We start from the raw sequence: 243793 nt of genomic DNA on the forward strand, positions 1-243793 counted from the left end.
TTCTTCTGTGTCTGCTGAAGAAAGAATGTTGTCCAGGTTGGACACGAGTGTGTGTAAATGATGAAACGCTTTTTTATTTTTTGTGTGTGTGAACTATCCCTTTAAAATGAAATAGCAAAGAACAATAATATAAGTTTAAACAACTATGTTTGTTAAATCATACAATAGTAACCCATTAGTTAATGCACAATGAACTTACATGGACAAACAAGAAGATAACAAAAGATATACAAATTAAGAAATATTTATGAATATTACATATAAAAGATGAATAAATGCAGATGATGCTTTTTGTTAAGTCACGTAAGCTCACCCATCTTGATGAGACCTTAAAGTGTTAACAATGAAAACTTGCAATATTATACGTCCACGCAACACAGTCCACCACAAAGTTGTGAAGTGTAGGCGACAGTTTCGGACGGATGGGATTCTCAGAAAAAGCTTACGTGTGTGTGGGATCACTGGTGTTGGTAGGGCAGGTTGTACCTAAACTGTAAAAATTTCCACCTAACTTAAAAACTTTAGCTCAAACTTTGGTTAAAGCAAATTGCCTTTGCAAGTCACTTGAAAATAAATTACATTATGCTGACTCTATGTATTTTTTAAAATACAGTCAAAAAGCGTAAATTTACAGGAAACAGGGGACATTTTAAATTTACATTATTTTACAGTTCATTTCTGGCGTCGCAGCTGCAAGATTTCTTGTTTTTACAGTTTCTTTTTAAAATACGGTCAAAAAATATACAATTAAAATATTTTCTGGTGTATTTCTGTTGTTACAGTTCATAGATTTTTTTTGCAGTAGTGTAGTTGTATTTCCTATAACTTATAAAGTTGAGTAATGGAAAAACACACATTAACATGTTTACAGTGAGGACGGTCCCCGCAAGCAAAATGCCCTAACAAAACATATTTAAAGATAATTTATGCTTAATTTAATGCAAAACAGAAAGTTTTCCGTACAATATTTGGTTTATAGGTATAGAAAAGCTATACTTTTTAAATAATGATTTGTTAAATGACTGTAACATAAGGCCTATATATATTGTGCAACCTTTGATGCACGTGAACTTGAGCACTGAGTAAAATGTAAAAACCTAGAAGGCAAATATATAGGCTAGTGAGTCACCTCAAGCAAATCAACATTTCTTAGGTTAGGTGTCAAACATTACAGCAAAGGAAACTGTTGGTGGTTTCTTGGGGACTTTTTGATGTTCTTTTGAATTTTTCTGATTCATGTTTTGTGCCAGCAAATCTTTATACTAACATGGTTATGAATTGCACTTCTGTGACATTTTCAGATTGCGTTCACGTGCTCATATGGGTCTTAACAGTATTTGTTTGTCTGTTGCAATGCAATTTTTAATAAAACTGTCTTAGAAGTTACAATCATTTCTCATGCTGCTCTATGACCAAATCCTTTACCGATTTACTGTACCACAAGATTGGCGGGGGACATAGGCTCTTTGACTAGTTAAAATGGCCTAAAATTTTTATAAACTGGTGAATTTGTAAACTTGTGTTCCACGTGACCTGATTTTAAAAATCATGAAACACAACTCATCATTATTATATATTTCTTATTTGGTGTAATGTGTATAATTTGTTCACTTATTAGGGGAGTTTAAAATTATACTTAAAACAAACACGACTACAAATGTTGGAGACCATGCACTCATAGTCCAGGTAAAAAACACAGGTGTGCTACCTCTATGCGAATACATTTATATATGTAAATTAAGTCATGAGATATAAACGCTTAACCATTGCTATGCATCTAAATGTGTCGGGGACTCTGGGTCATAATGTAAAACCAAACAAGGCTATTTAAAAGCCTTTAGTTTACAGAGCATGCAACTTAGAGAAGACTGCAGATATGTTTTCCTGATATGCACCACCTTTTATTTGCAGGGCGATAGTGGTTTGATAATTTTAGTTTTGCATTAAGATGAGCAGAACTTTGTTCACCATGCATCTGCTGTTCTCAACTCATTCATTGTATTGAGCCATTTGGGTTATTTTACTGGGTTTATTTATTTCAATGTTGGGTAGTTTTGTGTAACCCTCATCCTTTCAAAGCAACACATCATTCTAACACAAACACTTATTAAAAATAGCGTTGTTGGCTTTTGTTTGCTGCATGAATGATTTAGCCTTTAAAACAATGTCAATGACACTTTATGTCGACCTTATTGTTAATGTTTAAACACTGTTTTTAAGATTTGTACACACAAATACAATAAAATATTAAGCAGTTTTAATGTTCATTGACAATATTATGCTTTGTAAATATGCTGTCTAAAAATGTGAAAATAAATTGAAACCATGACGTTTACTCTCCAAAGGTCCAAAAACTCATTCAAAGATCATTTAAACCCTTCATCTTCAGATCAAAACACATTACACGGCTGGGTTGAACAACCTAAAAACCCAACTGGGAGGTTTTACAAACTATGGTTGGGTTTGTCCATGTTTGCCTCTACACCAGGTTGCAAAACAACCCAAATTGGTTTATTGTTAACAAGTGCAGAATGTGAACTCAAAATTGCACATAGCATGACAATAATAGCATATATGAAAATATTCCTATACAAGCAAAATACTGCTAGTAAAATTTTAACATACAGCATGCAGAAAACCGCACGTAAATATTTTGATGCTGCTAATAATCACATCATATCATCTGACCAACGAAAGAGAGAAAGTAGATCTCACACAATGATAAGTAAAAAACAAGACATTACACCTGCAACAATAAATATATTGCAAAGCAAATGTTAATGTAGAAATATTAGTATTTAAATGACTTGATGCAATAGACAGAATTATTTTTAGATGTTTACATCAATATACAATGTGTAATAGTTAACACATTCATTAATAAAAACTTGACATATGAAATACATTTTCATATCTAAATATTGGCCTATGACTAATTTATGTTGCATTTACTGTGTGCATTCAATACTTTAGGTCTGCATCAGCAAAAATTTGCAATGTCACAAGATGCTCGTATGTCCTGCATGTTTCTCACACCTGCATTTTATCATCTCGCAATCTCTGTTTGCAACGACCAAGGAAACTTGTAATGATATGCATAGGTTTCTAAGAGATGGTGGGGGAGGGCTGAAAAATAGAGGTCCTTATCAAACCACAGATCTTACTTTCTATCACAATAGAAAGCATTTAAAAGGAAAAGCAAACTGTAATTGACTCAGACGTCTGCAACTCAAACAACTTCAGAAACAATGAGGACTACTGTGTGTCTGATTCTTGGGCTGGTGCTGTTGGGCATCCTGGATTGTGAAGCTCAGCGTAAGTATTTTAGGGATCTTAATTTGTGTGTTTGTTGATAATTCAGAACCCAAGATTTTAATATTAATAAAACACTGTCAACAATTAAAACTCCTGTTAGAACCAAATAAATGCAATACCAGAAATTTAATTTGTTTATATTTATATTATTAATTCAATAACATTTATTTTATTATTTTTATTATTATTGTATCTTAAAGACATATATTGTACAGAATCAGATATTGTAAAATCACAGAAATATATATTGTACAGATATTGTATCTTCTCAGATTTTTCAATATCTGTACAGTATTTATTTTTTATATTTTATATTAAAAAATTCCTGATATTACGTCACAGATTACTAATTAATAATCTGTAATAATCTGTAATGTAGTGCAATTAACTTTTATTATTACGCAAAGACCCATAAAGATTCTTTATGGAACCTGAATAATTGTGATAGTTAATTTAGGTTTACATGATATATGCCACTTTTGTAAACTACAGTATTTGGATATTAATTCATAACTAAATAAGGATATTTAAAGCATTTTTTGTGTGAATTGAAGAACTGTGGTGAAAACTGTAACATACTGTTTTATTTTCTTAACAGCTCATGGGCCTCCAATCCCTGCTACCTGCTGCTTTTCCTTCATTGGGTTTCAAATTCCAGCCAATAAAATTAAAAGTGCTGTCGAAACAAGCCCATCTTGTGTAAACAGAGCTGTAGTGTGAGTATTTAAATGTGGAATATAATTACAACTATTATATAGACCTAACAAATACATATTTTTAATAGTTGCTACCTTTGTAATTTAGGAGCACAATAATTTTGATAGAAAATGTGTCTTTCTCTGCAACATAAATGAAATATGAATTATTTCTCCCCTCAGGGTCACCACTGAGAAGGGCAACACGTTTTGTGTGAAATCAAACGAGCCTTGGTTGCCAAGCATTAAAAAAGATTCATAAATGTTAAATTCACATTTGGAACTTCTTGAATTTCATTTTTTTAATAGTCGCTTTTTACTGTACTTGCCCTTTATTAAAAAATATACTTTACAAAATGATGAAATAAATGATGGAATAACTAATTTTGTACTCAGATTTTCTACATGCTTGCTGAAATTGTTAATGAATCATATAAATGAATAATAAAAACAGAAGCTTAAAATGGTGTGTCGTATTTGTGTACAACTAATTTAACTTGTAGTGTGCCTGGTAATTAACTTTATAAAGACATGAGCATGACATCTTATTTAATAATGTACAGGAATAAAGAATAACAGACGATAAAGTCTAAGAAAAACAGCTGTGTAGATGTGCAAAGAATAATATGAGAAAATGAATCTCTGGTTCACATAAGTCAAATGAAGAGATGTCTTCTCCTACACGCCAGACATCCAAACTCAACCTAAAGCTCAATCTTTGACATGGGTTCAGGTGTTCTCCTGACTGTTCAGTCTAGGTATGATAATGATAAACAAACCAGCCAAACTCAATCTAGAGATCTGATGCCAGCGTGTCGTCAACTTTGTGCATCAAATCTCAAAGTCAACGGTGCTATTTTGCATGTGATGACCCGATCAAACTGTCTTAACGAAACTAATAGAACTTTATTTACATCTATGTAGGAAGTAGATTATAAAAGGTCAGACTACAGACTCTATAGGTCGGAAATGCTGAGTAACTTTGGCTAGAATTAGTTTAGCCCTCAAACCTGCTGTGAGACACTCTCCAGAACACTGAGGTATGTGAAAAGACATGTATGTGTCGAAACAGGTGTGAAAACACCAGACCTAACCAAAGAAACAGAACGACTTGTTCTGACAAAAAGAGTGCAAACAGTGAAGTGCATTAAATAATAAGAGACTGTGATGTATATGGGGACCATCTAATGACAGCCTTGTCAAAACCACAAAAGCTTGAAATAAACTCTTAAAAATGTACCACCTGAGTGCATACATTCAACATTACAAAAACGAGATGAGGTGTAATACAACAAGCAACCACAGGGGCGGTAGAGTTCGCCATTTGACCCCTTGTGAACATCATTGGAGCCCTTTCAAAGGACAGGTCAGGTGGTTAGCTCATGTGGCAATTAGAAAACAGGACTACACATCCCAAAATGTTTAAACAATGTGAAATAAATAAATAAATAAAGATGTTTGTTAAGTATTGTAATAATTATGATCAAACACTTGTTGTCATCACATGGGATTCTGGTAAAAAGACTAGAGAGACACTGTTTTCTGACAGATGGTTAAAGGATGAAACTGGTTTTGTTTAAATAAATGACACTATACTAGCAGTCAGATTTTGGGACACTAAATGAGTTCCTTACCTATGAGGAAAACTCATTCTTATTGCCCACCTCATGTGCTAGAACCTACCTGGGACTTAAGGAGGCAAAATAATAGGGCCCTTCATGCACAGATTTAAACATTACACAGGTCGTATGCACAACGTTCAATGTTAAATTCGATTTGGGTTGTTTTTCGATCTATGGTTTCATCAAATATTGACAAATCCAACTGTGACTCTGATGGGTTTGTCCATATTTGCCCAAACCAAAGGTCACAAAACAACCCAAACTGGGTTTTGCCAACCCAACATTTACCAGGTAATTTATAACCCAAAAATGCACACATTTATACTTTTTATTAATACTATTAAAATATGAATGAAATCAATGTAGGAATATATTCTCATAAAAGTCAAGTAGGCAGAAATTAGTGCACAAATTTTTTAAACCTGCTCATTATAATCTCATTTTACCACAGCAGACTTTACATATTTATAAAATAGAGCAAATTATTACACATCCAACCTTAAAAATATTACAAAGCAAATGTTAATCATAAAATAAAAATGATTTAAATATAGTATGAATTATATTATTACTCACAAGATGTAATAGATTTAATTATCATAAAATTCAGATGAAGTATAATGATTAAGATTTGATTTTATTACATAATTACGTAGTTAGAAATACTACAAAAACATATTTTATACTCTGTGTACCTGTCACTAGATGTACCCTGGAACTTGGTGTAGAAATTGTAATGATATGCATTGGCCTGCAAGGGGCGGTGTGTGTGTGTTTTTAGTTTGGGGCGGAGGAGTTGTATAAAGACAGATGGTAAATATAAAAGCCCCAATTTAAACTTTCAAACAATCAACTCTGAAACCATGAAGACAACTTGTGTGTATCTGCTCCTCGGGCTGGTGCTGATGGGGATCTGGGATTCTGAAGCTGAGTGTAAGTTTATTTGGGGTGTAGCCTTGCTTGTGTCTTCGGTCAGAATCCACTGTTCTACTGCAGTAATATTTTAATATTAATATTAACATTACTATCTTAACAGCTCATGCGCCTCCAATCCCTGCTATGTGCTGCTTTTCCTTCATTGGGTTTGCAATTCCAGCCAATAAAATTAAAAGTGCTGTCGAAACAAGCAAATCTTGTGTAAACAAAGCTATTGTGTAAGTATTTAACTGTGAAATATAATTATAACCATTATATTGACCTAAGAAATACATATGTTTAATAGTTGCTACCTTTTTAATTTAGGAGCACATTTATTTTGATAGAAAATGTATCTTTCTCTGCAACATAAATGAAATATGAATTATTTCTCCCCTCAGGGTCACCACTGAGAAGGGCAACATGTTTTGTGTGAAACCAGATGAGTCTTGGTTGCAAAGCATTAAAAAAGATTCATAAATGTTAAATTTGCATTTGGAACTTCTTGAATTTCATTTTTTTAATAGTCGCTTTTTACTGTACTTGCCCTTTTATTAAAAAATATACTTTACAAAGTGATGAAATAAATGATGCATTGATGCAAATGATGCAAATTCTACATGCTTGCTGAAATTGATAATGAATCATATAAATGAATAATAAAAACAGAAGCTTAAAATGGTGTGTCGTATTTGTGTACAACTAATTTAACTTGTAGTTTACCTGTTTATTAACTTTATAAAGACATAAGCACGACATCTTATTTAATAATGTACAGGAATAAAGAACAACAGACGATAAAGTCTAAGAAAAACAGCTGTAGATGTGCAAAGAATAATATGAGAAAATGAATCTCTGGTTCACATAAAAGTCAAATGAAGAGATGTCTCCTCCTACACGCCAGACAGCCAAACTTAACCTAGAAGCTCAATCTTTGACATGGGTTCAGGTGTTCCCCTGACTGTTCAGTCTAGGTATGACAAACAAACCAGCCAAACTCGATCTAGAGATCTGATGCCAGCGTGTTGTCAACTTTGTGCATCAAATCTCAAAGTCAACGGTGCTATTTTGCATGTGATGAGCCGATCAAACTGTCTTAACGAAACTAATAGAACTTTATTTACATCTATGTAGGAAGTAGATTATAAAAGGTCAGACTACAGACTCTATAGGTCGGAAATGCTGAGTAACTTTGGCTAGAATTAGTTTAGCCCTCAAACCTGCTGTGAGACACTCTCCAGAACACTGAGGTATGTGAAAAGACATGTATGTGTCGAAGCAGGTGTGAAAACACCAGACCTAACCAAAGAAACAAACGACTTGTTCTGACAAAAAGAGGGCAAACAGTGATGTGCATTAAATAATAAGAGACTGTGACAAAATGCATATGGGGACCAGTCTTTAAAGTTATGATTCAAGCAAAAATTTAAATTGTGTCGTCATTCTCTGACGCCGATTAGCTGCCGGGCATATTAACCACCTTCTGCCAGCACTCGAGGTCCCAGGACACACAGCACCCTATGCTGTGTCTCACATACCCCCGAGTGAGAGCGAGGATGTCCCCAGCGAGAGGGACACGGAGGACCCGATTGCCCAAGAACGGAGTGGCGGAGAGCACCCTGAATTATACCCTTTTGTTTATGTTTATTTATGAGTTGTGCATTAAAATCCCCGTTGGGGTTGCTTACACCACCGCCATGTCTGTGCCGTGTCTCTTACCCCCGTCACAACAACAGACTAGTTTTTGCAAAAGAAACGCTGACACTCATCAAGTCCGCAGCAGATAGAAAACTTAGGCTAATAAATAAGAATCAAGCCTATACATTTAATTAGTTTTACTGCAGTAAAATGTCGATGTGAAGACTTTGGACAAGCATAGGGCCGTGGCATGCTCTGAGTCTAAGACAAAAGATGAATAATCCTGACAACAGCAGTTGGCAATGACTTGTCACCAAGTGTCGTTACCTTCAACACATGCCTCTGGAGAAAGAGCAGGGTATTCCTGTTGTGCAAAATTTCGAACAAAAAGCAGAAAGAACTCCATCCTCGACCCCAACTGCTTGGCAAATTTCAGATCCCTCTATTTTCACAATGCTGTCAAGTCGCATATGGTCTAGCCTAAAAAATAATGTGATACTTTATGTCGACCTTATTGTTAATGTTTAAACACTGTTTTTAAGATTTGTACATACAAATACAATAAAATATTAAGCAGTTTTAAAGTTCATTGACAATATTATGCTTTGAACATATGCTGTCTAAAAATGTAACAATAAGTTAAAACTACGACGTTTACTCTCCAAAGGTCAGAAAACTCATTCAAAGATCATTTAAACCTTTCATCTTCAGATCAAAACACATTACACGGCTGGGTTGAACAACCTAAAAACCCAACTGGGAGGTTTTGCAAACTATGGTTGGGTTTGTCCATGTTTGCCTCTAAACCAAGTTGCAAAACAACCCAAATTGGCTTCTTGTTAACAAGTGCAGAATGTGAACTCAAAATTGCACATACCATGACATTATAGCATATATGAAAATATTCCTATACAAGTACAAAATACTGCTTTTAAAAGTTTAACATACAGTATGCAGAAAACCGCAAGTAAATATTTTGATGCTGCTAATAATCAGATCATATCATCTGACCAACGACAGAGAGAAAGTAGATCTCACACAATGATAAGTAAAGAGCAATACATTACACCTGCAACTATAAATATATTGGAAAGCAAATATTAATGTAGAAATATTAATATATTATCTAGATGCAATAGACATAATTCTTTTTAGATGTAATATTTTTACATCAATGTACAATGTTAAATGGTTAACACATTCATTAATAAAAACTTGACATATGAAATACATTTTCATATCTAAATATTGGCCTATGACCAATTTATGTTGCATTTACTGTGTGCATTCAATACTTTAAGTCTGCATCAGCAAAAATTTGCAATGTCACAAGATGCTCGTATGTCCTGCATGTTTCTCACACCTGCATTTTATCATCTCGCAATCTCTGTTTGCAACGACCAAGGAAACTTGTAATGATATGCATAGGTTTCTAAGAGGTGGTGGGGGAGGGCTGAAAAATGATCTGACTTTCAAGCAAACTGTAATTGACTCAGACGTCTGCAACTCAAACAACTTCAGAAACAATGAGGACTACTGTGTGTCTGATTCTTGGGCTGGTGCTGTTGGGCATCCTGGATTGTGAAGCTCAGCGTAAGTATTTTAGGGGTCTGGATTTATTTGTTTGTTTGTTGATAATTCAGAATCCAGAATTTTAATATTATTAAATAATGTCAACAATTAAATTGAATGCAATACCAGAAATGTAATTTGTTTATATTTATATTATTAATTCAATAACATTTATTTTATCATTTTTATTATTATTGTATCTTAAAAATATATATTGTACAGAATCAGATATTGTAAAATCTCAGAAATATATATTGTACAGATCTTGTATCACCTCAGATTATTTAATATGTGTACAATATTTATTTTTTATATTTTATATTAAAAACAACTCCTGACATTACGTCACAGATTACTGATTAATAATCTGTAATGTAGTGCAATTAATTTGTATTATTATGCAAAGACCCATTAAGGTTCTTTACGTAACCTGAATAATTGTAATTGTGTATTTAACTTATTAATGACATTTTAATTTAGGTTTACATGATATATGCCACTTTTGTAAACTACTGTATTTGGGTATTAATTCATAACTAAATAAGGATATTTTAAGCATTTTCAAGCATTTTTGTGTGAATCGAAGAACTGTGGTGAAAACTGTAACATACTGTTTTATTTTCTTAACAGCTCATGGGCCTCCAATCCCTGCTACCTGCTGCTTTTCCTTCATTGGGTTTCAAATTCCAGCCAATAAAATTAAAAGTGCTGTCGAAACAAGCCCATCTTGTGAATGCAAAGCTGTTGTGTAAGTATTTAACTGTGAAATATAATTATAACTATTATATTGACCTAAGAAATACATATGTTTAATAGTTGCTACCTTTGGAATTTAGGAGCACATTTATTTTGATAGAAAATGTGTCATTCTCTGCAACATAAATGAAATATGAATTATTTATCCCGTCAGGGTCACCACTGAAAAGGGCAACAAGTTTTGTGTGAAACCAAACGAGCCTTGGTTGCAAAGCATTAAAAAGATTCATAAATGTTAAAATTGCATTTGGAACTTCTTGAATTTCATTTTTTTAATAGTCGCTTTTTACTGTACTTGCCCTTTTATTAGAAAATATACTTTACAAAGTGATGAAATAAATGATGCAATAACTAATTTTGTACTCAGATTTTCAACATGCTTGCTGAAATTGTTAATGAATCATATAAATGAATAATAAAAACAGAAGCTTAAAATGGTGTGTCGTATTTGTGTACAACTAATTTAACTTGTAGTTTACCTGTTTATTAACTTTATAAAGACATAAGCACGACATCTTATTTAATAATGTACAGGAATAAAGAATAACAGACGATAAAATCTAAGAAAAACAGCTGTAGATGTGCAAAGAATAATATGAGAAAATGAATCTCTGGTTCACATAAAAGTCGAATGAAGGGATGTCTTCTCCTACACGCCAGACAGCCAAACTCAACCTAGAAGCTCAATCTTTGACATGGGTTCAGGTGGTCCCCTGACTGTTCAGTCTAGGTATGATAAATAAGCCAGCCAAACTCAATCTAGAGATCTGATGCCAGCGTGTCGTCAACTTTGTGCATCAAATCTCAAAGTCAACGGTGCTATTTTGCATGTGATGACCCGATCAAACTGTCTTAACGAAACTAATAGAACTTTATTTACATCTATGTAGGAAGTAGATTATAAAAGGTCAGACTACAGACTCTATAGGTCGGAAATGCTGAGTTACTTTGGCTAGAATTAGTTTAGCCCTCAAACCTGCTGTGAGACACTCTCCAGAACACTGAGGTATGTGAAAAGACATGTATGTGTCGAAGCAGGTGTGAAAACACCAGACCTAACCAAAGAAACAGAACGACTTGTTCTGACAAAAAAGAGTGCAAACAGTGAACTGCATTAAATAATAAGAGACTGTGATGTATATGGGGACCATCTAATGACAGCCTTGTCAAAACCACAAAAGCTTGAAATAAACTCTTAAAAATGTACCACCTGAGTGCATACATTCAACATTACAAAAACGAGATGAGGTGTAATACAACAAGCAACCACAAGGGGCGGTAGAGTTCGCCATTTGACCCCTTGTGAACATCATTGGAGCCCTTTCAAAGGACAGGTCAGGTGGTTAGCTCATGTGGCAATTAGAAAACAGGACTACACATGCCAAAATGTTTAAACAATGTGAAATAAAATAAATAAATAAATAAAGATGTTTGTTAAGTATTGTAATAATTATGATCAAACACTTGTTGTCATCACATGGGATTCTGGTAAAAAGACTAGAGAGACACTGTTTTCTGACAGATGGTTAACGGATGAAACTGGTTTTGTTTAAATAAATGACACTATACTAGCAGTCAGATTTTGGGACACTAAATGAGTTCCTTACCTATGAGGAAAACTCATTTTTATTGCCCACCTCATGTGCTACAACCTACCTGGGACTTAAGGAGGCAAAATAATAGGGCCCTTCATGCACAGATTTAAACATTACACAGGTCGGATGCACAACTTTCAATGTTAAATCCGATTTGGGTTGTTTTTCGATCTATGGTTTCATCAAATATTGACAAATCCAACTGTGACTCTGATGGGTTTTTCCATATTTGCCCAAACCAAAGGTCACAAAACAACCCAAACTGGGTTTTGCCAACCCAACATTTATCAGGTAATTTATAACCCAAAAATGCACACATTTATACTTTTTATTAATACTATTAAAATATGAATGAAATCAATGTAGGAATATATTCTCATAAAAGTCAAGTAGGCAGAAATTAGTGCACAAATTTTTTAAACCTGCTCATTATATTCTCATTTTACCACAGCAGACTTTACATATTTATAAAATAGAGCAAATTATTACACATCCAACCTTAAAAATATTACAAAGCAAATATGAATCATAAAATAAAGATGATTAAAATATAGTATGAATTATATTATTGTTCACAAGATGTAATAGATTTAATTATCATAAAATTCAGATGAAGTATAATGATTAAGATTTGATTTTTATTACATAATTACGTAGTTAGAAATACTACAAAAACATATTTTATACTCTGTGTACCTGTCACCAGATGTACCCTGGAACTTGTAATGAAATTGTAATGATATGCATTGGCCTGCAAGGGGAGGTGTGTGTGTGTTTTTAGTTTGGGGCGGAGGAGTTGTTTAAAAAAGACAGATGGTAAATATAAAAGCCCCAATTTAAACTTTCAAACAATCAACTCTGAAACCATGAAGACAACTTGTGTGTATTTGCTCCTCGGGCTGGTGCTGATGGGGATCTGGGATTCTGAAGCTGAGTGTAAGTTTATTTGGGGTGTAGCCTTGCTTGTGTCTTCATTCAGAATCCACTGTTCTACTGCAGTAATATTTTAATATTAATATTTCTATCTTAACAGCTCCTGGGCCTCCAATCCCTGCTATCTGCTGCTTTTCCTTCATTGGGTTTTCAATTCCAGCCAATAAAATTAAAAGTGCTGTGAAAACAAACCCATATTGTGTAAAAGAAGCTGTAGTGTCAGTATTAAAATGTGAAATATAATTATAACTATTATATAGACCTAACAAATACATATGTTTAATAGTTGCTATCTTTGTAATTTAGGTGCACAATCATTTTGATAGAAAATGTGTCTTTCTCTGCTACATAAATGAAATATTAATTATTTCTCCCATCAAGGTCACAACTGAAAGGGGCAACAGCTTTTGTGTGAAACCAGACGAGCCTTGGTTGCAAGCAATAATAAGCAATAATAAAGATTCATAAATATAAAATAAACTTTGATCAGTTTGAATGATCACTTTATTCTGTACACCTGCCCTTTCTTACAAAATACACTTCACTAAATGATGCAATAAATGATATTGTACTCAAACTGTGCTCAAATCAACAAATTTGCTGTTAATGAATATTAAAACAGAAGCTTAAAACGGTGTGTCGTATTTGTGTCTAACTTATTTAACTTATTGTGTGCCTATTAATTAATTTCATAAAGACAAGAGATTTTTGCATTAGTATACATCTTGCTTAATAATGTACAGTTGGGCAAAAAGAACAGACAATAAAAATTAAGGAACTAGGCTGTGTACATGTACAAAGAACAATATGAGAAAAGCAAAACAACTGAGAATGTTCAAGCTTTTTTCCTCTGGTTTAACTAAAAATCTAATGAAGATCCGTCTCCTCCCACATGCAAGCCAGCAAAACTCAATCTGGAGAATACCAGCATGATGTGACAACTTTGTACATCAAATCTCTAACAAAACTATACTATTTGGCATGTGATGGCCCCGATCAAACGGTCTTAAAGGGATAGTTCACCCAAAAATGAATATTCTGTCATCATTTTCTCACCCTCAGATTGTTCCAAACCTGCACATTTCTTTGTTCTGCTGAATATATTATTTGTCAAATCTGGCAGGTCCTACATTTGTGTAATGGAAAGTTTATTGACATGGGTTCACAAGTTCGCCTGCCTGTTCGTTCTTTGTAGATAATGGTAAACAAACTTGGCTTACTCTCCTCGAAAGGGGGCTCGAACCCGAGGGTCCGCTCGAGCTCAATGCTAAACCAACCTTGTCATAAAACTGCACAGAGGAAGAACACGTGGAGATGGGGAGGAGGAGGGATGCCGGGTGAACAACCACTAGGGTGGCACAGAGACTGTCGCTTATATACGTCCTTAATGATGATTAATAGGACGAATGATTAGACTCATACTGAACACACGTTTAGAACTTCATTTAAAGCTTCATTTACTGGAAATGTGAAAAGCACTTGAAGGGTAACAAGAAAAATCTCAAAAGTAACAGCAGGCCACAATTATTATTTTTTTAACTTTGGTTATGGTTTTCTAAAATCATGATTCACTTTCTTTGTTTGACATCCTATATAAATTTGAAATGAACATACTTTGGAAGAGGACTTCGGAATACTTTGGAAGCAATTATTAAAAAAGAAAATGTCTTATTACTCAACAGCAGCAACATGATGACACACCTTTTTTCTCCACTCCTCAGGGTTACAGCTGAAAAGAGCAACAAGTTTTGTGTAAAACCAGATGAGCTTCGGCTTCAAATTGTTTATTTTAATAATCACTTCATATTTTATGCCCGCATCCCAAACTATGTTTTTGCTGTTCCTCTTTAATACTCTAGGTTATACAAACGAGCAATAAACTTACTGCTTTATGTTCATTTTGATGAAAAGGCTAATAAACAATATAGCTAAATAAATGTATAAATTAATATAATCTCACAATAGCCAAATCTATGTAATCGCACCCCATGACCAAACACACAGCTCAAGTGTGATGTACATCAACTGCTTGTGTGCAATAAATACAGTAGGAGCCACTAGCATACCTGATTTCATGGATTTCTCAATTTAATTGCCTTGCCAACACCATTTGAGAATAAATTGTTTGCAATTTATCACCTTGATATTGTTGATCGAGGTTCATAGCGTTGTGCCAACCTTTGCCCATGCCTTATGGCCAACGACTCTCCCAACTTTATGCGTTAATTGTCCTAAAGTGCCCAAAACATTGAAAATAAATACAAAAAATAATTCTGAGGCAAACAAAATGTGTGCAAATTCAATTAAAAAAAGACAAGAGACTTTGCATTAGCATAACATCTTGTTTAATAATGTACGGTTAGACAGAAAAAAGACGATAAAATAAGGAAAATCGATTGAAGATTGAAAACCGTACGCATAAAAACAATAAAAACAACATATAAAGAAATAATTTTGAGAATGTTCGTGTCTACTTTAAAAAAAGGTACAAGTGGTTAAATTTAAGGAATGTTTTTCTTTACTGTTTATCTAAAATCCACAACAGCAAGAACTTGCATTATAGCAAAATTGCTATATATATATATATATATATATATATGAATGTGCATACAGCACATGAATGAGCCATACAGCATTGGTGAGAGTTTGTTCAGATGTCTCTTCCTACATGACAGATGCTCAAACTGTGGCCAGAGCTGAAGCTAGTTTGTTGCTTTTAGTGTGAAGGCGACGACTTCTTTATGCATCAGATCGCATCTGCGCATCCATGTAAGTCATCTGCGCTATTTATCATGTAATGACCTCGATTAAACCGTCCTAAAGAATCAAATAGCACTTCATTTGTCATTTGCATACAAGAACTATGTAGGATTATCATGAAGGGTATTCTGAGTAGGTAAATGTGGCTAAAAGAAATTCTGGCAAAATATTCAGAACTCACTTAGGTCACCCTGATCTAGGACCAGCCCAACAGGCATAAGTCCAAGTCCCAACCATTACACAAAACTGCTCTCAGATCAGGTTGGGAAAGGAAACCGAGGAACATTTGACCTTTTCAAAATAGAAAACCAAGGAATGTAAAAAAAAAAACGAGCAGACAGAATTACTGAAACAGTCTGTGCGCAGAAAGTTCCAGCAACTGCTTGAACATCCCACAATATAGTATTTCTCATAACAATATCAAAAAACAACTGTTATTATTAATGCGGACACCCATGCCATTTTGTATAATACCATCTATGGTAGGGAAACATTTATCTACCTACACAGCCAAACAGGCTAAAAACATGAAAAAATGTTACTGTCATAATTTAGCTGTGCAATGGGTTAAAATAGATTTATGACCCCCAAAGAAACACACACAAACCAGAGCCACCAAAAACCTCAAACACACTTATACCATTAAGAATTCCTCACGTATACAAATACAGTATGTATAAAATCCATCTGTCACCTATGGCTACTGGACGAAACAGTACGTGTACATCTTTAAACTCGCCTCCACCTCTCTCGACATCCTCCATCACATCCATTAAACCTGCCGTGAGACAATCTTCAAAACACTGAGGTGTGTGAATGCAATGAGCCCAAACAAAAACGTGTGTATTCGGACAAAAACAGCTGCCTAAATACATGGGGACAGTTGTCCGCCCTCTGGTAAAAGCTCAAAAATGCAAAGCTTTGCTTTAAATGTCCTTGAATAAACTTAAAATTTTTTGTAGTGGTATTAACCACTAGAGTGCATGCATTCTATAACACAACAAATTAAAGACGTGATATGTCACGACCAGAAGGGGGCGATAGAGTTTTCTGTTCATAAATTCATAAATAAAAACACACTCTGACTCAATGTGTGTGTGTGATTCTTGAGGGTCATGGCACATGAATGCATCAATAGATGCAAACAGAAAAACAAGTTTCTGGTTTGAGAAGAAATGGAGCTTCTTGGCTCTTTAAAAGATTTTTCCTTTTTTCTTGTTCTTTTCCATTGTCCTGTAAAACAAAAGACATATATGAACGAAAACATTACCCAAATGGATTCAGACAGTCAGTTTTAGTATGCCTTTGTGCATTCATACTACAAAACGAATCATCTCTAAGTGACTAATGCAAAGAACGAGTAAGAATGAAAGAGAGAGAAGAACACTCAAAGAATAAAGATCTGAGCGTATCTCACTTTGATGAGTCCAGCTTCTGTTGCTCGAGGATGCGTTGCTGAGTCTCCCAGTTGACTTTTTCCTCCCCAAACTGGCGTCTCTTCTCTTCAAGTTCTTTATACTGAGCTTCTAGATTCTTCTTCATCTGTTCATGACGCCGCTCCAGCTGAAACAAGAATTGCATCAGTCAAGCATCCAACACGAAATGCGAAGGAATAAGCAACAAAATTACATGTATTATGCACATTACTATTATTGAGATTAATCAATTTAAAAAGGTGATAGAATGGATCGATCATACAAACCTCGGCTTCAGAGTCCTTCAGTTTTTGCTTCTTCTCTTTGACCTTCATTTCAAACACCTGCTCCATTTCTGTCTCCATTTTCTTCATCTTCGTCACATGTTCTCTCCTCTCTTCCTCCATCTGGGCCAGGGGACTCCTGAAAGAGTCACAGAGCGAGAACCGTCAGGAGACAACCACACATTTCAGATTTTAAAACCTAACATGGATTTTAATTTTCTATCCACGACTTCAAAATGTCGTACTTCGTCAGCTGGCCTTTGTTCTTGGTAGAGTCGACCCCATTGCAAGTGACGGCTGCAAGTTTCTTGCTTCGGTAGTTTTCATAGTGAACGTTATTCGTCACGTCCTTCAGGTCCTGCATGTGAGTCCTGGAAAGTTTGGTGGTACGGGTTAAAAATGTTATATTTCTAAATGTGATGCAAAATCACTTACAATGGACATGTTTAGGTATTTATAATGTTTTCTAAAATCATGTCAAACATAGATGTACAATAAATATCAAATTTTGGTCTAACTGGCTGTCATTTTGTACTTTCAAAAGCATCATATTGTTTTCAATGTAGAGAGAAAGGTCACCTGTCGGGTCTTTATTCACATTTAACACAAGATGTTTCTCACCTGATAAGCATATTCCTCAGGACTGTGAAGTCACAGTGCTCACCGTTCTCCACTAAAACAGGAAAACACAGAGAACTTTAAAACAACAACACTTACATTACACTTCATAACAATAAACTAATAAAATAGCCAGAATTGTACATACAATTTATAGTATTTCAGTTCTTTAAGCTTTCATAAAGTACTTGAACTACATTTGATTTTTAACATAAAAGCTAACACATGACTATCATTTAATGATGTGGGTAAAGTTCTTTAAAAAAATGCAGTAAAATACAGTTTATAATATGCATTAAAAATAATGTCACAACAAACTAGACATTTATAAGCAAACATCAGACAGTGAGGTTGTAGACGTAACATACAATTAAACCCTTCATGCATGACCTTCAAGATTAGTTTCCTGATTTTTTGCTCTTAGGACAAAAAAATATATATTTTAACTTTTTGAAACTATTTTTTAACTTTTCCATTAAGTGGACATCTAAAGAGGTGACAGTCTATAGAAGGATGCATATGTCCACTACACTGGTTCATGTGCAATCATGCAAAAGCAAGAAATGGCTTTTTGATAACTGTACTGATGTCTATGCATGAAAGGGTTACGCAACAATACAAGTACAAACGTCAGACAAATGAAAACCAAAGGACAGGTGGTTGGCTCATTAGAAAAAAGGACTGCAAATGCCAAAATGTTAAACGGTCTGAAACAAAAATACATAAAGCGTCATGTTAGCAGTTCAGATTGCGGTTATGATCATAATTATGATCAAACACTTGTCATCACATGGGATTCTGGAAAAGGACTAAAGAGAGACACGGTTTTCTGACAAAATGGTTAAAGGATGAAACTGGTTTTATTCTCCAGTAAGTCCAAACTGCTTTACCAAATGAGTTCCTTACCTATGAGGAGAACTCATGCCGATTGTCCACCTCATGTGTCAACCATCTGCTACCACCTACCTGTGAGAGAGCGCTTGGAGGGGCGGGACTTAAGGAGCCAAAAGTCTCTCCTGTAGGAACCCTCACTCAACCTGTGATTCATGAGCTACTATGACTAAGAATGGTGTTCGAGGAAGGGTTACATGACAGTGATGATAAGCAGAGCAAAACCAGCCAAATGGAGCTGGGGAGGGAATGGAGTCAAAGGGCAAAAGGAATTATGGGATTTGTAGTTTTTCCTTCTGGGGCCACAATTCCCAAAAGATGAATCCTTAGAGGATTGGAGGGTGACTTGCTTTCAATTGGCGTCCCATTTATGGGGTCACTTTTAGATTGATGTTAGGTTAAAATGGGAAAATAAGCACTCAGTTAACCTCACAACTCACGGACAATGTCAAACTTTGAAACTAAAAATGTATGTTAAAGCTATGTTCTGACCCCTGACCCAAGGCACATTTTCTCATGTTTTTATATCGGAAATAAGGGTTGAACATAAGTAATGGATGGCATGCATTTCTGGATGCAAGGTTTTGTTTAAATGTAACGGCAGGGCTGGGCGATACATCGCGTATTAACTTTCTTCGCGATGGATTTGTTTATAATAAAAAAAAAAAATTAACGCTGTGAATATTTTGGAGATTTTAATGCAATGCGTATTGGTGTGATTTCTTATGGGGGTCATGATGCAAGTAGGCAAGTGACCCTCGGCTTGAAATTTCTTTAAAAATATAAAAAAAAACATCAGAGATTCAGTATTCGCAATAGGGCTGCACAATCTATACTATATACGATTTTAAAAACTGCAAAATATAATTACTGTAATGTTGCAAAAGTCTATTTCAAAATAACAATGATCATTAAAAAATTATGTAAAATCATGCAGGTTTTAGTTTTTAAACGTATTTTAATTTGCTATATAATTAAAATCGATATTACGAACTCAAAGCATTACAAAATAAAACAGAAATAATTACATGCGTATTTTAATTTTATTCATATGTTTATATTTTTATCGAATCTTTCTTTGACAGTGTACAGCCGTAATTCACGAAATCTATCACGTTAAAGTATGAAATATTGGGATATAATCACCCAGCCCTACATGAGGGGTCAATAAGAACCAATAAACATGTTAAATATCAGTTGCTCTATGTTCTATGGGGGCTGCAGCTTATGTTTCTCCATGACTATTTGTTTAGGACGAATTTGACAATCAGCAAAGATTCGGGGCAGCAAAAAAGTGGAAAAGTAAGAGGGAGTCTTAAACAAAGAAGAGCGTATAAATGAAAAAAATGGTTTTGTTTACCAATAATGCCCTCTGTCAGTCATGGAAAAGAGCGGACAGAAAGAATAAAAAGAGAAAAGAAAACGACACGTAAACAACCGAGGAAAAAAGGTGCTCGCTCGCTCGCTCACTCACTCTCTCATTCACTCACTCGCCAGAGAACAACATTTCAAAATGAATAAAGTCATAGGGAGGAGCTTTGTAAGGATAAAAGAAATGTGGGGAGAACGTCACCACAAAAACTCAAAAAAGTAATTTGTGGCCTGTGATGAAAAAGGGGGGTGACAATTTTCCGCGTTCCAAAGCTGTTTAAACTACCGTTTCCAGGATACACCTCGTCCCCCTCCCTTTTCCAGAATCCCTCAGGTGGGATGTTCGATTTTGGAGGGAGATCGTCCAGCAGCAGGCCCATGCATCACACTTTTGCATCGGAACGTCCCTATTGCCTTTATAAAATGGTACACTCCACACAATAAACTCAACCGGGTCAGGCTGATGCACCACGCACCTTCTGCCACGCCCCAGGGGTACTGACGACCTCTGACCTTCCTGCCATTCACTTCGATCACCACGTTGCTACCGACCACGGCCAGAGGCATCTTTTCCTGTTGGTATGAAACACAGTTAATTACAGACGGCTTATATCGACCACACACAGAGAGAATGACAACGGACGCGGGGATCTGACGAAAGCTCACATTGAATTTTGAAGAGCTGGATCAAACAAATAAATGACTTTAGTAGCAGGCTGCATATAATCAATATTGGATTCCCAAGTTGACGTAGAGTGACTGCTGACCTTACAGACCTTAAAATTCCTATTTCTTGTATTGCATTTATTGGCAAACAACTTTAGAAGTCTGTCAATAATTCATGTCCACTGGCCCAAGAAAGAAATTCTGTGTCTATTGTGTATTTGATTTATTTAGACAAACATTTAAGGTAATATTTCGAGTACAAGACACGCAGAGGGTATTAATACTCCACTTTGCCATTTATGGTGCGTCTAATAATGACAAACATTATCGAGCGGACGGTATCTGTACCTTTATCTTGCGGATGAGTTTACTGTCTTCATCGTCTTCTGTGTCGGGAAACTCGTAGATCTTGATTTTGTGTTCCTGGATCTCCTTCATGATCTAAAAACGACACAATGACATCTTTAGAAGAACAAAGAACAATCACTTCTAAAATAAAATAACACAGACACACACGCACCTGTTTCTTGAACAGCTGGCATTCCTCTGGTGTGAGAGTGTCGGCTTTGGCGATGAGAGGGATGACGTTGACTTTGTCATGTAGACGCTTCATGAACTCAATATCCAGAGGCTTCAATCTGCAAAGAGCTTCTCAGTTAAAGCGACTTTATTCACGGCAGTGTATTCAATTTCAAGGGAGATTTCCCGTACCACTTTATATTACAGCGTTAATGGTGCTGTGAAAAGGTGCTATTATTAAACTACGACTACATGCATTTTATCTGTCAATATTTTGTGACACTTATAAGGTTTGATCCTCAATCCCACATGACAGAAAATGTGGTATAATATGATACAAATACACTATTTAAACCCCACTACTAAGACAGTATGGTCTTTTAAATGTTCCCTAGATATAGCTCGGCTCCATGGGTGCTCATGCTCCTAATGTGTGATATATTGTTTTGATTTATTTTATTAATGTGTGATGTATTGTTTGATTTATTTTATTAATGTGTGATGTATTGTTTTGATTTATTTTATTAATGTGTGATATATTGTTTTGATTTATTTTATTAATGTATGATGTATTGTTTCGATTTATTTCATCAATGTGTGATGTATTGTTTCGATTTATTTTATTAATGTGTGATATATTGTTTTGATTTATTTTATTAATGTGTGATGTATTGTTTTGATTTATTTTATTAATGTGTGATATATTGTTTTGATTTATTTTATTAATGTGTGATGTATTGTTTCGATTTATTTCATCAATGTATGATGTATTGTTTTCTATTTATTTCATCAATGTGTGATGTATTGTTTCGATTTATTTTATTAATATGTGATGTATTGTTTTGATTTATTTTATTAATATGTGGTGTATTGTTCAGATTTATTTAATCAATGTGTGATGTATTGTTTCGATTTATTTCATCAATGTGTGATGTATTGTTTGATTCATTTTATTAATGTGTGATGTATTGTTTTGATTTATTTTATTAATGTGTGATGTATTGTTTCGATTTATTTCATCAATGTGTGATGTATTGTTTGATTTATTTCATCAATGTGTGATGTATTGTTTTGATTTATTTTATTAATGTGTGATGTATTGTTTCGATTTATTTCATCAATGTGTGATGTATTGTTTGATTTATTTCATCAATGTGTGATGTATTGTTTTGATTTATTTCATCAATGTGTGATGTATTGTTTCCATTTATTTTATTAATATGTGATGTATTGTTTTGATTTATTTTATTAATGTGTGATGTATTGTTTCGATTTATTTCATCAATGTGTGATGTATTGTTTCGATTTTTGTGCAGCGCTTTAAGAAAATTTTAATGGGCTGTATAAAATAAATGTATTATTATTATTTCCAAATTACTCACTTGACCATACCAAATAAAATGTATAAAACAAATGCAAAAACAAGAACCTTTGAAGTGACGCAACTGAAGCCAAACAACTGGGATTGCAGAAGCAGTGATGAATAAACAGAGGCGAGCAGAGAAGACCGCCAGCACAGAGCCGCTACACAACACACCACAGTTTCTCATCGCTTCCTCCCAAAGCAGTAAAATTATGTCACTTTCATTTGAAAATCCAGACAAAGAGACTGTTCTTTACACTGAGAAGGGCTTGTGTGTGTATGTGTGTGTGGCCGGGGCCAGCTGAGGGGTTGTTTATACATTTCAGGAATGTCAAGACTTAAGATGCAACGCAAAGGTCACGGAGATATGGATAATGTTTCATGGCGGCGTATCAAATAGTAAATGCAAGAAAAAGCGACAGATTGTGTGAACACACGGGGTGAAATGGTCAAACTTTTCTAAATGTAACGTCAACGCTTTGCTTATCCTCAAAGAATTACATCATAAATACAACCATAATAAATGCAGACAACTAAACTTAAATATGCATTGAACAGAAGATAAAAATGGTATATGTTAATCCTGTGATAGAAATTTCCTGAAGCAAAGAAACCACAAGCTGTTAAAATGCTTCATATTCAATGAGCAATCTACGTGGTGACAAAACTCCCCATAATTTCACTGCATCTCTGCTAAAAATATGCCTGTGGTTTATATGAGCAGTTTTGGGAATTTAGATGAAGGGCTTTGGGTGGTTCTCATCGGCTTCTGATTGGATTTCGAGCGAGTCAACGCCTATCATACGTCAAATTAGTGGGCATTATGTAAGACTTCTGGATCTGGGTTGTATGCATCTCCATCTGTGCTGCTACACACTCTCTCTCCCCCTTTCACCAATTTGCATTTAAATCAATGCATAGTCACGCATCCTGACCGTAATTCTTCCTCATTTAAAGAGTGTTCACATATGAAATCTTAACATCTTCCCCACGCTGACACACTGCAGTGCAAAATTTGTAAATCAGGACATGTGTATGCAGCATCTATTTTAAGATGGTTAATTCATGCCAGGTTTCAACATTGAGCACGCAGTACCCACCCGTGGCCAGAGGGGGCGATGAAGTACAAGCAGCAGTGCACCCGGTTGTCAGGCATTTGCCTCCTGTTAACTCGTGATTCTGCATTGAGGAAATCTTCAAATTTACTGTCGATGTAGTTGATGACAGGCTGCCAACTGAGGAAAGAAGAAGAGATGCCAAAATGATACATAAATCTTTTGTAGAGCACATCAAAAATGAACAGGTGGTCTTCAAAATGTCTTAAAGGAACAGTTCAACCAAAAAGAAAAACTCTGTCATCCCCCACTTTAATTTTTTTTCAAAATCTGTATAAGTTTGTTTTCAGAGAAAGATATTTGGAAGAAAATTTGTAACCAAACCGTTCTTGGCCACTTTTGACCAGTATATAGAAAAAAAAATACAATGCTAGTCGAACTAGCACCAGAACTGTTTGCTCTCAAAGTGTGGATTATATATAAACTGTACGAGTTAATTTGACCTTTTTACACTGTCGATTTTGCTGTGTTCATTCTTCAAAATATCTTTTTTTATGTTCAACAGAACAAAGACATTTTAAATCTATTTTTCCTAAGAACAAAAATAACTATATGTGACCCTGGACAAGAAAACCAGTTTTATGGGTCAATTTTTCGAAATTGAGATCTTTACATAATCTGAAATCTGAATAAATAAGCTTTCTATTGATGTACGAGTTGTTAGAATAGGATAATATCTGGCTGGGATACAATTGCAAAAAATTCTAAATATTGAGAAAATTGCCTTTAAAGATGTTAATCAGGGGCACTGTGGCAGGCTATCCTCGCACAAAAATAAAGTTTTTATATATATAAGGTAGGAAATTTACAAAATATCTTCCTGGAACATGATCAATCCTTAATATCCAAATGATTTTGGGCATAAAAGAAAAATCTATAATTTTGACCCATTCAATGTTTTTTTGGCTTTTACTAAAAACGTTCCCTTGCTAGTTAAGACCGATTTTGTGGTCCGGGTCACATATAACACTGGTCCCCATCGACTTCCATTGTACGGACACAAATCCATTTCTCCCCCCCAAAAAATTGTGTTACACATGGATGACAGAAATGTTACTTTTGGGTAAACTATACTCGATTTTCTTACCAGTTACTGTTATCCACGGCATCCCCAAAGCCTGGGGTGTCAACAATAGTGAGTGTGAGCTGTACACCCCCCTCCTTTATCAGTACTTTGGACTGTTCCACCTGAAAACAGGACCCACAATTTGTCACTCGTAATACTGAAAAAACAACCTGGTTTGTTCACATCATCAAAGCAGAGTAAAGTACAACATTACCTCCAACTACCCTTAATGGGATAGTCCACCAAAAATGAAAACACTGTCATGAATTACTCATCCTCAAGATGTTCCAAACCTGTATACATGTCTTTGTTCTGTTGAACAAAAAGAAAGATATTTGGAAAAATGGTAGCAACTGAGATTTCTGGGGCACTATTGACTACCATAGTAGAATTGGTTTTTTTTCTGTTAAACACAAAGAAGAAATCGGGAAGAATTTATACAGATTTGGAACTACTTGAGGGTGAGAATATGCTGACAGAATTTTCATTTTTTGGTGGGGTATTCCTTTAAACCACAAACAGTCACATCATTAAGGACTCAGGACAAAAGACAAAAATGTGTAATAGACAGATAGATTAGCTCAAGATGACCAACTCGTCATCAGTCGGCTATTTTGAGATCATCAAAATTGACAGATAACGTACACTTGGCATATTTTTCACCTTGTCCAAGTAAATTTTTATAATAACATGATTTACCTTAAACTGGTAAGAGTTAACGTATTCTCTACAAGGTAGATGTTACCCAGTATTAGTTGCTTTTTATGGCAGATCAGTTTACGACATACCCGAAAAAACCTCTTTGTCATCTTTGCTTTCATATGATGCAGCTTCATCATCTCCAGTTATTTCAGCTGCTTTCAGTAAAAAGGCTTATTCTCACAGGTCTGGTTATTTTTGGCTGACCCTATTTCTCATTCCCATTGACATATGCTAATGCTAGTTGCTAACACGCTCAGACATTCAAGCTAACAAAAACAACCACAACTTCTGTCAACTTCTTTTCTGCACATTTTAAATATAAAATATGTAGGAGGAGCAACAAAAACAGAAAACATTGTGATCCTTCATAAAACGCTACGTTTATGAGGCATATCAAGAACACTTCAGTTTGCACTAACATAAACAAGGAAAGACATTAAAACCTAAAAACATAACGCCACAAAAATGTCAAGACTGTCATTCGACCCAACCCGAACGGCCCTCGTGTGTCTGTTATTACAAACACAGAAGATTGTTTTGGAATATAAATACTCTGGCCGTCGTCTCCTTGTCCTGCCTGAATTGACCACGGAAGACCAGACAGCCACGCATCTCAACATATTTATACAACTGGCATTCTTGTCAGAACAGAATAAAAGATGCAACTGTAACCTTCCACAAGGCAAAAGTGCCACAGAAGGTTAAATGGGGCCTCAGGAGGAAAACACCGGAATTTGGGAAAGTTTGAAATGTTGGGGAGGGCTCTTATGTGAATAGTAGTTTCAAAGTGAGAAAGTACTAGATTTCTAATGGATTGAAGTATGAAAACTAAAACAAAATGTAGTGAAGTTAAAAGTATGATAAATGATTTAGTACAATTTTTCAAAAATAAGTTCAGACATTTAAAACATGTACTGCAAAAATATGATTCACTATAGTCCACCTTTGGTCCATATGAATCTGTGTCAATATCAGATGTAATATCTTAAAGAAACTTCCACGGAATTCCAGTCAGCTTGGTTTTACTGCATCTCACTAAACCAGGAGGGATTTGTTTAGATGTTGGGTGTTAGATTCCACAGTCACTGGATTCAAGCTGAAAGATGATGTGTGGGTTGAGATTGGTAGGTTTCTGCACAGTGTTGAGAAAAGCGAAATCCTAAACAAAACCAAACAACCAACTTAAACTGAACCCGAAACATGATCTATGTGATCACAAACAGAACAATGAAAAATAAATGGCGGAAAAAAACCTTCTACACATTGTGTCTCAATCTGTATTGAATACAAGTAGCGCTTTTGATAACATACGTTACATTTGATTGGTGATGACATTAAAACCTCTGAAACAGCTTTAGAGATCTGTCATTTCCCATTAAGCAGAGTGAAGCTATAATTGTATGAGTGGATATAGCTGCCCAGGGCGTTACCAAGATGGCTGCCAATCTGACTGACTTGCTTTAAAAAGGACTTGTCATTATCCAGGTTTGAGCAATGGCCAAAACCACTTGGATCCGAAATTGAGTGCAGAAAAAACACGTTCTTTATTTGTTTGTCCATTTTGTCCATCATGATGCTCAAGGACTTAAAAGGGTCTACTCTTACAAGCCAGAAAAGGCTGGGCCATCACCAGAAAACGTCACTCCTCTAGGGTGGTGGGAAAGTCATTGCCGGGTGTTGGGTTTCGTGGGAAAATTCTTGACCTACCACTGAAACCCTTCCAGCCTCTTGCGGAATCCAGACCCCATCATATAGACCCCTCCCGTCGTCCTCAAAAAACACTCCAATTGAGTCACTCCATCCAACCAGAATGTCAGTGTCCCTCCCATTTATGATCTTTCAGCATCTGTTCTACTCGTGTTTATCAAATCCATATATGGGCAAAACTTGACTGTCTCTTTCTTTTGGCGAGTCTGAGAGTGTTTGCTCTGGCCTGGGAGTCTAGAACATGAGCTATCTGTTTGCGATTGCTTTAGCCTGATTGATTTTCTACATTCCAGCTGCAGCCGTGAATGCAATTAGGTGGGCTCTCACAAAACCCTTGATGTTTCGAGTCTTACGATAGCCTTACACTTACCATGTAGACTACCTATGCTCCTTGAAGGCACCAAAAAACACCCCCGCTTGATGTCGTCTGACTCTAAACACTAAGGATTTGGACTTGGTCTTTACAACTGAACTCAACTTTAGATGTGTTTGTAAAGTACTATTTGGGATCACGATGGTGCTTTGGGTTCCGTTTGCTGCCCAAGGGACACACATACTGATGTACCCTGGATGCATTGTAAGTAGGATTGGATAAAACATGTACCAAATGCATAATGCAATGAAGGCTTTCGTCTTGCACTTTGACCCTTCATGTCAAAGGGTTGCTGATCCCTAGTTTAAGATGGGGACACAAAATCAGCTCAAGACATGAGGGAGGTAACAACAAACCACAAACCACATGTGGTCACGTTTCATTGAGAGACTTTTGACATTGCAATGATGGGTGTAGAGTCAAAGGTCATTGGGAAAGAAGGGAAAACAAGACAGCCATAAAAGTTAAACCGCTGGATCGGTATCAAGGGTTAAAGGTCAGGTAATGACAACATACCTGAACAGTCTTCTTGATCCTTTGAGATGGGCCGGGGTAGTCTTTGGAGTACAGGTCCGTCAGAAAGAGGGAGTTGATCAGCGTGGATTTTCCCAATCCGGATTCACCTATAACAAGAAAGCGACAAAAATATTAAGTGGCCACATTCAATCGCTGTCAATACAAGAAACGGACCGAGAAACCCGTGAACAAAAACAGGAGGTTGTAAATGTGAGATACTGCACAGATTTTCAAGCTTTCTCGCATCCACACACCCACACAAAAACAAACACACAATTACTTTGTTGTTAAGAAGCCAACCGATGGCACAAATGGGATGCTGGCCAGATCTTTGTTTGTATTGAAAACTGACGATTCATGGGCACATTGGGAAAGCGCTGGGACTGATTTTCAAAACAGAGCAAGAGGGAGCAATGAAGAACACAAGAAAGCTCTTTTCTCTCTTTTTTTTCTGAAGGAATAAAATATTTCTTGCTGCATTCCCTCCAGCTAGCTCAACTCCATGCTTAACTGATAGGCAGTGTCTTGTCATCTCAGATAAAGGTAGGGGGAAGGGAACACTTGGGATCATCTGGCAAAGAAGACCACCAATGGTTTACTGAAGTATACAGCACCATCACCCACTCAAACACACATTCAGACCACATTTGCGCTCTACGTTGATCTTGGGGGGTGTTGAAAGCTTCTTCCCTCAATAAACAATCTCCCTGTAGACAGTATCTTTCCAAATATGCCTTCCTCATTCAATACAGCAGGCTCTGCATGAGAGAGTAGGTTGCAGTGAAGGCAAACAGGCCCGAATCTGCAAGACACATGGCTGAATAACACTTCTATACAAGACGGAAGACACAATCAAAGATGAACCGTTCGTGTAACACAATAATGTGACAAACTTTCCAAGAATAGGGAAGAATCCGATTTTACTCATCTCAATTGATTCGATCGGCTGTGACATTCATGGTTATTATTTATTGTTTAGCCCTCTACTTCTGACCCAGACCACCATCTTCTGACCCTCTTGGTCTACGTTTCTTTTTTGAGAGTAGCATTTTCCAGTGTGTCATATAGAGCCAGTTCTCAACCGAAACTCATTAAAATACACATTTTAAAGTTCTCGGTTCTATGCCAGAGATAACACACACACATCAAACACGCCCTCAGTCTGCAGAGTAAATTTACTTCTCTTTAGTAGCGACTTACCTAAACAAGACAGAGCGACTGGACTGTGAAAGCTCCTGTGTGAAGTTGGGAGCATATGTGAGACAGAGGCGACCAGTGGAAGAGAGGGAAAGGCAGAAGATTTAACGACAGTTAGAGAGTTTGGTCTGTCTACACTTACAATGGCATTTTAATTGAAGCCACAACAGCGACGAACAAACACTTTAAAGAAGCATCCTCTCTTTTTGCCTCGTCTCCCGGTGCTTGTATATCAGCAAGACGCAACATTCTCCTCAATTGATATTTTGTAAACTTTAAGTCCTAGAAACATACAATGGCCTTTATGTTGTCGCTGTCCTGCAGTCCAACTTTGCCGTTTTTCAGGAAATGGAAAAAACACTTTACTTTTTAAATGAATAAATAAGTTGACAAACACTTTAGAATACTTTTCATTGGTTAGATATTAGAAAAGCCGGAGAGAAACATAAAGGGTGACTGATAATAATGATCAGAGATGGCCCGAATAATCAATTTTGGTCGATAAAAGCAATTTTTCACACTATCAGCCTTTGGACAATAGTTTAGAAACAGCCGATGATTAATGCCGATGTATCCCATCAATCAAAAGAGGACAGGAAAATTCAATAAATTTGTGCACCGTATATAGAAAAGAAACATCACCAGTTTAATGTTCAATATTAATAGTTATTATTGGAACTAATAACATTTAGAAAGTTAAGAAATATTAATTAAATTTAAAGTCCCCGTGAACCGGAAGTTGCGATCGTTTTTAGTTCCTTGTTCTGACACATTTCCAAATGAAAAAGATAAAAATTAGTGGGGGTGTCTTGCGGTTTACACTGCGAATTGATTGGATGTGTAAAAACAGCTGTTGCTTTGGTTTGAAATGAAACTGGCAGCAGACTGACAGTTGAAGGGGAGGAGTTAACGGATGCTCCGACCAAGCAATCTTATTTACGTCATTTGAGTTGGATAGTCTTTTTATTATGACAGTACATGTATTTTAAGACGAAAATGAACCACATTGATAAGCTATTATATATTTCATAAAAAATAAGAATTGTCATTTTTATTTTCACAGGGACTTTAAGAACTGGTTTCGGCAGAATGTAGGCTAAATGTAACTCAATACTGGCTTAGTTAGACAGTGATTTACAAAACCAGCAAGTCCCCAAATCTTACTTGCAATTAATGCTCTTGATAACATATAGATGCATTCGTGGGTGTGGTAGTGCTCATGGTTTGTCAATCTGGGACGGGTGAGTAGGCTGGGGGGGTCAGAGTATACGCACAACAAAAAGTAGACTACACCACTGCTGGCAGCATACATTTTAAAATCAACTCATCAAAATAAGCAATATCAACATGTTTTTATGAGTTACGTCAACTAACCACTTCCTACAATTTAAAATAGTAAACTGATGTGACTTAAAAGCCAATTTGATTATACTTTAATTCTTTTTACTGAATAAATATTTGAAAAACCCCCCCAAAACATGAAGGGTGATCAGCTGTCATGATGTATGAAAAAATTAAAATAATAAAAAATTGAGATACGAGTTTTCATTCCAACAGCGATGATAACATACAAACAAATAACAAAATAAAAAACTAAATCACAAAAAAATTGAGAAGAATTATGCATAACAACAAGAACATTGGTATTACAATGTACAACCAAACAGCAGCAAAACTTCACTTTCATGTAAATGCATCCAAAAATACACTACAAATCCAACCATTTGTATAGGTTGTGTGTGTTTACAATGCACAAGAATGCTTATGTACACACACACACACAGCAGGATGTGTTGTGAAATCCTGATGTCACTGCTTTACCGGGCAAGAATGAGTAGATTAGCAGAAGCTTGTAGCTAGCCCAACTTTCTCCATCGCTCCATTTCTCACCCCCCGAGGAAAAAGCCAGACCCAATTAGCCTCATCCCCTCTTTTAATTAAATATCGGTCCACATGATCTCTGAGAACGAGATGCTTCAGTCACACAGCATGGATCCAGTTCTAGTTCACAGATGGGTGACCTTCGTCAACCTTACGGATGACCTGGCATAAGTTAGCTTTGGTCTCCATTGTGTTATTTATTCGTCTTTCCTTTAAAGCTCCTATCCAAAGACCATTCATATGTGCCTGTCCAGCTAGTACAAAGTCACTGGAGTGAGAAACCATTAATATTTGTGCTAATAAACTGGTACAACTACATAGCGTGGAAAAATAGGGCGTAATTTCCACCGCACACTAAACTAGACCCAGACAGGTCACCCGGGGAACAGACGTTGCCGAATAAAAGGTGTAAGCTAGCATCACTTCCTGACAAAGTTGATACGGTTTTAGCTTACAAAGTTGAGGAAGTGGCATTCAAAACCTAACTGTGTGTTCACTGAAGAGGTCAATACTGATGGTGGATGAAAGCTGTTGAAAACATCAAGTCACAAAAAGAAAAGCTATCTTGCTTTTATAACATCCGGGTCTCAATGATCAGATTAGTTCACCTAACAATAAAAACACACTCATTTATTCACTTTCAGGTCATTAATTTTGTGAAACACAAAAAATGATGTTTTGAGAAATGTCCGAGTGGTTTAGTGTCCATGCATTGGAAGTCAATGTTGTTCGGTTACCAAATTTCTTAAAAATATCTTCTTTTGTATTCTGGACATGAAAAAAAAGTCAAACAGGTTGTTAAGGAGGGTGGATAAACAATGAAATCATTTTCATTTTTTGGGTAAGTTATCTCTTTATTGAGAAGTATTGGGACCAATGTAGACATTTCCACAGTAGACAGATAAACAGACAGATGGGCAAACTATCCGGGAGATTCCAAAGATTATTATCTTTCATCTTTCTACCTCTTCCTGAAATCATTCAATGGTCCAAAAAGTTCCCCTGGGGCGAAACGAGCTCAGATATCCTAACAATCGTCCACCTACACGCCCTTTCCACAGCCCTGCCCCCATCCTGTCCAATAACATCTATCCTCTTCTCCTCCTTTCTCTCCTTCCTGCTCTCTCGCTTTTCCACTCATAAAAGGATGTTGAGTACCTCAGCCATACAAGTAGTTGAACCCTTTCACACACAGGGAGGAGAAAAAGAGAGGCCCAACCACTCAACAGATAAACAGACTAAGCTACAGGTCCGGAAGACAAGCAGGAGCACAGAACCGATTAACCTGTAACTTTCCAAAATTTAATCTTATTTTGGAGGGTTTGAACAAAAAAAGCATGGATCGCACAGGGAGGCTTCTGTAGTGATCAGATTCATTGTGATATGCGACTACAGGAGAGGTCATGAGTTCCTCTGTGAGCAGGCTGAGATAACAATCAGCAACTGTGTGATACACACACACAAACACAGAAAAAAATAACTTTGACTAAGCAAATCAGTCTGTCCTACATTCAAAACGAAAGACCAAATGGACAACAAGGATGGGGGCAGGAAATTGAAATCCATAGAGATGATGAATCCCACAATCTGACAGTATCAGCATGTGTACAACACACACACAAAATATTAAGCAGACATGAGTTATAGGTTCCCCTAGACTTGAACAATGCAAGGGCCTCTCTCTCACACACACACACACACACACACACAAACACACACAGTGTCTTCAGCTCATAGTTTAGTACCATTCTTACATGATGAGCATCAGTTTACCTCGTTTTGTTTTTATAAGATGCATTATTGTGTGTGATCCGACCGTCATGAAATGAAAGATTAAAAATAAAAGATTATCGATTGATTATAACGATTATAGCACTTCATGAGAAGGGTCTGACTCTGCTATCCAAGACAATCTACACGACTCATCTCACGAAGGTAACGGTTTATTTTTAATTCTCTGTATGTGTCAGGAAACAGAATGACTTTAATTAACCTCCAGCAGTATTTGCTCCTTTTCCTTTCAGAAGAACCTGTGGTTAAAATGAGCATACTGAAACCATCAGACAAAACCTCTTTAATAAATTGTTCTTCTTACCATCTAACCGTTTTAAAATATATTAATATACGACACAATCTCACAGCACAAATTTAACTTTTTTCACGATGTGGCAAATCCGTATGAATTTGTACGATCATATTCATACATTTTTGAACGATTTGATTTCGAGTCATTGACGTTAGGTTTAGAGGGTATTGCTTTTTTCTAGTATCTAATGTCACAAATTCCCGTGAGATCAGGTTGTCATATCATACCTTTCATTTTAAAGTCATACCTGACGAATGACATCAACATATCACACCCAATCCTTATAAAACTACATTAAAAGTTGGGTCCATCTACACCAAAACTGCTTGGATTTCAAGGGCGCAGTCCTATAATCTAAAATAAAACAAATAAGATGATGTTAGAGCAGCTATAATAGTTTTACCTGTGATGAGAACGTATACAGACGTTTTCCCTTCTCTTAGCATCTACCACTCCAGTCTGCAAATTCAATATTTTAAATTAAATTTCTCAACAATCATGTATGACAGTTGAGGAACTAGTCATATATAGTGTTTCTTTGTTTGGGATGCATTAGCATCCATGTTTGCTAAGAGCATCTGACAGGATTATCTTCATGACCGACTAGTTTGATGACCTGCTGGCAGGTGAAAGAGGGGAAGCTTTGGCTTCATAATCCAAGAGATTAGATCCTCTCCGTAAGGGACTTGTAAACCCACCTACACTATGCTAACACAATAGAAAAGTAACAAAACTCGCTAGCGTCATCAATGCTAGCATAGCCACGCCAAATGTACATTGCTGTCATGTCAATTTCGTCTTTCTCCAAGTTTAGATTAGTAGTTGGAGAGTTTAGAAATGAAAGACGTGGAATGACATCGTGTTGGACTTCGACTTCCAAGTGGAAAAATCATCGGGAAGTTTACTCCAAACACAGCTGTCAAAGTTATTGTGAAGGAATGTAAACACAGTAATCTACCACAATCTGCCACTTTCTACGTTCCTTTGCTATCTGTTGCTGTAAAACCTCAAAACTAATGCCCAAAAAGCGGCATGTGTATCAAAGAAGGCAAGATTTGTTACTAGGTTAGGTTAATTTTTGCCATTTCACTCTATAGAAGGTAAAGACATGACGGCTTTAACTCAACTCAACTTTATTTATATAGTGCTTTTTACAGTTTTCATTGTTACAAAGCAGCTGTACATGAGACACATTGACTATAAGTAAAACAACTACTTTTAAATAATATCAGTGGTGTTTGAAGATTAAAACGATTCAATAAATTGACCTTTCAGGGAAAACATGTGTATGTCTTTTCCACAGTAAATAAATAAAATTATCTGAACCATTAAATGTCTCAGCTAATCTAACAAATCGGTGCTGTCATTCTGAAATCTCGCATTTCCACATTTATTTTTTGACGTTAATAATTATTATTAGTCTCATTTTATGTCTGCATTGGGTTTTGCAAATATCGAACAAATAAAAAGTATTAAAAAGTAATTAATCATTAAATTTGGACGTCTGAGGTTTCGAACAGTGACGAAATAATCTCTTTTTTCAAACGTCGCCACTCGTTCTTTCCCCAACCGTATTGGTTGTTCAGTTCAAAGTGAATTATTGTAACCACTGCAATTTAGTCATTATAGCAAAATAATTTACAGTATCATTTGAGTATCAAAGGATTTGGAGTATTTGAGCCTTGGGGGGCTGCAGGTGTCCCCAAGACGAAATTCTTGACCAACACAACTTAAAGAAAGCTTAAGACCTACCGAGAGACGCCACAAACAAAATATCACAGCATAAGTATGCTGCGAAGCACACGGCTTATTTCAAAAACTCAATCTGAATCATGAAGCACTAAACTCATAAGTTCCACCCGAAGAAACATTTTCTCAGCTGCTTTGAGAAAGAAAGCTCAAGAAAGGAAATGCTTGTGGAATAAAAGAGTACGACAGCTTTGAAAAAAAAAAGAGGAAAGACAGGAAACAGATTTTCCCCTCCCTGAAATTTTGGAGGGAAAAACAGAGTACACGGCCAAAGCCCTGTGGTGTCTGTCGGGCTGAGTGACACGAGAACAAGACGACCCTTCTCAGTGTGGCCACTGGATTTGCCCGAAGACCGATTAGACACAAAACAAAATGTACAACATACATTCTACACGAAAATAGTGTGGCGACGCTTTTGGTGCACTCAGTAAACACTGAAAAACACACGAAAAGAAAAAAGAGTGCGGAATGTTGTTCCTGAAGTAAAATTCAGTGAGTTTGCATTTTAGTATTAGAGAATGACAAAACTGTCATAAGAGAGGACAACAATTGTAAGTCATGCACTAGAAATCATACAACAAACAGTATATAAAGGGTTGCTCCTGGCACCAGCACAGCTATCTAAATAGTCCAGTGTGCCAAAGAAGACACTTCAAAATAGACAAACAGCCTTTTTTAACTCATTGTAAGAGGAAGAAAGACAAAGACTCATAATGAGACGAATGAGTAACAGTTTGGATAAGGAAAAAAAGGGGGGGGAGACATAAATAGATCAGATTGATCATTTTCACACTATAGCGGGACGGCGACGCCACAGACACACACCCGGTTACTATGGTGAAGTTCTCAGCAGCCGTTATGTAACTCAGATACATATTTCCATTAGTCACATCATCCTAACTGCAGTGTGTGTGTGATGATGACAACAATGGCACGGATTAACAATATAAAAAAAAAGATGAATTCTGTTTCTGAGTAAAAGTAAAGGAAAACAACAGAAACACGTATTTACAGGGTCGTCATAAAAACACTTATCTGAAATATACAAAGACAAAAGGTTTTTAAACATCTTTTTGTTCTTTTCATATTTATGTTTTGCGTTATGCAAGCAGAAGGAATAATTAGTTGTAAGAAGCGTCTGAAGAAACCTAAAAAGTCAACCCTGTTAAAGCATGAATTTGAAGAGTAAACTAATTAAAATATGAATGATTTTGGCAATACTAACAGTACATTTTCTAACACTGTCTACACTCCAGATGGACGTCACAACATTTGAAAAAATCTAATACAGACTTCATTGTAACTTGTCGAGTATCGCCACCACAGCTGGTTAGGAAAAAAATGTAAATAACATGGCTTTTTGAGGTGTTGTGACATCACGTCACACCTGGTGTGGAAACTGTGCAGGAAATACTTTATAGTTTCAGAACACTGATGTTGAAATGTTAACCCTGTCGCAAGGGTAATTAGGTTAAAATTGTTAACGTAGTTCTAGGAAATACATGTGAGATGTCATGTCTGGTGTGGACAATAAGAAACACTTCAGAGTTTCACAACATCGATGTAAAAATGTCAACCCTGTTATGTATATTTTTTTGAGGAAAATTAAGTAAAAACAATAACATGTGTTTAGAAAACTACTGAAGTTTAGTAATGCAATATAAATATTTTTTATCTTAACAAAAAAAATCACTGTATCAAACGGCAAACCACATTCTCATCCGAGGCAGGTAAACAAAAAAACTGTTTTTCGACTTACCGACAACCATAAGCGTGAACTCAAAGCCCCTCTTCACAGACTTCCTGTACACCTGGTTGGGAAGGTTGGCGAAGCCGACATAACCCTCCAGATTCCTCTGCTGAAGGAGAACACAGATTAACTCAACATTCCACTGATTAAAGAGCATAACAGCTTCTCCATTACCGTCATCCCCGTCTAAACAAGGCTAAAGAACACTTCACAGAGGAAAGATAATAAAGGCTTCGCTAATATCAACATTAGTTACAGTGGATAATGACTTAGCACGGTCTAACTCCTAATCCTACATGCCAGCATCCCACAACAGAGGATGACATGGAATTTTTGTGTTGATAATTTGAGGATAAGCCAACAAAACTGCATCAGTTACAAATGACAGAACGAGAAAACAGCCAAAGGCAGATTTTCTAGCCTTAACGCAAACTTTGAAAGAACCTGGGGAAGGTGGAACAAAGGGGTCTGATACATTAACGTGGGAGATGAGGGGGGGTGGACAGATTGAAGGAAGGTAAAGCCTGATCCACATGCTTCTTTACGTTTCGTATCAAATCCATCATGAACTCGATGTCGTCATGGAGACAGTGGATTTCGTTCCATATGACAGCAAGCGCCTTGTCCAGCAGTAAATTCCCCCTCTGTCTCTCAAACTCCTCCATCCCTTTCTCTCCTTCCGTTTCTTCCCCGGTTTCTCTCTCCCGTAATCTCATGCTCTCGGAAGCGCGAGGATGTAGCACACGCTAGGCGAGGCAAACACAATTGATTGCTTTGCTTTGGCTGCGTCGAGTTTCTCATGCGTGCCAGGCCAATGGAAAACTAACTAGAAGGGGCCATGATGATCATTTAGAGAGAGAGATCATTCGAGCTGCAGTCCTGTTAACCATTTCTGGTCTAAACGATTGACAGCTCATGGATTCAATGCACAGTTACAGGCTAATCGACTTGTTGGAACACAATTAAGTTAAAGGGACAGTTGACCCAAAAACGAAAATTCTGTCATCATTTACTCACCCTCAAGTTGTTCCAAACCTGTGTACATTTTGTTGTTCTGCTAAACCCAAACAAAGTGTGTAACTACTATGGTAGTCAATGGTGCCCCAGAGCTGTAAATAATGACAGAATTTTAGGTCAACTACGCCTTTAAATGAAAAAATTACTTTTTTCAAATTTCGTAGAATTTGCCCCCTTCTGCTTTAATGACAGTGTGCATTTGAGCAGGCATGAACTCCACAAGTTTGTTCAAAACTCGATGATCAATCTCAACCCAGCGTGATCCAAGTACATTCCAAAGAGCATCTTGCGTATGCCTCGCCTCATTGAAAGCATGCAAATTGGAAACCTGACATTACGCGATCTAGAAATAATGCAGAATCCTAATTATTATGATATATACAGATAAAGTACACATGCAGACCATTCTGCAGCTTATCGAAATCTATACAACATAATTTATACAACAATCTATAACTAGCTCTGCTCTGTGAACCGCTCAGGGCATTTTCCACGCGTTGACTCTTCAACTGCTCTTACGTAACAGTTAAACTGATGTCATAGCCCAACTTTGGGAAAACAAAACCACATCTGGCCAAAGGGGTAAATCAAATAATTATCGAACCACTCTCTGTATTAATAATATAACATAGGAGACCAAGGTGGAGGGAAGGACATGTTGAAGAGTATGTGTAGGTGGAAAATATGAAATTAAGTGGGTGTTCACGAGCATACTACGAACACAATTTGTGCCCCAGAAGGTTTTTGAGCATTTATTTGAGCGTTTCAGATAGTACGTCGAAAACAAAACGACCGTTCTTTTTGCGTTTATCCATCTTTGGAGATGAAGATTCACACAGGTGTAGATATGGCTAACCAGTCAAATACCTTTTGGACTTGTTTGATCTCAAATTCTTTCTAGTGACTTCATACGCGTCAATACACAAGTGTCCTTCCCAAAGACACTAAGTGTGTAAGTTTTGTCTTGAAAATAATGTTTCTATAATGTGGACATATATACTGTGAATACACAGTCAACTCTGTTCAGATGGGAACCGTGATATAGTGACAGATTTTGGCTGCGGTTCCCATTCTCGCCCCATTGAAATGCATCACCATTCACTGCTCTCCACAAGAGAGCTTTGCGTCCTGCTAAGATCCTGTCATTCACATTTGCCTAAATAAGCTAAATAAACTAAACTTACTAGGTTCACAAACACATTTCTAATCATCTGATTCGCTGCAATCTCAATGCCCAACCTTCCCAGTTAATAAACATACAAACGTGCTATATTTGTATATGAATCAAGAGGTGTACTTAGGTTTGTCAATAGTAACTACATTATGAACCAATGGGCTTCGGATGTTCTGTGCGTTAGATGACCGGTGGGCAGTCAGACTTGGGATCAAATCGCCCACCACCGCTCGAATCCGAGATTGAATAACACTTAAAGGGTCAAAATCTACAGGATGTGTTTCATAATCTATGTATTTTCAGGAAAATGTATGAAATATACTCACTGCAACGCTGGAAACAGCCGCGTCGGGTCTCTCGATCATTGTCCTGTGGCAACACCCACTTCGAATCCAAATGGATCAGGCATAAAAAGATGAGTCGACTCAATAAAGGTCCAGTGCAAAGCCACTGGTCAACCCTGACTTAAAATTCGATACAACAGATTACAATACTTTCTTTAAATCGAAGTATTCGCGCGTAGGACAAAAACCAGCATGTGAGCATCGGCCGGGGAAATAGGTACAATGCATCGAGCGCATGAACGGCGACTGTCCTTCTCTCACAGAACTCAACACTCATTGGCCAAAGACCGACCGTTTATTGTGATGTCATGCAACAAGACCCGCCCACGCGTTTGATTGGTTTGATGGAAGACGCAATGCTTTGTGGTATATGTAGTGAGAAGCAAGAGGACTCGAATCAAAAAGACGCAGGACAGCTGTGCGAATGCTTCGAAAGGTACGGATATGATATCGCAAATATAGCTATGATGTATTTCAAGTATTTATGTCAGCATCAAATTGTCACACAGAAAACGCGAAAAACTCCTCCGACTCAAAGAAGTTAAATAGAAAGTTTCACGGACTACGAAAAAGGCCGATTCACAAACAATCTTGTGTTCTGGTAATGTTCGTGCGCCATCTTCTGGAATGTACCATTAAATATATTTATGTCAAAGGGATAGTTCACCCAAAATTGGTTTGTTTCAAACCTGTATAGATGTCTTTGTTCTTGTGAACACAAAGTGAGATAATTTGAAGAATTAAGGAAAACAAATTATTTTGGGGCACCTTTGATTAGCATTTAGTTTTTCCTGCTATGGAAGTAAATGATGTCCCAGAACTGAAAATGTCCAACATTCTTCCAAATATCTTTCTTTGTGTTCAACATAACAGTAGTAATTTATAGAGGTTTGAAATGTAATAAGGGTGCGTAAATGATGACCGAATTTTCATTTTTGGATGAACTATCTCTTTAAAAATAATTTTGTGCAGTCGTATAAACATGAAACACTGTCAAATCTAATTGTTGTCCTTACTTACAAATTATTCGTTAACTTTACTCAGTTGTCAAAATGTATACATTTTACTAGTTTTATTAAGTTATGATTACTTGCAGGGGAAATAAAACAACTTACTTCTCGCCTTTAGTATATTTTACTTAAATCAAGCAAGTAGCGGCAATCGAAGCAATTACTTTACTACACCAGCGAGAGGCGGTGGAGAGCAGATCCTGCCTGTACGCAGAAATGATTCCCAGCATGCTTTGCGCCAGACTGCATCAGGAGAGTACATTTTTAAAAATATGATTATTTTATATGTTTTTAGTAAAGTTAAAGACTTGATAGTGTTTAATGTTCACTTCTCTTAGATATTTAGAAAAGTTTGACATATTTTTCAGTTTTGTAATCACCACTGTTTAGAAGATAGGTGCATGTGATTGGGGTCTGCAAAGCTTGTGCTTTTTTTTATTAATGAGCATAGTCTGTGCATACAGTTCTGAGATCAGTCTCCTCTTGCTCATTTTGTTTTGCACAAGTCAAAGTGTTTGATTTGTGCATTTTTACAATAATATTTATGTGAAATAAAGAATTTAATTTAGTGAACTTTAAACTCCAATGATGGATAAATTAAATATTTAAACTGTAGTTAAATTTTATTCAGCTATACAGTAATCAAAATTTAGTATTGCAAACTTGTCCGGGTTTACAGTGCAATAAATCCAATAGAAATTCTTAAATTGGTAATAATAGTTAATTCTGAGTACTCCCCACTGAGTCAAGTGTACATCTGAACTGAGCTTTTTAGTTACTTGAACTCAGCAATACCATTTCACTTTACTTAGTTTTTTTTAAGGCAATCGGTTTGCATGCTTTTTTAAGTAAGATCAACTTATTAGATTTTACAGAAAAGGTTTACAGGACGCCATTTTATTTATTATTTATTTGTCTTTTTAAAATCTCCAATAAAAAGCATTGAAAACATCACACATGTTTTAGTGAACTGTAATTCTTCATGTGTATTATTGTTCTTATGTATTTTCTGATATTTGCAATTCCTACAACCTGCCATAAAAACGAAATAATGGAGGAAACCAAGTTTGAAATGGTTTATAGAAATCGAAAGTTCAGAATCCTGCATAACAAGTTAATTTAATTATAAAAGCATTTATTTACAAATAAATGACAAAATGGATACAATGGATACAAAATGGGGTGGTTAAAAACAGATATAGTGTGTGAGATAATTTAAATATAAAAAATACAAAAATTAATAAGAATATATATTGTTTTAAATGAATACTGTATAGCCTATATACAGTACTTAATGTGCACCATCATAATATAAACAAGAGGTCAAAATATTAATATTCAATAATGTATATTTCACCACATTTTATTTAGTCTTTCAGACCCGTCCATAGAGTATTTGCTGTTGTGTAGTTCTTTTCTTGTTTACTCTAATAATATGGCTGCTCACCCAGGCCTTTACTGGATCTGCACAAATCTCTTTGCCTTTAATTGTCCGAAACCTAAAGCAAAAAGGATGACAACGAGACATAAGTGGAAGATTTTCTCAAGCTGGCACTTTCAGTTCAGCTTGAAATACTGAAAACAACTAATTCACTGTAAACACTTACACAACACGTTTTGTGGGACAACTGCTACTGGTCCACTAAACAGACACGATCTTCTTCACAGGAATCGGCTTATTAGGAATGTTTTTAGGACAGCATGTTGATTTAGCAAAATCAAGTGCCACAGGACCTTAAAGAATGAAAGATTTGCCATTTAACCTGCAGTTGATAATATGACATTGTTGCAATGTATATCTTCTGTCATATTTAAAGCCCAAATAGCAGCACAAATGTAAAGTATTTACAGTATATACAATTCATAGCACTTGAGGTCAGATGAAATAAGCAGGACAGACCCAGAAGCAGTGGAGAGATCAGATTTGCCATTCTTCAGGAATATTTCGTCAAAAAGAGATTATGGTTTGAGAATGTTAAGAGCCTGTGCTTGTACTCTGATTTATAGGACATGACAGCTATTCTTAGACATGATGTGGACCGCAATTTCCATGTATTGAAATGAGGTAATGAAATAGCGTCCTTATCAAACCTTCTTTATGACTTCCTCTGGTTCATGGGTGTTATGGTTGTGAAAATCTACTTTGTCTATTTTGGTGTACAGTATGTCGTAAAAGAAGTCTTTTATACCAAAGACATTTTTCCTCTTGGCAGATGCGCATGAAATGCAACTGTGTGGAATATAATGTGTGTAAGCATATGATACGGCATGCCGACACAGTGTTTCTAAGATAATTTCACAAAAGAAAATAACAGCATAAGGAAATTTCAAAATGGCAAACAGATACTGTTACTGTCACAGTTCTTAAAGGATCTTAAACGGGAACCAGTGTCTATATATTACGTTAAATTACAGTAAATGCAATGCTTTATTTTTACTTCTGCATTTATCCAGGGTCAAAGTTAAGAGATTGTTCCTTAAATGGAAAACATGCTCTAAGAACCCTCGTGTCTCATATCGGTCTCAGCAGTTCAAAAGTGTAGATGTTTCATGAAAATATCTGAGAAATGCATGAAAGACAAATAGATCCAAAATTACTTTAGCATGTTGTTTCATGTCCTAATGTACAATAAACTATTATTATAAATTAATAAAAATAAATCGGGGGGTACGGTGGCTTAGTGGTTAGCACATTCGCCTCACACCTCCAGGGTTGGGGGTTTGATTCCCGCTTCCGACTTGTGTGTGTGGAGTTTGCATGTTCTCCCCGTGCCTCGGGGGTTTCCTCCGGGTACTCCGGTTTCCTCCCCTGGTCCAAAGACATGCATGGTAGGTTGTTTGGCATCTCTGGAAAAATTGTCCGTAGGGTGTGAGTGCGTGAGTGAATGAGTGAGTGTGTGTGCCCTGCGATGGGTTGGCACTCCATCCAGGGTGTATCCTGCCTTGATGGACGATGATTCCTGAGATAGTCACAGGCTCCCAGTGACCCGAGGTAGTTCGGATAAGCGGTAGAAAATGGAATGGAATGGAATGGAATATAAATAAAACTAATTGTTATATGATAACCAAACCAAGACTGTAAGTTAACTTCGGGCCAGGCACGTGGTATGATGAAACCGTCTATTGAAAATACAGTTCCAAGTGTCAAATTGGTCCAGGTGTTTTTAAATTGTTACTTTTAAAATGGTCCTTTTCCTGCTTTGTTTCACTTCCTCTCAGGGTTGTTTTCTGTCTGTGTATCTCTGCCTGCCTGGTTGAGAAGATGGATAGATAATACTTTACTTAATTGTCATTGTCTTTATGTTTATTTTCACCTAAAAGTCATCTTGTAATATATCTGTTTTCAGTGTGGTACAATGTTCTAAGTCCATTTTCATTATTTTACACAAAAATCTAAAGGAAAATGTAATTAAATCTGCCTAGACAATGTCCGCTGGAAAGTTTGTGACAGGAACATAGTATAAACTTATGTGGAGAGAGAATAAAACGTGTCAGAAGTTTTCAAAACCATGTGCAATGTTTCTTTGTTTATGTTGGTGTTGCATCAATCCCATATTTAGGATTTTAATAACAGCCTCAGCATATTCAAACGTTCCCGTTTTTTGAAGAAGTGAACGTGTTGTATAAGCAATCTTTGGAAAAGAGACACAAACCTTGCTGCATTTACACATGAAATTTAAGAGGAAAACTTGCTGTATTTATATTATGTTTTAATGAAAAAGCTTATACAAATTATAAATATTTTGTAAAAAATACATGGTCATCATATACCACATAAACATGAGAACATAATATGAGTGAAGCATATGTACAATGTTAAATTTATAAATCAAACATAGATGAAGAGATTCTTTTAGACTTTCGTGGTTTGAGTCTTTCGTGTATCTCTAGTTGTTCTGTTGTCCACTTTGGCCATATGGCTGGTCACCCAGGTGGTTTCTGGGTCTACACAGATCTTCCTTTTAGCAGTCTGAAACCTGAAGAGATAAACATAAATAAAGACTTATTGAAAAACTCTTTCACATTAACTTTAAAGTTGAAATGAAAAAATGACAAAACACTTACACAATGGCACGTGTGTGGCAGTTATCGCTGGTCCAATAGTACGACTTCACACGTCTCAAAGGAATCATAGCATTATTGAACTTGAAACAGCATTCTGAATTTGCCATCTCCGAAGCAATTGGAGCTGAAATAACAGAATTTACAAAATATCACAAATCTGGAATCTGCTAAATGTTTTCAAGACGACGTTTTTGTAAAATGTTTTAGTAATTGCATAATGTTTTAAACTTTACAACAGCAACCTTTCAGTCCTTCAGAATTGCTGAAAAAAATGCAATACGTGAACAAGTCTCACCACTTGTAGTCAGCTGCAGACAGCAGAAGATCACCAGAAACAACAGAGCCATCAGATTTCTCATTCTTCCAGATGATGTGTTAAAGAAATGATGATCTCAAACTGGATAAGAGATGTGTACAGAATATCGTCTGAACATCTTCTTATATACACAGCAGGAGAGATGTTCCTTTAACAGATATTCATGTAAATCCATTTCTCAGTATCAACACTGAGAAGTGAATGACGTTTTTTAGCTCTTCCTTTTATACTTTCTGTTTTATTCTTAGTGTTGCAAGAACGGGACCAGTCCATTGAAAGCGTTTTTCAAGAAAGATGTGCAACATCATGTGGTTTTTAAGTCCTAGTCAGCAAAAAATGAATATTTTACATATAAATGTTCATAAAGTGAATTCATTTTCCGGTTATCAGCATATAAGGGAGAGGGGTCTGGGCTTTTAGAGCACATCTTTTTAATATTGTATAGAAATGTAAAAATGTTCTTTGATTCACTGAAAGACGGAAGTTTTTCAAAAGTCTTGCTTATGCAAATGAACACTTTTAGACTTTTTGGATGTGCGGACATTACTTTAAATGAATATCATCATGTGACAATGAGAAATCATTGTCACCCTGTCGATAATGTGTGATTTTTTTTAACTGTCTTTGGTTATTCTGAGAAACTTGACACTTCTTATTTTATGATTATACAGTACACACCAATGTATTCATTTAAAACACTAAATGTACTTAGAGATGGATGATTTTTAATTTAAGTGGGCCGTGTAAGTCTTAAAAGTATTCAGGTATTTCCCTTAGTTTTGCAAAGAATATATTTTTTTTTTGAGAGGTTTGATGTTTCTGAGAGCAGTATAAGGTGCTTCACAATGCCATATAAGTTAAATAAATAACTTCTTAGTTTTACTGAAGGTTTTTGTTTCAAAATAATGTTCTTCAGATTATAAAAGCTGAGAAAGAGATGGTTCTTTAAGGAATCTTTGACTGAAAGGTTCTTTGTGGAACCAAAAATTATTCTTCCATGGAATCGCTGTGAAAAACCGTTTAAGCACCTTTATTTTTTAGGGCCCTATTTTAACGATCTGAAACGCAAGTGTCAAAGCGCGAAGCGCAAGTAACTTTGTGGGCGGGTCTCGGCGCTGTTGCTATTTTCCCGGCGGGATAAATGGCTCTTGTGCCCGGCGCAAATCTAAAATGGGTTGGTCTGAAGTAGCTTCATTATTCATAGGTGTGGTTTGGGCCTAACGGGAAATAAACCAATCAGAGCGTCATCCAACATTCCCTTTAAAAGCGGGTGCGCAAGTTCCATTATGGATTGCTATTATTATGGCGTATTTACCATGCGCAAAAATATGAGCACGCTCAACTCAAGTTGAAGACTAAGGTTTTTAATGTACTTACATTATGGTAAAGGTGATTTCACAGTCTTTTTTTTCAGTCTTTCAGTTTTTTCAGTTTTTCAGTCGATTTTTTTTTCCTGGTTCTTGACGGACAAACCAATTTGTCAGATGTCCTTATATACATATATGTCTTGCCACTATTGGGCAAAAAGGTCTGATCCTTAATTACTACAATTAGCCTGAATAATTTGTAAGCTAGATTTATGCCTATTTTTTCACATCTTCGTGGCACACCACAATGATTTCCGTCATCTCATGTGTTAATATTTTTTTAGTGTAACAATTTATGATTTGCAAAAATAACTGTTGCATCTGTGTAGATTACATGAGCAAAGTGTATGCGCGTTGTGCACGCTATACATTATGGTCAAGCATGCGCCCTTAAAATAGCATAATGAACAACGCGCAACGCGCCACTGACTTTAGACTAGGTTTTTTCTGGTCAGTGGCGCAATTGTTTAATGTAAAAGCAAAATAGCACCAGGGATTGTTTGCGCCGGAACACGCCTGCTGTTTTGCGCTGAACCGCCCCGGGAGCGCAAGTTCATTCACTAGTTTAGCGACGTGCTTCTGTGGAGGGAAAAGCGCGCTCTGCGCGGGTGCAAAATAGGAATGACACATGCGTCGGTGTACAAAGTCAATTGCGCTGGGTGCAAGATAGGGCCCTTAGAGTGAAGTGTAGGCAAGGCAAAACAGTTTTTAATGTTGTGTCCTAACTTTGATGTTGTTGACCAACCCGTGAGTGTCTGGAATGATGACACAAGGTTTAAGAGAAATATACAGGACAAAAGATTGTGTTTCTCAATATGTTGATGTTGCATCATGTGTTTGGGTTTTTACATTTTCTCCTTTTCAAACTTCCTTTTTTGCTAGAATCTGTTTATTGCAATATTACTTAAGTTTAATTTAACACAAGTCTGACTTTGTTTGACACTTTTTGCGTAAAGAAAGAGAGGAAAAACTTTGCGACACATGGATGTAGAAATTATTAAAATTTTATTAGAAAGAGTTTGAACAAATCATATATATTTTGTAACAAAAATATGATGTTATCATATATCATATAAATACGAGGACATGAGTGAAGTAAATGTACAGTTTAAACAGGCAGAGATGAGCAGATTCTTTTAGACTGTGGTGGTTTGAGTCTTTGGTGTTACACTAGATGTTCTGTTGTCCACTTTGGCCATATGGCTGGTCACCCAGGTGGTGTTTGGATCTACACAGATCTTCCTTTTATCAGTCTGAAACCTGAAGAGAAAGACATAAAGTCTTAGAAAAACTTGTTCCCGTTAACTTTACAAGTTGATAATGAATTAATGTTAGAACACTCACACAATGGCACGTGTGTGGCAGTTATCGCTGGTCCAATAGTACGACTTCACACGTCTCAAAGGAATCTGTGCGTTTCTAAACTCGAAACAACAATTTGACTTTGCCAAATCTGAGGCAACTGGAGCTGAAATATCACAATTTAAAAAATATCATAAATCTGTATTATGATATGTCAACAGCTTTCTAAGTACATTTAATGTTTTTAAAATGGTTAAATGCAACAACATAAACAAATACAATAGTATAGGTTCAGTAGCCTTTGGAAAATGTTTTGTCGCAATGCATGAAAAGAGGTCTCACCACTTGTAGTCAGCTGCAGACAGCAGAAGATCACCAGAAACAACAGAGTCATCAGATGTCTCATTCTTCCAGATGATGTGTTCACAGTGAAGAAATGAAGATCTCAAAGATATGTGCAGAATATCATCTGAACATCTTCTTATATACACAGCAGGAGAGATGTTCCTTTACCAGATATTCATGTAAATCCATTTCTGAGTATCAACACACAGAAGTAGTGAATGAGGTTTTTTAGCTCTTCCTTTTTTTACTTTCTGTTTTATTCTGCTCAGTGTTGCAAGAAAAGGACCAGTCCATCGAAAACGTTTTTCAGGAAAAATGTGCAGCATGTTTTTGAGCCTTAGTCCGCAAAAAAAGAATATATTTACAGATAAATGTTCATAAAGTTAATTTTCTGTTTATCAGCATATTACAGAAGGGAGGGGGTCTGGACTTTTAGAGCACATCTCTTTAATATTGTATGGAAATGTAAAAATGTTCTTTCATTCACTGAAAGACAAACCTTTTCAAAAGTCTTGCTTGTGCAAAAGAACACATTCAGACAACCTGAAAAGATCATCTGAGAATGCTGTTGTATAAGGAACTCTGGTGTTGACTTAACTAACTTTTTAGGGGAGCAGAAATAGCAACGTGGAGTCTTCTTGTATTTAAGCTTGGACTTCTTTTGTTTGGTCGACCACCTGCTGATTTTTTTTGGGATTTACGGACATTACTTTATGTAAACATCATCATGTGACATTGAGAAGTAAATGTGACTTTGTCACCCTGTCTGTAATCTGAGATTTTATGTAACAGTCTGCGGATATTCTGACAAATTTGACTCTTCTTCTTTTATGAGTATATAGTACACACCAATGCATTCATTTAAAAACACTTAATTTACTTAGAGATAGTTGATTTGGCCATTTAAGTCTTAAAAGTATTCAGGTATTTCCCTTAGTTTTGCAGAGAATCTAAAATCAGTTTTTTGAGAGGTCTGATGTTTCTGAGAGCAGTATAAGGTGCTTCACAATGCCATATAAGAACCTATTTTATGTAAATGATTCCATAATGAACCTTTAACATCCATATAACTTTCTAGTATCACAGACGTTTTTTGTTGCGAACTTCCATAGCATCGCTGTGAAAAACCTTTTACGCACCATTATTTATAAGAGTGAAATGGAAGCAAAACCAAACAATTTTTAATGTTGTGTCCTAACTTTAATGTTGTTGACCAACCCGTGAGTGTCTGGGATGATGACAGAAAGTTTAAGAGAAATATACAGGACAAAAGATTGTGTTTCTCAATATGTTGATGTTGCATCATGTGTTTGGGTTTTTACATTTTCTCCTTTTCAAACTTCCTTTTTTGCTAGAATCTGTTTATTGCAATATTACTTAAGTTTAATTTAACACAAGTCTGACTTTGTTGGACACTTTTTGCGTAAAAAAAGAGGAAAAACTTTGCAACACACAGATGTAGTCATTATTGAAATTTTATTAGAAAGAGCTTGAACAAATCATATATATTTTTAAAAAAAATATGATGTTATCATCTACAATATAAATACGAGAACATGAGTGAAGTAAATGTACAGTTTAAACAGGCAGAGATGAGCAGATTCTTTTAGACTGTGGTGGTTTGAGTCTTTGGTGTTACACTAGATGTTCTGTTGTCCACTTTGGCCATATGGCTGGTCACCCAGGTGGTGTTTGGATCTACACAGATCTTCCTTTTATCAGTCTGAAACCTGAAGAGAAAGACATAAAGTCTTAGAAAAACTTGTTCCCGTTAACTTTACAAGTTGATAATGAATTAATGTTAGAACACTCACACAATGGCACGTGTGTGGCAGTTATCGCTGGTCCAATAGTACGACTTCACACGTCTCAAAGGAATCTGTGCGTTTCTAAACTCGAAACAACAATTTGACTTTGCCAAATCTGAGGCAACTGGAGCTGAAATATCACATTTTAAAAAATATCATAAATCTGTATTATGATATGTCAACAGCTTTCTAAGTACATTTAATGTTTTTAAAATGGCTAAATGCAACAAAATAAACAAATACAATAGTATAGGTTCAGTAGCCTTTGGAAAATGTTTTGTCGCAATTCATGAAAAGAGGTCTCACCACTTGTAGTCAGCTGCAGACAGCAGAAGATCACCAGAAACAACAGAGTCATCAGATGTCTCATTCTTCCAGATGATGTGTTCACAGTGAAGAAATGAAGATCTCAAAGATATGTGCAGAATATCATCTGAACATCTTCTTATATACACAGCAGGAGAGATGTTCCTTTACCAGATATTCATGTAAATCCATTTCTGAGTATCAACACACAGAAGTAGTGAATGAGGTTTTTTAGCTCTCGCTTTTTATACTTTCTGTTTCACTTCTGCTTATTGTTGTAAGAATGGGACCAGTCCATTGAAAACGTTTTTCAGGAAAACTGAACAAATCTTCAGGTTTTTCAGGTTAGTCTTAAGGGCTAATCACATTATAACGACAACTATACAAAAATAACGTTTTAAAAATCTTTCTTATTTCAGGAGACTAGTTGAAGTGACCTATTTGTCTGATACGGTGACCCGTACCCGAAAGGTGACCTCTGCATTTAACCCATCCAGTAAGTAGTTGTGAACAAACGCACTTGCAAGTCGTGGACACACATATACCCGGAGAAGTGGGCAGCGCCTGGGGAGCAAGTGGGGGATAAGTTGCTTAAAGGCACCTCGGTCGTTACCCGCAGGCACTGAGAAACAACTTTGAAATGAGCACATAAATTGACAATCCATATTCCTCATAAAAAGGCAATACGAATATGATAATAAGAGATGCACCGATATATCGCCAATAAATGGTCAATAAAAGCAATTTTTCACACATCGGCTATGGGCAAGTAGTTTTTAAAACAGCCAATGATTCGGCCCAGCATATCCTGTCGATCAAAAGAGGACATGAAAATGCAATGAATTTGTGTTCTGTATATAGAAAATGTTTAGAAACATCACCAGTTTGATGTACAGTATTTCTAGGTGTATGAATTGACAACATGCAGAAAGCTGAGAAATATTAATTTATTCCTTTAATCTTCAATAAACGTCAGATCGCCAGATATCACTCTGAATAGTCGTCTATCTGTTGCGGTGGAGAAATTAAGTATCTGTGGATCTCTTATAAGAATTATTTTATGTTTTTGTTGGGTATTATTGCAAATGGTTTGTGTATTTTAACTCACAGAAATCCCACAAATGTTGTTGTATCTCAAAAATCTGAGGCCTTTTTGTCATATCCATAATGCATGTTGATTTCATTCATCCTCAATAGAAAACATTGCATTTCCAAATACTGGGAAAAGCAATTTTATTTTTAAATACAGGTTTTTTATATCTGGCTTTGCATATTCTAATAAAAAAAGTCCTAAAAAATAAATAAAACAGCTGACAGATGTCCTTACAGATATCTTTAACACCTCACTGAGCCAGGCAGTCGTCACCAAAGAAATCACTTGTGTCCTGTATGAATGATTACCGTCCCGTAGCACTGACCCCAATCATGATGAAGTGCTTTGAGAGGCTAGTCATGCACAACATCAAAGCCAGCCTCCCCAACACACTCGACCCGCTCCAGTTTGCACACCGCCCAAGCCATTCTACGGAAGATGCGATTTCCTCCACACTCCATCTGGCTCTTATCCACCTAGAAAATAAAGACACGTATGACACATTTTGGCGTGGCACAATCAACCTGTCCCTCAATGTGGAGAAGACAAATGAGGTTATTATGATCTTCAGGAGAGACTCGACTGACCACCCCCGACTGACTATCAACAGCACAACTGTGGAATGTCAGCAGCACTTAATTCCTGGGAGTGCACATTACAAAGGATCTCACCTGGACCACCAACACCACGTCACTCTCCAAGAAGGCACAACAACGTCGACTGATATTTTATCATATTAGTGCAGTTCTATCAACAAGGGTTTAGTAAAATAAAAATAAATGGTTCAGTATATTGGTAACAAATTCATTCTCTGAGTGTTTTTGTCACATCCATAATGTTGGAAAAAGCATTTTACTTGTGCAACTTTGTTAATTGTATTTTGTAAACAGTTATGAGTTTCGAAGTGGAAAGTTGTCAAACTAAACTTATGTAATTTATTGATGTTTATTTTTCTTAATATGTATAAACATAAATTGCATCGAAGTGTTTTATATGCCGTTTTATTGTTCATTGAGCATTAAAATATTGCAAGTTTTTATGCATTCCTTTTGTCTTGCATTTCGATCCTTAATAAAACTTCAACTTTTGATTCTTACTAGTGCCTCAAGTTATTCTGTGATTTTGTTATTATTATTTTCAAACATTTTGAGTTTGTTTTAAACCAGCAATGTAATAGTTGATGTAAATAAAACAACCCAGCATGTTGGGTCAAAGATTTAACCCAAATGGCTGGGTTAAAATAACCCAACCCTGGGTTTGTCCATATTTGACCCAACGTTGGGTTACCAAAATAACCAAAATTGGGTTGTTTTAACCCAGCCTTTTTTTTGAGTGTTTTTTAGAGTGAAGGACCCCACCCACCCTCTGCCAGAATGCTTACCAGCTTTTCCCCGAGGCTGTGAGAGCCCTGAACTCAATTCAACCTGCCCCCCGTGAAACCCCATACAAACCCCTTTTGGTGCGATTCTGAGTGTGCTACTCACGGTGAGTGGGCCTTCAAAACCATCTCTCTTCTACGCTCTATTCTATGTGCACTAGACACTTTTTCACACACACACTGCTGTGTGCGCATAATCTCTCAAAATAATCCACAACATGTACTATGTTTACATGCTTGCACTACAAATCATCTTGCACCGTTCCTAGCTAGCTGCATGACTTATAAAGTTTACAATGTTCTCCTTGCACATGCAGTATTTATTTGTAGCACTTTCATAGACTTTGGTATATTTATAGTCACTCTCTCAGTAAATAATTAGGTTTGTTTGTGGTTTATTCTTGTTTTACTCCACTGTTGTATGTCCGTATTTATAGCACGGTGGTCGAATAAAGTGACAATAAAGCTTGACTTGACTTGACTCTCAACTTGACTTATCAGGTCAGGTGTATAGAATTTCTTCCAAAGGGTTTTCAAACTAGTCCATTTCTGAGTATTAAAGTAATGCAAGAATGTAGAATTATTTTTTAGCGCTTCCTTTTCCTCTTCCGTTTATTCACGGTCTGTTACCACTTCCCCTCATGTGAGAATTTAGATTTACTGAAATCGCGCTCCAGGAAAACATGCTGCTTCCTTATTTATCAGGTCTGGTTCAGCAGTAAATGAAGCTCGATTAAACATTTCACAATGTAAAATATTCGAAGAAAAGCTGCTTCAAATGCTTCATACTCTTATAGGAAAAATCGGCACAAGAATTTTACCACGGATTAGGCAATGAGCCTTATTATTATTTAAAAAATATATAACACAGCGTAACATTAACCTGTTAAGCAATATTTTAAAATGAGGAAGCTACAGGCACAGTGATGTAGCTTAGAGGACTTTAAAAAAAAGTATTTTTTTATTATGAAAAATGTCTGCAAATGTGTTTCTTGTTTATATCATCTTACAAAAACACACCTAAAATGCCAGTTCACACAAAACTGTATTGAACAGAAAAAAAGTTTGGTTTTATTCGATTTGAGTAGGCCTACATAAGACTTATTGAATGAGTTATCATATAAAGTTAAAAATGATTAAATTACATATTGTAAAATTAAATGACAAAATAACCGTTTTCCGTTGTACTTGTTTCTGTGGAAAAATACAAAATATATAGTTTTTCTCATCTGTGGTGGTTCTATCATAGTAGCGGACAGTCTCCTCTTCAGCTTAACCAAGCCGCTCAACAAGCTGGATTTAAGGTCTTATGCACAGATCTGTGTTCCTCAAGTTGTCTTGAACCTGGTGTAACCGTTGGCATCATAAGTTTAGGAAAGACTAAAGATTCTTATTTAGTCTCATTTAATTCTTGTTAGGTCATGATACTCACACAATGGCTTTCATTGGACAGCTGCTATCAGTCAAGTAGGCCTAATATGACTCGATTTTAGTTATTGGAATCGTGAAACCACCAAACATAAAACAGCAAGTTCTCTTTGCACGGTTTGAGTAATTCCGACCTTCCTAACAACTTTCCTCCGGATTCAATAATACTCCGTAAACATCAGATTTGTAGTAAAATTTGTGTATTTTAATGATTTCCAATCACTCGTAAAAGCGCATTCACAATTTGCATAATCCTCGCCTATGAGCTACTATTACGTATCTAGGCTGGAATCCTCTGGACTTCATTCTCTGGTTTGGCTACATTATATTGCATAAATGCATAAGATACTTGTCTATATGCTTACCAAAAAAATGACCAATTAAATGTCCACCAAAGCGTTCTTAGGCAGCTTAAATAATAATACCTGGTGCTCTTTTAAAAAACGACCAGCTAGTGGTGCCTGAGAATGCTTTGGGGGCACTGTGCGTTATTCTGGAGATGCGTTGGTTGCTGTTATTTAGAATATCCTTAACGGTAAGCCTACTTGTTGCTAGTATCTTATTTCGAAGAATATTACTTAATATGAAAATGCAGCTACCATTAATATTAACTTCTCGACTGTTGTGTATGATGGTTGGTCAATATAGTGTTGGTCCCGCCTCTTCTCCACTGTGATTTGAAGGCTGTGTAAAAAAGGACACTTAAGAGCAGCTCTGCGTTTTACCCAAAGTTTAAAATGTAAAAATGATTAAAGACAGGGCACAAGAATATTATTATGATACATAGTGCATCAAAATGCAGTGTCATCAGTTTGTCTAAAAGAATACAGAACGTTTTGTGCGGTTTTCACGCACTATTTACATGTGGTATGGAGCAGGTGATCATTTCTTTCGTACCAACTAACATTTTGAAAATACGTTTTCATGAACACGTAAATTTACGTCAAACAACTTTACGAACGAATTACAAAAAAATCGTTATGTTTCTGTTTCATGAATGAGGCCCAGTATGTCTAAAATGTATATAGTGTCATATTTGAATAAAAGTTAAAAATTATTTACACTACAGAAATGTACAAATCCTTTTAGTAACTTACAATCGGGCAGCATCACAGAACAGAACAGTACCAGGATGAGAACTGCCAGGGTCTTCATACTTAACGCGAATACACAGACATAATCTGAACATATAGATTATATATAGATTTATAGTCTGTATAAAGTGAGAGGCAAACCATATTATTAAAACAAAATGTATAATTTAGAAACAAAATTGTTTTACTCAATACTTTCTTTTCATTTTTCAAACGGGGAAAAGCACGTTTATTTGTTGTATATTGTACGTGGCTCACATATTTGCATGAGAATAGTTTATTAAGGTTATCCTGGTGTTCCTTGAGATCGATTGATAAAGCATTATGCTAGCAACAATAAGATCATGGGTCAACTCATAGAAAACACAAACTGATAAAGCTGAATATGATCAGATTTCTATTCTTTCAAACATGTGATGCAAATTGAACCCTAACTGAACTTTCAGGTCACTCCCAAGGTCAGAAGAGGTTCTGTATAATGAGATTCCATATTACAAGTAGCTGAGTTTAAAGTTTAAAAATTTGATGGAAAAATGAAAGTAGTTCATTTTTAAATAACAAAGACATAATATCTGCATGAGAGATTTTTTGAGGCCTAATAACCAGGACGTATTGGGCAATGCCACCCAGCCAATCCTTGACCCCTTGTCTCGACGGGTTGGATTAGCATAAGAATGGGAGAAAGGTTGACCTCACACAGAAGACCTGAGTATCCCTCTTCTTAAAAAGCCCCTTGTCACTTCTGGTTAATAACTGTAGCTAGAAGTGCAGTGAGTGATACCGAATTACATCCTGTATTCAAGCAGAGAAACCAAAATAATCCAGCTGCATTTGCAGAAAACAAGCATGCAAATGAAACAAAGAGGCTAGCTGTTTTTTTTAAGTGACAGTGTTAAAAAAAGTGTGATCTGCTTGGAAACATTGATGTCAGTTGTGTCCAGAGCATTGTATCAGTCACAAAATAGGTTTATGTGGTTTGAATGAGTCAATAACCGTGTGATAACTACGTGTGAAGGCAACCTTTTAAAACTCTCAAATACATGACTTACAACCATATTTTGCAATGTATGCATGACCTCTGAATGTTATAGAATGAGAATGTTACGGAGGAGATGACGTATTTATGTATGCAAAAACTGGAAGCGAATTAGCATTTTAGCACTTCTAGTTCCATCGCCCCAAAGTCAATGGGTTTTCTGAAGGGGTTTTGGTTAAATGCGTAAAGGTTAAAAAAATGTCTATATTTTTTCTATAAGTTTTTTTATGACAAAACACACCAGTTATAACCCGATCATGATTTTTTAAAGCTTTATCGTGTCGTGGATTTTAATAAAGTTTGAAATGTTGTCCCGGGCTTGGTGGTGGCGACGTTGATATCGAGCGACTGAATGTTCACAGCCTCATGTAGCTTTTCAAAAATAACAAACATGGTGTTCATTTGTGAAGAATACTTGATACACGAAGCGTGCAAGTATTATAAACCTTTGTTTATCACAGAGCTTATTTTTTTGCGAGCCTCCAAAAGCATATGGAAAAATGCATAGGCTTTTGGTTGAGGGGGGCCAATTGGCTAACAAAAATGTGTAATTTCTGCATTACTATATTTAGACTGAAATACCTTGTTGTTCTCTGGAAATGGACACAACAAGGATATCATTTTAGTTGACTTATTAAAATTAAAAGATAACAGTTATATTAAAAACATATTTTTAATTGGAGTAGCGAAGGAGCAGCCTCTGAAGTTTTTCTTCCAACTGAGGTAGATGTTCTGGGGTCTATGCCATTACTCGCAATAGTAGATGTTGGGAGATCTTTCTTTGCAGTAGTAGGTGTTCCAATGTCTTTCTTTGCATTAGATGTTCAGACATTTTTCTTTGCAGTACTAGATGTTCTGAGGTCTATCCCAGCAATATGATGGCTTACCCAGGTGAATTTGGGGTCTACACAGATCTCCCTTTTTACAGTCTGAAACCTGACAAACATAACAATGAGTCTCGGAAAGGTTTCAACAGATTTAGACTTATTCAGTTAAACTCAGTTAAATTCAGTTAAATTACAACACTCACACAATGGCACGTTTGAAGCAGTCTCCGCTGGTCCAGTAGTATGACTTCACTCGTTTCAAGGGAATCGGTGCGTTGTTGAAGTTAAAACAGCACTTGAAATTGGCCACTTTAGAGGCAGCTATTGAAATATTAAGATTTGTCAAATCTGTCCAATGATCTGCTTACAGTTTTTGTAGTACGTCTAGTGTTTTTAAAAAGAGCAAACTGCAATCCTACCAAAATACAAATCCAAAAAATATGCATTGTGATTTGTCACAATACAGGAAAAGACATCTCACCCCTTGTAGTCAGCGGTAGAGAGCCGAAGATCACCAGAAACAACAAAGTCATCAGATGTGTCATTCTTTCAGATAATGTGTTAATGCCGAAGACGATATGTTGCCCTTGAATATATCAGAGCTAAAAAAAGAGATTGATATGAGCAGAATATCCTCCAATCACCTATGTATGTACAAAAAAGTCACAAACAAAATAGGTAAGATCTGTTGGTGATGGCAGAGGTGTGCAGAGCATTGGGGCCAGAAATGGGTAAGCGTGGTCCGAATGGCAGATTTTAACACCACTGTAGTACTGAATATTAAAATACATACAAATATATTAATTATAAGAGTGCATTTTTTATTTGCAATCTCAAAAACCAGCACATCAAAATAGAACCGGAGCACCTTGTATCCAGAGCAGAAAAGATGAAACAGCAGGAAACCAACAGCTTTCCTGAGGAAAACATTTTTGCGGATTTGATATACTGAATAATTTGTTAGCTTGAATAAATTAGTTATTTTATATAATACATAGGGATGTAACAATATCAAAATCTCACTGTGCGATAATACTTCGGTATAAAGTCCGCCGTACGATTTTTTTTTGGCAATATTTAAAATGACAAATGATGACTTGGAAACGTGCCATAAGCATCCTCTTTTCTTTATCCTCTTATCATAACTGTTGCGTAGAGGTATGAGTTACAGTATGAGGTGGGTGAAATGACCTAAAAATCCCTTTTGGAACCTATCATTTCATTTAGTCATGTGACCACAACAATATTGAGACAACTTTGCTATTGCCATTCACCTTTATTTGTGATTGTGTTAAAGAGAGCTTGTGCCAGTATGGCAAACACACAAGGCATTCACATTTGTGGCAAAGTTTACTTTGAACTTTTTAGAACAAACTTATTTACTTGATTGATGTTTTTTTTTGTCTGCAAACTGAGAGTAAATTATTTTTCTTTCTTTCGTTTGTTTGTTCGTTTCTTTTTAACTTTCTGTAAAGAGTTTGATTAGTAGACCAATTCTGTGTCATCCTACCTTTTCACCCACTCGTGATTTTATTATCCAAAAATCAATGTCTAATTGACTGTAGCATATTAAAAGGACATAATGCCTGTCTTGTCTAGTGTTCCCTAGAGGTTCTATCATATATCCTAATAATTTAGAAAAACTTTTAACCACTAGAGTGCAGTAAAGGATTGCACAGGAGTTCAAGCAGAAAGGGACTGTAGTGCTGTTACTGCTGTATTTTTGTATTCTTTCTACAAGAGATAAAACTGTCTTTACAAATAATTATGTTTCCTTCTAATATGAAAGCACAAAGAACTTGTAAAATGTTCTCCGCTTATAAGCTTTTCTACCTATTTAATATATATATTTAAAAAAAATGTGTAATTCCCTTTGTGTAATTTCTATGCTTTTTTGTCTTCTTTGTTTCGAGCCATGGTAAAGTTTTATTTACTCTTCTCTCTCTTTTCATTAATCTAAGTTTTTGGGAACGTTATGATGTAAATTGTTTTGTTAATACAAAATGTTAAAAAAAGCATTATAAAAAATAAAATTAAGAAAGAAACGCTTACCGTTGTGCACTTGCGTATAGGTAAGACATTTTGAACTTATGTTTTTATTTACTTGCTCAATATTTTGTTTTTCCCCTTATTAACCAAAAAAGTTAAGAAAAGCAATTTTAAAAATAGTGCTTCGTTTTAATATTAGGCAACAGCATAAAAGAGTTTAAGAAGCAGAGTGTGTTCCACTTCAGCAGAAATTGCTTCTCATTTCAGGGGGATATGAAAGCTTGGCTGCCTGTATAGAGCTTGTTAATCGACGTCACGCCACATTGAATATTGCGCCATCTTGGGAGGATGGCAGCTAGTGGGTTCAATGCAGTGTTTTGTTTTTCTTGTTTGATTAGAAAATATAACTATGGTTGGTCGGTCTAGATGTGTTAAAAAACTGCAATAGCATTTCGCAGAGTCGTTCAGGAAAAGCCCGTTGTAATTTCACTTTCAATTTCTCCATATATCAAACAAAACTAGTAACGGTACATATCAAAACAATAATAGCGGTGGAGTATTATCCTCCCAAGATGGCGGCGCCGTCGCAACATATGGAGTGACGTCAGCTTCACAATTTCCATTGAAAGGAACAGTTTGTTTGTTCTAAATCTGAACACTCATTCCTGTCAGTCCCAAGAAAATTTATATCACACTGGCTTATTTATCTCATGATGTTACGATTCATTGTGATAGTGTTTTATTTGCTTACAGGTTCTGTTAAGTTGTAATGTACAGTGTGGTTTAAATACTGTAGAGTGAGTCTGGGAAACCTTTTTATGTCTAGATCCTCAAATGTCTCTCCTTATGTAGGCCATACGCTTTATATATAAAGGGGTCCTTTATACGCTATAAAGGCTATATACATTTTAGTCACTCCTCATTTTTAAGATGGCACCCCCCAAAAATAAATGCCTAAAGGTATTAACGTCTGTGATCATGTTGATATTTGTTGCAAGTAGAAAAGAGAACTGAACTTGGTTTATATTTCAGCCTGCCTTCTCAATTTCAGCAAAGGAATATTCATTAACACAAAACCACAAACCATAAATGTGGTTAAAAAAGTCACTAACTGTGCGTCACCATACATAAGATCAAAAACATTTTGTAAACATTCCAGCTAAGCACAAATATAAAGACCCAGAGTGTGAGTAAATCACCAAAACAACTGTTTTCTGAATTAAACTAGTTTTTATTGTGAACAGGTTTGTAGCCCAAAAAGAAAACATTCGTTACATAATACGCAAAATATGGCAAACTTTATATTACCCTGAACACTGAAAAAGATCTTTGAATACATTTAAAGATAATCATTTCTATAATCGATTTTTTTCATCTTTCAGCAGTGCACTCTTCAGAAATACATTAGTAAGACACACGACAGTTAAGTCGAAAAGGTAAATAATTCAAAACAACAGGAAAAAACTTTTCCTTAGGTACCATTTTTAGTGGTTTGTTGAACCCATAGCTTTAACATGCTGAATAATTAGTGACAATACATTTGTCGGTGGGTGCAATTATTTCATTCTTCAATCTCACTCCACACTCGTTCTTGTGTTTCCAAACAGTGAAAGATGCTGGTCACCTTGCTTACAAGGTCCCTTGGCCCCCTAAGCCCCTTGAGTCAAGGACCTTCATGCGATCCTGTACCCATTGGTCTGCGGGTTTGGCACACACCAGACGTCCCCTTATAGTCTTAAACCTGTAAAAAGCAAATCAATTCCATCAAACAAATGTAAACTCATCTAAGGATCAAGTGTATGAATGAGTGTGAAAGAACTTGATGAAAATGGTAAACCCTCATCTTATGCTTACATTACAGAGACAATGATAAATTGTGTTTAAAGATATAGAGCACACTTACATCACAGCTTCGGTTGGGCACTGCTGGCTTGTCATGCTGTAGTCCCTCAGTTGTTTGATTGGCAGCGAACGGTCCGAAAAAGTGAAACAGCATTTCGTTGGTCCCATACGCATCCCTAATGCCGAGACAATACAATACGTCAAGACTTTGTCAGTTATGGTCGTGAATAGGAGATAAATCTTAGTGTGTTGGTAATTCGTTTACATATTTCCTTCTAGCAAGTTTACTTTATCATAAAACATTAATCTTTGTGGGTCCTCCATCTTACCTTCACTGAGTGTAATAGCACCCAGAAGCACCACCATTGCGGAGAAAACGACGAGACGAGAAGCAGTCATTCTGTTATACTGGATGAAGTCTGTTGGATAAGGTGAAACACTCAAGTTTAACTTGCTGCTGTGTCGTTTATGACAATGCTCCCTGTCTTTATAGAAAGTTTGCTGTGTGGGGGGAACCCTCAAGTGATGGGGAATTCTGGTTTGAATTCTCCCACTCATAATAAAAAAATCCACAGTATCTGTTGTTGTCCCACATGTGCTTTTGACCTTCACAAGATTGGTTTAGTAACAGAAAGCTGTTGTGTTCGGAGCTGTCTGAATAGCAAAGCTTTCGCTTCCTCTTTCGCTACCGCACCATGGAAAGTCATTTTATGTCGTATGTCACTGTACTTGACCGCGTAAAGGAATAGCTCATGTATGATTTATTCACCCTCCGAATGTCATTCCAAACGCATTTCTTTTTGTGTGACACAAAATAACTTTTTCTGCATTTCATTTCTTTGTATAAAACCACAGTTCATTGTGACAATCATAACATAAGTGTGGAGCTTGAGAGATAGATGATAAATACTGTAATAATAGCTGTGCATTATTTTTGTTTTGTGCTCCACAAACAGGAAATAAATACAATTTTGGAATTATTTTTCAGGGATAATTTTACTTTTTTACATTATTAAAGATAGTAATAGAGGGTAGGATGTTTTAAAAATGTGGATATTTCATAGAATATTTATATTTGATCATTTTAGATGTTTACAATATAAGTATGTTTCATTTAAATTCAAGTCATATTATTACGCAATATTTAATAATCATACTAAGAAAAAATATTTTACATTCAAAAGAGCCATAAGTTGTTTCATCATTTATTTAATTGTACTTCAATTTATTAATCATAAATTATTCAAATGATTTACATTTCATGAACGATATGAATGTATTAAATTATCTTTGTCTTAGAAAATGTCAATTAAAATCTCATTAAATATCATTGCTATTCTTTATCTTTGGTTCACAAATAAAATACCTAAAATACCACAAATTGTTAAATGTTGAATTTTAGAGAAATATTTATAAATAAGAAATGGCATCACGTTTACGTGCAACAAACGCCCCCAGATGCTTCACATCCTCATTCAGAAAACCACTCTTAATGCATGACAAATGACATCAGCCAAGTTTGTCGCGTGAACTATTGACGTCTTGTTCATACACACAGAGTTTCATCAGAGACTAAACGTTTCTTTTTCGGCTATAAAAACAAAGATATTTCACAAACACCATTGGTTAAAGAAACTGATTCTGAAATTTGATATGAATTAAACCCAACAACCCTAAAGAGTTGATTTAAAATTCATACACCTCATAAAGACTGAAATAAAAAGTATAGATGAGTTTGAGTGCCATTTTTTATGCACGTTCAAGTGTGTAATAAAAAGGATAGAGGTCATGCTTTAGTAACGCTGTGTATCAAGATATATGTTTATAAGCAAAATACTTAATATACTATTTAGTATATAGAAGTATTTTAAATATTTCACAGAAGAATACTTCCTAATTTGTGTTTGTTAGAAACTCAAAAGTCAGGTGCATTCCTAATGATTCACAAATGAAAAATCTTACTCAAAAATCTGTGCTCTTGTTGAAATAGTACCGACTTCCTCATGACAATATGCATTAACTGTGTATTTAAACCAAAGATGACCTGCATGTGTGTGGAATAAAGTTATCCCTTCATTTTCTTAACTTTCCAAGGAAGCCCAGATAATTCATCAGTAATTTTTGTGAAGTAAAATGCAACAGAATCATTTTACAGGGGCTTTTGCTAAAGGAAATATGTTTTGGGTTGGAATGTGCAGTCCCAAGCTTGTTGAAGTGATTTTCCCTGGTCCATGCAAGGGGTCAATGGATGTCTAACATGACCCCATTAGCTTTGGCTGCTAATGGACATTAATGAACATAATTTCCAGCATCCACCAGCAGGGACAAACTTGTGAAGCTAACCAGCCTGACCTTTTGCCCAAATCTTCTTTAGTAGTATTCGTACATTTCAAAGAGGTAAAATACTTAGATATAGGCATAGATATGGGTCCATCAGAGCACCATTGCTTTTTTAAATAAACATAACACCAATCACAATTATGCAAATACGTTTTTGTTGCATGTAAAGATGTACATTATAGAAGTGTCTTGAAGCAAGGTCCACTTTTTGCCGTGCGATGGGTACAAGAAATTGGTCAAATGGGTAACCACAAAACCACGAAATCTCATTTAGCAGTAGTATCTGTAACTATTAAAGTCTTGAGTGTTTGCAGTTTCAAGAAGCTTTTCAACCTTTCAACTTTTATATTTTTAGAATGGTATAATTTAATTGCAGTTTTTCTTTTGACATTCAGAAACAGGAAAAGAGTGACAGCAGCCCACTCAAGAGAGAGGAATTGAACCAGTCATATACTGAACACTTTGGCCATGTGCACATGGGTTGATTGTGTTAAGATTGGCAGAGCTGTACAGCGAAGGTGTAAAAAACTATTTCACGCTTTACTCAAGTTGAAAATTTAGAAAGCAGATTCTGGGTATTAGTCCTATCTGGGGATGGAGGTTCACTGAAGTGGATCAACGCTTATATATATATTTTACATCAGGTACAACAGAGATCTCGTTTTGCCGTAAACATACAAATCTGCTTAAAGGGATAGTCGTCTAAAAAGAAAAATCTGTCATTGTTCACTCTCGCTCAAGTTGTTCCAATCATCTGTGTAAATGACTTTGTTCTGATGAACACAGAGAAAGATATTTGGAAGAATGCTTGTAACCAAAGAGTTCTTGACCACCATCGACTACCACAGTAGGAAAAATGACAACGGTAACCAAAACATTTTGCTTTCCCACATTCTTCCAAATATCTTTCTCTGTGTTCAGTAGTCCGAACAAAGAAATGTATACAGATTTGGAACAACTTAAAGGTGATTAAATAAAGACTTTTCATTTTTGGGTGTACTGTTCCTTACTAATAAGGTTGGATCATTTTGATTATGGATGGCAAGTTTAAAGAAACCAAAATACCAAAGCATCACTTCCTCTTTCGGTATCTGTTCAGTCTTGGCAGATGACCACTGATTTTGAGAGATATACAGTGTTCCGAAATAGAACATTTTCCAACATCAAACAATGTTTAAAAATATTCCTAAAAATCTATATTCTATACATCTTCTATACGATGAATACTTTGTTATTTATAGTTTATTCTTTTGAAAACTCTTTTATGTACATTTTATGAAATAATACTCTATTTATACTTTCCCTTGGATACTTCCTGTTTAGAGGAACCAGAGAAAAAAGTTTTTCATATACAGTTTATAATAATGTGTCTTATTTATACCCAACCTTTCTCACATTTTTACAAGTATATTTATATACAACAATGTCCTTCAGCGGGTACTTTCTGTTTGTGATGTACAGAACCATAAGCACATGTTCAACCTTGCTACTTCTAACAGCTTCCTGTGGAATTTTCTTTTTGATAAACAGTTAATATAAATGTTTTGTCTTTCACGAAAGGCGATTGTTATTAGAATTTTATGGCTTTCTCGAAAGTCAGTATTTATGACATCTAGTGTTGCCGCTTAGATCTGACTGTAAAGATTCTATAGTGATGTGTTAAAAACACTGTTTCTTCTCACAGGTCAAAATGTATATGCATTTAAAGTCCTTTAAAAACAAACGTGTCTGTCAAGTGTATAAATATAATCAAGCACACACATTGAATCAAAGTGGGATGTTTTTTTAATAAAAACCAAACGTGTTATAAAGAGCTGACATAGAGAAAGCTGTTCCCTTCCCACTCTTCCCTTAAATACATGACCAGCCGTGAGCTTGCAGCAAGCAGCATTCCTCAAGATTTAAAGAAAACTAAAAAACAAGTTAATAGTCTTCAAAACAATATATAGATAACAGTAAGATGTTAATGGACAGCAATAAGAGTGAGAATTGGTGAAGCTTCTGGTTTTAACTGCATGCATCTTAACTACAGCTCTCCCTGTTTGACCTTTGACCCCCTGGTTTTAAGAAGAGGATGACAGTTTACGTTCTAAAACTACTTTTTACAATCTTACTCTTGAACTTTAATCCCTTACAATAGCGAAGATGGAAAAATACTACAGGCACTAACCTAGATGACCTAAAATGGTCCCCACACCCTTTATAAAGGTTTGTACAGGTTTCATTTTTATGGCACAGTGATCGCATCAAAGGTCATGTTATAAAATAAAAAAATAGTGCCAGAAGGGTGTTCGGGGACAGGATGTATGTATACGGTGCATTTTATCCAAAGTCATGTGAATGATTGGTTTACGATCCCCTCGTGTGACATCACACAGGTGATTGGTTTAACTTAGGCTAGCATGCTGATTGGCCAATCATTCTGCCGGTTGAAACAGGGCGAGCTCTATGCTAGGTTGCTTTAAACCTCTAACACAGCCAAAGCGGATATTAAATGCATAATGGGAAATGTAGTCATTTGTAAAAAGCACATAATCTACAAAAAAATGTTAATACGATTAATGATAAGAATAATAACAACAATAATATCAACTTAGAACAAGATCATTTTAGACCATATAAAAGCAATAAAGAGAGATCCTCTGTGGGTTTAACTGGGATTGGTTAGATCGGCCGCTTTTGGTACTGTTGCCTGAAATCGATAAGTGTGTAAACATTTTCAGGGGACGGCCATCTTGGCTCAAATATGTAAACACTGAACACTGCGACTCTTTTTACGGGTTTTTACGAGTCAAAGCAATACTGCAAAAGGGAAATGTGTTTTGTGTGTGTGTGTGTGTGAGAGAGAGAGATAGAGAGAGAGGTGGACGTTGTGTTAATAACTTCTGGGGATTTCATGTCAAACATGCAGGCCATGACAAACATAGCAGTGCATTGAAACACATGCGTCTGCCGGCAATCCATACATCCAGTGGTAAGCAGTTGGTAAGCAGTCCGGGACATTTCATACATTTTTTGAATCCCAGCTTTGCGCTCAATCGTTTATGACGGACTTAGTAGTGTTGGCTGAGGTACAATAAAGCCTCAGCGTGAGTATATAAACTCCCTAAAAAGATGACGCGAGGCCATAGAAACCTTAGAAAGATGTTAGAAAAGAAAGACACTTTGCTGAGGTCTTGAAGAACGCTGAGGGATAGACATCGAGAGGTTGTGTCCTCTCGTGGTGGACTAACTGTAAACGACGCCGAAGTCAGAGTCCATTCCATACTGTGTGACAGGACCGCTTCGTGCAACAACCGGGTCATGGCACCAGAAAAACGCCTCCGTCTCCTCGCCGGCCCCGGAGAAAAGCATCGGATGTGCGAGGTGAGTCAGTCTTTCGATTTCTTCTTCAATTGAGATGTAAACACGGACAGTCCAGGAGTAGATGGTGTGTAAGTGTCCGTATCCATGGCAACAACAGAACGTGCGTGTCTGTGTCATTTGAGAACGGCGGTCCGGATGTCACGCCCGTGTGCTGCTCTCAGCCGATTCATCTCACCGATGGTTTAATTCGACCTCTCAACCATCTCCATCACTCGGGCCTCATCTGACATCTGGAGGCTTGACAAATTCCTCCTGCTGATTTTTACTTTCTACTCACTGCTCTCTGTCTCTCCGTGGCATTGATTTTTTTGTAAATTTATGGCTGGATTCTAACTCTCCTCTTCTCCAGTCGAGACTACCAGTCTCGCGGCCACCGAGAGGTGGTCGGTCAATCCGGCCAGTTGAGTGATGAAGCTAAACTCTTCAATGTCCTGTTGAAGTTTATAGATCAAAGCGTGAGTGAGTACTAAAGTAACGGAAAAATGTTTCAGTAAATCATACACATCATCTGGTGACGGCAGTTTAATTCTCAATGAATGATGAAGGTAACAGGCGTAATAAACATGCTAACATGTTATTAGATCACTTATCCATGTGACGGCACAGCATTGCCAACAAAAAATACTGCATCAAAATAAAGACTATCTACCGAAGAGCATATTACATTATTGATCACGGAATACACACGGAGAAACTTCTGAGCGAGGAATAATCTGAAAGTAAATCATTTAGTTTATGTTTATATCTTGTCTTTCCACATTATCATTCAGTACAATCTCATGATTCATTTACCATGTTTTGTTGAAACACAACTCAGTGTTTAGTCGTATCAGCAATTTGATATGGGAAGTTGATCTGTAATCACAACTCACCACTTTCCATTCCTGCTGCAGGCCTTCCTCTCTATAGAGGATGTAGTCGATTCGTCTCCCGTTGCCCTTCAGGGGGATTTTACGCCCCTTCTGGCTGGGGCAGTGATTCTTGCTGGCGGGAAAAACCAAGTACTCCTTTCTTCCTTCTTCATTCTCCATGACCCTGTCGGAGAAATAACATATAAACAAGCGTGTCTCACCTTCATTTTATTACGTTTTGTGTGTTCAACCTACTTTTGAAGGCTCTCTGGTGAGCCGACTTCCTCGTCGTACAGCCCGCTCGTGTCCAGCAGTGTACCTGTACAACCACAATGTACAAAACAGGTTAAACAATGGCTCTTAAAGGGATAGTTCTCCCCAAAAATTTAAAACAATCGGTGGAACACAGAAAAGATATTTTGAGAAATGACTGTGGTTTTGTGTCAATACAATGGAAGTCAATGGGGGCCAATGTTGTTTGGTTACCAACATTTTTTTGGTTACTTCTTTTGTGTTGACATGAGGGTAAGTAAACGACAAAAAACTTTTAATCGAGATATATGCATTGATATATAGTGAACAGCTGACATATACTGATGGTAATAAAATCATTGGCCTCTGAATCGTTCATCTCTTCTAAATTACGCAATCCATCTTTGACCTTTTAACATCAACATCACTGCATTTTAATTTAAAAGTCTGACAGTTTTTATTTAATAGCGTTAAGTCACTATTGTTCGAGATATATGACATCCTTCTGCAATTAAGATTTCTTTAAGAGACGCCTCTAGAGACCCAGCAGAGACCCCCGGGGTATCACACACTATTAAAATAAGCTCTCGGGAAAAGCTTGTGAGTCAAACAGTAGTTCTGATATATATATAACCATTAAAGTTTTCTAAGGTTCCCCCTCAACTCTGTTCTGTGTTCTTACTGCTTCACTGGTTCTAAGAATGCAGATGAGGTCTTCCAGTACTTTCCAGAGGGTTTTATTTAGATGAAGGTGATCTTTCTGAGTGATGCTCTTTTATTAAATGCTTTTCAAAAGAAAATGTCTTGGGAATTTTATCAAATGAACGCAACCAATTTAAAATCTTGTCATGCATTTTGAACACCACTGCAATGGATATTTAGTTCTTGCTGTATAAAATATCTCACCAGTTATAATATAATTGATCATTTCAGATTTATCAGAATTTAACACGTCTGCCTTTTTCCTGTTTTTCAGCTAAATGAAGCACACTCTAAGAAATCTAATCCTATCGGGATAGTAATGTCTGTGTTTGCAGTAATGCACAGTAACGCTTCTCCTTTGTTGAATACCGTATATAAATCTAAAAATTTGTTGTTGTGCTGACTGGTGTACATTTATTATAGACTTTACCTAGTTTAAAAAAAACACTGCAATACAAAGTCATGCAGGATCCTTAATTCTATTAGTTTAATGGGATAGTTCACCCACACATGAAAATTCTGTTATGATTTTGTCACAAACTTGTCATTTTAAAACTGTGTGGCTCTTTCTGCTTGAGAACACAAAAGAAGATATTTTGAAAAATGTTGGTAACCAAACAGTGACAGTACCCATTGACTTTGTATCCCACACAACTACAGATTTGCACCCATTGGTTTTATCTCCAAACAATAGAAGTGAATGGTTACAACCATGGTTCGATTACCAACATTCTTCAAAATATCATCTATTGTGTTCTGCACAGAAAGAAGAAAGAATATCATACATAATTTGTGGGTGAACTATCACTTATGTACACTGCAAAAAATGACTTCTTACTTTTTTTCTTGATTTCCTGTAAAAATGTCTAAACATTCTTGAATCAAGAAGCATTTTCTTGATGAGCAAATTGACCTAAGAAAATAAGTCTTGATTTTAGTAAAAAAATATAAATTTCAGTGAATTTAAACAAGGAAAAACAAATCTGCCAATGGGGTAAGAAAAATAACAAGAATTTGTAGAACAAGGAAAAAAAGACTAAGTAAGAAAGTCATTTTTTGCCGTGTAATTCTTTGTTTAAATCTAAACGGATGTTTCAATCCTGTCTAGAACAAATCCCATTCAACCAGTCTTAATGAAAAGCTTTAAAACTAAACCAACATTTTGGCCAAAGTGTCTAATTTTCTCGAGGTCATTTATAGTTCTGTTTCTCATTTCATCTTCACCTCGGAGGTTGGGAAGCCCAGAGGACAGTGAAAAAACAGGGTGTGCTATAAAAGAGAAGTGGAACACGCCCACAAGCAACACCCCGCTAGAATCTAAAGTGTCCTTAAAAACCTTTAGATCTATTTTGGAAGCGGGGCCGGGCAACAACTTCTCTCCGGTGGTCCCCCGCCAGCTCAACTAGTGCACCATATGTGTGCGACCGTGGTGGGGACGGACGTGAGCCATCTAATTTATCCCTGATGTGGAGACCTCTCCAAACTCTCAGAGAAATTGAGACAACCTGATTTCATGCTATAAGAGATGATCTTGATGTTTGTGGAGCTTTTGAGATGTCTAAGAAAATGATAGCATATGGGTGCTTGGTTTGCACCTACATGATGAATGTCCTGGACAAGTGGCACGCACATATGTTTATGAGAAAAACCAAGATTGTTAAGTTTATAAATTGAATCAAAGGTTGTTTTTGTGTCACAAGTAGGGTTTCATGGTGAACCGATGCCACTCTATTTTTTACACGGTTGAATGTTGCATAAGCAATATATATTATTACTGTATATTGCATTATGTGATATAATATAGTTTACTATAGTTAAAATAAAATGTTTCATATATAAAGTATTATTTGTGTTTTGGGGTATTTTTAGATTTGAACTATGAACATGGCACAGCATCGCAATACTACTTGGTTTCATCAAACTTCATTATAGTGTTGTTAGATATGTTTATGATTTTGAAACAACCCAACAGAGCAATATATAAGCCTATAAATTGTCAGATATTACGGTTATGTTAGTGGTGTCACACATATTTAATCTGAAATTGTTCATAAAAATAGTTTTTGCTCATTTGTATATATTCATTGTATTTATAATAAAGGAAAATTTGTACTTTCAAACATTCATTTGTCATACAACAGGATCAAATGCACCAGAAAAACAGGATAAAACAAAATCATAAAGCTTGTGATATATAATTTCATCTGCTTTCATTTTTAAATTCATATAATTTATAATCCATGTGTCAACCAGTCATCTAATGTCCTGTATGTATACCTCAATTCCAGCTTTCTTCCCACTTAAGCCACACCATCTAGACTCTTATTGTCTGATGTTAAACTCACCCAGGGCCCATGGTTTGTCCTCTCCAGGGCCGAGACGACACGGGTCTTTATACTGAGTGAAGAGTGAATGCTGCTGTTCCAGCTTATCTTCTGGAAAAATAACAAACCGAACAGAGAAACGGCATGAGAAAGATAATATATAGGTCTATATTGCCTCCTTCTGGTCAAACAAGCCAATTCAATGTTTCCACTTCCAAAAACCCATGCAAGTTTACATTTACAAATCTATTTTATAAGATGTAAAATAATGCAAATGTAAAATAAGGATTGCATGACTAGATCTGGTTCTAAAGTCTGACTGGATGAGCCACAACCTCTATAAAAAGTTTAATCTTTTAAAATAAAGCCCTGGTCAAACCTGACATGCATTATATATTGAATTGATTTAATCCAAAAATGTGATACGATCAAAATAATAAACAAGTATAAATAAAAGTAGTTATTTTTTAAAGTAAGACTCTCTTTCTCGTTGTACTGATTTAATGCCCATTTATTTCCGTTGGTTTGTAAGTTGTATTTGATGACGCTTTTACCCGACGAGCAGTTGTCAAAGTTGAGGTCTCCGAGTATGACGTCGAAGGCCACCTGATCTTCCAAAACCTTCTCCTCATCTGCCGACCCCAAGTTGGCCCTCCTGAACTCAGAGCCCCACTCCAGTAAGAGATCTAGCTGCTCGCACCGCACAGACGAATCACCTGAGAGAGGGAGACATTTACACAGACAATAAAGCGAAATCGAAAAAAATGCACAAATTCCATTTTACGGCATATTTGATTTAATAAAGAACACACTCGCTGTGTAGCACGCATCAGCTAGTTTAATTTCCGTGTAATTTAATGAAGTAACGTCGCCCTGAGGTGTCACATTCTCGCGACTCATGCTGAACTTCTGGCAGATGAAGAGAATTAATAAAACCGGAGAAGAAATAAAATAGAGAGCGCATGAGCACATAGGAGCAGACGAGATCTAACATTCTTACCTCCACCTCACAAAGGCAGAGAAATAAAGAAAAAGGTTAAATCACATTTAAATTCGGATTCGTTTTTTCTGGACTGAAATGTGATGAAATGGTGAGCGTTTGTCAACACTTTATCCGCATATTGGTTTTTATTTCGCAATATCAACCAGTTGAGGGTTTATATTTTTAGCCCTGTTCTCTTATTTCACATCAATTGTCTTGGATTTCAAGTGATTCATCTGAAACAAAATTATACCTGAACCATAACTGAGATCTCCTGGGCTATAAAAGAGCAAAAATGTATTCAAATCAAGAAACCTCACATACATGTGTGAATGTCAGTGGGATAACTTAAATCCACCTCCGCGCTCAAACTCTATAACACGCACACACTTTGACAGAAGACAAGGGCTTGAGAATATCCAGAGACGGCCCTGCCTCCTTCTATTAACCGAACGGCATTCGTCCATGAAAGTGTCTGTCCAACATCATCTCCAACATAATCAGGTCTCCCTATCCTTCTCTTGCCTCTTTCCCCTATGTTTCATTTACGCTCCTGAAATAGCCCTTGCTCTAAAATTAGAACGGGTGGCAGACACACAGAACCGTAGGAGGATCCCGGAATAGCAAATGTGTCTTCGTAAAAAATGAGCGCTGGAGACCGCACGCTTTAAATAGGGCTGACGCTTGGATCGGTGAGGAGCCTGTCGCCATGGGAACGGAGACCCTGTGGGCGAGCGGGACACGTTGATTAATCTGAGCGGGGACGAGGAGGGGAGAAGAGGGGTCAACATGCAGTGATGTCACAGGACGCTGTATGTGAAGTGTCGATTTGGTCAGATGTGCGATAAAATATAGAGCCTCTTATTTAACATGCATAAGCACTGCTTGACTTTTATGTGCATTGAGACATCACCTTCTTCCTCTTTTTTCATCGCTTTACGTGGAAATCGAATCAGATGTGTGCTACCACTCAGTAGATCCCGAGGAACCTGTCAGTTTCACTCAGCGTCACAGGTCAGAGATCTGCATCACGGCCGGGGCGGGGGGTTGTGTCTGTGCGTCTGGTTTTTACTATGTATGTGGGGATGTATTGTTCCATTAAACCAGTGGCGATCCGTGACCCCAAAACATGTATTTAGCCCATCATGTGTGTGGCGCGTCATGTCAAAATACGTGCATGCTGCAGGCACATATTTTGACATGATGCATGATGCACATAGGTTCACGTGAAGCGCTGCATTAAACACAGGTAAACCTCAAGATCCAAACAATGTGATAATGTCTAATTCAGCCTAATTTGTATGATTATGATATATAAAAAGCTGATTAAACTAAAACAAAGTAAAACGTACAAATGGGATGTATAAATTCATGATTTTATAAATGAACCACTTCATTAAGTATTTTGCAATGAGAATGTGTTACATTTGTTTACATTCTACTATAGAACGTATAATTAGTTTAATTTGAAAACTTAAAATAAAAAATAAGCAATTTAAACTTTTTTTAGCATTTTAAAATTGTACAAATGTTCAAATTTATGTAAAAAAATATAATGCAAACTTGCATAACAATGCTGGGGTTGCTAGGGCATCGCTATGCAGTCGCTAAAGTAGTCTAAGTGGTCATTTTATTTGCGGTTGCTAAGGTGTCCTGTGTGGTTAAAAAAGCACAATTTCAAGTATGAGATTCAGGTTCATAGACATGGCTCTAGTCTCTCTTAATATAAATCTATGGGATTTTTCATTTTATTATCTTCCTGGTAATAAAGAAGTAAATTGCTTAGAAAAGCAATAACCACTAGATATCTAACCCAAACAAACACCTTGTATCTCCCTATTTCCTGATTTAAATGTTTTGACATAAATCATTATTATTAGTCACCATGTTTGTCACTGGGTTTTGCAAATATCTAATCAATAAAAGTGCTTGTCAACTTTGATGACACAGTATTAATAATTTAATCATATAAAATTAGAGTGTGTTTTCCATTTCCTAAAAAAAGGCAATTGTGGACATCCAAGGTTTCAGGACGATATGTTGAATGTGTGCTGTGTATTGTCTATATTTGTTACAGACACCCACCTTCAATAGCATGCAGATGAGTACACGTGATATATCCGACAACCCGTTGTTCCTGAGCCGAGCGTCCGACCTGCACCTAAAAGAGAGAGAACAAAATAAAATGTGATGACTTTACCATATCAAAACTTTGAAATGCAAAATCATTTATGAAGAGCTTTCGACACCCGGAGTGCAGTTTCTATCTCTCTCACAGTCGGCACGTCGCTCTTCTGTCATAACATTCTGGATTCCTTTTATCTGCCGTGGGTCGTCTGGGGACCGTGTTAAAAGGTTACAGTCACAACATGAACACCTCTGAGCTGTTCAAAACACCTGCTCGCTTAGTCATATTATTCAGGCACTGCAAATGTCGAATTATATTGTTTCCTATTAGAAGGTTATTCTTTTTCTACACAAATGTCTAAAAAATAAAATTTAGCCTGACACAAGGGAACACATTTAAAGGGTACAGTGTATAAAATTTAGCGGCATCTAGCGGTGAGATTGCAAACTGCAACCAATGGCTCACTCCACCCCTCCATTCCAAAGCACTACGGAGGCTGACACAGGAAAATTTTATCACTTTTTCGCTTCTTTGAATTTTTCTGTAGAGCAGTTTGTCAGTTTAAGGCTACTGTAGAAACAATATAGACAATTCCATGCAACGGGACCCGCTGTGTATGTAGATAGAAATAGCTCATTCTAAGGTAATAAAAAAATAAAGCTTCATTATGTAAAGTCTTTGTACACATCTGAAGACATAGTTATGTATATTATATAGCATTTTTCAGTAGATCCTCCCAAAAATACACACTAGACCTAAACTATTAAACTATTTTATACATTTTTGGTTTTGTGACAATTAGATTTACATTTCAGATTCAAGGTGCACTTGCCGATATTTTGTTCTCGTCAGAAATGTTTTACGATTAGAAAGTGTATTATATTTCAAGTGCTGGAGCCTCTTTGCACTGTGTTCACCCAGACGGTCCATTCAATATAAATCCTTCAACTGGCTCAATCCCAACTCAGACTTCTATTCAAAATGCTTAGAGCTGCATCACGGAAACCAACCTCAAAACACGACAGCCCCTAAAATCAGTCTCCACAAAACTCAAGATCAGCATTTGAGCAGCGAAAGATAATGTTTATTCTCAGAAGTGATTTGTAGATTTTATCACGTTAATGAGAGACTTCCTGTGGTTGTTAGAGAACTCTTTCTTTGCTGTCTTCCACCTCGTTTCCTTTCTTGTCTCCATTTTTCTGCCCTCTCTCTTGAATTCTTGCGTATGAATATTTCAAGCATTTATCCATGCTTCGCTAAGTGTGTGTGTTTGCATTGAGCTCAGAGGGGCTGTTCTGCGTGTTTTCCGCATGTGTACACTTGTGTTTCTGTGACCTTGCATAACATTTTATGTGGGTCAAAGTGTACATGAGAACACAAGTTGGTTTGGGTGTGTGCGCATACATGCAAATAAGTGATAATGAAGCGTGTGCTAATTAAAATTTGCCTGCAAGTCGAGGGATCTCTTAGAAGGTTAAAGATTTTTTGACTTCTTAGATCTGCTCGCTTAGTCCAGCAAACATTCAAATGGAGAGAGAAAGGTTGACGGTCTAATTAACTTCCTCTCGTTCGTCTAATCCACTGGCAGCTTGAATGCTGAGCTGATATCCCAGAAAGCCAAGAGATGGCTAAAGCTAAAGCTGAATAGATCTGAGCACAGCAGGTTTTTACTCCAAAATAAATATTCTCTCATCATTTACTCATCTTCATGTCATTCCAAACCTTTCTTTCTGCAGAACACAATAGACGATGTTTTGATGAATGTTGGTAACCAAACAACACTGATCCCCATTGACTTTCATTGTATGGACACAAAAACATCTCAAAATATCTTCTTTTTTGGTTCTGCAGAACAAAGAGTCATTTACAGGTTCTGAATGACATGAGGGTGAAGAAATGATGCCAAAAATTTAATTTTGCACAAAATATCCTTTTAATCTATAATCTATTGTGAAAGGGAGAATTTTCATAAAGATTGATATTGAGCCATTGAAGTGTACAGTACTGTGCATACTATATAGCAGGGGTCTCAAACCTGTTTGCAATCGAGGGCTACATGAAGATATAAAATCATCTAGGGGGCTACTTCCTTCTAAAATATTTTCAAACTTGAAACATGCATCATTTTTAGGCTCACAGGACCAAATTCTTTTTTCTTTCACATATTTTTGCACTCGAACATATATAAAAGCTTACAACACGTGCTAATAACATTTCATGATGATAAAGGACTTGGCTGATCCCTATAGGCACAGATTTATCAACTGTCCTGAGCATTATTGTTGATCCCTGTGTTTGGCGGGCACCGTAAAGAGTTCATGTGGGCTACCAGGTGCCCGCGGGCACCACGTTGGAGACCAATGCTATATAGAAACAAAAATGTTAGCAGATGTAGACCATGCAGATCTATACAGCAACATGGAGGGAGTCGCTTTTATTGCAATGATGGATTGATACTTTATTGATCCTTTACAAGAAAGTACTGTATATTGTCACAAGCCAATTCCAAAAGAAATAATTTTCGACTCTACATATTCTGATCTACAATATAAAAATGGTCAAAAATAAATAATATGAATAAATATTCGAACAATGATATGAATACAAAACTATACTGTACTAGGGCTTAACTATATATACTATCTATATATACTGTACCATTTATTCATATACTGCATCACACCGAAGACACCGATAACAAAAACAAGAGTGTACTATGCAAAATGACACAAGCGAGTACACACAACCCTAGCAATCATGGAACAATTAGAAGTACACATGCATCTTGCGTTCTACCCTTGACATTGAGAGCACGGAAGCCTCTTGAATAATAACAAGCTGACTGAACGCACAAACTAAAAGGCTTTAATCAGGACCACTCGTTCCTATGGGAAATATGTTTAATTAATATTTCCACTCCACAGACATTCCACCCTCTCTTCCAGCATCCATTCGTTCATTTTACAAATCTTTTTACACAGGTTCATGTGTCTTTGTTTATCGGAGGCTGATTTATTACCCATAATGCCTTGCTGGTGACAACAGTGGTGGAGGTGAAGCAATATTAGTAACTAACTAAAAGCTTTTAACTACACTTTTAGTACTGTGAAATAATCTTTTCTATACCTTTTTAAAAATAAATTTGTCATTGTTTTAACATCTGGTCACAATCTACGTTTGACATGCCTAACAGTGCATCCCTTTTCTTTGCCAGATTTCTCAGTGAATTGGGTCTTTTTGGCAGTTTGAGTGAATTATTTCCTTCAAACAAATAAATAAAATACTACGTCTTCTTTATTAGTAGTAAAATATTGAGTTGTATGTCTTCTTTTGGAAAATATATGTAATACAGTAATACTGTACATAGCCACGGTTTGAAAAAGTGGCTTCATTGAGCGAGACACAGCGAGAGAGAAAATAGCACTGACCCCCACATTCCTGTCTGACGGTGTTAATTAAAACCAAAGACACCTGTTCTCATAAAGAACTGAAGTGTGAGCTTTCTAGCTAATTATTGTCGGTTTTGCTCCGATTGCCGGACCCTCGTGGGATTTTCACAGCAGTACTTTCCTCTGCTATTTGTGTCAAACAAACAGTAACTATAACGTTAACTCTATCTTAACTCTTCTTATTTTCAAACTTTCAGGACTGGATCACAGGCCTATTCCACAGTTCAGGCTACTTCTGAACAAATAAGAGGCCAGGACTGTTGAGATGTATCCAAAGGGAGTCAATAAGTCTCTTACCCTTTTGAAGGGAAAGGAGATCTGGTTTGGAGCGTGGCCAGCCTCAGCTTCCATACGGATAGAGAGGGATGCTATCTGAATCCTAAAACCTGTTTGACTTTCTTTTTCAGAACACGAAAGATGATATTTTGAAGAATGTGTCTACCTGAAAAACATTGGCCTCCATTGGCATGCGTTGTATGTACACAAAACCACTGAGACATTTTTCAAAATGTCTTCTTTTGTGTTTCACAGGAAAGAGTCATACAGATTTTAAACAACATGTTGGTGAACAAATTAATAAAACAATTTGGGTGAACTATCCCTTTAATCTTTAATCTGTCATGTTATGCATACATACACGGCTTTGTGTCAATGCATCATAATCTTCGCCTCATACTGAGAAAGCTAGCCTCAGCAAAGGCACACTGTGAGAAACATAAAATATTGTTTCAGAGTAAATGTATACTACACTTTCAGCATAAGTGGGCAGCCCCATTAGGACCATATATAATCCAGCGCACTTCTGCACTGTATATCGACCAAGCTTTAACCGCGAGAGGCGAGAGCGTGCGTTTCTGAAGGCATGATATATGAGTGTTTCAAACAGGCCCTTTGGGCTACAAAGGACTGGTGGTAAATTATTCAGAATGTTTGTGTTCACTCCAACCGTCAGTCCAACTTAGACTACAGGGAACATATGCCATAAAGCACAGCCTTTAAGCACAGGCTCTAACTTCTGATTTCAGTATTAGTGAAATCGATTATTTCATCATATTAAATACAAAATTGAATAAAGAAGGCAAATTGATAATCAAATTGAACTGTTTTGTGTATTTTAAACACTTCTTTCTCCATTGCAGGATGGAACCGATTAACTACAATATACTGTATTTCTAATAGTATTTCTAATATATACTGTATTCAAATCCGCTCCCGGAGGGCCACCAACAACCTTTTCAACTTTATCTGGATTAAAAATCGATGTACCTTTAAAAAGCCCTGATATTTTAATCGGGAGTAATGCGTTACATTGTGATATGAAACAAAGCTACAGTTTAGCGTAAACAAAATATATCAAACTCACCTTGGCAAAAAGAACTCCCTTAGCCGCCAATGCATCCTCACTACGCCCATTTGGGAAACACTCATAACGGGCATCTAAAATAGGGTAGCGACTGGCCAGCAGCAGCCCGCTGTTCAAGAACTTGAAGCGAGAGCAACAGCCTTTCCAGCCATAGCGTCCCACATCGCTCAGCACATAAGGGAAGTAGCGGTGCAGCTGCCTCCTGAGTCTGTCCGTAGCCCGCCTGTCGAACACTTCCTGTAGACACAGGAAATCCAGGTTGGCTGGGAAGAAGGCGGAGATCTCGTGGTCGAAGCCGTCATCGCCATGACGGCGCTTGCGCCCAATAGGTCGTTTGAACACTGAGGTGCGGTGTTGTGAGAGAGTGTTGTTTGGCGATATGCCTCCATCGGCCGCATGAAATCGAACCAGGGATTCCCTGGAAGCTGTGCGGCTTTCGAGGCTCCCCGTATCCCCGTCTTGATGGTTTCCTTTTGCAGCATCGATTGGTTCAGAATCAGGGGAGGTTATGCTGATTTGCACTCCAGATGGATGGAGGGGACACTCTTCGGAGTTCTGGGTGATGTTGCTATGCAGTGGACACTCGTTGGAGGAGTTTGATTCTGCAAACTGCTGAACCGGGCAATCTGGAGCATGTTCTTCTCCATTGGGGTGAATAGGACACTCAGCAGAATTCTGGGCATCGGTGATGTGAATGGGGCAGTCTGACCTCGTACCTCCTGAGGAATGAACGGGACAATCTGTTAACGCCTCGGTTTCGCTTTCAGTGTTGACTGTAGGCTCGGGTCGATGGTCCAGGGAAGAGGTGCGACGGAAGCCCTGCGTGGCCAGGCTGCAAAAGGAGACAGCGCTAATTGATGTATTGGTAGGTGAGTCTATGTATATCTTGATCTGCGGTCTGCTGGCACCGTTGCGGATGCGTTTGCCCACTTCCCGTGCCCGTCGTTGAGTGTCCGCCAGGTTATTGAAGCGTGCCAGCGAGTCCGGCAACAGGCAAACATTGGCACTTCCAAAGCAAAAGCTGCGACCTTGCGGACGCCATTCGGTAAGCGTGGCCGCGGTGCCGGCCGCTGCACCCTGTTCGGCGCCATGCTTGTCAGGTTTCTGATGGGAGTATATGTAAGGTTTCCTGATGCTTTGCAGTGGGGCCCACAAAAGGAAGCCAAGAAAAGCAAACGGTAAAGATGCCAGTAGCAGCACCAGGTAGAGGGGAGTAGAGATCAGAACGCCCAAAACCAAAAAGGAACAGGGATCCTGGGAACGCCTGCGTTTCTCCAGCGATGTTGGTACGCAGGAGGCCAACAACCTGTCCAACAGCCAGTAACAGGGGAAAACAAAGGCCCAAGACAGACGGCTCAGGCAACTGAGTAAGGCACTGGGGTAGGGAGAGGTATGCAAGACCATTTCTGGCTCACCTTATGGACCAACTCCCTAAAATAAAAAAGAATACAAAAAAAGAACTACAAAGTGAACCCGCCCCCCTGTGGTGAAAAAACAAACACTACATGTTGCTTCAATGTGTCCAACGTTGAATTCTGGGTATGGTGGGCTCCAAGCCGTTGCCTGCCTTGGTGGGTGGTCTGCTGTGCTACAATCTCCTGGTATTTTTTAACATGGTGAGGTAAAAAAAACCTTCTGAGATCCAGAATACTCCAGGTAAAGGAACGTGGAAGGCTGCAGGTTCTCCTCAGCGCAGAGCCTGCAGGGAGGGGGAACAAAATACACAGGCAATCAGCTGAAAGTGAAGGATAATATGCAATCAACAAATTGGATCCCGGTAACATTCTAAACGTTTCTGAAATCATAATGAGTGATAAACAATGATAGCTTTTAATAGCAGGCACAATGTCAGGTCACCAAATGTAGCTTGTTGTTGTGTGACAAAGCTGCATTGCATCCATGTTTTTTATATTTGAGTTAAGTAATATATATATCATTTGTTTATAAATAAAATATGACCTGATAATTGACCTTATAAATGTTCAGTATTCAAATGTACGCGATTAGAATATTCAGAACAGAGGTCTACCAGATGTGGCTTATTATCCCGACTGACCTTCTGATCGCAACAAAGAGAGATTTTAGGATAATTACCATATAAAAAGCCGGCGTTGTGCAGGTGTTACTGTAAAATATGATAACTAAGTCTCTTAGTAAAGTGGTGGGGGATTTCTGGTTGTGACACATGATTCAAACAGAGAAAAAACATGCACGCGCAAACAAAGGAAAAGACGAGGAAGATTAGACTGCAATCTCACACGGAGACAATCAAGGCCATTATTTCTAAGAAAAGAAGAATATTATCTGTCTTCGTGATGTGGAAATACAAATTAAATTCGGCTTGTCCTTGAACAAAGAATGTTAAGGTAGGCCTTCTCACTGATCCGAAGCCAGTGTTTTAATTCTTTGATATGTGACCCAGTCAGTGAAATGCAAGCTTGAATCATTTTTTGTTGTTTACTGTTTCATAAAATCATCTTATATAATGTAAAGAACATTCTGTGAAATTTATAATTGTGATAATCTTAATATTGACCGAGTAAGAGTATGTCAAAAATTTTAATCATAGTAAAATTATGGTTAAACCTAAAGGTCCAGTGTGGTCCAAAAAGGTCCAAATTGCAACCAATGGCTCACTCCACCCCTCCCTTTCGAAGCACTATGGTGGCTGACACAGAACTAAGATGTTGTTGCGTTTCACTTCTTTGCCAAAGTAGAGATGTAATTTACGAAATGCATTCTGTAGAGCATTTTTTCAGTGTAGGGCTCTTGTAGAAACAACATGGTGAATTCCATGCAAGGGGACCCGCAGTGCATTTATAAAGAAATAGCTCATTCTAAGGTAATACAAACATAAAGTTTCAATATGTAAGGTCTTTATAAACCGTTGAAGACATAGTTATGTATATTAAGTTGCATTTCTGTCAATAGATCCTCCACAAAATGACACACGAAACCTTTAATGCCTTTCATACCTTTCTTTATCTCAGAATTACGTTTTTTAAACTTAAGCATGGATTTCACAGAATGGTTCCAAAAATAAATATTATTACAATTCACTATTTAATTTAAAAGAATGACAAATGAGAATCGTAAATGTTTCTCCTAAACAGTGACGTGTTTAAATGGTAAACAAAATAATATTTTTGTTACTACATGAATACAGGAACCTATGCTTTTACCGTTGATGTGTACTGTGTTCTTTTCTTTAGAAGGTCAAAGAAAGGAACCTTTGTTTTAAAGTCACGACCTAATTCTTTTATGTTGACATGCTAGTTGCCTCTCTCGGATCAGATGCTCTGAACCCATGACCTATATCATCAAAAGATTTACAAGAGATCAAATAGGGTTGGTCAATCCTTCAAATCTATTTTCTACCGTGTTTATAACTTGGTTGATGCTTTGCCCTGATGTCAAGAAACAAAATGATAGAAACCGAGAAAATACATACATATTGGTTAAAACATGTCGGATGAAACATTTAAATCTTGATGATGGCACAACATATGACCTATCGACCAAGGGGGAGGGTTAGTTGTCACTATCCAGATGGTGAAATCAGACAATTAATGACAAAGATGAAAGAGAAACAACTGTTTGTAACCCCCTCAGTAGAAAATAACAATGCTTTGAGGATTTTGAGGAGTGTGTGTGTGTAAACACACTCATACACACAAACAAAGCAATGCACAAATTCAACATGAAATTAAAATTGATCTTAAAATGCATTCCTGGTGTAAGTTGAACATTTCACAACAGTACTTTAAAGAGAACAGCTTGTTTTTGTAATCTTTGATTACATGAGACAATAGGCTCCGCGTCCTAAACGACTTTCACCTGATGATACTCCTCCAAACCCCTGTCATATTTATAAGAGATTTTTATTATAATAAATATATCTCCTGCTCTACATTTTTTCTCAGCCAATGTCCCATTTCCACTCCAAAACGCTAAACAATCCTGGGCTCTTTCTGGACAAACCCAACTTTTGGGTTAAACAAACCTCTAGGTTGGGTTTTGTCCACAACCGTGGTTTGAAACAGACTGCTAACGCCATTTGATGTTGACTTTAAGTCAACATTAAGGATCGAGGACACCCCTTGTACTGTACATCAACAACAAAAAACAACAATTCTCCAAAGCTGTATTCCAGTTCACAACACTACATTAGTTACCCCAGATAAGCATTACCAGCAAACATGTAGCTCCACGTACACATAATCCCTATCATCCACGCTCACCTCATCTGCACACACACCCAATCTGTGGAATAATAATGTCCAGGGTTTTATCCATCACGGCTGCCTAATCTGTGTCGGACCGGCGCACCAGTGACCGTCTGAGAGGGCTGATTTTGACGGTGAGCTTGTGCGGCAACACTGACAGAAACGACTGTCAGCTTTCAAGAACAGGAAAAGGAAGAGCAGCAACTTGACTTGTGCTAGTTTGCAGCTGTGCACGCTATATAAACTCGCATAAGAGCGCACAAACATGTGCGGGGGGGTTACTCTGAGTAGCTTTCAGGTCACCCACAAACACACACATTTAATGCTATTGACTCTCGACTGTATGAGAAAGCCTCCTGGCACTTGAAACACCCTGTTGAAAAAAACAGCATATGCTGGGTTAGGTCCCTGATACCAGAATCCATCTGGCTTTCGTCTATTTGACGTCTGCTTTTACATTTGCAAGACATCTGCGATACATAGTTTGCTCATCTGCAGTACCTCTCGGAGACGTCTAAACGTCTGTAATACGTCTGCTAAAGATCTGGAGATATGCTGCGAAAAATCTGCAAAACATCTTAGAAAGAGCATCTTTACATCCATTCTAAATCATAAACATCTTATAGACGTCTTCTAGACGTTTTGCAGATGAGCAAACTATTTCTTATACATGTCTTGCAGATGTAATTGCAGACGTCAAATATACGCAAGCCAGATGTATGTCTGATATCAGGGGTATGTTTTGATGCTGGTTTGACCAGCTTAAATCAGCACAAACCAGCATCAAAACATACCAAACCTGCATACGCTGTTTTATTCAACAGGGCATTACTATAGCAACCCATGTAGATACAAACTGAATCAGACTTCATTAGTTGATGCTACAGGAGATGTTTTTTTCTGTTATTTTACCCTTGAAACACATTCACGTAGTGTTTCAGACTGATTTATCTGTTTCTCTGCTGTGTTTACTTTGTGCTGACATGTTAATGTTGTGTGCCCACAATAACTTGCCTCTGATATTGCTTTAGGAATAACCAGGAGACTGTTATCAAGGCAATAAAGTAAACAAACGTCTGCTGGCTAACGGTTTGTTTAGAAAGCCTCAAGTATAGATCTATTTAAACTCAAATCCTTCACCTGCTAATCAATACTGATCACAACCTCCCTCATGAGGACAGATGGGGAGAGAGAGAGAGCGAGAGAGTGCGAGAGAGTGAGACATACAGAGTAATTAGACATTAGTGTCTGTGCCTGTTTCCTAGCTACTATACACTTGTATTGAAGAAAGGATTAGAGTTCTGAACAACTTGTTCACGCTTAATTTATGTGGGGAATCTAGCAAGGAAATGTCAATATTCCACATGCTGCAGATTCAAGAGTTGGCACGTGGATTTCTTATTGTGTGTGCGAACAGGTCTCTGTTTGTTGGTTTGTTTAGTGTGTGTGCTCTAAAGCAGATAAGTGTACATGAGGGGCTGGTTGTGTATCCGGTAACTTCAAAGATCGATTCAGACCCATCAGCCAGACTGTGCCTCTTTTTCATTGGTTCATTATTAATGGCCCTCAGTAAGAGAGACAGATAGCATGAAAGGAAGATAGAGTAAACATAATAGGGCCTGAAAATCGTTTTCTTTATTTTTGAACAAACGCTCGGTAAAAGAGCATGTGCACCTTTAGAAAATGTAGATCATTTATCTTAAAGGGGTGATATGACATGGCTGAAACGAATATTATTGTTTTTTTTTTTTAATGTAATGCAACGTGACTACACGATTTAAGGTTAAAAAATCTGTATTTTCCACATACCGTGCATGTTTGTACTCCTCTTTTCCCCGCTCTGAAAAGCGAGGTGTGCTATGATTGGCCAGTTAACCAGTGCGTAGTGATTGGTCGAATACAGCAAGCGTGTGACAGAAATGTAACGCCTCTTACCATATTTGGAACATCAGGTTCCAAAGCAATTGTACCGACATGTACACCCACCTTACTTGCGTATCCATTTTGGCGGTCTTAGTCAAATCATACCATGAACCGACATGGATTTGTGGGGGTGTGGTTACACAAGGCTTTTAAAGCACGTCTGGGTGAGCATTCGCTATTAGATGAAATGCATCTATTGTTCCGGTCTAATTTTACGTGTCTTATACATGCATGGGCAACTTATATTACACAAAAGAAACAAAAAAACAATATTTGCGCCATATGACCCCTTTAAGTTACACTATTTGAGGGCTATTCTAATAATGTTTATAGATGGTTTCAGTGGTAAGAACATTAACAAAAGTTAGGTGGCCCAAACTTACTTCCTGTAGACCTACGCAAAGAATCAATAAGTGGTTTTAATTTAATTGAACACAATTAGATAAATAAAATAGGAAAATAAATTACTATAAAATATAAATTGTTTACCCTACGTTAGGGCCATTTCATGCGTTCGATGAAACTGTCTAATAGTTCACAAAAATTGGGTTGTTTTGAGTTTAAGTTTAAATCCCGTTCACACAAAGGATGATAAATAAGATAAATATGAAGTTTACAAAATCTTTGTAGATGTAAGAGAATAGCAGAGTACACACCACAACATAACAATCCTTTCAGAGCATTTTTTCCCAATTGTTTAAGATTGACAGGCAATCAAAATGCATTACATTTAAAGGGCTCGCACATGTAAAACTGCAGCACACAAGCTTAGAATAAACATAATGTTATTATGTGGCGGACACTAATATAACTATCGTTACACATTATTTATCAGTCTTGGTGTGAACAGCCATCTAATCTGTCAAAAGTCCAAAAAGTGCTAAAGAAGGCCAGAAACAGGTCTGCTAAATGAAACATACTGTGACATAAGCACAGACCTCAAGTACATTGTTATCTGTCTGAATCTCTTGCCCGTCTCTTCACCCCTCCAATCTCTTCTTTTAATTTCCTGTGCAAGTTGGGTACTGCTTATTCATTTGTAAGTGTGTGTGTGTGTGTGTGTTTGTGTGCGCACATGTGTGTGTATGCTAGAGCGAGAGAGTGACACTGCACTAAGCACACTCAAGGGAGTTGTTGCCATGGTGATTCCACTGTGCTCACTCATGGGCAGTGATGCTGTTGTCTGTCAGTTGGGTCAATGCCCCTTTACAATACAAATACACACACTCACACACACACAAAGATAAGAAATGGAATTTTTGCTCACCAGATCCACGTACTGTATAAATTAACATAACAGATATAAAACTAATCTGTTTAGCTGTCAGATTAAAGTTATGTACTCTTCCATACCAAATTAAACATTGAAAAATCAACAACTTTTCTGCATTTTAAAAAGTTTCTTATATGTTTATCTCATAAACAAACATTTGTTGCTTTATAATATAACATCTTTTAAACACATCTTAAATTAACATTGTGGCAACGTGCATGTGAAATAAGAGTAAATGCTAAAACAAAAACAAGCAATCACAACGCTTTAAACTTAAAAAAGGATTGGATTGAAAAGGGACAATTACCAGGCGAGTATCTTTAAGGCCCATAATGACAACACTTCTTTCACACGGGGTGATAATGAAACTCGGTACAGCTACAAGAATGCTAATTTAGCCCTATTCATGAATTTAAATAACATAACTGCTCCCATCTCTTGAGTATTTCCACACTTAGATCCAGTATTTGCAAATAATACAATTGAATCCAATGCCATTTTCTCTGCATTGTAGAAATCATGTTTCAGATGCCAGTCAATGTAACACCTCTTTGGAGAGATTACAACCGCCTTCGTAATCCTTTATTAATCAATACGCTTAAATCGAATCAATCTGGCAACTGATCAATAACTTTACTACGTCTGTTTTAAATATATGTTTATGCATTTGGCAAAACTTGCGCAGTTACGCAAATTTTGCAATTTCACATTGAAATGCAGTTGCTAAGGCATGCGTTTTTAGCGGTTTGTCAATGTTGTTGCATTCTAGCCTAAATGAAAAAGCACTGATATATTCTGCACCTTTTGGATTGTGTATCTCTTCAAATATTCATCTATCGAAGTCAGCCAGGTGAGATTTATAAATGAGACAATGTTAAAAAGTAATACTGCAACAGCAAACACAACTAATGAATTTGGGACAACTGTAGAGTAGCTTGCACCCACTCAGTAGAGTTTTACCCTCCACTGTGTCTTATCTGATTTTAAATGCAGTTAAAATGATTTCATGTCATTACCGGAAATAATCATCACAATTATCTCCCTGCCTAACGCAGTGTGGTTCTGCCAGCACTTTCATTCAGTGCGGAGCGACCATTACTCAGCCAGACTCGCTGACACCTGCTTACACAAGGTGACGGCTGCTTTTACTGTGCGGGCGGTTGTGCGATTGAGTGGCATCCGGGGGCAAGACAGACAGAAGATTGTTTGAGGGCAGAAGTGTGTGTGGGATGGCCGACGTGTCATTTTAGATGTTTTTCACTGTGCGTTAAGAAACAAAAGGTATTAAAATATTGTACATGTACTGTAGTCTGCAGTTTTCAACTACTCTGGTCACCTTTGTTCACATATAATGTTTTTAAAGAGCCACTGATACATGACTCGCATGACTATAATGTTTAACCAACGATTTAATGACCCTGTTTCCTGTTGACATTTCAAACAGTCAGTGTCAGCTGCCTATGCGATTTGCCTTGGAAATGTTTCTCAATGCACTTTTTCATAGCTTATATGTCACCGCATGCACTAAATGTTGAGGGGGCGGCACTTAAAGAGATAATTCACCCCCAAAAATAATTTATTATCGATATCAACGTTTTGTGTCCATGCAATGGAAGTCAATAGAGTCCACTGTTGTTTGGTTGTCAACGTTCTTCAAAATATCTTTTCTGTGTTTTGCAGAAGCAAGTCATTCAGGTTCTCTGAACATTTATTTCTACACCAATGTCATCTCAAATCGTAGCTGCATGTTTGCTTATGAATGAATTAAGACTGCTATCCACAGATCATTTGGCATGTACAATGACGGCAGAGGATTAGGATGACGGTTCAGTATTACCCATCATGCTCTGGGCCATTGGCCCATATGGGCCCCCTTGTCTACAGGGTGTTAGCTCTAAATATACAGTGAAATCTAGATCATGTCAGATCAATACGGCTCTACACACACACACGTCGCCAAAACACAACTAGATGTACCACACTGTGTCTAGCAGTGTAACCATTCCCCTTGAGCCAGTGACATTTTCTCTTGATCCGTTTGTCTTCCTCCACCTTTTCATCACTCTCCAGCTCTCTTTTTTCCATCTGTACGTGTGACTCTAAGTGACCCGAGCAAATCGCTTCTGGACTTCGGCTCTGAATGAAAAGACTCACAAATCAATAAATCCTGACCTGCCCTAGGCACACATAAATGTTGAAAAAAGAGGCAAAAAAATATGTTTTATAAATTAATATCCGTACTGTCTCTAAGGGCAAGCGTATATTTAGCATCGATTTGCTCAGGTTGACAACTAAATGATACTTTTTTTATAATGATGATTTGCTATTTATACTGTAAATAACGTCCCTGCTTTTGTAGTAGATCTGTTGGATCAAAAGCATTATGTAAGTATTCAGTCAACACAGTATCATCTAAACATTCACAGGAAGGAAAGAGAAACCACAACAAGCCACAATCAAACATTTCATCCAAATGTTCATGCAAATGATTCACTCGCTTAGGCCTTATTGAATCAACATGTGTCACTGTAATATGGCCAAAATTTAAAACAACGGCTGATATCATAAACATAGCTTTTATATAAAGTCATTTTTTTTATCTCTAAAGCATTGTTCAAACACTTTTTGAGGACTTTGCATGCTTAACCTCAATGCCCAATGTGTTATTTTGAAAGATCTATTGACAGAAACGCAATATAATAAACATAACTATGTCTTCAGAGGTCCAAAAGACCTTACATAATGAAGCGTTATGTTTTTATTACCTTAGAATGATTCACCATGTTTCTACAGTAGCCCTAAAAGGACAAACTGCTCTACAGAGCTTTCAGATCTCTTTCGGCAAAGAAGCGAAAATTTATATTCATACACTGGACCTTTAAAGGTCATACTCATATAATATCAAGATTTTCTCAACCTTATCGCTTAAATTCATATACTGTACAGTAAACTGTACTGTACTGTAAAGTTACTAGAGTCAAAGACATTGAGAGAGTCAGTGCTGATGTGCTTTCAGAGCACCTGTTCTTTTAATACTTATCACATCACAGATGAGCAGAAAGAGACATCATAGCCTAGAGCTCAGTACAGAATAGGGGGAGGCAGGGGGGCATGCTGGAAGAGAGTTGCCATGGAAACCACCCAACACTCGAACTGCACCAGTCAGAATAAGGAAAAAGAGGTGACCAATAGTTCATGTGACAGAGAGAGAGAGAGAGAGAGAGAGAGAGAGAGAGAGAGAAAGAATCCCAGCAGGAAGGAGAGAGTCCACCTGTTCTTTTCTTTGTCCTGCTGATCAGAACAAGTTTTGTGACAGCACCTTATCACCTACAACACCATCTCCTGTTGCCACGGCAACCCACATTAACATCCATATGACACAACATCCATAAAGAAGCAGTTCCTTAACATGCAAACAAACACAAACTTACATTTGTGACATACACATGCAGGGGCTCAAAAAAGTATTTTAAATGCCATATAAAACCATATAAATGTCATTAAAAATACGAAAAAAAATGTTCAAGTTCAACGTGAGACACGAAGCACTTCAGGCATCCACTAATAATCAACTTAGGGGTCAAGCTTGTTATCTTGTAAAACATACGGGTAAAGTTGTGATAGAAATTTGCTTTTAGATCCACCACTTGGTTTATGATTTTATTATCTGATGCAAGAAAAACACATTTTCCAGTATGGCCTCGGTCTCTAAATACTTCTTTGGGTCACCACATGTCTCCACAAACCCACATGCACAAACGTCTTGGTTACGTATGTAACCTCAGTTCCCTGATGGAGGGAACGAGACGTTGTGTCGAGAACGACAGATGGGGTTCGCCCTTGAGAACCAATCAACTCTGACTACTATAGAAAAGGCCAATGAAATTTGGCGAATGCAATTTGCATGCCGGGCTCCGCCCCCGGAAATCCGGTATAAAAGGAGGCCGGCGTGCAGCATTCACTTACCTTTGTTCTGAAGAGCCTGAGACCTCTCAAACTGCAGCAGAATACGATACGTGTTCGTGGCATAAGGGACACAACGTCTCGTTCCCTCCATCAGGGAACTGAGGTTACATACGTAACCAAGACGTTCCCTTTCTGTCGGTCTCTCGACGTTGTGTCGAGAACGACAGATGGGGTTGCCTATGGAAAACGCCACAACGCTGTATCGCGTCACAATCTCTAGCGAAGCGACGGTAACAAGCCTGGGCGTGTCATCTCGAAGCTTTCGTGAGACTGTAACCTTCCAGTGTGGTGGTCGGGGGGTTCCAGAGCTTTCTTGGAGAAAGATGGGTACAGCCCTGACCGGTAACTTTCACGGACGGGGCCTTAGCTCTCTATAGGCGAGAGGCCGTCCAGATCAGTTTACACCGGGTAAGCGCGACTCTTAATCAGAGAAGCGCTACAGAGGCCACCTCCTACCCGTGGGGAGGAATATGGTGGATATAGGTATGGTCTCGTCCTTGGAGGAGAACGCATGGAACGTGCGGACTGAGTAGTTAACCGCGAGGTGGAGGCCCACCTGGGGAAGCTCATGGGTTACCAGGAGTGGGAACCATTCTCATGAGGATACATCAGACGGAACAGCCCACGGAGGGGGTGTTACAGACGTCCGGTAGCACTAGGTCCGGTTAGAGCTATCTGTGATAGCTCACATGGTATCCCGGCCTAAGGGGGAAGGCTGCTCTGCCCAGCCAGCCCCCAGGGGGTGCTTGTTTGGTGATGGATGGAATGCCTATTCTTAACCAGTGTCTGGGTAAGAAGGGAGGCTGGTGAGGTACCAGTTTCTTAGCGATGTGTTCGGGTAAGAAGAAAAGGTAAATAGCACACTGACCCAACCTGTTAGAGGGTGGAAAGGTGCTTTCGCAGGCATACGCCCCCCCGGATGCCAGTCCTACATGTCGCCACGCAGGACGTGGGCTGACACCGGGTTTACGCGAAGGTTGTTAACCCTTGCGAAGGTGTTTGGGCATAGCCCAACCCGCAGCTCTACAGATGTCTGCTAGAGAGGCGCTTCTGCCAGTGTCCAGGAGGTGGCTAAACTCCGTGTGGAGTGAGCCCTCACTGCCAATGGGCATGGGAGATTCTGAGATCGGAATGCCGTCGTAACGGCGTCCACGACCCAGTGCGCCAGCCTCTGTTTGGAGACAGCCTTCCCCTTCTGCTGTCCTCCAACAGACACGGAGCTGGTCAGAGCTTCAGAGCTCTGCGTGCGGTCCAGTACGTACTGGACACAACACTAATCGGGTTGGGTCTTCCTCCCCTATGGGGAGCGCCTGCAAGTTCACCACTTGGCCCCGGAGGGAGTAGTGGGAACTTCTTGGGCACGCATCCGGGCCTGGGTCTCAAGATAACGTGAGAGTTTCCAGGGCCGAGTTTAAGGCAATCCAGGGACACGGAGGATGCTCGGTGGTCCCCTACCCTCTTGAAGGAAGTGAGCGCCGTCAGGAGGGCCGTCTTACTCTATGAGGAAGATCGGAACCTCCGAGGGGCTCTTTGGGGGGCCCTGAGGCTCCCCAGGACCACTTAGGGTCCCAAGAGGGTATGGAGCGGAGATGAGGCGGATTCCGCCCTCTCGCTGCTTAGGAACCTGGTGACCAGGTCGTGTTGCCCTAGAAACTTTCCACCGACTGAGTCGTGATGAGTGGCAATAGCGACTACATACACTTTCAGTGTGGAAGGGAGATGTTAGTCTCCAGTCTCGTGAGGAGGGGAACACAATCCTGATCAAGCACCTCAGTGGGTCTTTCTCGTTGAGAAAGACACCAGGACGAGAAGAGGCACCGTCTAGAGGCGTGTAACCGCCTAGTAGATGGGGCCCTAGCCTGGGTGATGGTCTCAGCCGTATAGGGGGAGTAGCCATCTTAGGATCTTCTCGTCCCGTCTAGAGACCAGACATGGGTGTTCCAGAGGTCTGATCTGGGATGCCAGAACGTGTCCTTCCCCTGAGAGAGCAGGTCCTCTGTCAGGGGAATGGTTCAGGGGGAGTCGCTGTCCAGAGCATCGGCTCTGAGGCCAAGTGCGGTTAGACCGGTGTGGTGTAACCAATAACACTTGGTGCTCCTGCTCCCTGACCTTGCACAGAGTCTGTACAAGAAGGCTCCTGGGGGGGGAAGGTGTGCTTCCGCCCATCCCGCGGCCAGCTGTGCGCAAGGATATCCGTGCCGAGGGCAGGGACTATCAAGCGGGCAAATGGTGGTGTTACGGGAGGTGAACAGGTTTTACCTGGGCCTACCCGAACAGCCTCCAAATGAGCTGGACTGCACGGGGGTGGAGTCGCCACTCTCCACGAGGCATAAACTGGCGAGAAAGCACGTCGGCTGTCTAGTTCAGTTTGCCCGGGGTGTGTGGCCTGCAGGGAACGAGTCACCTGTTGACTCCACCGGAGGAGGCGTCGAGCAAGTTGTGTTTAGCTGCTGTGTGCGAACGCCACCCTGACGATCTGTATTCGCTACAGCTATAGTGCTGTCCTCGGAACAGCACGTGTATGTCTCGCACGAGAGGCCGTAGCCTGCTCAGTGCAAGTAGCATAGCCCACAACTCTTGGCAATTGATATGCCAGCGCAGGCGGGGGTTCGTCCAACACCCCACCTGCGTGCCCGTTGCACACTACACCGCACCCCTGCAGGGAGACTTCAGTCGTCACCACGACCTGCCTCATAACCTGCTCAGAGGGACCTGAGTCCGTCGAAAAAGTCATAAAGACTAGGGGTTATGGTGCGTCGGCAGCAGGGCGGCATCACCATGCGCCTGCTGCCGGTGTGCCACGCTCTCCTCGGAACTCGACTCTGAAACCAGTGTTGGAGCGGTGTCATGTGCATCAACTCGAGGGGTATTAGCCCGCGAGGACGCCATGTGTCCCAGGAGCCTCTGAATTGTTTCAGGGGGACCGCTGTCTGCCTAAAATGTTCATTTCAGACAGTTCAACACTGGTTGGGCACAACTGCGGACAGGTGTGCCGACATGGTGACAGAGTTGAGTTCCATACCGAGAAAGAGGATGCTCTGCACTGGGGAGAGCTTGCCCCTCTCTTGGTTGACCTGGAGTCCCAATCGACCTAGGTGCCGGAGCACCAGGTCCCTTTGTGTACATAACAGATCTCGCGAGTGTGCCAAGATAGGCCAGTCGCTGAGATAGTTTAGTACCCGCTCGCCTTCCTCCTCTCAGGGAGAAAGGGCGGTCAGGGACAGACCGAAAGGGAGGACTCTGTACTGATATGCCCGCCTCTCGCACGCGAACCGTGGGAACGGCCGGTGTCGAGGAGGATCGAGACATGAAAGTAAGCGTCCTTCAGGTCGATTGCCACGAACCAATCCTGACACCTCATAGATGTCAGGACGCGCCTCTGTGTGAGCACCCTGAATGGCAGCTTGTGAAGGTGCTCTGTTCAGGGTACGCAGCCTTTGGGGGCAACCCGCCGTCTTTCTTGGGAACGATGAAGTGCGGGTGGTGACCCACTGAACATCTTGGTTTTGAGGGACGAACTCGATGCCTGTTTTGCCAGAAGGGTGGTGACCTCTACCCGAAGTACGGAGGCGTCCCTGCCTCTGACAGAGGGAGAGATGATGCCCCGAAACTTGGGTGAGTCTCTGGCGAACTGGATCGAGTAACCAAGACGGACCGCCCTCATTAGCCAGCGAGACAGTGTGGGCAGCTCTCGAGCTCCCAGGGACTGTGACAGGGTGACCAAGGGGACGGTCTGCTTCATCATTCCCACGGGGGGTGGTTCGTCGGCTGGCGGAGCTAACCATGTCGCGGGGAGTCCCCGGAGGGAAGGTTTTTGCTCCGCCTGCTTACCTGCCTGGCGGGACAACGGCACGCACTGTCAGTTTGAGAGTGGTGACGGCTGTCGTATGTGTACGACCTCACGCCTCGCCAGGGTGTGAGGTCGGTTCGCCGAGCACAGTCCAGTGGAGTGTGCGATCGGCTGCAAGTAAACCCGGGGAGAACAGAAAACTCAGTGAGTAAGTGGGCGCCAAGCCCTAACAAGGGCCCGGCTTTGGTGACGAGGCAGGAGTCGTCCCGTACCGACCGATCAGAGCCGTGGCTGTGAAGGTTCGGGCCCGATGTTGTTCTCCCTGGGGTCTTCCCGTCAGTGTCCCTTCTCGCGAGGAGGTTGCTGACGGGGTGGAGGTTTCCCCCTCGACCTCTGCTTCCGGGGTGCCGCCTGTGGGGGCACAGGAACCGGAGCCGATGTCGAAAGGGTCCTGGGTTGCAGGGAAGCAGACGTCACGTGAGATCTCGGAGGCCTGTAGGCGGCCGAGTCGCGGCGTGAAAAAAATGTGGTTAATTGCCACTGTCTGCTTCGCCGTCAAAAAACTGCTGAGCGCAGTCCTCGACGGTGTTACCAACAACCCACCCTGCGAGATGAGTGCATCAAGAAAGCGGACTTCCTTGCTGTCACTCTTCTGCACAAGGTATAGCCGGGGGTGTCTCTCCTGGACCACTACCGTGGACATCGTCCGACCCAGGGCCCGTGCCGCCGCCTTAGTCGCCCGTAGAGCGCTGTCAGCGGTGGCACGGAGATCCTGCATTATACCCGGGTCGGCCTTACCCTCGTGGAGCCCTCTCAACGCCCTGGCCTGGCGGACCTGCAGGATGGCCAAGGCATAGAGAGAGGAGGCAGCCTGGCCCGCAACATCGCAAGCTTTCGACACCAGTGATGCCGAAGTCTTACGTGCTTTGGACGGTAGGAGTGGTCGATCCCCCCCCAGGTGGTAGCCGTCCGCGGCACAGGTGCACCGCAGGCGGACGTTCCACCCGGGGGATCTCGACGCAGTCCTTGGCTGCCTCACCATCGAGGGAAGTAAGGGAGCCGGAGCTGGTTTCACTGGAACGGTCCGTGAGTGGAGCGTTCCAAGTTTTACACAGCTCCTCATGCACCTCCGGGAAAAACATGGCACCCGGGGTGGGCGCGGTTTGCACCGCGCACCGACCTCGGGAACCACGTATCCCCGGGTTAGCACGGATGACATCACTTCTGCTTCCTCCTGAACTCGACCGCTGGGGGTGGAGTTTGGATTCGGCAGAGTCGGATGCCAGTCTCCCTCCGATGCTGCGAGCGACATCTCATCTACGTCACACATCGTTTCCGAGTGTGTGCGTGAGGACCCGGACGGTATGCCACCGCCGGTTGGGGAACGTTCAGAAGAGCGAATCGGGGTGCGATCGGCCCGTGAGCACTTGGCTGGCGGGTTTACGTTCGCAGAGTTCCCCGTATCACTAACGCTGCTAACGTGGGTGGTCATCGGGGCCGTAGCCACAGATGTCACAGCCCGGGTAGCAGACGAAATGGTGGCTGGTTCCCGTAGGAAGACAGCCACCCGTGACCGCAACTTCTGAATGACAATCTGCCCGCAGTGCAGGCAGATGTGTCAACGAACGCTGCTTCAGTGTGCTGGACGCCCAGACACCTAATGCAGCGATCGTGTCCATCCCCCTCCTCGATGAGGGTGCCGCACCCAAGAGAACAGCGGGACATGCCGCGCTGGAGAATGCTCAGTCAGTCCTGAAAAGGACTTTTAGAAAAAATCTCTAACACCTCCGGAACCGCCGAGACGCCCAGGGGAAGGTCGCTGCAGGAAGGGACGATCCGCTGTAACACGTCGTAGCACCAGCGTGTAGTTGTAGAGGATTGAATCCTGAGTTGTACTCATGAGCGATGGCTCTGAAGAACAAAAGGTAAGTGAATGCTGCACGCCGGCCTCCTTTTATACCGGATTTCCGGGGGCGGAGCCCGGCATGCAAATTGCATTCGCCAAATTTCATTGGCCTTTTCTATAGTAGTCAGAGTTGATTGGTTCTCAAGGGCGAACCCCATCTGTCGTTCTCGACACAACGTCGAGAGACCGACAGAAAGGGAACACACATTTTCAAACCCAACCTGCACACACGCACATTACAGAAAAGCTCCTCTGTTATCTGTTTGAGGTCAACTCCTGCAGGTAATGACAGACCCCGTCCGTGGGCTTGCTGGTCCCTGACGGAAAGCGCACGGTGCATTAGGGTGGTTCAGAACCAAAGCGTCCTCTGTAATCTAACAACAGTCACGGCCTTGAGCGCACGCCCACGACCGGCGTCTCTCAGCTGGAGACTTTTTGTACTGGAGGTTCTCCCAGAACCACAGGCCTTAAATAGCGACAGAGGTACAGTTAGAGAACGCAAACCATGGGTCCTAATCACACGTGTATTTGTAGGACATGTTGGTGGATGCATGATGGCTAAATGGATAGGGAAGAAATAATTGAACACAGGCCGGTACGACAGCTAAGCAACCACAAAGTAACAACACTCTACATCAGGGCGTCACTCAACATTAAAACGTAAAAATGAATTGTATAATAGCAGCACGCTCTATTCGTCAAACACTGTAAGCTGTTCACATAATTATTGTTAGGATCAACTTCATCATCATTACCGCACAGATTAAGTGATCTTATATCAAAATAACATATCCCTTCATAAAATGCCTGTCAATCCATTAATGGATGGTTGGCTAGGTAGTGTTAAACCAAAGACCCAATGTTCTGTAAATGACCTACAATGACACACACTCACTCACACATACAAACACAAACCTATCGCACTGCTCTGGCAGATTAAAGGAACAAAAAGCAAATCCTTCTCTCTCGTTGTATTCATATTTCCCTGTGTACTAGCAGAGGACATCTAATCTCTCCATGTTCACACAGTCTGTTCGAAGAGCACTGCCAGCATCAGCTCGGACAGACACGAATGTGTGCCACGGTGGTGACTTTCCGCAACAATTGTGATCTAACGCAACAATTGTTTATATACAAAGCTAATAATATTTTCTGACCCATATGCTTAAAGCCAAACCTCAGAAACCTTATGTATTTTTACATTTTCAGCAACATATAATTTTTAGCCAATACAACATGATTTAATCCACTGTAGGGATGGTACACCCAAAAATGAAAATTATGTCATTACCCTCTTGTCGTTTCAAACCTGTATGACTTTCTTTCTTCCGCAGAACACAAAAGATGATATTTTGAAGAAAGTTGGTAACCAAACAACACCGGCACACATTCACTATAGTGTAGACACGAAACCATTACAAGTGAATGAGTGCCGGTTATCAACATTGTTCAACATTCTTTTGAGTTTTGCAGAAGAAAATCAAACAGGTTTGAAATGACAAGAGGAGTGTTGACAGAAGTTTTATTTTTGGGTGAACTATACCACAAAAGGCAGTGATACAACCTACACAAAAGATCATTCAAGAGAGTTACGGCAGCAACCGAGGTTTGAGTCACAGTTCATTTCCCTGTCCTTTTTCCTGTCACACTATTCTCTACTGTGTATTTTAGTAAAAATCCAGACAAATAATACTAAAAAAAAAAATATTTGCTCTGAGGTCCCTCTCCGCTGGTAACTGTAATGTAGGTAATGCAAGTTTTAATATCATCATAAAGATGTGTTGTTTCCAAAGTGTACACAGAACCAGCACCCTCATAAAAAACAGCACAGCAAATGTTGTTCAGACAAACTGAAATAGTTCGTCTCTCAGCGTTCATGTTTTTGTAAATATACTGGTCCACTACATTTCCATGGGCAAACATTGCTTTAGCCCCTTGCAGCGGGAGAAAACAAGCAGTGCAGAAAACAGTCACTGTGCCCATTCAATACTCAAAAGCATCCTTGAGATTCAACACAGTTCTGAATGAACCTGAACAAACCGTCCAAAACACAAACACACACGATCTGATGCCTTGTGCTGACCTGCCCTAAATCTGGCCTGAAACACCCATAGTGCAACATCTGTTGACCTGTTACAAAACTAAAGACCTAAAAATAGACTGTCACTATCGCACTACCCTGCTGCTACATGGGATTATTGTTGACAGATTTTTAGGCATTTCCATTTAAGGCTGAGACTGGACGGTGGAGCTAAACTGAATTTTCTTTATGTACGGATTTCTTTCCTGTGGTGATGTATAGGAAACACGCATATACTGTACCTCTAAGTGCTAGTAATCAATAATATCCGTCCATTTTTCTAGAGGAGAAAGACTTTTCATAAATGTCTAGATCTCATTTTGCAAACTTTTAGCAGTAGGATAGATGGCCCCGATTCTTTTAGACACGGACTAAGAGTCCATTTCTGATTTAATGGACTCTTTAAGATTCATCCAGTTTATAGAAAGAATAGAGATTTATGTTGTGGCTTCCATCTCAGACGGATTAAATGTATCATACTTTTCAGCTCTTAAGAAGCATATTACAAGCAGCTCTCAGCTGTTCCTCTAATGGCTTCAGCATAATTACTAAAGGGCTATCCGAACATTTCTTGATGGCCATTTTGGCACGACGACTAGAGACACGTGTCGTGATTGTCTAACATTCAAATGTGCCTTTTCCTTAATAAAGAAACCTCAGCATATTCGGTGAGGAAACAACCCGCCGTGTTAGATTATCACTGCGTCACTTCTAATTTCAAAACCAGTGACCACATTACCCTGCCCGCCGTCGTGACTTGGATTACTGCCTATCTTGTGAGGCTCTCCAAGGAAAAGTGGCCCTCTTTAAATCTGAAAGTAACATGGAGGTTTATTGGCTAAGCCACAGTTATCTATCAATAATGTAGTTTAGGAAAACTGGACCAGACACAGAGTTTCATGCTTGGGTAAAAGCATTGCGGAAGTGGCAGAAATTAACATCCAATTCAATTTGTGAACACACAGGTTGGAAAATGGGACGCTGCGTTTTCTGGTCAAACGTATCAGTCAGTCACGTGATCTATTTATTATTGAAACGCTAAGATCGTGACTTTAATGCCAACATAAGCATGTGCTATAAATTAATTACGTACATGGCGGCAGAAATATATTTTTGTCATTAGTGACTGGTTGTGTCAAAAAAGTACTGTGGAAGAATTGCTAACTCAGCCACAAACCTTCACCCATGACTTAAACTAACTAATACACTATACTAATCCAAACCAGACCAGACCAGACCAGACCAGTATACTACAATCAATTTCTCAACATTAAGCTATTTTGCAAGAGAAATCCTGAAAGAAATATATGCAAAAAGACACAAGGAGTAGGCTAAAGCTGCAAATTATTTCATTTTACGCCAGCGCATCTCTTGTTGACTCGTGAAATTGTGAATCTCCTTTCATTTCTGTTAGGACTCATGCATATCACTGAAGATGAGATGTTTCTTTTCCACGCGAGCGCACGCGCACACACACGCTCGCGCTCAAATAAACAGCGGCGCGCAGAAACACCTGGCTTGAAAATCTCATCTAACGCAGCCTCGCGCATGCAAATGTATTCAAATCGTTCCCTTTCTATAGAGAAAGCAGTGCTCTCAAGCCAGATGGGGTGCGCTTCTGTGAAACGATCAATAAACAGTGAACCAGTTTAACAGTTATACTGAGCAAACCCTTTGCGTAATGTCGTGCACTCTCACAAAGACGCGTGCTCGGTGATGTCCATACACTCAGGCGGACCCTTCCTCCCCGAGCTCCCCATTCAGCTCCATCTCTAACTTTTCAATTTCAACCGGGCGGGCTGCATATTTTCAATACTCACAATGCAGGAGGTCACAGTTTCTAACAGGTGAACGTCTCGTTTTTCGCTATTTCCTTGAGAGATATCCGCGCTCGTGGTCCGCCTCGCCTCTCTGCTGACGACGACGCCGAGTTTCTTTCCAGCACCAGTGCGCTTTGAACAGCTCCACTTACGTCACTCCCGCGAACCCAACCAGAGCCACGCCTTTCAGATAACGACAGTCTTCAATCTGCCGAGCTGAAACAGACCCCACCCAACGAGCTACGATACAACATTAAAAGCCGATGAATGCCAATGGTGTCAAGTCTGTGTGGCAGGTGCCATACCCTAACTGCCAATGTTAGTCAATGCTGAATAATTGTTTAGAATAAAACTAGAACACAAAAGAAACGATGGTTCGTTATTTCGCCCTAGACATACAGTGAACACGTATGCAAGCTTTTCAACATTTGTGTTAGCAGCCAATGAAATCACACGTTTTGGTAACACTTTATAACAATCTTTGTTAAGAACACGTATCTTCACAATAAACATAGTTTTCCATTCATATTTTTTGAATAGTGCTTTTCGCAAAAATATAATTCTGTCGTGAAATTCCCTGTTGAGCTGCATTCAATAGAAATGCCGTTTTGGTGGACTTCAAATCCCAGAAGACACTGCGACCGATTTCCGTTTCTACTGTTACTATAGCTACACTCGCCGTTCAAAAGCCGTACACAAACACTGGCAAGTTTGTGAAGGAAGGTGCCTGTCAACGGTTTTCAAGCAGGCATTTAGGTATTTAGCTGACTATTACGGTTAAAGTGAATATAAAGTTTGAACTATAAGGTGCAAACTGAACACAAATTGAGGCCTGCCTTAGTGTTTGGTTTAATCTGTATACCCACTGGTTGTGGTCCGACCTAAAGGTTTTTATTACGATGAGACGAAGTATCTCAAAAACAGTAATGTTTCTTATGCAATTATTCATATTAATCATGTTGTGTATGTTTACTGTCTTTGTACTGTGTATTCAGCTGACGAACGATATGGCGGGAAGTGTAGTTCGACTTCATGATGTGTCCTTTGGGAGTGATTTAAGCGTTCAGCCCATCATAATCAACTTCCGCCAGCTCTTCCAAGCCAGAGATGCTCCTGCGATCCTGCCCATGGTTCATTTACCATTCTTTCCTTTTATATAATAATATAAGTTAAATATTTATTTAATATCACGTAAAAGAACATGACTAAAACATAATGCATCGTGCTCCAATATATCACGTGACGGTTTCAGCAGCAACAACATAAACAAACGTCATATGGCCCAAACTTAACTTCCGGTAGACCTCTGCAAAGAATTAATAACGTTTTATTGTAATTCATCACATAGCGCAATCTAAATCTAAATATGACTTTAAATGACGTATAGATTAAATAGTTTTATTGTAACCAAACACAGTCCGGAAGTTAGCTTCAGTCGTCCAATGAAACCGTTTACGATTCTGTTGCTTCTAAATACCTTCAAATAACATAAGTTGCAGATTGTTTTAAGCTCAAAATAATATATGAAAAATGTCTCTGATTTACTCACCCTTATGCCAGGTGTAGATGATTTCCTTTCTTCATTTGAACGCAACCAAAGTTAGCCTAAATTCAATAATATAAGTTAAATGATTGCCATTGGTTTATAAATAATATACATTTTATATTTCTGTAAACTATTCCTTACGAATTCTAGATAGATATTACTGGGCATTTTAAGTTTAATGTGCTCTAATGCAATCTTAATTAGGGAATGTGTATACTTCAGCTTCTTTAGATAACATTTTTACACTTGGTATGCATTGCAAGCACCCAACTGTAGTTATTTATTCTTTAAGACCTGAACGCATAATGTGGCACGAGATGGGGAAGATTCTAAACAAAGCACACATTGTTGCAGATAATGTAAACATCACAAGTCATTTGCTGTCTGTTCCCTTGCTCTCGTATCTTTGGGTGCTGCTATTTTGCCTTTGGAAATGACAAATAACTCTTTGCTGTAGTTAATCTAAAATACATTGAAGGATGCTATGACTGAAGGACTTACGTAATGATATAAAAAACAAAAGTTTATAATACTCACTAAATGTGCAAAATTGCCTCGCACACCCATGCACTTCCTCTCACTAATTCATTTTAATATCTTTCCATCTCACTCAATTTTATTATCTTGCTTGCTTTATTGATTATTGAACGGCGTATTGGACTTCCTTTTAACATATTAACACTGTGCTTTTAAAATTCGTCTTGCCTTTTATTGCTCTCCCCCTCTTATTCCACGAAATATGAAATTGTAGGGCATGCGTGATCGTAAATGTTCGTCAGGTTTCAGCTTCCCGTTCTATTTATCCAGGAACTCCCTGTCTAAAATCTTTAATGGATTTTTTCCAATGCTGCCTAGTCAGGGCTGTATATATAAACGATAGAATTAGGGGGATGGGAGCCTTACTATAACTTGTGTATTATGGTTCATACATGATACATGTATACATGAAAGCTCCGCATTTGTTTGTTCAGAGATGTTTCTCTTGGTCTTGAAGATAAAAAACGAAGATGTTTTGCGGACAGTGGTGACTTTGCTGGGCACTTCTCTGCATGATATTAGTCCCAGTGATATCCACGTAACAGTACATTGGCCTGGAATAAACACCCTTATTTTGACACGGGACCATGCAGGTACATCATGCATCTTATTCAGCAATATACCATCATTTTGTATTAATGCTAACCCAAGGCTTTATTATGCTGTATCGTGATGTATCTGTAAGGTGTTTTGGCGGAGTATAGTGAAAAAAGACCCAAGAGCAAAAAAAGATCTTTGTTGCCGGCATCCTGTAAAACCACAGAGATAGCAAATTGCATACATAACCTGGGCACTGACCTGTACAGTGATTCTGAAGACGAAAAAGAAGAGGAGAGCTTAGAGAAATCCTCATCAGAAGACAGAGCATACAGGTGTCATAAAAAATACTTTCATTTTGTTCCGGATACACTTAACATACTAACATGTAAAGATACAAAATATTTAAGGTCAGATTTTGCTGGCAATGATGTTTGAATTCAGTTTAAAGGGATACTCCACCCAAAAATAATACTTCTGTCATGAATTACCTACACAGTTGTTTTAAACCTTTATAAATGTATTTGACTTTTTGAACACAAAGAAAGATATTTGGAAAATTGTTAGCCACTCACATTTCTGGGACACCATTTACTACCATAGTAGGAAAAATAAAAATGGTAGTCAGAGGAGCCCCAGGACTGTTTGCTTTCCTAAATATGTTGTTTGTGTTCAACAGAACAAAGACAATTATACAGGTATGGAACAATTTGAGGGTTAGTAAAAGATGACCGCATTTTCATTTTGGGGTGGAGTATACCTTTAATATAAAATAAAAAATAAATAACTCTGCAAGTTAATTGCCATTTTATATTCCAAACAGAGATGGAGATATAGAGGATGTGGAGAGTGAGTGGAGAGTCGGAAACGAAGATATAGAGGGGTGAGTTTAAGAATCGGTAACCGAGTTCATACATAAAAAGACAAGCCAACACCTTTTCACTTGAGTAAGGTTATCCCTTTTCTTCTGTAATCTGAAACTGAAATATTGGTTTTGTATAACCCTGACGGGAGTTCTGATATAAGCGGAAATCCATATCATGGATATGACCTGTATGATTAAGTCTGTCAGAGATAATCTTCTTGGATCACAACAAACCAGAAAGTCAATTAAGTACATTTGTGATGTGGCTAGAATGAATATATTATTAAAAGAAACGAAAAGGCTGAATCATAAAGCCATCAACACCGGAGATATGGGTAGGTAATGGGATAATTTTATAATGGCTCGAGACCATTTAAACATCTTTTTCATTGTGTTTTGCACAAGGTTTTGATTATTAATGAGGGGAAATTAGACAGGAGTCTGCTAAAATCTATTTAATAGAGATTAATTGCTTTTCTACCCTGACACCAGATAATGTTTTGTCAGGTTTCCTGTTAAGCTCTACCCCTCCCGCCCAAAATCACCCATAACGCAAATGTACAGACATCAACCTGACCTTATTACGGTCAATTACAATGACAATTGCTGTCGTATCTGTTATGTACAGTTTTCACTTAATTTTATCATGGTCGGTTGCTATGACAGTGCTAATGCATGGTTGCTGTTGCAACTAAGCTATATTTAAAAACATATTTAAAAATCATAATTTTAAATGCCTAGTGGTTCCTGTATTCTGGCTTCTCTCTCTCAGTGTGTTAAAAAGTATATATGCACAAGGCTGTACTCTGTTCTTTGTAGGTGGTCTTGGGCTCAGTTTCAAGGTGGGCTACAGGAGTTTGTGGAAGAAGTGAGGAATAGGAGAGAGAGAAGGAAATTGGAAGGGGAGGAAAAAGAGATGGCAGCATCTGCTATAGGACCTGAATCTCTGATCGTGGCTGCCGCTTGCTATGACTTCAAGACACTGTGAGCATGCACTAAGTATGCAACTCGGCTGATTCAATCACACAGCTGGGAAGAGACATTTAATATTATTTTGTGAAACAGAACACTAATAGTTTAAAAGAAAGATCATTTTCCTCTCCATGTATCAAATAGCATCATCTGGTCATGTTAAAGGGATAGTTCCCCAAAAAGTTCTGACATCATTTACTTACCCTCTTATTATTATCTCAAACCTGTATTCATTTATTTTATTAATTAGCAAGAACAACCTGAGGGTGAGAAGATGATGACAGGATTTTCATTTTGTGGTAAACTGTCCCATTGATATGGCAGACACTCTACAGTTCACATGGCTAAGACTATTTTATTTTTCTATCCACTTTGTTTATTATTTTTGTCTTTATCTTTTTATCTTGTCTTTATTATGCTAAATCACATTGCATATGAGAGCCAAAAGCCAAACTAGACTCGGCTGTAAGAACAAACTCCTCACTGTGTTCCTGTAGCCTCAGTCAGCACTTTGGCACTTGAGTGGATTCCATCCAGGATTTCTAAAAAGATTTTATTTATATCATCAAACTGAAACAAGCCTTGTCATTATATCATCCCACTGAAGGCTGTTGCTCCACCCTTACTCTATTTCCAGTACAGGGGAGCTGGAGACTGGAGAACCCTGCCCTGCCCTTCTTGCCATGGTGTGTTATTACCAGTCAATGAGAGACTATGGTTTCCTCTCTCTCTTTCACTCCATAGTTGTGCCGATGACTTCCACATGGCCTGTGGTTTAGTTTTAACGTTACATGGCATACAAACACACGCCCATAGTATAACATGGAAACTCACATTGTGACAGTAGATGGGTTATTTTTTAAATATTAAATAGTGGAGCTCTAGTAGGTAAATAGATTAAGGAATATGAATTGGGACTCTGTCTGTGAAATCCATGCTAAAGTCTAATAATTTATAAGATTTATGAATCAGATTTCAACCATTAAGTTCACTATGATTTAAATGTTTGACATGACCATACACATTCAGTATTAAAGATTTTAAGGATATGTTTTCACACAATGTTCATCACATTATGTAGAATGATTTTAGGAAGAAAAACAAAGCTGCATAAACTTGCATTGTATTTTATTAAAGCTGCAATGTGTAGCTTTTTTAGGTTAAAAATGACCAAACTTATTTAGCAAGTACCTAAAAATGGTCAGGTACAGTTTGGCAGTAAATTTTATGTTTCAAACCGAAATGATGATATTGGAGCAAAAGGGGCAAAAGCTTATACTCTTATAAAATAATACAAACATTTTAAGGTGGTTATATTTTTCATTTTTTAACGCATTTGGCATACGGTTTGTAACCTTTTCCCACTTTAAAATGAATCCAAATCTACTTTTCTGGGGTGCCATACTGTTCCTGTCATTAATTTTTCCATCTTCCAAATTTATACAGTTTTCTTTAAAAGGTATAAAAACATACATGGATTACACAATCCACAGCAAAAGGACATGTGTTTCCTGGGAAAGAATTGTGGATTCTGCTAGCGCCAAAGCTGAGCTACAGAAACACACTATACATGTACAAGCACAATAGAGAGCTATAATGTACAACATAATGGACTACATACAGTAAAACATTAAGAGCCCACATACAGAATAAAACAATGAACACGGCTAATGTGCTGTCAGTGTTTATTTAATAAGAAAAACCGTAGTAGGAGTTGGTATAATGAAGACAAAGATAAGAGGAACAGTTGACCCAAAAATGAAAATCTGTCACCATTTACTCACCCTCAAGTTGTTCCAAATCTGTATACATTTATTTTTTCTGATGAACACAGAGAAAGGTATTTGGAAGAATGCTTGCAACCAAACAGTTCTTGGCAACCATTGAGGAAACACACAAACAGCTTAGTAAACTTCTTCGTTCTGTTGAAAATAATAGAAGATATTTTGAAGAACGAAGGAAAGCAAACAGTTCTGGGCGCTTTTGATACCATTGTAATTTTTCCTACTATGGTAGTCAATGGTGGCCAAGAACTGTTTGGTAACAAACATTCTAACAAAAATCTTTCTCCGTGTTCATCAGAACAAAGAAACGTATACAGATTTGGAGCAACTCGAGAGTGAGTAAATATAAGAATTTTCATTTTTGGGTGAACTGTCCCTTTAAGAGGACTGTTGTTTCTCTCTTTCTGATTGTAGGTCTACAGACACAGTGCTTCAACTTTCTCTTCTGGCTGTGAGGAAACGCTTCAGGAATCTAGGCCTTGGCAGCTTCATCATGATGGTAAAGACACACATAAAGCTTACCTATGACTGCACATTTTTTTGTCAAATGTCCCTATGATTGAGTCACTGATACATATTTAAAATTATGAAACAGTGTTGTATAGCTTTGGTTTAATTTTACAGGCTGCTCGACTAAAATCACCATTCACTTTAAATGTATAAAACATTTTTTTTTTAAACTTCTTGTCTTCCACTTTTAAAATAAAATTTACAGGCGCAATGTTACACCCGTTAAGTGGCAAAGTTTTTTTTTGTAGAATCTATTCATTCAATAATATGGCCTACTTGTGTATAGACACTGCCCTCTATTGTTTGCATGCAGTACTGCGGTTTTATTTCTAAACAAATACATTTTTCTCAGAATATATTTGATCTTATGCTTATGTATACAGTATGTGGGTGTGTGTTTGTTTAATGGACTTTGTTTCAGCTTTTAAAGCATCAGTCTGTGGTGGGAAAATATGACGCGCTTGTTGTCCACACTAGCAGCAATACAGTAGGTTTCTTCAAGCGGCACGACTTGACCGACGACATCGTCCTCAACGAAAAGTTCAAGTAACAATCCAATGCCGTGGCACAGATGTTTTCATTTAAATCTACATTTTTTGCCCATCTCGATGCCGTATGATTCATGAAGGGAATTTGATACAAGATAATCTAGTGTTTTATTGAACAGGGAGCTGAAAGAAGATTGGAACAACAGTATTCTGATGAGCTACCTGCCACCATTTACAACAGGTGAGACGGGCACACGCACGTAATACATACATTTATATACTAACCGAGTAATAGATTCATTATGCACTTTCCACGGCAGATCTAGAGATGAGAAATCCTACTTACTCCCCAGATTTTGAAAAGCTGGAGATGGATCTTGATATAGTGTGAGTTAAGCTCAACATGTTTATCGAGATTTTGTCAAATTCACATGATGCCATACTAAGGATGGTGGTTGCCAGGGTGTTGCTATGCTGCCTTGAGTTACCCTAACAACGTCTTTGCAAGCATCACCAATAAGTAGAATGGAGCTGTAAGATGTGCAAGCGCTCTTTTTCATTTTTCGTTTGGCTTAGACGGGAGCAAGCTCTCTCTGTCTATCAGCAACAGATGATTTGTGTGACCAGACTGATCAAAGAGGTCAAGACCTTGCACTCACAGGTGATATTAGATAATACATAACATGTGACAGTCTTTTAAATTCAGTGATGATTTGAATGCATTATAAACACAGATCCTCAGTATTAATTTAATGTGCTTATTTTGTGTATGTGTCGGTGGCTTCTTGCTTTTCAGCTTTACCAACAACGTGAAGAAGTGAGACGCCTTAATTCCAAGTTAGAGAATGAAAGACGAGCTCGACGTAAAATTGGTAGGTTCACTTTTCATTCATTTTAATAGACGATGAGTTCAATGTTTTCATTCTCGTGTTCATTTCTCTAGAGCACAAGTTCTTGTTGTACAAGCTGAAGAACGCAGAACAACTGTTAGACAACATTGTGTCGGATTCAGGTGAGTGTGTGTTTGTTGATCAAATACTGTAAGGGGGTGTTTCAAAGTACCATATGTGATGGGCCGAGTGCAGAAATGCTCATAAGATTCTTCACTTGTCAGACAGACTCAGCGACCATGACGTCCCTTTAGAGCACTTGACTAAAAACAGGCTGAAACTGACCTTTGCTTACTATCCCAATTATAAAAGCTTTTTGTCTTCTTGCTTGGACTCACGGAGCCAGCCAGCTGAGTTATTATAATGAGTCATATGAGTCACTCTAGTTCTGCCTCAACGGAGGCGCAGAAGCCCATAAGATCTATACCGTCTATAAAAACAGGAGCCAAGAGAGGTGTTATAATGAGTGCACTAAATTTACTGTTCAAAGAGGTTGACCCAACCACTTGCTCCTGTCAAACTAAGTTGACATTTATTCAAGTATGAGAATTATTTCACCATGGTTAAGAATATATATTTTTTCATTTTTATTGTTAAATGGCTTGCATGGTAAAATCAAATTTAAATGAATCAGAATTTGTGCATTTACAGTAGACTATTTTATTACATGGCTTAATCTATTAGATTTTATTATGCATATTTAATCATTATTAGGGCTATCAAATGATTAATCTTATGTTGAATAAAGTTTGTGTTTCCATTATATATGTCTGTGTATTATGCATATTATTATGCATGTTTTTTAAGTAAAATATAAAATGTAAAAATGAATAAACATTTATATATAATGAATTTTTTTGCTAAATATAAAAAAATACATTGTAAATATTTCCCAACATATTTACATGTATGTGAATGTGTAAGTATTTATCATTATAAATACAAAAATAAAAATATTCACAATCTCAGACATATGTTGTGTCATCAAAAACTTGAAGTCTAGATGCATGTGCAGATGGTGTGTTGCAGTTGTTGTGTGCTTTCCAGATGTTCCGGCAATTGTTAACCAGGAGGATTCCAGCCCAGGAGAACCAGAACAAGGAGAGCAGTCAGATGAGTTATCTATCCAAACAACAGGGGGCGATGGAGGGGTGATGCAGTAAAAAATATGCTTAATTTCACTCTTCAAATGCTCTTGTGATGATAAACATAGCATTTCATCTACACTTATTTATTTATTAACTTTTAGAAAATGAATTTAGGAATGTTTCAAACGGATTAGCTGTTTTAGAAATCTAATATTGAATTATATTAAGAATTATATATTTTAAACTTGGAGTTTGCATAAAGTGAATTTTTTGTATTTTCTTCATTATTTTCACATTTTATGGGCATACTTGTTGATTCTCAAAGTTAATTTTTTTTCCCTTTTTTTATGTCTCTGTATTACACAGTTTTGAAAGCCACTCTTTTATTTGTCTGACAATAATAAATCTTTCCAAAAATAAACTGGGTTAAATTGGAAACAACACACTTTATCACACACAAGCATTTTTTATTGAGCATCTGTGTATAAACGCTCTCAGAAAAATGTGTCATATGCTAACAGATAGGCATCATTATACATGTAAAGTTTACGGTCAACAGGGTTGTAGTTCAGGTTGGCTATTCCAGCTGCGACTTTCTCAAAAGGCACAGAAAGAGTGTTGATCTCCTGACCAGTGACTGTGTCAAAGGCATAAAATACCTCCTCTTGGTAAGTATTAACATAGCGTGTGGCATACAAGACCCCGCACACCATAAAAGTGCTCGTGACAGACCTCTTAAACAGATGTGTCTTCCAGGTATGTGTGATGTTGAGCTCCACCGGGTCCAGGCGACTCAACACGATGTTGCCGTGGTTCTCCTCTGTGGCGTATATCACCCACACAGCGTCTTGATCCGCTTCCAGATCGATGTCTGTCCAATCACGACAGCTGTAGTAGCAGAACGGAAACTTGTTGTCGATGCCGGCACCATCGAGATTAATACGCTTGGTCGTCTTTGTTGTAATATTGAAGCTACAAATCTCAGCTTTGCTGTAGCATTGGTAAAACACAGTGTTGTCGTACAGTATAGTGCCAGAGCCCTGGACCGTGTTTTTGTCACTGTAAGATGGTGCAATAGGTTCGTCTTTGTAGTTTTTGTTGCCCATGAAATCCTCATACAATTTGTAAATTCGAATTGTGCTGCCATGCTTGTTTCCACTGACTAGACAATGCTCCCAGTAGAGCTGGTTGCTGGTAAAACTGGCATCTTGCCCCCAAGCACCAGAAATATACGATTTACTGAAGGAATTGAGCTTGGTGACAATTGGAGAACTTATGTTGGTCATGATACGGTGATGACAAGAGCCTGCAAGGTGACACAATGTTAAGTGATGGATGGGTGGATTACACTCGGTATGTTCTCATAAAAATATTAAAAGAATTCAAAGAAAGTCAGAAATGTACTTACTTCTAAAATCATTTGGTACGGTTCGACTGATCTGCACACGATTGTTAAGATTGCGTAACCTCTTCTTCATTGTCTCTAGATTGAAGGTGTCGTCTTTGTACATCTTTTCGACGTCGCTCTTTGCTTGACTCACCTGAGAAGAAAATGGACCTTTTGTTTCTTAAATCTTTAACACATGCACCATTTATTTACATTCCATGGATAGTTCCACATCTGTAATCTACCTCATCTAAAAAATGTTGTGCTTCTTTGGAGTTGTTTATGTGTGTTTCACTGATGGCATGCTGGATCATTTGTAGTTCTTTGTTCAGCTGTCGCAGGTGAAGTGCGTTGTACAGTCCACTTGTTTGAAGGTACTCAAATCGCTTGAGACGGGCTGTGAGATTTTTAAGATTGGCTTTTACCTTCGGCAGTTCTACATTTTGTGTCGAGACCTAGAAATCACCACAAAAGTGTGTTTATTAACAGTTTCTACAGATAGACAGACAGACAGACAGACAGACAGACAGACAGACAGATAGATAGATAACCTTATAGTGAAACTCATCCAGGTTGTTTTCAGATAGATAGATAGATAGATAGATAGATAGATAGATAGATAGATAGATAGATAGATAGATAGATAGATAGATAGATAGATAGATAGATAGATAGATAGATAGATAGATAGATAGATAGATAGATAGATAGATAGATAGATAACCTTATAGTGAAACTCATCCAGGTTGTTTTCACAGGTCTGAACCTGTGCTGTGACTTCTATGAAGCGTGCAGCTGGGAATGTCCAGATAGAGCTGTTTATTTTACACATGCAGGAATCATTTTTCAGTTGACCTGGAACTTTCTGAGACTGACCAGTTCCCTTAGTGAACAAAATCACACACGTTTAGACTGAATCATACAAAATTGAGTGAATCGGTTGTAAAAATCTGTGTGCCAGGACACAAAAATAAACACTTACGGTGACTGTGAGGAGCAGCAGGTACAGGAACATGATAACCAAATGAACCGAGAAACTAAAAGACGTTCTTTAAACGTGCATGAAAACCACAAAGATGTTGCAATGTTAGATAGAGTATGCAAATTCCTGCTTTTTTACTTTTTAAGGAGGATGTGAAAATTGCACGAATGTGGAATTTTAAAACATTGAGGAAGATATTAAGTTGAGAAATGAAGGAAAATACACAGTGAACCTGCAATTACCCACAAGTTAAAAGTCAGCAAATGTTTACAACCCCAGTTCCTTAAAATGTTTGTTATAGCAACAATACTCATTAAACCCAACACAAAACATGATTACATGATTTTTTGTTATTCAAGCTCAATGTGAATTCATCGGAATTGGTAACAATGACATAAAAACATTTTAAAAATCCTAATTTTGGACAAAACCACAACCAAATAATTAAGAATAAATGTAAGCAATATATACATAATATTTTAAGATTTTTCATTGATTTAAGCATCAACATGAAGTTGAAATGATAATTATTTATTATTATTTATAATAATTTATTTTTTGCCACCCAAAATAGTTCAAATTGTTCTGCTCTGAAGATTGTATTAACTGTCTGCTACATTAAAAAAAAAGATTGGACAAATAACACTTTAAAAATCCACTTAAAAACTTGAGGTAGCCTGTTAACTGTCACCCGTCCCGTATAAGGGACACCTAAGTTTTTGTCAATATTGTGCATGTAATTTCTAATCGAATCATGACAAACTATATATCATTGGAAAGGTCTAAGACTCTAGAATAGAGTTTTTTTAATAATTTATGTAGCCAGAGTAATTGTTTATTTTTTATAAAGAGTGTGCTTAGATTTTTTGTTACCCCTATTTTTTTAATGTATTTTTAATCAAATAAAAACAAACTTTTTTATTTATTTTTTACAATAAACCTAAAAAAATACCTTTGTGTAAAAAAAATCTGTGCGTGTGTGTGTGATTTTTGCTGTTATTGCAATAGTCAGCTACTTTTTTTTTAAACTAGACCAACCGTAAGTCTCTATTCTAAAGAATTCATCAGTTACAGCAATTTTAGTTCCAACATGCGTTTTCATGTGTAGGCTCAGAAAAGGGCTCCGACAGTTAACTTAAAAGCTTCCTTGACTTTTTATGTTCAATCAAATTTGCTCTTAAAATATATAGAACCATCTTAAAAAAATCTAGTTTAACAACTCGTTTTTAAAGTCAATATAATTTAAGTTCAATTGACTTTTTAAGGAAGCTGAAATTGGTGGGGGAGTTCAGTGAAGGGGAAGTTAGAGATACATTGATCTCAGTATTTCAGGATAAGGCTACAAATATAGCCAGTTTATTCAAAAGGGAGTTACAATATGAGGAAACAAAAAATTATAGCTTCTTAATTTTACATTCATTTCTCCTTTTTGTTCTCATGTCAGCAGAATCCAGTTTGTTTCACAAACATTTAAGACACATACCATATTAAGACAAACATTTAAGACAAAAATGAATATGAATAAATGCGTAAGTCAATTTATTACAGTTACAGTCAAGCTTAAAAGGTGTTACTTTAAACTGCCCTGACAGCATACTTAAAAATAAAGATGCTGCAAAATATTATTCAAAGCAAAGTCAAAGAAAATTCTTGTCCCTAAAAAAACAGTTTCGGTCAAGGTTCTCAAAAGAACCATTTTTTCTTATATCTTTATATAGTAAAAATATTTCTTTAAGGAACCATACAGCCCAAGAAATTATTATATGAAAATATATATATATTAAAAAGTGTGTGCCAAATCTATGATAATTGCAAAACCTTTAACTTAAAAAAACATTAATATGATTTGATGGGAGAAGTGTAAAGTTTTGCATGCTTTCTAAGTGCAATGGAAAGGGACGTTTATCTATGGAAAAAATCACAACTGTTGTATGCACGTACTAAAAATTCCAATGAACTGAAGAGGTCTTCGAAATTATAGAAGCAATTTCAATGACCAATTTGATTATTAAATATTGATCAATATATAGAAAAATTTCTAAATGATCTCAAACATTTCTCATCAAATTTACCCAAATCCAGAATAGTTTATCACTACAATCACTATTCATTTAACGTCTTCACACGCACTTAATGCATTTTAACAATTGTCTCACTTGGTTCCTTTTTAATATCTCTCAAGAATAATCGGTCACACTTCAGTATAGGGTGCAATTCTTGCTATTAACAAACAATTATCTATGACTTTTCCCCAATTAACTCTTAATTTGTGTCTTATTAATAGTTAGTAAGGTAGTTATTAGGTTTAGGGATTGGGTATGATCAGGAATGTAGAATATGTGCCTAATAAGTACTAATAAAACGCCAATATGCCTATAATATGCATGCTAATAAATTAATAGTGAGAATTGCCCCTTATACTGTTACCGAATAATCTGCTGATACTTAAATGAAACACAAGAATTCTACCAAGTCAACATGAAAAAAAAACATAAACTTTCCTCTGAGAAGTCAAAGTTCGCAGATGGGCCAACTCCAGTTGTTAACCACCTCCTGGAGGTTCAGATGAACTTCTTCAATCTGATCTCAATTCCACATGTCAGCAGAAACGAGTGACTGGTTAAAATCTCTGACACACAAAGTTCTTTATTCTTGAGGCGAGAGGACTCAAACCCTTCCGATCGCAGACATGATTCAGTCCAATTTATTCATTGTGATGTCTATCATTGCTGTAATTTCATCACAGGTAAAAAATAACCGTACCTTATGTAAAAAAGTTTGTTTTTATGCATATTGTGTAATGTTTGTTTTATTAATCAGTTAATTGAACACTTTGTAATTTTTGGTTATTCCAGTCTGTAAGAGGGAAAGACTGCGTGTGCGAGTTACAAAATTCTGAGTCTGCCTTTCCCGAGAGCAAACTCGTGAGAGTGGAAATCACTGCGGTGGAATGTTTAAGAAACATCAGTTCAGAAAAGGTATCAAGTTACTGATTTTCATGAAAAGTAGTCTTCTATCATAGGTATTCTGGCCAAACATTATAACAAATATGTTGAGTTTGCTATATACATCTATGCACTTTGTGATGTTGTGTGCAGAGGACAGAGGTGGACAGGCTCGTGCTGGGTCTCCAACACCGTCTCAAACAACTGAATGAGAATGTGGCCATGCTGGAAAAAGAAGACAATGGAAATCTTTACGGGGCGGTGTCTCTGCGCATCATTCAGTTAGAGTTAGCCGAGCTTCAGGATCTTCTGGACAAACTCAGCAGAACCAACACCAATAACCAGCAGCTCAGCACAGAGATAGCAGATCAGGTGACTGTTGACAATATATTTCATAAACGTTTTGCAGTTAGTTTGTCACATATCTCAGCTTAAAGGGGTCATATGGCACGTTCAGTTATAGTTATAATTACAATCTTTTTTAAACGTTAAATGCACAATAGAGAGTAAAAGAAGACGTCTTTTCTTTCTCTTTCAATAAATAAAAGTTCAACAGAAATGTTTGTTTAAGGTAACTTGTAATTTCAGTTTATTCTGTAATTTTTTTCAATGTTAATTGTGGCATTTGCTGAATCGTATTTTATTCCACATTTAAAGCTCCAAGATATGAAAAACACAATGGAAGAGCTGGAGAGCTTCGATAGCACAATGGTGATATTGAAACAGCGTGAAAATGAACGTATCAAGAGGGACTTGAAACTGTGCGAGAAGGAGCTCAATGCCACAACACCGCCCCCTACACCTTTCATGGGTATTCTGCATTTTCTTTATTTATGCAGCTAAAGCTAACAAGTTCAAGTCTTGTATTAAACTTTAATTCTCTCTTTTAAGGCAACTGTGGTCTTGGTCAGATGGTCAATGTGTCAGGACCTAAAATCTATTCCCTCACGGTATACGGGACCTCTTACAGTTTTGGCGCTTGGGGCAGGGATGCAAATCCAGCACCAGGAGACGAGAACAAGTACTGGCTGGTGGTGCTGTCCAGTAGTAATGCGTATGGCCACTATGTTCGCCAATACAATAGTATGAGTACGATTTTATTAGGCATAGGACCTACAGATATACACATATCAAGCTCCAACCCCACAACTAACACAATTCAGGGGCCAAACATGGTCATGTATGAAAATTCCCTTTACTATAACTGTTACAACACGCTGAATGTCTGTAAGTTTAATATGACGACTCGCTCTGTTACTAATGTGGCGCTGCCTAGTGATGCAGGTTTTAACAGCAAGTTTCCCTTTGCACATCTTGGCACAACATACGCCTATACTGATATGGATTTTGCCGCAGATGAATCTGGCGTGTATGTTATCTATGCTACAACAAGCAACTTTGGAAATGTAGTTATCGGTAAAGTTGAGACTAGCACTCCACCTGTGTTGAATCAAACATGGTCAACAACTCTGCACAAAAAGACCGTCACAAACACTTTTATGGTGTGCGGCGTGCTGTACGCCACCCGTTACTTGGACAAAGACACAGAGGAGATCTTTTATTCATTCGATACGAAAACCAACACAGAGCGCTACGATTGGAGAATTCACATCAGGAAGATGCAGGCAAATATTAAGTTTCTGAATTATGACTCCAGAGATCATCTGCTGTATGTGTACAGTGATGCCTACGTTCTTACATATGATATCATGTTTCAGTAAATGAAGTTGGTATAAAAAATAAACGTTGGAGAAAATTATTTCTCTTAAATGTTTGTGATTTGGGGGTTATTAAAATGACACCATCATCTATACACAGTCAGTGACTTCCTGATGGATGATGTACCCACACTGACCACTGTTGTTTGTATGCAATACTGCCATTACACTTGGCAGTAAACAATAAAAGCTTTTATCATGTGGACCTAATTTCACAACCAATCCAGCAATTATGATTCTTATTATGCATGTTTGTTTAATGGCCTATCGATTTCCTTGACCACGCAAGTGAATGTTTAAAGCAAAGGTAGATAGCTTATCAAAAAGCTTAGTGTTATTTTTATTTCCTAATATTCTTTTTATTCTGCTTACCTGAAAATGTGCACTCTAGATGCCCAAGTAACGTTTGTTATTGTTGTCAACATAAAATTGTGACATGGTGGAAAAAAATAACAGCCTACAACACAAGGCACAAATGCTAAAAGTAACGTAGAAAAAAAATTGACAATTACACATTATTAAACATTAAAGGTGGATATATTAATAAAAAGTGTTAAAGTCGTAGTGAAATAAAAAATTACTATGCTAAATTTTTATGAAATATTGCAGAGTTTAGTAGTTTATCAATGTGGGTCATTCTCTTTATAACATTTGTGTGCCCTCATAAAATTTAGTTCAAATCTGAAAATGCACTTCCTTTCTGTAATGTCTAACTATATTAGATGGCTTGGGCGGAGCATCCGTTAACTCCTCCCCTTCAACTGTTAGTCTGCTGACAGTTCCATTTCTAAATGCAACCGAGGGTTTTATACATCCAATCAAATCGCAGAGTAAGCCACGCCCACTGTTTTTCTTATTAAAAATTCCATATCATTCGGAAATCCGTCAAAATATGACCGCAACTAGATTGTGACTTCCACCTGTCAAGTAATGTGCATTCACGCTTATGTTAATTGAAATAAAATAATAAAACGTAGGTTTGTCTTCGCAAAACGTACCCCATCACTGACGGTGTCGATGCGTCCGCCATATTGGAACAGTCAGTTGCTTTTCGGTTTTCAGTTAAAAATCACGAGCCTCCGGTTGTAAAAAGCCCGAGCAGAAACCGGACAACCTTTCACACGTTAGAATGTGTCGGTTTTGGTTATGGTAAGATTTATTTACAAAATAGTACAGGTTTTATATAAATGTTTGGGACAGTACACACATTTGATATTCATGCATGCCTATTAATAGGCAGACGTCTCAGTGCATTCAATCCATGTTTTTATTCAGGTTCCATAAAATAATAAAATACCAAGAAAGCACATTTATTTCATTCATTGATCAAACAATTAATTTTGTCACCTGAAGAATGCTTAAAGTCACATCATAATAAAAACTGTACTGTTTTAAAGACTACAAATCAAACTCCAGTCAGCCTACAAAAAAAATCCATGATATGCAATTTAACTTTAAACAATAAAAAAGTTGTCTGACAATGTTTTAGAAGAAGACATCAAATGCTAAAAGATATCCATCATTATACATGTAAAGTTTACGGTCAACAGGGTTGTAGTTCAGGTTGGCTATTCCAGCTGCGACTTTCTCAAAAGGCACAGAAAGAGTGTTGAGCTCCTGACCAGTGACTGTGTCAAAGGCATAAAATACCTCCTCTTGGTAAGTATTAACATAGCGTGTGGCATACAAGACCCCGCACACCATAAAAGTGCTCGTGACAGACCTCTTAAACAGATGTGTCTTCCAGGTATGTGTGATGTTGAGCTCCACCGGGTCCAGGCGACTCAACACAATGTTGCCGCGGTTCTCCTCCGTGGCGTATATCACCCACACAGCATCTTGATCCGCTTCCAGATCGATGTCTGTCCAATCACGACAGCTGTAGTAGCAGAACGGAAACTTGTTGTCGATGCCGGCACCATCAAGATTAATACGCTTGGTCGTCTTTGTTGTAATATTGAAGCTGCAAATCTCAGCTTTGCTGTAGCATTGGTAAAACACAGTGTTGTCGTACAGTATAGTGCCAGAGCCCTGGACCGTGTTTTTGTCACTGTAAGATGATGTAATAGGTTCGTCTTTGTAGTTTTTGTTGCCCATGAAATCTTCATACAATTTGTAAATTCTGATTGTTTTGCCATGTTTGTGTCCACTGACTAGACAATGCTCCCAGTAGAGCTGCTTGCTGTTTAATTTAGCATCTCGCCCCCAAGCGCCAGAGACATATGAGTAACTTTGGGAATTGAGCTTTGTGGTGCTTGGAGAGCTTATGTTGGTCATGATACGCTGATGACAAGAACCTGTAAGTAGAATGGTATGTATAAGTCACATGTTTATATGTTGCTTTAAAAGTACAGTAAACACTTCGTATGAGTTCTGGGCAGTACACATAAGCATAAACGCTTTTATTATAAAGATCTGCCGTAAATGTAAATGTAAATAAAGATTCATGAAGAAAAAAACTCATTAGGCCTTTAACATTTACACTTTTACCCACTTACCTACTGAGAGTCACATAAGTACTTACTTCTAAAATCATCTGGGATGGTTTTGCAGGTTTGCGCTCTGTTGTTGAGATCACGTAAGCGTGTTTTCATCGCCTCGAGATTGAAGAAATTGTCCTCATTCATACTCTTAATGTCGTTCCTTGCTTTAGCCAACTTAGAGAAACAAAAAAAATATATGCATCATTTTGTTTATGTCACAAAGCTCATGTCACAAAGATAAAAAACGTTCAGAATGTATCCTATAAGCTTTTTCGAATCTGAAGTCCGCAAAATTTTAAAACGAAGGAAATCTACCTCATTCAGAAGTTTATGGGTCTCTCTGCTGGGGTTTTTCTGGTGTGCTTCGCTGGCGGTCTGATGGATCGTTTCGATTTCCTGGCTCAGCTCTTGCAGGTGAAGAGCGTTGTACAGGCCATTGGTGTTGAGATACTCAAAGGGTTTCAAACGTTTAACTATGTTCTTAAGGGTCGCTTCCATCTTTGGCAGCTCTACAATGTTGTTTTTTATCTGTAAGTTACAACAAATTTGTTCATTGTTGTCAAACATTTGCTCAGTCCATCTGTTCTTATTTTTTTACTTTTGATAATGAAGATGTTAAATATGTCATATTGTATTATATTTATGTAATGGCATATTATTAAGATGATACATTGAGATTTAAAAAATTCACAATAATACATCAATTTGTTGGCATATTTATACAGATGTAATATAACATTTCTCACCTTCGTCTTGAAGTCTTTCAGGTTGTCATCGCAGATCTTGACCTGTTTTTCGATTTCCTCAAACCGTTTGGCAGGGAAAGCCCAGATAGAGCTGCTTAATTCACAAATACAAGCATCCTTGTCCTGTTTACCTAGAATTTTCTGAGCCTGTCCAGACAACTAAACACACACAGTTTCCCTTCAATTCAGTATTTTCACTGTCGAAATTATAATGGTTATGAAACGTTTTTTTTAAGTCAATGAAGTGTTCTTGTGCAAAAACTAAAAAAAGAATTAATTAGACGAAACCTGCAATGTGTAATTTAACAAATATTATTGTTCAGTAATGGACTGTACAAGTAGTACTCCATAGAAGAACCTTTTGTTTCCATAAAGAACCTTTAACATCTGAGGAACATTTCTGTTTCACAAAAGGTTCTTTGTGGCGAGAAATTGTTCTTCAGATTATAAAAAAGTCAGAAATAGATGGTTCTTCAAAGAACCTTTGGCATAATGGTTCGTCTATGTCATCGCTGTGGAGAAACTTTTAAGGACCTTTATTTTTAAGAGTTTATAAAATGAGAAATTTGTAATAAACAATTAAAAAACTATACAAGTATATGCACATTATTAAAGTGAAAACAGAAATAAATGAAAAGAAGTTGTAGAAACCTTCCAGCTGATCCAGAATATGGAAAAGAAAAACTTACTATGACTGAAAGGAGCAACAGATATGAGAGCATGATGGCTGAATGGTGCCAGAAACTAATCAGTTCTACTTTAAACTGCACATACTACATTAGTATTACAAAAGAGTTGTGTAACAACATAAAAAAGCAACGTAACAAAAATATCAGAAATCGAACATCTTAAAAAACAAGCTGTTTCAACATTGTGGTTTTATGTTGGAAATCTGATTTTGAAATTTATGATTTAGCAAATTCTTATCACAACTGAACACGTTCATTTTTCTGTTTCTCGAAACCCTGCACAAAGTTGCAACAGAGATAAGAAAACATTTTTTTTTGCATCTACACCTTCTTTTGTTACAAAATCTTTGTAAAAATTGAAAAACATGTTATGAACTGAACTGGCTGGTTTACTTTCTGCTGACCCCATGCCTGAGGTCCCTCAAGTTTTAACTACAAACTCAGATAAAAGTTAGGCAGAAATACAAATACATGTCAATGTTTTGTATAATTTTAGATTTTTTCAGACAGGTTGACATTTGGTGATCAGTTTTACTTTAGATGTGGCATTTAGCTTTGAATGACAATAAAGTGAAAAAATATTTACCACCAATTCAGTTAATTATAAGAAGAGAAAAAAATGTTTTTTGCAAACTCTGTTGCGAAATCAGATAATCTTACCTGCCAAGGAAAAAGTCTTTCTCAATTCATTATTTCATCAGATATTTCATCACAATTCTTCTGAAAAAAAATGTTCAGTCCGTTTCACAAACGTTGTTTTTTGAAAGTCCGGCTTTTGAACTGCAGTGCTCTCAGACACAGTTGTATTTTCTCCTGGTTAAACCATGAATCAAATTAAATTAATCATTTTGATGATCGTCATTCCTCAATTTCTTTCGAAGGTAAGAACGATAAATTTCCTCTCCCTTATTAGTGGCAATTCCTTTTTATTTCAAAAATATTGTCATTTAAAATATGTGCATATTGACTTAAAAAATGTGTATTTTTAAACCATTGAGACATAAACATTAAAACCCAAACGATGAACGCCTGAAGAATCACAACACAGTTATAGTCAACCAACATGTCTTGTTGTTTTTCATTTTATTATCTAATGTCCTGTGATTTGATCACTTCAGGAAATGAGAGGAAAGGATTGTGTGTGTGATCTTAAAAACACAGATCCCGCTTTCCCTGAGAACAAATTAAGGAAAGTAGTGACCAATGTCTCACACTGCACCAGGACCATCACTTCAGAAAAGGTACTTGATGCGAATAAATATATATAATGCATAATATAAAATACATCTGCATTTTTCAACCAAAAAAATGTATAACTGTTACGATCTTTTTTGATTTTGTTGTAGTGATTACAAAAAAAACCATCTGATGAATGTGTTTGTTGTATATATGTCTGCAGATGTTAGAGAGTGACAGACTTGTGCTGGGTCTGCGTCAACGTATCAGTCAACTGGACGACAACGTGAAGACGTTGGAGAAAGAGGACGACAGAAACGTGTATGGGGCCGTGACTCTCCGCATCATTGATTTAGAGTTAGCTGAGATTCAGGACCTCCTGGACAAACTCAACAAAACAACAAGACATTTTCAAAAGCTTAGCATAGAGACTAAAACTGAGGTAACTTAAACAAGAGCACTTTTTCTATGGACTTATTTTATTTTATTTATACCAATATATACATTCTCCTGAAAGCTTAGTAACATGAAGGACACAATGGAGGAGCTGGAGAAGTTCGACAACTTGCAGGTGATAAAGAAAGAACGTGAGAATCAGCGTATCAAGATGGATCTTGAGCAGTGCCACAAGGACCTCAAGCCTACGCCACCAACCCCAACAATTTCTCCGGAAAAGGGTAAAAAACAACTATTGAGTTTAGATTTTTTGTTATAAGCCACAGCTGAAACGTTTTAGTCTTTTTTATCTATTTTTTCAGGTCACTGTGGTCTGGGGAAGATAGTCCGTGTGTCTGGACCTAAAACTTATTCCCTCACGGTATACGGGACCTCTTACAGTTTTGGCGCTTGGGGCAGGGATGCAAATCCAGCGCCAGGAGACGAGAACAAGTACTGGCTGGTGGTGCTGTCCAGTAGTAATGTGTATGGCAATTTTGTTCGCCGATACAACAGTATGAGTACAATATTATTAGGCATAGGACATACAGATACATACATATCAAGCTCCAACCCCACAACTAACACAATTCAGGGGCCAAACATGGTCATGTATGGAAATGCTCTTTACTATAACTGTTACTACACACTCAATGTCTGTAAGTTTAATATGACGACTCGCACTGTTAGTACCGTGGCACTACCTAAAGATGCTGGTTACAACAGCGTGTATCCATTTGCACATCTTGGCACAATATATTACTATACTGATATGGATTTTGCCGCAGATGAATCTGGCGTGTATGTTATCTATGCTACAACAAGCAACTTTGGAAATGTAGTTATCGGTAAAGTTGAGACTAGCACTCCACCTGTGTTGAATCAAACTTGGTCAACAACTCTGCACAAAAAGACCGTCACAAACACTTTTATGGTGTGCGGCGTGCTGTACGCCACCCGTTACTTCGATAAAGACACAGAGGAGATCTTTTATTCCTATGACACCAAAACTAACACAGAGCGCTACGATTTGAGAATTCATATCAAGAAGGTGCAGACCAATATTCAGTTTCTGAATTATGACTCCAGAGATCATCTTCTGTATGTGTACAGTGATGCCTACATTCTTACATATGAAATCGTGTTTCAGTAAATTTAGACTCGCTTTTGATACTATTTTAAAAATCAATCTACACTGAGGAGGAAGTAGATTGTCATGTCCTCTTTACACTTTTTCAGTTAAAGAATCTCTATTCAGGGCAGAAGGTGCTTTTTTAAACACAGGTAAAAATTTGGATGCTATCGCTTACATGCAAATGAAAACAGTATGTTATGGATTTCTACTATTCAGGGGCAACGCCAACATTTCAGAAGTGAGGGGGGCAGAAATGTCAAAGGAAAAATTATATGGGACTTATCCATTTTATTAAAAGTCCCCCAAGTACTCTGTGCCATTAATAGTATGTCTTACTAAATATACAAAGACTAAAATTCTGTGCATTTTCTGCATTTTCTTTTGCTTTATTTTGTATTGTGAAGGAATTCACAAATGTATCAAATTAAGAATCTTGAAATAAATTACAGCATATTTTATAAAAGTGTTAAACTGCTGATTCTACTGTTTTAATGGATATACATTTACAAGAAGTGGACAATTTTATCTTAAGCAAATTATTGTGCAGTGCCTTCAACATACACTACCGGTTGAAAGTTAAGGATCATTCACTCATTTTCACAGTTTAAAATAATAGTAAACCATGGATTAACATAGTTGTAACTGTAGGAGTTATGCTGTTACTAAACCAACCAAAATAAATGAACTCTATTCATATTTTAGCATATTTATAAGTGTTTACCATTTGCCTAGAATTTGTGAAATCATACACATTAAAAGCTTTTTAAACAGTATTTAAAGAATTTCCATCTATGCTGGTGCCCTGATTGGCTGCTTTTGATTCATTATTTGCTCTAAGTAATCCATTACAAAAATATGTATTCAAATAAAATGAATTCTAATAAAATAAATTAATATGTTGGCACACTTATAATATTGTCTGAAGTAATTTAAAACATACCTCTTAAAGATTTTTATATCATCGGAAACATTTATGTCAAGTGAATTAATTGATTGATTGGTCTACTTGTTGAAATTCAGCCTGACAACCGCGCTGATTGGTCGATGCTCGTCGTGAATTTCGTAAGGCAGCAGGTGATACAGGCACTGGCAGGAAAACACGTCTAAAATATTTAAAATCGGTAAGTAAAGTGTTTAAAACGGCACAAATATATACACTTTTCTTGAGTGTCAAATATGATATATTAAAACATAATTACAGGAAGCATAAAAACAGCACGTTAACACTTCATTCCTTTACACATCCGCTTTATTTGATGCACGTTCAGCTTTTTTTAGTACACAGACAGTAACAGCTTGTAGGCTATATAGATGTACATGTTACACAGTTTTAACACATTAGTTGTATTTTCTTTATTATGGCAGAGCAGGTTAAGTGAATCCTATTTCTGTTTACGTATTTGTAACAACCGGCCTCCCTTAAAAAAAAAAAGAACTTATTGCTCAATATAAAACAATGGCTATTTGAAATAACTGTAATCATATGATTAATAATACTCATTGAATCCTCACAATAATTGATGCAACACCAGGTTAAATAAGAACTACATTTATATAAAAAAAAGGAACAGAGAGTTGAATGTATGATCCACACGAGATGTCTAGTGGTAGAGACCTATTTGATTTTTCTGCCCTAAAAACAGCAAATATCTACAGCATAGAACACAGATCCATAGGGAAAGGGTGCACGGGAAGGCAGGTATGGCAGGATACACTGGTGTGAGCCCTGATTCAGAGTAAAGGTGATATGGGGCCACATTGACAATACTGTACAGCACTTCCAAAGGACTCGATACATTCAAGGCCCCAGGCAGAGAGCAGGGATCGGGGATAAAAGTGCACCTTTGACAGGTGAGCTTGCGGCATGCTCCTCGTCTCTTATTAAGAGCTGACGACTGCATACTTCAAACATCAAATAAAAAAACGACACAAAAACTCATGCAAATCAATACTAGGGAAGAATGCACCCATTCAGTCTTTAGGAGGAAACCCAACCAGCATGCGTTTGGCTTTCACCCTCCCGATTCGCTCACGTCCCATTTTGAACATTCTGGCGACATCGGTGGCCGTTTCGTTCAATCTCTCCCTCTCTTGTCTTGCGTTTGTCTCTCTGAGTCTGTACAGTATAACGCCCAGCCTTGCGTTGCCTGGGTCGACAGCCCTTTGAGGCGCCCGGGTGTGTTTATGAGTGGCGGGGCACCTTGTGGTTTTGGGTTTGGGATTTTTGGGAGTGGGGTTGTACCCTACATTCCTTGCTTGGAACAATGGTGCTCCAGAAAGCCCCGCCCCATATAGACACACACACAGGAAACGCCCCTGAAAATGAGAGATTCTGCACAAAATTGACAATCAAGACAAAAGAGTGCAAATGTGTGGAATGGAAATTCGACGGCTGCTAGGCCCTCTTTCATCACAGTTTAGGACATCCAATAAGGCAGCGGCATCAGCAAATCAGCTCGGAGTTCATGTCAGTCATTATTACACAATGCATTGTTATTCATTATCTATTATAATTTATGTATAAACCTAAATTATAAAACAAGCATCAATTTTAGTCACATTTTATTGAATATGCATGCATGCATTTGCATGTGTGTTTGTTTCAGTACCTTTCGTATATTCTTTGTGCAGGGCTAGGTGCTGTAAGAGAAACCCAAAGCTTTAATTATGTATCGCAACTGGTGAAATGGAACTTAATGAAAGCGGCAAAACCCCGTCGTAGAGGCTCTGCCTCATTTCCGGTTTGGTTTGGGTCACAAGATGATTGTCTATAAAAGGGAGACCGTACAGAACCGATGCCACGCAAAGCTCCCTTCATATGACAGGGAGTGCACACTACCACAAGTATACTAATTGAATGATAACTCGAATTAAGATTATATGAGTACTTAAACTGAAGACAGTGTCTTAACCAGATGTTAAAGAAAGGTATGTTCATCTTAGTTTGTGACGGAGTAAGTGATAAAGTTTTTTTTGTTGTCTTTGTTTAGTATTTTTGGTTTTATTGAAAATTTACTTAAAGGTGCTGTGTGATGTTTAGGAGTATCTATTGACAGAAATGCAATATAATATACGTAACTATGCCTCCAGAGGTGTATAAAGACCTTACATAATGAAGGGTTATCTTTTTATATCTATACATACACCGCAGGTCCCCTTGCATGGAATTCGCCATTGGAATTTCTAAAGTAGCCCTAAACGGACAAACTGCTCTACAGAGCGCATTTCGTAACTTCGTAAATATCTCTTTCGGCAAAGAAGTGAAAACGTGACGACATCTTTGTCCTGTGTCAGCCACCGTTGTGCTTCGAAAGGGAGGGGTGGACTGAGCCGTTGGTTGCAATACGTAACCTCTGCTCTAGATGCCGCTAAAATTGAATACAATGTCCCTTTAAGGCGAACCAATTTACTCTGTAGCCTTCTTTATTTATACAATTCATGCCGGTCAGCAAATGTCTATCCCTTAGAAAAATGAACCATAGTTTTACTACGAATAAAAACGAAAAACATATTACTAGTTAAACCATGGTGTTTGTAGGAAAACTGGAGTTATACAAATGGTCATCAACCCGTTAAAAAAAAGAAAAACGTACTAAGCTTACTATAATAAAAACAATGGGTATTTTTGTAAAGGATGCCACTTTTCAGTGCAAATTAAGCAGCGGATGTTTCTATTGTAAAGTTATTTATATTCACTCACATTTTGACTTCCCATTCCTACAGCCGCCATATAGAGTGTTGACCTTAAAAATGAAAAAATGAAAAAAATCACGTCTTGTTTACCGGAGTGAAAAGGAATAGTTTATCCTGCGTGGTCACACACATACTTCAAAATGACTGAATGACCTGAGATGATAAGCCAAAGGCTGCTGTTCGGTAGATGACTTTTGCCCTTTCAACAACTCAACTGCTTCGCGTTCGTGGCAGAGAGGGAGTGCATAACCTGGTCACGATGTACCATTTTAATCTCTCTCTCTCTGGATCAATCTTTTAACCCCCCCTTCTTCTTCTAGCTTTGTTTCTTCCTCATGACCGTTCCCTCTACTTGCGACCCACCAATAAGTTACTCCACAAAGACTGTCATAGGACAGGAACGAGAGCAAGGGCTGATGGGACAATTTCAAGTTTTGTCTTCGGAGGAGGAGGTGAAGGCCAGAGGCAGCAAGCGAAGGGTGCAGAAATACTGACACAGCGATAAATAAATGGTGTTACAAAGGGGAGAATCGAACATTGCTCTAAGAGGGAAGACAGCACGCCTTTATTTTACAGGTTAAAGAATTTGTTCACGCAATAATGAAAATTCTGTCATCTATTACTCACTCTAATGTCATTTTATATCTACGACCTTCTTCAAGCTCAATGTCTGAGTTCCTCTCACTTGTACAATGAAAGTGGATGTGGACTAGAAGCTGTCCATACAAAAAAAAACGTTCAGTGATATATCACTGAATCTTGCGTTCATCTTTTTTAAAACAAGTACGTTAGCGTGAGTAGACGATGACAGATGTTTTTTATTTTTTGGTGAACTGTTTCTTTAAGTGGGCTAACACTGAAAAAAATGCAGAGAGAAAAGTACATGGAAAACGAATGGCTGAGAAAGAAAGATGACAGTAACACGAGTTCTCCATTCTTCTCAGGCCCTTCTTCCATGTGTCACGTCTCTCTAAATGTGTGCGTGTGAGAACATGAACGAGGGCTCAGCAGGACACTTCCATGGTGTGGCTGACCTGCCCGACACCCTCGGTGCTGTCTGAATGCGTGCATGCGCGGTTGCGGGAACCGTCCACGGAGCCCGCGCTGGTCAGAGAGGCTGTTCGCGAACGGGCGAGACGGGTCATACTCGCGGAAGGCACTGGGAGAAAAAGAGAGAGAGAAAGTGAGACAGGTCAATAGTTGTAAATAGAGAGGTAGTTTAGGCTGGGCTGCATGACGTGTTGTGAAGGAGCCAGCATGACATGCTTGAGCTTTAATCATTTCAGCCTCAAGCCGATCACATTCCACAAAAACTTGAATCACGTAAATTTAAAAGATTCAGATCGTCTTCAATCCAAGCTGAATTCTCAGCTTCAAATGAACAGTTCACCTTCATCTTCATTTATTCACCCTCGAGTTGTTCCATATCTGTACACATTTCTTTGTTCTGATAAACACAGAGAAAGATATTTGGAAGATCACATGTAACCAAACAATTCTTGGCCCCTGTTGACTACCATAGTAGAAAAAATGACAATGGTAGTGATGGTAGTTTTCTTTCCTACATTCTTCCAAATATTTTCTTTTGTGTTCAACAGTATAAATAACTTTCTAAAGCAGTTTTTTCTACTATGATCAATGGGGGCTTGGGGATTTGGTTACAAGCATTTTTCCAAATATCTTTCTCTTTGTTCATTAGAACAAAGACATTTATACAGGTTTGGAACTACTCGAGAGTGAGTAAACAATGACAACATTTTTATTTTGGGTTGAACTGTTCCTTTAATTGTTTGTAAAAGTCCTTTTCTTAAGCAGTATTTTTGTTTTCTGTTTCTTTAATACATTATAAGCAAACGTTTTGAATTCTAAAACAAAAGATGATATCTGATGACCTGGTCATAGCAATAAAAAACATTTATTTTCGTACAAAATCGCAAGAGAAACAAAGATGGTTCATCCTTTACAAGTTCAAAATATGAACACTTTGTATAAACCTGGCGTTTGGAAATAATCGCCATGCAAAGAGCATAAAAGGCCATTCAATGACTGCAGTGTGCAGGAGCGCAAGGCATATTTTTCCTCTTGGGGAAAAATCACTGATCCATAAAGAAAATAATGAATGAATGGAAATATCAGTCAGGGTCAGATAAATTCAGAAATCAATCGGGTAGATCAACTCAATCGGGGACTGAAAGTACACGTGCCATCGGAATGAGGGCTGGGGATGAGAAAGAGGGCAGGCGTAAACACAAAACAGCAAGTACCTGGCCCCCCACTCATTCTCCGATCCTTAATAGACGCAACTAGGAAAGGGCAGGAAAATACACATAGGGTAGATATTATAACAAAACAACACACACACAGGGGCCGAAATGAACTATTAAAATGATCTCTTTCCTATTTGCTTTAAAGCTACAATCTGTAAATATTCTTAAAAATTTGTCAAATCAGTTATTGAGCAATTACGTAAAAAATCTCACCAATACACTACGGTTCACTTATTGACGGTTTCACTGGCAACAACATAAATAAAACTTTATTGTGGCCCAAACTTATCTTCCAGTAGATCTCCACAAAGATCAATAACTGTTGAGTAGTTTTAATTTAATTTAATACAATGAACATACAATCAAATTAATGTCAATAAAATATAAACTAAATTGTTATATTATTACATTTAGCTGAGGCTTTTATCCGAAGTGACAGATCAGAAGTTAACTTTGGGCCAGGCATGTGCATCTGATCAAACCGTCTGTAACAATGATTTATAATTTGAGCTGTCACGTACGATTTTCGGGAAATGTCACTTGGTTTGATTTGATTATAACCCTTAAATGTATAATTACTTAGTGTAATCTGCAATTTTGGGTTTCAAACAGAGATGCCGATAAATTACGGATTGCAGCTTTAAAATGCGATTAAAATGTATTTAATTTTTGTATTTTTGTATTTAGTTGCTTTTAATAATAAAGTGGCCTAATATCACCAGAGCCAAATCCAAATATTTAATACAAATGAACAAGTGATGATTTTGGACCCTCCACACACACACCTACCCACACACATCCACATATAGACGCACAAAGAAGAAAACACATCCTGAAACTTCGGGATCGGTTTTACTTTGGTAGACTGGATTAGAAACAAACTGTAAATTGGTCTACATTTTTGTTTAGTAAATTGATATTTGAAAAACTTAAAAGTTTCAAACTTACTGTAACCCATCCCCTGTAAGAAGTACTTGAAAGCCTCGGTGAGTTTTCCAGGCTGTGGGAATAAAAATGTAAATCATTGTTTAAAATAAAAAATCTGTATTTTATAAAAGTTGATCAGTATTTTTATGTGACATACTTTAGTCGCAAAGTTTACATTTTACATTTGTATTTTTCTATTTGGCAGACGCTTCATCCAAATCGGCTTACATTGCATTGTACTATAAATTTGTTTTTGACTATTTGCAATCCCCTGGGATGGAACCCATGACCTTCCCATTGCTAGCACCATGCTCTTACACCACTGAGCCAGAGAAAAGGTACATTACATTTTACATAGAATATCTGAGTCTGCTGAGAGATTTCGAAGCAGTCTGACCTGTGTAAGCTGAGGCATTCCACCGGAGTCAGCCATCTGCAACAAATACAAGTATACAAGGTGTATTTAATAACTTGAAGGTTCTTATTTGAATGCTTGTAATATTTTTCCAATCCTACCTTCAGGAATGTGGTGTTGGTTGGATCCAGCTTGGAGTTGCATTCAACCTAAAAAAATAGAACAGACATCATATGCAGTACTGTATCATATTTAAATGATTATGTCTCCTTTTGCATTTTAATGTGTGTGTCTTATGGCCTGATCCATATGCGTAATGTTTTCATTATGTACAAACTGTATATTTTATCCCCTAACCCAACCCCTAAACCTCAAGATCATAGAAAAATTGTGCCTTTTGGGATTTAAAAAACTATTGTTATGAACGATTTATATGTTTTTTGCCCATGGGGACCTCAATTTTGGTCGCCCCGGTGACATGAGTCCCCATGAGTTGGTTTGCATTCAGGTCCCCACCGGGATATAAAAAAAGGCCACTCACATACACACACATTTACTGTATATTGTACACTGTATAAATCAGGGCGTGTCTGTCCAGTTCTGAAAATATCTTACTCAAGCCTGCAGGCGAATGCGTATGCGTCTGCGCAGCTTTTATCTCTTAGTGCTGGAATATGACTCATCTCTGCAGTACCAGATTAACTGTGTGTCTAGTTTCTCACTTTCTCTGTATTTTATATATTTATTTTGGATCAATAATCTCTCACTAATCCTGTCTTTCATCTTCTTTGCAATGCTCTTGAGTCAAATCCCTTTTTTTCACTCTTCGTCTCTTCCTTCTCTCCCTCCCTCTCCTTCGTCACGCTCCCCTCCTGTTCGTCTCTCACCCTGTGTCCGATTTGATGTGATGGGGCACTGACCCAGGTTTTATATGTTAGATTAAAGGGCCACGGTGTTGAGCACACAAACTGGCAAAGCCCAGGAGATCAACCCCTGGGCCAGTCCCATCTGCTCCCACGAGGGAAGCGGAGGTAGAGAGGTCGCCAAAAGGAGGTAAAGAGAGGAAGCGAGACAGATGGGGATGGGATTGACCTGTCACTACATGACAAAACACTTCCTATTCCAGTTTGCTAAATGTGCCACAGAGACAAAATAGGGAAAGACGTCTTGAAATATGAAAGAGTTTGTAAAAAAATTGTAAAGATTCTTCTCTCTCTTTACAATAACTTTTTATAGTGGCCAAGTGGTCCAAAACTGACTATACCTTCACAAAATGAGTCAAAAATATATGTGTGCTACATCATACAACTGTACTACTGTAGTATTTGTTTAATGTATTTCATCACTATGCTATACGTAGTATACTATATGTGTGCTATATTATGACTAAACTATATGTGTGTTATATTATATTACTATACAGTATCTGTAGTAAACTATACAGTGTGCTACTGACTAAACTATGTGTGTTATGTTACACGATTCTATTATATGTGTACTACAACATAAGACTAAACTATATGTATGTAACATTATATGACTTTGTATGTTTACAGTATTGTCCTATGCTATAATGTGTAGTGTGCTATATGTGTGCTACTGACTAAACTATACGTGAGTCATATTATATTATTATACTATACTTGTAGAATACTATATGTGTACTACAACATATGACTAAACTAGGTTTGTGTTATTTTATATAATTATCTTATATGTATAGTATACGATATGTGTACAACATCACATGACTAAACTATGCGTGTGGTATATAATATGACTATACTATATCTGTAGTATACTATAAGCATGCTATATTAAGTGGATATCCTATATGTGTGGATTATATGACTACACTCTATGTCTACTATATAATATTACTACAATATGTGTGCTATATACTAAAATATTTTTTGCCTACAGCATTGTATAGAAGATTTACAGTGCACGGGTTTTATGGACTACTTTACGACAAAAGTGAGAATGATGAAAACAAAGCGAAATCTCACCACGCCCTCCTCAGCCGGGGCATTGTCTCCAACAACCAGCATGACTGGGCACCTGTGAAAACAGACCCCGTCAAACATTCCGATCACACAAGCACATGTAGATGAGATTAGTGAGAGTATAATGAAGTCCTCACCTCAGGGTCTTGGCATTCAACACAGAGCCACTGCGGTTCATTTCCAGATCCCTGCGGCTGAGAAAGACAGCGATATTCATCAAGCCACTTTCTTTACCAAATATGCATTTTTATCATATTAATGAGGCACTGGGCGTTACCCGTTGTACATGTTCCAGAAGAGCTGGAGGTTGAACTGGTTGACAGTGTTGTTGATCTGTTGGCGATAACTCTGCACCAGCTCTGTGTTGCTCATAAGCTCCTCCTAAAATACAACCCAAATATTATGAGTTATGAAATATTACGCAACATACAATTAAAAGTACGTAATGTGTTCATATCTGTCATGCCTTACCTGGCTAAAGAGATGGGACAGAACAGTGTCTGGAAGAGTGCTAGTGAGTCCGGACAGCTTTGTGGCAGCCCAGTCAATCCAGCCTTTCCCATTGGGGTCAATGTTGAGTAGAACTAGACCCTCCACGAGATCAGGAAAAATGAGCTATAGGGAGAAAGCAGGTTTGAATTGTTAGATTAAATGTGCACAAACAATACGTTGTAGGCAGTAAAATAAGCCAAAAGTGAGATTTACTGACCGCGAATTTGGCAAGGATGTAGGCACCAGCCCCGATTCCAATTCCAACAATGCTCTTAAAGCTGGAGGAAAGGCAATTTCATTTGTTTAGGCATCACATTGTTTTTAAGATCAAACCATTTAAAATGAGAATTGCATTGGATTAGCCAAACAGTACAGGGTATAGCATTGTCAAGATCATCACTGCATTACTGTAAAATATAACCATACTCACCCAAAGTGTTGCACCACACTGGGAAGCATTCCAGCTAGCTGTTCCATGGTGGGGTACTGATACCTAAAAACAATAGGCCGAAATGATGTTATGTAAGAAATGATAAATGCACTATTAACAATGTGTGTGTGCGTATGTGTTACCCCTGTGGCATCTGTGCGGCACCAATCTGCTGGCCAGGGGCATCCACATGGCACACAACAAAATGCTTGGTGATCTCCTGCATGTCTTCATTGTGGAAGAATGAGTTGAAGCACAACTTGTCTGTTCAAGAAAGACATGGAAAGAGATTAAACGCTGTAATCCTGCGCTAGTATCTATCTGTCTACCCATCTGTCTGTCTTTCTATCCATCCATCCATCCATCCATCCGTCTATCCATCTGTCTGTCATTATGTCCAACCAATACTTTTTACTATTAATGAAAGAATGCTTCACGTTTGGGCCAGCTGTGAAAATCAATTCAGAAAACCACTCTGTTCTAGACGGTTCCTTTGTTGGCCTACTTAGATCATGAAGTAAAAAAACAACAAACAGCTCTGGCGTTCTATCTAACTGCTCAAGCTGAACTAATGCTCACTTGATACTGAGTCATCTCATCCATTCACAACTAACAGTGTGACGGTTCAGTTGCTTTGCAATGGACTTAATGAGCATATCTTCCTCCTGGTAGAGCATCTGGTTGGGCAAGACAAGGTCACGGTTCAAGAACATACAAAATGAACAACCCGCTTAAGCCACTTCAGATAAAAGCTTTTCAAAAGTAATCAAGACCCCATGGAGATTCCCATAGACCCTGGAATCAAATTTCTGAAATCGATTTCTCTGATGTTCAGAAGCAAAGAGCAGTTCTCTCATCCAATCAGATCCCAGCAAGCCTATGCACTTCACCGTAGTGCCGCATGACTGGATGAATCATCCCCAGTTTTTCTATTCTGTAGTAAATGACCAAGATTCTACCCCTCTACCCTACTGTATCGCTCACTTTGCATTCCCTATTTGGGCAAATGTCTCCTTTCAGTGGTCTCTCTCGCTATCTGTTTCGCTCTCTTGCTCTTTATTTCACTGAGTCATGCTTTGGGAAAAAGAAAGGCCATGCATAATAATACATGTATCCGCAGCGGGCGGGAAAGACAGAATCGCTCCATGCCGCAGTGCTGATCCCCCCTCCCCAGTACCGCATGGGTTTGTTTTTGTGACCTACATATCTCTCCTTCCCTACTTCTGTCATAAAAATAAGAGCGGGCAGGCACATCCGGTCCCAATAACACACTTCTGAGATACAAAATAAGCAACAAACAGACATGGGGGGAGGCATGAGGGATTAAGAGAAAACTGGAAGTAAGTATCAGGGGATGAAGAGAAGAAAGTCGTCCTGGAAGTAATAGATGCTTTTAGGCAAGTCTTGAGGAGTAGTATTAGTCTGCAAGACTGATGGAATGGAGAATTCAAGGTCAATGGTGTGTCGGCCGCCGTTGGTGTTTTACTGACCTATAAACCAGTCTAAATGATTTTTCGTCCCAAATAAAATTCCCATGATGCATATTAAACTACAGGACTGTTGGGTTAAGTCAATTAAAAATGATGTTCATAGATGTTTTTGCACACTGAAAATGACCATGATTTTTATTTTTATGTTGTTTTATTATTTACAAGGTTATAAAAAAATCCTACGACACTTAAAAAATTTAAGGTTCCCAAAATATCCTTTGTCTGTTTCATAGAGAACCTTTATCGGTTAAACTTTTCTTGGTTTATTTGAGTGTAAAAGGGATCTACAGATTAAAAAAGGGTAAGAAAGAAAAAGTTATTTTAAAATCCATTGACAAAAATGTCACCAAATATGATTCTTTTATAACATTGTTGCGAAGAACACATTCTAGAACTTTTATTTTGTACAAGTAATATATATATTTATTCAACATTAAACCCCAAGACAAAAACCAATGAATATATTGCTTGAAATTGTAACAAATAAAAAATATAACATTTTAAAATTATGTAAAAATAAAATAAAAATAATATAATAAAAAAAAATTTAAGTACATTGTATAATTTATGAATAAATATATCACAACAATAATAAAATAGATGATCATTGATTAATGATTATGAAAATATATGATTATATATACATGTTTTTTTCAGATATATATGCATGATAACAACAGTTCATGTCTGTATTGTTAATTTCCGAGATATGTTTTTTACAAAAATTCCCCCGTGTCTGCACCTGCACCATAACATAAGTGATGCTGAGATCACCTTCCACCTGACATCAGTCACGTCTCACAACGACTGTGATCTGTTACACTGCAGTCAGCTGGCACCCAAAAGACACCTCTGATGACACAATCACTTCCAGAGAGCTGCTCTTTGAATTTGTCGAAATGCAAAAGCACACAATAACACAATTCTCTCGTAAGTTTTAGAAATGGAAAAATTAGCATCGGGTCAGTGCTTGGAGACAGATGGTGCAGTCGATCATGCAGTACGTGTGATACATGGAGAACTTTTATATGCGCACACACAAACAAAAAATACCTTACAAGTAAACAGTTTACTTACGGTTGAGCCCAACATCATGGTAGGTCAGGATAGCTGGCTTATTGCCCTTAGGAGCTCCCCGGATGACCACATGCAACATCCCATTTGGGGTTTCGATGTCGTGTTCCTATAACACAAAAACATCTATTTATAAAACAGTTTTGCATGACCATTGAACCCCGAAGTAGAGCCCGAACTTTTAAAAGCTTTGCCAAAAATATATTTTTGTTTACATTTATACAGTTGACTAAAATACTCAAAATTAGCTAAATGCATGAATTCATTTTAGGCTATATGTTTTTGTTACATTTCATTTAAAAAAGTTCACTTTTACAAGAAAGAAGACGAGTTATAATATCTCAATGTTTAAATCCACATCCCTTTTTACTGCCAAAGGCATTTTAATCTGAGTTGACCCATATTCCATTTTATTCTGACATGGATGTGTGTCTGCGTGTGTTTTTCATCAGTTTTTATAATGTTCTGCTTTAATCTGGGAAGTCAACATCAAAGCCGAATTGGGTGAGCTTAATGTAGATCGAGGTAGACTTGCAGACAATAATAAATATCTCTTTAAATCCACTTTTGAAAATGCATGTACACCTGGATGCAAATGGTGCAAATGTTGTGTGTGTGTGCAGGTTTAGAACATCTGTTTGTCTGCGTTTCGGTCGAGATGAAATCTTGTGGAAGCACACGACAGGCATGTTTTCAAGGGAGAAAATAAAAACAAATAACTGAAGGGATTAAGTATGAAATATGGCGTAGTTACAGCAATATTGTGCAAAACCGGCACAGCGTAAAACACATCATAATCTCTGCGGACGAATATTTTTCCAACTCAAGGTCGTAGATTTGTCCTTGTCTGGTGATTTTCTGTATAGTCTAAATATATTTTTAATTATTGTCATACTTTAGTCCTTAAAGCAAAATACTGACAGACAGACGGACACATGCACACATTTGGTTAAGGCAGGTACATGAGTGTATCGGAGCACATGTTCCACATGTGTAAGTGTGTTAGTGTGTCAGTGCAAATGGCTCAGACGTGACTGGACATTTCTGCATAATAGAAATTCTGTTCCAACAGACTACATACTGTACATAGATTAAAATATACTGAAACATAGATTATGCATAAATATCGCATACTAGCATTTTTTTTTGTCTGAAAATATATATTTTTAATATTTTAGCAGTATGATTTGTTTTGCTTGGCACAATGTAGGTTTTATTCCTCTGTATTTTAATAGAAAATCATCAGTTAATTTGAAATATTTCCATGAAAGTTCAATTCATTTTATCATAATTTGCAGTTTGACCTACTGAACTGTTTATTAAGTAAACAGCAAATTATGTGCCATAGAAATTCCTGAAAAATTATAATATATTACACAAATTGCTATAAAACGCACAATTATACACATACAGTGAATTACAGTATGAGCTGAATTTAATATTTTTAGAAAAACAAAACCTCTCTCTCTATTTACATTCCTGCAATTACGATATCCCACTCACCCCATCCCAGCATTCCGGCATGGTTGCTCAGAGATAGTATAGGATAGGATAAAAATGTAGAAAGCCGAAAAGAGACCAAACAGTCTTGAACTGATTCTGTCCAAGCAATCAGATTCAGATGCAGACAACTAGAGGGATGCTGCGTTTGCTACTGTGTCTCTTTGTCTCTCCCCGTCTCGTTCATGGGCTGAATTATGCAGTGCTGCTGCCCCCTCCCCCAACCCATATTACATCCCACCCATGCCTCTGATTGGCTGGCCGCAAAGCATGCGCAACTCTGATTGGCTGCTCTGTCTGTCAATCTAAATCTGTTGTGTTCTCTATCTGTTTTGTCCCACATTTGCTCTTTTCATGTGCGTATAAGCCCTTTAAAATGGATGCAGGTTCGGTACCAATTGGAAGATGTTGATTTATTTAATAATGTATTAAATAGAATAATTCATCTTTTGTATAAATCAACATTGATACTATTTTCTGTTTCATTTAAATGTTTATAAATGTACCATCTAAATAGAATAACACACCCCCCCCCAGAACAGACGTGGGATAGGTGAAAGTGCCATTCACAGCACAGAACTGGTTGAAACTGACAACTGAGGATGCTGTTTGGGACAGCATGTGCTTTGGGTTTGTGTACAGTACGTGTGCTCTCACATGAACACGTAAGGGAGGGCTGTGATATGAACACACATGGCCCACTTTCTGCTGCGTAAAGGAGGTGGCTGTGCTTACATCCTTTGTCTTCTATATTACTCACTAACTCTATCCTTATTTAGATAAGAGGAGTTGCATACTCGACTTCAGCTTTCTTTCTTTGCCAAAATAGGAGATTAATCCCTTGCGGACTTGGCAGTCTCTGTCTTTCCAAAATAAACGATGGTTAAATGTTATATGCATGTATACTGCGTTGCATCTGTATCTATCTAAATATAGAGATGTATTATTATTGGCCCTTCGCTTTTAGAAACATATTTTCAAAAATGGGTCCCAAGCTGTCGATGGGGTGCTATTCTTTCAAAAAGTACAACTTTGCAGCTACCACAAAGGAATATATTGGTTCCAAACGTATCTGTAGCCTACCTAAATGGCACATATTAAGATTGTACCAAATATATATACACATATTTTACATGTCACAATCATATTTTTTGTTAACTTGTTTTGTTCCTCGCCTCTCAGGTTGCTATACTGTAACCGCAAATACCTATTATAATGAATTCATTTTGTGGCACAATTAAAACCTTTCACTAACAGAGCATGCGGCTTACAGATCTCATCATATCCATCCCCCTCCGTCTTTTGTTTTCTCGCTGTTTAAATCAAACGCTTTTTCTCTGCGATTTAGTCCTATTTCTGTCAGAGGTGTGAAGAGATGATGCAAACTGCGAGACAGACACAATACTGAGGTGCGGAAGTTCAAAGACTTCAACTTTTGTCTTAGAAGTTTCATTTATGCTGAAGCATGATGGTTCAAAGTGAATCATTTCAGAAGGAAACAAAATTTAGAGACCTGTCTAATTTTGGATACTTACAGAAGAACGATGATGTCCTATATTAGACGAAAACACATTGAAGTCTAATTGATGAATTATTGTTTTGTTTCTGTGTTTTACATAAAAAAAGTATTTTATGGCCTGTTAGAAACTAGACGCAAAATCGACACAAAATGAGGAAATCTAAAATATTAGTCTGTTTTGTTCCTTTGTTATTCTTCATGCATCCATAACATACGTTCTTGATTTCGATCTTGGTGATTTTTTGCACGTTATTGTTGGTTTGCGACTATCACGACTCTCTTTGCCTGTACCGGCAGCTGGTGTGTTTATAGTACTTAACATTGAGATATTTCTATCTGTGTGTGGGAGCTGAAGGGTCACCGGAGTTCATTTCATCCAGCGAGAGTGTGTCTGGAATTTTTTTAATACATTTTTTCCCCTAATGGATTGCACGTACGTGACTCGACCCTGTTATTATGCTATGATTGAGACAAGTACATTGTGTTTATTGTTATATTATTTGGTTAGCTTGTTTTGAGTAAAATCATATTATTAAGTCCATTTAGCACTGGCTGAAAGCAATGACAAAGTGTTTACTTCTGTTCACAGCGCTTTTATTTTGTAGTAACTATCAATTGTATGAAACAGCTTGTCATGTGACGTCAAAATGGCGGCACCCATGGCGTTCCCGCTCCCATACTAATGATGAATTATCTATAAAAGTCCCTTCACCCTCCGTGTCATTAAAAACCTGTATGACACAAAAGAAGATATTTTGAGAAATGTCTCAGTGATTTTGTATAAGTACAATGGAAGTCGATGGGAGTCAATGTTATTCGGATACTAACATTCTTCAAAGTTTCTTCTTCAGAAGAAAGCAATTCAGACAGGTATTGAATGACATGAGGATGAGAACATGATGGAAGAATTCACAGATGGCAATTCTGTGAAAATGTCAACCTTACCACGAAAAAATTATGTTTTTACCAGCGGTTTTTACTATGGCAACAGCACAGATTTTAACATTTGGTGGCTCAAATACCCATGTGAGATCTCTCCTAAAATTTGTAAAGCTTTTGTTTTATTTTTGGTGCATGATTTTTAATAGTCAGCTAAGTGCCATTTTTAGGATTGTCACATTCATAGCGCTACATATTCCAAGTAAATATAATAATTATAATAATAATATTCTCTATTATTGCTTCAGGATTGTGCATTTTAGTTTGCAGAAATCCCACAAAATTTATCGTCCTTTTTTGTCACATCCATAACGCATGTTCATTTCCCTTTTTTTTAAATATCATTTTTTCATAGACTGACATTTTTTGATGTTTAGACACTATCAACAAGGGTTTAGTAAAATATAACCAGAAGGTTCAATATAATCGTAATAAATTCAATCTCTGAGCATTTTTATGTCACGTCCATGATGCAAAATGTCACGTCCATTATGCTGAAATTGCCCAGATGTAAAATACAACTAAACAAGTCTATTACATCTTCTGGCACAGTTTTCCAGAAACCTCACAATGGCTCAAAATCCCTTTTGAAATTTCTGTCATCATTTACTCACCCTCTTGTCATTTTAAACCTGTATGACTTACTTTTTGAAGAAGTAACAGGACAACGGCGGTACCCGATTACTTGCCTTGCGTGTGTGACCACACAATAGAAGTAAATGCAGAAGAAAGTAAGTCACACAAATTTGAAATGTCAAGAGGGTGAGTAAATGATGACAGAATCATCATTTTTTGAGTGAGATCTCCCTTTAAGAGCGGTTGTGTAAGATGCAAGTCGTACATCAAATACGCAAAGAGAAGAATTACCGTACCTTCCAATCTCCAGCATCCACAAACGTCTCACAGTTTTCCTGCAGGAACACGAAAGGTTAGATTTATCAAAGCCTTTAGCACGATTTCAACATGTTACACATGACAATAAATGAAGCAGTGATCGGAGCAACACTCTGCAAGGTCCTGGCAACACAGGAAAGCCGAAGAGTTTCTGTGATTGAAATTCTAACTGATGTTCTGCTGATGTTTTTGTTTCACTACAAGGTTAGTACAGAATGTGGTTTTGCTGATATGAGACCTGTTTAACATTGAAGTATAATGGCCAGTGTTTTGGTGGTCCCACCTTAGAATAAGTGAGTAAAGATATTTTGTAAGTGCTGAGGGGAAAAGGTGAAGCATGAGAACAGTTTGAGAAGAGTTCATTTTGTTCCCCTTGCAAGATTCTCCTCGTTCCGCCACAATCACAGTAGAAATAAAAAGAAATCCAAGTAGCATGAGTTAGAACAGTATACAGACAGAAACACAGACAGAGCAACTTAAGTGAAATTTATTGGAAAAAAGAAAAAGACAGATAGACACAAACATATTTGGGATCCAAACAAAGCATCCATATTGGTAGAATAACAAAGCAAGTATCATAGAGTGATACTGAAAAGCTGGAAAACAACCTAAAGAAGAAGTTAGTGCATGCAGATCAAGCTGGCAGAAGAGATGACGGAAGAATGGTAAAAGCAGTTTTAATGTCGGACCAGCAGGTGTCACTCCTTTTCAAGATTCAAACCTCCAATGCACAACCGGCAAAACTTTGCACAGTTGAAGGTAAACAACAATGTGCCTTCTTGAGGAAAACTTTGGGATACATGTTTACGGTGTATTTGGAAATTTGGGTTGTATGAGTTATATGATGATGCGTTTTGAACCTGTGAAAATTGCGACATGGGTGCTGAAACCATGTTTGTAAAATAGAGATGTGAAAGTAAGGACAGGTGTTTAAACATTCTTAAAGCGTGCTTCTCAGCAGAGTTTAGGAATATACACAAAATCTGTTCACATCTGAACTTCAAATCTGTGATTTTTCAAATCTGTGAGTGGATGTACAGTACAGTAGAAACAAATAACCTACAAATATTTGACCTTGACTTCTCTAAAAGATGTATATCTTTAAAAGAAATTTGTGTCCGTTAGTTGGAAGAGTGGACGTGCTCTGTGCGTTACTCAGCCTACCGAGATGTACCCGCTGGTCCGACGCCGGGTGAGGCCGAGCCAGTGCCGGGCGATCGAATGCCAGCGTTTGGGGGGGCGAGCCGTTTGGGGGGAGGGCTTAGCACAAGGCAGCGCGTGCACACACTCTCCTTTAGCCTGCACCGTTACAGACAGACACAAACACCGGTTACAGCACACTACTTTAAACAGCACCCTGTGCAGCAGTGGTTCTCAAACATTTTCGTTGTAAGACCCCCTCTGTGTGTAGGGAGCATTACTTTGTGGCCCCCATCAAATAAAGACTTAGAATATTAAACTTGAACATCAGTGTGTTTGGTTGGTGGTCTTATTTTTATGAGCATTTTATGTTATTTTACAAGATGAATTATAAAATGACGGCCCCCAGTTTGAGAACCACTGCTCTACAGGGCTGGAGGACAATGCTTTGGTGGGAGTGTCGAGAAGCTGTATTGAAAGAAAGTTTGATATGTATTTTCTCCAAATATGATATGTAATATGAAGAGTATATGGGTGGTATGGGCACAAAAATTGCAGACATCTAACAGGGTCATTCGTTATTATAAGATAGGTTTTCAAAAACAATTTTTTTAATGTTTTTGGAAGTAGTAGAGAAATTGATCCCCTATAGTCCTAAAATCCCTGTTTTTCCATACAGTGTACGCTCATATACTTAAAGGGAAAGTTCAAGCAAAAAAGAAAAATTCTGTCATCATTTACTCACCCTCTTGTCATTTCAAACCTGTATTACTTGACTTATATTCTTCCGCAGAACACAAAAGAAGATATTTTGAAGAATGTCGGTAACTGAACAACGCCGGCACCCAGTCACTTCTATTGTGTGGACACAAAACCAATGCAAGTGAACTGGGGCCAGTTAAAAACATTCTTCAAAATATCTTCTGTTGTGTTCTGCAGAAGAAAGAACGCATGGTTTGAAATGACTGTAGGGTGAGTGAATGATGAAAGAATTTTAATTCGGGGGTGAACTATCACTTTAAAATTTATCATAAGAGAAGCGGTAATTTTCATCTGTACTAAAGGAATTTTAGAATATCGAAGCATTACAATGTCCCACATTTTATTAGATATATAAAACATTTTAAGAATATTGACATTTCTGATATGTTATGCATTTCATGTTAAATTGTCAATGTATGGATTTACATAAACAAGTCAAGTTAAATGCAGTATATGTAAAGATTTTTTTTTAACAATAAGATAAATTCGTTATCATGCACACACACACACATCACTTTTTTGTCTTATTATGTCATATAAACGGGCACACTTTTAATCGGTAAACTATATTTACCCAAGCACAGACACAAACACTTACCATCTCTGGTTCTTGTCCCCTGACTTCTGGCAGAAGCGGTTTCTCTTCGGTAAACTGCTGATCCTTTATGCCAGCCATCCTGGAGAGCAACCTGCAATCACCATGGCAACACACACACCTGAGATTAACACGGCTGTTTGACAGTAAACAGGTGTCTTATTAAAATCCACATTGCTGCTTTAATATTGTTCATTTTATTACACACACATTATATAAAGGCCCTGCTGGAAAAATCACATCACACCAGCCTTAAGGTGGCACAGCTGGTCTATCAGTTTTAGGATTCAACCCCACCTATTTAGAAACGGGTTAAGTCTAGTGGCCTCATGGTGATCCAGTTAAACACCATATATCAGCCTGAACCAGCTATAGAAACCATTGCTGTGTCTCTTTAATCTCCCTAGATGTGAATCTGAATAAGACCACCTTTAGTTTTGTTTATTTTGTGCATATAGAGCGAACAGTCAATGCTCACTGGATTCTTACAATGCACTCTAGGAATTTCTAGTAAATATCTTTCAGTGCTCTGGAATGATTTTGACAATAGGACAGGACAATGCACTCTCTGGACATGTGTTGTTCATGCTACCGAATAAGGGAGCGGACTGAGACACATACAGCATAGGTACCACCTTAAACTGGTTTTAGACATTCTTTCAGCAAGGGCACCGATTCAACTTCTAATAGTATAAACCTACATGAGATCATAGGGTTTTGTGAATTTAGCATGGGGTTCCATGAGGTGGCAGTGTAAATATGGCTTGAATGTTGTATGGACATGGTGAGGTTAAGGATTACACAAAAACCACCATGTTGCTGAACTCTGTTGGCTCATCAGAGCTCCAACAGCGTCGCATGATATTTTGATAACAAAACACTAAGATAACAAAAAGCAAGAGTCCGCAGCTAACTTATTGGCCTAGTATACCCAAACTGTAATGCTCTATTTTAAAGTCTTACAGGGATAAATTGCACAAAAAGATAATTATTTGATCATTTATTCATCCCCGTTTCATTTCAAACCTGTATGACTTTCAGAAGAAGATATTTTGAAAAACTTTCAAGCTCCGGACTCTATTGATTTCCATTGTATAGACACATTTCTAAAAATATCTCCATGATATACAGAAATATACAGATTTTAATTGACATGAGGGTGAGGAAAATGTTTTTGTGAACTATTCCTTGCAATATTATACTAATAATCTAATCTAATCTCAAAATGTTTTACAATATAATTTTTTTGTAACATTGAAGATGTAGTGTGTTTGATGTGCACCACTAGCCTCCCATTATTTGGAAAACAGATAGCCCCGCCCCATACTCTCACCAATGGTTGTGTAAATATTGTTATGCTAGGTTGGTATGCTGAATTTAACAATATTTTGATAGTGACCCGGTTTATACTTTCAATTAGCCTAAATGTCTTAATTACATCTGTCTTTGTATAAGAGGAGAAGTTTTTTTAACATCGAAAAACACACACTTCACCTTCAACAATAACTAACTTAATTGAATGATCACCATTTTTGGAACCTTTATAAAAGCATGCTATGAATATGAGCCCCTCACAAAAGCACAAATGAATGAGTAATGAATGAATAAATGTGTAGGTTGTGTCCACCTTTCGCCAAATGCTTAATACATAATTCTCACAGAAGGAGTCTCGCCATTTAAACATCAGAACAAGTCAACAGAAAACTCATTCAACTCTTATTGCCCATAATCACTGGGATCCGCACGAATCTGAAATCCTGGGCAGTGTAAATCAAACCCTCGGATGCGAGAGGACAGAATGATTCAGTGCCCTGCAGGGAATGATTATTTAGGGTACATAACATCGCCCATGAGTTCAATATAACAAGGTCTAGACTCCACCACAATATTCTCAATAGACCTTTCTTTCTCTCTTGGTCACGATCTCTCTGTTTATCTACTTCCCCCCACCTTCCTGTCTCATACCTTTCTCACATCATTATAAAACCTGTAGGTTATCGGACGTTGCAATTCTCAAACGTGTACTTACTCTATTGTGCCACATTGTGATGTTAATACATCTTCGGAAGAACAAGAGTGCTTGCCAAGATCGCACTTCATGATGCTTGGGCGCTGCTATGTGGTTGCTATGTGTTTAGCGTGGTGTGCCCATTCATAATAGATCTTCTTGCTTTAACCATCACCATCAGTACAACTCATTGTTTTATAAGGGCACAGTTTTTTGGGGTATGAAAAACCTGCCCTTTCACCATCTGGAATCTAATAGGTTCCAAAAGCCTCTGGGTTAAATATATCACTCTCTGTTTAAATAAGCTAAAGAATTTGAGAACATTTGTATTATCCTGTACTGAAAACCATAAAGAGCTAATAAACACCATCATATCGAATACACCACGAATCTGTAACTCGTGTGTGTGCAATGATTTATTTTTTGTGGGCTCTGTACCCCTGTCAGTTGCTATGGTAACAGCTAGCAATGCCAATAGGCGCCTCTGCAATCATCAGGGAGATGGTAACCTTTACTACGTCCTTTTCCAGACAGAATCCCTGCCAGTACATCACCGCGGTATAACAAGAAATACTAATAGTTCCTGAGTCCTGAGTAGATTACTAGATCGGGTTTGTTCGTTAAAAGGCCGTTCATCTACATAAAATGTTCAAGCATCAAGGTTGCGCCGACAACGTGAGCCAGGGCTGGCAAATGATGACGCACAAGACAAAAGGTGTTTTTAAGAGACAGTGTGGGCCCTACGGGAGTATGACAACACAGGAGGGCCATTGAGAGAGCATTCCATCAGACACCAAATCAATAGGCAGGGGCAACATCTGACCTGATACGGATAAGTACAATCAATACCTGGAAACTGGGTTAGGACAGGGTGTGTTTGTGTCGTGTTCATTCAACCGAAATAGCACAATGTGCATCAGCTGGGATTTATAAACACTACGAGTTTATTCATTTTGTATCCTGGGTTGATTTAATATGTTAGTAAGATGAACGTCACATTGACATTGGCATCCCTTTTTTGATATACAAGAGGTCGATCAGTTTAATAAGCCATTTGGATGCTTACATTACAACCTGTTGGAATACAATCTAGATTTCTTTAAAAGGAGGTTAATAATAATAAATAAATAAAATAATAATACTAAATGGAGAGCTTTGCTGAAGTTACTTACTTCTCAGATCTTTCATCCTAATAAAAATAGTAACTTGAGATGCACCGATGCTCCATTTCTCCACCGATACCGATAGCCGATTATTCGGAGTGATTATTCTGAATATTATGATTTCTTCAGATACATATAAATACTGAACATCAAACGGGTGATGTTTCTTAACATTTTCTATTTACAGAGCACAAATTCACAGCATGGGTCTGTTTTGATTGACAGGATATATCGGCACTAATCATTGGCTGTTTTTAGTTGTTTTTCTCAGACCATACCGATTATTGCCCGATAAGTCGGGGCATAGTAGTAACTTAATTCGTGTTTACTTTTCCTGAAACTTTCTCTGGAGCTTTCGAAGAGATCTCAACAATGTCTCAAATTGTGTATAAACTTGCCAAAAATCCGCAGTTTGCAATAAAAAATTGAAGATTTTAATATGAAACATCATCAAATTTATAATCAAATTCTTCAATGATCAATACAAAAGGAGTTCTGTACTCAAAAGTCAAAAATTTCTCATTTACTTTGATATCTCCAAAGGAATTTTATTTTTATTCATTTAAGAAAATAATTTATAAAAACTTATAAAGAAATGTCTGAGACAAAGTGGATACGTCAATGTCCCCTATGAAAACAAACCATGTAGTTTTACTATAAATACCACAGTTAAACTATGTTTACTGTAGCAAAGCAATGGTTCATTCTCATAAGGTTTACATGAATATGAACGGCAAAAAAATCTCTGAGCAATATCATTGAAGGAAGGTGTAGAAGGCGCTAAGGACCACCCACATGCTGGCAAAAATTCCATATAAATTATTAAATATATATTTATATTTTGTGTCCTGAGGCGTCTGTCAGCCAGAACTGAGTAACAGTAGACTTTTAAGTGCACAAGTTGGTCTCTGGAAAAGGTCATAGCAAATACCTCCCTCACACCCACTGGAAGTTGACATGGGCTGTTTGTTGTCCCTGATTTTTATAGAATGAATGATGTTTTTGTTTCTCCTGGTTGTGTATTTCCCTCCATCATTGGGGCCAAGATTCATACAAGGATCCTCTTTTATAAGATCAAATGAAGTAAGAAAACAGGCTCAAGCATCAGCCATTTTTTAATGCACAAACCATAACAACAGACCAAAACAGACATGAAAACATAACCAGCTCACATAATGCTCAAACAAAGCATGACTTACAGTATTTGGTTCTTTCAAATAACCGATCAAGAATAAAAACAATTTAGCGGTTCTTGTACATCAGTTATTAACAAAATCGTGTATTTTTGTGCAACAGAACGTATACATTTACTTTTTGCAATATATGCATCAACCAGATCCGAACAAGATGATTCCTGCTTCAGAACATTTTATATTTAGTTCAGTCGATTGGTTGAAAAGATGTAAGTCATTATAAATGGAACATCAAGATCACACTACATACTGTTCTCTGGACTGTTCCAGAAAACTGAAGAGCACTCTCAAAAATAAAGATGCTTCAAATGTTTTTCACATCGATGCCATAGACAAAAAAATGTTGGATCCTCAAAGAACTATTAATTCAAAGAACTATCTCTTTCTTTTTATAATCTGAAAAACCTTTTTTGCCACAAAAAAGCTTTTGTGCAACAGAAAGGTTCCTCAGATGGCATTGTGAAGCACCTTTATTTTTAATTCAAGTGTGCCCATTTGAAGCATCATTTAATGTACCATGATTTAGACATTTTTAAAGCATCATTTCATGGTTAATCTGGTCCCCTAAGCGATCTCCCTTCACACCTCCACTGGGATTCTGGGTAACATCTGAAGAACCAATCAGAGCTATCTGGCTTTCACGCCTGGTGTCAGAGACGCCCTGATAGCATTGTACCACCAACAAGAATCCACCATGATTTCAAGTCCCTCACACTGGCTCTTATCAGAATCAGCTTTGTGCTGTCAGCCAGTCTGACAGAAGGTGAAATGGTATGTGGTCCTCAACAGGACTGTTTTATCAAAACTACAGTAACCTGGCCGAACCTTTATGTACCGCAGGTTGTTACTGTATATGAATCCAGTGATGTTGGGTGGAAAAAAACAAAAATGAATTGCTTTGTTATGGCCGTCCATCTATTTTGAGAAATAAGCTATCTGTCTGCCCTGTCTGGGATTTTATCGCAGCTGTCCATCTATTTAGATCAGAATTCTGCCCGCGTCTGCTTTGCGCTCACAGGCACTCCAATTATTCATGGAGATTTTCAGTTCATTAAAATGAAAATGGTGTCATGGGGCTCAGTTGATTATAAGCGGTATTTGGAGCATAGGAGGTCAAGAATTGCAAAATGCAAATCGAATCTTGGACATGTAAAGAGAAAGAATGGTCAAAGTATTAAGCCAGTGAAGTTGTGCAAACTACATTTGTATTTCATATTTCAACAACGATATTTTAATCAATTGTTGGGTCCAAAAGTTTTTAAACTTTCTACCCATTGTTGGGTTAAATATAAACATTTTCTGGGTTAATTTAACCCGACAGTTGGGCTAATGTCCCAGTGCTGGGTTAAAAATAACCCAGCAGTTTTTAGAGTATTTAAAGCCCTGAATATTTAGGAGTCTACCGGACGCCAACACATTTCTTAAGGACCAGTTACACAAGACTTGTTGTTGTGTTCCCCAACAGCTGGGCAGATCATAGAAGTGGAATTAATTTTTAACTTGACACATCCAAAAACAAACCTTAAGGCTCAAGTTGCTAAAAACTTCAGACGTTATGCAATGACCATGTGTCCATTGGTAGAGTATGTGTACAGACCAACATTAAAAATAAACAGTACAAACAAAATCCAGTCACGTAGAGCTAAATGACATTAACGGTGACTTTTTTGTACATAATTATCCTATTCCTCACAAACCTACGGATTATGCATAATAATAAGATTACCATCAGATCTAAGGTCAGACAATAATAGTGTTGAAAGGTTTTTTTGAAGACAAAGTGCTGCTTTTCACAGACGCAATTTCTCTCGTCAAATGATACAATTGATTTTTTTATGTGAAATCAGCTCGCACACATAAATATCTACAGTATGTATGAATTGATCGATGACTCAAGGCTGGAACAATCTACAGCTATTGGCCAATGAGTTATGAGCAATGATCCAAGGCTGAGTGATGATTAGTTATTGACACTTGACCTTGTTTGGCACACTGCTCAGTGATTGGTCGACAAATCAAGGTGTGGTCATTATGTGGTCAGACACAGTAACTGGCCATGAAATTCAAAAGCAAAAAGACGGACAAAAATGAGGAGATGAATGCCAAAAAAAACGCAAAAGAAAAGCTACAGCCTCGGGTTATGGGCGGAACTACGTACATCGTCTGCAGCAGGCTCTGTGGAACCGTGCAGCTAGTCTTGGAAGGGAAGTTCCAGAACAATCCGGGCCCCATCTATCAGTACAAAACAAGATCCAGTTGTAATTCAGCTATACACAATATTCCTCACACAGAAAAGCCATGTTCCCTGCGATCACATTTTTCAACCTTTAGTTGGGGAGCTGTTAGAGCATAAATAATACCTGCAAAGTGATGAAGCTCAAAGTTCAGCGCCAAGCGAGATATTGTCTTTAACAGAATTCGCTTTTCAAGGACTACAGAGAATGTCTGGAATTGGACTACAGCTCTCTACTTCCCGGGTACATGATGTCACTATTCCGAGTGCTTGTAATAACCTCCGCCCAAAGTCATACGCAAAAGGATGGGCGAGGTCTTCCTTAGAGAAGTGGAAGAGCCGCTGGAGTAGTGTTTGGTTTTCAGAGATTGAACACATTTAACTGAGCTAAGCGCTAAACTACTTTCACTTTCATCACAGTCCTACAGCTGGTATTAAGAATTAAGCTACACACATTCTAAGATAACCAATGGTCAAATAACAGCTTCCATGACTTTAACATCGGCTGTGAATGCTGTTCTGTACACTGATATTGTGTATGTGTGCGCTTACCTCTTAAACACTTCTATGAAACATCCTTTGAAGTCCTGCTTGCAAATGTCTCCTGGTCAATCTGCCTGTTTTATTATCCAACTCGGGTCCAATATAAAAAGTAAAAACTAACGCTTCTGTTATTAGTGTTAATTAATATAACCGGTCTGACGCCATTCAGTCCGGTGTCATTTTCCTCTCCACAGTAGGAAAAAAATGTGCGATCTCAAACAAAGACTGACGTTTGCTCATGCATTAGCAAACTTTCATTAAACTTCGATGGATCCGCATGTTTTTAACTGATGAAGTGAAGTTGACGCCATTGTTATTGTTTATTGCTCATAGCCAAAGTTTATGAATACACGTGCCCTGAGTGGGGCACCGACCAATCACAACAGCCCGAGAAGCTCGCTGATATGGTACGGTTGGGACATCTTCACACTCTAAGCATCAAACCAATCACGACAGACCGGGTCAGCTTTACCAATCAGAGCGTTTCGTAAGGAGGGACTTTAAAGGCCAGAAGAAATCAAGTCGTTTTGTTAAAAGAGGGACTTCGGTGAACAACAGACTTGAAATATGTGAAATATAAAGCATTGTTTTTCAATAAGAAACATGAACGTCCATTGTTTAACACCCAAAAACATAATCAAAGCCACAAAAACAGTAAAGAATGGCTCCTTCAAACGACTGTTTAGTGTCCTGGGCAAGATTCCGAAATTTGATCCATGGAAGGCCTCCTACAGAGAGCTACCTTACAAAAAAATCCCAAGAACTTTCTTTAAATCCTCCATAAAGGACATTCCTTATAAAACACTCAAGCCATGAAAGTTGCAGATACTGCTGGAGTAAAGCTAAGAAGCACAAGAAATAAATTTATGGAGGAATTCCTGCTCAGTGGTCGAGCACTACAACAGTTTAACAGGGAAAGCTTCCAAGAGGTGTGGGTTTTGTAAGACAGAAAAGTTTCCAAGGCGTCTGTTGCATTGTTACGTAATCTAGAAAACTGGGCCATCTAGTTGTTGACTTGCAGGGAAACGTAGCACAAAAAATCCGTCACAGCCTTGCATCAAATTGCATCAGGATCTTCCTTTTGGCATGCATCATTTTAAAGCACAAGACTGAATGTTACAGCAAATCTTCACTGAAAATGTATTTGATTTATAAACATTTGTTTTCCATCCATACCACGTGTTAATATTCATTTTTCACCAGCCTGTGAGTTACAGACATAGGATTAAAGCAACAGAATCACAAGAATTTAATATATCAAACTTAAGAAAATTCTCAATTTAATGCACAAACTAAACATCAGCCATCAAATCACCAAACTCAAAGTGTGAAGGCTTGTGACGGTTCCGACTGAACCACCCTGGAAAGTTCCACGGCCTTTGCAGCCTTCCAACGCAAGCTGGCAGCCCACCAGTTGCACTGGCGTCAGATATTTTATGAAGTGTTATTGAGATTAAGAAACAAATGCTGTGCTTATCTGTCATTCCACAGGCCCGAATATATTTCAGCTACAAGGCAGATAGCATTAATCCAAGGAATAGGAAAAAACACCTGTTAGTGGATGTACCCTCCGATTAAAGGGTAGTCTTGTTGGACGGCCGTTTTTGGCAAAGCCCGTCTATCTGACGCAGTTATTTTGCTGGGTTAATACACTCAACCAGTCGACCTCCTACTCACGACAATGCAAAGGCTGGAAATGAAATGTGTAGCTTATGACACAGACTTTATTGAGTATAATAAGCATTGCATTGAGTAGAAACGGTGAACCTCAGGGCCCAGGGTTAAGCCACTTTCTGTTGTCCCTTATCCTATACCAAACCTTCGATCACCTTGCACCAAAACAAGTCACGAATTCATTTGAACCTTTCATGTCTTTGAGGTCTATTCATGCATCTCAATCACAGCACATAAATACAGAAAAACACTGCAGTGAATGAAGGAGATCATTCTTACCTCTGCTAAAGGATCGTCTGTCTGCTGTTGTTTTAAGGATTTTGGTGTGACGGCCCCTTTTCCTGTCTGCCTGTGAGTGTGATTCGGAGAGATGCTGTCTACCCTGTGAAGGCTCTGCTGTGTGAATCTCTTTCAACGTCCGATCCGCCCTCTCTCTTCCTCTCTCGCTCGCTCGCTCATTCGCCCCCTCCCCTGCTCGGTAATAAACAGAAAACACGTGTCCTTTTGGGTGACGCTGTCTGAGCCTTACCGACAGATGAAGAGCAAGATAGAAGAAGGGGGGGTTTGGAGAGAGAGAGAGAGAGAGAGACAGAACGATGAAATCTACAAAATAGACTCCACTTTAAAAAGATTAGGGGCTGCATTCCTATTTTATTAAATGACAAAACAGTGAAAGGAAAAATTGATGTTTTACATTACATAGCATATGAATCATAAACCAAAAAACAGACACACTAATATAATTATTTTAATTATAAAATAGGGCTGTCAAAAGATTAATCGATTCCAAAATAAATGTTTGTTTATGTAGACTAATATGTGTGTGGGCCTATTTATACTGCATGTATTTAAATACACACACACACACAAACATACATTTATATAACAAATATATGTTAATTTACAAAAACTAAAGTCAACTTTTTCAAAAACAATTTTGAAAAAATTTATTATTGTATATTTCAATTAATTCCAATCAAACTGCAGTTGGGTTGTTTTGATTAAGTGATAATAACTTAAAAACAAAGCTATATAACACAAGAAAAACATGATGATATTATAAAAATTAAAAAGAGAATATTTAAATATAATGTATATTATGTGTAAATAATTATTATTTTAATTATTAACAAAGATTTATAGTGATATATTTGTATAAATTAATTTACACAGCACACACATACTGTATATTATATTAACACAAACATTTATATTGGAGTCAATTAATCGCAATTAATCGTTTTGACAGCCTTAAAGTTTATCTTTATAAAATAAATCTTATTTAGATATAGCATATTGGATAAAAAAATACACAACAACAATGCAAGTACTTCTAGCAACCATAAACTACTCATTAAGGTTGTCAAAATCGATTAATCGCGAACAGTCACAAGTGAAACGTCCAAATTGTGCTGCAGTAAAAGGAGGGCAGAAAGACACAGTGAGATGTGAAGAAAAGCCTTGAGGCTTGGGAACAAAAAGGCTCTCCAATTAGACAGAGAGACTGTGAACCCTGTACACACTACAGTCACACTTCAGGGAGAAGACATGATAAGGAGGCGTGAGTTCTGTTTGGTCAGTTTTTATTAGAATCTGCTCACAAAGATAAGAAGTACATGTTCATATAACCTTCATATAACACTGTAAAAACAAGCCCACACATTCACTTATAACAGCGTGAGTCGAAGACACAGACACATACGCCCATGCATGCCGCTACAGACCATTTCTGCTCTCTATTGATAACGTAAGTCAAGGCTGCTTACATCACATTTTACTTTCACATGACCTGAAAGTAAAGGTTATTTTCACTCATTCAAATGATCTTTGTTCGAATTGGCTCACCTCCATGCATTGGCGCAGTTCACACCGTGGTTCAGCAAGGCGATCCAAGATGCTGTAATAGCCGTTGATATGTAAACATGGTGGTTTTCAGTTAGCTTTCATAAATGAAGTTGAAGGAATGAGGTTGGATTATAAACTGTTAATGTTGAAGAACATCTACATAGTTTTTTCAACAGAGCGAGGAAAACAGGTTTACTGAGAAGTTTTGGAGAGAGAGTGCATGCGGTTAAAGGGATATGCTTTGATTTAGAGTCAAAATGGCGGAAATCTCTAACAGTGCCTTATAAACATTTATGAAGATTTTGCATTAGATAGTCCGTCATTAACTAACCATCGTGTCTTTCCGAACCTGTACCAAATTCTTCCTGTGCTGAACACGAAAGAAGATTTTTCGAAGAATGTTGATAACCAAACAACATTGGCCCCCATTGACTTCCATTGTATGGACACAAAACCACATATTAATTTCTCAAAATATCTTCAAGAAACAGAGAAACATCACATTTAAACGTTAAAAACTCATTATGTCTGTATGACTCCTGCTGCCCGCAACTCTTATAAAGTCTAAAGCTTCTGTGTGGAAATTGTCCGCATTTTTCAAACCAATAAGCCTTTTCCCTGGCTTACTGTTGTCCCTGGAAATTGGATAGAGCCGTAGCTCGCCATGGAGCCAACGTCAGGAATGTAAATAAATAAAGCGTTTTACGTGCCTCGTATTGTTTTATTGGCACAAAGAAACTAGAAGCACATGCCAACTGGCTGCTCCATTGTTCTTATTTATACTGATACAAAGTGACCACAAAGAATTCGTTTCAACAACTTTAACCATGTGTGCTGTCAGGTTTAAAATTTAGTTATCAAGGCGTTTGGCATATGTTTTGTCAAGTGGCAATACGGGCATTCCTTTGAGAATCGAACCTGTGACCGTGGTGTTGCTAATGGCACTGAGGTTTGTGTCCATACAATGGAAGTCAATGGGGGGCATTGTTGTTTGATCAACAACATTCTTCAAAATATCGTCTTTTGTGTTCTGCAGAAGAAAGAAAGTCACACAGGTCTGGAATGACTTAAATGATGACAGATTTGTTATATTTGGGTGAACAAACACTTAAATCTGCTGTTCTTTTCCTTCATGTATCTGAAGCATAGCACGTTCCTGTCAACATCTAAGAGAGATATTAAAACTGACAAACAGTTTTTCTGCACTCTTCACTGAAAAAGGAACGTCACATAAAACTTACTCACAGCTTGTAATCTTTGCCAAAAGGTGCCGTCAACTCTTCGGCTAACACACTAACTCACACCAGCCCTGCAGGATTCTATTGAGCTTCTCTATTAAGAATTATGGGAACGTCTTATCAAGACGTGCACAAACAACACTGCAGAATGGTTTACAAATTCTTCCCTGCCTCACCGTTTGTTTAAAAAAATGTAATTCTTGGCACCAAGTCTTGAAGGGTAATTGACCCTTATTTGTCTCCAATTTAGCTGTGAGATAAGGAGAAATAGGTCATATGCCTTTTTTGGAAAGGTCTAGAACAGTAGATGGACTATAGCCAGACTTAAAGTAGGGAATTGGGAGAAACCTGCCAACGGAGCAGACAGGGGTTGATAGGCTGGGCACGTCGGAAGGCTATTATTTTATCCGAGGTGTGCTTGTCCTGTGCCAATGTGACAGTATCAAACTCATCATTGGTTTGTAGGACATACTCAAGGTCGGCCATTTTGCCAGTCGTTGAACGTCAATAAAAATATGTTGAAGTTACTGTATTCCAGTAGATTTAGTTGAATTGTTTACGGCAAAATATAAAAACGTAGACATTATTTATTCATCCTCAAGACGTTTTAAACAAAACAGCACCATTCAGGGATAGTTCACCCAAAAAACTTTATTAACTCACTCTCTTATTTCAAATATGAGTGGCTTTCTTTCTTCTTCAGAACACAGAAGAAGATATTTTGAAGAATGTTGGTAATCAAAAACCGTAGGGCCCCCGTTCACTGTTATTGTTTGACACAAAACCAATGCAAGTCAATGGGGACCAAGGGTTTTCTGATTCCAACTTTTTTCAAAATATCTTCCGTTTTGTTTTGCAGAAGAAAGAAAGACATGTTTGAAATGACAAGAGAGTGAGTCAATGATGATAAAATATTTACCTATACCTTTAAAGTGTCTTTACAGTAATCTACATGTCTTCTTTGTGCAAGACAAATTGAAGCCATCAACTGAAAATCTCGCCTAAATATTAATGCTTGACAGCCGTGCTTACCAAATACTCACAGTGTGGAGGAGTTTGAAAATGTTGCAACAAAACACTCTTGTGTTTCGTGAAAGAATTAAAAGAAAGTCTATTGAGTTCTGAACGACATGAGGGTGACTAAAAGACGACAGAATCTTCATCTCTGGATGAAGATGTTCTTTACATACATGTAGATTGCAGAAGAGCTCCAGTATGTGCCACACGACTGACAAAAAGAGATAAATAAAGCGAGAGAGGTAGACAGCCGAGCAATGACTCATCTCACCATCATAACAGCCAGCGCCTCGCTGAAGTCCGATATTTATGGATCGGCTTTCTCATCTGCCCAGGTGCCCTTGTGCATCAAATCGGCACCAAGTGACACAGGCAGAGAGTAAGAAAAACAAGAAGAGAGGGATACAGATCCACGATCCCTCTGCTTATTTGTAAAAGCCAGATCAATCTGCAGTGAAACAAAAGGTTGGATGTCTAAAACAACACAGCTAACACAACAGACGGTTGATGTGTTACAGGTGGACCAGGCAGGGTCTGGTTTCTAAAACACACATCCATCGGCCGAGTTTGCACCAAAAAGTGAAACACAACACTGTTCTCAACCTCCCACCCATTCCAGCAGGCAGGCTTGTTAGATGTGGTGCTTCAGAATAAAAGAAGCGCAGTCAGAGAGAGATTAGCCACATCTGAAGAGCAGAGTGTGGGCGTTTGCTCAGATACGGCTAATCCTGACACCTCTGTTTCACTCGCCATCTCTCACTTTCTTTCCTGCTGAGCCTCCAAGTCATGTCTGTTCTTTAGAGAAGGTCTCAAATCTGCTTGCTGGAATGTCTGAAAGTGGAATGAAGTTTAGAGACGAATGTGGGAACCTTCGACTGATATATTTCCTTCGACCTTGGCAAGGACGAAGATGGAAGACAGTTCGGCTCAGGACAGATGGAATGATTCACAAATCGATGTCGCAACCTCATGCAGATCAAAACATGAATAATTTTGCAATGTTTAGAAGGTTATTGAGAGAGGAAGGAATTGAGAATGTTTCACAACAGAAACAAATGTTATGTTGCCCACACTTAACTTCAACAAAGAATCTATAAATGTTGAGTGTCTTTAATTTAATTATATACAATAAAATATGAATTAATTGTATACCTATGACAAAACACAGATGGGATTTGGAAGTTAACTCCAGGAGCGTCTAAAGACCGTCTAAAATCATGCTGTCTAACTCAAAATGTTTAACAAAATACTGAAACTTCAACAATGTCATAAATAATATTTAACAACGCCATGGAGATAACGCGACATTCTGTTGCATTACTGATATTACTAAAAGCATTGTGATATATTCCAGAAAAGACCGCTACATATTTGTCATAAATATTTAAGTGTCTGAACGTAATGTAAACCCGCTTCTTCCTGATAACAGAAAACAGAAACCATTAACAGGTTTATATGGCAGTAGTTGGGTCTGTAGCGTTTACGACCCTCACGTACTGCAGTACATCACTAACCCGTAACAGAAAAGACATTTATAAACACATTGTGAACGGCATGAGAAGATCATTGAGCAACAACAACAACAACAGTAATCTAGAAGACTCTTTTACCCAGCAGGGGTGATGGAGGAACACTTGAATACATTCAGTAGAAGGCTCTAACATAGGATTTTTAAAGTGGTAAACTCTGATATAATTTACAGTATATATAATAAAGCTCTGATTTTTTTACTTAACATCACAGTGCAGTAAAACAGTAAATACTAAGGAGGCATTGACCGGATGCATCTGTCAAGTGTGTCACAGCTGTGACAGCACATGATTCATGACATTGGAGGCTTCGAACAAGCAACCCCCTGGATAGTCGTCCGGAGTACCACCACCTCTATATTTAAAAAGTTATGATTTTTTTGGAATTGGTACTGTATGTGGTGCTTGTCCTGGCAAACTTCATCACTACAATGTTAGGGAGTAGCATTCTTCTCAAGTCATTGTTTGGATTTATTTATTTTTGCTCATTTTGTGAGATGAAAATGATAAATTATATTCTCGGATTAGAAATACAATCATCATTTATTCACCCTCTTGTCATTTCAAACCTGTATCACTTTCTCCCGCAGAACACAAAACAAGATATTTTGTAGATTGTTGTTGTTAACTGGCCCCAATTCACTTGCATTGATTTTGTGTCCATGCAATAGAAGTTAATGGGGGCCAGTGCTGTTCGGTTACCAACTTTCTTCATAATATCTTCTTTTGTGTTCTGCAGAAGTCAGAAAGGTTTGAAATGACAAGAGAGCGTGTAAATAATGACAGAATTTTGATGTTAAAAATGATAAAACAGAATCCAAAGCCCGAAAAGAAATAAAAGCACTACCGTTTTAAAAACTTACTTCAATAAGACCATTCCACTACGGTTTATTCAATAAAGTCCTGAACCTTTTTGTACATAATAAATTAAAGCAACCTAATGATGTAACATCCGAACTGTAGGGCAGTGACTTTAGTTTTAGACCTTAACAAAGAGAGAGAGATGTTGAGATCGATAAACCCCTCCTAAATCACCCAAAGCAACTCCGACTGAAGCTGCACAGAGATAACAGGGTCAATATTACCACCCCAGAGGGACATATCAATAACTTCCATTTCGAAATCAAGGATGATGTCGTTCTCATCAGCTGACCCATATTTTACACATGAACAAGCAGCTGGGACTCTGCATTCATACACAGACTCATTAAACCCAAGGCAAAATATCAAAAACCTTGGGCTTCAAATGCTTGCGAGGTCTGAAGGACAAACCGACTTACAGCGTTAGTTTTATGTGGTGGGAGGTAAGCAGAGAGGCAGTGAGGTGTGGAGATGCACGATTTGATTTGTCCTTGTGTTGACTGACGTAACTAAAGCTCACACACACACACAAAACCTGGTGACGCACAGTATGTCACCTCTAATATTCCAAATATAAGAGCTTATCAGAAAGCAAAGCCCAACACATCATTTTCAATTACGCAGGCTCCCAGTTCTATTAGGTAACACCCGCTCCATTAATAGAAAGAAAACAACAGAATAATCTGATTTATTGATAACAAATTTAAATTGTGTTCACAAAGCAATTTACATTACAGTAAAAATTAAAACGTTCATTTCCCACATACTTACAAGAAGCTCCAAATACCAACCGCAAACCACTCTTAGTCCTAGTCCTTCATATGGATCTGCTGCCTAAGACCATTTCTTAGGCCTGCAGATCTGTGATTTTTCTCTTTCTGTAGTTGATAACTAAACTAGAGGCAGTTAGGTGAGAGGACCGGCCTTTTTCCCACTGCTGGAAACCATTGAGTCCACTCTGTCCTGCCTTAAACAAGCTCCTCTCCAAGCAGTCCAAACGCTCCACCAGCGCCGACGTGTCTTCATTGTAGGCATTCTGGGACGAGTCCATGGTCCGGCGGAAACGGCCAATAAAAGTCTGGTGAGAAATATGGCGACGTTATACGGTTAATATAACGGAGCAATTATAACGTATGAAACGGCACCCCACAACAAAACAGGGAGTTTAAGCCAACTTGCTTCCTAAAAGCTCATCGAATATTTCAACAACCATCACGTCTGCTTTCATTTAACAAAACACTGATTTTTACAAAACAATAGACGTTTAATTTCAATTTGATGTGAGATTCCAGCAGTCTGCCCAGCAACTGGTCTTTACAGACATGACTGTGAACATGCTGCTCCCTCTTGTGGTGGAATTAGGAAACAGTTTTATTTTTTTTAAATAAATCAGTTTTTTATACTCACCCAAAAATACAAATTCTGTCATTGTTTACATTTACATTTTGCAGACGCTTTTATCCAAAGCGACTTACAAAGAGTTAGGGAGCAACAAGCGATATGTCATACAGGAGCCATAATACATTAGGCGCCAACACAAAGTTACTGGTTTCAACAAAAGCTAGACCTGTTTAGAGAAACAGGGGGTTTACTTAACCCTCGAGTTGTTCCAAATGTGTATAAATATCTATGTTCTGATGAACACAGAGAACTACATTTAGAGGCATGCTAGTAACCAAACAGTTCATGGCCACCGTTGACCAGTGTTGGGTGTAACTAGTTACTAGTTACTAGCTACTTTTTCCCTTAAAAAAGTAAAGTAAATGATTACTCATGTTTTCTGTTATTTAAATACAGTTACTTTTGATGTAATTAAACTAAATACTTTGTTAAATATATGCGTGTGCAATAGCGTAATTGACTTCAAAATTCAAAGTCTTACTTTAAAATCTGTGCTTTAATGTATAATTCTCACATTTGTAATACTTTGGTCAGTTCATAATATTATTTGAATGAATCAAATAAGCCGTTTCATGTATATTCTTGAATCACTTAACTATTCGAGGTTGATGTAGGATATAGATAGTAAATAGTAATGAGTAACTAAATACTTTTTGGACAGAGAAATTTGGACAGTAATCTAATTACACTATTGAATATGTAATGAGTAACTAGTAATTAATTACATTTTCAGAGTAACTTACCCAACACTGCCGTTGACTAACGTTACCAAAGTAGTGTCCCAGAACTGTTTAATTACACAAATATTCATAATATCTTATTTTGTGTTCAACAATTTTTGGAAGCCGGGAGTGGGAAGCAAAACACTTCCCATTATAACCCATTAAATCCATTACAATTTCTGTGACTTTTTCTATTGTCGACATAAGTCTTGTTATTGTGCATTTGCATCCTCTTCTAAATTCAAATTGTGTTAAATAATTCATTTGGACCCACTCACCTGGAGAACGATTTGGGCAATTTCTGGGTTTTCAGGACTGTCGAAATGCAACATCTGGGAACCCAAGCCGTAGTAATAGGGCCCCATTTTGTGAAGATCCACCACTGTGGGATCTGCACCAAACACGGTCCTCCAGCCCTCACGATAGACCTTGGGCATCTCTACAGAAAGTACTCTTCTCTTCTTCTCATATAGACCTTTGGCCAACCACAGGGACATCTCCATCTTACTGCCCTGCGATGACACAAAACTAGCATAAACAACATCTCTAATGTTACATAGTATATCTTATTTGCTTCATACTGTTATAAACAAAATAAGTAACATTCACGTATATCACAATCTGACGGCTCTGTACAGTATATGGTGATGTTCGGGGGTTTGTATACCTCCGGTATGTCCCGAGTATCGCTGGACTTCTCGAGGAACCCGAGCCGCGGAAACGCGCACTCTGTCTTGCACGGAAGTCTCTCGTGAGACAACAAAATATCATCCAGAGAAAAATAGTTCTCCTCCATTCCGATACCCGGAGGTACAGGCATGTACGACTGCGTATCCATCAGGCAAAGTGAACTTGTCAAAACAAATAAGCTTATTGTCAAAGCGACAGGCTTTGGCGCGTAACTTCAAATGAGAAGCAATCGAGCACGAGCAGGCGTGATCAGTCGATAACGGATGACGTACTGTGGATGCCGCGTTCTCAAATCTACATTGTAGTGTCTTCTGTTTAAAGAAAATACACGTCTTCTATGAGACAGAACAGATAGTGCTTTAATGGACTTGTTATTTTTTCATTTGCTAAAGTACTTTCGAAAGAAACCAGGAAGAACGGTAATAATAATTTTCTTTTATAATTTTATAATAATTTGTAGTCCTTGTTGTTCTTTAAGTAGCATCCATCGTGCTTGGTTGGGTGTATTTGTGATTAGTTTGGGGTTTTAATATATCCGATATGTGCGTTTATTAAGTACGCCAACAGATGTCGCCACATCTTCATTTTCGAGTCTAAACTACTGTTTGGATTAAAATTGCATTTATGAATGGTCTCCTGTAAAAAAGTGCAATAGTTTACTTGTCATTAAACAGTATGGTTTAATATGTGGTGGTAGTGTTGTCATGTTTGTAACTCACTAAATCATAATTAGAAGGATCTTTATTGACTGAGCTCAATGAATTTGGAGCTCTGGGTATTTTACAAACACAAGTAGAGCCATTATACAGAAACTTTAGTGTATATATTTTTTATAGTGTACAGATTGCCTCATAGATGATTCTTTATAGATATTTGCGCAGTGAAAGAAATAGACTATTTTAGCCGTTACTGATGGCGAGGCCCTGCAAAGCATGTGTGTGGGCTCTTTTTTTGCCAAAAAAGATGATGTCTTCCATGGAATGTAACAGCATGTCATGAATGTTTAAAAGTTTCATTACAGTACATTTGTTGTTTCTTTCTAGACTCTTACACACTTTGTGCTCTATATTTTAATATGCATGTCATTATGTTTTGCAACAGCAGCAGGTGCAGTCATATGCAGAGTATTTTTAATCATTTATTTTGTAAGCTTTGTTACTTTTAAATACGGGTTGTTTACTGTATATTGTTTGCCACATTGATAATTGGGTCATAATATTGTAAAATAAACTTTCTAACAAATATATATATCTAATCTATAAACTGTACATGTAATATATAGCTCACAGTACAGAGACAGAGGGAGGAAGAGAGAGAGTTTCAAGTTCATCCTGTCAATAACTGTCAAATCCCCCTGGAATTGCGTGGCTTGTTGCCCTAATACACTGACATGTTTGCCCCCATTATAAAGATGAAAGACTCTCTTTTCCCTCTTGAAAGTAATTCGAGCATTTATTACGGCTACAACTGAATAGAAAACGTTCAAAATAAAAACACGAGGCGTAAATGAAATCACGCCTGCCGCCTCTGCGTTAACTAAGTTATGGCAACGTTACTGGGTCACATCCTGTCCCCTTTTAACACCATATTCATATGACTGCGCAGTTGTTGCAGGCGACGCATTTCAATGCATCTCTTGTCCGCAAAAGAACCAAAACGATCCTTCTTAATGATTGATTGAAATTGTAAATCCGTGTAAGCGTTAACAGCACCTCTGCACAGCTCGCTACTGTTAATCCGCGTATGCGCAGTAAACGCCTCTATTGTCTCCCAGCAGCGGCGGGTGAGTGAGCGCACGGACGGATCTGCGCTTGCAGGGGAGCGGCACACATTGACCCGAATCTCCAGGCAGACGGAGGGAGGACAACTGGACCTGGACGCAGGCTACACAGTGGACGCACATCATGGCAGATATATATTGAGTCATTACTCTTTTAGTAAGAGAGAGATTTCGCATTCAAAGTACTGCGGGTCTGTTGTTGCGCTTGTCTCGGATTTTGGGCAGGCAGTCCTGTCACTTGGTTAGAACGTGTTGCGTTTTTTGCTTGATTGAAATACGCGACACCGTGCCTTTGGCTTCATCGTCATATTTTGCGAGTTACAGGGATTAAGACCGAAGGTCCATGATTCGACCAGGAAAATGGGCTGTTGCGTCTGCGAGACACAGCTGTTGTAGTCAGACTTGACAACCTCGGATTTTAGCGCTTGTTTTGGTTGCTTGTTTGAAGGAGGCACGAAAAGCGCCGCAGACAAGCGTATCCGTGACAGCCTTCCCGCGACACCCCCACCCATTTTATCGGATACTTTTGGATGGGGGGCAAGCAGAGTACGGCGGGGCGGCCCCGGGGAGCTTTTCCCGGCGTATCGACAGATGACAGTGCGGTGCCACCCTCGGCCCACTTCGGGCACTACCGGCCAGGTGGCACGATGGGACTGCGCAGCCGCTCGGTGAGCTCTGTGGCGGGGATGGGCATAGATCACAGCGCCACTGTGCCCTTCGGCTTTTACACCCCTAGAGGAACAGACTCGGACAGAGCCGGAGGGGGTTCGGGCTCAGATTCGGCCCATAACGGGAACGGATTCCAGGAACCGGGCGGCGGGCACCACACGGACGGTATGCTTTACCTGGGACCCCGCGCGTCGTTGGCAGACACTTTACCCCTGCACATCGCGCCCCGGTGGTTTAGCGCTCACAGTGGTAAGTGATAACCGAAACTCCGCATAAACAGGGCGCGGGGACACCAAACTACGTCGATGCCACATGTAGTACGGAATATGACTCCAGGGCACGATGCTGCTCCGGTTGCGCCCGTTGAACTTTACAGGCTCTGCGTGCGTGCGCGCCCGCGGTAGGGAGATTACGCACGAGACCTGTCTGACCACTGGACGCGTCGCGTCTGGGTCCGGCGCGCGTTGACGACGATTAGCCATGTTGCCTATTTGATTGCCGAGGGAGGGGGACTCTATGATTGTCATCCGCTTAGCTCAAACCTCAATATGTCTCAACAACTGAGCTTGTTAAGGCCCGAGCCGCAGCGCTCTGACTCCTTGGTCCCTCGGTGCTCGTTAAGCAAACCCCAAATGTGTTCTCACGAGGAATACGCGACAGATGTAAACAATTTGACTCCGTTTTCCCCTTAAAGGTTATTTCACTGACACCAAATGAGGCTTCACTGGTTGTGGGGGAACGCGGCTCATGTTAATGTGCGTTCAGCTCTGAATGTCATGAGGTGCGTGTTTTGGCTCTAAGCAGAGATCACACGCAGGTTGCCAGGGGTGCAACTGTGAGTTAATGAATGTCACTGAACACAGGAGAGGTCAGGTGCATTTCTAAAGGGTGGGGCCCGGGGTTCAAAGGGGGTCTGTTCTAGGAACCGCACTGCCTGTTCCTCTGTGTTTGAAAATATTTCTCTTAGGTCAAACAATAAATGAAATTTGGAACATTGACTTAAACATACCCACACGCATAAATGTGAATCTTGTCTTCTCACAGCAGTACGGGATCGGCCTCCTGACATTATAATTTGCTTTAAACTGGTTTCACTGAAAACTTGTTTTGATGGCTTAAACTGGCAGTGAAATACAATGAACGTACAGTAATCATCAATGGTAGTGTTTGAGGTAACAACTGCACATGATCACCTTTAACGGATTAGTTTTCAAGATTTCCATGACAAATTTGAATCGTATTGATTTGATATTAATCTATTAGTTTATGTATCTGGAGCTATAAAACCGCTAAAGGCTCCACACAGCATGAATGAGTCTGGATTCAATCAGTGTCTTACATGTTACTTGTGTTTATTCTCACCATAGGGAAACAGAAGTACTGCTTATACGAGTGGCTGGCCTGCTAGCAACATATTTTCGAGAACAGCGAGTCTGCTTGCTTCATTCATTTGTCTCACTTGAATTCATCCATGATATTTGCAATAGCTGCTTTAAAATGACCATTTTTGGGGACACGGAGACAGTCTATTGAAAAAGTCCTATTGTTCATTTACGATTTTACATCAGCAACGCTTTTGTCAACTCATTGACATTTGAGAAGTTGCTCAGGTCAAGTATAAATCCCATTGTGCATTGTCAGAGAGTGTTAGGTTTGCTTGTTTCCAAAGACCATTCAGGTTACAATTGAGTTGGAATGTCAAGCGCTGGTCGATTCATTGAGGCGGTCACTCACCTGTTTGCTGCACACAATCAGATTAAAAGCGAAGTAGTCGCTCGGCTAAAAGTCCTCTGTTTAATTATTATTGGTCACCCATTAGAAAACTCGGTAATCATTCACTTGCCTTCACTGCTTTTAAAGGATCCACCACATATATTTGTTACCAAGGTGATATCACCAAGCCTATGATGGCACTTTTACAGTAAAGGATCCGTTTACCCAAAAAGGCAATTTTTGTAATCATTAACTAAACCTCGTGTCATTTATTTTAGCTTGGTTGAATTTTCAGTCCAGTTACAACAAACAGGCTTTTAAATGATCGAAAAAGGACATTAAAACTCAACTTTAGTGGTCCATAATACTACCAAAGTATAAGTTTATAAGTAAATATATTTTGTTTAAAACACTGATATTCAAGCTGATCTTTGAAATCCTTGTGACTCTAGCTTATGAAATGATATCTATTCACTCTCATGTGATTCAAAATCTGTAAATGACTCTTCTGTGCAATACGAAAGACGATATTTTGAGGAATGTCACATTGGTAATATGTCCATACAATGGAAGTTAATGGGGGTCAGTGTTGTTTGGTTGCCAACGTTCTTCGAAATATCTTCTTCTGTTATTCTGTCTATTTAATTGCCATCAGAACAGAGTGTTACTGTATTAGTTTTGGTGAAAAGTCGTTTAGGAATGTTTGGATTGTGAAACATCTGTGCTGATCTGTCTGGCAGAAGGATTCAAGAATATAGGTCACTCTCGAAATTATTTCTGCTTTTTCTTTCTCTCGATGGTTTCTCTCTCTCTTTCTCTCTCTCTCTGTCTCTCTGTCTCTCTCAGCTCAGGGTGTTATACATTTATGCAAAGACACAGATGCACACACGCACTAGCATCTTCTGACACATAAAAACACAAAGTCCAAAACACAGTCATGCACACACACACATTGCAAAGTTGAAAGAGGTCGACTGTTGCTGTGACAACCTTGTCGCTCGGCACCACTGTTTCTCATGCTGCAGTTCTGCATGCAGCTTCAACGAGCCTGCCACCCCCACAACACGCACTCATTTCATCAAGACCCAGAGGGAGGGACAGCGAGCAAGAAAGAGAGTTCCCCTCGCTCCGTCACTCGCACTTCCTGTGTTTCGCATCTTGCGGCCCCTGCAGTTGACAACCGACGGGGCCCTTCAATGATGTAGGAGCCGCTTGTGCAAACAGCTGGTCAATTAGCAGCACCTTGCAGACGGCGAGAGGCCATGACAACTGTTTCCATGGAGCGGCGACCAAACCTCGTCATTATGCAGCGGAGACTAGCTAAAGATAAACCTGTGAAAAACACAAGGGCGGCTCGTATCGCCCCAGGGACCGACATTGTTTGACAGCGGCCCCGAGCTTCGCTTCTTATTGTGAGAAGTAGTTCTTACTAGCCTGTTGTTGCGGGATCATTCGCACTAGTGGCTAAACAAAACAAGAACTTTTGTGGAAAAACAGTATGTCTGCGTCTGTTGCCCACCCCTAACGTACACGCACATATAGACACCAAAACACACACATAAACACAGACACTCCGTCTCCATGTCATTACCTCCCGCTCGTTCCGCTGTTGCCATGGAAACAGCTGTTCTTTTCTGACTGAAGGTAATAAGTTGAAAGTAGTTGAAGAGAGTTCGTTCTGATGTCATCTGAACATGGGCACATGTAAGCCCATGTACGGGCATCCTGGACGTTCCATTCAAAGCCGTCAGAGGCACCGATTCAGATATCCAGCGATGGCAGTGAAGGGCTGTTTAGACACAGTATGAATCCTTGCAGACGGTGATTTTTACAGCGAAAACAGCATGCAATATTGATTTGTTTTTGTTGCTTTCTGTCTTCGTGATGATATATACACAGTCCTCACCCGGGAGCGCTTATATCTCTACACTTTTGCATTCAAATGAAGCCGTATCTGCATTGAGCTAATTTGTATTATTTTTGAAGCATTATATGATGGTTGACAGAGATTCATTGGCTGATGTCAGACCGTTTTGACCTCATTTGCACCTTGCGTTTGCTCTTATTGAACTACTATCTTATGTACTGCAAAGCCTGTTTATCTTTGGCCATTGACCACCTTATGTCACCTGAAAGAAAGGAAAATTATATCTTTTTAAGATATGTTGTTTTTGCCAGTGAGAAGAAATTACACGGTTGCTTGAATCTTGTGCTTCTCAGATTTTTCTTTTAATAAAAGTCCATAATATTTCATATTATTTATCAATATAATACCAAATGTATCTCCTCTTAATGAAACAGTTCTCCCAAATATGACTCATATCATATCATCCAAGATGTATATGATTTTCGTTGGAGATTAATAATTTCATATTAAAATGCTGGCACATATATAGAGCTATATGGCAAAGCTCAAGAAAGCACATTCATCCATCAGTAAATTAATCGAAATAACTCCAGTGGGTTCATAAATGTCTTCGGAAGCTAAACCAAACATTTGTGAGAGAAAACAATAACAAATAATATTCATCAATATATGTTCTTTTTGCCATGTGGACCCCCATATAGGAAGATAATACAACAGCATTTAATATAAAAGTATAAGTTTGTGTTTAACTTAAGTCATAAACAGCTGGATGGCATGAAGGTGAATTATGAGAGATTGTTTTAGTTTTTTGGGTAAACTATTCAATTTTATGTCAGGAGAAATCTTACTGATCTCTCAAACTGGGATAATATTGATTGTTTTATAATACATATACCATACAATATACTTAGTTGTGTTTCATATATTTCAACAACTCTTATTTGTTTCCTTTCCATTCCTTTTAAGAAACAAAAAAATGCATTTTTTAAGATTGACGTTGTAAGAACAACACCTAGACAAGAAAATGTTCCTCTGGGACTACTCTATAGCACAAATGCATAAAATTGATACCACCACATTGTAATATGGAGGCGTGCACACAAACACACTTGCGCTGAATGAGCTTATATAGCGGCTCATAAATAGTGACAGGGAATGCCCTTCACTCTTCTGCCCTTGAATCTGAGCCGAACCGCTCATTGAGAGGCATCATGGTAATGCAGGAATACTCTTCTGATAAACACTGTTTGAAGGAAGCTGTCATGCTGTTTTCTTCCTCTCACTCTGTCTCTATCTCTTTTCCAGTGGTGTGTCACCATGTTTACATCGTCGTCTCGCTGTTACATCTTCCTTCCCCGTTCATTATATTTATTTAAGAGTATCAGACTAACCAAACAAGGTTACCATTGATGACAGAGCAGTCAGTTTTAAGATAGACATCATTCGTGAAAAAGGGAGAGGTCAAGGAGAGGATTTTATAAACTAGTCAAATTAAACATTTCATGTCAGATTAATTGAATTTGCACCTTCCATAACCTTCCATAGTAGAGTATATGCATTTCCATGAATGCATTTTTATGTTTGACATATATATTGGTTGACCACTAATGGTTACTTCAAGACACACGTATTTGTAAATAATTCAAGCTAGCGACATCTTATGCTTGTAAATCTCACTGGAAACGTTACCTCATATGGCTATTTATAAATACATCTTCTGTTGTTTCATTTACACCATGCCAACCACTTGTACTGATATGGGCATCATAATTATATTTATTGTCAGACTAATATTGTTTGGGTGAATTACTAAATATCCGTTGGTCAGAGAGAAATCTATTGATGATGTTTTCTGTGGGTATTAACCTCTATGGCCTCCGTTTATTGATGCTTTTTTCATTGTGTAATTTGTACACATGTAAATGTAACCTGTGACGTTGTTGTTGTATTGCCGCAGATTTTAATCTGTTGTGGCGTCCTTTAATGAACTGAAATGAATGTTAGGCTTTGAGAATTTAGTACTGTTTAATATTCAGCAGAATGTTAAGAATTTGAATGGCAATAAACTACGTTGTTACTCTAGCCAGCTAAGCTACAAGATCATTATGTAATAGTTTTGCTATTGAAAATTAGCTAACTACCACAGTACATTAAAGCTATTTTAACAAAAGTCAGATGATACCCTGATAGCACGCATACATCTGAGAGACGTCTATTTGATGCCTGCATTTATATCTGCAAGACATTTTTAAATTGTTTGCTCATCCGCCACACATCTCTAAGTGGTTTCCTGTCAGATGTCATAGAGACGTCTAGAAGATGTTTATGATTAAAAATGTTTGTAAAACTGCCTTTTGTAAGATGTTTGTCAGATTTTTTTACACAGCAGATGTTTTCCAGATCTTTGGCAGACATCTTAATATTGTTTAATTGTGCACTTATAGCATATGTACAGCATGAAACATCTAAATTATGTTAATATTTTACAATGAATACAACTAGCAAATAAAGTCACAGCGTGTCATCTTATCTGATTAATACATACTTATTGGAAATTAACTGATTCACTAAAATGCTACCTATGAGGTGTGAGTCTACAAATAAAGACTCATTTTCTCTGTTGTTAAATTGATTTGGGGAAAATAGATAAATGTAGACCACTTCAGAAGTCGTAAACAATGCTGGTCCAGAAGAACTTGTTTCTGTTTTTTAACGCTACACAAACGTTCAAACAAAATGAAAAAATGTATTACCGAATCAAATTGGTAAAGAAATATCTTTATAATATATTCAATTTCTAAAAAATTATAATATTAGATCAATAATTACTCAAACAGGAACTGCTTCTGGACCAGTGTTTTCAACTTGTGAAATAGTGCTTCTCAAACGTTTATGTTGTAAGGCCATCACTTTGTGACCCCCAAATAAACACTTGTAATCTTAAACTAAGAATTTTAATTAAACCAAAAACATATTCAGTTATACAATGCTGGAACATCAATTCTTTGGTTGGTGGTCTTATTTTCTGATGTTAAATAGCATAAAATCTATATAAAATAAAATCATAAAATTCCCCCTGGATCCATCTTGGGGCCCCCCGTTTGGAAACAGCTGGTATATAATAGCCACACTGCTAGTTAAGGGGGAATGTAGCTTGCAACTGGAAAAGCCTTCAAGCTAATAGTGTTGCTAGCATTTGTAGCTAATGTTAATTTAGTTACTCTTCAGCACTGTAAACAGAGGTCTTGCGCGTCGGACTTCAGTTATAAATACTGTAGGTGGTTAACAGTTATGGCCCCGGATCAATGAATGCAGATATTTTGTTATAAAAAAGCTGGGGAGTGAAATCGAAGGTAGCCTACTGCATGCAGTTATAGAAATGGCTTCGTAAACTCTGGCCTGTTGTCACCAATGAATGGTCGCAGGTAGTCACAGTTGTCCACGCACTTGTGGTTTCTAGTGCGTCTTGCAGCGCTTTACACCCTTTAATGGCTTGACCTGTTTTAGTGTGTGGTTTTGGGCTGAGTCATCCAGTGTTTCCTGCCTGTAGCCTCTTTGTCTGTCTCGTTCCAAGTGGCCATCCTTAACGTAATCACTTTTGTTTGAAACATCATGACAAATTGACAACAGTTTCATGTCAAAGCACGACACAGTTTCATAAGGATCATAAAATAGCTGCGTCGTGATTGAATTTCATACTCAATGCCATCTAGTATTCAGACTATAGACTGTAGCTCACAGAATCTGTATTTTTTAAGTTTTCAGCTGTTGGGTCCACTCTGATGCAGGTCTGTGATGTAATTCTGTGCCATAAACTCGCGAGCAACCTACAGAGGCAGCATTTTTTGCTGCATAATTTTAACTACTTCCCAACTCAATCCAAGAATGCATTGCGATATATCAAAATCCAAAATAAAAGAAGAATTTCAATTGAAACGTGTCCATATAATAGGATATTTTATAGCATTTTTTGAAAAAACCTGTTTATTTATGCCAGTTTTATTGTAGTTTATCGAGTTTGCTCGTCCACAGTTACTGTCCACATGAGGGTCCATCACAAGACAGCTGTCAATGTAGGCAATGGGCACCAAACAAGCCCACTAGGTTTAGGAACTTCTGGAGTCCTTTACATAATCATGCTGTCTTTAACCTCCTTCTTTCTAATCAATCGTTTTGTTTGAATGCTGTTTAGGAAACACTGATCCTTTCAGGTTTCTCTGTGGGAGACACGGATCAATACTTTCCTTCAGGGTTGACATGGAGGAGGCAGTCATATAAGACACATTATTGCATGGCTCAGTGGAATTCTCGATTCCGATTGGCCAAAACTACCCAAACCGCTTCGAGTCTGGTTTCGACATATAGGTTTTTGTTATTATGGGTGACTGATTGTACATACCCCCTTATGATGAGCAAACTTTATGGAAAACTGTATCCCACAATGCTTTGCAACTCAAAATATTCTGCTTGGTTAAAGCAATTAAAGCAATGCTGTTATATTTCTGGAGCATAATTATTTTTGTAATTTCAGTTGTGATCTGTACATTTTGCATGCTTGTACTTTATTTGCTGAATAAGGCCCCAAGTTTATCATTTCAAAGAGATATCGGAATGTAGCACAGTGCACTCTTGGTGAGTTGTGGGGATTTTAATAGCAGGCCTGGTACGAGCGTCTTTGTCTTGTTCATCTTCAATCCTGAGCAATGGAGCAGGAACTTTATGTGGGGCTTTCATCAAAAATGCATGGTGATCAGAAGGAGCAGTCGGCTCTGCTCGAGGAAGACGTCAGCTCGGAGATGGAGAGCTGAGGGACACTTTAACCGATGCCGAGTGTGATGGCTCTATTACACATCTGTGCAGAGACACTCAGATGCTTTCTGAGTCACAAGCCTTGATTGTTTTTACGATGTGGAACTAATGCGGATTGAAGCTGAATTACATGGATTTTAATTATTATTTTCATCTGACAATGTGAAGGGCCTTTTGACGTTTCGGTGAACAAATCTGACTATACAAGACCCGCGAAACCGTGAGAAAGTCTTTAAGTGTTTGCTGAGGTATGGCTCGTGAAGGTTTATAGACCCAGAGGATTTATAATTGAAAGTAATATGTGTTTTTGGCTTTAAAATGAAGTTTAATGGGTGGTTCCTTGAATCACTTTAGATTTAGAATTTTCTTCAGAGTTAGGTAGGGTTGTGTTGTCATATATTGATGTTATCCGTGAAAAATGAAAAGTATTAATCATTCACTCATGCTCGTGACATTTCAAACGTTTACCTTTTTTCCGCACAATACAAAAGAAGATATTTTGAAGAATGCTGGTAATCGAACAACATCGGCCCCTTTTGACTTCTATTGTAGGGACAAATATATTCTTTTGTGCTTCACATTAAGGAATTGTTATTGACATGGGGGTGAATAAATGTAAATTTAGAAAGGTAACTTCTCCCTTTTATGCGTCATGTTGCTAGTCAACCATAAACAGCATAGGGTATAGTGTAAGATCTGATATTTGTGTTTGTGTACGTTATAAATGGTTTAAAATATATACTATTATAAGTATTATTAGTATTAAAACAATAAGCACATTGAGGCTGTGGGTTGCAGTGATTTTATCATGGTTAAGGAGATGCACTGCTTTGCATCTGGGCTAAGTACTCCCATGCTTAAAGAACTGTTAAGATAACCTGTCATAGTTTAATGCAACCTTAACAGGTTCTCCTTATCATCACCCTTTTTAATACCTTTTAAGAGTGCAATCATAGTTTCATTTAAGTTAAATCTTCTATTGGCCATTAGCTGTCCCCTCTTGACCATCGAAATACACAATTCAAAACACTCAATCTCGCATTACAGTGGTGGTCCGAGCCAGAGCTCATTACGACCAATAGAGGGTCTAATTAAACCACGCACTGTGAGAGCAAGCATCTGGTCTTCCCAGAAGCCCTCAGGATTTCACAGATCGAGGGTCCAAGCCCTCCGTTCTGGACTCTTCCCCTCATCAGAGCCCCAACCCTGTAGGTTCACGGCATGCTGGCTGTTATCTGAACTCTATATTAAAGGGATAGTTCAGCCAAAAATAAAAGTTCTCAGATTCTGTTGCTTTTCTTTTTACACAAAATGAGAAGGAAGACCATGGCTGTCAAACTTTCTAAAGGCACACTGTTATGGTAGCATTGACGTGGTCAGCTAAGAACAGAATTTTTGGTCCTTTATTACAAAAAAAACGTTTTAGGTAGAGTCAGTCCTTAATTCCAGACCTTTATTGCTTTCTTTCATCTCCCTGACGCAAAAGAAGATATTTTGTAGAACGTTGAAAACCGAACTCCATTGGACCCCATTGACTTCCATTGTATGGATGCGCGACCAAACATTTCTCGAAATATCTCCTTTTCTGTTCAACTTCATTATACTGAACAATAAACAAGTTTTGAATGGTATGAGGGTGCAAAAATGATGACAAAACTTTTATTGGGTGAACTATCGCTTTAACAGCTCATTTCAAAATCTCAAGCATAAAGTAAAACGATAAAATGTATTGCGTATCTTATGAAAATGTACAACTTACACGGCATTCATTTGATCACCTTATGCATTTCCTGGGAATGGAATCAAACCCATGACCTTGAGGTTATGGACTACAGTTCACGAACGCATGTAAAACAAATACTTGAAGAAATGCAGTAGTTCTTGCTAGAAGATGATGCTGTAAACTGCTGAGATGAGGTCAGCGGAGGTCATTTACAAATACGTTTAAACCTGATCAGATTATCTCATTGTCATTGTGCACGGGCTGGCATACACATCTCCCGTCTGTTTGTTGCTGTGCTAAGCTCGTGTTGATATTTTGGTCCCATGTGATACTCGTGGTAGTGGAGACAGTTGGCCTATCTAGCATGTGTGACTCTAGTACTGCGTGCTGACAGATGGAACCCTATCGGCCCTCTTTACTATAGCTTTGTTTCAGTGAATCACACCTCTTAAAAGACGGGACATCCCTGTCAGAGATTTCCACACCTCCATTTTCCACTTTGGGTCCTCTTTCCTTTTCTCGCCCTCTCTCTTTCTTTCCATCTGTCCCCAAGGAACGCCTCAAAATAGCAGCCTAAAGAAAAGTGGGTCAGGCATCATCATGGGTTCCTAGGGTGTTGTAGAGGTTGGGCTGTGCGCTAAGTGAACGCAGCACAATGAAAAAAGGGGCGGAGAATATCGAACCCGGGATATATTGACAGATGGGACTGTCTTTGTACCTTGATTTGTTTTGTTTGTTTTGTTGATTTTGCATTCTATGGTTTGTTGGTCTATTATTCTTCGTCTCATTCTTTCTCTTTTGTCTGGCTTGGACGCCTTGGTTCATTAGCATGGATAAACCCACTTTCTGTAACTGATTCTTTTATGACATTTGTTGTTAGTGTACAAATTTTGTATTGATTTATATACTATATATACTGTGTGTGTAACAAACAAGAGAACATGAAACATATGACATCAGGGACTCATGCTATAAATTAATATAAATCAAATAAATGCAAATGCATGAAATAAATAACAGCCAAATAAAATAAATATTAACAAACTAAAGAGTAAAATAAAATAAATATTTTCAATTTCATGTTTCAATATTTTTCACAACATACGACAAATAATTTAAAAATAGCACGCATACAAATACCACTAACAAGCGAATTCTGATTGGTCGAGAGGACATATCGCAATTAGGCTAAAAACAGGTTCGACACTTATAGCGTTTTAGAAAGAAACTGCATCTTGAAGAAGATTTTAAACAAGGAAATATAGCGATTTGGCATGAAACATTGATGGAGCAGTGAATAGGTTTAGTACACAGCAAAATGGCATTACAAACTCATTTTTTTAATTTGCCTTTTAATGCGTTTTGGAAAAGAGCTCTTCATATATACATAGGTAATTTAGAAAAAAAACTAACAATAAAGATAAATCCCTCTTATGTTATGTTATGTGAATATTAAAAATATTAAATAATATATTATAAATAGTTTATTTTCTACATTTTTGCTGTCAGGCTATACGACACATACAGTATATATGTCAACTACCCACATATTACAAGGTTAGGAATCTCTTGAGGATAAATAAATAATGACATGTTTGAATTCTTTGCTTTAGTTGATTTAATTTCAAGACAAAAATGTTAATTAACAAGCTTATGTAACTTATGTTTCAGGCAGCTCCCACAGGGCAAACCACCTGCCTTCCCCCTAAACAATTATCATCAAGCACCGAAACTGTGTAAATCTGCTTCGGAAACGCTGTTAATTAGTTTTACAATCCCCCTCCAAACCAGGGTTCCGCATCACAGACACAAAGCTTGTCTGGATGGAGACAGGTTTTTTCCATATGTTTATAGTGTCTGGAAATATACCCTCCGGTCGATTGCAAAACAGCTCCCTTTTCAATAACGATACTTGTTTCTAAACTTTCTGAAAATGCAAAAGCCGTCGCATCCACCCAGGAGCTGTGCAGAACTATAATTTGTCAGGGTTCCTTCTCTGCTAGGCAAGGCCTAATGTCATTTTTCACAACCACACCTGCACCTTCTGAAGTCTCCAACATCACCAACCTGATTTCTACTATATAGCCCTGCTGATGTGGCAAGTTTTCATATCGCTTGTGAATTATGTTATTCAAAAGTCTGTTTATTGTTATTAAAAATAATGCTGAATAGTGTCCAGTATTATGTGAGTTAAAATAAACGCATTTCAGTTTGTCGCATGAGTGTATTAACAATGGGAACGCATTATAATGCAAAGGATTGTGGGATACATCACTGTTTATGCCGCGTGTGAGTGGGCTCTGAAAGTTTTCTCTTTCCTTGCAGGATTTAAGTGTCCTGTATGCTCCAAATCAGTGGCATCCAATGAGATGGAGGTTCACTTCATTATGTGTCTGAGCAAGCCACGCCTCTCCTACAACGGTAAGCCGTGCCTTCACACGTCCCACCCATTTTATTACAGTTAATGTGTAGCCGGATAATTTAGGATGGCACTTTTGGGGAAATTGTTGGATCATTTCATCAGTTATCCCAAAGCAAAATATTTGGCTATTTCATATATTTCACCGTTGTCCTGACAACAAGTTTTCCACTCCGATGTCCTTCGCTTCTCACATAATCGAATCATTTCAACCTAAGTCAATACATCATTTCTGTTTATTTATTAATACTAATATAAAAGAGAGGGATAACGTACTGTAAATGCACAGCAACAAGCTTTCGAACATTAAAAACTAATTTTAAATTGAAATTAAGAAACCACTGAACTTTTCGATCGGCCAGTCGTGTGGAGTTTCACGGGAAGACAGCACACATGTCAGTTGCATAAGTCTGCCTGTGACAGCTGTGGTGGATAGAGGTCTGGTGCTTATGGCTGAATGACAGATACCTGACTGAAAGACAGCTGTCGAACTCTGCTTGAGTTAAAGGTGACCCGCGGTGACACGCACATACTTAAAGGAAATCAAAATGATACTGAGAATAATGGATGACCAACATCCTATTTCATAGTATACGTCATTTTACATCAGTATATCTGTGTTTTATTTATTTTCGCTCTTGTTTGTGGGCCAGCTGAAACACCAGAACACACTGCAGCTAATCTTATTTCCCACAATGCACTTTGTCCCATTGTGAGCCGAGACTAGTGACCGCCACACGTCAGCAGATCTGCTCACTGTAAAAATTCACTGTGTGAAAGCAGTACGTAAACTCTGCTGGCCTTTTCACACTCCGGTTTGTGCCCACCAGCCGTCCACTTGTGTTGAACTCTTATCCACCCAGTTTGTATTGATTCAGGCATACTGACACTAACAAACAAACATGTACATTTAGAAAAGATGATAATACAAAAGTATAAGATGCAAGATGCATAAGATTGCGTGTTCACTTTGTAGTGTACACATTAGCAATAAATATGCTGCAGTAAAACAATTTATAGAGTAGTAAGTAATTCAATAAATGTATTAAGCTTTCTTTTTTTCAATGTTAGGTAACTATATGTTAAATATGAACATATATTTAGCTCATCTTGAATAAAATTTCCCTCTGGCATTGAAAATAAATTGTGTAGCAGAAGTGTGATTCTGGCCTCTAACATTCTATCTCCTGTTTCTCTCTCTTATCCACCCCCTCCCTATCTGAGAGCTAAATATAACAGCAGGTATTAAAATATCATCATGCATAGTCCTGGATTGGAACAGATACACTGGTCAGCTCGCATGGGCCATCTCAGAGGACGATATACAGTACACATGCACATACAAAACTGCTATCAGAGTAATAATCTTACCATTTCTAGGGCTGTACTGAAAAGGCCCTGACAAACATGTATGGTTATCGAGTGGCTCTCAACCAGTAACTCTAGTCACCTCCGAAAAGGCCAAGCTGGCAATTTATCACACACACACAAACACACCTGTCCATTTCTGTAAACCAGCATAACTCCTCTTAGCTGTTGAAGTCACAGGCCATAAGAGGATAAGAGGCTCAAGTGCGGGATGGCCAACTTCTCTGTTGTTGTCCAGGGATGTTTGTCGGGGCCGGCGTCTGGAAAATCACAGCGGCACGAGGATATTTTCAAGGGGGTTGAATACTGGGGCCTGTTTGTGTCGCCTCAGCTAAGCTGATTTGTATTTGAAGCATATGTTTGCCGTCTGTCCTCAGTTCATTGTTCCCTTCCTCTCTCTTCTTGCTTTCTACCCCATGTCATTCTCTTTCCTTCCATCACATTCTCTTAAAACAGCAATCTATCTCTTCCTTTGTCTTCGCCCTCCATTTAAACAAGGTCGGTGCACCATGCAAACTTGGGCCCATCCAGGTTTTGCTGAATTACAAATGCTCTCTTCTGCCGATTTACAAATCCTCTGGGTTGCCAGATTGATGTTAGTTACAATTTCCTGCTAAATGTAGTAACAAAGGCATTTATAGCACATTTTATTGCCCGCAAGCGCTGCAGCTGCTGTTAATCTGACAAAAGTTTAAGACGCAAGCTGCTAATTTTGTTTAAAATAAAGCAGGTATGTAAAAAGTTTTAAAAGTTTCTCCTTAACTCACCCTAATTCGAAAAAGCTAAACCTGGTTCGATTCGCAGTAAATTTCAGTTTGACATTATTTAATTTAAAGGTCCAGTGTTTCATTTCTGGAGGATCTATTGACAGAAACGCAATATAATATACTGTAAATAATGAAGTTTTATGTTTTTATTAGAATGCACTATTTCTTTCTACATACACTGTGGATCATCTTGCATGGAATTCACCATGTTGTTCCCACAGCAGTTTCCAAGTATCATGAAAATAATCTGCCGTTTAATTAATTATTTTACTATTGTTTTTGTGCATTTTCTGCTAAAAAATATGAATATTAAATTAAATAATAAAACAAAAAATATAAATGTCATATTATTAATCATATATTTTTTTATTATTATTGTTTATGTAGGCCTACAATATAATATAAATACAATTTTATAAAATTCAAATAAATGTAAAAAAATATATCATATAAAAACATATACATGTATTTACAGATTTCTCTGATACACAGTGTAATATAAAACAAATATATAGATAAATAAATAAATACAATTTTTATTTGCAAAAGCAGATAGCACAGTTTTTATTCTGATCATGTTTTTATTATTTAAATTATTATTACTTAATCAAAACAACTGCAGTTTGATTGATATTACTTAAAATGCACCAGAAAAAAAAAACATTTTGTATCGAAAACTCTTCGATAAACTCTTTAAAAACTAATATTGACGCATAAATGCAAATAAATAATAATAGTAATAATAAATACTAGTTGATTTTACAAAATTGCAGGAAGACGAACAAATTTGTGACACATCTTTTAGGCATTTTTGCACTTCAGTAAGTTGACACATATCCTGAAGCATTCTGGGAAAGTGGGTTAACCCTCAATCAGGATTCTGCGTTTGCACAAACTCTTTTATCCTTTCATGATTCTCTAACCTTCTGTCAGTATCTTCTGTATCACACTGCTCACCTTTAGACACAAAAACACACAGTAATGTACAGGTGTTTCCAGGGGAAGCTGCACACATTACAGAAGAGGATGTGAGCTTCACTTTCTGGCACATTTCCTGTGAATGCCCCACAAAGAACATTTAATGGAAACTTAAACGTGCAGTTGGAGAGGCCGTTAGTTTGTGTGTAGGTTTGGCTTTACTTCTACATTTATTTTAATTAATTTTAAATCAAATTGTACATTTACTTTATAATGTTAAAATAATAAAAAATACACTATATAAACAGACACTGAAATTTGCATTGGTCTGTAGGGTCATTAATGGACCGTATCACGTAATGCTTGAAATCGAATAGGTTTGTGTAAAAGAATGAGGTTGGGACGGTCATTTACATTTTGCCTTTATGCATTTGCTTTTATCCAAAGCATCTTGTGCATTCAATCTAGCTTTTTATCAGTATGCGTGTATGTAGGGTTCAAACCCATGACCTTTTGTACTGCTAATGAAATGCTCAATCATCTTTATTGCGAAAAATGCATTCTCACTTATAAAGCTTCTCAGATCTATGTGTGTGTATGTGTTTGAGTCATTACGCTGGTATTTTTATGCAAGTCTGATCATGCTAGTTGTTTCCCTTAAGCTGTTATCAGACGATGAGTTCACACCTCCACCTAGTCTGTGTACAATAACACACATCCCAGTACGAGTAACCATCTTTATCAACTATCTTTAACCACTCTTAATTTTAATGAACTAAGTGTCTTATATGAGTGTGAAACAGAGAAAGAAGACTATTTGCATCATTCACTAACTTCTGCCCCCTGCTGGCAAACAAGACGTCCAATTCCAAAACACTGTTTAAAGGGATGATTCACCGAAAAATAAAACAACATCTGTCATCATTCTTTCACCATCATCTCCTTCAAAACCTGTATGACTTATCTGCTTCTGTGGAACACGAAAGTTATTTTGAGAAATCAATGTCTGAGTGGTTTTGTGTTCATTGGTTCCCAGCGTTCTTCAAAATATCTTCTTATGTGTTCTGCAGAAGAAAGAAAGTCATGCAGGTTTGGAATGACATGAGGGCATTTCAATGATTAAATCGTTTTCATTTTGGGGTAAACTATCTCTTTAAATCTGCAATGGCAAGCATCTCATCCAGACAACAGAAATAGGTTGTGACATGTCGGTATTGCAGATGTACATATGAATATTATAGACAAATGTATTGTGACAAGCAGCCTTGAGGTTTTAATATAGGCTTTGAATATGTAATGAATGAGAGAGACTGCATAAATAGTTTAGTTTGAAACATACTATAGACCTGCGAATAAAGATAGGAGCCATGTCAAACAGCAAAGGGTGACGCATTTTATTTAAACCGAAGTGCAAAAAGGACACTGTAGGTCTGGGATCGGGTTATTAATGATTCGTAAATAAAACAAACAATAAATTGACTTCTAAAGCCAATGTATTGTATATTCAATTAATTTAATATAATATATTTCAATTGTTTCGACAACTTTGTTCTCAGCGTATGCAATTAATCTGATGAATCATTCAGCATATCATCACATAATACATTCCATTAAATTGTTAAATGATTGACAGCAGCTAGTTACATAACTGAGTGATGATGCATGAAGCTGAATATGTTTCGCGGTCGATACGAGTGTGAAAATGTGTGTGTGTTTATTGCAGATGATGTATTGTCAAGAGATGCGGGAGAGTGTGTAATATGTCTTGAGGAACTACAACAAGGCGACACCATTGCTAGACTCCCGTGCCTCTGTATTTATCACAAAAGGTGAGCACCATCGAATCAAATGTTTATTTTATAATTGAGGAATTCGTATTAAAATATGTTCATGTTGAGCCAACACCATTAACCAAATAACGCTTTTAATTTGCCAGAGATAATGTTAATGAGGGATAGTTCACCCAAAAAACACCCTGTCATCACACCCTCATGTTATTCAAAACTATTTCTTCCGTGGGACAGAACAGAAGATATTTGGAGAAATGTTGCAGTGGTTTTGTGTCCATACGGTGGAAGTCAATTGGGACCGGTGTTGTTTGGTTACCAACATTCTTCAAAATATCTTCTTTTGTGTTCTGCCGACGAAATAAACTGATGAGGGTGATGAGCATAAAGATTTACATCAAACCACAGACACTTTCGATTGAAAAACTGGCTTTGTATTCTGACATTTAATATGTTGAAGCACGATCAAACTAATTGCTCATGTCTTAGTCACGCATTGCGTTCTAACCGGGCGTAACGTAAAAAGGCGTCATCTCTTCCATGTAATTCTGAACGTTTGTCTAACCCAGCTGCAGCCGTGACAGGCAACAAGACGTTTTGTCAGTCGACTAGCTTCTGTCGCTTGGGATAGCTCCACCTACCGTAAAATCTGATTGGCCTAGAATGCTGCCCCAGATTACTAAACGAGTACACATGTTGTGATTTGCTTTTTCTTTCGGACAAATTATGCTAGAAATTCATTTCACATGTCATGTGATAATATTTTTAACATTTTTCTATAAAGAGGTTCGTCTTTTTGAGAGACAACTGACATTAAAATGAAAACAAATATTCTTCTTTTCATTAGCTGTATAGACTCCTGGTTTGAGATTAATCGCTCCTGCCCTGAACATCCCTCAGACTGACCGTCATCTACTTCTGCTACCACTGAGAAAAGGTAAACACACATACAAACAATTACGTATAACACATAGACATTCACCTGTACACAAGCATATGCCTAACAAACAAATAAACAAAAAATCATTAATAACCATAATAAATTGACATTTTTGAGTGTGTCGGAATTTCTAAAAAAATTAATTAGTAGCGTTATTATATCGACTTTAAATTACGTTTTTTTTTGGTCAAAACAAATACGAATGTTATTGTGTAATCATTATTTTTATTGTTATATTTAGCTGTATGTTTTAAGTTATTAATATATAATCAAAACAACTGCAGTTTGATTGATATTGCTTGAATTCACTATTGAATTCACAGTAGAAAAAATGATTGTTAAAACTTGTTATCTATTTTGGCGAAGGAATTCTTCAAATCGATTCTTTAAGATGATTATTAAACAGACTATAAAAATAATCTTCCACTGCAGGACCTTATTGTATTAAGGATTATCCGAGCCATCTGAAGGTCACATAACCCTGTGCTTTTATTGTAGAACCGAGATATAATTTTGGCACAAGTGAATCAAGCTTTTTTCACACTCGACTCTTCGTTAAAGGGACAGTTCACCCAAAAATGAAAATTCTGTCATCGAGTTGTTCTAAATCTGTATAAATGTCTTTGTTCTGATGAACACAGAGAAATTATTTGGAAGAATGCTTATAACCAGATTTTGCAAAGGCAGACATTTTGGAAATTTGGGTTCTGGGGCACTTTTGACTACCATTGTATTTTTTCTGAATTGTTTATTGTTAAAGTTTTAGTTCACTTAAATTCACTCTTAAAACCAAGTGTTAAAACTCTCAGACTCTGTCGTTGATAGTTTCTCATTGTGAACACGTTTGTCTGTTTTAGGGCACTTTATGGACCTAAACCTGGATATCCTGACACAAAATAACCAAATACCAACAATCCACCAACCAATTCGATCAGACCAGGAAGCGGAAACGTGTCATCGCTAAACTGAACCAAACAGAAGAGTTCATCCAGCCAATCACCAGAAACTCCTACCTGCTGCGCTAGAGACTGCTTAACCGCTAACAGGGCCCACGCCAACCCTGAACACCAGATGTGTGGCTTCTTGCCCCCCTACATACACATGTTCTCATAGACGTGCGTGTTCTGTCTGCATTTCTGCACCGACCGCTCTCTTTGCATACGTGTTTTTATTTAGAAGAAGATGCGGGAGAGGGGGCGGGGCATAAACATGGGTGGGGTACAGGCATAACAAGTAGGGCGGTGGTCATGCTTTGCGACCAATCCAGAGGCCATACAGTACCCGTCCTTTCAGTTCATAGATACTGGGGGCGTTGCTTGAGCTTCGAAACGTCCAAAGAGGAACTGCGGGTGTGGCAGAGGGCGGGGCTTGGGGTTTTGTGTGTGCATTCAGCGTGTCGGTTCACTCTTTGGTGATGTGTTGGACAGCCGGTGGATGTAGATTTACTTTTTCTGTGTGTGATCGTGTGTCCACAGATGGGAAATGTGTCAATTGTGTTTCCTGTTAACGCCAAAGGAAGGTAAAGACAGCATGGGGGGTTGGGGGTTTACGTTTAAAAAAAAAAGAAGAGAAATATACCCAAGGTTTGTCTTTCAAATGTTTACAAGTCACGGTAGACATCTTCCCCATTGGATTCAGATGATAAGCTGAAAGCTAGTTGTTTCATCATCCGCAATTTTTGGACAGTTATTATGAAACGCCGACCATCTTCAGACAATTTCCCTGTAAAAGCCTTGAGTATGTATTCGGTGTGCGTGTATGTGTGTGTGATTTCCAAAGCTTTTGTCCCTCTTATCATGTTTCTCATGTTTTCTGTATGTGACCGACCAGCTTACGGTCCGGTAAGGTAATGTTGCTTCACTACTGTACATAAAAAGCCAAGATACACTGGTGTTGAGTCTATTACGAGATCATTTGTATGATCTGCATTTACTTTTTATTTTTGAAAACCTGTGGGAGACCTCACAAGACACCTATTTAATCTTCAGGATGCCTCTCTGTCTACTGTATAAACAGCAATCACTGTTAGAAAATAATGTTGCTGAAATTGTAAAAAGTCAAAACGAAAGAGAAATGAATGAAATGGAAAAAAAAGGTCGAAAAATAACCACGAGAAGACGTTTTGACGACCTATTCATTTTTGCGTGGGATAGAAATATAGCGTTTCTGAAGGGTTTTCTTCTGCTTTGTGCCTGTAACTGAGGGCATATAAACACCATCCATCAAAACAGTGGATTATTTCGCCTCAGTGTGTAAAACAAATCGAATAAATAAAAAAACAGGATGGAGTTGGATAGTTTAGTACTATGCGGTGCAGCACGGGCTGCGTAAACTCATTTTCTTTTCACATTTTTTGTATGCTTTTCTTTTTTCCTCAGAGGACATGAATGGACGCCTGTTTTTAGGAGGTACAAACTAATTGTCTGATGGTTTTGATGTGCAATCTGTGGGCCGAGTAATAATGAGGATGATCATACATATAATTAAAACGAGATGAAATGAGTCCAGATGTTTCTTGATTTTATTCATCGGTCCACTGCGAAAACAACAATTGGCGTTCATTAACATCACCATTTACATTCATTTATTTACATTAACAATTTTTGTAAAAGATGAATTTAAAAGCTGTCTTTTCAAAAGAACAAAAGCAGATTTAATGAATGTGTATATTCCTTCATTTGAATTACATTAAGCTTATCAAGATTTTGTTTCTATGCAGCACATACATTCATAGAAATATGTTCATATACATTTAGAAGGTACAGTGACCTGACTAAACAAAAGGCACAATGATATAACAATAATTTACGTTTTAAAATGGAACTCAAATTCTATTAGAAACTCGAAGAAAAAGGAAAACATTATTATCCTGTAGCCTGTTAACTGTCACCCGTTCCGTATACGGGACACCTAAATTTGCGTCAATATTGTGCATGTAATTTCTAGTCAAATCATGACAAACTATATATCATTGGAAAGGTCTAAGACTCTAGAATACAGATTTCTTTGGTGTGTTTTAAAATAATTTATTTAGAGAGTAACTGATTCCTTTTTTATAAAGAGTGTTCTTAGATTTTTTGTTATCCTTTTTCGACCCGTATCTTTTAAATGTATTTTTTAATAAAAGAAAACATAAACTTTTTACAATAAACAGCTACTTTTTTTTTCAAACGAGACCAACCGCAAGTCTGTATTCCAATGAATTCATGAGTTACCGCCATTTTAGTTCCAACATGTGTTTTCATATGTAGGCTCAAAAAGGGCTCCGACAGGTTAAGAAAAAATAAAGGGATAAAAAGCATTAGGAGGACAACTAAAACAGAATCATTGTTTTAGAAAATAACCGTTTAAAACTCGTTCAATACTGAAGAAAAGAAAAAAAAGATTTTCCATGTGCCGATTTGTGACTATATATCACAGTTGCTAGCTTAAAAATTAAATCTCCTAAATCTTTACCACAATAGAAACCTGCATTCTCCTGTCCTCTACTGGGCAGAAAGTGTAGTGTATCTGCTCTGTTCCGCTAGCCTTTTGTGTTCTATTATAACACCTTCCCAGGATTCATGAGGTTCTTGGGGTCCAAGGTGGCCTTGATACCCTGCATGACCTCTATAGTCAGGGGTCCGACTTCTTCCCTGAGCAGGTCTCGCTTCCCTAGTCCCACTCCATGTTCTCCAGTACAAGTTCCATCCATTTCTAATGCCCTCCTGAGAGAGAGAGAGAAAGAGAGGGAGAGAAGAGCATGAGATAAGTAATTAAAACACACTTCCTAAAGCCTTTGAACGCACATATATAAAAAAAAATGGTAATGTAAAAATCTGTTTAGAAATGCCCTTGACAATATGGCTCTGCTGTTCTCAGACACTGTTTTGTTCTCTTGGGTTTATAGAGGTAAAGCATTTATCTCATTAATCAGCAACTTCGAAGTGACAGTGCAGAGAGAAAATGGACGACCAATAGAATAAATTCATTACATTTATTGGTTACTGGCATAGAGGGAGAGATGTTGCTTCAAGGTTAAAAGTCTGGGCTGGTACCCACAAGGCTGCTCAAATCCCAGTGTTATATAAATAACAGATATACACATTTCGACAGGTCAGATTTTTGTCCAAAGAGATGCTCTCTAGAATAAGAATATCCCTCCTCGACACCAGTGTTGGGCGAGTGACTTAAAAAGTAATGAATTCCTAATTATAGCCAACATTGTAATTAAATTACTCGCTAATTACACTGTCTAAAATGTAATTGTATTACTCATTACGAACTCCTTAAAATATCAATGCGTGACTCTCTTTCTCCTGCAGAACACAAAAGAAGATATTTTGAAAAATGTCGCCCCCCATTCACTTCAATTGTATCCAATGCAAGTGAATGGGAGTCATTCTTCAAAATATCTTCTTTTGTGTTCTGCAGAAGAAAGAAAGTCATAAAGGTTTAAATGACAAGAGGGGGAATAAATGATGACAGAATATTCATTTTGAAGATGAACTACTTTTTGCATGTTATTAATTAATGTATTGACTATTAATATTGAATATCAAAATAGTGATATTTCGATTTGTACCCGATAAATCGGTGCCCCTCTATAAAGTAACTATAGTTAAATTACCAAGAATTGATAAGTAATTGCTTCCTTTACTTTTTTCAGGAGGAAGAAGTAATTTAATAACAGTAATTAGTGACTTATTAATCCATTACACCCAATACCTTATGCTTCTGTTTTGCAATAGCACGTACACTAGTAACCCGAAGCAAAGGCCCTTTGATATATCCAACCCCAGCCACTTGTTTAAAACGAAATAACACAGAGGAAAACAAAGTGCTTGTCTAGTCCGAGGTCCTTAGACTGTTTGGAATCACCAGCATTGGCAATGTTGAGTCGTATATTCAGTTTCTTTTCTAAGATGGATTCTGAGGGTTTTCCACCCCCACATTCTCCTACAGAAAGATGACGACTGGTCTCAGGGGTTCCCTTGTGCTACAGGAATCCGACACCACCTACTTTGTCTTATTGGTGAAGGTTGTTCTCACAGTATAAAAATGTCCAGGCCCTCACCACATCACTATTCAAATTCCCATTCCTTGTTTCAATACACAACCTCCTGGTGTATTGCAGCCACTTATGCCAGCCCCATAAGATCACTGAAAACAAAGACAAAGCAATACTGATATCAGGAATGGGATTTAAAGTACCTGGCCAGTCTCTCTGTGAAGGCATGAACCCTTTGCACCTCATCCGGGTCGTTGGGATCCAGGACCATTAGACAGTGGAAGTTCCCATCACCCACATGTCCTGCAATCGGACCTTTCATAGGAAAACGTGTTACAAATCAACACTTGACAACAAAACACTTCCGACACAAGTCAGGCTATCAAAACAAAGTACCTGTAAGACTGTTACGGATAAGATCTTCTTTTGTTTCAACTATAATCTGAGGTAAAAGAGAAATAGGCACACACACGTCTGTAGAGTATGCCTGTAAGGGGGAAAAAAAACACATTTATACAATGTTTAGTGTCCAAAGTCATAAAATGTATTAAAAAAGGTTTGCATATGCTTCTTATTTTTAATATACAGGAAGATTTTTAATATATTTTAGGAAAAATGAGGAGACCAACAGTTTTGCCGTTTAACAGCATTTCTGCATGTATTATGGCCATTCCAGTCAGGTGTCTGTTGAATATCAATAGAGAAAACTTTAGGAATGACAAAGTCATGAACAGCCATGTGAAAGCCGTTATTCCATCATATCGCTGCTGTCTTTCTAAAACCTTGTCCAAAATAGCTGTTTTTCAGGGAATGGAAAAAACATTTAAAAAAACTACTTAAAACCATCTCTTCTGTGAATACTAAAAAAAAACTAACCCTCTCTTTCTCTCAACAGGTAGTGATCTAGCGTTTTTTGATACCAGTACCATTGTATTGGCACCCATTTTTATTGCTCCTGTATGACATATCACTTATTGCTTCCTAAACTCTTTTTAAGTCGCTTTGGATAAAAGCGTCTTCTAAATGACTTGTCTGCTAATGTAAATGCAAACAGCAAATTTGGAAAAACTGAAAATAGTTTTGGAGTGCTCGCTTGATTTTTAGCAAATCTGTACAGTGCAGCAAAAACCAGAGTTTAGATCTTTGTTCAGAAAACAATGAAATATTGTTTAGCACTTTTCAGAATAGCAGCAAACATATAGAAAAAAAAATCTGTAAAAAAGGAGATATTACTGCAACTGTCGCTGAAAGATCATATGATGACCCAAAAGTGGCGACTCTTAAAAAATCCTCCCTCCTAGTACAAACACAGCTGAGTTATAATAAAAAGGTCATATTTTTGAACTGGTCCCAAGTCTATTATAGCAGATAAACAGCATTAATCCGAGTCAGAATCATATGCGCAGTGAACGTTCTGACCTTGCAGCCTGGCCTCAGGGCCTGGGCGGCGTACCACGCGTCATGACGGGCCTTCCACAGTCGCCCACGAGTCTCCTCATCCTCTGCCCAGGCGAAGTCAGAGCCCCCGTTTTCCCGAGTGATCTCCTCTGAACAAAGAGCATGTCTTCATTGTGAGCATTCCAATGATCCTTCAGCTTCCAAACCATAACAGAAACCGTTTTCATTTTGTAATAAATTGTAATTTGGGTTATCCACACATACCTGTGACAGACACCTGCTCCTCCATGCTCTTTGAACTTCCGTGGAACTCCAGGAAGAGAGTGGGTGCTACAGCGTAGGACAGGTTGTTGAAGCGATTGCAGGCGTTTATCATCACGTCGTCCAAAAACTCTATGATGAAACGTGCCGGCAACGATTTAGATTTAAAGCATTTCTGAGAAGAAAGCCCTGCCTCACTGCAGTCTCGATTTAAAGATCTAGAGACCGGTCATGCCTGATTACTCCCAAATTGGATGGAGCTGCTGGTGGAATATTTTCCCTCGGTGAACTGCAATAGGAAGAAACACTTTGTTGTTCTGTGAGCTAAGCAATTCATTAAACCCTGAATGCGCTCAGACTTCACTAGGCATATGGGCTGTGATGGCTTTTGAATAAATGTTTATGCTTTTTGCAACAACTTGATGCACGGTATGCCACTCTGGATAAAAGCATCTGAAAGTTGTGAATCTGCATAAATGGAAATGCTACCAAGTGCAACTAAAGCCTCTAGAAGTCTGAAAATGTTCATACGGTATCGCTCACCTATGCGGGCAATGGGCACTCCAGCCTGCAAGATCTGTACGGTGCTGTCCACCGCCGACTGGACGGATGGAAAAGAGCAAACAGCTGACACCATACTCTCCGGAATACCGTAGAGCCGTAGCGTGGCTTTTGTTATAATACCCAAAGTTCCCTCTGATCCCACAAACAGGTTTGTTATGTTATAACCAGCTGACGTCTTTCTGAAAGAGCATAGATACTTTTTGTTTCAGGTGTTTATTAGACAAGAGAAGGTTTTATTGGGCATTGGGTGTTACCTTGGACGACGCCCCTTTCCAGCTGTGTGCAGGACCGTCCCATCCGCCAGCACCACCTCCAGGTTCATCACATTTTCACGCATTGTACCGTAACGGACCGCGTTGGTGCCAGACGCACTTGTTGCAGCCATGCCGCAGAGAGACGCGTCGGCACCTGGATCTGTAGAGATGTCAGTATCCCATGGAACATCAATTAAACAGCTTCAGAGTGTTCATAAATATTAATATATTAGACTGACCGACAGGGAACCAGAGGCCAGTGTCTCGCAGATACGCATTCAAGGCTTTGCGCGTCACGCCTGGCTCCACGGTTACATCAGAGTCCTCCTGGTGAAGATCAAGCACCTGGTCCATCTTCCTTAGGCTGAAACACACACCGCCCTGACACATACACAGTCCCGTTACAAGTGAATTGGCCCATTTGTATTTTCATGCATGTGGTAAGGAATTCCGTTCAAAGACTTGACCAACCTTCAAAGCACCGACTCCTCCCTCCAAGCCCGTTCCGGTGCCAAAGGGGATGATGGGTAATCGATGGTGGTGACAAATTTTGGCAAGACCGCTGACCTCCTCCACGGATCGGGGAAACACCACCACATCTGGCGGTCGACATCTGAAAAACACAACATACATCAATAAAATATTTAACAAATTAAATATGGTTACAAATATAAAGATTGATATATTTTTTTACTATATTAAATTAATTTTATGTTGTAATAGGAATTGTATTGGTTTTAATGGAAGCTATAATTGTGTATCTGGCTGTCTTGTTAAAAAAACAATAGAAACTATTAAATAAGTAATGATTTTAGAGGGATTTCTATTGGTTTTAATGGATTATGTAATGGTGTCTATCCCTGCTGAAAAAAAACTATAGAACCCCAATAGAAACCATTACATAAAATCTATTGGTTCCCATTTAAATACCGTTATAAACAATTCGCTTTTTCAATTAAAACCAATACAAAATTATTTTTTGTGTTTTGTATTCCAGTAGAATTAAACATCCCACCAATAGATTACATCACATACCAGAAGAACCATTATCGTTTCCATTAAAACCAATACAAATCCTTTCAAACCCATCAAAACCATTACAACTTCTTTAATGGTTTCTATTGTTTTTCAGCAGGGATACTTGAATAATGCCCAAAAATACACTAAAACAAGGAATTTTGTAATGGGTTGTAATTGTATTTAAATAGAAATCTGTGAATGAATGAATCTTAGAAATGTCTGTGATTGATTCTCTTGGGCTTCTATGTTTTTTCAGCAGGGTTACAAAACATCAACTGTTAACCATTAAACCTATTACAAAATTCCTTTATGTCGGGTTTATAACATCCAACCAATAGAATCACCAGTAGAGACCCAGAGAGAACATTATAGTTTTTATTACAATCAATAAAAAAACACAATATAACCATTAAATCCATTAATGGAACACTTCCCTGCTGATCAAACACTTATAGAAGTTATATGTGGTATATACACTGGTATGTGATGGATTCTATTGGTGGGATGTTAAATCCTTTTGGGAAAATGCCCAAAACATCAAAAATAACGTTGTAATGGTTATAATGGGAAAAGCTAATGATTCATAGTGGTATTTTAATGAAAACCATTAGAATTTCTGTAATGGTTTCTATTGTAGCTCAGTAGTAAGAGCATTGCGTTAACAACGCAAGGTTGTTGGTTCGATTCCAGGTGAGTGCAAATACCTATGTAAAATGTATAGGATAAAGCAATGCAAGTCGCTTTGGATAAAAGCGTCTGCCAAATGCCTAAATATAAATGTAAATGTATTGATTTTTCAACAGGGTTTTACTAGGGTGATAAACCGTGCAGGTTTGTTCCAGAAGTTCACGGTAAGGGAATTAAATGTTGAACTGTTGCTTTAAGAGGCCGGTGGATGCCACTGGTTGGCACAGACAGGTATGGCACTCACCTGTGCACAGACTCGTCTCTCCCGTGCTGTTCTCTCACCGCTAACCCCACAGAGACGCCTTCATCTCCGGTGACAGCGCGAAACGACGCGATGACTCGCTCCACGGCCCCAGTCTAGACGAACATTTGCGTACAAAGCATTAAAATCACGGAAAGTTTGCATGCATGGTGGTACGAGGTAAGAGTGTGACGTTAAATAAATAAAAAATGTTGCATTGTTGCTATTGCATATGTTGACTTGTGCAACATCAATGTATTGTTGAGGAAAATCGTGTTTGATTTATTACGTAATCTATAAGGTCCTGAATGCCTTTCGTCTATTTATAAGGTAATAAATACAGTTATGTAATATTTAACCGTAACGCTTACTTGAGCAGAGGAATATCTCCTGCACCTCCAAAAGACAACCGGCAGCCGCGAAAACCCCAAACGCAGGGTTTGTCCCAACAAGGTCATTTCTGTAGAGTAACCGCGCTGAAATAATCAATCTTCCATGCATTGACGCTTAAAAGTTTATTCGAATATACTTCCGGATTAACGTCAGAGCGAAACGCCTCCAATGAACCTCAAGCCCCGCCCCTGAACTGACGCTAAGTAGACTTAGAAAATTATAGAACGTGACGCCTGATTGGCTCAAAATGCCACTTATGAATATCAAGTAGCAGGGCGTTTCAGGATGGTTATTTAATTACCATTTAAAAGTAAACCTTTAGCAGGGTAGAAAATGATTAAATTTGTGTCTCGTGTTCGAAAGAGTTTTAATACAATGTTTGTATATTTATCGTGGTACGCAACATTAAAATATGATTTGTGGGTTCTTTGTATTTCTCTACACATAATGGAAAAGAATAAAAAACAGAAAATAAAGTTTCAATTGTGGTCGATTCCAATGCTCTATGGTTATTTTAATAGAAAAGGCCACAAGGTGGCGATATTACCATACACGGTTGCTTGTTTTGGCCCAAATTTCAGTAGTCTAGATCCACTGTCTTTAGTCAATGTGTGTGGTCAGTAGCAGGTTTTTCAAAACGTACACCCTGATGCATTCCTGTGCAAAGACTTGGTGAGAGTCGTAGTTATGAAACGTGAAGACTTTGCTAGCAAAAAGAAAGCACACAAAGGGCATTGTCATTGTTTGAACAGGCGGGTTGTATAAAGCCAAGATCATGCATGACCAAAGTGTGACAGTGTATCTCGATGCACAAAGGTCGCCCAGGTGCTGCGAGGTGTGTTTCTCTAACACAACTAAATCAGTGCATCAATTGACCTTTAATTGTGACCTTTAATAGTTTGTAAGCACACAAATGAAGATGATTCATTTGTAGATTGATATGTAAATCTAGTTAATAATCCAGTGCGTTTTGCAATCTGCATAGTTGGAGATGACAAGTTGCGGCATCGGTTCCCATAGTAACGTGTGCATTCTATGACATGTGCGAACGTCATTTGTTTCCCATTGGGAGAGTCTGTCGTTCGCTCCTCTAAATAGTTACATGGTGACTAACACAGATGAAATGCGTATATTTTTGCAAAGAAGCTCAAAGTCGATCAGTGGCCAAACCTGTTCCTAATAAAACCACCCATGAATGATGTGAAATCAAACAGATGTGGTTTGAGCAAGGCTCGGTCTTGGCGTTCCTAATATAAAGAGACAATGCTGTTTTACTTATTTTGTAAAGCCGGTGTGCTGTGTCATCCGGGTTAGTCAGTGTGTGACTGTTGAATTGTTTAATTTTAGAGACCAGAAAAGAGAAAAAAGCCGAACCCTTTGTGACAAAGGCATTTCCGACTTGGCGAGGTGATGTATTTTGATGAAATCACAGTCTCCTTGGTTTTCGTGTTTTGATTTAGGATGTCTCGCAATAACACTGTAGAGGGGAAGTATGTGCCCAGAATCTTGATCATTTCTTCCTGTGCATTTCTGGAATGTAAAGAATGTCGTATATTCTGACTTGTGTATCCATCACCCCTCATGGTCTGTTTTCTTTATGGTCAGAAAATATAACAAAAACTTTAAACATATCTGTTCATCCCCGTGACCCGAGGTAGTTCGGATAAGCGGTAGAAAATGGAATGGAATATCTGTTCATTCTCTGCCCTCAAAACTCATTTGCTTACTATTATTAAACCTCTAACTTTGTTGTGTCAGCAATGCTTTTTTTAATAAGACTGTTATCAACAATTGATTTCATTTGGGGTCATTCCGACAAACCCGGATCTCCACAGACTGAACACCATTCATAAAATCCTGGAATCGACAATTCAATATTATTATTTCATGTAGTTTTGAACTTTAAGACCCCACACAGAAATAATGCATAACCTTATAATGAAGGGCATGCAATAAATACTATCATGTTTGTTTATAATAATTACTTTGCCAATATCCTGAAAACTCACAATGACAGCATTGTCGGGATGTTTGAATAGCTCAAATGATTTGCACATTGGTCATAAATGAAAAGTTAAACCACACGCAAAATGAGTGAAAATTCATTGTTAGCGCAGTTCTTGCATTCACTCCCTTCGCCTAATCATACCCGAGTTGCATAAGAGTGTCCATCAGACTTCAGAAACATTTCTTCATGTGGCCCTGCCTTGTCTCAGAGCTCTGTCTCTCTTTCACCCAACTCCGGGTGAGCTGGAATGCATTGACGTCAGAGGAGGGAGAGAGCGCTCAAGCGCTAGAGCAGAAGTGAGCGCGCAAGCACTGCGGAGCGACGCGCACTGGAGCAAAATAGCTGCGACGCGCGCACCGCTACTCGTCCGTATTGGACAGCGGGCATCATTTGTTTATAGACGAGCGCAATAATAACGGCAAACAAATCGGACGTTTTGCATATAGTTGGAAGCGAATGTTTTATTTCGCCTCCTGGAAGAAACAGACGCGGCGCAGACATCTACAGCGGATGCTTTTTCGTATACAGACGCGTGAATCGCTGCACTTCAAGTGGTAAGTTTATCGTAGCGGACAATGCGTTTTGTGTGTTTATTTGTTCGTATGATCGCACGCATGTTGGGATTGCAGGTACGCTTGTGTCGGTGATGTGCGTCATTGAAATACACTGCGAAAGTCGGGACTGCGCAGCCGAAGTTCGTGTTGATGGATTGACCCACAGTTATTGCAACTAGCCTATTATGTTCTCTGTAGGTCTAGTGTATTTGGGTCGTTGGTGGGATGTTGTGTGGTGGAACCAATAGAGGACCATTAAATCATAAAGAGCCAAAACACAGTAAATAAAGCCATTTTTTAATGGTAGACATGATGGTTCATAATGTTTGTATTAGAAACCATTACATTTTGTATTTTTCTTTTACCAGCAGGTTTGTGATGATGTCTGTTTTGATTGAGTAATTTGTTAGAATGAATATTATTTGGTAAATCTGGTTGCCATGTTGCTCGCAGACGAACAGTGGGTCAGATGATGGCCTGCATCTTGTTTCTTTCCAGTCTCTCTCCTCCACACAAACACGCTCGGTATGGATGTTACCCTATCCTCCGCTCTGTACATGCACGTCCCTGGGGAATTCCAGGAGCATTTTCTTGCAGTGGCACATAGTATTTAAAACACAGTACAATGGGGCCATGTATGTATATTGTTTTGAAACATTTTTACTCTTCACCCTTTATTTGTACTCGGATAAGATGCAAATTAAAGTGAAGAAATATTTATAATGCGCCTAAGGGACGTTAAAACTAAAAATGAAACCTGAGAAGAGTCACGCTTTGAAATGTCATCTGAGATGTTTTGCTCGCCAAATGCATTGGATTACGGGTAAAGCATCTGCATCACTGCCTGGATGCATAATGTATATAGCATGCACCCAAAGTCCTAGACTCAGCATTGTGCGTGCGTTGAGTGCATGTGTGTGAGCATATGTGTATGCTGGCAAACTACCAAGTTTCTTGTCGTTTCGCAGTGATGGTGTTTGTGCTCATGTGTAAGGTCACTGCGATATCGCAGAAGTATTGTGAGACACATCAACCCATCGCAAGGCAGGCCTGAGGGGTTCCTCAGAACCAGAGGAGCGAGATCATGCCACAATGACAAAAAGTGACTATACAATTGAAACAGTAAACCCGAGTTTCTGTCCTAGACAAGCCCTGACCACATCAAACGACCGGACGGCTTTGTGGCTTGTTTTGTGTTTCTGTGGTGTAGCCCCTCCCACTGTGAAATGTCATTGGTGCAAAAAAATAAGCTTTTTGAAACGTAGGATTAAACACAAACTATCTTCTCATTTTTGGACTGATAAAGGGATAGTTCACCCAACATTGAAAATGTTTTCGTTATTTACTCCTCATGTCATTCCAACCTGTATGACTTACTTATGTCTGCAGAACACAAAAGAAGATATTTTGAAGAATGTTGGAAACCAAACAACATTGGCCCTCATTGGCTTCCATTTTATGGACACAAAACCACAAAGACATTTCTCAAAGTATCTTCTGTTGTGTTTCACAAATGAACAAGTCAAATACAGTGTGACATGAAGTTGTAATGGATGATGAATTTTTATTTTTGCGTGAACTCTAACTTAGTGTTAGAATAGAAGATTTTGTGGTTATTTGAGTGTACACGTTAATGCACTTTGAACAGTAGGCACGCAAGCTCTCACTGCATCACGCTGACTTCACCACTATGAATGTTGCATGATGGGAACATGGGGCAATGAGATCATTTTTAAAGGAAACCCCACTCCGTCCTCCCTAAACCCCTTCTCTTTCACATCTCCACTCGTCAATCAGCCCACCCTCCTTTAAATGAGAGGGGTATGACTCATCCTTTAACACCTCTCCCCTCAGTACCTCCTGTGAAACCGCAAGCCCTCTGACAGCCCTGCGAATAACATTGCGTGTATCTGTGTACAAATGAGTCCGGGGGTCTGCTTTCCTGCCTCTGTCTGGTGACAAAAGACACCGGGATCTCTCGTTCAGCCAGCAGACATTTTCTCGTGGTGGTGCTGTTCAGAAACCCTGAGCCTGCTGGTTTCCAGTCGCCTCGATGAGAAGGTTCTTCCTTCGAAGGAAGAGAAGGAAAAGGTCTGGGGGAAATGCGCCGTCTGCATGCGTTTGCATCCGTGAGCCTTGTGTTACTGCGAAAGTCAATTCGAACTGCGGATGCTGGGGGTCTGCCTGAACGCTATCTGGAGGAAGCACGGTGCGTGCTCCCTGCTCCCGGTAGGAAATACATGGGCGAGTTTTGTGTCCCTGCCATGATTTGTGAATGATGAACATGGAAGGGTGGGCAGCCATATCCTTCCTCAAAATGAAGGCCACCCGGTCTTTGTTATGTCCTTGTACTCTGTTGATCTTTCCTTAACTGGCTTTTTATTTAATCTCTCTCTCTCTCTCTCTCTCTCTGTCTCTCTCTCTCTCTCTGTCTCTCTCTCTCTCTCTCTCTCTCTCTCTCTGTGTCTCTCCATTAAATAAATACAATCACAAAAGGCTTTGAAATATCAAAGACCCAGTTTCAAGCTAAACAGTAGCACTGTATGTTTCTACCACTGTTAAAGGGGTAGGTCACCCAAAAAACTAAGATATACTTCCAACGATAACATTTTCATTTTATGTGAACATTTGCGTGTCTTTCAAAGCAAACATATTGTTAAAAGGTCCAGTCTATGAAATTTAGTGGCATCTAGCTGTGAGGTTGAGAATTGCAACCAACGGCTCAATCCACCCCTCCCTTTCAAAGCACTACGGTGTCTGACACAGAACTAAGATGTTGCCACGTTTTCGCGTTTTTGTCAAAGTAAATAACGTGTCTACAAAACGTGTTCTGTAGAGTTGTTTGTCCGTTTAGGGCTACTGTCGAAACAACATGGTGAACTCCATAAGGGGACCCGCGGTGTATGTAGATAGAAATAGCTCAAAACGCTTCATTATGTGAGGTCTTTATAGACATCTGAAGACATAATTATGCTTATTGTATTGCATTTCTGTCAATATATCCTCTAAAGAATTACGTACTGCACCTTTAAATGAGTGTTTCCTGAATGCTTTGTTGGCTAAATATTTTACTCATGAACAATACCATTATATATTTTTGTTGTGTGCGTGTACGATGTGTGTTTGTGTTCCAGTCGGTCATAAATCAACCTATCAGACAAAGGGCCGGTCATAATGAGCAGCGTTGATTTCAACAGAGAAGAACATCTCTGAGTCCATTTAATGTGTATTTGTGTGTCAGCCATATGTGTGTGAGTGTCTTAGACTTGGCATTATGGCATTAGTGTTCTGTTCAACCTCTAGCATTGGTCATTAACTATTCAGCTTCTCCCATAGCACCACACACACTTATAATGATATCCCATTACAGGTATTGATCTACACCATTTGTGCTACGCCCCGTCATCCGACTCCTCCGATGCAAGTCCCAAAATGCACTTAACTCTTTCCACTTATGCTTTTCTTTCTGTTAATTTTTTACACTCGCCATGGTTCCCTCCAAGATAACTAAAGTTACTAAACTACATTTGCTAAATACTAAAACTAGAACTATTAAAACTTTTCTGTTGATTGAGACAATAAAAAATGTTTGCCTAAATATTATTTGTATAAAATGATTGTTACATCTGCAATACATTTGTATTGAGACACTAAAATTATATGAAAATAAATTATGAAATTAAACTAAACTATATAAAGCATTGTGGCAATATGAAAATAGGAATAAATAATAAAACAACAAGATATTATATCATAATATAAAAAATATAAAAATAAATTCAAAACTAAACTATAAGAACTCTTGTTTTTTTGGTCCATATGTTTATCATTCATTCTTATTTGTGTTTAGGATTTCTTTTTTAAATGCTTTACATTATTAAATTCTCATTCATCCACAGAAATTACAAAAGAAACAGAAATAAGCCCATCCATTTCTTTTAGATGTATTCAAACTATTTGAACTGAATGTGCTACTGATGAATTGGCATTCACATCCATATTATGAAAAAGAGGATGTCATCATTAATGTCACTTCCTGTGATTGTTAATGGGCTTTTGAGCATGCTTTGGTTATTTATGTCCACCTAGTATTGTAACCGACTAGACTTTAGCCATTCATGTTCACACATGCATTGTGACTCCCTTCAGATTTTATAATAGATGACTATTCACTATGTTAGGTAACAGGATGTTTTGTTTTGTTTTGAATTTGTAAGGTATATAACTGGTTGCTAAGTACAGTAGCTGCTCTATAGCAAAAAAATCAGCTAAAGTGGTTGTTTGAAAGATTTTAAGAGTAGCTTTCAGGATTTTTTTTAATGGAATTGTCCTAAAATATCTTTCTTTTAAGCGATCGCAAGATCAATACATTAAACCTGTTAAGACAGCTTATACCTTTCACACACACTCCATCCTCTCTTCAATAAAACTGTGCGGGGTATGTGAAAGTCAAGTGGTGTTCAGATCTAAATGTAGCCCTGTCTATTTTAACACAAAGAACACTTTTACAATAAAAGGTTCTTGAGATGGTTTTACAGCCTAATGCTAAAAGAAAAGCTTTTCAACTTAACCGAAGGCGAGAGCGGCATTATAACATACAGAAGGTACAGGTCAAGAGCAGGTTCTTTATTTAGCTTTTCCTCACTGTTTTCTCTGTTTTGTGTTTCTGCAGGTGATGTTTCACTAAAGCACCAGTTCCCATCATCTCCCTCTGGTAACAGAGCCCAGCCTTGCAACTGTACCTCCACTCCTCGATCCAAAATGGCTGCCACCAAAAGCGGTTACGACGGCAAAATAGCTGGCTTATACGACCTGGACCGCACGCTGGGCAAAGGCCATTTCGCAGTGGTCAAACTCGCCCGTCACGTCTTCACAGGCCAACTAGTAGCGGTCAAAGTCATCGACAAGACCAAACTCGACGACATGGCGACCGGCCATCTCCTACAGGAAGTCCGCTGCATGAAACTGGTCCAGCATCCCAACGTGGTGCGACTTTACGAAGTCATCGATACGCAAACCAAGCTCTACCTCATCCTGGAGCTGGGCGACGGAGGCGACATGTTCGATTACATCTTGCGTCACGAAGGCGGGGTGGCCGAAGACACCGCCAAAATGCATTTTGCCCAGATCGTCCGAGCGATCTCCTACTGTCACCGTCTCCATGTCGTGCACAGAGATCTGAAGCCTGAGAACGTGGTCTTCTTCCGGCAACAGGGGACGGTGAAGTTAACAGATTTCGGCTTCAGTAATCACTTTAAGCCCGGGACCATGTTGATGACCAGCTGTGGTTCTCTGGCGTACTCCGCCCCAGAAATCTTGCTTGGGGAAGAATACGACGCTCCTGCAGTGGGTAAGCTTTGTCTAGATTTCCTTGTCCTGTCCATTGTTCGCCTTTAGGACTGTATATATACAATATATTTGACATTTTTATGCATATGTGGACACAAAAGTGCCTGCAAGGAGAACTCTTTCTCAGTTTATGTGTTCCTTCGAACCTATGACCTATGGCTTAAATGTAATGGGTCATGACAAAGTCTCGGTTTTGGGGTCGCCAGTTTTAGCGCTGATTATAAATACACAGTAAAGCCAAACTGGCTTGACCTTGTGTTTCGCATCTGCATCTCAATATGTTTTATTCAGTCAGCAAATCAGACTGCAGTTGATGGTGAATTCTATTCGTTCGGACTTCAATATCACATCCAGCTCAGTCAAATTAATCCACACGGGGATTAAATCGCACTAGTCACTAGAAAACTGTCAGTAGAACGCTGGCGCTCATCGCTCTTCTCACGCAGAGAATGTTACCCCAACGTAACCTTTCCCTCCTTTTGGTTTTAACGCTACTGTTCGCCGAACGGTTCCTTCTACTGAGCGAAAAGCACATCTGTGGCACGGCAGGGGTTCGAGTGTGGAGGTTTGTACGGGAGCAATGCAGTTTAAATCCAGCTGTGTTCAGAATGCTGGATCCGTATTTGCACACGTGGCCATTTTAAAAACATTAACGCGCAAATCGTTTTGGTCTGGATTTGAATAAAACACAGAGCGAGATATTCTAGAGGTACTTTTTGGATGCTTGTTGTCATAAATAAACAACGCAATAACATGATATGAAAGTGAATAAGAGATTTGGGTGTATCGTCCAGAAAAGTTTAAAACAGCTTTTGTCGTCTACAGTGTGCATCAGCATTGACCATTACGCACACCCTTCTAATCTTTCATTACAGTAGTACTACTGTATATAAAATGTGTTTGCTGTTACACAGCAAAAATTATATTTCCATTGTTTCAAGGTTTTTGCGCCCTAGCTTGTATTTGCTGTAATAACGTGTCCAAGGAAATGTTGAGAATGAATGTACCGACTCCAAGAGTCACGTTCCTCCAATCCATCATCCCTTCTATTGTTCAGACCAAATTCCCTTAATAAGCTCTGAGACTGAATGTATAACACAGAGAGAGAATTGAGAAGGTAGAGAGACGGCTTTCGAGGACACTTAAGCTTAACATTGTGACACAGACAGGAAAATTCAAAATGATATCAAAGCCTCTCTCTCCCTTTCACGGTAGTTCAGTAGGTTTTGCTCGAGCGCTGATGTGCGCGGCCCTTATCTCTGACGTGCCATTATTAATATCATATTTGCATGTTTTCTGCTTTAAGCGATCATGTGACAGTGAGACGGTAATTCTCACTGAGGCTGCATGTGCCAGGATTAGAAACACACAAAGTGGGTCAGCCTCCTCCGAGACCCAGCTATGCGTGTAAAGGAGACTGTAGGCACGCAGATGTACAAGCTTATGGCATACGGACGCCAGAAGCGCACAAACCCGAGGGTGCGCCTCGCCTCTCTCAAAGCGAAATCAACCCGCTTGGTAGAACAGGGCTAGATAAGGCCTGAATTGTGATACGTTGGGGGTATTTAACACAATAGATCAATCAGATTTAAACGTAGGTGACGCCTAGCTTAAAAACTCCAGGTAGTGTTTCTTACGCAAGAAAACATTGAATGACTTAAAAACATCATTTTCAAATTGGCTTTGTGTACAGTACCTGTGTTTGGTTACATTTTTCCGACTAGTTTAATCATTTTCCGAAGTTTGCTAGGCGGAAACTGGCATCTGTGACCTTGTGCATGCAGCTGCCATGTCTAGCAATTCTAGGTCAAGTTGATACCATTAACTTCATTGAGAGAGAGAATGTGTTTTCATTCAGAGCGTTTCTGTTGCAGTCAAGCTGAGACCTGGTTGTGTGAGTGTGTGTGCGTGTGTATGCATGTGTGTAGTGGACTGGCTGAATATTCATTAGCTTTGCAGGAGGTTTTATTCATTGCCGGTAATCGTCTGATGACTCTAATCCAGTCCAGCTCTCTCTCACACACACACACACACACACACGCATTAAATCAGCCACTGTATTCACAAACAGCATTATACAAACGCACACTTGCAATATGTATATGTGGATGCTTTTAAAGCAGAGATGTGAATTCAGTTGGGTGGGGGCGGTTATATAACTAACAGGATAAATTGGGAACAAAATTATCCCCAGAAGTGAGCTAAATCTGACGGCCTTCCTTGGGGGAAAATGATGAATAAATAAATTACACACGTGAAATGTGTGCGTTTGCATGCGTACGTGCGTGTACATTTAAGATTCCACTAATTCAGTATCCCAGCTTATCGGTCTCAGAACATCTCAGATCAGCAATGTGGACAACCTGGATCCTGATGACATTGAGCTGCTTTACACCTTAAGCTCATTGATAACAAATGCCTTGTGTTATTTAGAGAAGCCTCTAGTGTGTGTTATGCTCATGTCTCTGTGTGTATAGGCATGTGTGTGTGTGTGTTAGAGTCACCACCCAGAAACCTAACTGATATCTATTAGTGTGTGGTGTTGGCAGGAATGTCCAATTATAATAATATAAAGATATAATATTATATAAAGATACTATCAGAAAATGTTAAAACCACAGACATATCCATTGATACTGTGTTTAACACAGAATGTCATTGAGTTGTAATACAAGTTAAGCTCACCCGACAGCATTTGTGGGAAAAATGACAATTACCATAAAAATATTATAAAAACAAAAATCAAAAATTGTATTGTGATATTTGACATATACTTGCCAACTTACATGTGATGAATATCCATTATTACTTACCAGCATTATGTTGTCATGGCTACAAAGTTATAGATAATATTGCATATAACTTCACAAAGATAAATAAAGTAATTTATTTTTATCACAGTACAATACATTCAAATCGACAGATATAAAGTTAACAACTTTATTTTTAGATTATATATACTCTTAAACAAGTCCTCAATACATTCTTTTCCATGTACACTGTCACATTATGTAGCCTAAACACAGACCCACATACACATAAGCTTCTAGCGTTCGTTTTATGTGAACTGTTTTGTGTAAACTGCAGTCACGTGACGCTCGTACAAAGAGACCATCCAGCATTGTGTCACACTGACCCCAGATCAGCATATTGAGCCTCCGGAAGAATGATTTTATCTCGTTTATACACACTGGACAATCTTAATATACAAATGTTTTATGTAACTCTGATATTGGCATATCTCTGTGAAAATCGTTTCATTATCCAACCTAAACCTTAAAAGACTTCATTTGTAAATCAAGAAGTGTAATAATTGTGTTCTCTGGAATAAAAGTTGGTGGATAAAGAGCGTCTCAGTCTGAAATTATGATTTTTTTTGTGTACAGTGAGTGTACAGTGAGCAGAGAAGAGAGTTATTGTTTGCAAAGTTTAAGACTTTTAGACAATGGTGTCTCTCAAAGGACTGTTTATCATGCTTCTGCTTTAGTTCACCCAGTAGTTGCTCTTTCACACAGTGTTCATGCTGGCGCGCACACACTGAGACTACAGTACTCGTCACAGCTGAACCTGTCAATTAGATGAGAAGCACTGAGCTGAGATCAGCTCTGTTTGAGAGAAAACTATGTTTGAGAGCATTGCTGCTTATCAAAGCCCTGAGCTAAGAAGTCAAAACAAAATAAAAAAATAAAAATTATATTACCTAAAGAATTCTTTACAAATATTTTATTACAAATATTACATTTACATTTAGACATTTAGCAGACGCTTTTATCCAAAGCGACTTACAAAGAGTGACAAAAAAATACAAATATTACAAATATTACAAAAAAATATTACAGATTTTTTTTTTTCTGAATTTACTTCTCATAGGTACATGTTTCAGTAAAAATGAACATTTTTGTTTTATTTTGTGACAACATTTCTCCTGAATTCCAAAAGAAAATATTGTTCTTGATTTACATTAATTTGCAGAAAATTGAAACAGGACAAACTGGTCTAAAAAGATACAATATTTGCGGATCGTAAATTCTGCGAAGAAAACAAGTTTTTTATTTTTAAACGACACAGTACTAATGTATTTTAGGATCCGTTTAAAAATTCATATATGTTGTAATAGCCAGATTTATTTTCACAACTTCCCTCCATATTTGCATTCTCTTGCATTTGTCTTTCGTGACGTTTGTTTCTGCAACTTTTACCTCTATTGGTCACTTGTAATTTCATGTTACTTTACAATTTTTCTTAACGTGTTGAATTAAAATGACATCAAACATACAAAATCATACACGACAACACAACTTCCAAATCTTTATGAATAATATTATTCATGACAATATGAATATTAATGATGAATAAATGTATTGTTGTAAGGTGAGGAGACTGAACAATGTACTTGTTTAATTAATTAACTGATTCCTGCTTAAAAACAATTACTTGTATACTGCAGAGTCATGTGTTAAACTATTCACATGTTGAACTATATTTGAATTCAGTTAACTCCAGTTCCTCTCTTTCCAGTTCACATGTAAATCCACGTTCCTGTAGGTTGTAGCTATTTGAATTAAATTCAAACTAATGACTTAAGAATTCTGCGCAACCCTGCACTAAACATATTGAGACTACCGCGTGTGAAAACACTTCACAGATCCGGGTGAGAATGTCACACGCTCAACTCTGAGAAGAGGAAGCATGTATTCTTGGTAAACCGCTGTGGAAAAGTACGCCTCCAAAACAAACACATCCCTTGTGGGACTTCCACGCCAACTTATTTTTATTTATGAACCGTTCACTTTGTCCTTTGGATCATGATGTTCCCGAGAACTTTCCCGGGATCCTTAGATGACCCAGACTGTGATGTGGAAACAATCTGAGGGCTGTTTAGTCTGTCAGATTCTGTAGCGAGTTCTTTAAGGTTAATGTTTGATAACACACGTTGAGAGGTGCTTTTATTTGCATTGTATCTCTTTCTTAATGTTTAATATTTGGATTATAAATCTTTATGTTTGTATATTACAGATATCTGGTCACTGGGTGTGATTCTCTACATGCTGGTGTGTGGACGCCCACCATTTCAAGAGGCAAATGACAGCGAGACCCTCATCATGATCATGGACTGTTGCTACACCGTACCCGACCACATCTCTCCAGAATGCAAAGAGTACGTCCAACACCTCAGCTATAGACGGCAACAAAATAAACGTTATGTGGTCCAAGCTACCGGTAGATTTTCACAAAGACTCAATAACTGTTGAGTAGTAAATGTGATTTAATACAATTAATACACAATAAAATATGAATATAAATTCATATAAATGATATTCAAAACAAATTGTTGTATTATACACAAACACAGATCGAATTATAACTTTCGGCCACTGCGTGCATCCGATAAAACCGTCTTTATTTCATTTACTTCAGGAAATCATGAATTTATGTATATGTATATTACAGTTGCTATTCCACACAGGTATCTACGCTGACCCATCACACACAATGCCCACAAAACCCACGTTACGTTTTCCCGCTGACTCAACACACTTAAGTAAACTGTTGTCGATAACTGCATACCAACAGAACATAATGTCCTAATGGTTAAATCCCTGAGAGCCATCAGGATAGCCGGCACTCCCTCGATCTGTTAACACTCTCACGCTAAACTTCATGTCTACATGTAGACAGAAGCCCATCTGAACACGCTGTACTCTTTCTGTTTGCACCTGCTCGCACAAGCCAATATCAGATCGGAGATCTCTACATGATGGTTAAGCAAGCCAACCAGGTGTTGCGTAGTTGAGCAAAGGTTACTGGAGGTTGAATTTAGGAGCAAGTCGTGACACAGGCAAGAATTTCCATGCTTGGGTCAGGTGCGTTGAGGGATGACTTGAACAGGTCAAGACAAGGTTGATTTTGGAAGATTTTGTGATAAAAGATGCGTAGGCAAAAAGGAGTTATTTTTAAGTGGGTTGCAACCGGGCTATTTGTAGTCAGAACATCCCTAAAGCATTAGTTTAAGGCTCGGGTTCTCAATCGGTCGATTGTGCGAGAGTGTATCCGTGCAAGTGTGTGTTAGACATCTGGACTCGACCCTCCAGCCAAACATAGTGACTTGGTCACATGATCTACACCGCAGTCAAAAGGCTCCTTTAATAGGAATAATCTCAGTGGAGCAGAACGCTTGTGTCTTCAGGCAGATTTGATCTTGCTGTTCAGCTGTATTTTTTTTCCGCTTTGGAGCTATTTAAGGTCTTGAGGTTAAACACACCGAGAGATTCCGCTGATGTTCAAGGGAAATGGAGCATATGGGATCATTTTTAGGCACACATAAACACTCGGAGACCTAAAGAAAGCGAAAAAGGGAACATCTCCTCCTGCTGGCCGAATCATGAAGTCTCTGGAATGTGTCTAAAAAAGACGAGACCTCCATGAAGTCCTCCAAGCTATGTGCAGGAATTGCTGTTTTTTTTAAGTATCAATTCAGTTATGTTTCCTATAAGTAGACACAAATGAGAAAGCTAAGAATGAAACGTAGAATATGAAGAGAAATGTTCATATCGAAACCACTTGATTTTTGCTGGCTGACTTGTATTCTTTCCAAATATGAGGATGGTGTGATACATTGTTGAGATCATTTTTGAAACTCATGAGTAGACACGTGGCTTCTTTCTTACAAGAAAAATCTGATAAACAAAAGACTTAAGCCAATTTATCTGTTTGCTTGCCATTCAGTCTCACTGTCTTATCGTCTTAGAAACAAAGCAGATATTTTCTTACAGGACAAAATGAGATGAAACACTCAGACACTGAATAAACAAGCAAACCCACAAGCTTGACTTGCAGTCATACCCTATTGCTTCCATTCGCCTCATCAATTCTCTGCAGGTGCTGATGAATATTAATTAGCAGGAAGATAAGTACTTCCTTTTTATTTCGTCTCTTCTGAGCGCCAATCCACTGAATATTGGCACTCCGGCACTGAATATTTTCCGAGCTCCGGAAAATGAAATTCCCAAGCAGAGTGTGATTGAGATATGAAACCTTGATCAAATCCACCCTGTTATTAACAAAAAGATCTCTTCTGTTTTTAATTTTCTCTCAGTTTGGTTTCGCGTATGCTGCAGAGGGATCCTGCTAAGCGTGCATCTCTCACCGAGATAGAGGGCCATCCTTGGTTGCAGGGGGTTGACCCCTCGCCCATTGGGAAAACGGCCGCCCCACTCAACTCCCACCACAGTTTGTTACCAGAGGAACACGAGTTCATACTTCAGGCCATGACCAGTGGCAAAATTGCGGATCGTGATGCCATTCAGGAGTGAGTCCCTCTTTTGTGGTCTTGGATATCTCCTTAGTTTCTCTAATAAATTCACAAATATATATTTTGTTTGTGTGTGTTAGAGCACTGGATGCTGACAGATATAACCACATCACAGCCACGTACTACCTTCTGGCAGAGCGACTTCTCCGAGAAAAACAGGAGCAGTCTAGTCTCACTCTTGAACAAAGACATCCAAGGTAAGTTTTCATCATGTCACTTCTGAAAGACCAAATGCTACTGAAGTGTCTTTAAGACTTTGAAAGTTACAAGTTAAGATGTGGATTACACTTTTAACCTAGTGTTGTTATTGACTCCCCCTACAGGAGACCCATGTCAGAACCACTGGACTTAGTGAGTCAAGTTCCCCAGGCTGATACCCTGAGAGGAGCCCCTTTTGGCCCTTTAGATTCTCTGAGCTCTCTCTCTTCTGGATACGCCCGAAAGGGTGTGAGTGAGTCCGGCGACTTACTGGCTCCCAGATCAAACCGTCATGACAATTCCTTCAGTGACTTTTGTAGCCCTGCTCCATGTTTAAGTCTCAGCTTGCGCCCTCTACCTCCAGACCAACCCACTGTCAAGAGCCTTGGGGCCTTACAGCAGATCTGTGAGGAAGAAGAGGACGAGGAGGATGGTGAGGTCAAGCACGAGGCGGCACCCGGTAAACTGACTCTACTTCCTTCCACAGATCTCTGTGCGAAACCTTCCAGAACAGTTCTACAATCAGAGAATCAGCGGAGAACCGGGAGGCCAAAAGCTAAGGTGAGAAACTGTGAAACTCTGTCTGAGGTGGAGGAATCTGAGGAAGGTGCTGAAAAGCAGAAGCTGGAATCAGCGGCTATCTTTACTACCATCACCTTGGAACATCAGTTAGAGAAGATCACAAAGACTGATGCGCCTTTAGAAGAGATAAACCATACAGAGCAACCGGGCAGAGCAAGAGACAAAACAGTTTTTACCTATGAACATGATGGAAAACACAATCCAGGCCTGAAGACTAATGCACCACCGCCGGCTCCCAGGCTGGATGTCGTGCAGTGCTGCTGGGGACATCGTGAACCTTCAAGGGACGTGTTAGAAAACAACAACAACACCCCAGCCAAATCCAAGTTACTTGAAGTTGGGGTGGTCTCAACCCCTTGCGGTTCCCCAAGGTCCTTACCTAGGAACCACTGTGTGGACCTAGGTCCAGATGGGGTGGAGATGCGCAAGACTACGGGAGAATCTGAGAAACCGGAGGAGGTACAGCCTAAACCTCAGAAAGGCCTCCAAGAAAATAGGGATACAGCTACAGACCCTGCTATCCGGGCTGACCCTAACAAGGTAAAAAACGTGAACTTGAGAGAACGTCTCCTGCAGTTTCCACTCTGTGAAAAGGCCTTGTCCTTCAACATCCAGCCCACGTCTAAAGAGAAGCTTCTTCCATTTGCACAGTATAACTGCTGTCATGTGTTATAGAGAAGGATGTAAAATATGAGAACAAAGTCCCTTCAAGTTGTGTGGACACTTAAGGACAATGTGTCCTCACCTCAAACCGTAACCTCAAAGGTGCTTTAGCTACACAATCTACTTACCTTTCTTTCCTTACCCAGCATTTCTTGCTGCTATCCTGTATGACAAATAACCTCTTAGCCATGCTGTGTATATGAACACCTGTATCTACCGACACTGCTCACTATATTCCGTGCTATCTCAGAGACTTTAATAAGAAGTAGAATATGTCTTGCCAGCAGAGGGGGTTCAATTCAATACCTTGTCATCTTTGCACTGTAATATCTTCATCACGTAGAAGTTTAGAGGTGAAAGTGCATCACTCATGAGGTGAAAGATCATCCTTCATAGTAAGACAGAGTTAACGTAACAGAGTAAACAGAAGCAAACCTGAGTATGTTAAAATATCAGTTGTGGAATCGACTGTTGCTCGGTCAGGAGCTATGAAGCAGAGTTCTTGGTAATCACTGAATTTTCAAGTTGCATGTTTGTTATAGTTGTTCTCACCTAACCGCCTTTTGCTAGTGTTAGCTAGCACCTTTACCCCCTGACAGCTGGGCAAGACACAAAACAGTCGGCCATATTGATACAGTGAACAGTGATAGCGCATGCTAATACAGCTTAGCTTAGCATCAACATTTCATTAGCTGGGGGTCGAACCGGGGAAAGATGCTTAATATATCTGTGATGTATTTAAAGATAAAATGAAAGATTATCTTGACAGAGTTTGTATGAAACGGACGCAATATTACAGGCGAGCAGAAGGCTGGTTTTCCCAGAGGAATATTTTGGGAGTTTGTTTTAAAACTGCTAATTCTGGGAAATATTATAAAGCTTTTAACCGTTCGAGTGATGACGAAGGTTTTTTGGACAGAATTATTCCTTATCTTCTTGTGAGGAGGGAGATCTGATCATTTACATTAAACATCTATTTTTTTCTTTCTTTGGCATTTGCCACAACATATGTTGAAATGGGATAAGCTCTTTAAAATTTCCAGTCATGTACAGTGTGTATATACTTTTTGAACGTGTTATACTATTGACATGTTTTCACCCTCACATCACATACGTACAAAACATTTCAACCCCCATTTTAGATATTATTCAACGAATAGATTGACTTTTATGACACCACAACTAGCCGGTGTCATCAACGTCTGTTTATAAATGTCACAAACGTTTTTGTGTCATAGCTGGTGTAAATACATTTGAGGAGCTAGTAATGTAGAGCTTTATGGCGTAGCTGAACCTAACTTAAATCCAGTGAGAAAATCCAGCCTTCATGTTGCTGTGGCATGAGTAAAGCTAACGTTTTCTTAAACCTAGAAACAGCCTAAATACATCACATAGATAGCAGATGTGACTGTGGTTACTGTACATTTGGTACTGCAAAGACTGTCATAGCTATTCTATCACGTATTCATGTATTATAACTTCTTCACCCATAGATTTCATGTCATCAGCTTGTGAATTACTGTAGCACGTTCCTTTTGTCACGAGTACAAATGTTGTGCATTTTGTTTCAATATCTCGGACCACATATAAGCTTGACCAAATCACAAAAACACGTTATGTAAGGTGCTTTGGAGAAAGAAGGCAAATATGTACTCCATATTCTCTGTTACAGCTGAATTTTTGAATTTTTCGACCAAACGTATATTGGGTTGAGATATTGGCCAAGAATAACACAAGGTCTTAAAACAGTGCCGCTGATCTGGGATCAGGGTTCTCCGTTCTCATATTTACAAAGCTTAATGGAATGGAGAGACAGAAATTCATGAACTATACTTTCATAAATCTTTTCTTTATTTCTCATTTGACGTGGGTCTCCATTATATCAAGCAGCTGTAAACATTTCATGATGAACATCAGATTTTGGTTTGTCAGTAGTCCCATTGACCCTTAACTAAAAGACTGTGTCTCAATGAGATTAATTTATTTTTATATTTATTTATTAAAACTGATTAAACTGCCACATGTGTCGTCATATTTTTTAATGAACAAAACTCTTTGGTACATGCGTTTGAGGTCACCTTTCATTTACTGTTTTATAGGATCTGTGTGGCTTATGCTTTTTACATTGTGTGATGTGGTTTTCTCAGTCTAGAGTTATTCAGTGCCGCAGACAGGATCAAACCTTCCACCAAGAGCTATAAAACCACAAGACATTTGCATAACACGTTTACTGAAGCCAACTTTGGGCAGTTATTTATGCCGGTAGTACCGTTTTGATGAAATGTAAAATGCAACCAAGAATAAAAACACATTTACAATCATTGCAATATATAACCACAAAACTAGAGTAAGAAACCAATGTAAAAATATACAATAAAAAAAAACTGTTGGTATAAATATGCTATATGCTTTTCTTCCAATGAACACAAAAGAAAGATTTTAAAAAATATCAAGATCCAAATATTTTTTACTCATTATTCACTGCCTTTTACTGTAGTTTTCTTCCAAAATCTCCTTTTGTGTTCCATTGAAGAATATCATAAACATTTGACAAAAAATGCATTTTTAGGGGTTGAACTTTTCAAAAGTGCAGCATAGGACATGTCCATGTCAAACCGCTATATCATCTTCTGTGACGTTTATAATGCATATCAGTAGTCTTTAAAAGTGCACCACTGATAAAAACAATCATCAAGCTTTAAATACCCTATCAAATGTATTATCTGTTTTTGGTAAACTAAGGCATAAGGTGCATCATGAAGCTCAGTATATAGCGAAGTGATATGGCTTTATACGTATAAGTAGCAATGCACCACTCATTCTTCCTCTCGGGCAAGATTGTGGTCTCAGAGTTTGTCCTTTAGGGGGAGCGTGTCATCCACCTGGATGCGCTTTATCCTCTGTGCAAAGAAACAATTTGTAAAGCAAATGAGCTGTTTTACAGAATGGGCCTTTAATCTTTGAGAGCCATGAGCAACACGATTAAAAATGCATTAAGTAATAACAATAGATAACGTTAGCTGTGAAAACACCCTAGATAAACAAATGGAGACCTGTCACACAACACTCTGTCAACATTTTCTCACAGTTAAAAATGTGTCATTTTTATGACTTTACAAGCTAAATATGGGCCAACAGCTAAAACTATCGCAATATATTTAAAACTTTTTAAATTAAACAAAGCTTTTTTATAAGAGATGTAAAATATAATAAATATACTTGAATAATAATTATTTAAATGATACATAACATTATAAAATACATATAAATATTCATTTATACAAATTTTTTTTAACAATTTAAATGCAAGTAAAAAAGTGAGTTGATACCGTACCTGCTTCTTGAGGGCCTGCATAGAATGAAACTCGATTTGTTCTCTCTTGATTCGGACCCAATCCGGTTCATCAGGAATAATGAAAGCCAGAATCATTTTCGCTGCGATGAGGACGTGCTGAAGGAACCGGTCAAAAAATGATTTAGCCAATTCACATTCACAAAGACTATTTACACGAACATGAATGAGCTAAAACTATATACATATACAATCACCTCCACGATGACAGCAAAGACAAGGACTTGACCACTGCTGAGACCAGCGTCCTGTGTGAGATCCTTCACACGCGGCGACAGAAGCAACAGCCAACAGTTAGAGATGACCGATACAAAGCTCAACACCTCAAACGCGGCCTGCGAGAAAAGAAAAAAGCATGTTAAGAATTTCATGAAAACTTACATACCACCCATTACATAGGCCTACAATAAAATAAATAAACATACATCCAATCAGCCAATGGAAATAAGCACACAATCGCAATGTCTGACCTGCCATACGCCCATGTTACCAACAGGGGCAGAGAAAGGCTTGTTAAAGAGCTTGCAAAGTTTGTAGGCATCTGTCCGAATCTCTGTGAGGTTATTGAGCAGCAACAGGGGGGCGGTCAGAGGGTAGACACAGGAGAACAGACTCAGGTACCCGAACTGAACCAGAAGCTCAATGTATTCGGCAAACAGGCCCTAGAGATGAACAAGATTTGTTGTTTTAAGAAAGCGTTGGAATCTTGTATTTTTAACCTAGCTGTTATGATAAATAAACACTTACTGGGAAAGCTGGTAGGCTTCCCTGCGCTTGAAGATGGTCCACTTCTGGATCATCTTCCTTCAGGTTCCTTTCTGAATTTGACATAAAACGGTCCACAAGGAAAGGAACCACGACCTCCGTAAACTGGTTCACCAATTGAGTCACTATCAGCAGAGAGGATAATCTCTGTGGAGATCAACGAGAAGATAGGGACAAGGATGTAAACTCTCAGAGAAGATCTGTAAGCTAGAGAAGATCTGGTGATGATGTTCGCACCTTCCGCAGAAGACCAAGGTCCTCCTTGAAGAATGTGATGTGAAACAGGACGGCAAAATTGTTGAAAAATGTAAACTGAATGAGAAAGGGAGAAAGAGAGAGATTAAGCCCTCGACACTTTTTAACAGAAGCCCGCGCAAAGACATCGGAGAGCTTCAAAACTCACCACAAGGACTTTGGTGGTGTGATGATAGTCGAAGGACGACTCCTCTCTATGATTTTCTGAAATGAGAGAAATCGTTCATTTGAATTCTTATATTATTATAATCTTTTAATTTGTGTGGCTTTTTTCAAAAATTCTCCTTTTTCTTACCGGCTTCTGTTAGCTTCAGGGCCACGTTACGATACACGTTCCCCAGTACATTAGTGTAGACAATATGAGCTATGGAGGGTAAATACAACAAGGCAACCGTAAAGTACGAGTTGGACGATTTATGCCAGCCTGCAACCAGTCGCTCGAAGAAGTAGAACAATGCCATTCCCATGACCACCAGGCCTAAAAACGCCCCGACCACAGGCATCGAAACCAACCCTATCCTGACCCTCCTCTTCCAATCGGGAAACAAAGGCTCCAGCCGTCCCGTGACCGGATTGGTGCCTATTTCTCCGTGGAAACCCGGTCGGGGTTCTTGGAACTGTTCGGCTAAATTGAACGTTCCCCAGCGGTAAGATAAAGCTGCGCTCCTGCGCTTCCAAAGCTCCATGAATACTGTGGACCAAAGCATGCTGAACACGGCCTGCACCATGTAGGAACTGACAGAAGGATGGTCGTCGTCTTCCTTTGCCTGCGTAGACTCGCTCGCTGTTGAGTTTTCACTTGAAAAGTTTATGCTGGGGAGGAAGAAGATGATGAACATGCCCAGGATAGCCGGAGGAAACAATGACAAAGTGTAGAAGTCCAGGAAGCTGAAGTAATAGGCTATGGTACCACCGAAATAAGCCTGAATGCCATCTATAGGGAAAGAAAATCATTTTTAGGGGTTGAAAGAATAGCTTATTTTGTTGCTATTGTTGATATGTGACCCTGGACAACAAAACCATTCTTAAGGGTCAATTTTTCAAAATTGAGATTTTTACATCATTTACATCTGAAAGTTGAAGAAATATGCTTTCTTTTGATATATGGTTTGTTATGATAGGACACAATCTGGCTGTTTACAAAGCTGGAATTTTGGCAGAAAGAAAAATTTATATTTTTGTATATACTTTTATTGTATTATATATTATATGATGTATTTTTGCAGATTACTAAAAATGTTCCCATGCTACTTAAGACTGGTTTTGTTGTCCAGGGTCACAGAAAATGTAACAGGTTGGATTTAAACCTGTATAGCCTTTACTAACATAAGCTAACCGTTAAAAAGTTTTGTTTATTGCTGTGTACAATGTTGTAGTTAAAAAATAAAACTTGTTATAAAACGTTTATGTCATACAGTTCAAGATAAGTGCATTTTATCTCCACTTTAATGATATGTATTTGAATAATGTATTCACCCTATTGTCATTTCAAACCCATATTACTTTCTTTCTTCTGCAGAACAAAAAAGAAGATATTTTGAAGAATGTTGCTTACCTACCTGCCAAACAGTGAGCCATTTTTAACTCACATGTAATAAATGCTTAATAAATGTATTTATTTGCAAAATAGGCTGTCAGACTGAAGACAGCAGGGTGTTATAGTTGTGAATCAATACTTCACAGGGATCCTCTTTTCTTTACAGTGCACTTTCATGGGCTGTCAATACTTCTAAATGTATGACTCACATCCGAGATGAAGCCTTGTGAGCGAGCATTCTGTTTCCACAATAAATAATAAATGTTTTCTGGTTTTGATTAACTACTGGAAATAATTGAATCATTATGTAAACATCGTATACAAACAAGTTTACAACAACCTTTGTGCATTTAGTGTTAAAAAGTTATCGAAAGTTTGATGAACTCATAAGCAAGAAAAAACTGCTTTGGAAGAGCATCGCGATCGGAAGGCATTCTGGAGGGCACTGTGAGCAACATGGTTTGAAAAGTAAACGATTTTTTCTTGGTTAAGGGTGTTATAATTTTTTCACTGAAGTTGTAGACATTGAGAATAAATTGTGTACTATATTTATGAAATTATTTTAATGAAACTCATGAAGGTTTATCATTCTTGTCAAACTCAGTACATGACAGTGTGTATGTTTGTGTACCTAGCGGCTGCCCCCACAGTTTCTTCTGAGAGTACCACTGTTTCCCCAACACTGTCAGCTTCTTCTGGTCATGTAGTGGAGTGATGTTGCGGATTACGCCTACTTTCTCCAGCTTCTGTACTGCACCACAAAGAGAGAGAGAGAGATGGACAGAACATTACCATATTAGGTTTACATTGTAGGAGGGGCACAAAATTTGGCAGTCTGGACTGCAGTGAGTAAGCAAAATTAGGGAGAGAGCGAGAAAGAGAGAGAGAGTCTATTTGCTTTTAAGACATGCTTTGATCAGAGCAGAATACTAGCATAGGTGATGCATCTTTTAAGTAGCATAGTGTAGTGTCGACGATATTGTCACATGATCTAACTATATATTTTTTAATATGTATTAATTTATATATTTAAATGTATAGATTAGAATTTGAACTCTACATTTTTCATATTTTTAATTTATATTTTTTTTCAATAGTTCATAACTTATAGTTGAGTATTTACAGAAAATGTAAAACTCCAATTTAAAACTACAAGCACAAAAGCTAACAAACAGACTTACAGATGCTTTCTCTAGCTTTCAACTTCCCCTTGGGTGCAGGGACTCCTGGGATACGCTGGTCCTCCAAAGCTCTCATGGAATCCAGCTCATGTTTGATGATGAACTGCCTCTCAGCCAATGTCAGGAAGCGCTGCATGTCCTCTGGAGAAATATGGGAGGGTCGCAATTTACCTTCAAATTTCATAGTTGTTAATGTATGTACTATTTATTGTAGGCAGCGGCTATTTGAACTAAGTGTAAATAACAATAGATGGAATTAACACTTCGTGAAAATAGCGACAGATGCTATTACAGTAAATTTAAATAGCAGTAGGTTCAGTTTTCACTATGAGAAATAGCAGCATTTCTTAACGATATGCGATTGACACTAACCAAAAATTGCTGTATTTTCTTTTGATTAAGTAGAAATAGTAGTTAGATGCTATTGGTACTTATAAATAGTGGCGGATAACGTTACTATTTGCACCTCAGTATTGTCGTGCATTAAACATTATGCAATAATAACAGAATGTAAATCATTATATATATAAAAAAATGAAAATGATGGCAACTTATTGAGATATTAGCCCTAGAACTACCCCTAACCTTTCCCTGACCTAAACGTTATGAATAAAACAGAATTTTAAGTCTTAAATTAATTTTATTGAAAACAAATGCCTTTATTATTCGTTATTAATTATAATAATTTGGAATGTATATAGCGCTTTGGATGGCGCTTACACTTTCTCAATCACATATTGGTGGGTGGAAGTAGTATAAAATCCTCTCTGTTTTTTTTAAATCTGTAGTTTTTATGTGCATCATTTACTATGTGTTGGCTTGTGTTTTTACCGATGTTGCAGAAGTTGTCCTTGTCCTCATAGGAAAACGCTGTCATGTTTCCGTCCTGATAGGTTTTACAGAGCCCCAGGTCCTCTGTTACCCTGAGAAGAGTGCAGCGAGGGGCCGCCACAACTATCATGTCCCCTTTCATGTCCTCACCTGGATGAACTAACAGTTGGGCCCCTACAGTAGAGAAGGGATTTGTACATTTGATTTTAAAAACCTTAATCAAATGCAGAGTAGTTTTCAACGTTCGCTCTTAAAAGTACAAAACGATCCATGCAATAGAAGAATCGATTTAGGTTCCACAAAGAACTTCAATGTTCTTAAAGGAACCATTGCTTTTTTACCATTTTATGCAAAATAAATTACAAATAACAACAGAGAGTTCAGCGCCTTCATTTTTAAAAGTGTTTAAAAATGTAGTTTAGGAACTTAGTCAAAAACATGCCGGTTGTAATTTTATAGCAAAAAATGATTGCACAATTGTTAATATATCTTATTTTTTTGTATTTGTATTCTCTAAATGCTTATTCCTCAACACTTTCCACGTTTCAATATCACCTCAACCGACCCAGAACAAACCTCTTGAGATATTCAAAGGTTACAAAACAAAATAAAAAATAATGCAACTATCAAATTATAAGGATCTACAAAATACACAGTGGCAAAAAATCCATCACACAATACACATCATTTTAATTTATTCTTTACAGTAAATATCTGGTCACCGTAACTGCTGTCATCATAAAACTAACAAAAACATTGACAGTCCATGGATACCTCATAATGTTTCTATAAGCTTTGAAAATTAATTTATTTACCCAATGTGCCGGTCTCGCATCCAGTCTTAACAGGTGCTGATATCACAGACATGATCCACTGTTTGGTGATAAGCTGAACATTCTCAGACAGCTGGATCAGAACCAGAGGCTCTATGTGTCTGGAAATACAGCAGGGACAGCTGACCCGAGACCACGAAGTGGGCCCTGACATCTTGCCCGGGGCTGAAAGCTCCTCCAGAGGTTCCTTCTGGGTCTTCATGGTGACCCTGTGAAAAACAGTCACGTGTGAGTTGTTCGAATTCATTTTAACAGCATCCCCTCTTGAAATGGCTTTGGAAACGGGTCATCAAACAGGTGAATAGAGAGGCTTAGAGAAACAAAAGGTACTGTAGTTCATTCAAATCACCTCTAGTGCAAATATACACTCGTGACCCATGTGACTGTTCTCTATCACATATCTCCCTGTGTATTTGCAAGTCTAAACAAAAGGACAAACAAAACATCCCTTGAGATTGAACACATGCAACTACGAATAGAGAGAGTTGGGTCACAAAACACCACATGCACTCATAAAAATAAAGTGCATTTGGTTTGCAATTGTTTACCGTGCACAGCAACAAAACACATAACACACGTCAGTACGTTCAACTCAAATGAAGACATGAACAGGAAGAGACTTACAGAGTGAGATAGAAAAGCGTAAACAGGAAGTAAATGGATCTTGAGCCTCGGTAACAGAGGCCGTGGTTTTGTTGACATTCACACCCACAACAATGTAAGATAATGTAAAAACTTACACAGAGACGGCACGAAACGCTCTTCAGAAGCGGTGCAGGGTTCAGAAACATTGGCTGGTTTACAGTGAGAGGACGGGAATGCTGTTAAACAAATCTCCTCCCAGCCTTTAGGGTGTGGAGGCACATTTTAATTTTTTTTCTTACAGTGAAAGCTCTTCTGCAGTCTGTGTTCATCTGGGTCCTATTGTCTGCCATATTCCTCTTTGAAAACTGCCTGGAAAGAAACTGAAATATTCAACCAAGACAAAGAAAAAAGTGCATTAACTAGCTTAGATATATGAATATTAAAGTATCATTTTGAGTAGTAGTAGCAGTAGTGTTTATTATATTTATTGTTTATTATTAGTATTATATATAAGACTAATTAATAAATATGTTGTTAATATATGACTCTTATTTTTACCTACACTAATAATTATTTCTTTGTTTAGTAGAATGTGCTCAAACATTTTAATCCTATACATCTATATTTCTATCTGATTTCGTTATTTATTATTTGTACTTTCTGTATAGTTGCTTTGCAACAATGCTGAACTTAAAAAAAACACTATAAGATCTACTTGAATTTTATTAAGAAAAGTTTTTTTTTAAAACTTTAGTGTGACCTAATGAACGTTTTAATCTTACTTTAAAGATTATTTTTATAGTATTGACATGCTCCTTGTGTGTATTTACATAACCTTATAAGGTTTCCATGACTCTTCCTATGTCCATTGATACTGAAACAGCTTTGTGGGTGCAGTCAGTAAAGGTGGTTAACAGGATTGTTAGCTCGGCCTTTCGAAATACATTCATGCAAATTTCTAGAAAAAAAAGCTATTGTTTAATAGCATTATTGCGGCTGGAAAGAGATTTTTTTACAAACTGTCTGCAAATTTATTATAGATGAATCAAACTATTTACACGTTTACTTATTTATAATGTTTTATGTTTGACGTCTTTCTGTTGATGTCTAACAAACCAGCAACTACAGAAACATTGACTATTAAACATGACTATAAAAAATATTGTAAAAAATATTGTTTATTCATTTGTGCTAGTTACTTACCTTAAAACCAACTTTGTTGCTTTGGATACGTCATGCAATATGTGATATATAATTTTTATGACTTAATACATCGAAAATGCCGAAATATTAAAGGGGTAAATTATTGTGTGTATTTGTTGTAATACAGTTGGTTTACGGTTATAAAACATATTAGTTTTCACATACCGTGCATTACTGTTGCTCCTCTGAGCTCCACCTTTCTGAAACGCCTCGATTTTAAAGGGGCCATATGTCACGCATGAAACGAATATTAATATTTTTTTATATGTAATGCAATGTGTATAGACGATTTAAGGGTAAAATACGCGTTATTTTCCACATACCGTGCATGTTTGCATCTCCTCTTTGCCCCGCCCCTCTAAAACGCGATTTTTTAAGGCTCATCGCTCTGTAAAGCGAGGTGTGCTGTAATTTGTCAGTTAACCATTTGTGACTCTGGATCACAAAACCAGTCTTAAGTAGCACGGAAACATTTTTAGTAAAAGACAAAAATACATTGCATGGGTCAAAATTATTGATTTTCCTTTATGGCAAAAATCATTAGGATATGAAGTAAAGATCATGTTCCATAAAGATATTTTGTAAGTTTCCTACCTTAAATATATAAAACTTTATTTTTGCGAGTGGCCCTATCGTACAACCGACGCAATGTGGCGCAAGTCGCCGCGTAAGTGTATTTGCTAGTTTCAGCCCGACGCAGTTCTCATTTTCCCGTTCTACGCGCTTATTTGTTTTGCGCTCATATGTGACTGGTGTAAAAAAAAGAGTTGTTTTCAGGCGCATTTTTGACCAACTCTAACCTGCTCTAAAGTCAGCGGTGCAATATTTATTTTAATATTTAAAGTAGAAAATGCGCCTCTGGGTGGGTCTAAAACGCGCTCTCACTTTCACTAAGACCATGCTCCTTGTCGCGCGGACCGGTTTCCCTTCGTTAAACTAGCAAAAGTGGATTTGAACACGCTCTGGGTGCACCGACACCATGCGCTTAGATCGTTAAATCTAATATACATGCCTTCTTCCCCTCTTTTGGGGGACTTATTTTTTTTGCAATTTTCCGTGTCTAATATATGCATGAACAACTTGTAACACACCAAAGATACAGGAAAACACGAAGTAGCGTCATATGACCCCTTTAAAGTCCCAGTGAAAAAAAATGACAATTCTTATTTTTTCATGAAATATTGCAGCGTTGATAGTAAATCGCTTATCAATTTGGGTCATTTTCTTTTTAAAATTAATTTACCCTAATAATCTTCAGTAAAATGCACTTCTGCCATGAAATGACTATCCATCAATGACGTAAATTAGAAGGCTTCAACTGTCACTCTGCTGCCATTTTGATTTCAACAGCGGTTTTTACACATCCAATCAATTCGCAGTGGAAAACGCAAACCACGCCCACTCATTTTCTCGGAAATGTTTCAGAATACGGAAGTCAAAACGATCGCAACTTCAAGTTCACGGGGACTTTTTGGACACTAGTTAATAACAAGTTACTGTCTATGTCCAACAATATTTCTTATGAACAAAAATACCTTTGCATTAAAACCCCAAACATTGTCTTAAGATGTTGCAAGTTTGTTTTCCTTAATCAGTAAATCAATACTATTAAAAAATAATAATAAAATAAACAACAATCAAAGTCAGCAAATTCAAGACTCCAACAACATTTCATCAGAAATATACATACGTTTATTTACAAATACATTTGCATTTGCATAGAAATTTCCAAAATAAAAATACATAGTAAACAGATTTTGAGATTTATTAGAGACATCTTTAGCTGAAAGATTTATATTCCCTTAATACAAATAAACAGATAAATATATTGCTCTGTTCACTTGCTTCAACTCAAAGCATTCTCCGATATCACCGGAGCACCGTGAGCTCAGGAGGGCGTCACAGTTACAAAAAATCAAAAAACATTACAATAGCCATTGCATTTTATGAGTTTCGTTCTGCCATTAAATCATGGTAAGAAGAAAGGTCCTATTTAAATGTCCTGAATCCCTGACATCCCTTCCATGGCTTACAATATTATTGTAGTTGGTTCGGAAGGAAAAGAAAGGCAGACAGGAGCATTTGAAACTTAAATATATAATATAATCTCTCTCTCTCTCTCTCTTCTCTCTCTCTTTCATATATATATATCTATATGCTGTAAATATTTCCGGGAAAACTTGGCCTGATAAAACTCATATGAAGAGAAAATCAATCTACTACCACAGATAAAATAATTAGGTCAAACGTGATATTTATGCAAGGAACCTGTGATCAAAAATGGCAAATAACTGATAAAAGTAGAGCTGAAGGAGGCCACGGCTTCAATTTCACCTTTCTGGAAATTCCCAGAAATCAGAGGCGTGAGTCAGTGTCAAGACAAAAGGGTTAAAACGAACGAGGGAAAAAACATACAGAAAAGAGAACGGACAAGCGGTTCAAGAGTTGGGAAAATCTGCCGTATGAACTGATGAGAGATCAGTCAGGGATGTTATCTATTGCGGCCCTCTCCTGAAACCTGGTCAGATTCAACAGATCGTCACGCCAGAATTTGGAGGGGGTCGCTCGCGCTGGCTAGATCTACAGACAGAGGATTTATATAGACCCTCCACCCTACCACAGCTACGTACATCAGGCAACCCCCACCGACAGGAGTGACCACATCACCCTGCTTCATGCCCTCACGAGTTCGTGACGGCAGACCTCCGAGTGCTAAGCTGGGGAACCAAAAGCCAGCTTCAATCCTCCATAACTTAATATCTCACTGGATGTGGATATGTAACATATTACATGAGGAACTGCTGGTTTTGGCTTCCGAAGGTCCAGGATTTACGTCTAAGTCAATTGGCAAAAAACACCTCAATGTAAATGAGATAAGAAAGGCAAGAATGATAGAGGCTTGTGATCTAACTATCAAGTCCTGGGAAACAATTAATTTGTGACATGACTGCTGAAGCTAATGGGGTTTATGTAACCCACAATGAAAAAGCATGATGAAACAATGTAAAAGAAACATTCAGTGTGCCAAAAAAGTATTCTGGTTTCTTTTTAAATAGTTCATTTTTTTACCAAGTATCAAACCGAGTGTCAATTTTTCCTCTTTTCACTTTGCAACTAAAAACATATTTTGCTTAAAAAGGGTGCTTAAGCCTTTGATACAGTATTTATTGGTTTGATATTTTGTTGGCATTTTTTACAATGTTCCCGAACCCTTTTTGGACCCACTGTAGGCAGAGCAAAGTTTGACAGACAGCTAGGGGACCCAATGGTCAGTAAGCATCAACACTGAGTAGATAAAAGCATCTGAGACTTTCCTGAGTTTTCCATAAAGGCAATGGCTCACAAGACCACCGAAAGTACCACTCGGCACGACGGCTCTCTCTGAAACCCTTCAGCACATTAACACTACGACTAAGAAAATCACGGTTACTCTCTCTCGTTCATCCACACCTTCACACACCCTCCCACACCTACTGGTATCTATCTGTACATCTAACGTTACACGGATGGGCAAAACTGGGAGTTGGATATTCTGGTGCCTCTAAAAAAAAAGACATTAATGTTGATTCATCAGTACATTCATTCACCATATAAATATTTATTTAGATTCTAGACTTTTAGGCACTCTCCCTTCTCGTGAGATTGATGATCATGAAGGCCGTAGAGTTTAGCTGGTAGCAGCAGCAGGATAAGACACTGTACCTAACATGGTAACATAAGGCGGGGGATGGAGCGGGGATGGGAGAGGCTTATGGGAGTTTGCAGGGGACATATGGATTTGGTCGTTGTGGCGATCGATGGGGTATTCTAAAATGTCTGCTTTGGGATGACTGTTTTGAAGGGGTGGTCCCAGAATGTAGTGGAGATCCCGAAACCTGTAGAAAAGAGGGATTAAAGATCACGATTATGAACAAAGACTCATGATATATGCACCGCTAAACTCATTCCCTACCACCTAAATGCTTAATAAATCTTGTCCTCACCTGCCCGCTGGTGTTCAAAGTGGTGTTTGACGTGATAAGCTTTTAATCCGTACAGGTAAGAGCCTTTCTGCGGCGAGCCGTAGTGCAGGTAGTAGTGGATCATGTCGTAGACCACGTATCCATACAGACCCCCGACGAACATTGAGGTCCCCAGACCCTCAGGAAAGATCTTTGTGAGTACTAGGTAGAAACCACCGATGACGATGGCTGCCAGGCTGGGAGGAAACACCAGACGAGAGCCATCGAATGGAGACTGTGTGGTCAGTAAAAGAGCAAATTAGAGTTTGTGATCCATGTAAATCATCAATGTTTATAATGGGGTGCGAAAGTCTGATCTGACATATTTTATTTCATGCAAAATTATGGAAATAAACAGCAAGCTTTAAGATTACAAAACATAAAACAAACAAGTCATGCTGTAATATCATTTGTAAGGTAACATTTCGTAGCAAATAAAAAAATGCAAAACAGAAACTTTCATTAGTGGACTTTTGAACCCCACTATGTTAATATGAATGACATAAAAAACATGTTCAAGTTTAACGGAAGTGAACTAAATGAAATCACACACCTTGTGGTGCTGACCGTGCAGCAGGAAGTGCAGCGTGATGAGGTAATAATTGTGGGCGGGTGGACGCAAGTGGAAGACGAAGCGATGGATGCAGTATTCGACAAAAGACCAAAGGAACATACCGAACATGAAAAGAAATGGAAAGGTGTACTTGTGGATCAGAATGGAGTAATCTGAGAATGACAAGAATGGAGGAAAGATATAATAATATATATATTTATCATGCAAAGTGTCAACATATATCTCTATAGAAAGACAACTTATTAACTTGACAATTTTGTGTTATTTATTTAGGATGAATGGATGATGTTAGAATAAGCTAAGTGAATGTTACCTGATGTAAAGTACACTCTTGTCCTCTCTTGTGCCAGTAATGTGTAGCAATACCAGCTCAGATAGACAACCAAAGGCAACCATACGATTGGCACCATGTACCTGCACACACAAAGACAAGTTCAACGCCAACTGAAAGCCTAATAATGATCATTTATTAATATTTATTCCATAATATTATTTCTAATGAAAAGTACAAAATATATAGCTAAAAACCGCTTATATTGAATTTCTATGAAAATGAAAAAATCTATATTTCTTACCATGAAGTTTTTGTGTTGGCCTCAAAGAAGTCTGACTCGAACAATCTGATTGGTCGGTCCACAGGCTGATGGACCCACGTGTCATATTTCTCTCCCAGGTTTCCGACCTGCCAGGCAAGAGGTTTTCTCCAGTCTACCAGATCCTATAAAATAAAAACACATTTTCAATCACTTAACTTCAGTCACTACACTCCTCAAGATTTCTTTCAACCCAAAGTTTTTACGAATTATTAAAAGGTCAAAATAACATGTTCAAATGCTTAATACATACAATATATATCCGATTGAAATGCACTATATGACTATGCAAAACTCAATAGACAAAATATAGTGACAATATACAAAATGCGCCATATACAGAATATGCAGGGTGCACAAAATGCTTTTTAATTTGTATTCAACCGTTTCTTTCTAACTCCTGACTTCAAAAGTCTCAGACTCCAAAGGATTAAAACATTTTTTGAATCAGTTACTTGACTTGTTATTGGTGTTTTGGATCTTATGGCGGAGTCGAAGACAAGATGTGACTGTAAAATTCCAATGGTGAGGAGCCAAAAACAAAAGCAGTACATCCTTGAAGTCAGCTTGCTGAATCAGATTTGTATTTTTATTTTGTTTATGGTGCAAACTTTGACCACTTGTTACGTTGGAAAGTTCCTTGCTTTCCCCATCAGATGTCCTTATTACAGTAAAATAAAACAGACAACCACAAGGGGGCGACAACTCCCCAAACAACTTGTAACCTTGAACTCAAGTTGGAGCCATTCCTCATTTCTGCTTGTGTAACATCAGTCTACTCTTACATAAAATGCAGTACAGTCTTGTAAGCATGCTCATTATAAAACCTCTCCAATGACACTCAAGATATGATGACTTTAGGTTAAAAAGTACGAAAGGTCATGACTTTAAACAACGTTCAAATATAGTCAGCTTTAAAAAACAGTATCAGTCGATTCAAGGTGGTACTGAAGGTACGTGACAGAATACCAAGTCTTTAGATAACCACAAACTTTGTTATTTACTTCTCCTTCGTGGAATAAGGATGAGAGCTGAACAATGAAGACAAAGAAAAAGTTTTAAAACTTGGAAATGTCGTCTGTCAGGTCATCAACAGACCCAGGAGGATAAATCACTGCCTCTTTTTTCTTTCGGCGCAACCTTGGTATGAATAAAAGCACGACCTTAAACCTCCTTAAGCTCTCCTGTGATGATGAATCCAGAACTCTGCTATAGCTTCCTTGCCTTTCCTGACTCATTTGCAAAGATCGTAAGTGTTAATTACAGCTGGTTGTTATTGCAACAGCGATGAATATGAAGAATGTACATGGAGAAAATAAATATACAACAATTTACTTGCATTAAAAAACAGATTAAAGAAAATTAAAAAATCTAGTAAATCAAGTAAATTTTGTGTCATGACTTGACCATTTGTCAAACGTATTTCTCTCCCAAGTTCTCATCACCGAATTCGCAAATTGTTGTTATAACTACCAAAGTACGACTTGTATGATTATTATATAGTACAATCACAAATATATATCGTCGCCGTCCTTCCAAAACCTCGGACGTGCAAATCCGGGTTTTTTCAGGAAAAGGAAAAAGCTTTCCCCCTTTAATCCTTTCTAATCAAAGTTGACTAGCATTTTTTAATACTTTTTATTGGTTAGATATTGATTAGATGACAAACAACAAGAGCGCCTATAGGACAGCAGCAATATAAACAGAAATATGAAATATATGGATCAGCTAATGTGGAATTCGCCCTTTCACTTTACTTCTACAGTTAATAAAGACAAATTCCTTACGAGCACATTTGTTTGCACATTCAAACACAGATATGCAAACATGGGAATCTCAGATAACTGCAAGTTGTAATCGACTGGTAGAGCATGGAATGGATCTGCTACTGGGAGGTCAATGCACTGGCGATCACTGACCCCGTAGTTTAACTCAGGGACCAAACAATCGATGCTTTTGAAAGACCTGTAAGTCTACCCACAGGACATTCACACAGATAAGAAAAGAAAGTATATTCTAGAGCTATTGTCAGTTGAGGAATATTCTTGCTTGAATCCATGAACAGACGATCTAATTAAGTATAATAAATGAAACGAAAGCTCTTTTGTATAGAAGAGGGAAACACATCATGCGGTCTTCAACATATCTCGATGTAAGTGTGAGTGAAAGGCATAAAAGTGTTTGTGGTTTCCTGTCATTTGAACTGAAGGCAAACAACTATGAAACACAGTTCACCCCGAAATATGTTAAAATGTGAAAATTAGACTAGCGCCCTTTCACATGACTTACTTTATAATGAGAGACACTAGAGAAGGATTTGGAATAATGCACTGTCTGCCTTTTTATTAATTTACAATAAACAGAGACTCGGGCTTTCAAGCTTCTAAAAGCACACAAAAGCAGCATAAAAGTATCAGATTTGTGAATCAATTGTTGAAACCGGCATCTATCGAGACAAAGAATATATCTGATTGAAATTGAATTGGACATGCCTATTCTCCCGTGAATTCTCATGAATGTACCGAGGAGAACTAGTGTGGATGTCCAGATTTACTTATTCAGTCTGTCTCACCCAAAGCTATCAAATGGCCTTGGAAGACTTTGAATATAACACCTTTATTTCCTCGAAGTACATTCTTTACTTCTTTTGTGTTACACCAAACAAAGTTCTGTAAATGATGTCAGAATGTTCATTTTTGGGTGAACTATTCCTAACCTTTTGGTCATTTTTTTATATTGCTGCGTTGTTCTTGGTTGAATAGATAATGCAAATGCATGATTGTCAAAACATTCATTTTACATACCTTTCCTTCGTCAACTTTGGCGCATTTATTGATGTCTGAGCTTCCGTCTTCTTCTGTTATGTCTTCTGTGGTCTTCTTTCTTTGTCTTAAAGTCTGGAAAAAAGAACAGAAGGTCAGTAAAACGCTAATGATCATGTTTGACAAGATGAGATTTCATTGAGTCTTAACTCTTAAAGGGACAGTTCACCAAAAATAATTTCAATCGTCATTTACTCCCCCACGAGTTGTTCCAGATCTATATACATGTCTTTGTTCTGATGAACACAATGAAAGATATTTAGATGAATGCTTGTAACCAAACAATTCTTGGCCACCATAGTAGAAAAAATTACAAGGGTGTTCAAAAGTGCCCCAGACCTGTTTGTTTTCCTATATTATTCAAAATATCTTCTTTTGTGTTCAACAGCACAAAAACATTTATAAAGCATTTTTTCTACTATGGTAGTCAATGGTGACTAAATACTGTTTGGTTACAAGCATATTTCAGAACAAAGAAATTTATACTCAAGGGTGAGTAAATTATGACAGAATTTTCATTTTTGGGTGAACTGCTCCTTTAAGAGATTCAACTGCTTACTATTTTAAAATAACTTAAGATTATGATTCAACGGAGAGTCATTACTGTTTATTTAATTCAAGCAATTAACTGAAGCTCAACTAATTTCTCAGATTGCTTTGGTGTACTGAATCAACCACTTAAATTGTTAGACACATTTTTTCCCTCATATATGACTTAAGAAGACCTTCAACTTCTTCTTTTGTGGGTGAACTATTCCGATAATAACTTTGACGTTAAACTGCTGTTGTTGGAATACTTATCTCGGTTCGCTTTCTTTTGTTTGCCATTTTCAAGTCATTCAAATGTATTGGTATGAATTCCAACACTATGCCAGACGATATTTCAGAGGTTCACGTCATAAGTTTCACAAGGTTCACGTCATAAGTGCATTCATAACACACCCAAATAAATACCCATAATGCCATCAACCAAAGAACATGATGCCTGACTGCTTGCTTGTACAAATTGTACACACATACACATGATGTCATGTCTCATATCCTGAGAACGGAAGACCTTACTTCAATAGTCACACTGAACACACACAAACTAACACACCCTTCACAGATGGATAGTTTGGTGGGACAGGTGAAATATTAATCAGGTCACACCGTACTAACATTAAAGATGTGATTAACCCTGCCCCTATCACACCTGCGCACGCACTAACGCGCACATGCCTCATGGCAACCTAACACCTAGGTAGGGAATGCAAGCCAAGCACATGCTCGACCATACCGAGAGTAATGCAACATGCAACGTAGGTTGATTTGAGTATTAGGAATAACACCTTGGATGTTCTTGTGATGTGACTGATGCCCCCTGGGCGCTTTAAATGATAGAGATACCACCGTACCGGGGAGATGTTACTTACTGTTATACCAAATTTCACGTTTATTTGTATTCATGTAGCTCATTTGGCAAAGCATTATGTTAGCAATGCAAAGGTCATGGGTTCGATCACAAAGGACTAAACATAGGTAGCGATTGCATGATATAGACCTCTTCGGGTAATGTAAAAACCATTCTGGTTCAACACTTGTCCAGAAGGATTTACTGTATCAGTTTTAAACATTACACAAACGTTTGAACAAAATACAACAGAATATTTATAACCGAAAAAATATTAATATGAATAAACACAAATTGTGCTTCAGGACCTGTGTTTACATCTTGCAAAGTGGTGTATAAAAAAAATTCTAAATGCAAGCTACATGATAAATAATGTGCTATACGCTTTGCAACACAATATTGTTAGTATAGTAAACTGAAATAACATTAAAATACATATATATTGAAAATTATAAACACACAATGTTTTGACCTAAAACTTTCATTGTACTAATTTTTTAATTAAAATCCATCATGGCAAGCTATTGTGATATACACATCTGCAATATTTTAATTATTTAAATATGTATTTCAGCCCTTTTGCATATACTGTAAGTCACTTTTTAATATCTAGTAATGTATATAAATGTTAAGATTTATTAAAATGATGGCTAATTTGATCATGATCTTATTCTTAGTACATTTAACATATTAAAAAAATCAGTTTAATTTCAAATAATTCATTTTTCAAATAAGGCTGTCAAACGATTAACCTTGATTATTGCATCCAGACTAAAAGTTTGTTTACATAATATGTGTCTGTGTACTGTGCATGACAATTTTGTATTTATAAACACAAAAACATGCATATATATGTAGATATGCAAATATGTATATTGTAGAAATAAGATTTGTGGATCAGACTGTGGCCAGAGATTCACTGTTTCCAGTATTGCTCTTCCTAAAATAAGATTTATACGTATATATATATATATATATATATATATATATATAAATATATATATATATATATACAGTACGTGTATCAAAGACGTAAAGATGTCCCCATCAAAAGAAATTTACAAAAGTAATTTTTATGTCCATAGAAAGTAGATTAAATGCAAGTAAAATTTCTACTTTATGTTTTCAAGTTTTTGGAGAATATTTGGTTGAAATAATTGTACATTGTCATTCAGTAGAACACAATATTAATGTACAAATTCAAACAACATGCTTATTCTGACTTGTACATATTCAAATATATAACAGAATATGGGAAGAATATTACAATTTATTGTGCTTAAATGAGTAAACAATTCTTATTGACAAACGGGAAACACCTAGTATATTGGCAAAAAAAAGAAAATTACAACTAATTAGCATTTGGGGTGAAAGTTATTACTCTTTTAAGTAAGGGATAATGTACAGACAGCCGGTCGTTATTGATTTTGCTCAGAAAAACAAAAATGCGATTAAATTAAACCGAAAACATTTTCTTTTTGTTTGAACATCAACAATTTAAAGCAGTATTACACATATTGTTTTTATGCTTAAACCCTTTTTCTTCTTTGACCCATGTTTACATACATATATGTATATTTAGGAAATATTTAGATGTGTTTTTTACTTAGCAATAATTGAAATTATATATAAATGTTTATTCATTTTTATATTTTATTAAATATATGCATGTATGTGTATTCGTTTCTAAATACAAAATGAATATGCACAGTACACAGAGATATATTATGTAAACACAAACATTTATTCTCGGTGCGATTAATCGTTTGACATCCCTAATTTCAAAATGAATTTGTGACCATTATTTGTACAAACGTCCCCATGTAAATGCTGCTCATTTTTGAACTAAGAATGGTTTCATAAGCAATGTGTAAAATCTATGCAAAAGTCTAAAATGATTCTTACACAAATCCCTGCAGCAGATTAAACTACTTCATGGCTAATTGACTGACCCACTTCACGATCAATTTACACAGAAACTCATTTTGCTCACTTCAAAAAATGTGTCAAAACTGTGCAAATTTCATGTGGGTTTGGTCATAAGATTTTCATAAAGTTCAACTTGATCACCCTGAAGACCATATTTCACATTCTTCCCTTTAGGTCATTCTTCAACCACCTCTCAATCTTTCTCAAGGTTTCTGAACAAGGAGGGGTTACATGAACCACTGAAACCACTTTGGGGTGAATATAACATTATAAGCCACATTCTTCTCATGTAGAACAAAGCCGACTAGCCCGACTACATTTTTTCAGGTGACTGTGTGTCAACTCCATCCCTACATAGGACACATATTTCCATACATGTTTCTTTCAGGTAACAGCTGTTGACATTGACACCAGTCAAACTTCATTCTGAACAGGTCCGTGTGGTTCATTCAGCGCTATCAACATCCATCTTTTTTAACTTGAAAAATCCAGATATTTTTCAAACACAGAATAATTTTTCTATTGCACCTGGACACACCTTTCTCGCTGAATGCATACGTGCCTTTTGGTATGTTTCACTGTTTACCATGCGTCACCCCAGCCATTAGTCTAGAGAAACATACAAACCAACAGCAGAATGAGGAAAAGGGAACATGGCGCAGTTGATAAAACATGAAGCCCTGTCAGGTGACAGTCATATATGAATGAAAGAACACAAGTATATACTATAAATCGCCTAATTTTTTCACACTATGACAAATGCTTTTGTATGCACACAAGCGAAAATATGAACAGAGTTCAACACCGGACCACCAGCTAGAACAATACACACGGGATTGGATTCAGAAACAAACAGTGGTAGTTATAGACACAGTCACTATCAAAGTGCTGTAGTTGCTAGAAAACCTGCACGACAGGCCCCTCCAACAAAACACACAGATCCACGACAGAAACAAAATAAGCTTGTCTTGTGCATACGTGCTGTTTATCTTGATCATGTGTGTTCAAGCAGAGATCCTACAGTATATATAAACATGTGAATAGTGTAAGTACAAATCCAGAAACTGTGGAATGAGATCTGGTCATCGATAAACTACCACTCCATGTCTGTGTGAAAGTGTAGTTAAGGGGTTCATTTACAAAAAAATTGTGGTCATTGTTAAAGACGCACTGTTAATGGGAAAACTATGAAGGCAGATTATTCGCTTTTTGTCTAAGAAGGTGTGTTTCAGTCTGAGTGGCACGTGACATTAGATGCGTGTCGCCCTTCTTGTGAGAACGAAGGTGACGAAGCATATACAAGGTTCAGGCGTGATGTGTGGGCATTAGTAGTTTTAAACATTTCAATGTCAAAAAGGTTCCTTGTATTCCAGCTTTAAGGAAGCTGCCTGTAGGTTGATTTCCCTGAAAGGTGAGACACTGTGGTGCTGTCAAAACATGACTATTTGTTTGAAATAGCAAACTAGCCCAACACAGAAACACTGGATAAACCAATGGGGTGAATGTGGGGGAGGACTATCTGTTAGTTTACCAATGGAAGACCAAAAAATTGTTCTTCGGTTCGGTGGATTTGGAAATGACACACTTGAGTTTTTAAGACAAAGGGTGAGATAATTACCTTATTATTTCTGAAAAAACTTGAAAATCATGCACTGCATTTTAAGCACACACTACATCAATAAATTTAAACGCCAGATAAACAAAGAAAACCTCATCAAATTTCCACAATAGACTTTAAAGAGCTATCAGAAGTGTACCTCAAAACCACAATACTAACACTCCAACCACCATGTGAATGCACCACAAAACTAAACCACCCTCTATTTCCTTGTTCATACATTTTAAATCATAGTTAATTAAAGGGATGGTTCACCCAAAAAAGAATATTAACACAACATAATATGTCATTATTAGCTCACCCTCAGGTTGTTCCAAACATCTTTAAATGTCTTTGTTCTTCTAAACACAAACCGTTGGTAACCAAACAGATCTTATTCTTCCATTTAATGCCATAGTAGGGAAAACAAATACTATGGGAGTCAATGGGGGATGATATCTGTTTGGTTACTGACATTCTTCCAAATATCTTCCTTTGTGTTTAGCAGAACAAAGAAATGTATACCGGATTGCAACAATCTGCGGCTGAGTAAACGAAGACAGATTTTTCATTTTTGGGTGAAATATACCTTAAAACGTTCTGTGTGTAATTTTCTGGAGGATCTATTGCCAAAAATTAAATAAATTACATTAATTTGGCTTCCGAGGTATATAAAGACCTCACACAATGAAGCTTTTGTATTTATTACCTTAGAATGAGCTTTTTCTATCTACATACGCAGCGTGTCCCATTGCATGGAATTCACCATGTAGTTTCTACAGTAGCCCTAAACGGCCAAACTGCTATCCACGTTTCGTAAATATGATCTCTTTTGGCAAAAAAGCGAAGACGTTATGACATCTTTGTTCTGTATCAGCCACTGGAGTTATTCAAAAGGGAGGGGTGAGGGGTTGAGTGAGCCACCGCACCGCTAGATGCCCCTAAATTTTATACACTGGACCTTTAAAACTAAACAGATGTCCTATCACATCATGTGTATTATGTTTCTACATCTGTCTATACAAGCATACAACACAACCCATCATCAGCCAACTTAATATTTTCTTACATTATATCCTATTATTTTAAACTATATCATCTGAAATAGTCCTTCAAGCAACAACGAGCCGTTTTGGCGTATTGTTCCCCCATGTTGTTGATAAGTGCAATTTTCTGTTATAAATGTCGTAAATGGCAGCGCAATATACATGAATTTGTTGACTAGGTAGAAACCGCTGTTACATCATGTCACTTCATAAACTGTGCATGAACGCAAGCACTCTTTTGGCTCCCGCGGGAATAGTGCACAGTAACTATAGATACCGATAACATTAGTCTACGTGTAAGGAACCAGCAACTTTTGACCATGAAACATTTATTGTGGTTTGGTAGTCATAATTTACAAGCATAACACTAAATTGGTGATGAGGCACGATCATGCAAGCTATTGAGACCGGGCAACATTACATTATCTCTAGTCTACCATATGGTTATAAATTGTGAACCAGTAACATTATTGCCCCAATAAACAACCTAACCACAGCCAAATTACTTATAAGCTCAAAAGTACAGGACAGTAAGAAAACATTATTATATACAAGACTTTGAAATCCAGTAGCAGGAAAGCTAACGTTAGCTCTCCATCCGTTTTGGAACCCGTTGCCTCTTCCAGCTCGTGTTGCCGAGTGCAAGTCCCTCAGATATTGATTCTTGTCCGATCACTCTCTCTTTTCCTCTTTGTTTTATTTGAGGGTTTGGAGACTTGTTGAACTAGATCGTTTCATTTTATTGTTAGCTGTTGGCTAACTTCTCCCAGGCTACGAGTAAAACGTGACATATGCCGTAGGGGGATAGGCGGGGCTTGTACCGGGCCGAACACCAAAGTTACAAGTGAAAATTCAGCCGATAGGAGACTGCTTAGGTAGCAACGGCAGTAAAATTCGTCCACTTAAATGTCGTCCTACCACTAAAAATGATTTTAGAGACATTAATTTAAGGTCAAAAGGTTGCTCGTAATCACTTTAACAGATTAAATGTTCTTTAATAATGTTTAGAACAAGGACATTTAGTTGAAAATACAATGATTTACATTGCATTCATGTTAATATTTGCCTATTACACAAGCATGTTTTAATGTTTGTTAACACCCGGATGTTAGTATGCAGATTGCTATAGACTAATATTCAATTAAATGTTCATAGATTTGATTTCGGTCACTTAGTTGTGAATCCACTGGCAACCGTTTCAGGTGAGGTTTCGCAATCAGTTTGGTGAGAAAGTCAAAACGAGAGAAGGAAAAGAACAATGTTTTTGACTAAACACACGAACAAGCAGTCTAGTGGAATCTATGAAAATATAACCATTACTCATTAGACCTGTCTGTTAACATATTTAATGTATTAAGTCATTTTCCAGAGTGGTATGCAAATATCAATGGACTTTAAAGTTCCAAACACCTGTAAAAGCAGATGTGAAATTTAATTAACGACAGCATACAGAGCGACATAAATGATAAATGTACCAGCTGCAATATTTTCAAGGTTGTAACCCCTGTTAATGCTAGGAGTGTGGAGATCAATGTCAGAAATAAATTGTGAAGAAAAAAGCCTCATACTGTATATGAAAAAAAATTCAACTGCTGTTTGTTACTAAAAACAAAAAAAATAAGAAATATAAAATAATAAATAATAATCATTTTTTGTCATTTAAAAAACTAAAAATTTAAAAGCTAGAAATATATTAAAAAAAAAAAATGAGCAAATAGTTAAAGAAAAGAAAAAGTTAAAAAATTAAATTTAGCAGGATTTGGCAACTTTGTTGTTTAAAAGAAATGTAAATTGGTATCATGTGTAATGTGTGGACAATGGCAATATGACATTGGCAAGAAACATGCTTGCGCTTAAGACTGACAATGGAACTGAAAGAGATTCTCTGTGTGAACAATAAGACGCATTTATGGAGCAGTAAGGATTCAGGAGTCACATACATACACAGAGAGAGACAGAGAGAGAGAACAAAAGAGACCGAAGAGAAAATAAAGAGGGCTCAGGCTGGTACAGTCGGAACAGGGTTGGCTGTGTGTTGGACTACATTTGGGGGTTGAGAACACACCAGAGAGGGCACAGAGGTCATTAACATCCCCCAACCCTGTACCAACCCTACACACATTGTTCCATAACCAACATCATCTAGTGTCTAGTGACAGATGTTTAGTTACTTTATCATTAAACTGATTTTGAGAATAAATAATACATACATACAAATAGTAACTCACTAAATATTCACAATACAAAACACTAAACATTACGTGTGAGAACATAAAAAGTTAAACGAAAGGAAATAGAAAATCTCACCGCCACAGAAGTAAAATAATATATAAACATAAACGGAGCGGATCAAAAATTATTTACATCCCAGGCTTCACAAAGTGATCCATAATGATGCGGGTTGTGACAGCAGACCATGTGCTTCTCAATTAACTTCAGCCCACCGCATTCCTGGACAGAGATGTAGGAACAATATGTGGCCGGGCCGCATACCATCCGGCGGAACACGCACCCATATTGTTCTCAGTAAAAGTTAAGGAGAAGCAAACGGTATTAATACCGTTGGAATGGTCGAAAATTGATTGAATTATTGAATCAGAATTAACAAAGGTATGGGAGGAGGGAACGGTATGAATTGTCTTTGTGACAGCACAGGCGCTAGTTCGGCTTCTTCAATGTGAGCAATTGTTCCAGTGATACCCGAAGAACGGGTCGTTTGTTCAAGTGTCATTGGCTGGCCAATCCTTATGTTGAGTCAGTGGTTGCCGGGCAGGGCTTTCCAGTGGAGTTAAGGTGCAGTTGTCAAAGTTCACATATGCATCGATCATAATAGGGTGAAACTCAGATTATTAGTTAATGGTAGTTCTTCACTAATAAAGATAAATAATGTAGCTCAGGTGTGCTATGCTGTGATCTTGTGGTCAATAAATTAATGATGCTTAAGGAAACCAAAGATAAAAAAATTAAGTCTTAAATGACATCATTCACTAGTGAAGTTAACTGTGCTCCCTTGCACGATGCTATAGCTTAACATGATGCGTGAGGGTTCTTCCGAGTCAATCATTAACCCTTATCCAATCAGTGCCAGGACACACAGTTGGACGAACTGATCTTGATAAGAGAGGACCATTCGAAGCTGTCGAAAACATCAGCATTTGAAATGGTAAAAGTTGAAGTTTTAAAGAAACAAATCCTGGGACGTCTTTTCTATAACATGAAATGAATGGGGACTGGGGCTTCTAAGCTCCAAAATATTACAAAACATCTTAAACGTATCCTAAAAGGTTTTATTGTTCTCCTATTGTACAGTATACACACACAATAATGAAGCTGATCCCAGATCTGTGGATCATGGTCTGTATTTTCTACAAAATGAAATTGAATAGGGACTGGGGCTTCTAAGCTCCAAAATGAAAAATAAAACACATTCTAAAAGCATCCTAAAGCATTAAAGCACAACAATGAAGCTGATCTCAGACCTGTGTATCTAAAGCAGGCGGGGCCGAGAATGGTCTAAACAGAGATGTTGATGGTTGGCAAGTCCCATCACCCGTAGAACAGGCCAAACCTGCTGAGCCAGATACTGGAACTCCTCACAAGAATGTTCTCTCTGTTCAATCTCTCCATTCCTTTCCTTATTCAACAGGCCATATTTACCAACGCTCAGTTTCATGAATTAGATGTGAAGGTGGATAAAATCATACTTAAAAAATAAGCTCTTATTAAGACATTTAATTTACATAAAAAGCATTACTTATGGATATCAGCACACGCTTTTGAAAGAAAGCTGTCATTTGCACATGACAAAAGAAATGGGAATGTTTAAAATGCTGTGAAACAACTGAAGACTGTGTGATTATGAGACATAAGTCTACGTGCGAGAACAATACGAGTCCCTCCCTTCAAACAAGGGTGTAAAGGTCACTACGTTTGCCGGTTTCACTCATGAGCCTGTGATACAAAGATCAGATTAACGTCTGGCTTCAATCTGAAAACCGAGCAGATTTATGCAACAGGTTTCAAAACAAAGGTTGAGTCTCAACAGCATAGGAGAAACTTCGCTATTCATCCTTTAGGTTGTCAAGACTGGTTAAGCTACTTAAATGATTGGTTAAAAACAAACTATCAAAATGAACTTTAGTTACAGAAGTCATTGAAGGGGACAATAAAAAATTGCATTAAACTGAATTTAAAAAACGATCTCAAGGCAAATAAAACCACGATGAGCACTTCTGTAAAATGGGGAAGATTTTGGTTTCATGATGAGACATGTTATGAGATATCATATCTGAAAGAAATAATTCTCAAAAAATGGAAGTTTGTTCTACTATAAACAGATTACTGGTGTGACATCCTGTTGAATTGATTGTTTTTTTGCTTGCCATTTGTCACCTTTGACACATCTTTTTTCAACTTTGATGGGTTTGACACAAGGGTTTGAACAAACAAGGTTCTGTCATCTCTACTGGATGAACCAGTTGCGTAGAACCTGCTAGAATTGGTTTACCCCATTAGTGATTTTAAGCAAACCACCCTTGAAATACCAAACTTACAAAACACACATATTTGGTCCAACAAAAAGGGGCTATATTGCGTTCCTTGAGTAATTACATCACCTGGTTCTTACATGTGTAACTTTCACTGGTCAAACTGGTTCAGGCTAATGTCTTTAAGAACCTTTTAGAAAACGCTGTTCAGATTTCCGCCCGTGTGACCCAGTAAATCAAAGTTAAAGTTCAACATACAAATCAAGATGTGGGTGATGCAAGTGCCTATTTGAAAATCTTATAAAAACGCAATGCAACTCTCACTGGCTACAGTATAAAACACAAAAAAACAACGTTAAAAAAGCTCAAAACAACATGTAGATTGATTCTCTTTGGGACGGCTGAATTTGGTGTCAGATTTAGAACAAACATGTTTTTTTCCTCAAGGTACAATTTGAACAACACTTGCATAGGGTTAACCCTAACCCTATGCAAAACTTTTCTCAAGGACAGTTATTAAGCATTTAACGTTCAAATGTTTTACTGAGAATGAAAGGGTCCCAGGGCTCTACCCAAAGCCATGGCTACAGGTGTCTCCTGGTGATGACGGTCTTATGAGTTTTGTGTTCAACATTTCTTCTCTCTTGGGACACCTCCATTAACTTGATGCAATTAATGAGCGTGCAAACCTTACTTCAGGGACCAATGGTGGCCGAACCGTCTGCCTTTGCGTTGCGTTCTAATCTATAAGTGACCTACATACCAATCCAACCTCTTAGCCTCATCTTTGATTGGACCTTCAGCACCATCCATATGATGTTCCGTACGTCCGTACAGTCTGACACAATCTCCTCTGGGAAGACGGCGGAGGGATGCAAAGTGAAGAGGTTTGATAACACTGGAGTAACTGAGTACCTAGGCTGTCCCTGTTGGCATAGCAGCCCGCAGTAAACATTACCCACACCTGAGAATAGAACCTGTTCCCCTCTTGGTCATAGGCATACCAAGGTTATTGCATGAACATGAGTTCCAATATGTGGTCCACGCACTATCATGTGACGAAAAGAAATGAAGGACTGCATAGAATTTCACTGTGTTGAGCATCCCAACCGAGATGGCCCTTGGTAAGGTTGGCATGCTCCTTTGTGGCTTATGCATTGGAAAACAAAAAGGCCATTGACGGAGAAATGAGATTCATAACCCGGAGGCTGGGAGGCCCATGCTTCTGCCTTCATACATTTTTCTCCGAAATGTCTTATCGGGCAACCCGACATGGTAAAACGTTCACCAAATGTTTCGGCTGGACTTGGCTAACTTTAGAAAGCATGTTCACAAGAAAGATGAACTCAACATGACAAGGAAGATTAAAAATGTAAAGATAAGATTGTCAGGTCAACATGGACGTAATGTGTGAGTTATGAGTGCAACAGGAAATAAAATGTGGAGCGGGTCTTGAATTCAGGTTTCGATGTCTGCTGGTTATAACACAGAGTCAGATCACTCAAAATAAAAAATTCTGTTTTTTTTTATCTACCCTATTTTGAAACCAAAAAACCCCACATAGAACCCACATTCCCTTTTAGAAAACACGCTTCGACATTATGAAGATTTTTCCACATAATGAAAGTTGACTGAAATCTCAGTCACATAAAAATTGAATTACATCACCTTTTGTGTTGAAAGAGAAATGTCATGCAGTTTTGTAATGACATGAGAGTGAATAAATGAGGACAGAATTAACATTTCTTTGGGTTACCATCCTTTTAAGGGTCACAAAATATAGGGTTTTTTTGGCACAGGGGAGTACACATATACATTCTGATTAAAGACAATGCCAAACATTTTTCCTTTGAAATAACAAACAAATGTACAAATGAATCATTCACAATAAAACCAGGAGCGTGTGTTATGACGGATTGATTTCACGCTAACTTTAAAGTTTTGATTTGAAACAAAAAAACGTATACAATTAGTTAAATATTAAAGAAATAGTTCACCTTCAAAATGAAAATTCTGTCATAACTTACACACCCTGTTGTCATTTCAAATCTGTATGACAAAAGAAGATATTTTGGAAATGTTGGTAACAAAAAAACGTTGGGCCCCAAATGACTTGCATTGGTTTTTGGTTACCAACATTTTTCAAAATATCTTCTATTGTGTATTGAAGAAGAAGGAAAATAACACAGGTTTGGGCGAGTCCTACTGATTTTGAATGCATGTGTCAGAACTACAAGGCGTTAATTGTTGTACGTGTATGTAATGTGTAACACCACGATGTGTCGTAGAGCACGTCCTACTGATGTCAATAAAGGTGCAATTCAGAATATCGCAAAAGTGGGAAGAAACCATTGTTCTTTTACCTCTGTCCACATTGACATAATGACCCCCTGCTTTACAAAAGCCAACATTATGACCTCATCAATATAGTTAAGTGTTAACTTCCATTTCTGAAACCAATATAGAACAACCTGCTTCACATCTATAAACCCAACTACTACTTCAAGCATTTTAGTATCGCTCAAATCATGTGTACACAATACATAGAATCGTATGGTACCGTTTGATCATGACATCACAGACAACACAGCTACAAATGTTTACCATCTCATCCATTCCTTATTAAATTTGCACACACAAAGCCAGCAGCACCCGTGACTATCATCCCCAGGCATGCACCAAGCCGACAAGTCAAGCTGGTTTTACAAGTGATCAATAAGAAGCAAGAGACAGATGATCCCCAAGGCCTAAGAACTCTCAAGTTTGCCCTTGCAGTGTCACAATTATTAATAATAGGAATACTAGGAATACTTGCAGGTTTAAAACTTTACAGCAGGTCTAGCGAGTTTGACAGTACTTGAGTGATGAGTCATTCCTCGGTTTCATAGTGGGAGCGAAAAGCAATTAACAGTCTTGAGATCTTAGGGAGGAGCTGGTTCAAAAGGCAATGAGTACTAAAGATTGATAACAAAATGATAAGAATGATTAAATACTGTTGAACTTTGTGCAGACAAAGCTGGTTTGGGGGGCCTTCTGTTTTACTTCAGACTCAAAGAAATTGTCAAGCGTGATGTTGATTTTCATTGTAAAGTATCCATTACTCCAATTTAAGATCATGCTGACTGCTAAGATTACACTATAATTATATATTAAATATGCATACAATAAAATCAAAGCATGGGGTAAAAAAATGCAAATCAGCTGAAAATAACAAACACTAGGGATGGAATTGAAACAATTACTTTTGGGGGATTTCCTGACATAGGTTTCCATTCCAAAATAAAAGTACTGCTGATTGAAAATGCTGATAACTGCATAATTATTCATAATCATCTTTCAAAAATGTAGCACAAACGTTCTGTATCCCCAAGCTTAAGGCTTCTCAAAAAACAAGAACAATTTATATTATAACATTTTCTTGCGAAACTTAAATTAAATAAAAATCACGAGTATCACCTAAAGCAGTGTCCTCGAGTTGAGTGGTGAAGGGCCGAGTTGTCACGCAATTAAACAGATCGGAGTGTTTACACTGCAATCATTGCAAACTTAAGCAAAGACTTTTGTTTATTTCAGAAGAGTAGTCAACCAATAAAGTTAAATTTAGCTTTGAATATGGATCAGAATGCGAATAACAAGGGCTCAAAACCACAAAATTCTCACGCAAACCTACTTTGTCCTGCTTTGCAATAGACACGCTAAAAAGATTTTAGCACAGAGAGTTAAGTAATCATTAATGACTTGTTTTATTTGATGATATGCCAGGCAAAAGCTGAACTATCAGCAGTAAAAACGTGGAGCTTCTGAACAAGATATTTAACATAATATAAAAATGGACTGTAAGCCTCTAACAAACAAGATTCGTCACCATACATATTCACACACCTGTTTTCTTCAAGAAAAGCTCAAATATAACTTTATACAATGCATGAACTAAGTAAATCAAAGGTCTTTATTACATAAACACGCAAGATGGCCAATAACTTTCGTAAACATCCTCAAATGATGACAGAGGTCCATGAAACCTTAAGTGACATGGAAATGTTCCTCTTCGGCTATTTTGTTGCGGGTCATGCCTGTCACTGTTTAGACAAGACAGACCGGTTTGATTGTCTCACACATATACTCATTTACACCTGTCGCATTCTGAACTATCCACCCTTCTCGTGAACTCTAGGCTTGGCCATTACATGCATTACATGAAGACGTTTATACAAGGTCACAATAAAATAAAGGCAACACCTAATTGCTTTGCTCATGTGTACAAAAAATTACAGAAATTTACAAAGTTTAAACTAAAAGGTGAGATGCGGGTCCTCCCCCACCTGTTACTTAGCGAGCGATAGATGAGAGGCAAACACAGAGACACAAGCTTATCAAATAAGAGGACTGAAATATATACCTGCTGACACGATGCCCAAATATCGCCCAAAATCAAAGGGGTGCGATTAAAACTAAACGTTAGAACGCTTTAAACTCGAACGCCGAATCGCGCTCACAGTTGACAGTTTGAATTCAAACTTTATTCGCGCCTTCATTTGAATTCAAATATTTAAAAAACGTTTAACGTTAGACTAATGCAACATGTGCATTCTGAAGTCAACCGAAACTTTTCAGTGTAACGTCGCAGCAGTTCCTGTACCCAACACTGTCATCTTGAGATGCGACCTCTCATAGTGGCTGACTTCCTGAAAATATAGCTTTTGACAGAAAGACGTTCTGCACGTATGCGAGACGTACCTCCGTATCTTCGTCCGTGCTGTCTCTGTCGATTTCGCCGATGTAGTACTGCTCCATCCACCTCCGGGCGTTATCGGAGTGCCTGTGCGGGGGACCGTCCAACTCCTCGCTTATGTCCTTGCCGGAGCGGCGGAGTATGAGCGCCTCTCCGCCCGGGTGCATCCGAAGGAACCCAGTCACATCGTACACCCGCGTCCCTAACAACACCCAGCACGAATCCTTGGTGCAGTGCTTGGATACCTCCTTTTCCGAGAAAATGCGAGGCGACAGCGAAGGAGACCTTGTATCTTCCATTTAGGGGGGAGTCTGCGACAGGATAGAGAACGGAGATAGACCGCGTGTGGGACCCCCACTGACTTTACCCTTTGCTTGTTGCCTAAAACTACTACAGTCCTCCGACTTCGCGTCTGGGTAGACTTCAAACCCAGCCTGCTCATTTACATGTCATGAATAATTCATGACGTAGACCCGAGCACCTGTTGCACGTAAACAAGAGGTTAAAAGTGATAAAATACGACACTCGTGTCGTTTCTCTTCAGGTTTTCGCACATGGTATCCATTTGTTGCTTTATTTAATATTTTAACGTTTTTGCTCAAATTTCGTTTTACGTAAACTATCGATAGTTGCTGTGTACTTCCCCCAGATGTGGGCGTTGTTAATGACATAACCTTCTGGTTGTGTTTGCACATTTGGGTGCGTCTGAGATGTGCTGTCAATACTTTTAATGGCACCGAGAGACGTGACTAAGTCAATGGCATGTATTTGTTTATTTATAAATTTATTAGAGACCGATCTGACGGCTATATCGTTTTAACTACAATAGTGCAGCTCTATGTGTTTTATAGTTCGCTATTTATGTCCTGTAAGCTGTAATGTATACACAAAATGTAATTTTGTATTTTTATTATTTTTAGTTATTTGTTTGGAACTAGGCACATAAGCAATGGGTATGGTTTGTCAAAACGAAGGGTCGGGATCGCAATTTTTAATGCAAATAAGGCCAATGACACGCTTTAAAATGTCATTGTCTGGTTTTAGGTTTAGGTTCATATGCTTCTCTGTACGTGCGGCTGGAACGTCACAAAAACACACATTGGATGAACAAATAACTTACAAGAGAAGGAGGGGAAATGACTAAATAACCGTAAAACAGTAGTCAATGAAAGTCAATGTGTTATGCTATTATAATAAATAAAAAAGGGTCTAAAACTTTTTTAAATAATATGATTTTTTATATGTATATGTTATATATATCATAAATTTGAATCATAGATAGCATTATATATATATAAAAAATCCCCATTTTACCCTTAAAAGTTCATGTTTAGTCCAGACGTCATTGGGGCTCAGGCCCAAAATTGGCTGTTCCGTTTCGTCTCACGGGGGCAGTATTGTAACGTCAATAAACAGGTTTAACAATAGGCCTAAATAAATTGACTGAATTTATTTAATAATATTTTACAGATCTACAATAAATTCTTCTTCGGATTTCTGAAATTCATTTGAATACATTGGTGGAATATATTTGGAAATTCTTCACAAAGTAATTCTCTTAAAATATGTTGCAAGTATTAGAAATATGCACTCTTTTGTTGAGAAACTATGTGCACGTAAACTGTTGCATATGCCACCAGAATAATAGGAGGAGCCCATAAACAGGAAGGAAATATGGCGTTGGAGTTTGCACTGGTGGTGGTTACTTAGAGGTTTATTGCAGTTCCATATTTTATGGTGCTGAGCTATACAAATGTTCAACTCTGCATGAGATAAGCAATGGGTTAACAAAAACTGTTTTATATAAAAAACTGAAATTTGCATTTTCTAACCAATAATCTGCTTTTCCGTATATTGTAGAGTTGCATACACTCATAAAAATAAAAGTGCTTGCTTTCTGCCAATCTCATATTAATCTTGAGTACCTATAGAGTAGTATTGAATACTTCGTATCTTCGAATAGTATTTAGTTTGATCACATTTATAAAAGATAGATTCAGCTTTACGATTGTTTCCGAAATCATCCGGCGAGTGCGGGAGGGGGGCTGGTAGGCTGAACCCGTTGCACGTACGCACCCATTGACAACAAAACACAGACATCAGTTTCACTCACCGCATGGGGTTCTTGTCCGGCATCTTTTATCGCTGGGACGGCCCCATTTATCAGTTTCAAACGAT

The 243793-nt window shown here is 38.0% G+C and overlaps 20 protein-coding genes and 1 long non-coding RNA gene across 35 annotated transcripts; 8 read left to right on the plus strand and 13 right to left on the minus strand.

Moving 5' to 3' along the window:
* The first annotated feature begins 3148 nt into the window (after positions 1-3148).
* On the plus strand, positions 3149-4474 carry LOC130414450 (C-C motif chemokine 13-like). The gene is made up of 3 exons (XM_056740348.1): positions 3149-3315; positions 3914-4031; positions 4194-4474. Exons 1-3 carry the CDS (start codon positions 3249-3251, stop codon positions 4270-4272), a joined length of 264 nt encoding a protein of 87 aa, XP_056596326.1. The 5' UTR covers positions 3149-3248; the 3' UTR covers positions 4273-4474.
* A 1953-nt stretch (positions 4475-6427) lies between these two features.
* LOC130414233 (uncharacterized) lies at positions 6428-7226 on the plus strand. Its single transcript, XR_008905584.1, has 3 exons — positions 6428-6565; positions 6669-6786; positions 6949-7226. It is a non-coding gene; the product is annotated as an uncharacterized LOC130414233 (long non-coding RNA).
* Positions 7227-12904: 5678 nt separating this feature from the next.
* On the plus strand, positions 12905-13676 carry LOC130414232 (C-C motif chemokine 24-like). Its single transcript, XM_056740036.1, has 3 exons — positions 12905-13044; positions 13142-13263; positions 13423-13676. The coding sequence occupies exons 1-3, from the start codon at positions 12975-12977 to the stop codon at positions 13507-13509; spliced, it is 279 nt and encodes a 92-aa protein (XP_056596014.1). The 5' UTR covers positions 12905-12974; the 3' UTR covers positions 13510-13676.
* A 1693-nt stretch (positions 13677-15369) lies between these two features.
* Positions 15370-39853, minus strand: septin15 (septin 15). Of its 4 annotated transcripts, none has more exons than XM_056739715.1 (14): positions 39588-39853; positions 37080-37176; positions 28408-28514; positions 25131-25231; positions 24029-24163; positions 21567-21684; positions 21395-21487; positions 20857-20953; positions 20370-20381; positions 18122-18173; positions 17746-17871; positions 17504-17639; positions 17219-17364; positions 15370-17034 (listed from the first exon to the last, which is right to left on the minus strand). In XM_056739715.1, the coding sequence occupies exons 1-14, from the start codon at positions 39624-39626 to the stop codon at positions 16995-16997; spliced, it is 1299 nt and encodes a 432-aa protein (XP_056595693.1). In that variant the 5' UTR covers positions 39627-39853; the 3' UTR covers positions 15370-16994. The 4 variants fall into 4 exon arrangements, with proteins under 4 accessions (XP_056595693.1, XP_056595691.1, XP_056595695.1 ...); XM_056739713.1 differs by having other exon boundaries at positions 37080-37179; XM_056739717.1 differs by lacking the exon at positions 20370-20381.
* A 4455-nt stretch (positions 39854-44308) lies between these two features.
* Positions 44309-45166, minus strand: LOC130414465 (C-C motif chemokine 13-like). Its single transcript, XM_056740387.1, has 3 exons — positions 44976-45166; positions 44681-44804; positions 44309-44592 (listed from the first exon to the last, which is right to left on the minus strand). The coding sequence occupies exons 1-3, from the start codon at positions 45037-45039 to the stop codon at positions 44469-44471; spliced, it is 312 nt and encodes a 103-aa protein (XP_056596365.1). The 5' UTR covers positions 45040-45166; the 3' UTR covers positions 44309-44468.
* Positions 45167-47345: 2179 nt separating this feature from the next.
* Positions 47346-48221, minus strand: LOC130414494 (C-C motif chemokine 13-like). Its single transcript, XM_056740425.1, has 3 exons — positions 48008-48221; positions 47708-47831; positions 47346-47623 (listed from the first exon to the last, which is right to left on the minus strand). The coding sequence occupies exons 1-3, from the start codon at positions 48069-48071 to the stop codon at positions 47500-47502; spliced, it is 312 nt and encodes a 103-aa protein (XP_056596403.1). The 5' UTR covers positions 48072-48221; the 3' UTR covers positions 47346-47499.
* Positions 48222-49551: 1330 nt separating this feature from the next.
* LOC130414490 (C-C motif chemokine 13-like) lies at positions 49552-50350 on the minus strand. Its single transcript, XM_056740422.1, has 3 exons — positions 50125-50350; positions 49825-49948; positions 49552-49740 (listed from the first exon to the last, which is right to left on the minus strand). The coding sequence occupies exons 1-3, from the start codon at positions 50186-50188 to the stop codon at positions 49617-49619; spliced, it is 312 nt and encodes a 103-aa protein (XP_056596400.1). The 5' UTR covers positions 50189-50350; the 3' UTR covers positions 49552-49616.
* Positions 50351-60185: 9835 nt separating this feature from the next.
* Positions 60186-61408, minus strand: ccl35.1 (chemokine (C-C motif) ligand 35, duplicate 1). The gene is made up of 3 exons (XM_056740263.1): positions 61141-61408; positions 60873-60987; positions 60186-60710 (listed from the first exon to the last, which is right to left on the minus strand). Exons 1-3 carry the CDS (start codon positions 61367-61369, stop codon positions 60599-60601), a joined length of 456 nt encoding a protein of 151 aa, XP_056596241.1. The 5' UTR covers positions 61370-61408; the 3' UTR covers positions 60186-60598.
* Positions 61409-64918: 3510 nt separating this feature from the next.
* On the minus strand, positions 64919-99687 carry smpd3 (sphingomyelin phosphodiesterase 3). 2 transcript variants are annotated; one of them, XM_056740549.1, is made up of 8 exons: positions 99553-99687; positions 78569-80267; positions 73714-73789; positions 71201-71362; positions 70668-70757; positions 67624-67687; positions 67390-67552; positions 64919-66948 (listed from the first exon to the last, which is right to left on the minus strand). In XM_056740549.1, the coding sequence occupies exons 2-8, from the start codon at positions 79970-79972 to the stop codon at positions 66847-66849; spliced, it is 2061 nt and encodes a 686-aa protein (XP_056596527.1). In that variant the 5' UTR covers positions 79973-80267; positions 99553-99687; the 3' UTR covers positions 64919-66846. The 2 variants fall into 2 exon arrangements, with proteins under 2 accessions (XP_056596527.1, XP_056596528.1); XM_056740550.1 differs by lacking the exon at positions 99553-99687 and adding an exon at positions 82810-82940.
* Positions 99688-100083: 396 nt separating this feature from the next.
* On the plus strand, positions 100084-109061 carry si:dkeyp-50b9.1 (uncharacterized). 3 transcript variants are annotated; one of them, XM_056739158.1, is made up of 14 exons: positions 100084-100308; positions 100548-100682; positions 102093-102228; positions 102321-102507; positions 102996-103055; positions 103857-104021; positions 106208-106292; positions 106725-106849; positions 106971-107032; positions 107112-107178; positions 107368-107452; positions 107588-107663; positions 107735-107803; positions 108729-108991. In XM_056739158.1, exons 2-14 carry the CDS (start codon positions 100560-100562, stop codon positions 108842-108844), a joined length of 1356 nt encoding a protein of 451 aa, XP_056595136.1. In that variant the 5' UTR covers positions 100084-100308; positions 100548-100559; the 3' UTR covers positions 108845-108991. The 3 variants fall into 3 exon arrangements, with proteins under 3 accessions (XP_056595136.1, XP_056595137.1, XP_056595138.1); XM_056739159.1 differs by having other exon boundaries at positions 100302-100439; XM_056739160.1 differs by lacking the exon at positions 100084-100308 and having other exon boundaries at positions 100546-100682; positions 102070-102228; positions 108729-109061.
* Positions 109062-109138: 77 nt separating this feature from the next.
* Positions 109139-111256, minus strand: LOC130413750 (olfactomedin-like). Its single transcript, XM_056739161.1, has 5 exons — positions 111139-111256; positions 110881-111039; positions 110402-110611; positions 110178-110310; positions 109139-110075 (listed from the first exon to the last, which is right to left on the minus strand). Exons 1-5 carry the CDS (start codon positions 111169-111171, stop codon positions 109264-109266), a joined length of 1347 nt encoding a protein of 448 aa, XP_056595139.1. The 5' UTR covers positions 111172-111256; the 3' UTR covers positions 109139-109263.
* A 2424-nt stretch (positions 111257-113680) lies between these two features.
* Positions 113681-116011, plus strand: LOC130414288 (olfactomedin-4-like). Its single transcript, XM_056740124.1, has 5 exons — positions 113681-113884; positions 113994-114116; positions 114237-114455; positions 114741-114894; positions 114975-116011. The coding sequence occupies exons 1-5, from the start codon at positions 113828-113830 to the stop codon at positions 115802-115804; spliced, it is 1383 nt and encodes a 460-aa protein (XP_056596102.1). The 5' UTR covers positions 113681-113827; the 3' UTR covers positions 115805-116011.
* Positions 116012-117050: 1039 nt separating this feature from the next.
* On the minus strand, positions 117051-119792 carry si:ch211-194m7.8 (olfactomedin). Its single transcript, XM_056740162.1, has 5 exons — positions 119720-119792; positions 119031-119189; positions 118600-118812; positions 118326-118458; positions 117051-118098 (listed from the first exon to the last, which is right to left on the minus strand). The coding sequence occupies exons 1-5, from the start codon at positions 119750-119752 to the stop codon at positions 117287-117289; spliced, it is 1350 nt and encodes a 449-aa protein (XP_056596140.1). The 5' UTR covers positions 119753-119792; the 3' UTR covers positions 117051-117286.
* A 695-nt stretch (positions 119793-120487) lies between these two features.
* LOC130414292 (olfactomedin-4-like) lies at positions 120488-123365 on the plus strand. The gene is made up of 5 exons (XM_056740128.1): positions 120488-120600; positions 120838-120960; positions 121119-121337; positions 121413-121572; positions 121654-123365. The coding sequence occupies exons 1-5, from the start codon at positions 120544-120546 to the stop codon at positions 122481-122483; spliced, it is 1389 nt and encodes a 462-aa protein (XP_056596106.1). The 5' UTR covers positions 120488-120543; the 3' UTR covers positions 122484-123365.
* A 331-nt stretch (positions 123366-123696) lies between these two features.
* ndrg4 (NDRG family member 4) lies at positions 123697-151804 on the minus strand. Of its 8 annotated transcripts, XM_056739947.1 has the most exons (18): positions 151642-151804; positions 149071-149144; positions 142552-142642; positions 141216-141350; positions 140030-140068; positions 135203-135308; positions 132779-132899; positions 132636-132698; positions 132423-132483; positions 132185-132328; positions 131991-132094; positions 131851-131907; positions 131717-131768; positions 129869-129916; positions 129750-129785; positions 129374-129425; positions 128423-128461; positions 123697-127317 (listed from the first exon to the last, which is right to left on the minus strand). In XM_056739947.1, the coding sequence occupies exons 2-18, from the start codon at positions 149142-149144 to the stop codon at positions 127163-127165; spliced, it is 1377 nt and encodes a 458-aa protein (XP_056595925.1). In that variant the 5' UTR covers positions 151642-151804; the 3' UTR covers positions 123697-127162. The 8 variants fall into 8 exon arrangements, with proteins under 8 accessions (XP_056595925.1, XP_056595928.1, XP_056595927.1 ...); XM_056739950.1 differs by lacking the exon at positions 141216-141350; XM_056739949.1 differs by lacking the exon at positions 149071-149144 and having other exon boundaries at positions 151642-151802.
* Positions 151805-153046: 1242 nt separating this feature from the next.
* Positions 153047-183928, plus strand: znrf1 (zinc and ring finger 1). Of its 2 annotated transcripts, XM_056739956.1 has the most exons (6): positions 153047-153109; positions 162443-163363; positions 175552-175647; positions 180422-180527; positions 181333-181422; positions 182283-183928. In XM_056739956.1, exons 2-5 carry the CDS (start codon positions 162976-162978, stop codon positions 181388-181390), a joined length of 648 nt encoding a protein of 215 aa, XP_056595934.1. In that variant the 5' UTR covers positions 153047-153109; positions 162443-162975; the 3' UTR covers positions 181391-181422; positions 182283-183928. The 2 variants fall into 2 exon arrangements, with proteins under 2 accessions (XP_056595934.1, XP_056595933.1); XM_056739955.1 differs by lacking the exon at positions 153047-153109 and having other exon boundaries at positions 162290-163363.
* gins3 (GINS complex subunit 3) lies at positions 158513-161024 on the minus strand. The gene is made up of 3 exons (XM_056739957.1): positions 160643-161024; positions 160254-160487; positions 158513-158930 (listed from the first exon to the last, which is right to left on the minus strand). Exons 1-3 carry the CDS (start codon positions 160811-160813, stop codon positions 158700-158702), a joined length of 636 nt encoding a protein of 211 aa, XP_056595935.1. The 5' UTR covers positions 160814-161024; the 3' UTR covers positions 158513-158699.
* ldhd (lactate dehydrogenase D) lies at positions 183929-191356 on the minus strand. Its single transcript, XM_056739946.1, has 11 exons — positions 191212-191356; positions 190844-190956; positions 189364-189505; positions 189132-189273; positions 188893-189052; positions 188618-188817; positions 188078-188206; positions 187835-187962; positions 186812-186902; positions 186619-186730; positions 183929-185132 (listed from the first exon to the last, which is right to left on the minus strand). Exons 1-11 carry the CDS (start codon positions 191296-191298, stop codon positions 184967-184969), a joined length of 1470 nt encoding a protein of 489 aa, XP_056595924.1. The 5' UTR covers positions 191299-191356; the 3' UTR covers positions 183929-184966.
* Positions 191357-193498: 2142 nt separating this feature from the next.
* snrkb (SNF related kinase b) lies at positions 193499-209917 on the plus strand. Its single transcript, XM_056739650.1, has 6 exons — positions 193499-193795; positions 198468-199145; positions 204161-204302; positions 206241-206453; positions 206537-206653; positions 206780-209917. Exons 2-6 carry the CDS (start codon positions 198557-198559, stop codon positions 207909-207911), a joined length of 2193 nt encoding a protein of 730 aa, XP_056595628.1. The 5' UTR covers positions 193499-193795; positions 198468-198556; the 3' UTR covers positions 207912-209917.
* ano10b (anoctamin 10b) lies at positions 209728-217545 on the minus strand. The gene is made up of 13 exons (XM_056739651.1): positions 217394-217545; positions 216636-216862; positions 215821-215994; positions 214990-215130; positions 214440-214559; positions 212567-213205; positions 212420-212475; positions 212254-212328; positions 211999-212163; positions 211722-211913; positions 211449-211586; positions 211234-211350; positions 209728-210799 (listed from the first exon to the last, which is right to left on the minus strand). The coding sequence occupies exons 2-13, from the start codon at positions 216853-216855 to the stop codon at positions 210746-210748; spliced, it is 2091 nt and encodes a 696-aa protein (XP_056595629.1). The 5' UTR covers positions 216856-216862; positions 217394-217545; the 3' UTR covers positions 209728-210745.
* Positions 217546-220110: 2565 nt separating this feature from the next.
* On the minus strand, positions 220111-242068 carry fa2h (fatty acid 2-hydroxylase). Its single transcript, XM_056740567.1, has 7 exons — positions 241621-242068; positions 226414-226506; positions 223592-223734; positions 223330-223430; positions 222996-223168; positions 222425-222677; positions 220111-222316 (listed from the first exon to the last, which is right to left on the minus strand). Exons 1-7 carry the CDS (start codon positions 241912-241914, stop codon positions 222249-222251), a joined length of 1125 nt encoding a protein of 374 aa, XP_056596545.1. The 5' UTR covers positions 241915-242068; the 3' UTR covers positions 220111-222248.
* Positions 242069-243793: the final 1725 nt, after the last annotated feature.

This window comes from Triplophysa dalaica, chromosome 24 (genome assembly GCF_015846415.1).
Source record: "Triplophysa dalaica isolate WHDGS20190420 chromosome 24, ASM1584641v1, whole genome shotgun sequence".
NCBI lineage: Eukaryota > Metazoa > Chordata > Actinopteri > Cypriniformes > Nemacheilidae > Triplophysa > Triplophysa dalaica.

What these genes read in the sequence shown, in the direction of transcription:
- LOC130414450 (XM_056740348.1), top strand. Translation starts at nt 3,249, where the DNA reads ATGAGGACTACTGTGTGTCTGATTCTTGGGCTGGTGCTGTTGGGCATC. An exon ending in CCTGGATTGTGAAGCTCAGC is followed by an intron (nt 3,316 to 3,913) that starts GTAAGTATTTTA and finishes TTTTCTTAACAG; the next exon opens with CTCATGGGCCTCCAATCCCT. An exon ending in TGTGTAAACAGAGCTGTAGT is followed by an intron (nt 4,032 to 4,193) that starts GTGAGTATTTAA and finishes TTCTCCCCTCAG; the next exon opens with GGTCACCACTGAGAAGGGCA.
- LOC130414232 (XM_056740036.1), top strand. Translation starts at nt 12,975, where the DNA reads ATGAAGACAACTTGTGTGTATTTGCTCCTCGGGCTGGTGCTGATGGGG. An exon ending in CTGGGATTCTGAAGCTGAGT is followed by an intron (nt 13,045 to 13,141) that starts GTAAGTTTATTT and finishes CTATCTTAACAG; the next exon opens with CTCCTGGGCCTCCAATCCCT. An exon ending in TAAAAGAAGCTGTAGTGTCA is followed by an intron (nt 13,264 to 13,422) that starts GTATTAAAATGT and finishes TCTCCCATCAAG; the next exon opens with GTCACAACTGAAAGGGGCAA.
- septin15 (XM_056739713.1), bottom strand. Translation starts at nt 39,626, where the DNA reads ATGATCGAGAGACCCGACGCGGCTGTTTCCAGCGTTGCA. An exon ending in GGATCAAGAAGACTGTTCAG is followed by an intron (nt 25,232 to 28,407) that starts GTATGTTGTCAT and finishes TCCTGTTTTCAG; the next exon opens with GTGGAACAGTCCAAAGTACT. An exon ending in AACTCATCCGCAAGATAAAG is followed by an intron (nt 20,954 to 21,394) that starts GTACAGATACCG and finishes TCATACCAACAG; the next exon opens with GAAAAGATGCCTCTGGCCGT.
- LOC130414465 (XM_056740387.1), bottom strand. Translation starts at nt 45,039, where the DNA reads ATGAGAAATCTGATGGCTCTGTTGTTTCTGGTGATCTTCTGCTGTCTG. An exon ending in TCTGCAGCTGACTACAAGTG is followed by an intron (nt 44,805 to 44,975) that starts GTGAGACTTGTT and finishes CTGTTATTTCAG; the next exon opens with CTCCAATTGCTTCGGAGATG. An exon ending in TGCCACACACGTGCCATTGT is followed by an intron (nt 44,593 to 44,680) that starts GTAAGTGTTTTG and finishes TTATCTCTTCAG; the next exon opens with GTTTCAGACTGCTAAAAGGA.
- LOC130414494 (XM_056740425.1), bottom strand. Translation starts at nt 48,071, where the DNA reads ATGAGACATCTGATGACTCTGTTGTTTCTGGTGATCTTCTGCTGTCTG. An exon ending in TCTGCAGCTGACTACAAGTG is followed by an intron (nt 47,832 to 48,007) that starts GTGAGACCTCTT and finishes GTGATATTTCAG; the next exon opens with CTCCAGTTGCCTCAGATTTG. An exon ending in TGCCACACACGTGCCATTGT is followed by an intron (nt 47,624 to 47,707) that starts GTGAGTGTTCTA and finishes CTTTCTCTTCAG; the next exon opens with GTTTCAGACTGATAAAAGGA.
- LOC130414490 (XM_056740422.1), bottom strand. Translation starts at nt 50,188, where the DNA reads ATGAGACATCTGATGACTCTGTTGTTTCTGGTGATCTTCTGCTGTCTG. An exon ending in TCTGCAGCTGACTACAAGTG is followed by an intron (nt 49,949 to 50,124) that starts GTGAGACCTCTT and finishes GTGATATTTCAG; the next exon opens with CTCCAGTTGCCTCAGATTTG. An exon ending in TGCCACACACGTGCCATTGT is followed by an intron (nt 49,741 to 49,824) that starts GTGAGTGTTCTA and finishes CTTTCTCTTCAG; the next exon opens with GTTTCAGACTGATAAAAGGA.
- ccl35.1 (XM_056740263.1), bottom strand. Translation starts at nt 61,369, where the DNA reads ATGAGTGGGAGAATTCAAACCAGAATTCCCCATCACTTGAGGGTTCCC. An exon ending in TGCTATTACACTCAGTGAAG is followed by an intron (nt 60,988 to 61,140) that starts GTAAGATGGAGG and finishes TCTCGGCATTAG; the next exon opens with GGATGCGTATGGGACCAACG. An exon ending in TGCCCAACCGAAGCTGTGAT is followed by an intron (nt 60,711 to 60,872) that starts GTAAGTGTGCTC and finishes TGCTTTTTACAG; the next exon opens with GTTTAAGACTATAAGGGGAC.
- smpd3 (XM_056740549.1), bottom strand. Translation starts at nt 79,972, where the DNA reads ATGGTCTTGCATACCTCTCCCTACCCCAGTGCCTTACTCAGTTGCCTG. An exon ending in TCACCAGAGAGCCTTCAAAA is followed by an intron (nt 67,553 to 67,623) that starts GTAGGTTGAACA and finishes TTTCTCCGACAG; the next exon opens with GGTCATGGAGAATGAAGAAG. An exon ending in TGCAGCAGGAATGGAAAGTG is followed by an intron (nt 66,949 to 67,389) that starts GTGAGTTGTGAT and finishes AAACTTCAACAG; the next exon opens with GACATTGAAGAGTTTAGCTT.
- si:dkeyp-50b9.1 (XM_056739158.1), top strand. Translation starts at nt 100,560, where the DNA reads ATGGCGGGAAGTGTAGTTCGACTTCATGATGTGTCCTTTGGGAGTGAT. An exon ending in CTCCTGCGATCCTGCCCATG is followed by an intron (nt 100,683 to 102,092) that starts GTTCATTTACCA and finishes TTGGTCTTGAAG; the next exon opens with ATAAAAAACGAAGATGTTTT. An exon ending in GGAAACGAAGATATAGAGGG is followed by an intron (nt 103,056 to 103,856) that starts GTGAGTTTAAGA and finishes TGTTCTTTGTAG; the next exon opens with GTGGTCTTGGGCTCAGTTTC.
- LOC130413750 (XM_056739161.1), bottom strand. Translation starts at nt 111,171, where the DNA reads ATGTTCCTGTACCTGCTGCTCCTCACAGTCACC. An exon ending in TGGATGAGTTTCACTATAAG is followed by an intron (nt 110,612 to 110,880) that starts GTTATCTATCTA and finishes GGTGATTTCTAG; the next exon opens with GTCTCGACACAAAATGTAGA. An exon ending in CGTACCAAATGATTTTAGAA is followed by an intron (nt 110,076 to 110,177) that starts GTAAGTACATTT and finishes GTCACCTTGCAG; the next exon opens with GCTCTTGTCATCACCGTATC.
- LOC130414288 (XM_056740124.1), top strand. Translation starts at nt 113,828, where the DNA reads ATGATTCAGTCCAATTTATTCATTGTGATGTCTATCATTGCTGTAATT. An exon ending in GAAACATCAGTTCAGAAAAG is followed by an intron (nt 114,117 to 114,236) that starts GTATCAAGTTAC and finishes TGTTGTGTGCAG; the next exon opens with AGGACAGAGGTGGACAGGCT. An exon ending in GCACAGAGATAGCAGATCAG is followed by an intron (nt 114,456 to 114,740) that starts GTGACTGTTGAC and finishes CCACATTTAAAG; the next exon opens with CTCCAAGATATGAAAAACAC.
- si:ch211-194m7.8 (XM_056740162.1), bottom strand. Translation starts at nt 119,752, where the DNA reads ATGCTCTCATATCTGTTGCTCCTTTCAGTCATA. An exon ending in TGTTGCTCCTTTCAGTCATA is followed by an intron (nt 119,190 to 119,719) that starts GTAAGTTTTTCT and finishes GTGTGTGTTTAG; the next exon opens with TTGTCTGGACAGGCTCAGAA. An exon ending in CATCCCAGATGATTTTAGAA is followed by an intron (nt 118,099 to 118,325) that starts GTAAGTACTTAT and finishes TTCTACTTACAG; the next exon opens with GTTCTTGTCATCAGCGTATC.
- LOC130414292 (XM_056740128.1), top strand. Translation starts at nt 120,544, where the DNA reads ATGAATCAAATTAAATTAATCATTTTGATGATCGTCATTCCTCAATTT. An exon ending in GGACCATCACTTCAGAAAAG is followed by an intron (nt 120,961 to 121,118) that starts GTACTTGATGCG and finishes ATATGTCTGCAG; the next exon opens with ATGTTAGAGAGTGACAGACT. An exon ending in AACAATTTCTCCGGAAAAGG is followed by an intron (nt 121,573 to 121,653) that starts GTAAAAAACAAC and finishes CTATTTTTTCAG; the next exon opens with GTCACTGTGGTCTGGGGAAG.
- ndrg4 (XM_056739947.1), bottom strand. Translation starts at nt 149,144, where the DNA reads ATGGGGCCCGGATTGTTCTGGAACTTCCCTTCCAAGACTAGCTGCACG. An exon ending in CCCCGGCTGAGGAGGGCGTG is followed by an intron (nt 129,917 to 131,716) that starts GTGAGATTTCGC and finishes CTATTTTTTTAG; the next exon opens with GTTGAATGCAACTCCAAGCT. An exon ending in CCAACACCACATTCCTGAAG is followed by an intron (nt 129,786 to 129,868) that starts GTAGGATTGGAA and finishes TATTTGTTGCAG; the next exon opens with ATGGCTGACTCCGGTGGAAT.
- gins3 (XM_056739957.1), bottom strand. Translation starts at nt 160,813, where the DNA reads ATGGATACGCAGTCGTACATGCCTGTACCTCCGGGTATCGGAATGGAG. An exon ending in ATACTCGGGACATACCGGAG is followed by an intron (nt 160,488 to 160,642) that starts GTATACAAACCC and finishes GTGTCATCGCAG; the next exon opens with GGCAGTAAGATGGAGATGTC. An exon ending in TTGCCCAAATCGTTCTCCAG is followed by an intron (nt 158,931 to 160,253) that starts GTGAGTGGGTCC and finishes ATTTCTCACCAG; the next exon opens with ACTTTTATTGGCCGTTTCCG.
- znrf1 (XM_056739956.1), top strand. Translation starts at nt 162,976, where the DNA reads ATGGGGGGCAAGCAGAGTACGGCGGGGCGGCCCCGGGGAGCTTTTCCC. An exon ending in GTGGTTTAGCGCTCACAGTG is followed by an intron (nt 163,364 to 175,551) that starts GTAAGTGATAAC and finishes CTTTCCTTGCAG; the next exon opens with GATTTAAGTGTCCTGTATGC. An exon ending in CTCTGTATTTATCACAAAAG is followed by an intron (nt 180,528 to 181,332) that starts GTGAGCACCATC and finishes TCTTTTCATTAG; the next exon opens with CTGTATAGACTCCTGGTTTG.
- ldhd (XM_056739946.1), bottom strand. Translation starts at nt 191,298, where the DNA reads ATGACCTTGTTGGGACAAACCCTGCGTTTGGGGTTTTCGCGGCTGCCG. An exon ending in TATCCGTAACAGTCTTACAG is followed by an intron (nt 186,731 to 186,811) that starts GTACTTTGTTTT and finishes TTCCTATGAAAG; the next exon opens with GTCCGATTGCAGGACATGTG. An exon ending in TTCACAGAGAGACTGGCCAG is followed by an intron (nt 185,133 to 186,618) that starts GTACTTTAAATC and finishes TCTCTCTCTCAG; the next exon opens with GAGGGCATTAGAAATGGATG.
- snrkb (XM_056739650.1), top strand. Translation starts at nt 198,557, where the DNA reads ATGGCTGCCACCAAAAGCGGTTACGACGGCAAAATAGCTGGCTTATAC. An exon ending in ATCTCTCCAGAATGCAAAGA is followed by an intron (nt 204,303 to 206,240) that starts GTACGTCCAACA and finishes ATTTTCTCTCAG; the next exon opens with TTTGGTTTCGCGTATGCTGC. An exon ending in GATCGTGATGCCATTCAGGA is followed by an intron (nt 206,454 to 206,536) that starts GTGAGTCCCTCT and finishes TGTGTGTGTTAG; the next exon opens with AGCACTGGATGCTGACAGAT.
- ano10b (XM_056739651.1), bottom strand. Translation starts at nt 216,855, where the DNA reads ATGAAGACCCAGAAGGAACCTCTGGAGGAGCTTTCAGCCCCGGGCAAG. An exon ending in ATGCGAGACCGGCACATTGG is followed by an intron (nt 215,995 to 216,635) that starts GTAAATAAATTA and finishes TCTCTACTGTAG; the next exon opens with GGGCCCAACTGTTAGTTCAT. An exon ending in GAAAGCTAGAGAAAGCATCT is followed by an intron (nt 214,560 to 214,989) that starts GTAAGTCTGTTT and finishes TTTGTGGTGCAG; the next exon opens with TACAGAAGCTGGAGAAAGTA.
- fa2h (XM_056740567.1), bottom strand. Translation starts at nt 241,914, where the DNA reads ATGGAAGATACAAGGTCTCCTTCGCTGTCGCCTCGCATTTTCTCGGAA. An exon ending in GCCAACACAAAAACTTCATG is followed by an intron (nt 223,431 to 223,591) that starts GTAAGAAATATA and finishes TTGTGTGTGCAG; the next exon opens with GTACATGGTGCCAATCGTAT. An exon ending in TGCACGGTCAGCACCACAAG is followed by an intron (nt 222,678 to 222,995) that starts GTGTGTGATTTC and finishes CTGACCACACAG; the next exon opens with TCTCCATTCGATGGCTCTCG.